This window comes from Notothenia rossii (assembly GCF_949606895.1).
Source record: "Notothenia rossii genome assembly, chromosome: 3".
NCBI lineage: Eukaryota > Metazoa > Chordata > Actinopteri > Perciformes > Nototheniidae > Notothenia > Notothenia rossii.
This window is the reverse complement of record NC_136901.1, coordinates 82,675,123-82,950,774: the sequence shown is the minus strand read 5'-3', so window position 1 is coordinate 82,950,774 and position 275,652 is coordinate 82,675,123. Positions and strand designations below refer to the sequence as shown.

The 275,652-nt window shown below is 40.1% G+C and overlaps 9 protein-coding genes and 2 long non-coding RNA genes across 14 annotated transcripts in view; 7 read left to right on the top strand and 4 right to left on the bottom strand.

Annotated features, from left to right (window-relative positions):
• The window catches only part of LOC307034493, a 146,733-nt gene extending 128,981 nt beyond the window's left edge, over nt 1–17,752 (bottom strand). The window contains exon 1 of the long non-coding RNA XR_013806940.1: nt 17,403–17,752. This is a non-coding gene — a long non-coding RNA (uncharacterized lncRNA). The remainder of the gene's footprint in view (nt 1–17,402) is intronic.
• A 14,625-nt stretch (nt 17,753–32,377) lies between these two features.
• On the top strand, nt 32,378–35,068 carry hs3st1 (heparan sulfate (glucosamine) 3-O-sulfotransferase 1). Its single transcript, XM_079673284.1, has 2 exons — nt 32,378–32,624; nt 33,382–35,068. Exon 2 carries the CDS (start codon nt 33,520–33,522, stop codon nt 34,435–34,437), a length of 918 nt encoding a protein of 305 aa, XP_079529410.1. The 5' UTR covers nt 32,378–32,624; nt 33,382–33,519; the 3' UTR covers nt 34,438–35,068.
• Nucleotides 35,069–70,453: 35,385 nt separating this feature from the next.
• On the top strand, nt 70,454–87,364 carry clnk (cytokine dependent hematopoietic cell linker). The gene is made up of 16 exons (XM_079671336.1): nt 70,454–70,661; nt 74,314–74,367; nt 75,699–75,864; nt 77,186–77,238; nt 77,334–77,376; nt 77,975–78,054; nt 78,171–78,181; nt 78,262–78,345; nt 79,122–79,143; nt 84,533–84,551; nt 84,629–84,713; nt 84,796–84,812; nt 84,888–84,982; nt 85,566–85,643; nt 85,723–85,878; nt 85,964–87,364. Exons 2-16 carry the CDS (start codon nt 74,365–74,367, stop codon nt 86,114–86,116), a joined length of 1,065 nt encoding a protein of 354 aa, XP_079527462.1. The 5' UTR covers nt 70,454–70,661; nt 74,314–74,364; the 3' UTR covers nt 86,117–87,364.
• Nucleotides 87,365–97,460: 10,096 nt separating this feature from the next.
• On the bottom strand, nt 97,461–104,278 carry znf518b (zinc finger protein 518B). Of its 2 annotated transcripts, XM_079670046.1 has the most exons (3): nt 103,925–104,278; nt 103,493–103,618; nt 97,461–102,091 (listed from the first exon to the last, which is right to left on the bottom strand). In XM_079670046.1, the coding sequence occupies exon 3, from the start codon at nt 102,059–102,061 to the stop codon at nt 99,596–99,598; it is 2,466 nt and encodes an 821-aa protein (XP_079526172.1). In that variant the 5' UTR covers nt 102,062–102,091; nt 103,493–103,618; nt 103,925–104,278; the 3' UTR covers nt 97,461–99,595. The 2 variants fall into 2 exon arrangements, with proteins under 2 accessions (XP_079526172.1, XP_079526171.1); XM_079670045.1 differs by lacking the exon at nt 103,493–103,618 and having other exon boundaries at nt 103,925–104,276.
• Nucleotides 104,279–105,201: 923 nt separating this feature from the next.
• On the top strand, nt 105,202–112,300 carry gsr (glutathione reductase). The gene is made up of 13 exons (XM_079670403.1): nt 105,202–105,664; nt 106,029–106,197; nt 107,498–107,524; nt 107,639–107,727; nt 109,118–109,187; nt 109,345–109,492; nt 109,584–109,638; nt 109,722–109,821; nt 109,920–110,174; nt 110,505–110,616; nt 110,839–110,970; nt 111,140–111,273; nt 111,691–112,300. The coding sequence occupies exons 1-13, from the start codon at nt 105,603–105,605 to the stop codon at nt 111,838–111,840; spliced, it is 1,503 nt and encodes a 500-aa protein (XP_079526529.1). The 5' UTR covers nt 105,202–105,602; the 3' UTR covers nt 111,841–112,300.
• A 988-nt stretch (nt 112,301–113,288) lies between these two features.
• On the top strand, nt 113,289–126,873 carry slc30a9 (solute carrier family 30 member 9). 2 transcript variants are annotated; one of them, XM_079672748.1, is made up of 18 exons: nt 113,289–113,420; nt 113,817–113,966; nt 115,159–115,350; nt 115,922–115,969; nt 116,144–116,243; nt 117,447–117,539; nt 117,655–117,737; nt 118,088–118,146; nt 119,471–119,538; nt 120,409–120,567; nt 120,805–120,940; nt 121,028–121,067; nt 121,150–121,221; nt 122,215–122,322; nt 123,158–123,323; nt 123,643–123,772; nt 125,012–125,125; nt 125,272–126,873. In XM_079672748.1, exons 2-18 carry the CDS (start codon nt 113,858–113,860, stop codon nt 125,314–125,316), a joined length of 1,722 nt encoding a protein of 573 aa, XP_079528874.1. In that variant the 5' UTR covers nt 113,289–113,420; nt 113,817–113,857; the 3' UTR covers nt 125,317–126,873. The 2 variants fall into 2 exon arrangements, with proteins under 2 accessions (XP_079528874.1, XP_079528873.1); XM_079672747.1 differs by having other exon boundaries at nt 118,085–118,146.
• Nucleotides 126,874–127,214: 341 nt separating this feature from the next.
• On the top strand, nt 127,215–128,961 carry LOC307033570. The gene is made up of 2 exons (XR_013806557.1): nt 127,215–127,344; nt 127,991–128,961. It is a non-coding gene; the product is annotated as an uncharacterized lncRNA (long non-coding RNA).
• Nucleotides 128,962–129,301: 340 nt separating this feature from the next.
• On the bottom strand, nt 129,302–134,997 carry grxcr1a (glutaredoxin and cysteine rich domain containing 1 a). Its single transcript, XM_079672934.1, has 4 exons — nt 134,406–134,997; nt 131,243–131,482; nt 131,079–131,144; nt 129,302–129,729 (listed from the first exon to the last, which is right to left on the bottom strand). The coding sequence occupies exons 1-4, from the start codon at nt 134,802–134,804 to the stop codon at nt 129,550–129,552; spliced, it is 885 nt and encodes a 294-aa protein (XP_079529060.1). The 5' UTR covers nt 134,805–134,997; the 3' UTR covers nt 129,302–129,549.
• Nucleotides 134,998–141,730: 6,733 nt separating this feature from the next.
• On the top strand, nt 141,731–249,531 carry atp8a1 (ATPase phospholipid transporting 8A1). Of its 2 annotated transcripts, XM_079670297.1 has the most exons (37): nt 141,731–142,119; nt 158,195–158,309; nt 166,127–166,226; nt 168,550–168,648; nt 174,582–174,627; nt 174,886–174,926; nt 177,470–177,543; nt 178,826–178,895; nt 179,027–179,154; nt 179,948–180,059; nt 180,390–180,555; nt 183,530–183,657; nt 184,131–184,208; nt 184,316–184,404; nt 189,278–189,322; nt 192,786–192,858; nt 197,427–197,532; nt 198,971–199,053; nt 200,453–200,502; nt 200,775–200,844; nt 201,570–201,654; nt 202,407–202,546; nt 204,267–204,405; nt 207,140–207,204; nt 211,680–211,852; nt 213,427–213,610; nt 215,639–215,749; nt 222,232–222,306; nt 223,623–223,745; nt 229,205–229,283; nt 230,467–230,528; nt 230,794–230,850; nt 231,451–231,558; nt 240,456–240,544; nt 240,883–240,975; nt 242,735–242,826; nt 247,089–249,531. In XM_079670297.1, exons 1-37 carry the CDS (start codon nt 142,071–142,073, stop codon nt 247,184–247,186), a joined length of 3,495 nt encoding a protein of 1,164 aa, XP_079526423.1. In that variant the 5' UTR covers nt 141,731–142,070; the 3' UTR covers nt 247,187–249,531. The 2 variants fall into 2 exon arrangements, with proteins under 2 accessions (XP_079526423.1, XP_079526424.1); XM_079670298.1 differs by lacking the exon at nt 189,278–189,322.
• A 1,289-nt stretch (nt 249,532–250,820) lies between these two features.
• shisa3 (shisa family member 3) lies at nt 250,821–255,491 on the bottom strand. Its single transcript, XM_079669053.1, has 4 exons — nt 255,356–255,491; nt 254,349–254,476; nt 253,760–254,107; nt 250,821–251,997 (listed from the first exon to the last, which is right to left on the bottom strand). Exons 3-4 carry the CDS (start codon nt 254,028–254,030, stop codon nt 251,432–251,434), a joined length of 837 nt encoding a protein of 278 aa, XP_079525179.1. The 5' UTR covers nt 254,031–254,107; nt 254,349–254,476; nt 255,356–255,491; the 3' UTR covers nt 250,821–251,431.
• A 710-nt stretch (nt 255,492–256,201) lies between these two features.
• Nucleotides 256,202–266,643, top strand: bend4 (BEN domain containing 4). Its single transcript, XM_079669052.1, has 6 exons — nt 256,202–256,673; nt 259,655–260,239; nt 262,207–262,298; nt 262,469–262,495; nt 263,143–263,383; nt 264,905–266,643. Exons 1-6 carry the CDS (start codon nt 256,211–256,213, stop codon nt 265,135–265,137), a joined length of 1,641 nt encoding a protein of 546 aa, XP_079525178.1. The 5' UTR covers nt 256,202–256,210; the 3' UTR covers nt 265,138–266,643.
• The last annotated feature ends 9,009 nt before the right edge of the window (nt 266,644–275,652 follow it).

Sequence of the window (275,652 nt, the reverse complement as noted above, 5' to 3'; positions counted from 1 at the left end):
CCAATATCTGGCCTCAAAAGATCTTTATGGCATTGATTGGCTCTTGTGACATCTCTACCTGTAGGCCTGTTATGTAAAATAGGTATAACATCCAAACTGAACAGTGCCTGTAACAGCATGTGTAACAGTAAGTAGTTATTAGCGTGCATCTTTTCTCTTTAGTCTCCCCACTGTGCAATAATGCACCAGTTCAGCTTTGGACGAGGCTCTGTCTTAAATAAGCATCTAATGGATTTCAGTTTACTCCTGAAGCCCATAGCGGCGATAACGGTAGACAACGTTTTGCTGTAAATGAGCAGAAAACAGCAGAGGCAACAATAGCTTTGTTATTTCTTACCCGTTGCACAAAGAGTGCAGCATTAAGCAAAATCACAAGCCATTTTATCCCCACAGCTAAGTCATTTCACCTCTCGCCATTACGGCTGCTGTTTTAAGCTGTAAACAGATCCCACAGGTGCAGCACGTGCTGAATGTGGAGTAGTTCAAGTGTTTGCCTAGACATGCTAAAGCTGTAATTTGCACACAGGCATGCTATTTTGTTGCTGCTTTTCTCAAGAGTGGCATTTAGAGATCTGAAAACACATTCTCTGTCCTATTTCTGTGTGCAGTTATATTCAGAATCAGTCTGTGATACTGTGAAAATGACTCTAGACGGATGGAACGGTCGAAACAGGGCTGATGATTGAAGATGATGGAGATAGCGTTCTTGATTATGATGATAATAATAATAATAATAATAATAATAGTGAAGATGATGTTGAAAGTAATCACTGACTGTGTTGGCGGATGAGAGGAAAAGCAACTGTTGACAGTTCAGAGTGAGCCGTCAGCAGAATTGAGTAAAGCTGCTGTGATGCCCGTGGACAGGCCCTTGGCGGGGGCATCCGTCCTGAAAGGCCCAGCAACTCCGCCTCTCACAGAAGAAAACGGGAGCGGGAGTAGAAGAACAATAAATCTGAAAGAAAAGAGTGGATTGAGAAAGAGATCACAGACTAAGAGTTTGAAGAGGAGATCAAAATAATAAAAAAGATGACAAAAACCCAGACCGGCTGAAAACTGAGCCACTCAGCCGTGCACCACTGTGAAAATCACCACTCGGCCAAAATCCTCCCTTTTGATCCCATTCCACATTATCATCCGTCTGTGAAACGACACTCGCCAGGCATCAAACCCCCTCCCTCCCTTGAGACAACTTTTCACAAATCCCTGGATGCTGGGCTGAAGGCTTGCACACCCCCCTCTGTCCGGGCTGTGATTATTTGGCAGGGGCCCTGCCACATCAAACCCCGACCAGCTAAACATTCCCCAGAGGAGAAAGCAGAAAGAGAGATCTGCACCACCACCCACCTGTGCAGTACAAAGATAGGAACATACCAAATGGCCCCCCATCGGATGCTGCCATCTGCTAGTGGACACCCCTCAAAGACACCATCATAGGGTTATATTTACTTTTCCTTAAACGGCCATGAGTAAACCTCAAACTGATAAAAGTGAGTTATTTCCCCCTGAGATCAATCCGGCCTCTGCTGCCTGCTCTAATCTCTCAGATGAGGTGACCAGCCAGGCCTTGTAGGAGACATGTGAGCCGTTTGAAGCAGAGCGGTTTCATGCTCTGTGTGTGTCGGGGCTGATGAGGTCTGAGCGAGGTCTGAGCGAGGTCTGAGCGAGGTCTGAGGATTGCAAGAGCAGGAGTTTTTACAGGATCAGCTCAGAAAGGTAGAGTTGCTCTCAGATTGACCCGCTTACTCTGATGTCTACACACTTCAAAACACTTTAAGGCTTAATGTATACTTTCAGGTAGTGTGGGGGAAAGCTAAACACCAACAACTATGTTTGGTATTTCAGTCCATAGTCGAGCGGGAGAAATAAAAAATAAAGAAATTGAAATCTGTATCAGACTCATCTTCACCTAACCGTCTGCTTTCTGATGCAAACAAGTGTTTTACGGACAATGACACTTGGGTAATTAACACCACACACGTTTTTTTTTAAATCACAGTTTCACCGAGCCCATGTTGACATATTCATTGTTTTGTGCAGAGACGTTAAAATGTCATGTTTAGTAAAAGAAGAACGAGAAATCAAGCAAATTGTTTTCAGCATTTCTGCAAAAAACAATTGTATTTTAAATGATTAACCTTATATCTTGTTTAATCCATTGCTTAGTTCATTTTTGATTTTATATGCAGACATGTCTCAAAAACATGTCTCAAAACCCACCTCTTCAACTCTGCTTATCCTTAAACCCACCCCTCCCCCTTCTGAACCAACATCCTGCTGACTGCTTTTCTGTTTTTGTTTTGTTTTTGTTTTTGCTTGTGTTTTTGTTCTTGTTTTGTTTGTCGACCTTACTCGGAATGTAAAGCGTCTTTGGGTCTAGAAAAGCGCTATATAAATCCCATTTATTATTATTATTACATGTAATTCTCTTGCTGTGGTTTGCCATTGTTGCCCTGTTGTAAGGCCACTGCATTAACTGAGAAAAATAGATTTTACCCATCAACATACTTATCTAACAGTTCATTATATGCATTTCTGTTAAATCTATTGAACAAGGTTTCTCCGTCAAGTGAGACAGCCGTTAATACTGTCACGCAGCAGTGTCACCTCGTTCTAACAAGTGATGCAGAAATAATGAGGCACAGCATCGTTTGCAAGATATTATCTCACCCTGAATCCGCTTGTTCATAAAGAGTAGACGCATAACTCTATTTAGCAATGTGATCATTATAAACAGGTGGTGAGAGCCTTGTGATGCAGCTGATAAAAGAAAGTGTGATGAATTTCACAGCTATCACATCTAAACAAGGTGTGTTTGAACCAAAAGTTAATAAATATAACTGAGACGGTAAAATATTGTTGCTCAATCTTCCAGGGGTATCACACTATAACGGCAATATATTTGTCTTGACCAGACTTTATTTTGCGGTGTCTTGTCAAATCATAGCAGCTGTGAGATTCCGGTATCAAAGTGTTGTCTGCCAGGCTCTTGAAAAGAATCATTAATTTTGACACGGAAAATAAATAATAGGAAAAATAGCTGACAGCGTTTCCGACAGATATATCAGCAACACGTTGGCAGAGGAGGGTAGACGTTGGTTCGGCCAAGAATCACAGGCAGTTATCTCATTCCTGCCTGTCATTCCTGTTGTCGAGGGCAATCCACTCTGCGGAAACAGACTGTGTTTAACCTCCCCGGTGATCGAACGCTTCTCATTCAGAGCACTCGGAGCGTGTGCTGCAGAGGCGGATCAATACGGGGCACATTACATCTAATCAAGCACTGATTACTTTCTCAACGCTGATTGCAATGGGCTAGCATGTCATTTGGTTGTCAAGAGTGTATTGTTTCCATAGATTGAAATGATCATCCGGCTTAAACTGACCTTTATCTTCCAGTAAGCTCGACTCAGACAAATTACAAGCAATCTGGCAGCCCACAGATACTCCACTTGTAAAAAATAACATGATTACTTTTGTACTGTTACACCTGTGTGCTGAACAAACTCTTAATCCAGTTTTTTCTTAAAGAGACAGAGCAGCATTTCACCAGGAATGTTTTTATGCAATACTTGTTGGCTCTTTCTACAGTAAAAACATACTGTAAAAGTCAACTGTGATATAGGCCCTTTTCATAATCAGTAAGAAAAACATGTATCTGTTACCACAGTCGGCATGGAGACAGACTTTTGCAGCTTTGTTTTCTTTTAATTTACTGACTGCTGGCAAGAAAAGGGTTGAGAGGCATGTTAGTGCATTCCTCTGTAGAGTAATCACAATCTCTGCAGCTCACAGCTCTGAATTTCTACAGAGAGGAATGTAACTCAACCCAATACATCATGAACGCATGCATTATGAAGTTTTGCATCATAATGTGTCAGCCATGAGCCACGAGCCATGAAAGAGACCCAAAGCTCCAGGGATCTGAACTCCTGATGGGGAGGCCAAAGTGTTGAATGGAAACTCCCAAGTGAGATTTTCTACCGCTATTCTGAGGTATTAGTTTCACTTCATTCCAACAAGCTATACTTAAAGAGTGAGGCACAGTCTTTTCAAGATATGATCTCACCCTGAATGCACTTGTTAATGAAGGAGTACATGTGTATAGCTCTAATTAGCAATGTGTTAGTTTTCAAGAGGAAAGAGCCTTGCTTATGAAGCATGTGATAATAAGTGCGATGAATGTTACAGCTGTCACATTTAAACAAGATGTGTTCGAACAGCATGTATCCAGAAGAAACAGAAAACAACTATATATAATTGAGACAGTCAATTATTGTTTCTTAATCCTCCACAGTGATTGATCTCCTGATCGGGAGGCCAAATAGAACTCACTCACAAAGTGTTACTTGCTTTGTAGGAGGTAGAAAAGCTCTTTATAAGCACACTTAGTATTCATCAGTTACATGTAAGGGGCCCGTGTTTCCCCGATATACAAATAGCGGCTAAAATCCCTAAGTTCCTTCCAGAGTGAGTTTCTCTCCCAAACCCCCCGCCTGAAACACCTCCATTGGACTCCTTCGTTTACTTCTGTAAGATAGTGACATCACTACGTAACACTTGCGCCTCTATTGGCTACTGGCTTGTTTCTTCATTTGCACACAATAAATACAACACGTGTATTGCAAGGGAATGTGAGGGGGATTTGCCTCGGCAGCATGCTGAGAAAGTTTGCAGCAATGTAATATACATGTTGATCCATCTATCAATAATGTAGACTTTGTCAAACCCGAGACATAGTTCAGCATAGTAATTCACACAAAACATCCTTGAGTTACACATGTATAATGGGTCAGCCATAGTCATAACTACAAACACACAACATTAAATAACACGGACTGGTTATTGTTGGAACTTAACATTTAGCCTCTCCTAGTATTTCTGCCATGTTGTAAATTTTCACAAATAGCTTGATGATGCCTTTCCTTCTGTCTTCACCGGCGTACAGCTAGCGTGTCTCCCATAATGAGATGGCAGGCTCGGCTGTGTGAGGAGGCGGCGACATCCTCAGCTGTTTATGCCGCCACGTTCAGACTTCACATCTCTGACCATGACGGTTTGATCTGGCATGTTTGCTCGGAGCTATCAAAACTCGGTTTTGGTGCAATGTCTGCAAATGATACTGTTTCAACCTGTCACTTTGATCTTACAGAGAAGTTTGTCACTTGAGTAGCCCTCCAATAAATACATTTTAATTTCAATTTCACTTTTTCTGATTAGATTGTGTTGCATTTCTCAAGCACAAATGTAATGTCACTCTTTTCTATTCATATAAATAGAGGTATTTTGTACCTATTCAAAACAAGCTTTTTCAGAACAAGGTTTCAATTAATAGAACTGGTACGGGGAAGTAAACAAGGTCTCGTGAATCAACCTTGAAACCTTTTAACAAAGCAAACAGGGCTATAAAAACAGCAATAACCTGTGAAAAGTAAGCTCTGAGTATTCAGATGTATCGCGTTTTTCTCTCCCCCCCCTCTGTCAACATTTCAAAGTAACCTTTTCATCACGTTGCTGCAAATATTTTATTTTCTACAAATCGTTGCGATAAACTGCTGGTGCTGTGTTCAGGGGTGTTTCCGTCATACCAGGGCTGAGAGGGCGTCCAGCCCGAGAGCAAACGTGACTTGAATTGAGCCGTCCCTTATAGATACTATCTCTTTACATATGCGCACACACACACACACACACAATTTTGAATTGCGCCGTCCCTTATAGCATCTCTCAACGTCTCCCTGCCGACAGGGACACCCCTCCTGGCATGGTCCTTGGCAGATGCGGCGGTGTTTTTATGTTTTTTTCGTCACAGGAACGCGCTTTGCTGGCGGCGAAAAGAATCCCACAAGACTCGTTTGCCCCTCCAGCAGAGGGATGTCCTTGTCCTTTTTCTTTCTCGTCATTCTAAGCGATAAAAACTCTCGATCTTCTCTCAAATTATTATTATTTTTTGGACGCCCTCGGCACGAGTTCAGGGCGTTCCGAGCTGAATAAGAGCGTCAAATGACGGCAAGACGCCCCCCTGGCAGAAACGCTGGTGGCCAGTACAGACAGTTTGTTCTCTCTGCATAAGACTGAGGAGAATTTAAGGGAACAACTGTTTCCTGGCATGCTCTGACCCCAACTGGGTGGATGGGTTAAATGATTTATTGCCAGCGCCAAGTTCACTCGAGGAACATGGGCTTTCTGGCTCGCCTCCTAAACACCACGATTAGATTCAGTGTTTTGCAAAATGGGGCCCATGTTGCTCTGAAATCTTTGTAAGGGGCCGAAAGTGCTCATTTCAGGTTCATATTTGTATATTGTGCCTCTTCTATGATATAATAACATGTTTTAATGTTCATAAAAAAGGTCTTTATTGTTCTCATACTGCCTGTGCTGCAGCACCTCTTTTCACCCTCTGTCTGAAACCAGAGCCCAGTCTGCTATGATTGGTTAGCTGGCCGGCTCTGTTGTGATTGGTCAACCGCTTAGAGATGTCCCGCCCCCTAGCTTATCACATACAGCAGGTTGGAGTGATGGCCAATAGAAGCACAAGTCTTTCAGTGACGTGTGCAAATTGTGTTCTTCAAGTGTGGACTTTAAATAATTTGCGTCACTACAAATGACAATGTGATTTTAAAATGTTGTTGTGTGTGACATTTTGTTTCAAACCCCGTGATTTACAATAAGATTACATCTTTCAGTAGGATTGTTTCACTACAGCTCTCTATAAAACGGTTTGGATCTTTAATCGCCCAAAGCTTAACTCCACGTGGAATATATACTAGATAGTTACAGTATCACAAAACACATGCAGCTGTCGCTCCGGGGAGTTGAATGGGCATCTTTCAATCTTAGGGTCAGTGGTTCAATCCCAACTGCTCCCTGCAGTCAAGTGTCCTTAGGCAAGATACTTAAACCCAATGTTCTTCCATAGGTATGTCTACAGTATTAAAGTGTATGGAAGTTAAGTTGGGCTAAATCTAATCAACCTGCTAATGTTAATGTAAAGTAACAAAATATTTCTATATTTGCAATTTAGACTTACACCCTTACTGAATAATTTGCATGCACTCAACTCCGCTATGGACTTCAATTTGGAGAATGTGCTATAACATCTAAATAGGAACTGTGTGTAATATTTAGCATCTAGCGCTGCAGTAGCGAGGGCAGCAGGACGTTGAGCAGCAGTTATCCGATCCTCCGATGCTCGTTGCTCACAAAAATCAGGAATGTTAGTAAACTACTTGAAAACCATCCGGTGTTGTTTTGTATGATTGATTCTTTGGCTGACAACAACTGAACTATGACCAGACATTAGACACACTACACTTTGTATGGAAAATTGTGTTTTCATATGATAGATGATGATCAAACACCCAACAACTGCGCATTGGCCTGAATTGGCAACTTTATATTCGGGTACAGCTCTTCCATCTAGAAATATGGAGTGAACCTCACAACATACTGCTGAGTAAGGCTCTGTTCCAATCTGTTCCAAGGCTGGATTTTAAATTATTTGCGTCATTTCAAATGTCAACGTGTTTTTTGATGACGTTTCCCTACTTCTGAAATGGTTTCTCTGCGGCTCTCTATAAAAAGGGGCAGGCATCTTAAATTGCTCAGAGCTGATAGCCAATGCTACGTGAACGTGAACTTTATGAAAAATGGAGGCACAGTCTTATCAACATTTAAAAGTATGATGTGCTCCATTAGCATGCCAAAGAATTTCACAACACTTCTTGAGAGCAACATTTCTTCTTTATACGAGGTACTGCTAAAGCAGACGCCCAACCATAGGCCTTGAGCTCAAAATCTATTTCCAGAAAATGTTCAAAAACTGTTTTATCCTCTTTTGAAAAAAGGAAAATATTGCACAATAGCAGCAGTATAAATTCAGTCTGAAACTGCATATACTTGTGTACACATCAAGAGATTTCGGTTTGACTTAACGTAATTGTTCCTCTAATATTCTAGCAAAAAAATATACATTTGTAACAGAAGGTGTAAGGGATGAAACTGTGCTTCAGGCACCCTCGAATCCCCATGAGTATGTTTGCAACACCCAATCAATACAGGAATGAGAAACCAATCCTCTCCTACCATACACTGGAAGCAGCTCTTTAATATGCATCTGTCCTGTTTAGGAGTCGGCTCTGAGCACGGTAGAAGAGCATGATAACACAAAGCCGGGCTCCATTAATTTGAAACACCAGCTCCCCAAGATATCCCATTACACCAGCCAGGCTGGGGTTACCAGGTCAGACTATAAGAAAACTCCCATGCGTAATTTATGGCGCTCTTTCTTCAGATAATCCATACACATAAGCTGTGAGGTTATGAAGCTGCAGACCCCCTACTCATCTGCAGCCAATTTGGCCCTTGCACAATACTCCTTAAATCACACCACGACCTTGCTGACTGGACTAGAGGCAGAGGAGTCCGTTTCCATTTGAATTCCCTTCGCATTCACCCCTTGGTAGATTTAAGGAGGGGGAGGGGAGAAACCGTGGGCATTAACTACCTGAACTAGTGATCCTCCGTAAAAGCCCACTCCCTTTGCTTTTCTTCGCACAGCAGTAAATTGCAAAGGAATGTGGCCCCAGCACCAGATCAATAAAACGTATTTGCCCTGCTACATTTTAAGTGAGATAAGCATGAATGTTTGTATGTATACGTGTTTGTATGTATGTATGTATGTGTGCATGTGCGTGTGCGTGTGCCAGTGTTTTAGGAATGCTTCATCTGTACACAGCCTGTTATCTCAAGCATCAAACATGTGATCTCCTCTATCTGCGAGATGATAGGAGCTTAATCACCGTGAAGATTAAGCTTATCAGAAATCACATTTCTTCACACAGTTTCCATTATAAAAAGGACCAACTTGAGTTGGGGTGGGGTGGGACTGAGGATGGAAACAGATGATTGGTCCAAGTGAATAGAGAAGCCTGCTGGCGGTTTTCCAGCTTTGTTCACATCTATATCTGAAGATCATCCTTAAAAAAGGAACGCCGCTAGCTTTGGGGATTGGGGAACTTTCATCTTTGTTTTCTGTGATGAACTGATTTCTCATCAAAGTCATTAATACTCTGTTACAGCAGGATATTTAAGAAAAATAAAGCAGCAGGTTTAATTTCTAAGATGTGTTTTTTGTTTCTGTTCTAGGGTTGACTAGAATAACTTAATAAGAACTTTTTCTTCTTGCCCACTACATCTGGTATTAACAAGCAATTTAAGTCCACCAAGTTAACAACAGTATATTTCATTTGTAATTTGCCCCTAGCAAATACTAGTTTTAGTGACTTTCAAGATATAACACTGTTAAGTTTACGTCAGGCCTGAGAAGACTCACAAGAACAGAGCAAGTGGAGGAAGTCATGTTTTAGGTTAAAATAACAACTGGTTAAAGATGTTGTCAAGAAAAAAATACTCCAATATGTTGTTCCCATAAAAATTTAAATAAACGATTTACATATGACTATAAAGCACATCTACTCCCTCGCCGTTAGATTAACAATGTTCTATGTCTCCCACTTCACTAAAAGTCCTCTCTGTGTTGGTTGGCCCTTGGGGCTTTAGGGTTAACACATAATGTATCTGGATCAAATTCAGACAGGGACCCTCGTTTCATCATGTTCTCCCTTTTTTTCCTGTATTCCCTTCTAGTGTTGTCTGATAAAGGCATAACTGTGTTTCTGTGGGGGCACCACACCCCCCACGGCGAGAAAAGCCAAAGGCCCCTTAACCTATTCGGGTGGCCCACGCATCCACCCTCCCCCCTCAAATAAGAAAATACATGCGAGTTCATGGCTACTGTAGACAACGTTCTTGTTGCTCTGTGTTGCGTTGTTAATGAGTGAGACACACCGGAGTTGAGGATCTGTGGGGTTTATTCTCCCAAAAATATAATTTACAATTTACAATTTAGCAGACGCCTTATTCCAAAGAGACTTACAATGACCAATTACAGGGAAATTCTCCCTGGAGTAACTGAGGGCTAAGTGCCTTAGTCAAGGGCACACAAGTAGTGGTGTTCCAGGCGGGATTTGAACCTTCCGATCATCAGCCCACCTCACTATCCATCAGCCCACCTCACTATCCATTAGACCACCAAAAGAAAAAATATATTGTATTTTTTTTCTTTATGAGATCCATTTGTAGTGGACGATGTATGGGAAACACTGCACAACATTTCCAAGATAAACAGCTGGCTTCAATTTCCAAGCGTTAAGGTCCGCAGTCAACCTTCCAAGATGGAAACACCTATTCCTACGTGCCTGCCTCTTCTGATTTTGACAAACGACAACAGATATATAGCACTCTAATTGTGATGTTAGGTTGATAATTATATCAAAGTAGGATATATAGCTTGATTTCTTGGGAGAAAGCAAGCAAATCTAAGTACAATTGGACATTCATCACTAGCTTTAATGGAATGATCTTTCGTTTCATAGCCACATTTTCCTGCAATTGTGAACATTTGACAATGAGATTTGCAGTTGAATGCTGCTCCTTGGATTGAATCGTCAAATAGTCAACTATTTGGTGTCACCTTTAGAGCTTTATCTAATGTCATGAGCCGTCTTGTCTTGTCTTGAAGCGTTCTGCTTTGCAAAAGTTCATGTCTATTTACTTATCTTAAAAAGAAAAAAAACATACCCATGCTTCATCTATTTATAAAGTCTTCACGTAGTTGAATGCTAGCACTATAAATCATGTTAGGAAGCTTATGTATAACGCGAGTGCAGCTCCGTGATATCTGGAGAGGTTCCATGGGGTAGATCACTAATTCAATTAGACACAATGAAAAGCACACAGCATCCCTCACAGGGACTGCTGGATGCCTTCCATCCATTCTTCTACACTTTAATAGATCCAGTTGTTGTAAATTAGATTCCATCTCAGTGGATTCAAATCGTCTCGCCCAGGGAATGTTGTAATTCCCAGCTAAAAAGGTCAGTAGGAATTCCTCCACCAATGACCTCAGTAAAAGCAGGTTGTTGCGGGATTGGGTCAAGAATTGGCATGCAGTACAGCAGACCCCATTTCAAAGTGAGAGTAAATATTATCAAGTGAGGTGAGACAGAGGATTGTGATCACTCAGCCATGTCTGACAGTGTTATCATGGCCATTGGTAACAGTGAAGGGCACTATGTACACAGCTTTCCCTCCCAGATGCCTATAAATCCAGAGGCGTTTACAGGCAGGACAGAGGCGTCGGTGTGCATGCTAACAGCAAGTTTCTATAAGGGAAGATCACACACCAACACACACAGATGCTCTCATGTAAGCACACACCATATGCATAAACACACATACACTCACACTCACATTGTGATGCAGAACAAACAAAGTACAAATATCTGCTTCTGTTGCTAGGATACCAGTTCTTCTGGCTCCTAGTAAGTAAATCAGGTTGACTTGGCACAGACGGTGGTGAAAAATTAACACAAGCTGTAACAACAAAGTAAAAGTAACTTCCAACTTAATGGAATGGGTGCCAGGTTCATTCAACCGTCTGGATAGACTGAATATTTTCAAGCCCCTATATTTGATGGCCAAAGTATGTTTAGTAATATTAGACATGTAAGACATTCAGAAAATATAATTTAATGTGACTCTAAGCTGCCTTTATAACTGTGTGACTTCAATAAATGAAGACACTAACTAAATGAAAAAAAATAAAGCATTTGTTCACTCATTAACAGTTTAAGATCATTTGAGGTCATTCCCACTCTAATGTATTTTTTATATTGCTGTGAAAACATCCTGCAAATCAACAATTTATTTACTTTTCTCACCAAAAACTTAATTTCAGGATGATTTAAACAAATCATGATAGCATTATAATTTACCTTCACATGGTAATAATCTTTACTGAATAGAGCTTGAATGTTTTTGGATCAGGATAAATTATATGATTTATAAAGAAATTAAGCTTACTTTCCATTAATATACCTGAGTGACCCGCTTAAGTAGCTGTGGGAAACAATTGTTAAGCAAGGGAAAGCAAGAGAAGAAACACTGAAATAAGCAAAAGCTCTGTGGCAAAATGTAATATCGTTTTGTAATGATAGAAATGTTTTGAATGTTATTGCTGCCATCCAATATTGTGTTGAACGATAACCCTTTTGTACCGCCCTAACTAGAAACTCAAGTCGCTATTAAATAAATGAAGTTAAATAATCACTGAAATGAAGTTTAATTTGAAGTATAAAGCAGTATAATTTAATTATTAATAACATTACATTTAGCTTTTATCCAAAGCGACTTACAATAAGTACATTCGACCAGGAAGATACAACCTTGAAGAAAACAGAATCATATAAGTACATCAGGTTTCATAGAGCCAAACATTTCTAGTGCTACTCAACTGGCTTTAGATAAGCTAGTCCTTTATTAGTATATACAGTGGGGCAACAAAGTATTTAGTCAGCCACCAATTGTGCAAGTTCTCCCACTTAAAAAGATGAGAGGCCTGTAATTTTCATCCTAGGTATACCTCAACTATGAGAGACAAAATGAGAAGAAAAAAAAAAATCCAGAAAATCACTGTCTGATTTTTAAAAGACTTTATTTGCAAATTATGGTGGAAAATAAGTATTTAGTCAATAACAAAAGTTAATCTCAATACTTTGTTATATACCCTTTGTTGGCAATGACAGAGGTCAAACGTTTTCTGTAAGTCTTCACAAGGTTTTCACACACTGTTGCTGGTATTTTGGCCCATTCCTCCATGCAGATCTCCTCTAGAGCAGTGATGTTTTGGGGCTGTCGCTGGGCAACACAGACTTTCAACTCCCTCCAAAGATTTTCTATGGGGTTGAGATCTGGAGACTGGCTAGGCCACTCCAGGACCTTGAAATGCTTCTTACGAAGCCACTCCTTCGTTGCCCGGGCGGTGTGTTTGGGATCATTGTCATGCTGAAAAGACCCAGCTGATGGAAGGAGGTTGTCACTCAAAATCTCACGATACATGGCCCCATTCATTCTTTCCTTTACACGGATCAGTCGTCCTGATCCCTTTGCAGAAAAACAGCCCCAAAGCATGATGTTTCCACCCCCATGTTTCACAGTAGGTATGGTGTTCTTTGGATGCAACTCAGCATTCTTTCTCCTCCAAACACGTCTAGTTTAGTTTTTACCGAAAAGTTCTATTTTGGTTTCATCTGACCATATGACATTCTCCCAATCCTCTTCTGGATCATCTAAATGCTCTCTAGCAAACTTCAGATGGGCCTGGACATGTACTGGCTTAAGCAGGGGGACACGTCTGGCACTGCAGGATTTGAGTCCCTGGCGGCGTAGTGTGTTACTGATGGTAGCCTTTGTTACTTTGGTCCCAGCTCTCTGCAGGTCATTGACTAGGTCCCCCCGTGTGGTTCTGGGATTTTTGCTCACCGTTCTTGTGATCATTTTGACCCCACGGGGTGAGATCTTGCATGGAGCCCCAGATCGAGGGAGATTATCAGTGGTCTTGTATGTCTTCCATTTTCTAATAATTGCTCCCACAGTTGATTTATTCACACCAAGCTGCTTACCTATTGCAGATTCAGTCTTCCCAGCCTGGTGCAGGTCTACAATTTTGTTTCTGGTGTCCTTTGACAGCTCTTTGGTCTTGGCCATAGTGGAGTTTGGAGTGTGACTGTTTGAGGTTGTGGACAGGTGTCTTTTATACTGATAACAAATTCAAACAGGTGCCATTAATACAGTTAACAAGTGGAGGACAGAGGAGGCTCTTAAAGAAGAAGTTACAGGTCTGTGAAAGCCAGAAATCTTGTTTGTTTGTAGGTGGCCAAATACTTATTTTCCACCATAATTTGCAAATAAATTCTTTAAAAATCAGACAATGTGATTTTCTGGATTTTTTTTTCTCATTTTGTCTCTCATAGTTGAGGTATACCTGGGATGAAAATTACAGGCCTCTCATCTTTTTAAGTGGGAGAACTTTCACAATTGGTGGCTGACTTAATACTTTTTTGCCCCATTGTAAGTGCTTTGTTAATAATTATATCGCTCAAAGTGGAGTCGAAAGAGATGAGTTTTCAGTCTGCGCCGGAAGATGTGTAAGCTTTCTGCTGTCCTGATGTCAATGGGGAGCTCATTCCACCATTTTGGAGCCAGGATAGCAAACCCACGTGTTTTTGCTGATGGGAACTTGGGTCCCCCTCGCAGTGCGGGTGCAGCGAGCTGTTTGGCTGATGCAGAGCGGAGTGCACGAGCTGGGGTGTATGGTTTAACCATGTCCTGGAGGAAGGGCCAGATCCATTCACAGCATGGTACGCAAGTACCAGTGTCTTGAAGTGGATTCTAGCAGTTACTGGAAGCCAGTGAAGGGAGCGGAGGAGCAGCGTGGTGTGGGAGACTTTTGGAAGGTTGAAGACCAGACAAGCCGCTGCATTCTGGATGACCTGCAGAGGTCGGATGGCACATGCAGGTAGACCAGCCAGGAGGGAATTGCAGTAGTCTAGGCGTGAGATGACGAGAGCCTGGACCAGAACCTGCGCTGTTTTCTGGGTCAGCATCCTCCTGATGTTGTATTCAAATACAAGAACCTCGTATTTGTTCATGAGTAAATGTACTTTCAACATATACACATATGAATGACTGCAGCAGGCTTTACCACTTCAACTAACATGACTAATGTTTACAAAAAAGTGTGAAAAACTGTGACCACATCCTTTGATGGAGGTGGTGGATGAGTTGCACTTGACTTGTAAAGAAATCCAAACTGCAGTGATTCACAGAGCAAAGACTCTGTCTCTGTGTCTGCTGTGACCCATGTTCCCTCACCTCACACCTCCATCTTCATTCTGTTATTGAGCAATTATGGCCATTGATTTTCTCTCTCTTCTCAGCTTGCCTCTGTATGACAGCTGGCCTTTGCAAGTGGCCTCGCTGGACTCTGTGCTGCTGCCCTCTGTGGCCAAACTATTTGCTTTGAAATTTGGTCAATTGAACAACACTATTCCTGCCCTGTCGCCTCAAGGTGGTTTACAGTTAGGCTCACGGAATAATCCACGCCATTCTGAAATAGCCTCTCTCGACATCTTCACCCACATTTCTATAACATCAAATGACATAACGTCGAGTCATAAATTATTCAGAGTTGCCTCACTTTCAGCTGTTCGCAGAATCCTTTTCAGTTTTCAATCGAAATGCCACACTGACTGATATGTTTGACAATCCAAGGCTATAATTCATTTTTTCACCATGCTTTCATGCAGAGAAATTTATTTTTGTTTCATTCAAGCAATATCTTTTGAAACTGACAGCAAGCTCCCAGGGAAGTAGAGTCTCAGTCAAAACATATTATATGACCATAGTTTGTGTTGAAGCTGCAAGCCATATCACTCATGTTGTGCAAACAGGAACTGGACGTCCTTCTGACACACAGTATGCTCATGTCCATTTGTATTTACACACTTTTCCCTCCACAAGTGCATATGCATTTAAGCACAAATTGCTGAATATTGACCAAAACATCCAGGTCTGGCAAACCCTACCAAGTGAGTTGCTCAACGAGAACAAACTTCCTAAGAAATACATTAATTAACGGACTCATGCCTTTAGTTCAAAGCAGTGTGAAACAGCTTGATACCATTACTGTAAAGTGGAGCAGTTTTAGCAGAACAAGCAAGCCTAAAACACTGCTTCTGTTATTGTGTTTTAAGCTTGTCCTCATGATGAATACAGGTCAGAGGCAGTGTGTTCATTCTTGCATAATTATTAGGATGTTACTTGTCAACAATGGCAGCTACAGAAGAATGACACAAATAATGACTTAAAAAGCAGCCATTATGGATGACTGACTGGATGGATGTATGTATGTATGGAACGACTATTAAAATGAATTAATTAACAAATGTTCAGGTAAACAATATTTTTCCCTTGAAATGAAGTATAGCCTTGATAAGCATTGACATGTACAAAATGGAGTGCAAAAGAATATCTCAGTAGTTTGGTTGTAATTATGATACGAAGAATAGAAAAGCCAGAATCTGTCACATAAACACGTTACCATGAAAAGAGATATTAATATAAAAACCTGTGTGAGCCAATGTTATGCCGAGTTTACGGAGCAATTTGGCTGAAATCAATATCATATTTACTCTTACTATTATGGTATTTAGTGTTATATTACCCAATCCTACCATGAAGCTAGCATAACAGGGCTATAACTTAGTGAAAACATGTCGTGTTTAAATCCAACAGGCTATCATTCAGCCCTTAATAACACACATAATGAGAAAAGAAAGAAAGCATCATTATTCACCTGTAAGACCACAGGAAAAGAATTCAGCCGCAAAAAGCAATTGTATCATAATCAACCACAGAAAACTAGCAACACAGTTTGATATAAAGCAGAAATGAACAGCTAGCAGCTAAAAACTGAGCAAAGATTTGCTGATTTAACGGTCAGCAGCAGATGGCAGCGCAGCCAAATCACAGGTGTGTCAAACTCAATTTCAGAGGGCCAATTTGGAAAAATGAGTAAGACATTGAGGCCTATAGCCTATATTGACATGCTCTGACAAAAAACGTTTTTATAGTTGAGTGTAGTTCAGTAGTTGAAATTGGTCCACAAAAAGCCCCCAAAAAAGACTGCGTTCAAGCCAGCCTCCACTCGGGAAAACCTAGTCAAGCCCGCACGTGATATTGTGGTGCGCAAATATCCTATGCATTAAGGTAGAGTAAAAAAAAAATCATCCCTCTGTGTTTAGATGAGAATAAAACAAAAACTGTCCAGTATCAAAGACTCATTTCACTTCAGGGTGATAGCAGGACATCCCATTTATCACACAGAAAAAATCAGGACATTCTGATGTAGAGTTTCAAAATAAAAGACCTTTGAAATCTCTATTGTATGAGCTATCATCCCTGTTTTTAGATGAGAATAAAACAAAAACTGTCTAGTATCAAAGACTCATCTCACTCCAGGCTGATAGCAGGACACCCCACCTAGTCACTCAGAAAAAATGTGGACATTCTGATGTAAACTCTACATCAGAATGTCCTGTTTTTTTTCTGAGTGACTAGATGGGATGTCCTGCTATCACCCTGAAGTGAAATGAGTCTTTGATACCGGACAGTTTTTGTTTTACTCTCATCTAAACACAGAGGGATGATTTTTTTTTTTTACTCTACCGTAATGCATAGGATATTCGTGCACCGCAATATCACGTGCGGGCTGGCTTGACTAGGTTTTCCCGAGTGGAGGCTGGCTTGACCGCAGTCAAAAAAGTCAACTAAAAAGTTGCTTAGCCATCCTAGCATTAGGCTAACATACAGCCAACTCACAACAACCTGTTTCAATGTTCAACGGACTTATTTCCAGACATATTTTGTGCAAGGTTAACAGTTCTTCTTAGCTACAACATGACTTAAGTTGGACACACATGACACAATACAGAGGTGCCTACCTGTTTGAAGTGAAGCCTTGATAGTATCTCAGGTGCGTGTTGTTGGATAGTCGTGCAGTCCCCACTCCCCAAAGCTCACACTGGACAGGAAAACTCCACTTCAGGTAAAAGTGCGTAGTTTATGGCCAATGGCTAATAAAGCTAATGTTGCCAAGTGCTGCCCTACAGCATTGAAAAGTGCGATATATATGTGATGATTTCCTCCATAACGTCGTCCACAAGCAACATTAATTGGCTGTAAGGTGAGTTTGATTAGTTGTAGTTGATCAGAAACATGGGCGGGGCATCGACGGTTTAAATACACCGCCTAAATTGCCTGGTTCACGATCCGACCTGCGGTGGTGTGGTGCTCCCGGTGCCCTGCCCCGGTGCGTCTCATTTACCCCGCCTACACCTCTCTATGTCTGGGCAACACTGGACTCAGGTATTGTACGTTTCAAGTCTTTCTTAATTCACAACCATTATAGACAAGTTTACGCGCCAAAACACGGGTAGCGCCATGACACTACACAAATGCACTTCATTTCCGCCGGAAGTCTTTTGCACAGCGTCTGTCGGTGTAAACCGATGTAAACAGTCAGACGGGCACTGGTGTAAACACAGCGATTTCGATGCTAACAGTGATGCTAGCTTGGGAACACGATTCTACTTCTTTGACTGGAGATGGCGTTACTCTCCCCCACCCGAATTCAGTGCAAAACTGGGAGGATAACATGACGACGTGGCCCAGCATAAAACCAAAATAAACTGCCTTATTTAGGTCATGCCCACAGGAGCCAACAGTTGTCTGTTGTTTACATAATGCACAATTTACATGATCTCTTTATGCTGTGCAATATATCATATGTGCCTGTACTGTTTGAGTGAAAATAAAGTTTGATGTAATTTAATTTCATTATTGCACTGTTATTGCATTATTGCATTTCATATGTTCCTTAGAGTGCTACAATTTATTTTAACACAGTTCATCATTCATATTAAGCTCATACTGTACATAAATAACACTGAATTAATTAATTGTTGAGAGGAAACTAAAGAAATGGCTTCAACAAGAAAGATCACATGTTTAATCCTAACAGGTATTACAAATTAAAATATAAAAGCAGCCCACACAATTACATCACTATGAAAATATTCATATATAATATTAAAAAATACAATGCATGCAGTATTTGTTGTGTTTATCTGTATTTAATGAACAACATGGCTGGGTGCTGGGTGCTGGTTTGTGGTCGTAGCACTCTCTATCTAACCACTCGTTCAGGTGCTTTCTCGAGTGATTGCAACCAACTACCGCACACGTAGTTCCCGAACCACTTTTCTTCATGTTGTAATTGTTATATCCTCTTTGTCTCTGCGATATCAGTGCTTTGTCGGCACAACGGAGCTAGCTAGCAAAACAAACCCAGTCCGCCAAAACGGAAGTGCATTGCATCGAAGGGAGGAGTTCAGGATGTAGAGCGGAAACGGCTCAATAACTTGTGTATTGAGAAGCAATTGTTGGCAAGATATATAATTGTACAAGTTACATTTCAGGTAACTATATAAAAGTAATTTCCACCTGGTTATCAACAACAGCAAAAGTTTTATCTTTTTGTATAATATTACATCATTATTTATTTGTTCATTATATCTTTTGTACTACAGTTTTGAAGTTTTAAGTATGTATATTGTATACCTTCAAAATGTAAAACAAGTACAGTTATTTTATTACTTACATTTTTCGTTACTCTGCTTATTTAGAAATACAAATATTAGTAGAAAAAAACTAAATGTACAGTATGTATTAACATTTGCATGGGACAATTTATAATCCTGCCTTATGCAACCATGCCACTTCCATAACAAAGATATTATAAGCCACACCACATTTTCCCCGTGTATCAATTGTTATTTTTTATAGTCCAGCTAACTTCTCCTGAGATGACCTCATGACATCAATATCTGAGACTAACACAGCTAAATTATTTTGTATTTAGCCTGCATGTTTAAGTATCTATGGTGGCTTTGCAGATATCATAGCATAACATCACACACCTCCATAGAGAGTGTGTGCTTACAGCAGATGAGTTTGCCCTCTGTAAGTCAGGCGAGTCAATATGCAGTGATAACAAACTAAAGTTACAACCAGCAGATGTTAACTTTGGAAATAACATAATGTTAACTTGCTGTTTTCATTCTGTATGATAACATTTTATGCATAGCAGCTTGTTCATGTAGTGTATTGTTTTATTTGATCAAATCAGCAGTGTTCCTTGCTTTGAATATCTGTGCTTTTGTTGTTCTGGGGTTTTTGTGCAGCCTGCCAAGCCTTTGTTGGAACAGCACTAAACAGAAGGTGCTACCTCTGCAGTATTATTAAACACAAGGGCTTTTATCTTCTTATTGAAAGAAACCACACAGTAAGTAAAAACAAATATTGCAGCGCCGTACAATTGGCTGAATTAATGCTGTTGTTTTTCTTTGTTTTGACGACTCTTAGCCAAGCCTTTTCGTGAGGGAGACATTGAAAGCATTCAGATTTGTAATCATATGTTGTCGATGTTTTCTGCACTTTACTTCATGGATGGGTTTTCACGGCCAACTGAACATCTGACTCTTGGTTTAAGCCAGTGGTTCTCAAAGTGGGAGGCGCAGAGGCATGCCGGGGGGGGGGGGGGGGGGCGTTAGAGACCAGGAGGAAACATTTTTATTAAAAAAAAATATATATCATCATTTGAAAAATTATTGATTCGAAAATAATATGATACAGTACTATTACGTCTGGGTCTCTGTGTTTCATTAAAGCTCGACTCTGTGTGTGTGTGTGTGGAACGAGCCATTTTGTGTGCGTGCGCAAGAGAGAGAGCGCAGGTACCGGAGATCGTTGTTGTTAGCTTCTGGTGCTAGCGAGCTACGCTAACGGATATAAGGTGTTTTTTCAACAACAAAGTGGAGGGAGAACTCTCCTGTCAGACTGAGAGACTCAGTGAGCTAAAGGACTCTATCAGTGTTATCACAGTGGGTCTCAAACGTTTTGGTCACCATTAATGTAAACAATTATTTCCGAGGCACACGTTTATATGATCATTATAGTTATAAAAAAATAAGAGAATAAATGAAAAACAGGTATGAAATAGTATATGACAGTAAAACAAGAATAAAGTTTAAAAGGGTGATTTGTAAAATATCAATAAAGAAAAAGTAAATCTGTTTACAGTTCTGTTTCATAGGTGTTGAGAGATGTATCCATAGATCTCTTCATTTTGCTCTCAAAGTGCACCAGATGGATGAATTCAAAAATAAATCTTCCCGGGAGAGCACGCCCCCGGACCCCCCTATGTGAGGTCCACACACCACCTATAAAAATAGCACTTAACCCCTGCTTACACTTATATGCCGTGAGCTGATTATCGAGCCTTCATTGTAACAGTCGCGGGTACACTGCGTATTTGCGTGGGGATTGTTGCAGTCGAAAATTCCACTGTAGCGACCGTTACATGGGAAACCCTAAATGTTTGAGCACCCTCTATGAAACGTCAAGCTACCCCACAGCAGCCCCAAAAGAAATCTCTGGCGCCGTCACTGAGCCTGACTATTTTTGTTGGGGGGGCCCGACTTTTTTTTTTCTTCAAAGGCGGGGCCTGACAGAAATTTTTTGAGAACCACTGGTTTAACCTGACAGGTCAGATCCTGTTTAAATTTACAGTTTAAAGTAAAAACACCTGTGAACAAATTGCCACCGTGCCTTATATAATTTATCTATGAATATCTTCGCTGCTTTTCAGCCGACTAGAACGTATTTTTTCACAACATTTTGTTTGTGTAGTCATTGTCAGTTTCAATTTATACCATTCATAGCAAAATATTTCTAATGTTGTCTTGCTAAAACAAAATAAAGTATTATTCAGTTATTTTGTAGAAGCTAGAATAATACAAACCTTTATGCTGACGCTTCTAAATATGACAGCATATTCTCGTGGGTCAAAGGTCTTTATTTTAATGAACACATAACGTACTCAATAAACAAAGCTAGATATGAAATCGAAAATGCTTTCCATGCTTTCAGTATCAGAAAATGTCCAGATCCAAGACCTACACTCTAAAAACAAATGCTTTGGCTCAACAAAGAAAATCAACGCAACAGTTTGCATCAATGTTTATTGAGTTATGGCAACTTCTAATAAAATTGCATTAAACCAACAAACTTGTTTGAGTTAGTGGAGAAGGCTTTTCCTCTACAAACAGAGGTGTTTTTAATTACCACTCAACCCTAACTCTACCGGGGGCTCTCGGGCTTAACAGGTTAATAATTGGTAGCATAAACACAAGTTTTGAAGTTGATTACTCGAAAGATTAAGTTGTTTCAACTAGTTTTACCACATTATTTAAAAGGAATTTAAAGTTGTATATACTTAATTACAATGATTTAAGAAATTAATTGATTCCACAACAAAAATGTTAGGCAATTCACTTTTTTATTTTGAACTGCAGTTGTTTATTTCAGCGCATGATATTTAAATCTTGAAAAAAAAAAGATAAATAACACAAATGTAAATTGCCCCACAAATAATAAATAAACACATTAGCCATATTACCATGGGAAATGGGGACACAGCAAATACATTCTGACATCACATCGAAGTTAGAGGCCTTTGCATATTTAAAACCAGTGCCAAATATGTAAAATCTGTAAACTTTTTGTAAAACTACAGTAACAAACTTTCAACGACCACCAATCTGCAGATCACACACATCAATCTTACAAAAGATGTAACAAAGATGTTTACAATGCCGACAGTCATTATTTTAAACAAAATGAACACATTTAACGCAGAATGCTTGCTCATTTGTTTCCCTCGACCACGATGGTTGCCATCTTATGGTCAGATCCTGGGGTGGACTGGTCACTGATGACGGCGATATTCATCACTTGTCCATCAAGGCCTGCCTCGAACTCTTTTGTGTCCTTTTGAAGCAAATTAAATAATAGGTTAGCGCATAAGAGATAATGAATTAGGTAATTGCATACTTTTTAAACTGTCACTCTTACCGAATTCAGAGCCATTATTACCAGCTGCCAAAGCGACGCTGGTATTGTTTTCACCTTGTGAGTCTGCATGTGTGTGTGTCATCATGGCATAGTGGTCCTGAAGACACACATACCTCATTCACACCAACGGTGTTTCAGGGCCGGTTCGGAGCTGGAGCTTGAAAAGCACCGGGTTTTCCTGTTCACACCGCAGCGGAGCAACCTCTTAGCTCCGGAATCCGGTTCGTTTCAAGCACCAAAAAATTGTCCGGCTAGAGCAAAAGCACCGCATACGTCACGCTTACGTCGAGGCGGGGGCAGGGGCGGGATCAACCCCTGAACAACAACAAAAAGCTGGCGTTTTATCCAGTTTGTAAACAACGATGGAGAAACTTAACAAGCAGCAGTGGTCCACTGAAGAGACCAGCTACCTACTGGGAATCTGGTCTTCCGAAGAGGTACAGAGGAAGCTGGAGCACAATCGGCCATTGTTGTTGTTGTCGGTGTCAGCTGTGAGGGGTTTCCGCAATGACGCAGCACCAGTCGGACTCCGGGCGGTGTGAAAAGAGCCGGAGCTAAACCGAAGAACCGGTTCTGAACCTGAAAAGCTCTATCACGGAGCTTGAACCGGAGTTGCGTTGGTGTGAATGAGGTAACAGGTGGTTTTGAGTATTGCCTAGTGTTTAAATGCATGTAGATAGACTTTGTCAATCACAACCGTGCAAGTTTTAATTTACCTTCTCGTCTTTTTTGCAGGTTCCATAAAATATTTGAACTGGTTAAGTGAAGAGCAGAAGCCACTTGTCAAATTGTACACAATCCTTGTTCCATGCCATTGCTGTCAACACCTATCCATGCTGAACGTTGCTAAGATTGATTGGGGTGTGGCCAAAAGTGCAATATGCTTCAAAATGTAACTGACAGAGAGCAGTGCTTTTGTCCTGTGCCCATGGATTTTATTTTATTTCAAGATGTTTAATTACTTCGCTAAACTCCTTGAAAAGGTCCTCTTCCTTTTCTCCAAGGTACACGACAAGGCAGCGGATGGCTAGTTCTCTGCGTACTTCAATTGTATTGTGCTATTTTTGAAAAAGGAAAAAAAAAAGTAATTCATATTCTGAATGGGTGACTGCCAACAACTTGCATTTCAATGACAACTCTAAATAAAGATCCTACCTCAAGAAGCATGTCCTTGATCTGCTTCACCAAGAATTTATTTTAATAAAAAGTTATATCTCAATAGTAACCAAAGTATTTTTACAATACAAATACCATACCTAACAGGTCTTCCTGCAGGTTTTTCTAGATATAAAAGCAACACAAATGAGCAAGAAATACAGAAAATAAACACTCTGTATGCCTCTATTACTTTGTACTCTCTCACATAACTATCCACACCTCAAAGGCTGCTAATTTTGGTCATACAGCAATTTGCCTATACAGTGCAACTACAAGGCTATCTACTGTATTTGAATGACAAAAGACGACACTCACCTTAAAAATGTCCTTTGTGTAGTATTTATATTATTTCTTCGTCCTATGTCCTCGAACACACAGTCTTAACCTGTTAGGCCCCAAGCCTGTATTTCAGGTCTCAGGCTCGAAAATGACATTTCAGAACAAATTACCTTAACTACACTTCTAAAAGGGGAAAATGAATAATCTTTTTTCTCAAAGTAATGATAAACCTGTGAGTTGGATGTAGAAAATTCAGAATAAATATAGATGTTTTTTATTTTAAAGAAAATTCAGATAGAACATAGTAAAAAACTGTAAATTATAGTGTCCGTCCAAAAATTATGTTTTACTTATAGTGAAAACTACCCTTGGATGATGGGTTAGTAGACTAAAAGCTTTAGGAATCCAAAGTACAACATATAATAAGTACCCTGTATCAAGATTGATGCAAAACAAGTGACATTTGACCTTTTTAGAGAGATTTAGCCAAAAGAAACCACTACTGGGGTCATTTGGGTGGATTTTCCATATCTCTGGCCCCCCTTGGTCGATTTTGATGATTGACATCTCTTTCTAACCGTCAGAGCCAATGGAATCGAGGGAAAATTCCCCATACAGACACAGGTTACCAAATAAGGAGTGATAGTGACGTGTAGAAAAACCGAAAGTTGCGCTAGCCTCTGGTGGCTACCATTGGCAGCTAATTTTTCTTCTCCGATTTTTGCATAAAAAATGGAATTATGGAATATCAATACTTTTTTCAAAGTGACAGACACATTGCTATAACCTATGGATTAACCTTCAGCCGCGTTTTTTCTCGTTTTAATACCATTGAACACAACTTTTGATCAGAATAACAGCTAAGGTGAGCATATCTCCGTGTTTTGCAACCTAAACTACTCGTGTGTTGTCTGTATTTGCTTCTCCTGTCACGAGTTCAGATCGCTCAGTGATGATCCTTATATTTCTATAATCTGTGGAATCTCAGGGTGTTATCTAAGCTTGTTTGTGCAGATCTAATAAGTATATCGAACGGTATAGCTAGAGTTCTGTGCTCTGCGTTAGCATGTTTTCGCTCAGGGCTCATTTAGACCCTTCTTGTGAGACTTGTGTTTTTGTTTCGGTAAAAATGGTTCGTATCATTAGTTAGCTGAGTTTCTTCTCGTTAGGAGGGTATGCCATATTCATAGTTTTTTTTAATATTAAGAAGCCCTGAGACACAGTGTTGTGAAAAAAAAATAAAAAGACCCGCCGAAGGGTTCTTTGGGGCTTAACTGTCGGAGCTTGTCCAGGCATGTTAAGTGGAAGTGGACTTGAAATCCTTAACTCAAGGTGTAGAACAATTAAGTTATCAAGCCAATTGCATTACTTACTACAACTTGAATTTTTGTTTTAAGTCAATTAACACAGAAATCCGAGTTTAAATTCCAAACAATATTAAGTTGATGTAATTACCAACATTGTTACATCAACACAACTTATAAATTAATGTTTGCAACTTAAAATGTTTATCTAAATCAATTAATTCAAATGTGTATCTTGCAACCATGCGTTTAATTAAGTGGTGGTAAAAGGTCCCCTGAATGACTTTTTAGAGTGTAATATTTGAATTTCTCACTGTGATTGGAGAGACTTTTCAGATGCACTCAAATAGATTTTCAAAAGAATTCACACCAAAAACCGCTAATCCTTCTTTTCATACCCTTGGAAACGTATTTTTAAATACAAAAGCGGTTGTTTCAGACCTCTTAGTAAACCTTGGCCTGACTTTGAGAAGAGAGGGGAGGCATATCAGCAAATAAAATAAAAGAGCATGAAAAACATTTTTTAAAAGGCAAACATAAGCACCACTCACATTCACATACAAACAAATGGAAGCATCAAGCTCCCTTTGGGAGGTGGAGGTGAGTAACGGCTGTTGTAGTAAAATATTCCAGCTGCAGCATGTGTCAGAAGTTTTTCCACTAATCTCTTCTTTGAGTGGGAAACTAAATATCTGTGTCTGAGACCTGTCACACAGTGCCGCATCACAGGAAGATCAAAAACCCCTTCGGCAAGCTTTTCCATTGTCTGAGAGATGGGGCTCTTTTGAGAAACGAGGGATGGGGAGAGAAGGGTTTGGAGAAAGAGGAGCAAAGAGAGTTGGAAGCAGGGTTAATCCCACACTGTCATTATCCTCACTTCTTAGCCACAGTCTGCAAGCTTCCCCGTAATGAAGGCCATTTTCAAGGATTTGCACCTGGCATAGACGCCAAATTCTGCAGTAATTACCGATACAGAGACATTCCTCGTACCTTTAGCCTTTACTGCAGGTTATAAATAGTAATTCCTCGCCATTCTGCAGAACTGTAAACCTGCAGAAAAAGCAGCATCTTCAGCATTTGAGCTCCAAACTAATAATGATGTTTACTGTTAAAAAAAAGAGCTTCTCGTCTGCAAACAAATATAGAGGCTTTGTTTTGCTTCAGCTCATTTCATGATCTATTTGTTTAATTGGCAATGATTTGCCTGAGGATATACAATAGTAATGAAGACACTGTGTTATCCAATAAATGAAGTAAACATGAGATAACCATCTCTTTTAAGAACTTCGCATGAAAGCTTTTATGTCAACCTTCAATTCATTAAAAAACAAAGCGCAGTGACGAGTGGAATGAAGGAAAAAAAGCTAACATTAGCTTTATATATTTATACAAAAAGCTTGTTTATCAAACAATATTGATGTTGAGAATGTCAAAGTTAGCTCCCTTGTTGTCAGTCACACTTCTGTTTTCTATAAAAGGTGTATTAGAGTTCACTGCACGGTAGCTGTTCTCCACAGTCACCTGCTTGTGTCCATATGGGATCCCAGAGGAGTCATTAAGAAACACTCCGGTTTCCCATGTTGCACCACTGCTTCTTTCCAATGACTTAACGTCACTAAGCATGCCCGAGCACGATGATCAAACCCAAACATCCTCCCCCTTCTCCCTCCGGCTTCATCTTACTAACACTGGCTTTTTATGCATTGTTATAGACAGACTGATGCATAATACAAACTGGAAATGAAGTAATTCAATGACAAACCCAGAAGTGAGAATATCTTGTTACTTCCGTCAGTTGAAAGTTAATTGTATTTACATGGAATATTTGTATTGCAGTTTGTGCGTACGTGTTCTTTAGTCTGCATGCAACTGATTTGGCAGTTTTCCCGTAACCGATTATATGATCTTAATCACTTGGTGCTCCTAACCCACTGAATTATCTGAACTGTAACTCTTGTTCCTGTCAACTCCTCACAAACACACTGGAGCCACAGTGACCACTGTCAGGCCTTGAGGCAACATTTTCTCATGAGCATTCTGATTATATCCATTTACAAATACATTTTTGAGGGAATTTTAATGACACAGCCATCATAATTCACTTATTTGCATGTGTTTGGAAAATATGTTGATCTTGAAAACAGTCCAAAAAAGTAACTTTCCCCTGCGCTTTATAAAGATCAATCTTTCTTCAGCACTAGTATATTGCCAATTGGTGAATCATTTGTAGGATAGGCGAGTTTCTGGTTGGCATGGCACAGGTTTCTTATAGAGTCCTAAGCAGCTTCAGGGTTGCTACTCTTTCTTTTCTTACATGGTTTGAAGAATTAAAAGACACAGTCATCTGCTCACATATTTACAAACCAATATTGAAATATTTGTTATCGCTAGAAGATCACACTAAAATCCCAAAGTTCCTTCAGAGGGAGTTTCTCTCCCACAAACTCCTTCCCTGCCTTCAACGCCTCCATTGTGGCCCTTTGTTTACTTCAGTAACATAGTGACAACAGTATGTCACCCTTGCGCTTCTATTGGCTAGCACTCCAACACATTGTAATTGATAAACTAAGGGGTGGGACCTCTCTAAGTGGTTGACCAATCAAAACAGAGCCGGCCAGCTAACCAATCAGAGCAGACTGGGCTCTGGTTTCAGACAGAGGGTGAAAAGAGGTGCTGTAGCACGGGCAGTATCAGAGAAATAAAGAGCTTTTTGAACATTAAAGCATGGAGACATGTCATAAAATACAAATATGAACCTGTGGGAGGCGTGTGGCGCAGTGGATAGCCTTGGTGTTGGGATCAGGGGGTCACAGGTTCAAACCACACTGCAGTCAGCATGTCGTTGTGTCCCTGGGCAAGACACTTCACCCCAAATTGCTCCTGTGGTGATTGTCCACAGCATTAGCCGCTTTCACACCGCAGGACTTGCCGTACTTTAGTGCCGGCACTAAAGTACTACGGCACTGAATCCGCCAGGGGGCTAGTGCCAATCGCATTCACACCGCAGTACTTTCCCTGAGGCAAGATTACGCTGACGTCACTTCGTCTTCTCCTCCCCTCGGTTTACTGGCAGGCCGCAAAACCACTTCACGGCGAGTACAAAAAAAACGAGAGAAGAAGAACTACACGGGGGAGAGGGTATAAAGCCCACCCGCTGTACATGATATATATATATATATAATAGGTAGGCTCAGCAGACAGACCGTAGTGCAAAGATAAAGTGTCACATGATTATCTACTAAATAGTTAATTCAGCATCAACTTCACCAAGATGAAGTTCATATCTTCATAAAATACGTGTTTTTTATGTCCCTACTAGAATCCGAGCTCAAATGACTCAAACCAACAAAATGTCCAAGCAAAGAATCATGTGCACCATGAGGCTGGGTTATAAGGGTCATTTACAAATAAAATGCCCCATTATAACAATGGACTTTATCTTTATGTATTTATTATATATTACCCCCTCAGGCTGATTTTGGAAAAGGACATTAACCGTTGTTTGGTGTTTTTCCCTTATTTATGTAAAACAAATGACATGATCAATTACTTGTGTTTATGTGTGTAAGACTTGTGTTTCTGTCCCTGCCATTGCTGCACAAGGTTGCAACATTTTAGATAAATTCAACCACCGACACCTGTCTGCTCTCACATTCTTCTATTCTGCAAATTTGGGGTGGGACACAATAAATAAAAATTCGCCAGTTTGTTTGTTTTATTGCACAGTCAAGACATAACAATAACATTTGGAGTTGGGAAATGCTTTCTGTAGAAGCTGCTGCATCCCGTCCTCAGAGTAAATTGCCAGAAGCGCCGACACTTCCTCATCATTCCACCGCTCCGGTGTTGTAGTACGTGTGGTCATAACTGCTTTAAAGTACAAAAAAACTACTCGTTAAGGTGTGGATGTGGTTTTGTAGCGTGGAAAAAAATGGCTGCCTAACAAAAAAAATTCAGAGTCTAACTGGGCGTGATTTGCAATTCGCCCAGCCAATAGAAATAGAATAGAAATTGCCACTCTTTTATCACCAGGTTCGTACCACCTCTCTAGCAGGGACTGAAAATGGCCAAAAGAGTTCCCGGCACTGAGTAGTCCCGGCGGTGTGAACGCGACATTATTGGTACTAACGGAACTACAGAACCAAAGTACCAGGGAAAGTCCTGCGGTGTGAATGCGGCTACAGAGTATGTAAGTCGCTTTGGATAAAAGCGTCTAACAAGTAACATGTAATGTAATAATGTAATGAAGAGGAGCATAATAGAGCCCCTTAAGGTTCAACTATGGATGTTTTTGGAAGCTATATGAGCAATCTCAGTAGTGAGGGTTAGGGTTACGGTTAGCGGACTTGGTTTACATGTTGGCATAAACATGAAAGTTCAAAGTGACCTTGAACCAAGCTGTATGAAAAAAACAATTTATAAAGGATAAGGTAGCTTTTTAGGAGTTTTCAACAGTGGGAGGGGAATACTTTTTCAGTTTTGCTTTCTACTATTTCTTTGGACAGTTTTTAGTGATCCACTTCCATTATGCTCTGGGCACCAACACTGACTTCACCTGCCAACTCTTGCAGTAAATCAAAACAAAAACCTTCATCTTAACCAGGTGTCTGCCTCAATTGAAATGAGGAAAATAAATCCATATACTGTAAAAAGCATTCTTCAACAAAGTGAAACTTTTAATTGAAGATGTTTATCAGTACTTACATTTGTAGCTTTCTCTGTAATCGATCGGACTGCTAGTGATGTTTCATCAGCCCCATTTTCTGTTCTGCTTCATTTGCCATCATCTTTTATAACAATCACAAATAATTGCAGTTATGATCCATATGGTTAAATCACTTGAACAAAGTGTCTGATTTATCTGCTGAAGCTATAGAACTGAGCTTGGTGACCTGCAGTGTGACACGGGTGGGTGTTCGACAGGCGATGATTCACAGTGTTATAATTAAACTGTGAAAATAATAGCCATTGAGTGATAACGATGATAATGTTAACTGCTGTTCCTCAGGTGTTGAGAAAGACACTGAAGCATAACCTATTTCCCCTCAAGAATAACATAAAAAGTAACCTAGTGAGTTTTACAATAAACTTAAATGTGCATCTCAAGAATATTACATTTGGGAATAAAAGTCTAACAACATTACATTTTGTAGCCTGAGGGTGTGTTGCATGGAAAAACAATTATTAGATGGAGAACAACAAGTAGAAATACAGCCTCGTGTTACACCAGTTACAGAGCCTGCAGGATTGTCAAATCTCAACCTCTGTGTTCATGAAAAAGATAATCAGTGATTCCTTCCTAAAAAGAAATTCTGTTTCTGTATAATGATGTCTTTGAGAGCTCTAAATATTTCCGAATGTGATTACGGTACGTTATAAATAAATAAATGTGTGCATGAGATAGAAAGCTGTTCGTAGTATCCTCTGCAAATCATACAAGTAGGAGCATTACATTATTATTCTGAGTGTAGGTAAAATGTACAAAAAAACACACATTTTCATATTTCACACGACAGATTGGTATCAGAGCTATGACACACACAGTGCAGGCATATCATTTATTTACCCATGACAGTCTGTGTACCCATTTGGAATTGGTTAAGCCTGCCAGAAGTAGATAAAAACTGTTTTTAATGCTGTGCACAGTTTTGCACAAGCCCTAAAGAAAACGTTTTAAGCATGCAGATCCTGTTGCAACACCGCAAGATTTGTCTGACTTACATCAGAAGTGAAAGTCACTTGTTTGGGTTAATTTGTCTGTATCTTCTTTTAAGCTGTTTACGAGTTTTTAATAGGGTGTTTCAAAGAGGAAATATGCAGTAGATGTGACACCCATAAAAGCACAGAGAAGCTATTGTTGTTACTTCATCCTGTTTAGGGCTGAGGGTAAGGGAAGTCGCTGAGATGGCACAGAGGGTATTTATGGTCTGTGAATATGTACTATTGTCATGTTAATGTGGTCGGACGCTTCTGATGATCCTCAAAGCGGGGCTATATTGTACCAGCAGGCGCCACGACTCCGCTGAATTCACATTTCTCCAGGAGAAACGAGGGCAGAATGTGAGGATTACCAAACTGCATCAAAAAATCAATGTGGGGGGGAAACTCTAGGTTGTATCAGCATTTATACTTTGTGCGCTGAATAAGTAAAGCACATGCGTTTGCATTCTCTCTACAGGATGGATTTAAGAAGTGAGGTTGACCTTATGCTTTGGCACCAAAACCTCCTGCTTGTTCACACAGAGTGCATTGCTTTAATGTGTCTAACGGCCTTCATTTAAATGAACAACACAGCAGAATTTTTTTCGCAAACATGTGTAAAATCAGATACATCCATATTCAATTGCAAAGCCCTTAAGCCTTGATGCTGTAGGCTTATCATCAGCATGGGAAGCAAGCAATACTTTACGCCCAATTACAGATCACAAAAAATGTAAACAGTATTCACTTGAACATGTCACACGGACAAGCCTATGTACTATGTACCTAAACAGCTCACTGCTGTGACACACTGACTGGTGGCATTAGTGATGTGCCACTTACTCATCGACTCTGTGAAATAACTCCAACTTTCTCACGCTGACTGTGATTCAAAACGTGACTCAGAGGAAGTTGCGAAACTACTCGTGTGCTCTGTATTAGGAAATCTTAAGTTTGGATTGGAGTGATATTTAAGGCGCGCTGTTGCTAGAAGGATGAAAAATGTAGAATATGCAGATCAACAGGTGGTAAGATTGTGCAACTTGAACCTGGCGACTTACGCACAGATGCACTTGCACTGTGGACAAAGGGCGGAGAAGAATGCCAGTGATGAATAACTGGTCTGTCTCCTTCATTGATTTCCCATGAAAGCGAAGGAGGACTCCTGGAGGCTCCACTGAAAAGCCCTTTTCAAACAAAAACCCTGAGAAGGCACAGGCTCTCTATGGGCTACACATTTCTGTAAGTCAGACTGCTGGATTTGAATATCTTGGTAAACACTTTTTATTTGAGATAATTCCACAAAAGCAAGATTGGAACAATATTCTGCTGAATGAAACATAAACACATCACATTGTTGCTTCTTTCTCCACTGAATTTCTACTTGTGTGTCACACCTTGATCACCTGCTTCACCCCCCTCTCCTCATATCACCCATAATACCATTACCATTACAGCGGTGTGAGTCACGGGGGAGGTGGGGGGGGGGAGTGGTCCCGTGGTCCCGTAATGTGGGCGTAGGCTTCAACAGCTGACAGTCAAAGTCCGTGAGATCCGTCTGGCTCAGAAACACAGCACAGAGAAGGCGCTCCGGTGAAGTTGTGTCCCCGCGTCAGAGGCCACTTTTTCTGCGCTCGGTGGAGTCCGGAGAGACCGTGCACCGCTGGATCATATGTGGAAGTACCGCTGCTGAGAGTTCAAAGCTCCACGACATGAAACCGAGTCGAGAGGATTATTATAGTTAAAAAGGTAAGAGATCGGCTGGGATTTTTCCGTCAATGCAAACAGCGAAGTACCGAACTGAAGTATAGACAAACTAAGACAGTCATATTAATAAATCTGCTCTGCAAAACATTACAGCAGGCGGCAACATAGCAGGTTATGTGTTTGCAGACATTATTACTAGTTTCTGTCTTTTTTTAGCTGTTGTGCTGCCTTTTAATTTGCAGTATCCACCACACCTGATTTTTCGCCTGTAATCTAATCGCCTGTATCTCCGAGCTCAGGTTCAGTCGTGTGCACGTATCTGTTAAAATGAATAATCCATCACATTTAAAAAAATAAAACATAGTAGGCTATGCAGTTTTTAGAGCTTTCATGAACTCAATTTAGGCTATTTACATTTTATTTTATTGAAAAAATACTGAGTTTTTCAAGATAATCTGTTTTTATAATTGCGTTGGATATTGTGTATTATTATAGTTGAGTACATGACTCAGAAATATGTTTATCTTAAGGTTATAAACCAAAGACTTATACTGTACTGAGTACAGTTTTCTCTTTAAAACATTGATTATTCATGGATTGTTGACACTAAAATGTATAATCACCACAATAGCAATAAAGTATATCTGCAAATCATTCTTTGTAATAAAACTGACAGGCATGGTGTTTATATTAGGGATTGATTGCGTTCCTGCAGGCAGGTTATTTCCAGAGGTGTTTTGTGTCTCTGCCAGATGTTTGCCGGGTATCTTCTAATCACAGCTGTTTTTCTCTCTTTCAGTTACTTCTACTGGCAGAGAAGAGGACGTTATTCTGCTTTTCAATTGGACCATTGTGCTCAGGCAGCTGTTCTTTCAATGAGGGATACAGTTTTGGTGCTTTAGCCAGGCTGAAATCCTCCAGGGTCCGGACCTCCCTCATGGCTGCCATGCTTCTCGGGCTGCTGCTTTTTGCGATGCAGTCTCCCCCCATCCCCTCCAGGCCAATGACTGACGAGGGGCCCCCACTTCCTTCCACCTCATCGCCCACCGACAACGGGGCCAGCAACCACCCAAATGGTACCCTCCAACAACTTCCTCAGATTATAATCATTGGGGTGAGGAAGGGGGGCACGCGGGCGCTGATAGAGATGCTCAGTCTGCACAGCACGGTGGCAGCGGCGCAGAACGAGGTGCACTTCTTCGACTGGGAGAGTCACTTTCAGAAGGGCTTGCCTTGGTATCTCAGCCAGATGCCCTACGCCTTCCCCGACCAGCTGACAGTAGAGAAGACGCCGGCCTATTTTACCTCCAGCAAAGTCCCCAAACGCATGTATGAAATGAACCCTGACATCAAGCTGCTGCTCATCCTCAGAGACCCCACGGAGCGGGTGCTATCGGACTACACACAAGTGTTTTATAACCGTCTCCAGAAGCACAAGCGCTACCAGCCCATAGAGTCGGTTCTGGTGAAGGACGGCGAGATCAACCTTGGATACAAGGCTCTCAATCGTAGCCTGTACTATGTTCACATGCAGAACTGGCTGCAATACTTCCCCCTGAAGAGCATCCACGTGGTGGACGGGGATGAGTTGATAAGGGACCCATTCCCAGAAATGAAAAAGGTGGAAACATTCCTAAAACTTGAACCCCAGCTGAACGGCTCAAACTTTTACTTCAATAAAACTAAAGGATTCTACTGTTTGAGAGACCACGGGCAAGAACGGTGTTTACATGATTCAAAAGGTCGGGCTCACCCTCACGTGGCGCCTGCCATCCTGCAAAAACTCTACAAGTTCTTTCACGAACCCAACAAGAAGTTTTTTGAGCTGGTGGGCCGGACATTCAACTGGAAATGAACGTCTTTGTTGGTGTAGGGATGCTTTGGGTATTCATTACTAACCATGTAGATGAAGAGACAAGGCTAATGTAAATGAACTAAATCTATTTTTCTACTACTACGTTTGTTACAATATAATCGGGAGCCAAATATCGGGGCAGACTGCAATTCATGACATGCTCTGGTAGTGCATGTCCTGTTACTTTCCATTTTCAAACATGCATTTTAGTGTCTTTCTGTACTGTTAGCAACACACTACTGTTTAGCTCATCTGATAAAAGACTCATAATGACATTGATAATGACATTCAGATTTTAGACTGTGCCAGTAAATGTGTTACATAAAGATAAGCACCATGCAGTTTAATATTATCATACCTTCATGTTTCGCCTCGTATAATACGACATTATCGACGTCTGACTGCATCGAGAGCTCTAAAGGACCTTTTACCTGATGCTATTATTCTCTCAGTCACTTTCAGGCATGAGCCGTTTTGTTTTTGTTCCTCAGATGTTTCTTTATATAAACGTCAGATATATAAAAGCTCTGCGCACATCATATATTTGCAGATCATTACACTGTACTGTAAATAGTTTTTTATGAAAATAAGTAAGGAATTAATACCATAATAAAGATATATTTTATTTTTAGCATGTCTGATGTTTTTTTTCTTCTTCTTGGTTTATCTATTTTTATTCATCCATTATGTATCCGTCTGCTGATGTGGTGTCTCTTCAGATCTTAATAAGCAAAGAGGATGACTCAAGTCATGATTTTCAATCTATCGGGCTCGAGGATGAGTCTGTTTATACACTGCAGCCATCTCTGTGGATTACAGGATCACACTGTTTTATGAATGCATTCATTGGCAGGATATTTTGAGCATATGTGCTGTCATTCAGATGCACATGAATCAAGGATGCAGCTGTCATGACTTTCCTGTATGAAAATCTTGTTTTGCTTATCGAGATGGGCGTGTAAGTACATTTTTCTTAACATAGGTTTATAAATCACATCTTACAATTGTGTATACATGTTTGTGCGCTACTCTACCTGCTCAGCTCCCACTTCCTGTCGCTCTTACCGCTGAGCCTAACTTCCTGTTGCAAGGTTGCAGAACTGCAGTTTTATCAATGTAGCCTACAGTATGCCTAATTACACTTTGAAGATCATCACTTCACACGGAAAGGAATACAACTTGACTTAAACAATATATGGCTTATTGGTATTTATCATAAAGACATTGACAAATAACTTCACTCAAAAGGAAAAAGCTACTGACTTAGACAGATATTGTTACCTAAGTCTTCATCAATAAACATATTTAAAAATTAAAAAGCTCCTGACTTGACCATCTTATTTTAATCAATACACCCAATTAAAGCAAATACACACAAAGTGAAAAGCTTAGTTTATACTGAAAACATGTCCACACAAGATTAAATTCACACTTGGCTTAGCTCTTATTTTTCTCATCAATAAACCCAATTAATGCAAATTCAACTCTTTTGGGTATGTGTGTTGATTAACCTTTCCTTCGCTCACAGGTCCTACATGTAAACAGGGAGGATTCTCAACTTACTAACTCTGCTTACTTGTCACAGTTGTATATGAAAAACAAAAAAATGTGTATTTGGTGAATTATTTAAATTCTTATCCCTTATTAAAACCTGCCTTGATTGTCAGGAGTTTATTAAAGTGACTCTTAGTGTAATAGATTTAGACAATTGAAGGCGGGCAGATACAGTGGGGCAAAAAAGTATTTATTCAGCCACCAATTGTGCAAGTTCTCCCACTTAAAAAGATGAGAGAGGCCTGTAATTTTCATCCTAGGTAAACTTCAACTATGAGAGACAGAATGGGGGGGAAAGAATCCAGGAAATCACATTGTAGGATTTTTAATTAAATAATTGGTAAACTCCTCGGTAAAATAAGTATTTGGCCACCTACAAACAAACAAGATTTCTGGCTCTCACAGACCTGTAACTTCTTCTTTAAGAGCCTCCTCTGTCCTCCACTTGTTAACTGTATTAATGGCACCTGTTTGAACTCGTTATCAGTATAAAAGACACCTGTCCACAACCTCAAACAGTCACACTCCAAACTCCACTATGGCCAAGACCAAAGAGCTGTCAAAGGACACCAGAAACAAAATTGTAGACCTGCACCAGGCTGGGAAGACTGAATCTGCAATAGGTAAGCAGCTTGGTGTGAAGAAATCAACTGTGGGAGCAATTATTAGAAAATGGAAGACATACAAGACGACTGATAATCTCCCTCGATCTGGGGCTCCACGCAAGATCTCACCCCGTGGGGTCAAAATGATCACAAGAACGGTGAGCAAAAATCCCAGAACCACACGGGGGGACCTAGTCAATGACCTGCAGAGAGCTGGGACCAAAGTAACAAAGGCTACCATCAGTAACACACTACGCCGCCAGGGACTCAAATCCTGCAGTGCCCGACGTGTCCCCCTGCTTAAGCCAGTACATGTCCAGGCCCGTCTGAAGTTTGCTAGAGAGCATTTAGATGATCCAGAAGAGGATTGGGAGAATGTCATATGGTCAGATGAAACCAAAATAGAACTTTTCGGTAAAAACTCAACTAGACGTGTTTGGAGGAAAAGAATGCTGAGTTGCATCCAAAGAACACCATACCTACTGTGAAACATGGGGGTGGAAACATCATGCTTTGGGGCTGTTTTTCTGCAAAGGGACCAGGACGACTGATCCGTTTAAAGGAAAGAATGAATGGGGCCATGTATCGTGAGATTTTGAGTGACAACCTCCTTCCATCAGCAAGGGCATTGAAGATGAAACGTGGCTGGGTCTTTCAGCATGACAATGATCCCAAACACACCGCCCGGGCAACGAAGGAGTGGCTTCGTAAGAAGCATTTCAAGGTCCTGGAGTGGCCTAGCCAGTCTCCAGATCTCAACCCCATAGAAAATCTTTGGAGGGAGTTGAAAGTCCGTGTTGCCCAGCGACAGCCCCAAAACATCACTGCTCTAGAGGAGATCTGCATGGAGGAATGGGCCAAAATACCAGCAACAGTGTGTGAAAACCTTGTGAAGACTTACAGAAAACGTTTGACCTCTGTCATTGCCAACAAAGGGTATATAACAAAGTATTGAGATTAACTTTTGTTATTGACCAAATACTTATTTTAAACCATAATTTGCAAATAAATTCTGTGATTTTCTGGATTTCTTTTTCTTATTTTGTCTCTCATAGTTGAGGTATACCTAGAATAAATAATCCCTTGCCTCTCTCATCTTTTTAAGTGGGAGAACCTGCACAATTGGTGGCTGACTAAATACTTTTTTGCCCCACTGTAAGTAACCTCAAACTCTTAGACAATCCAAACCATGAGGAAAATCAAACGTTGTTTTTGCCCAGGGTTGTGATCTTCTTCCTAAATTTGTTAGAGAGGCAAGGGATTATTTATTCAAATCTTATCTACTTTGAAAACATCAGCAGCAGCATCTTAGAGACATTAAGCTGCAAAAAACCTACAGAAGCTGTCTCATATTTGAATGTGGCCTAGATTTACTCTAGGGTTTACTGGGAATATGTTAACCTCGCTGCCCCATAAAGTGCAAACCAACGCAATATCTTTCCTTCCCTTTTATTCTGTTTGCCCTCAAAGAGCAAGCATACTATTCCCTGATGCGCCCGCGGTTCTAATAGTGTTGAGTAAGACTATCAACAGCTATCAGCAGAACCGGTTTGGCTGCAAATGCAGGGGAGAGGAGAGACAGAGAGAAGGAGTATGTGAAGGCTGATCCCTGCTGTAAGATTATCAGACAGCTGCTTTTGGCATGTGTAGCGATAACACATAACTTGCATGTTCTGCTTTAGTGTTGTTTTGAAGGTGTCATGTCTCCAGATAGCCCTTCAAAGCAGTCACATCTGGAGGGACCGACAGGAATTCAGTTTTAGTTAATCAAGAATACAGCAGGCAGTGTGGATGTCACGTTTCTCTGGGTCAAACAAGAACTGATGCAATTTCCAGAATAACCTGTTTCCACCTCAACAACACTGACTCACTCACAGGAGAAAAGAACACAGGCTACTTTGAAATAGTGTACAGCTTTAGTGCTAGTGCTGGAAAGTAAGTCCTTGTGGACATTTTGAGGGATTTACGTGTTTCTATGTGACTTCAGTTACAAAAATCCATGTGTAGTTAAGAGCCCTTGTCATGTTTTAATCTGGTCAATGTCATTATTCGTTCATTTAAATACCGGTTACAGGCCCAAAAATGTCACCAAGAAAGCCAAAGATTAAAGAGAAGTCTAAAGATACTTGCGTCAGAACATTTTCAAAGCTCAGCTTGAGTAACATAAATATTAAAAGGGTCTTCGTACACGAAAATGCTGCACATGCTTTTTTAATACTTACTGTCAGGACTTTGCAACTCTGAAAAGTTATCACACAACTATTTTATCTTTCATTATAAAGAAGCAATTTAGCAAGTAACACTACAGCTTTCATGTTCACTACGTTGACAGACTGGATTCATTGAAATGTCACAGGGGCTACTTTTAATTTAAATACTTTGATACTTTAGGAGCAATACAATTTCCTGGAGCTGGAAGCGGTTGACCTTTAAAACAACTATGTTCAGTCCCAGGGGATTACGCTCTCTAGTTATGAATATTATTTTACATTTCTGTTAATATATTCCCCTAAATACCAAAGCCCTTAAAGTAGGATTTTGAAAAAGGGCTTGCAATGAAGTATTTTTAAATAAAAGTATTGGTGCTTTGACATAAGCAGAAGAACTGAATACTCCTTCCAAGCTGCAAGCTGAAAATAGCTCTGAGAGAATGAATAGGTAATTCTCTGTGAGTGCATCTCTACCAACTCTTTCACATGCACATAGTCTCTTTATCCTCTCTAATATACACATATTGATTATAATAGAATTAATAACAAGGGGGGATAAAGAGGTACTTGGAAATAATATATAGATTTAGCTAAAGCCTGTGCAGCGGCTTCTAGATGAAGCTTTCCTAATCAAATGAAAAACCTTCAGCAGGGCCATTTTCTCCCTCTGCTCTTATTGTTTCTCTCTCTATTTTTCCGGCTCTCTCTCTGCTCTACCAACACACTACTCAACATCAGAGTAGCATCTATTAAGAGTTCATGAACGCCCCATTAGTCTAGTCAGTTGTGCAGCCCTGTAAAGTTTTACAGTCGCAGTTTTCCCTCAACATAAGCTAATTAATCTCCGCCACATAATTAATTTGCCTGCGCGCCCCACATGCAGTAAGATCGGTAAACCGGGGCTACAACCAGGATAAATCGATTTTCCCTCCTCCCGCTGATAACACTTCGTCGTGGAACTTTCTGGACTATCTCGGAGCCAGCCAGCCGCCCACCCACCTCTCTCCTGCTGCCGGCCCACACTAGTTGTTTCTGAAGGGCCCTGTTTTCCCTTCAGATCACAATCAGCCAATCTGGGTTTTTTCAAAGGATGATGTGATCCGATGGAGCTCAGCCCCTCCTGCAGTCACCAGGGCTGCAGCCGCTTTAATTGGAATAGATTGTTTTGTCGACTCAATGTGTGAAACCCGGCAGAAATAACACATGCAGCCACTCTGTTTCTCTTTGTTTTGCATACAAACTCAGGAATAGCATTGCATGCACGATCGCACCGGCTCCCTCACACACAGTGTTCACTTGTTAGCCTCTCATTTGAGTCACAGAGCCAAGTATCCAAAATTCCTAAAGATACACCCGGTGATATTTCAAGAACCCCACAGTTGCTGCTGTTCGGAAGTTATTTCCAAATTCCTTTAGGACTTTTCTAACCATGTGGATGGAAACATTTTCAGTACCCTGCATAAAGACGATTTTTAACTTCTGTCTCAAGTTGTACCTTTATTTCGAAATAGAGCTAGTAGTTGCTTGCTCAATTCCCTCATTATCCATAATATTTGTATATGCAGTTTTAATGATGCTATGTCTTCATAAAAGTTATTCATATTAGTAACTATGTCTGGTCAGCAGGTTTATCACAGAACTGCTCACCATGAACTGAATAACATGCAAGGTGTCACCCACAGCTTTAAAAGACGACATACTAAAATAATCTTTTTTACATGCAACTAGTGCTTCTGTATTATAAGGCAGGTAACCTTGAAACAAGGACACACCAGGTAAATAAAGGATTTCTCAGAAACGTGTTGGTCTCATAGACTATGGTTGGTATACATCTTATCTGCAACCTTGACAAGCATCTTTGATTAAACCAGACAAAAGTGAATTGAAAAATCTATCATTTAATCAAAGTGCTGGTTTCTGTTGAATTCAGCAATAAAAAGGCAAACCGACCTTGATTATATTGCAGGTTGTTGTGAGTGTCCGCTTTTGTCCTGGCTGCTTATCACCATTAGGTTTATTCATGAGAACATCTTTAGACTTTTGACACCAACAAGGTCAGTCTAAGTGTGGACATCAACACCATGTCAACACAAACCTGGATTATCCAAAGATAGATGTGCCTTCATCTCAAATGTTTGTCTGCCCTTTTTGTCATCTGTAATGAGCTTGGTTAGCTTATAAGGCTAACATTAGATCCATGAGTTGGTTGGAAACACTCTGTCAAGCATGCTTCGTTGACATAATCTTTTTAAAAACAAGTTCTTGAATTGGAATAAAAAAAAAATGCAACCAATTTCAATCACCTTTACTTAGTTTAATTGATTAAATTTAGGTACTCAGTAAAAGTCCATAGAAAAGGAAACATTAGGTGATTTTTTGAAGGAAATACAAAAGTAATCTGGTGGTTGCTTGTTGCTGAGCAGATTGTTAAAAAGCTAATTGACAGTTCACTCAGCGTTGTCTCCATTACGGTGGTTATTGTTGTTGTTGTTGTTGTTGTTGTTGTTGCTGACATATTTCACATAGTCCTTACCCTGTTTTACTTACCTTCTTGTTTTTTACCTGTAGGTAAATTTTCAACATTACGAGAAAATAAGGTGTTCAGGACGACAAACTGTTCCGTTTTTTTTTGTCACATTATCTGTTGTTATTAAGCTTATTGACCAAATACATTATCAGTTTTCCCCACAGATTTTTACTTCCTGAAAATATCAAGGAAGCTGTTCTTTGGAAATCCCTGAGCATTTCCATTAAAAACAGAAAAATCCCAACCCTTAGATATCTTGGTCCTTCGTTCTGTCAAGAAAAGTGAAAGATCTCTAGACCCGTCCCATTTCCCCTGCACAAACAGAAAGTGGTTTTGGCAGAAGACTAGATGACAACATTACAGTGAATAAATTGAATCACTTAAATTAAATACCACAGCATATGACTGAAAGTTATGATCCTCTCTTGGGCTATCACAGAAATAATCAATTTCCCTCCATGCTTATTATATCTATCAGCGTTTACATTTTGCAGCTTGATGTTGCAACAAATAATGTTTTAATTATTAGATCAGAAAAATTTGGTTTTACCTCGGAGTGAACTGCGTTTTCCATCCTGTTTACCCTTTGAGAGCTAATGGAACGTAATACATGTCATTAGTAAAAAGGATAAAGGAGGAAGGGGCCTGTTCTTTATGATATATGTGCACATATTGCCCATCACTCCTGCATCTCGGCCCGGGTCGACATGAGCGGCTGCTGAGAGCCAGTCATCGCTGTGCACTGTTATCAGTCATTTCCTGGCATGGCATCCCCTAGCAGAGGAATAAGCCGCCATGGCCAATGATAACTCCCACTGCTAACAGACACCTCTGCATGGGTGAAGCATGACTGGGTCCACAGATAGCCTCACCCCCTCTGAGAGTGTGTGTGAGTGACATGCACACTGGGGTCATGAATTGCTTTGGGTTTTTTATGCGCTCCATTGAATTTGCATTTTTGAACATAGGAAAATCTGCAAGTGCGCATGCAAGCACACGTATGTGGGATTATGCATGTGTTTCTTGTGATAGAGAGCAGGATTTTCATACATCGGACGCCAGACCCAGACTCTCCCCAAAGGGCGAAACCCTAGAATAGCTCTGAATGTGTTCTGTTACTGGAAATGTATTTTTTTAAACAGTCCCATTTGACGTCACTACTGAGCTTAATTTGACCCTTCTAACCCTCAAGTTATATTGCATTGTTACGCTGCTTGTAGGAGAAAATCATCTCTCTTTAAAAAAACACAATACTGGTAAATTCTCCTACAAATGTTCTCTTTGTGCTGCTGCATATGGTTCAAATCAAAGCTAAACATCATGTGAGATCACTCACATATCACATTACAACATAGTATTTTGTGTGTGTGTGTGTGTGTGTGTGTGTGTGTGTGTGTGTGTGTGTGTGTGTGTGTGTGTGTGTGTGTGTGTGTGTGTGTGTGTGTGTGTGTGTGTGTGTGTGTGTGTGTGTGTGTGTGTGTGTGTGTGTGTGCGTGTTGTCTGCATTAAGCGAGCAGTGCTGTTGCGTATTGAAACCATGTGTTGGCCTGTCCCCTGGTCGAGGAACGATGATGCTGAACGCGCTGCAGTTCCAGTTCATAAGTGAACTAAATACATTTTAATGATATATTAATTCAAATGTGGGTGTTCCATAAGGGATGTTGACAGAGAAGGGATCAGAGGGATGGCCAGGGAGGTCTCCACTACCAGAATAATAATAATAAACAATATTAGACAGTCGGGTGTTTGTATTAGAGCCTTTTGGTAAGTCAATTAAATTAACACAGAGTTCCAAGTCAACAACAAAATAATTATTACAACATTACATTAATGCAAAAACACCTAAATAGAGAAAAAGAAAGAACACATAATAATCCACAATGATGCCAACAGTAATATTAACCCATCACTGTACCCTGTATGCAAGGGCAGGTTTGCCTTCACTAACTGTACGGAGGCTCAGTCACTGGTACATTTTTATATACAAAGCCATGTTAGGGAAACTTCCATCCTACATCTGATCCCTGATCTCACGGCGAATTGTAAGTGGCTACTGCCTAAGATCGCATGCTGTAGTTTTATTCAATGTGCCAACTGCTAGGACTGTCTTAGGGAAGACAGCATTTAGATGCGCAGCTCCACTGTCTTGGAATAGTCTGCAAATTAAATGGAAACTGAGGAATCTGGTGCCACTAAATGTTTTTAAAGCTCGGTTGGATGCTACTCAATCGGAAGCTGTTGGTACCTGTTCATGTGGATAGTTATTGTAAATTGTAATCCCTGCAATGATGCTGTATGATGTCCTTTTTGTTGTTCTGTTATTTTATGTTTCATGTGGAACCTACTTGAGCAGGTCTCCCTTGAGAAAGAGATCAATGATCTCAAGGGATACACCTGGATAAATAAAGGCTTGAAATTAAATTAAAAGACCCACAACATTACCAAAAAGGGACAAACAAACACTACAGAATGACTACAAAGACTCACAAAAACTTAAATAAAGAGAAAATGACCAAATAATGATAACAAGGACACAACACTACGATGAGAAGACACAAAACAGCTGCAAAGAAACAAAAGAGGTAAAAGAAAATGACACAATTATTTCTCTTAGTGGGTTTGGGGGCCCCGAGCATTTCAATCTGTCCTTTGTTGTTTGACTTTTTGGTTTTACAAAAAGGAGCTATTTATTGAAAAATTAAAAAGCTTCTAACCCTAACCCTTACTATGAGTTTGGCAATCATTCATTAAAGAGATGCATATTGTAACAAGTAAGAATGTACAGCTAATAAATTGCCAAGCAGATACCACAGTTCACATTCAAGGGAAATAAAGTGGAATGCATAAGAAAAATGCTTTAAAAGTTAAGACCTGATTTGATTTGACATTCAGCTCACATTCTTCCATTTTAATCTCCTCATAACATTCCAGCAACATTTATAACAGAGACTCAGCTCTTCATAGTCAAACCGCACTGTTTTATTTGCTGTTGTTTTTGTCTTCAAGTATTTCACAAACGTATCTCATATCCCCAAATGTCAACCAAAGAAAATAGAAAACAGGTGGTAAGTGTGCTTGCTTCATAAAAACAAAATTACATTCAATCAGCGGGACCAGGGACAGACATTTCCTTCTGTTGTGTGCCAGGTTCTGCAAATAGAGAGAAGAAAATCAATCGGCGGTTTCATGATTGACCAAATCCCTTCACCCCCGAGTCTGAAATCCAATGACCTGCTCGGCTGATGTATTGCTTCTCACCTGGAGAATGATAATTCAATCTTTTCACTAATTGGAACATGGCCATTTATACTCTCTTCTCATTCAGCAGGTTTTTCCCCTTTTTTGTTTAATGAACAGCTCAAATGTAACGCCCATACATTTCTTTTTGTATTGTTTTTTTTTTTGGGGGGGGGGGGATTAGAGTCTAGAGAAACATTTTTAACTGTTGTTTAAATAACTGAGAAACTTCATTTTTACACAGTTCAAAAACTATTCTTCCTTTAGTGTATAAAGGATATCCGATTAACCCAGCTTCCCCAAATTTCTTTCTTTTTGGTCTCAATACGCTGGGATCCGGAGTCATGGATGATCCTGTGGTCCTGTGTCATGGATCGCGAGTCCTGGATCGCGAGTCGTGGCTGTGGTCCTGGATCATAAGTCCTGGATGGATATCCTTGTGGATTCATCTTCTTATTATAGACACATGCATTTCCAAACATTACACACGGCATCTATTGCACGTCTGTCCGTCCTGGGAGAGGGATCCCTCCTCTGTTGCTCTCCCTGAGTTTTCTCCCATGTTCCCCTTTAAACTGTGGGTTTTCTCTGGAAGTTTTTCCTTGTACGATGTGAAGGTCTAAGGACAGAGGGTGTCGTATTGTCATACTGATATTCTGTACAAACTGTGAAGTCCACTGAGACAAATGTAACATTTGTGATATTGGGCTATATTAATAAACATTGATTGATTGATTGATTGATTGATTGATTGGTTGATTGATTGATTGATTGATTGATAAATACTGGATTTTTGGAAATATTTGGAATACAATTCAAGATTCAGAGTCTTTCTTTTGGAAAAATCTGGCTTTAGAGAAACGGTTTTTGGTCCTCCAGTTGGTCCAGAGAGAAATATCTACTTATACCCTTGACATTACATCATTTCAACTTGTCCAATGCTTTTGTACATGACCAAATACCTGCTAAACAAATATCATTTAAGCCTGGATGTGGTTAGCATGTTAACACGCTAAACTTATATCAATGTTAGCTAGAGGATTAAACTGCACATAAATATCCTCTGTTACCTTATATAGTTTAAATACAATATGTTTTAACATTACGACTTTACTGCTTTCACCCCTCTCACACACTTATATATATTACATGTTTTTTTAAATGTTATTGCATCCTGTTATAGGCTGCAAAGACCTTTAAAGACGAAACTCTTTTTCCTAGCAGTAAAAATTTTACTTTTCTTCACATGAGCATTGCAGCCATCCAGAGCCGCTACAGGAGGCTGTAGACTCTGTGGTTTTATGATAGGAATGTAGACTTTGCAGGTCTAAAAATAAACGTTCAGATATAGTCAAGGCTTGACAGGTTTAAAGATCTATGTTGGATCAAAAACTGCACTTTTCCAGTTGTTTAATTTCCCCCAGATGTGGAATACGCTGTTTCTAGAATAAAAACATACCTGCATTCAAATAAAATATGGATTCAGTGAACATGAGAATGTTATGTAATGATCAAGCGCTTGTCTGACACTCCTGTTGCTCTCAGCTTCAGGCCTGACAGATTTATCCCCAGCAGACATGAAACACTGACTTCATCGATGTTGTGCCTGTTGTAAGTCAGAGATCTTGACCCGGCACGCTTGTCCTTATAAAACTCAGAATCGTAAATCAACCAGATGGATTTAATCAGATATTTTCAACCGTTGACCTTGTTCACAGAACATAAAGGCAACACGTCCACAGCGTGAATACAAAATGTCTCTCAGAGCGAGGGAAGCATATGCAGCATCTGTGCAGGATCTTCCACATCACAGGGTCTCTCCATTTCCTACATTCCCTCTGAAGTCGCAGGAGGAAAATACAACGGCAGCTGAAACCTTGACTCGCCGTTCTTCAATCTCGCAGATCAAACGCACTTACCAACAATCCTGAGGAGCAGCATGGAACCGTTTCTCACTCATCTGTAAATGTTTTCAGTTGCTCCCTTGCTTCTCTACACCAACAAGTTTGAGCATTAAAAGTCCCCCAGAGAGAGGTGATTGGAGAAAAGAGGGAGAGAGGACATTGATCTGCTTGTGTAACACGGTGCAGCTTGCCATTAGGGTCAATGAAATTCCATCAGCTTTTCTCCCCCCTGGTCAATATCCACCTGAAGAGGCTCTGCTCACATTGTCTTCCCTATTAGTCCTCCGCCACTTGTATTCATCCTCAGCCGGCTGCTTTCAGTGCAAGACAGAATCAGATTGCAACAGGAGAGGTTGAACAAGGAACAAAAACACTTGATGAGCATGACGTGCTCGGAGATATAAAACAAAGGACGATGTCTTTTATCTGCCGTATCGCTGGTTCAATCAACTCTAAAGGGTAGAAATCTCTATTTCATTATGATTATTCCTAAAATATCACCATTATCCCTTTGATAACTCAAAGTATAAACACACAATGAAGCCCTTTGTCCATGTTGAAACAACACAGAGGAAGATTTAAATTCTGACACCACATCCTGACTACTTTGTTTAGTGCTGCTCCCAGTGAGTCACCTTGGCATAAGAGGACATATTATGCTCATTTTCATATATATAATAATTGCTCCATTCAGCAATAAGTAAGTAACTATTGAAAGCAATTCTAGAACCCTGAAGGCAGGAGAGACTGAAAAGAGTCAAGGGAAGCTTATAAAAGTTAACAGCATTTAATTACACAAAAGATGCGGTGGTGTACAAAATGAAATGTGCGAGTGGAGGCGCTCTCCACATCCGACCGGTCAGTTCAGGTCAGGGGGTCGAAGAGATCAATTCTTGGCTTGCTCTTCCTGTTGTCATCTGAGGTCTTCTCCTATTGGCCGGCGTCGTCGGGGGGCGGGTCCAATGCAATTCCTGCCTTTTTCTGTAGCTAAATTGCATCATTCTGGCGTCTGTGGTTATTTAAACATTCCCTGCTACACATTATTCAACGTCAATAAATGAGTGCTAATCCCAGTGTGCTCAGTGTACAACATCACATGTCATTTCACCTTGGTTCAAGTTATGAAATCGTATGATTCCGCCAAATGCTAAATGCTAACCGGAAGTGACGAATTTTCAGAATAAAAGTGTTAAGCTAATAGTGAAAACTTCCGGTTTTTCGGAATAAAACTGATTTAAATCAAATAGTGTATTTAATTCAAATTAAGCCATATCAACATTGATTTTAATTTCTAACACTATCCAAAGTAAAAGCACTCATTAGCTGAATGACCCTCAGAGTTGTGTCACTATTCTATCAGTAGAGTATTCTTTACTGAAAAAATGGATCGGCAATATGACCAAACTTTTTCTTTTTTTTATGTTAAAGCTGGTCAAGGTAATTGTAAACTGATGTGTTTTGTTTCTAAAATCTTAATGTGCAAAAAAGACTCCTATCGATAGCCTAAATACATGTAATAGAGAAAAAAGCAAAAATGTTTCATTCTAATGAAGTGGGGTGGATTTAACACTCATAAAGACTTACCTAAACATTTTTTGAATTACACTACGTAAATGCACTTAGTTACTTTTCATCCTGGTTATTTCACAATGATTTGATAGTATCATACTTGTCCATCAAACCAAGCACAACATAATAAACATGTTCAGCTTATTTTATTGGATCATTTATACTATCAATCTAAGAGATGCAGCAAAGTTTATTTCAGACAGCAGGATTTGGTTTAACTCTCCAGCCTCCATTTTGAAGGCGGTTCTCATAGTTCAACTCGGAGTCAATGAGCCTGTTTTGCATATTACCTAGGCAACTGCCTTTTTTATCATTACGCCGCTGTTGAGAATTTCCTTAATAGTTTAATTCTAACCAAGACATTTGGTATGGAAATGTGACTCCTCCCAGCTTTGACAAAATGAGTCTCTCAGCAGAAAGGAATTTGTTTCTAACTCAAAAAACAGGACCTGCATTTACATATCAAGGAGTTGGGGAAAAAAGATAGTCTAAAGATCTTCCCAATAGACATCTGACAATAGATGCCTGGTTTCATTAGAGTGTTTTTTTTAGCCGTGTAGATTTCTATTGTAATATGACTTATTCCTCAAACCTTTTTTCAATCTTTTTCGATCTAGTTTTAGTTGTAAGGCACAAACTCTAGTTATTACAATTTACATAAATAAAGAAAAAAACACACATCTTGCAAAAAGCATGTGGCTGCATTTTGAACATGTTTAAACCAGAAATCTCTGCAAGTTGAATTAAACCTGCAACTCACACAAACAGAAGAAATACATGCTTTCACAGGAGGTCAAACTGTCGCATTTCTGTGGCTTTTTTCTCTTTTGAGGCTGACAGACGACAAGAAGTGGAGCTGCGGTGCTGCTGGTGTGTGATAGCAGAGTGTGGGGGCTCCAGGGGGTGCATTAGCCGCTGTCTGGCGTCTGAGAGGGTGAAGGGGAAGTGGGAGTGAGGCTTAATGTCTGTCTACTTCTATTTCCCTCTTAATTTCACACACTGTTGAGTCAGCCTATTGACTGACTGCTTATGGTGATGCTGGCGGTCCACCAACACTGCAGAACAGGCAGTGCATATAACTCCTGCTCACTGCTCCATTTCACCATGTAGGACCGCCACTTATTTAATAAGGTGCATTTTCATCCATCCGTGTGTGTGTAACCTGGCTCCTACATGGGAGTGTGGGCGTGAGTGTGTTTGGGGGCACTTATCAGGTTGTAGCTGTGGGCCTCCTGTGCAAGACTGCGCACTACAGGACATCTTTGTGAGAGAGACGAGAAGAGGGTGATCTTACATGCACTCTGAAGGCTCTTAGCACCTTTGGGTCCCATGTGTGCTCGGCCTTCAAATCAATACCTCTTCACTCTCTTTTTCCCCTCAAGTTCCTAAAACTTTTCAGATTTTCCGTAGAAAGTGACAAGGGGGGTATAAACCTGAACACAGAAAAAACTATTCAGAAGAGGTTTCATAATCTAAAAAATGTTAGCTTCGACGTCTCCAGTCTAGCTAGAAGGTTTAAAAGGAAAATTAAGTTTTATTTTATCAAAAGGACAAGCCCTTGTGTCCAACTCAAAGTAAACACTAAAATGTGCCCTCTAGATGAGCTATTGTAGCTGAAGGTCAAATGGTATAAAAGGTTAAATGCATAGGGATCAAGAGGGGCAACATTTCTGCTTTAAATATGCTTGGCCATCAAAGTCATATGACTCACAATTCAACTGTTTGCTGATTACTTTACAACAGTTCTCCATTTACAATGGGGTTTTAAGAGTGAGGTTTGACTTAGAAAGGAGGTTACTTTTAAATTTTTAGTCTTTACAAAACCAAAAGCCATACAGCAGACATGTAAGGATTATTATTTAAACTGTGAGTTTTCTCAGCTCCGATGTCAATTTCAAAGGTTATTCTAAGCCTTTTTTTTGTGCACTGAAGACTTATTTTACCCAAATTTGTTCCAAAATGTGTTAAAATCCATGTTATCGAGCACTTCTTCTTTGCCAAGTTAATACATCCACCTGACAGGTGTGGCATATCAAGATGCTGATTACACAGCATCGTTATATCACAGGTGTGCCTCGGGCTGCTCACGATAAAAGGCCACTTTAAATGTGCCGTTATATCACGCATCACAAGGCTGCAGATGTACATTTTTAGATCTAAGTGCATTTCACTACCATTAGCCGTTTCCAATTCCTTTCAAATAAATTGGCAGTATATCCCACCATATCCAGCCGCCCAGACATCTCATTACACATACACAGAATTTTTAAACAAACCATTGTGAACAAACTTCTGTTGAGATTACATGATTCATAAAAACCCATTTCAGTTTGGCATTTAGTTGTGCCCGGCCCAAGGCACACCTGTGTAATAACCATGCTGTTGAATCAGCATCTAGATTTGCCACACCTGTCAGGTGGATCATCTTGGCAAAGGAGAAGCAATCATTTGTGCCTAGAAAATGCCTTACATGTTTTAATTTCAAATTATGAAAAATGGAAGTGAAGACTACATTTTCTGTGGTAATTCTGAAACCATTATTATTGTAAACTAAGCCATGTAAAAATAGAAAGCATAACAGGCCCAGCAATACTCACTAAGAGTCATGGGGATTAGCAAATTATTAGTTGATTGTTTTTTCTTGATTTGATTACCTTATGTGACAATAACACAAACAAATCTGCTCTCATTTGCTTCCACATCTCCATTCACTAAATTGTCAGCATCTTACATCTTTACAGATTAAAAAAATTCGGCGCCTGTAGATAAATGGAAAACTAGTTTGTAGTTTGCCCCTGAACAACTCTCAACAGTTTGCTACAATATCTAATCCATGCGGCCAATGTGTGTCTACTTTTTGTCTCTCTCCAAGTAAAACATTTGAAATTATTCATGTGAAACTGAAGTTTATAATGGAAGGCTTTAGGGGGCTTGAGTTGCTTCCCTAGATACGAGTTGTTTTGTCTGAAAATATAAATGATGACCATAGAAACCGGATTCCAAAATACCAGAATACCTCCAAAGAATTGCACTCCAAGGTTGTCTTCAAAACGCAAATTAGATGCAATACAGGTCACCACAAAGCCATAATGTGTCTAAAATTGGTGTCTTTGAATGTTTTGAATCTTATCTCCTTCAATCTGCAATCTGATCTTTTCTTAAATCACGGGAAATTTGCTTGTACAATTCTAGGGAGGAAGATTCAATAAAACCCCACAGACATTAAATCAGGTCTGTCAGCAGTGGAGCAGCAACGCATACCGAAATTGGTCTTCCTTTCTAGGTCACAGGAATGAATAAGGTAAATCACCAACTCGTAATCTGGCTGCTGTCACCTTGTTCCACGACTAAGGCTTCTTATCAGCGGCGACAGTGCCGGAGCCATTTTGTTTGCAGGGTGTAAATAACATTACACTGGTCATGAAGCGAGATAAGGTGTTTCATGAAATGTGATCCACCTTAAAACATTTTGACAGGTAGCTGATATTCCATGAAGTTAATTTGGTTCGAGGAAGGAGAACATAGGAAATGAGATACGGGAGTATGTGCAGAAGCTGTGAGATATCAGTGCAAATGGGGCTGTACATTTTCCCTGATGATGCCGAGGGTGTTGTCAATAATGTGTGGATGTGTGAACAGCAGGACTTCCTTACTTTTTTCACGTGGTAATATGTGTAATTTACGGAGACTACTATCAGCAGAGATATCAAGAAACAAGTAGAGAAACAGACTGTTTGGAGGCATAGCTCCCTGTGGCAGCACATTCCCTTTGTTTGTCCACTCGCCCCTCTTCATAATAAACCCCCTGTGTTACAGTCTCTGTGAAGGAAGCTTCTAGCAATAGGCTTCTTTAACAGGAGAGAGCCACGTCTGCCCCCGTGATTTGTTATTCAGCGAACCGCATCTCTGGAGAAATGGATTTACTGGCGTGCCCTCTGCAGAGGAATGAAGGTCGGCCCCTACCTTGGAGATGCCATTTGCCGTGCGTTGCAATTGTTAATACGCAGCTTTGAGAAAAGCGGGCAGAAAAAAATTCATACCCATTTGGAATTCCAGTGATGGAGAGAGATGAAAAGAGAAGGGTGGAGGGATTAGGAGGGCAGAGGCTCTGCCTGTTTTGTCGTTTCTTTCTTTGTGTGTGGTGCTCCGCTGTTTCTTACATTTGCTGCTACAACCTTCTGCTGTTGGTGAAAAATATTACATCTACATCTGCAGTGACACAAGCCTGTTTGCTCGTAAAGCCTGGAGGAAAGCTTGACCTTTGACCCTTAGATTGTGGGAGGCCTCCCAGTAAGGGGTAAGGAAGAGTTTGGTTTGACACCTTGCTTTTCTCCAAGTTTATTGCATGTACAGTTGCAACACAGTCTCATGGCATTTCGTGTTATAGTCAAGAAGTGAATCTATTGATTCGTGTTCACCAAAACGATTTTCGCATTTTTTCCGTGTCACACAGAACGATTTTAAAAGCAATGTACATAATAACAAATTTGAAGGAAGAAGAGATTTAAAAAAAATACAGATTTCAGTAATCTGACACAGAACGATTTTAGAAGCAATGTATTTCTACAGTATTGGTAGTATGTTTCGTGCCTGCACCAAATACTGTAATAACAAATTAGAAGAAAAAATTATTACAGAATTCGGTTTTCTGAGGCCCTTTGCCCCATTTCTTTTCCTCGCGGGAGGCAAAAAAACTCAGACATTATACAATTTAAAATAAAAGGGTTAGGGTTATGTTTAGGGTAAGATATTGAGTAAGAAAATGTCTTTATGAACCACACAGCTTCTGGTCTTCCAAGACCCGACTGGACAAAAAGACGACGTGGTGCAGGCACGAAATATACTACCAATAGAAATACATTGACTTTTAAAATCGTTCTGTGTGACACGAAAAAAATGCAAAAATCGGAATCAATAGATTAAATTAATTTCGTGACTATAACACGAAATGCCGTGAGACTGGGTTGACAGCACATACGGCTGAGAAATTACTGAGGCTGCATAGGGTAACTCAACATTTTGGATTGTAAACTGTGGTCTTGCCGCGTGCTTCATGAGCAGGTTAATGTGCCACTCTTTACAATAAATATGAAGCTAACTTCAGCAGCCAGTTTACTTAGCTTCCCATCTGGACTGGCAAACAAGGAAAAAGCAAGCAAGGCCCCTCAAAAAGTAAAGCAATCAGTAAGTCACTGTTACTGGCCAAGGAGCCTGTTGCATAACACCCAGGAATACCAGAAATTGTTGTTAATTTGTTAGTATGCAGACAAACAATGGAACAGCCTTTTTTTAACAATTTTTTTACAAGCTACAACAAGCTATAAAACCACCCTTGGGGTTGTTAAAGTTTCAATCTCACAGATCCCTTTCTGTTTTCATTGGCAGCACCTATAGCTGCAGGTATATTTCTGCATCAGTGTCGCGTAAAACTGCTAATTCAAGGGCTATCATTTATGAGTCATGGACTTGATCAGTAGTGTGTTACTTCATTAGGCGATAGATAACTAAACAGACATTTATTCAATTCAAAATCTTCAAGATGATTATTTAAATGGTAAACGGTCAGAAGAAACAAAGACATAAATCACTGACTTCTCCTTACAACTAAACCCCAAACAATATTTCCTTTTTGAGCTCATACTTGTGTCCCCAGCTAGAGCTAATGCTAACACAATGATTAATCTGCATTACACTTTTAATTTTAGAAACTTAAACCGACTCATTTGTCAACACGGTAGTAGTACTTATGTGCCTTCCTCATCAAACACTGTTAATATTGTAAAGCTAAAGCTAATTAGCTGCATATGCTAACAAAAAAAAGCAGACGTTTTATCCAGATGTTCTTAACGATACATCACAGACAATTGTTTACCTTTGGGGAGAGATAGAGCCAGGCTGGCTTTTTTGCCCTGCGTTAAACTTTATGCAAGGCTAAGCTAACTGTCTGCTAGTTTTAGCCTTAATAATAGTGTGCCTATGAAACAAGACCTATTTCAATCTTCACGTCTATTTCTCAGGCAGACTATAAATAAGCATATTTTCTCAAATGTGGAACTATTTCTTTAAGTAAAGTTTCTTTCCACTTTTAGGCCAACAAGCAGAAATAAGAATAAGAGCATGCTGAAGTCTCAGTTTGATGTAATAATTTCATTGCCTTGCTCAGAGCTTTTTCAAATATGTAGGACAGAGTTTTGCACGGAAAACGTCACAATGCAGTCAGCTTCAAACACTCCCTTAGCTTGTCATGTGTAGATGAAGCCATTGTAGCACTGCCAATGTATTTCTTTATATGATTGCTCCACAGTTGATGCACTTTTCATTCAGTCTTAAGAGGAAGAATTCAGGAGAGATGAGAGGTGCAGAAAATGTATGTTTCCCAGACAAAGAAACATCAATTAGATTTGAGGATATTTGCATTTCCTCAAAACAAATATACAAAATATCCGCTCTTGTTTTCAGATGTGATCTCAAAGTGACTGCACATCGAGCATCTCCTCACCCTACTTTTCTGTTTTGGTCGATACATTTCTCTTTTGTCGTTTCCTCCTTTCTTAACTAAAGTATTTCCCATGGGGAAAAGGTGGCTTAAAGGTATTGATCTCATTGTTCGCTTCCCTCAAGGCCTTACTTATCCTCCGTGACAGAGAGTTGCATTCCCTCTATACTGTATGTGGCCAACATAGCTTTGAGACATTCATTAATCAAAGTGGATGGTCGGTTAATCTTACATGTCAGCTTAATATGAACCACATATTATAGTATGGAGTATCAGTTTATTTCATTTCAAGATTTTACATTAATGGAAGACTTCCACAATTTGTAATACGCATTGCTTATATAAACTATAAACATATAGTTTAGCATTTGGAGTGAATTGTTTAAACAGTAAACGTCTCATAAGACAAATTCCAACATGATAAAATAATGTATTTTCTACCCTTGAAAATGTAGCGCATTAGACCTTTGATTGGAAAAGGGAACACACTAACACTTTCACTCTTCTCATCCTGAATCAACGTGGCGGCTTGTTTGGAAACATTTCTCTCCAATATTACGAAAAATAGTTTACTGAAATGTGTTTTTGAAAACCTTTTAGGAAAGACATAAGGCATATGGTTACTGAATCTGTATTTATTTTTAGATCGGTTAATTTAACGTTTATTGGGAGTTTCCAGAGTCACGATTGGCACTGGATCACTCTGATTTGATTTTCTTGAAGATGCCTCAACTTTATGCAAATGTAGCTAACACATCGCCCCAATAATGTGTTACCAGAATGCATTTCATAGCTGCTCACATTGACAATGAATGGAAAGTGTGGAAACATTATACAAGCTGCCACCTGGTAAGAATAAATGAACAGCTGCCAGTAGGGAGCCTCAGTAGTTTGTACCAACACTCTGTCAGGAAACCCCTGTCCTCCAGACCATCTCGTCTGGGTGAGTAGTCCTACAACTTCCCCCAGTTCCTTGGACTTCCTTTGGATTTGGCTCTGCGGGTGCGTCCGCCACCTGCTTCCCTCCCCCTGTTTCTCGTTGCATCGCTCCATTCTGTTGCATTTTCTAGCCAGAAATTATATCCTGTTGCTGTGTTCCCCCACTGGTTAATTGCTTCCACACAGGTGTGTTCAATTTTGCTCATTGCTGTGGCAAAATCACTCTAAAAACTACAAACAACCCAACACGGCAGGAATAAGCATGCCCCAACAGTATAACAACAACATACGAAACTAAAATAGCAAACATGTCATAGAACCTTTGTATAAAGTGGGACTTGTAGTCCATTGTGTGATAGGAAAAAGTGAGTGCTTATGTACCGCAGTAGCCAAAGTACACAGTTGTACTATTATATGATTAAATGGCCGTTATCAGTGGATATTTGATGTCTTTGTGTTCACAAGGTCAGTGTTAAATGCTATATTTTTTAAGAAGTTGCTTTGTTTGTGTTCAACAAGTTATGTTTCATTGGGTTTTACAACATGATTTTTTTTTACAATAACCTTGTATTCTTCCCTTTTCTTGTCTACCTTTTGAATAAAAGAAAGAAACCAGAGTAGGCCAATACCAACAAAACAAAAGAACTCTAAACTAAAGAAGCAACCAATCTCACATACAAATAAACAAAACAGAAATATAATCACTAACCTTCATAACTTATTTTACAGGGAAAACAAGATTAACAAAATAGGCAGCCCTGAGAGAAAAGACATACAGTATTAGACTTCTTACTTTGCCACTGATACACAAGACACCTTACACATTTACTGAAGCAGCTACATCAAATGTTACAGTTAAAATGAAAGGAATCGTAGATGAACATCTGTTTGCGTCACTGAAAGGTTTGTTTCCACCTCTGGCATAAAAGAAGATACCCACAGACTCTTTTTTTACATCGGTAAATTCTAACAGGATTTTGGTCGGTGCCTTGATAATATCATCAGACAGGTCAGTCACTGCTTTTTCGACCCTCAGCTTGTAAATTGCACCACAAGAGGCTTCGGATTACAAAGTAACTGTTACACCTCAACCTTTCCAATTTAAAAGCACTAGACCTGAAATACCCAACCTTCCTTAAATTCTCTCTGCCTTTGACACTGGCCATCTGTGTGTGTGTGTGTGTGTGTGTGTGTGTGTGTGTGTGTGTGTGTGTGTGTGTGTGTGTGTGTGTGTGTGTGTGTGTGTGTGTGTGTGTGTGTGTGTGTGTGTGTGTGTGTGTGTGTGTGTGTGTGTGTGTGTGTGTGTGTGTGTGTGTGTGTGTGTTACTCAGGGGAAGAAAAAGCCTCATCTGGCCACAGTAGACAAGTTCAAAGACGGTCTCTATACTTTAAGGTGAAGAAGTTTCACAGCTGCTACCTTTCAAAGATGATTTACACAACATTTGTGGGTAAAACAACAATTAAAGAACAGAAAAAGCACTCTTTAGCTAACTTGAATCACCGGCTTGTCATTTTATTCAGTCTCATTGCATTTGTGTGTAAAACAAAATGTCTGCAGTCCTCAATGAAGGAATAGTCCTAAGTAATATGTTCCTGTCTTGACTATCCTATAGCACAGAATCAAATAATTCCACCTCAAAATCTAATAACACAATGTTGTTGAACACATGGTCTGTGTAAACCAGGGACATTAAACGTGTGATTACTAGCACCACCAAGTGGTCACTGCAAAAAAGAAAATATTGTATCTACTGAAAGAGGAGAGTCAGTGAATTTGAACACCTTGCAGGAAACAAGTATTTTCTATTATGATATACAGAAGCCAGACATAATGATTCATAACTCAGGTACTCACATTCAGTTTTCACAGCAAATGTTGGGAGATATTTTGAACAACATCAGGATATCTACTGTAAGCTCTGTTTTACACGTCTTTTGAGACTTCATTTGCAAACTACAAAAACCCACAAACAATACACAATGAAAAAAAATGAAGAAATGTTAATACACAAAGCAGGATGAGAAGGTATTTGATCACAGCACTGTTCACTGCATCAACCTCTACCGCATGTTACGGGAAATAACGCAGCTCGGGTGATTAAACACAGCTCCTTTCATTCTGTTACTGCAGTTCTGGGAATATGTTGTAAAGTTGAACTATATAAAGCTGATTTAAATCAAACAAACGGGAAAAGGGTATTTATCTTAGTTTCTCAGACATATAAATTCAGAAAAAATAGCTCTATGTCTCTAATTCCTCTTTACCACAGAGCTCTAAAACTATTAAAGGACCCGTATTATACTGTTTTTCAAGAAATTACAGGTCTCAGATACAAAACATGTCTCTGAAGTTTTTGACTCCAAACACCAAACAGATCATTGCAGCATCCCATAATCCTCTCTGTTTCGGCCCTGTTTCCAAAGTGCTGATTCTCTGTCTGTTACTTTAGATGAAAATAAGGAGCCCCTCCCCACGCCCCTCTGAGAGATATTTAGTTAGAAAGAACACAACGTTGCTCTAGAGGAGATTCAGGTGATAAGGGGGGGGGGGGGGGGGGTTACCTTGGTTGGTGATTGGCTAACAAGCCAACAATCGTTATGACATCATAACGAGCCCAAAATCTGATGAGCTCATTTCAGACAGGTTTTTTATATAAATGGATCAGGACAAAAAGAGAGAGAATCTTTTTTCCTGAAACTTTCAGAATCTCTTTACATGGAAGGGACACATGTTGATGTATAAAAGACAAGAAAGAGTGGCATAATAGGTGACCTTTAACAGCACATCATGTAAGAAATTGTTCTTAATACCGATAGACCAGGGCACTGTCCACTACCATACATTACTCACAGCTGAAAATACAGCATATTCTTTACTACAGTTTAGGTAAAGCATTAAGCAAAGTAACTTGTGCTACAAAATTATTTTTTTACGCTATGTTAAGTTACGTTATGTTAAGTTACGTTATGTTATGTTGCGTTGCCTTATGTTATATGTTATATGATCTATTTTGACGTCACTGTTTTTTGGTATTTGGATTTTTTTTAAAGTTTATACAGTCTTCTTTAACCAAGTCCGCACTTTATCTACCTTATATCATCATTTGTTGAAAACTGACAAATGTTATACATGTTGTGTCCTTAAATTGTGATTTTAAAATTATAGGACTTGCCTTGACTCAGATTGGCCGTTTGGTACCTTTAAGATTACAAAATGTGTTTATGGTATTCAAATAAGCTTCAACATGACTTGTAGTAACCTGTGTGCCAAGGTTTGGCTGTATTTTATTTATAGCAAGGTATAATAAAGTATAGTATTGTAATATCATCACATCACCAGTATTCCAAGCATGTGAGCAATCTCAGTTCATTGTCATATGTTATTTGTATGGATGGCTCCTGTTTGCAGCAGTGTTAAATATTATTCCATAATTGCGCCATGGATCTCAATGTCTGCAGAGAATCTCATGATGGTTTTCACTCTCTGCCTGGGATCAAGTCATTACAGCCATCGCACAGTCAATTAACTTCCATTCTCTGCCCGATGGTGTCCTTTAAACCACTTGAACCTCGTGAGCCGGGCACAGCACATTGAGATCCATGGATTATATGAATGGAGTGGCTGTCGAGCTCAGACACTGTAGGCAATGAGGATGAAATAGGCTGCACCCGCTTGAAGTTAATGGGGATGGATTGTGTCCGAGGTGATGTAGCGCCACATTTACTGGTAGTGAGGACCTGAACTGTGAGCCTGGTGAACTACAGCAGCACGGGGAGACTGATGCGTGCTCTCCCAACAGGCTGCTACACATGTGACCGACCTGAGCTGGCCCGGAAAGTGAGGACCAGATTCAACGGTCGAGAGGTTGCAGTAATTAGACTTGACCATGCCGCTGCTCATCAATTATTCCTGGTCCCACTGTTGCTCATTTGGAATTGCTAGAAAAATGCCTTGCTCCCACTTAGTGTATGTGTGTGTCTATTATGTGTGTGCAATATTGAAGAAGCTCTTATAGAAAATCCATGCAGCCAATAGAGTTTTTGCCCTCACTAAGGTTATTTGACCAGAGCGTAAAATGAACACTGTTGCTCAAGGACACTTCTGCTGAGTTTCCACTGCTTGGAACTGCTTTTCTTGACTCATGCCAATATCTCAGTAGATTTTCTCCATTTCGTCTGCACTTTGACAATTGTGAAGTGTATAGTTTAGTTTAGCACGCTGCACATTTTCGAAATAATAGGTTTAGTGAAAAAATACTTTTTGCAGGACGTCCCATTTGATGCTGCTGACGATACTTCCTGACCAATCTGTTGTCTGCATTGTTTTAATGTCACCTTGTACCGAGTTGGTATCACAAAAAACGTACCATATACTTTTAACAATTTGTACTAATGGGAAACCAAAACACGGAGAGTTAGAAGCGCTTGTCTAAATTGTATTTTTTGCATTTTATTTATTCGGTTAAATGGCAACTGTAAATACACATTTGTCAGCATTTGTCAGAGTTGAATGCTAACTTAATATCTGTACAGTATTAAGCTCTCTTATTAGTCCAATATATTTTTGTATATCGAATATATTTCAATAGGACCAGGATATTGTTTTGCTAAAAATTCAATAACAACTGTAAAAACTAAATCAAACTAGATCTTATAACAAATGTCTAGTTTTATGGCTCCAACAGATGTTTAAAAAACGTCAGGTTCCTTGACATTTTTATGGGAAAAATACTGTGTTTACTTGTTTCATTTCAAGAGAAAACACATGCTGATGTACCGCGGTGAATTTGGTTTTAGGTTGGATATTCGACGGACATTCACGGACCCGCCAGCAGCATCAGTTTCCCCGGGGAGATCTTCTCCGCGAAACGAGGCTTTCACTTAGGGACCATCAACAAATGACTTTTCAATTACAAAAGAACATTTTTCTTTTTAATAAATCGACAGCTTCCCGATCGAGTGAATGTGAAGCAAATCACTCAAAAATAAATGCTGGGTCAAAGAACTACACTGGCTGTATAGGATACACCTCTTTTTTATTGCATTTTAACCCTCTATATATTTTATATTAATATTTTTGATTGAAAAATGAGCTTATTTCTTCAATACCTTCCAGGTCATGTGACCTAACCACTCAAAATCAATGTTGGGTCAAAGAACTACACTGGCTGAATAGGACACACCTCTTTTTATTGCATTTTAATACTTAAAATATTGTTATATTAATATTTTGATTGAAAAATTAACTTATTTCTTCAATACCTTCCTGGTCATGTGACCGATTCACTCAAAATCAATGTTGGGTCAAAGAACTACACGGGCTGAATAGGACACACCTCTTTTTATTGCATTTTAACCCACTAAATATTTTATATAAATATTTTGATGCAAAAATGAGCTTATTTCTTCAATACCTTCGAGGTCATGTGACCGATTCACTCAAAATCAATGTTGGGTCAAAGAACTACACGGGCTGAACAGGACACACCTCTTTTTATTGCATTTTAATACTTAAAATATTTTTATATTAATATTTTGATTGAAAAATGAGCTTATTTCTTCAATACCTTCCAGGTCATGTGACCTAATCACTCAAAATCAATGTTGGGCCAAAGAACTACACTGGCTGAATAGGACACACCTCTTTTTATTGCATTTTAACGCTCTAAATATTTTATAATAATATGTTTGATGGAAAAATGAGCTTATTGCTTCAATGTAGGAGCCTGTGACCTAAGATGTTCATCGTGATAACTACACTGTATGTTCGTACGAATAAAAACCTTGAACCTTGATTAATTTATTAAAGTGCTACTTGTTGTTTTGCCAGCTGACCGGCTGGTCCTGTGGCTCGTCTTCTTTTTTTTAACTAGCAGATGCTCAATCTAAGTCTGTTCTTCAAAGTCACTGTCGGACTCAGAATTCTCAGAAATATGACCCTCACATTCTGATACACCTTCCTCTTCCTCTACATCATCATCAAATGGTTCTCTCTCTTCCAAAATCATTCGCAAGGCCCTCTGAGCAGAGACTAATTTGGTCATCTTGATCAGTTGTGATAAGACACACACACACACACACACACACACACACACACACACACACACACACACACGCACAATTTTCACACTTGTGTTAGCCCCGAACATCCTGCATGTAATATAAATGTGTAGGGGGCGTGTACAGTGGGTGGTCATTGAAAATGTGTTCTGATATATGTTCTTCACAGAAAATTAGCCAACGCCATTGAGTGTGAGTTTGAACAAATAATGTATTATATTATTTTTCTTTAGATAAATAATGAAACACTATACAAGGGTTAATATTAATTATTTTTTGTATGGAAAATTCTGTTTATTTTTTCAATAGCTTCTCTGTCATGTGACCGAATGTCACACTCAATTTTGTTTTAACAGCTTCTCTGTCATGTGACATAGAAGCCCAGGGACGTGTGTTTGGCTGGACAGGAAGGAAAGAACGAGGGCATATGGAGTGGAGACCATCACGTTTGCCAAAGCAAGCCCATTTAGCAGTGTTCCTCCATGGCTTTTCCCAGAAGCTAAAATAGATATGAGTATCATAGAAAGGAAAAAAGAGTGGCAAATAAATGAAGTGGGAATTAAAACAAGTATGTATCTGAATGAAAAGTAGTACAATTACCTACAAATGTACACAGATGCATCTAAGAACAAAGAAGAGTGTGTTGGAGTTGGTATATACATCCCAGACTTTAAAATATCAATCTCAAAAAGAGCGTCTTATCAATTATCAGTATAGCTGAAATGCTTGCTGTAATAATAGGATTACAGTGGGTTGAAGAGGTCAGACCAGATAGGGTGGTGATATGCACAGATTCATTGTCCATATTAAAAAGCATACAGTCAACAACAACTGTCAGAGAAGATATTCTCATAGAACTGAACCATAGCCTGTTAAGACTGCACAGAGGCGGTATAGATCTGCGGTTCTGTTGGGTGCCTGCACATGAGGGGGGGAAAGGGAACGAGCGTGCTGATAAATGAGCAAAAAGTGCACTACAAAAGGAAATAACATTACAGTTCAACTTGGAGAAGGAAAAGCAGTAATTAAGAAAAAAGGGATGGAGATCTGGCTGAAAAGGTGGGAGGAAGACCAGAAAGGCAAAGAGTATCACAAAGTCCAAAAGACAATTACAATTAATATTTATAAAGAAAGAAACAGAAGGGAGGAAATCATGATAGACTCAGACTAAATCCCACAGCTTTGAATGGTACTCTGTATATCATGGGGGAAAGTGACAGTGACAACTGTGGGAACTGTGGAGTTAAAGAACATGTAGAACATATTTTTTTATAAATACTTTTTTTAAATTTTATATTCAATGTTACAAAACAAAAATGACCACGTTCAAGTCTTAAATTCATCCTGAGGCCTTAGTTTTGGTTTCAAATTACACAACATCATGTATGTGTTGCTTCTTTGGGGCTTGTTTTCATAGACCTATTTCTCTCAAATCTGGCAACAGAGTGGGCAGGGCGCAGTGTCTAATTGTAGCAGTAAGCTAACGAGTACTGATAAGCTTTATTTTGTTTTGATCCAATGCTGCACAACTGAACTGATCCAATGCTGCTGTGAAAAAAAGAAGCTATATCCATGTTGGATAGAATATCCAATTTAAATAAAAAAATAACCTTAAGGGACAACTTGAATGCTTTTTTTCTTTTTTTTCTCTTAATGCATTGCATAAAGATCGGATCGGGAAAAATCGGTATCGGCAAATTGTCCAAATCAAATGATCGGAATCGGTGCGGGAGCAAAAAAAGGTGATCGGGACATCCCTAATTGTGATATCTATAAAGCTGAAAGAGAAAAACTAAAGGATGAAGTTATTGAGGCAGAGAGGGAGAGGGGTTGGTATTCTGGGAACAGAAGGAGAAGGAGAGGGAGCTACCAGAAAGGCACTGTTTACCTTCCTGAGTGAAACTGGGGTAGGGCGAATTATTATTATTAATATTAGGTCAGGAAAGATCATAGGTTTTTTGTTTTTATTTTATTTATTTAATATTTTTTGTTGATTTATTTATCTGGCCCAACATTGATTTTGAGTGATTAGGTCACATGACCAGGAAGGTATTGAAGAAATAAGCTCACTTTTGCATCAAAATATTAATATACAAATTATTTAAGTATTAAAATGCAATAAAAAGATGTGTGTCCTATTCAGCCAGTGTAGTTCTTTGACCCAACATTGATTTTGAGTGAATCGGTCACATGACCAGGAAGGTATTGAAGAAATAAGCTAATTTTTCCATCAAAATATTAATATAAAATTATTTAAGTATTAAAATGCAATAAAAAGATGTGTGTCCTATTCAGCCAGTGTAGTTCTTTGACCCAACATTGATTTTGAGTGAATCGGTCACATGACCAGGAAGGTATTGAAGAAATAAGCTAATTTTTCCATCAAAATATTAATATAAAAATATTTAGAGGGTTAAAATGGAATAAAAAGAGGTGTGTCCTATTCAGCCGGTGTAGTTCTTTGACCCAACATTGATTTTGAGTGAATCAGTCACATGACCTGGAAGGTATTGAAGAAATAAGCTCATTTTTCAATAAAAATATTAATATAAAAATATTTAGAGGGTTAAAATTGAATAAAAAGAGGTGTGTCCTATTCAGCCGGTGTAGTTCATTGACCCGACATCGATTTTGAGTGAATCGGTCACATGACCTGGAAGGTATTGAAGAAATAAGCTCATTTTCGCATTAAAATATTAATATAAAAATATTTTAAGTATTAAAATGCAATAAAAAGAGGTGTGTCCTATTTAGCCAGTGTAGTTCCTTGACCCAACATTGATTTTGAGTGATTAGGTCACATGACCTGGAAGTTATTGAAGAAATAAGCAAATGTTTCCATCAAAATATTAATAAAACGTATTTAAAGTATTAAAATGTGTGTTCAATAAATGTATGCTCTGGAGTGAATTTGCTTCACATTTGCATCATGATCGAGAAGCTGTCGATTTATTAAAAAGAACATTGTTCTTGTGTAATTGTAAAAGTCATTTGTTGATGGTCCCTAAGTGAAAGCCTCGTTTCGTGGAGAAGATCTCTCCGTTAAACTGACGCTGCTGGCGGGTCCGGGAAACTGACGCTGCTGGCGGTTCCACGAATGTCCGTCGAATATCCAACCTAAAACCAAATTCACCGCGGTTGCTGATGTTATATGTGTTTCTCCCCACAGGCAGATGAAGCACAGATGAGAGCTGTACGGCTGTTTGTCAGGTGCACCACATTAATAGGAAATGAAAGCATGTGGTACGATTCTTAGAATAAAGCATCGGTTTTAGTCAGCTGGACTTTTTTTGTTGCAGAGATGCATGATGAATACAGAGCCCAGCAAATCCTTCAATGCAATGGGAGTGGTCTGTTGTGTGTGTGTGTGTGTGTGTGTGTGTGTGTGTGTGTGTGTGTGTGTGTGTGTGTGTGTGTGTGTGTGTGTGTGTGTGTGTGTGTGTGTGTGTGTGTGTGTGTGTGTGTGTGTGTGTTTATTTTTTAAGTATTCAAAAGATTGAAACTGATTTTGCTAGCCTTATATTCCTGCAGATTAAAGTTATTCCATTTTATTACACAACTCCAGCATGCAAGGGTTATTATATCAGTGTAAAGAAGCCAGTAAACGCCTCCATGTTAGCTTAACTAGCTTCCATTATTAGCTTGAATAAGATGTAGGGCTGATGATGATTTGAATGTGTCTTCTGAGTGTACACACGGCTCCTATTCTGCTAACAATCGGATTCGGCCCTCAGCTCATTAGCCCTGGCTCTTCTCACTCAGACAAACATCTTCCTGAGTCCACACAACAGTAGGGGAATGACTGGGATAAATAAGGGATAATCAAGGAATCGTTCTGGCTGCGAGTTGACCTGAATATGGGACTCCTCGCTGTCATGGAGGCTCTGCCGACACCCTGCCATTATAATGAACGGAGCAGTGTGTCTGTGTGGTGAGACCTACAGTTCGATCACACTAATGGTGGAGGAGGAGGGCGCTCTTCTGTGTTTGCGTTCATACGGAGGATTGTTTCAGGAGAACTTTTGCTTTCTACGACAACCCACAGTCTATTTTCGTAAAAGCATCATTTGTAAGACAAACCATTTGTATTTTAGTTCTTTATAAACTCATGAATAAATCATCCAGTGAGGAGGCAGTTGTGGTTGATTGCAGAGGACCATACTCTCACAAAATAACACATCTACCTCCAAGAATTCACACTCACTGCTGACGGAGTCTCTATGCAGCAAACATGAAAGACATCTGACTCAGAGTAGTACAGCCACGTATCTAAGCATTGCAAGAAAATACTTTGCATTATGCTCAATTTCAGGTTTCATAATTGTATTTTGTGCCTCTACTGTGACATGTTTTCATGTTTTAATGCTCAAAAAGTGCTTGATTTTTCTCATACTGCCTCTTTTCACCCTCCGTCTGAAACCAGAGCCCGGTCTGCTCTGATTTAAAACACTACAAGTATGACATGTATTCAAGTGTTCTTCAAAAATACAAGGTAACATGGTTTGTGTTCTTGTATTAAAGATATATATAAATATAATATTCATTTTTCGTAGAGTATTCTTTAAAGGGGACCTATTACGCAAAATCCACTTTTTCTTGTCTTTTATACATAAACATGTGTCCCCTCTGTGTAAAGAGATTCTGAAAGTTTCAGCAAAAAAGATTCTCTCTCAAAAAAATAAAAGAAAAACCTGTCTGATAAAATGTTGGCAACTTTATGATGTCATAACGATTTTTTGGGTTGTGTAACCATTAGCCAATCACCAACCAATGTAACCCCCCCCCCCCCCCCCCACCTTATCACCTGAATCTCCTCCTAGAGCACCATTTTGTTCTTTTTAACCAAATATCTCTCAGAGGGGCGTGGGGAGTGGCTCCTTATTTAGTTTGGTATTTCGAGGCAATTCACTTAAGAGACATGTTTTGTATATATCTGAGACCTATAATAAAGTAATGAAAAACAGTATAATAGGGGACCTTTAAATACATTACCTTCAAAGGCAGATCAGTCATTCTGGACATTTTTCACAGTCTGAAAGCGTTCACATTTGCCTACATGTTACCTAAATGCTTTCTCTCTGAGTACACATATATTTTTTTTCTTCCTTTCAAACCTTCCCATGTTCATTTCAAGCTGATGGACCATTCTTTACTAAGTTCACAAAGCCATGACACATTGCTGCAGTATCAGATCAGGTATCTTCCTCTATAAGGATAATATTTCATGTACAGGACAATCGTTTTCTAGTCAACTTCAGCGGTAAGCCGCCGCCGTCGCTGGTCTCTGTCCATCCATCATCTCCTGACCTTCAGCTCTGCGCCCTGACGCTGCCCGGGGCACAAGGGGAGTGACTAATGTCGTCTCAGCCACCACCTCCCCTGATATCCGTCCAGTATTATCCGACCCCGGCGTCTACAGATTTCTATCTCTGCTCCCAGCTTTAATTATTCACGCTGCTGAATCACACTCACCAGAGATAGCCAGACTGGCCAAACTGCCAGCCCTCTCCCTCTCTCTGATCCTATCTATCTGGCTGTATGACACTATCTCATCTTTCTCTTTTATACTGTAGATTAGATGTGACAACTGCAGAGCTCGCTGTGACCAAGTGTACAGTCTAAGCCAACAAAAGACGGACTGTGATGAACGGTACAAGTTCAGTTCTCAGAAGTTGAAAGTACACATATAGTCAGCGAAATACACAACAACCTGAAATGATGTTAAGGTTTTGTCTTTATATATATATTTATATATATATATATATTTATATTTATGTATATATATATTATGTATATGTGCTGCTATTCTCATATTTGAGCAATTATCACATTTTTAAACGTACATACAGTTCAATACCACATACAATGCAATGCAATTTTTGGGGAAACTATCTTGCCCAAGGACATTACATGTTAACTGCAGGTGCTGCTGATCCTCCAGTTGGTAGATACTCCTGAGCCACAACCCCCTTGCTACCTATCAGACCAAATAGCATTAGTGTTGAATTTGCACTTCACCAAGAATAGGCTTTTAAACCAAAAAATTGTCAACTGTAGCCTAAAGCACAAACAATTGATTTCTTCTCCAAAAAGCTTGAAGTAGACGTTACTCTGTTTTTTGATTATTTTTTAAGGAGACACTTCCCTCAGGCCGAACTGTACTTTGTGTTTGGATGTACTTCATAAATGGATACCAGACAGAAAGATGGTGCCTATTCAGTTCAATGAGAATTGTTGCATGGAACATAACATACCCCAAAAAAGTTTCCCAGCTTCAGGGTATATTTCTTGGTTATGCGTCCCTCTAAATATGTACACTAGAGTTTCCAGCCCAAGAGTTCCTGCCTCTCCAATAGACTTCACAATATGATGCAACACATATTTATTTATCCAATCATACATTCATGGTGCAAACTAGTCTTTGTTAGCATGAAAAGTAATTTTGTGCCAAACGTAGTTAACAATGTATAAAATCTTGCAAAGTGCATGAAAGGTGTTCATTTGTATAGAAAATATTGGCCAGCATTTACCGTCACTTTGTGTTTCTGTGTTTTGGACAGCCTTTATGAAAAGACTATTGCAGCTGTGCACGTATGTTAACCTTGTATCTGATGTGGTTTATCAAGAATACACGTATCCTTCCTGGGGAGCGAGGAGTTCAACATCACCACTTTTACTTAAGTGAGATGCCCTGTGAACGCCTGAAGGACTTGTGAAAATCTGAAATGTTGGTCACACACACCCTCACATGCACACACACCTCATCCATATTATTCAACCTCTGTGTTCTTCGCCCCCCAGGCTGGGAATCTGGATCTTATTTCTTTGTGACAGGTCCAGGACAGAGGAAGGGAGGTCGGCTCATTTTTTGGCTGCTGGGAGGAGGACGAGGGGGGGGTCGAGGACACAGGATGAGCTGCTAGATTGACAGGCCGATGGGGCTGCCGCTGGGGGCCGAGGTGTAGAGACGTTCGGGGAGTTGGCGTTTGCGGCTCAAAAGATAAGCATCAGTGAGAATATGAGAGGCTAGATGGTAATCTTTCACAGGAAGTCAGGCTATACCATTGCAGAAGAAACCACAGGAGAGAGGCTGACCTTGTGCGCCGGTGCTCTGCTGCATAGCCAGGCCTTCGAGCCGCTGCAGACAGGAAGGTACTCTGTGGTACAGCGCTGTTTTAAAACAAGAGTCCGCTCTAGAGTTGAACAAAAGTTACCAAACTCTTTGTATGATCACTGCACAATTTCAATCTTTAGTTTGGGGAAGAGTTGCACATCTTTTATCACCAACATTACCAGGGTTGAAAACTATGTACTGTAGATTTGAGGAAGATAGACAGATGACAGCATACAGGTAGACTGGAAACAATGTGATAGAGTGAGAGCGCGGTGTGACGAGCGACAAAGGTCTAACGGCCGGGAATCAAACCCCCGGACATTGTGGTTTTAAGCGCTGTAACCGTTGCATTACCATATTGCTCTGTAGTTTATGTAATACAAACTTAAAACTGCTGTAATATAATGAGCTGGAAAATGAAAAGAGTTTGGTTTCTATTTCTTTAGGTCTGTTCCTCTGCCTCTGTAAGTATTTATGATTCTGTTTCTGATTTGTCACTTCCAGTAAAGTATTTTGACCCATTGTCAAACAAACTAAGGTTCCCCAATATCTATCTATTTTTGGCAATTAAAATAATGTAATTTATATAATACTGACCAAAATATATAAGAGAAATATGGCAAAATAGTACAAAATATGCCTGATACAGTTTACCGTCCAACTTCCTGGTGCAACATTGACCTTGCTGTAGTTTCCTTAAAGTGGTACAACATGTACGAAATGGTCTTATTGCTGATGTTTTTTGCCCTGCTGGACCTATTTTTCTAACTTCAAACCGCAATGTTTTCAGGAAAGTTACCAAAAATATATTTTCTTCCCTTAGAGTTAGAGCATAAACTTCAAAAACAAGAACTTTCAACAAAAAAAATATTATTAGAAAAAAAGAAACTCTTCAAGGTCACAGTTTTTTTAAAGGTGGGAGAATGTGGCTTTGAAGCAGATTATCCGTCGTATAATTTTCAAGGAATTAATTTGTCCTTTTTATCTCTACATACTATCAGTGTACCTTGTTCACTGGTTAATAAATACCCAGCTGAATAGGGGATGATAACATTTGGTAAGCGTGATTCAGCAAATGTTTCTGCCTCATTTCAGTTGTTATAAAACTATTAATAGCTTGAGTTAATTGCAACTTAATGTGTTGATTTTGTTCCATTTGTTAGGCCGACTGCTGGTATACATCCATGTTGTAACTGGACATTAATTCATCTGAATGCTTGAAAAAGTTTTGATTTCCTCTCTAATGCGTTGACGCTCTTAACTGAAATTATTACACCAAAATGAAATATCAATAGGTTAAGCTTGAATACAATATTGTCACAAATTATAATGTGGGTTCCCCTTCTTGTTTGATATAGAAATGAAGCCAGGAGATTTTATGAGAAGAGTAAATGTCACCCTGCTTCCTTCTGCACTCGGCAGAGGAGATGTTGAAATGTCACCGTGTTCATGTTCAAATTATGAAAAATACCGCTAAAAATAGCAGATTCATTTGACACGGATTCATTGAACAAATGGTCTGAGCCTAGTTTTCAGGTATAGTATTCAGAGCTTGCACATTTAAACTCTCAAAATTGTCAACGCTACATGAAAGAAGCTTACAAAGGAAACGACAAGGCTTAGACTGTTGAGCAAAACCACAAAGTATTTTATACATATCAATAGGTTCATACAGCAAAGCTACAAATATCACAAAACATTTTTGAATCAGACCATAAATGCACAATGAAAATAAGCCCCCCGCTGACAAAGCTTTTATTGTCTAAACAGCAGTGAAGACCTCAGGTTATAGGCCAGTTATTCACCACACAGGAAGTCCTTTGAGTTCCTGCAGTGGGCTGCCTAACTCTGACACTCGACTTGAAGCAGCCCAGGTGTTCTTGTTTGTTTGAGGGGAAATAAAACAGCAGGCTATCTATTTCTGTAACCAAATACTCTTCACCAAAGAGGGAGATATCTCTGGATACCCACTGAGGCAGGTGTGCTTGTTTTAAAAGTCTTCTGAAAAGGTAAGTTACTGCTGTTTTTGTGAGTGTGTAGAAAAGCCGAACAATCTTGATCTGTTTAAAAGAAAAGATGAAGGAAGTATGGAAGAATAAAGCAGAGACACTGTTTGAAATCATTTTGCAAGAATACTGCTTTGGTTTAACATTATTTTTAGATTAATACATGAGCTTCCGTCATCTCATTGACTCCGGCTAATAGGTAATATTTTCAGTTTGGTTGGTTTCATTTGTCTGTTTGTCAGCATGATTATGCAAAGTGCAATAATATGGCTTAAAATGCCAAAAAAAGTTGAAAGTAATTGCTGTAATTACACGTTACAATGATTATACATTTAAACTACCTTGATTTCACTCTTAATACAAGCTTTGAAAATATTACTGCAGTAACTAAATGTAAAGAAATTGAAACATTGTGTACTTTATGCTAGGGGTGCATACCGGTTCCCGGTATTACCGAAATACAGGTTACTGGCGGCTACGGTATACCATACCGAAATCAGATCCGGTTTTCGATACTTTTTAAATTCTTTTAATTCTTTTTTTTAAATATAAAAGTGAGGCGTAATATCCTTAAACTCACGCCCAAACCGTCGGAATTACGAAGTCAATTTCGCCGTGAAACTCCGCAAAAGAGTCACTCTAAAGTGTGGCTGCATATGACTGCCAGTCTGAATGGTGGGGTCTGTAACCACTGCAAGAAGTTTATTTCTGGGAAAGGTGGCAACCTCCAACCAATGCTATCTTGTATGGCAACCAAGTACCTTGTGTTCAGGGAAGCAGCGTGCCAAGCGAGAGAGTGTTCAGTTCAGCAGGTGATATTCTACGCTGTGAAAAGGCCCGTTTGGATCCAGAGAGCAGATATGCTCATCTTCTTGAAGATGAATTCACTAAACGGAACTGTGATGGGATTTGTTTTCTTTCATCAGGCAAATGTTGATTTTAATGATGCTATTTGTTTTATGTGCATTGGCGAGATCTCATGATCCTTTATGTGTTCTCTGGTCAGTCGAATCTCAGGTTCAATATTGATTATACTGGTGCTATTTTCTTTTTCCATTGACAAGATGTACTATTCACGCCTGATGGTTGATATAACTGATATTGCAGAATCTGTTTTCTTCATAGATAACGTGGTTTTCATTTTTTGTTCAGTACTAAAAGGTCCAAGTCCCACAATTGAATTGAATATTAATTTGACATGTTAACTATCATAATGCGCTTCATGGGAGTAATTGCGATATGTATCGGTTGAGTATCGGTATCGTTCAGTGGTATCGGTATCGTAAAAAAGTCAACGATATGCAACCCTACTTTACGCCAAAGAACAACCAAAAAAAACACGTATTGTCATTCATTTGCCAAAACGATTAGATCTGAAGTAGATGCACAAATATAAAACAAAGACCCTGTATTGGCTTTAAAATAACAGTTTTAATACTGTACTCCAACAAACCTCACTAACACAGGAAAATCATTTTAAGGCAGATGCTATTTACTGCCCGGGTGAAAATAGTGAACAATGCTATTTACACCCGGGTTACTACAGTGAACAATACGATTTGCACCCACGTGACTATAGTGAACAATGCTATTTACACCCGGGTTACTACAATGAACAATACGATTTGCACCCAGACGGAGCTCCTTCTCGCTCTCTGCAGTTTATACTTTGTGAAAAGCCAGGTCACAAATACATCAGTAGCCTGCTGGTTTGAGTTGCTACAAATCCTCTGCACCCAATTTCCATGGAGCAGGAGTTTACTCTCCAGAGTAACTGCTCAACCTCAGATGCTTGCTCCAAGTACACTGAACAAAAATATAAACGCAACCCTTTTGTTTTTGCTCCCATTTTTCATGAGATGAACTCAAAGATCAAAAACATTTTCCACATACACAAAATAACCATTTCTCTCAAATATTGTTCACAAATCTGAAAAAATCTGTGATATTGAGCACTTCTCCTTTGCCAAGATAATCCATCCCACCTCACAGGTGTGGCATATCAAGATGCTGATTAGACAGCATGATTATTGCACAGGTGTGCCTTAGGCTGGCCACAATAAAAGGCCACTCTGAAACGTGCATTTTTGCTTTATTGGGGGGGTCTGGGGGGGAAAACCAGTCAGTATCTGGTGTGAGGGTTAGGGTTAGGGTTAAGGTTAGGGTTAGGGTTAGGGTTAGGGTAATGTTGTGAATCGAGTGGCCCATGGTGGTGGCGGGGTTATGGTATGGGCAGGCGTATGTTATGGACGATGAACACAGGCCACTCGATTCACAACATTACCCTAACCCTAACCCTAACCCTCACACCAGATACTGAGTGGTTTTCGGACCCCCCCAGACCCCCCCAATAAAGCAAAACTGCACGTTTCAGAGTGGCCTTTTATTGTGGCCAGCCTAAGGCAAACCTGTGCAATAATTATGCTGTCTAATCAGCATCTTGATATGCCACACCTGTGAGGTGGGATGGATTATCTCGGCAAAGGAGAAGTGCTCACTATCACAGATTTTTTCAGATTTGTGAACAATATTTGAGAGAAATGGTTATTTTGTGTATGTAGAAAATGTTTTAGATCTTTGAGTTCATCTCATGAAAAATGGGAGCAAAAACAAAAGTGTTGCATTTATATTTTTGTTCAGTATATCTAATCTCCTTCTTTCATACATCTCATCCAACACTACTTCCCATGGCTCAGTGAGCTGAAAAGCAGACAGACAGCCCGCTGAGTGTTGGACCACACCGCCAAATCCAATACTGAGTTAGACTCTGCCTTTCAGGACTGTGAGACTGTAATGTCTCCTGGCATTATCACAATCCCTGGGCCTCGCTTAAATGTCCCAACTTCTATTCTTGGTACATTTCCTTCCTGCTTCCTGTTTTGTTTCCCTTAAAGCCTTCAAATATAAAACCATGTCAATCAAAGAGTGATTGATTGGACCTGACCTTGTGTTTCTCAGAAAAACATGATTTAAAATAGATAATATGTCTTTAAAAGCTCGCAAATGGAAAATGTGTGACAAAGGTCCAAATATCGGTTTCATCCCTCTTTGCGCCATATGTATTCAGATAAACATTGGTAAAATCATCACTGATACTCTTGACGTTAAAATAATCTTATAAGAATACTGGGTCATTTACAATAATCCCAAAATGTTAAATCCGCCTAAATCTTGCATTAGTGCAAAATGTAATTCTTCAAAGGTCGAATTTTTCTTTTCTATTCTTCTTATTATTTTATTTATATTTTTTTAATTGGTTCATCCACATTTTTGAAAGTAAAACCTTTGTGTTCTTCCTTAATAAAGGTAAATACGGATTTGGTTTTGTTTTATTTGTATGTTACCAAGCAGGATCTGTTCTTGTGTTAAGAAATAACAACATATCGACGCGTTTCAAAATGAATTCAGTTTAATATTCTTTCCAGTGAATTTTTAAACTATAACTCAGATCAAGAAACGAAGGAGGGGGGGGGGGGGGGGGGGGGGGTAGGGAGAACAGTGAGGGGCCACTAGCAGCTTTGTTTAGTTTGAATAAAGACCTTTTTCTTTTGCATATGAAACTGTTGAGGAAGAAAAGTGTGAGGACAAATTGTGTTGGAAGGCCACATCCTTTAGCAGAACAGCAAACTAATGATGTTTTTCATTACTGTTTCAGCCCCTCGTTAGCTGCAGAGAGAGAGGTACCAGCCATGAGTCTGCTGTGATAATGGTGAGTTATGGCGCCCTACAGCGTTTCCCCGATGGTTATACATGAACGTTCCCAGGGGGCTTCGGGAGCCTGCAGCTCCCCTGTGTAATTACCTTTTAGCACAAAAGGAGGAAAGAGTGAAATTCTGCTCTGCCATTGTTAGTGCACAGCAAGAGCAACACAGAGCAAACCATTACTATGATTCATAACTGTTCTTTTTGGTTGCATTAATATTAATTGTAAAGTTAAAATACTTTTTCCTCTTTTTAATCTCACTGATTAATAAAATAAGTATCTCGTTTTCTCAAGAAAGCTCATTAGTGTAATAATATTACAATTTCATTTGAGGGAGTCATTTGAATACATCTAAAAAATAAGAAACTAAATTGACATCTTTCAAGTTGATTATTAGGGTTAGGTTTATTAATATCATTATTGAGGTTTTGGATATGCATGTTTTCTGTAAACTGGGAAATACTAATAGCTTTTAAATTGTAAACTTAAAAACAACCTGTGCTTGATTTAAAAGATACATCTCCACCATTTGTGCACATACAATAGCGTGGTTATCGAATGACTCCTTGTCTTCAAAATGAACTATAAATACAAAAGTAAGCTCTCTGGGTTCATCATTAAAGAGGAAAAAGGGAACCTGGGCTCCCAAAGAGAGACATTTCTTGCCTTTAGGGACACATTAGTGGTGACACTGCACCTGCCGGACAAAAACATCAATTTCCTCTCTGCAGAATCCAATCTGGACTCTCCTCTTCCTTACAAAAGAGCCATTTCTGATGTGAAGCACATTGCTTTTAGTGAAAATTGAATGAGAGAAGCATGCGCCGACTGATAACATATTCATCCTAATCTCAAATGTTTCCTAGCACAAAAATATCCTCACAATGCATCATATCTCATTAATTAGAAGAAAAAGAAAATGCTTGTTATGTAGCCTTTCAACAATGTGTCATAAACTGTCGCTTTTTCTGCCACTGGCTGTAAATGTATGTGTGTGTCTGTGTGAGTGGAAAGTGTGAATACTTAAAAAGGAAATCGCTTGGAGACAAGCAGTGGGTTATGTTGCAACACCTCATTGTAGCTTCCTGTGCTTATCAGTGGTGTAGGCGAGTTCAGGATCTAACTGTCCACTATAGATTATGTTACTGGTTGATGTAATAAGGAAGACTCACATGTATTGAATTCATTGGTGTATTTGCAGAATAAGACCTTCCTTGTCCTAAATCTTATCAATGCAGTCATATATGTGTTAGGTGCTTGTTGTTAAAGGATTAAGATAACGTTTTTGTATGCACTCTTAGTATCTGACATTTAAAACTGCAATTCTCTCTACACAGGATCGCAACAGGAAAGGCAAAAACAGAAATCAAAGATCAAAGATCAAAGATGGTTACTCGAATAGCGTCCTGGAGCATGAGTACCACATGGCGGATGACCATGAGGAAATGCTGAATGTGTGCATACTTCCTGCAAGACCCATAGATGCTGAGAGAGAGTATGCAGGTAGAGAAAAAAACAATGACTCTTCGTTCACTTTCACACAGCTATTTGTTACAGCACAGGTTAAAGTTACGTAGATTTAGTATGGGTTAAGCTTTGTTTAGTCCTCCTCACAAATGTCTAGCATTAGTTTTGTTTCTGTTTTGTTGCCTTGTCTTTGTGAAGCTTGCTGAACAACAGTAAAACAAAGAACTGCCGTCTTGGTTGCACTGCAGGCTGAGCATTTATATTCATATGTAGGAGGGAATCTGACCTTTAAAAGGAATAGTTCAACCTCAAACACATATATACATTACACACCCTGTGTTGCCTTGAATTCTAGAAAAAACTTCCACAACAAACTAAAATGCAGAAAACAAAGAAAAGTCTGGATGAAATTAAGCACCTCTACTTCTTAAAGACATACACTTGTGCTCAAAATCTGTACACATTTGATGTAGTTTTGCTGTTGTTTAACACAGCCCTAATTTACCTACACTCATCTGGACTTTCCTTCATTTTTTACATCTTTGTTCACCGTGGAGGCTTGCTAGAAAAAAAAACTTTTATCAAGAATTCAAGGTTAAGTAACTGATACACAAATGGACATTTTGTGGGTGAAATATTCCTATTATATTTGTCACTACCCATCTTAATCATTCATACATTATTCATTAAATGTATAAAACACAATACATACATGAAAAGGTTCATAAACCTACATCCAAAAACCTCCGAATAAACCTGGTACAAAACTTCAACTTAAAGAGAGCTTGTGTTACAGTGAGCACAATGAAAGTGAGTTAGTTTAACTTTCCCCTCAGAAAAGTTCTGGTGAACACTATTAAATCGAAGCTCAGTGAAGTTCAGGCACCAAAATAAAACAGCTACACCACAAACTGTTGTGTGTGAGAGAGGGAGGGAGAGAGATGGAGCTCATGCTGAGTGATCATGATCTGCCAGTGGGTCTCCAGAGCCATCTGTTGGCTGAGGCAGACTGCGGGAGGTTACAATTATCTAGGAGCCGAAGGGAGAGAGAGAGAAGCGTGTAGTGTGAAGAGACTCCCTTTACTGTCCTGCATGGTTGTGGCCCACAGCCAGGAGCTTCACAGCTGCACGTCTACAACTTTATACTGAATATGGCTTTTAAATTTGTTCACACTTGGGGTGTTCTCCCTCTGTAATCAATACAGTCTGCTGCTGCAGTGTGCTGCTGGGACCGGCAAGCTACAACGATTATACAAACGCATGAAGTTGTTGTTGTTTAAACTGCCAACTAACACTGAAAATTATCTTTACCGTCACTGAATAAAAGAAAAGCATCACAACTTATTTTGCTTTCAAGACAGGGCTTTTCCAAGGTCAACATCGGCCCAGAGTCTTTCATCCCTCTCAAGTGTAAGCTTTCTGTTTTTATTTTTAAATTAAGTTTCCATTACGGTTTTAATGCTGTAAGTGTATGCTTATATTTTATGTTCTCTCCACTCCATCAGGCTAACTCTAACAGCCTCCCAAGAGACTTCTCACTAACTTCAGGTAGCGTGACAAAACTACAGCATCTGAATTTTGATTTCAGTGGGGAGTAGCTAATGGAGGCTAACATTAGCTGCTTTTAGCAACTTTATGACATTTCACTACTTGGCCAGATGCTGCTGCTACTCAGCGACTGTATGCATTGTCACTAAACATGCGTTGTTCAAGTTTAACATTGCATTTGTAGATTCTATACATTGGCCTAGTTTTTAAAAACAACACATTACAATTACAAAGCATTGCTGGTGGTCTAACTGCTAACCGATTAAGCACACACTAGCTAGCATGTTATAATTCTCTGTGCGGCACTTATTCATAACGCCAAGGTTGTTAGCCACATCTACACATTATTATCTAATAGCCAGGTATTGTACGCATCATGAAAAGGCTATGTTAATACCATAAAGTGTAAAAAAAAAAGTTTATACATGGTCCTTTGACCACCCTACTGGCTACATTTCAAGATTTTCAAGATATATATATATTTTTTTAATCTTGACATGTAGCCTATAGGGTGGTCTAAAGGCCCAGAGGCCCAGTTTACATATGTCGGAAGCCCCCCTGCCATAAATAACACATTTTCTGTGCTTCTAAAACCAAGGGCCTGCTGTAAATAGAGCCCTGAAGCCAGGCAGAAGAAAAAAAGTTAGGAAGTTACCGCCTGTGCAGCCAGAAGACCAGGTAAACACCTGCATATATAATTAACCCTGTTTTCTTTTCAAATGTGTCATATAAATCATGTTGGTTTGCAAGGGATATAATACTGATGAATTTTCCCCTTTTTTCTAATATCACAGCACTCACACAGGTAATACACTCCACTACTATAGAAGCTGTTAATTTTGGGGTTAATGAATGGACTTACAGCTGATGTGTGTGTTCTTCCAGGCGCTCTCCTTCGCCTCCAGCGGTGATCACAGAGTTAGTGAGTCACCTGCCGGAGCTGACTGTACACGATTCCAGCCGCAGAGAGTGAGTATATGCAGTAGTGGGTTTTTTGTTGCAGGAAGCACACAGATAAACCCCCAGCTGTTGCTGTTTTATAACGCTGCTATTGACTTTGACCCCACACAACCTTTTCCTCTGTGAGGACGGAGGGAAGTGAGAGAAGGTCCTCTTAGTTTTACAGTTCCTACAGTGTGGCAGTGACACCCTCTGCTGGTTAGAAGACACAAGTGCCAACAGTAACTACCACATTGAAGATCTGAATTTGGACTATTGGCTTTATTCATAAAGAACTGTCAATTCTGTAAAAATTGAAATCAAATTAAATCAAATTAAATTCAGATAAATTCCTTTCCCTTATTTTCTTACTTAAAGAAAAACTTATTTTTTTCGGAGAATCTTTAAAGGTAGGATAAGGTAATTCACTTCAGAAACACTTTTTGTTATATTCCATGGAATTCTCTTAGCATCCCGATAGCAATGAATATATTAAATGCTTTGACAATAAATATATACAAATATTTTATCTGTGGAAGCCGTGGCGCTGTAAAAAGCAAGTCCAATTATCTGCAGATAACTGGATGGCCTACCTGCCTGTCAGCATTCCATCTCGTACACAAACTTATCTCGTGCCCTCATTCGTTCTTGTGTGTTTGAGGAGGGTCTCTGTAAGGAAGTCTGAAGGAAGGGGCACATTTTTTTCGGTTGTGTACTTTCAAATTGTAGCTGGTTTCTCCATGCTTACCTATACCCTACCTTTAATGTGATAACATTTTATAAATAATGTCCCTTTTTCTTTTCAGTCGACAAAGAGAAACTAAAAAGGTAAGTACTTGTGAAGCAGGATTGTGTATTTTTGTATGTATTTTTTATTGGTTCTCTTAAGTATGTGCCTTTTATTTTTCTATTGTATGTTTAATGTTATACCCTATGTCTTGTCGTGCAGTTTACTACAGTGAAGCCAAGTAATAAATAAAACAGAGCAAGTTGTTATTGTCGTGTTCTTTTATTCCAGGAAAGACAAACAACTTCTAAATTCTACTATTTTTTAAAAGAGAGCAAAAGATATATTCACTCACTTGGCCAAGGACTCCGTCAGGCAGTGGCGTAACTATCGACGGTGCAGCCGGAGCAACTAACAGGGGCGGACTGGGGTAAAAAGTGGCCCGGGGATTAATTGACAGACAGGCCCACTTAATGCGCGGCATGTATCGGCCGGCCGGCGACGAAAGTATGTTACTTAACAAAAAAGCCTATGCATGTAATGTTATTTCGGACCATTATTCATATAGTAATCACATTACCTGAGCCCTTGAGTTGCCTAGAGCAAAGTAGTTACAGCATATATTGAGTGATTTTAATGTTAACAGATCATTGATGCAATAACATTTTGACCCAATTTGCCTGACTTGACGCATGGAATAAAACATGGGCGTAGGAAGCATCCTCAATGTGGGTGAGACAATTTAACAGGGGGTGTGGGCAGGTGGTGGACCTCACCTCCTCTTGGGGGGTCCGGGGGCAAGCTCCCCCGGGAGAATTTTTTTTAAAGATCCCATATCATGGTCATTTCCACTGATCATAATTCCATTGTGGAGGTCTACTAGAATAGATTTATATTGTGCAATTTTCCAAAATCACTTTGGTTTCTCATACAGCATCTCTGTAAACTACGTGTATTCACTGAATTTCCCTCTCTGCCTTTATCGGCTCGTTGTAGCTCCAGCCCCGACCCTCCCTGTGAGCAGTGTGCTCTGATTGGTTGGGAGTCTCGGGACGTTGTGAATAGCGCTGAGCACTGTGGAGGTGTGGTTTCCTTGTTTAGCGATACACAGCGAAACACAGCCAAACTCACCCTGAGCACACACAAAGTCACAGCCGAAGTAAAAACAATAAGTGTGGCTTTATATTGAGTATGAAAAAGGTTGATAAACGCTGTGAGAATGGGTCTGCACTGCAGAGAGAATTTCGCCGCGATCCCAACTGTCTGTTATCAGCCTGCAGCCAGGGAGGAGAGATCAGCAGAGCTGCATGCACTGAGTGTGTGTGTGAGGAAGTCCGTGGATTGGTCAATTTGGACCAATCAGCGGGGGCTTAACGTAACGGCTTCGCGGACGTAACGTAAAGGCTCCACGGATTGGTCCATTTGGTTCCGGGTAACGCATGAGTTACCCGGAAGAATCAATGGCAGTGACGTATCTCCAACGAGGCGTTTTGGGGAGGTATTTTCTGTGTTAGAGTTTTACTCGCTACAGGGTGTACTTTGAGGGTTTTGACTCAGCAGACCGTTTACATGCATAAAAACCTTCATAACACACAAGGGGACGGGTAATAACCGGAAAAGCATGTTGAAGTTAAATGCATCAATCTGGTGCACTTTGAGAGCAAAATTGGGGACTAAATCTATGGCAGTCAGTAGGGGCTTGGACTGTGAGCCGTAGGGTCCCCGGTTCAAGTCCCCGACCAGACCTACATTTGGAGTGTGGACTTCTACTTGGAGAGGTCCCAGTTCACCTCCTGCCCTGCCGTGGTGCCCTTGAGCAAGGCACCGGACATCCCCCTTCCCCCCTCACTCCCATTGCTCCCCGGGCGCTGTGCAATAGCTGCCCACTGCTCCTAGTACTAGACTCCTGGTACTAGAATGGGTTAAAAGCAGAGAACACATTTCACTGTGTGTGCTGTGTGCTCTGCATGTGTGACCATTAAAGAGGGTTTCATCCCTCCCAATTCTTCTTCTTCAACACCCATATAAAACAGAACTGTAAACAGATTTACTTTTTCTTTCAACATTTATTTTAACAGCAAGTGGAGGCAAAAGTGACTGCACCCAAAATAATAAACCTGCTAACTAACTAGCATGTGGGCAACACGTTCTTCTCCACAGCCGCGCAACCTCTGAGTCAGACATCACTTCCCCCTTTTCTATCCTACGGGTACAGCCGTACAGCCACTCCCCCTGAACCCCGTTTCCCTGCTAACCCCCTCCCCTATGCAAGCCCCTCCCTCTGAACTCAGGGCTCGCTACAATACTGTAGACTGTTGGGGCAGAACCTCTGCTCCGCGCCGTTCCTATATGAGCGGGTTCTCAAAAGAAGGAAAAATGCAAAGCAGCCAAGATAAGGGTTAAACAATAATCTGCTTTAATGGCAAAAACATACAAATACATCACCTAATCACGAAGCACTCTGCAGAGTACTCCGAGCTCAGGTTCTACCACCGTGTGAGACACGTCAGGAACGGCAAGTCAAAAACAAGAGCGCCGATCTTCAAAATGATCACAACATTTATACACAGGTGGGGAGGAGTTTCGCGCGTGTGTGTGTTTGTCCCTCTGCCCTCAGGCAGATCCCCCAATCAATGATTGGGAGTCATGACAGAGGACTCTTTGACAGGACACATACTCATTCCCCCTAAACATCTTCAACACACACAAACATCGTATCATGTATCTTATCACACAACAGTCACCTGTTTTTCTCTATGAAAGGCATATTTGTAAATATCCAAACGCCATCGTCCCATGACAGTCACCACATCAGTCAACCAACATAAGTTAATTGTTCTTGTGGCTTAATGGCTTCCCTGAACTTCCCTTCACCCCAAAGTCAGCTTACTAGGAATGAATACATTTGATTGTTAAGCTCAAAAGGACGTTTATCTCGTTTACTGCTGGGTGACCCAAGTCTCAAGGCCTCTTTTGGGGTCTGTAAGAGATAAATCATTAATTCTACAAGACTTTAACGGCCTTTTATCTGAAAATGTATCTGGGAATTCCCCTGTTGATTGCAAGGACTATTGATAATTAACAGAGAGACCATAGCCGTGGGAACATGTTTCAAATGGGGGGTGCTGTGGGGATGACACCAGGGCTGGTTCTGACCAATGTGCTGCCCTAAAGGCAAGATTTTAGCTGGCAATGAAAAACCTCTACAAAAGACCAATACATTACAAAAAGAGAAACATATTGACATGGTGGACAGCTTATATAAAAAGGCTTCAAATGTATTTAGTATTATAACATGTTTTAATTGGGGGGTGGACTTCACATCCTCTAGGGGGGGTCCGGGGGTGTCCCCCCGGGAAGATATTTTTAACATTTTAAAGTAAAATGCTTCAATCTGGTGCACTTTGAGCGCCCAATTACAGAGACCTGATCTAGGGGGTACAACTCTAAAACACCCATATGCAAAAGATCGGTTTGCATTTTATTAATCAAATAAGTATGTGAACTTTTCCAATAACCTACCATAGCCAATAACAAATAAATGTAACTTATTTTATTTTTGTTGTTCATTCATATCTTATTTTACCAGTTAACATTTATTTATTTATGCATATTTTTAAATCTCTCCAGTTTTAAACGATATTTTTGGTTTACTGTCCTATAGTATACATTGGAATGATTTCAAACCTGTTTTTATTTATCCTAATAATTATAAAGGTGTGCCTTGGAAATATTTGTTTACATAATTGTGATCAATACGTTTGAGACTCACTGAGATAAATTATACTAAAGTGAATTATCTAAACTCTCAGAGTCCTTTACCTCACTGAGCCTCTCAGTCTGACAGGACAGAGCTCTCCCTCCACATTATTGTAGAAACAGCTTCTTATATCCGTTAGCGCAACCGAAGCTAACAACAATCCCCGCCGGTACCGGTGCACCCCCTCTCTCTATCTCTCTCACGCTGGCTGTGAGCTGCGGGCGCCTGAAGCCAACATCCCCCACTTTTATCACTACAGCGCCCATCGTACAGGGCAAATGAAAAATGTAACTGGGGTGAAAAGGGTGTTATCTTTACTTAATTATGAATGTTGTTACATCAAGGCTGAAAATTCTTTTTTTTGGTATTATATTAGTATTATATCTTGTAGAAGTGCAGATCCCCTGTCATCCACCAGGGGGTGCTGCAGCACCCTCAGCACCCCTACTTCCCACGGCCCTGAGAGAGACCCTAGGGGCCTCTTCTTGGTATCTGCTAGGCAGAAGTCACTCAATGCAGAAATCACAAGTTTAACACACATTCTATATAAGGTGACATTAAAATGAATATACCAGATTGAACTTTCCTGCCATAACACTTTACTTTAATCCTTTAAATAATTCAAATAATACTTCAATACACAAACTATAAAAAAGCGCCTTTACGCTTTGGAGCTGGTTTATCCATCTGTAAGCAACTGCCAGCTAGGTCTCTCAGTCACTCACTCCTGATCGTTCACTGCGCAGTGACAGCTGCTACGGGCCTGATGTGTGAAAGTGAAACTATCTGATAGATAGAATATAGATAGCCTATCAAAATGGCCCAGCCCAGCCCTGTGGGCCACACCCCTGGGCCGGAACACTTACAAATGTGGGCCGGTAGGATTAAGGTAAGCAAAAAAAAAAAAAGGGAGTGGCCGGAACACTTACAAATGGCCCACACACACAACACCGGCCCACCGGGGAAACTCCCGGGGCCAATCACAACCTTGTTACGCCACTGCCGTCAGGTCATAGAAATCACAGACAGCAGAGCTGTAATCTGTAACTCTATTTCCGGCATAAAGCCTTGAACCTCGTGCGCACATACATTTTATTATTCAGGGCGCTGCCCGTACATTTACTTCTGGTTGAGGCCAGAAGGGGAGGTTTATACTTTGGCCTCCCTTGTTGGTGCAGACTTAGACAAAGTCTCTCGGCAACACAAACTCCAATCAGCATTCGGCCGGCCTGTGAAGATTCCCTCCTTACTCTAGTTGCTATCCTACGTAATTAGTTTTACTGAAGCTGCTTTGCAATAGATATTGGGAATCTTCCATTATTCTAGTACCCAGTTATGCGTGGGTGAGGAGCACACACACTGTTCAAGGCCAGGGCGATCTCCTGTTTACAATAACTCTTTGTCTCTACAGTGTCTTTACCTGGTCTTTGCAACATTTCTAATGCAAGCTAAAACTTTCTTCTATGACTATTCCCTTTGTTTCGTATCCAACCCATCAGAACCTGGGATTGGTGATTGTGTCTATTTATTCCATAGTCATAGCAACATCTCATGAGCACAATAAGCATATAATGTAATAATAAGAATCAACCTTGTAATGTTATATAATAGACTCCACATTATCTACTTGCATATTGGTTTAAAATCAATAGCCCTTTCAGAAATTGTTTTTACTTACTATCCTGCAACATTGTTTTTAAACCTAATTTTCTTTGTATTTCTTCTACCAGGCAGAATTCAGTGGCAAAGGTAAGAGCTTAATGATTGTGAATGTAAACATTTGAGTGAAATGCAACTTTAATATTAATGATGTTGAATATATTTAGGTCTACAGAGTGCTGAACATGTTTCAACACTTCATACCAATCACAGACATTCTCTGGATTTGGACACCCATGATTTAGAAACAAGGTGGGACATTAATTTCTGAAGCTTGTTAGGACACATTTGTAATTTGTCTCAAGTTTGATTTATGCCTTCTTCTTTTGTTTAGGTCCCAACTAAGTATAGGTAAGTAGTGTTATATATCATCAATATAATGTTAAATGTAATTATAAAATAAGTCAATATTATTGTTTACTAAAGAAAGGGTGCCATCAAAACGTCTTCACCATGAGTGGCCTCAAACTAAAGAAGACTTTAACCAACATGACTTTGTTCCCATGGAAAAGCCTCAACAGGTACAGTTGCTGCTACTAAATAAAGAATTAGTATTATTCTTTCTCTAAAGTCTGTGATATCTAGTTGAGGAAAGGATATTTACCTTAGTACAATTTTTATGTACTTATACTTAAGTGTTTTACCTCCCTGTACATCTTTGACGGATGTATATACTTTAAATTTGCATTTTTAGAGTATTAATACAACATATACATATATTATGATAAGCTACAAAATAAAGTTCTGTCATTTTTAAAACATTAGATTTACACTTTTACTTATTGTACCTTAAGTATACTTTAATGCATTTTATTTTGTACCTTCACCGAATTGTTTTCAATGCTGTACTTGTTTGCAATTTCTTTTTACATATTAACAAAATACTTATAATACAAATTTGTATATTCATTATTGGTAAATCGTCCATTCTGCATTATGAGTATTTTCACTTTAACTAATCTCAAGGGATTGGATAAGACCTTTACAGTTAGTTTCCCCATAGAAATTAAATAATAGAATATTACTTTTCTATGATTTTGACCATGTATTGTTGCTAATTTAAATTATCTAAATATTTCTTCCCCCACTGATAATATTTGGCAGACCTACTGTGAAGATGACTGGTACATTGGGACTTGTACTCGAGCAGATGCTGAGCACGCCTTACACCTGGTGAACAAGGTAATTTAAAACCTCTTATATGACATTATCTTATAATTGAATTAGTCTAAATCGAATATTCTCTTGTTACTCACACTAGGACGGGGCATTTTTGGTACGAGACTGCTCCATTAACTCCAACAGTGAGCCCTTGGTGTTGGCTATGTATCATGGCAAGAAGGTTTATAATGTAAAGATCCGGTTTATAGAGAGCACCAGCAAGTACGCGCTGGGAAGAGGACATCGATCAAATGATGTGAGTGGAAAAACTCTAAAAGACAAAGTTAAACAAGCCTTATCTTCATCATATTTAATCTACCTAACATCTTATTTCTCCTCAGATGTTTGACTCTGTAGCAGAAATCATAAAGTTTCATTCCATATTCCCAGTAATACTCATCAGTGGGAGAAATATTCCCAGAAGCAAGTGTCCAGAAAACTGTGTGCTGACGTATCCAGTAACCAGGAGTGATGTTGAGCAGCTGCTGCAATAACACATGGAGCTTTCCTGCCAAAATAAAACCGTTCAATCACATCTGGTTGTAACCCATAACATCCACTGCAGTTCATCGTGAGCATGTTAGGAAAGCGTTGACAGTGTATACGAATTGTGAAAGATGTGTCAATTAAAAACAATGTTTTATCGAAGTCTGAAACTGATCAATAGTTTTCATGATCAAATTGTTGTTTGTTTTTTATTGTGTTCATTTACTAGTCAAAAAACACAAATGTAAAATGTATACTTTACAATGATACCAAACAGAGAGAAGTACAAATCTAATATATGAAACTGAAAAGCTTATATTTGACGTTTTTGCTTCAACATTTCTGAACAATTGATTGATTGAAGATCTCTCAGGTCTTCTGGAACGGGTCTGCTCTCGGTTCCAAGAGTAAGAACAAAACATGGAAAAGCAGCGTATCTATTATGCCCCCCACAATCTGGAACAGACTGCCTGCACGTCCGCAGAAACTCTTACTATTTTAAAATCGAGACTGAAAACATATATTTTTGCCGCTGCTTTTAATTTAAAGTGGACCTATCATGCTATATTTGAATAATATAGTGGACCATGCACATTTATACTTTTTATTTTTCAAGATACCAAACAGATCATACATTTTAGCCATTCCTCATTTCGCTCAATTTAACACTGTCTTTTCATGGGCTGATTCTGTGAGAACAGCACCATCTACAGGCCTGGCATATGTACTACAGCGTCTCCAGCGCTTTCAAACGGCAATGTCCGTGGCTGTCTCCTCCTGATTGGTGGAGTTGGCCCAATAGCCGTAGCGCCACTTCTGTGACGTCATAGAAGTGTTCAAATCTGGATCAGTCTGTATCAGATCCGTTGCAGCCCCTTTTTAAGAGATTTGGGTATGGAGGAAAATAGAGGGGGTTGTGTTTTCTGACACTTGGTGAGTTCCCTGGAACACCGGGGGCACATATTCATGTATCAAAGACGTACAAAAGTGCATTTTGCCTGATAGTTCTGCTTTTAATTTAACTGCTAATATTCACACTGCAGTTTGCTTTTTATTCATGTATTGTATAACTGTTGTGTTTATCCTATTATCTTTGCATTTTAAATGACTGTTGTAAAATGCCATTATATAATGCGTTTTTACTGTAGCCTATTTATTCTTAAATGTCTTTTATTTTATTTTGTAAAGCACATTGAATTGTCGCGTACTGAAAGGTGCTATATAAATAAACTTGCCTTGCCTTGATTACCAAAACAGTTCAAAATGTATTATCTCTTAATATGTCAAATTAGTAAGATTTAAGCTTCCAGATACAAATTATAGCTTGATAAATCAAAAATGTTTTGATAGGGATAAACCGTGGTGAAAGGTTGATAATTTCATTTATTCAAATACTGTAGTTAAGAACAATGTTGAGGTATTTTACTTGAGTATTTAATGTTTTATAGCACATTTTGTCAGAGAATCTTGCATATCGATTCCTAAGTGACTTAACAGATAAAGATTTAAAATATGGATCAATACAATAAGATCTTATAAGTACATTTATAAGTACATTTCCCAGCAGTATATAAAGTAATTAAAATTAGCTCCACCATAAAGTGACAAACATATTAACGCATCAATAATTCAGTGGACTATTCTCTAGTCTACATCATGACAACTTTTACTTCTGATACTTTCAGTAAAGTTTGATGTTAATACTTTTGTACATATTTACTGCAGGTACTTCTACATGTAAAAGAGAGGCTGAGAGTCTCTGAGTGCGTTAGAGATCAGTAGTAAGATTCATCCCGCTTCCATCACATTAGTATGCATAGAAAGTGACAGGTGCTGTGACAGGTCACACCTCTACCTACTTATGCTAATGAGCTAAGTCCCGCCTCCCCTTTGTTCGAGGTGTGAGATCTCAAGTAGGTGTGATATCCCAAGTAGGTGTGAGATCAGTCGATAGGAGGGGATTGATGTGTATTCACAGGTATGAAAAGCCCCCACTGTTGCGCCTTATGGTGTATCATAAAAAATGTTTCAATCACATTAGTATGCATAAAAAGTGACAGGTGGGCCCGCCCCCCAAGTCTATTAAAACAAAAATGCCGCTTCCATCACATTAGTATGCATAAAAGTGACAGAAGGGCCCACCCCAATTATGTGATGTCAGAAGACCGAGGGGGTGGAGTGAGATTAAAAAAAAAAAAACCCCGTGCAGATAAAAAGCCAGTCATTTCCAATCATCAAGTCATCTTTCCAAAAAGAAAAAATGGCCAAGAGACGCCTCGATATGGGTTTAATCAGCGAGACGCCTGTGACAACTTACCGCCATCCGTCCGGAGCGCCAATCAAGAAACGGATGCAGTATCTGTGCCGGGTTCAAACACCTCCGGTCGAAGATCTTGAAGAGAAATGGCTTCTGGAAAATGAACATGTTTGGGGATACGTATTCAACTATATGGCGAATGAACTGCATTTCTACAATCTGAAGAATGGAGAAACGTATGGACCCCACAGTGTTAAAGCGACGTTGACCTCAACAGATTGGGCTGTGTTAACTCTGGTGTCTTCCAGAGATCTCCACGCAACCATTGTATCGGAAGAAGTAGTGCATCAAGAAAATACTGTGAAACCAGCGGCGTACAAGATATTTGCAACAAAAAGCAAAGAAACGCAAACAAAAAGCGAGATCAGAGAAGAGTTTTCACCATTACCCCCCAATGTGGAGGAAGAAGAAGGAAATATCCCCCCGCCGCCAGAAGTGAAAAGAGTCCTGACAAGCACCGTCTGGGAAACTAAAAGCGGACCATCTGGGCGATGGTATTACCGCGCAAGCCGTTTGCTGACGCAGGGGGGAGGGGTTCTCTCTAAAACACAGTGTCCTGCCATCTCTCTCTGTTTCTGCTGATGTGTAAAATATACAAAATAACGTTTTATATACTTACTCTCTTGTTAAAAGGTGATGAAGTTTGTAGCGTAAGCCAGCAATCAGTGTTCTAGTTTTAAGGATCGAAGGATCCAATGTATTTTTAAATGGAGCAGAAATAGAACTAGTCTCCCAGTGCAAGTATCTTGAACAGGGAGTGTCATATTGGACTCGCACTTGACTTTTTAAAGTATCCAGAAAGTATCCAATACCATGAAATTCAACTTGCAACATTTTAAACAAATTAAACCTTTTTCTGAACTGTCAATGCTGCAAAGTCATACCTCCACTGTATGATTCTATCCCACATTGAATACTGTTTTACAAACTGGTCGTTTGCTTGTGCCACACACCTGAAACCCATAGAACAGCTGTTCAAGAGAGCTATCCAGGTGTTTGACAGAAAGCCACAGTCATAACACCACTGTACCATCCTTGAAAATCACAATTTCTTGAGTTTTTGACATTTTTTATGTCTTTTAAAAGTATGTGTTTTTAAAAAAATAATATTTACATGGGCTGGCCCCCCTCCCCTTGGGGGAATTCATCCACAGAAAACACACTGGACGCAGCACTAGGTCAGAAACCAGAGGAGACTGTGAAGTCCACCACAGACGGACCACCTTTGGACAAAATGTCCTCTCCATTAAAGGCAGCTCATTGTGGAATAGCCCCCCAACTGAGTTACGGGATTGTCCCACTCTCAATAGTTTTAAAGGTCAACTTAAAGAACTATTGAGCAACAAACAGACGTGTAATCACCGCTAAATAAATGCACTTTAACACAGGGGTATCTCCTCTTGCACTTTATGTAGCGCTTTTTATCTTATCTTGCACTTTATATATCATAGCTGCTACATTGTACTGCCATATGGTAAATGCTTGTATGCTGCTCATGCTCTTTCTGCATATCATGTATTTTATTTTTGCTGTATATATATATATAAATGTCATGTTCTTATATGCTGTATGTGACGGGGCTACTATGGAAATTAGCTCAGAGCTAAAATCCGGCTCATTTACACTTGTAAGCATTATTTTTGTTTTAAAGTGTTCATCAATGTGCACTACGGTGGCCCTGAAGAAAATTAAACATTAAAATATGTTATCGATGTCCCCATTCCCAGTTTTGTTTTGGGAACAATTGCGATGTTTACTATGTTTTGGTAGCTCTTAACAAAACAGAATTTTTGTAAAAGACTACGACTCTAAAAGGCAAGCTTGTGATTTTAACACTGTTTCGATGAAACAATACATTATACAATATTACGACTTTTTGCCATATTTTTAACACAATATACTTGTACCTTTTTATTTTTTTTGTGGTTGTAGGGCTTCAAGATATTTTGCATGTCATGCATAAACAAGGTGTCATCTTTTCCTTCAAACTGACGTGCTGCCCGTTTTACAAAACAAGTTATTTTTCTGCTTCTTCATCCTCTGAATTTTCCTCCCCCCGTCCCTCTTCCTTCAGCCAGCACAACAAGAATCAAGGTGGATCTGTGAAATGAAACACCTCTTCCCAAAGCGTGACTTCCCTATTGAGAGCATGCGTCTAGGGCAGTAGGGTCTAAACCAATTGGCCAGATAAACTAACATGCAGAATGTACGGTATGTTTGAAGACTAACCATTTATCCAGTTCAAGCTGTCTTTAAGATGTGACATTGCGCTCTGACTATTTCCCGTAAAATTGTGAAAAACTATTACCTATTCTTAAATTTGACCTCTTGCTGCTTGGTTGAAAATGATAGTTGAAAAATAACTTTAAAAAAAAAAACACTCAAACAGCGAGGGACATTATACTGGTGAAAAAAACTCTCAATTCTACAGATGACTCCCCCCACTCAACGCAATAAGTCCCTCCCTCCACTCAGCAAAGCATCTAAAACTAAGGACCCCACTAAGACGACAGTTTGAAAACTAGCTATGGATCTGAGAAAAACCAAGTCTCCCCCCGTGAGTTGCAGCCAGGAACAAACTCCTGGACTACCATCATCACCACCATTCTGGACACCCGAATCTTGCAGTACTACTGCTGCTTATTTTGCTCCTTGGGCCAAGACGTCTCTGTTTATGGACACAGTGAAATCAGTGTTGGTTGATATTGTGGAGGGGGTGATACATCGGTACAGAGAAGAAATATGCAACGGATGCCGAGTCATTCACCCCGGCCAGAGGCAACACGATTGTCTGAATGACATGCCCGATTTTTTCTTCAGAAACAATTACAACGTGTTAATGAAAAGACTCTGGCTCACCGACTTCATTACTGAGATCGACCAGACTCTTATTGATAAAGACATTTTCACGGATGATTGGAGGATCCGAGGCGCTTCGGAGGCTTTTCTGCACAATCTCAAAAATTGTAGACGCCTCAAGGAGAGACTTGAAAAGATCCATGCCGAGTTGGATGGAGAAGAAGAAGACTAATAACCTGCGGTTGGTTGAAGCCAGGGATTTTTTCTTTTTCGATACATTGACTTTTTCTTTAAAATAAAAATGGGGAACTACTATGCAAAACGCTCGGTATATATTGATCAGAATGTAGTCAATACCCTTTTAATAAGTGTGGTGATGAGGACGATTGAAAACAGAGTGAATAGTGATCCCCGTGTAAACAGAATGGCTGAAGTTTGTAAACTAGAAGACATTTTGGATATCGTTCGTTCTGGCAGTACTATTCCTGGTCATTGGGAAACGATTGTAAACGAAACATTTAAAGTGGTCCTGGAATCTTCATTTTCCGAAACATTCTGTAACATTACCGAAGAAATGAAACAAACATCAAAAGTGTATCATGTGCTCTCATTGTATGCTCTGTTTGTAGATGTAATGCATATTTGTGTCAAAAACAGCATACACATGAATATTTTGACTGAAGTGAAAAATCTCCATCATGATATTTCCAGTAATCTGGGGAATTCTAAGCTGGAGACGGTCCTGGGGATGTTACAATCAGTATAACTATTGATTTTGTGTGTGAAAATGTTTCAATGTAAATAGGACATTTTTTTTTCTTAAATAAAAAAAAGTGTTTTTTACATTTTAAAAACTGTTGTCTTCATTATAGCAAGGGGAGCGTGTCTGATACATGTGTATTACAGTCCTTCACATGCACTGTTGTCTTCATTATAACAAGGGGAGGGTAACAGTGAAGATGTATGATAGATGTGTATTGAAACGTGCGTATTATACCCCCACAGAAACACAGAAACATGGAAACACAGAAAACACTGAAACCACTGAAACAAAACAGAAACACTGAAACACCGACACATAGAAACACAGAAACACCGAGACACAGAACTACAGAACCACAGAGACACAGAAACACAGAAACATGGAAACACAGAAACAAAGAAAACACAGAAACACAGAAACACAGAAACACAAAAACACAAAAACACTGAAACACAGAGACACAGAGACACAGAACCACAGAACCACAGAAACACCGACACACAGAAACACAAAAACACAGACACAAAGAAAACACAGAAACACAGAAACACAAAAACACAGAAACACCGACACACAGAAACACAGAAAACACAGAAACACAGAAAACACAAAAAACACAAAAACACTGAAACACCGACACCCAGAAACACCGTAAACACTGAAAACACAAAAAACAGGCTTGTGTGCTAGTATGGTTTTTGAATAAACACATCAGTATTTTTAAAAGTCGATGGGAAGCTGATACTATTTGACTTTTTAAAATAATGATGTGTTTATTCAAAAACCATACTAGCACACAAGCCTGTTTTTTGTGTTTTCAGTGCTTTTTATGCACCCCCTCCACAATATCAACCAACACTGATTTCACTGTGTCCATAAACAGAGACATCTTGGCCCAAGGAGCAAAATAAGCAGCAGTAGTACTGCAAGATTCAGGTGTCCAGAATGATGGTGATGATGGTAGTCCAGGAGTTTGTTCCTGGCTGCAACTCGCGGGGGGAGACTTGTTTTTTCTCAGATCCATAGCTAGTTTTCAAACTGTCGTCTTAGTGGGGTCCTTAGTTTTAGATGCTTTGCTGAGTGGAGGGAGGGACTTATTGCGTTGAGTGGGGGGAGTCATCTGTAGAATTGAGAGTTTTTTTCACCAGTATAATGTCCCTCGCTGTTTGAGTCTTTTTTTTTAAAGTTATTTTTCAACTATCATTTTCAACCAAGCAGCAAGAGGTCAAATTTAAGAATAAGTAATAGTTTGTCACCATTTTACGGGAAATAGTCAGAGCGCAATGTCACATCTTAAAGACAGCTTGAACTGGATAAATGGTTAGTCTTCAAACATACCGTACGTTCTGCATGTTAGTATATCTGGCCAATTGGTTTAGACCCTACTGCCCTAGACGCATGCTCTCAATAGGGAAGTCACGCTTTGGGAAGAGGTGTTTCATTTCACAGATCCACCTTGATTCTTGTTGTGCTGGCTGAAGGAAGAAGGACGGGGGAGGAAAATTCAGAGGATGAAGAAGCAGAAAAATAACTTGTTTTGTAAAACGGGCAGCACGTCAGTTTGAAGGAAAAGATGACACTGTGTTTATGCATGACATGCAAAATATCTTGAAGCCCTACAACCACAAAAAAAATAAAAAGGTACAAGTATATTGTGTTAAAAATATGGCAAAAAGTCGTAATATTGTATAATGTATTGTTTCATCGAAACAGCGTTAAAATCACAAACTTGCCTTTTAGAGTCGTAGTCTTTTACAAAAATTCTGTTTTGTTAAGAGCTACCAAAACATAGTAAACATCGCAATTGTTCCCAAAACAAACTGGGAATGGGGACATCGATAACATATTTTAATGTTTAATTTTCTTCAGGGCCACCGTAGTGCACATTGATGAACACTTTAAAACAAAAATAATGCTTACAAGTGTAAATGAGCCGGATTTTAGCTCTGAGCTAATTTCCATCTGTAGTCCCGTCACATACAGCATATAAGAACATGACATTTATATATATACAGCAAAAATAAAATACATGATATGCAGAAAGAGCATGAGCAGCATACAAGCATTTACCACTTGGCAGTACAATGTAGCAGCTATGATATATAAAGTGCAAGATAAGATAAAAGCGCTACATAAAGTGCAAGAGGAGATACCCCTGTGTTAAAGTGCATTTATTTAGCGGTGATTACACGTCTGTTTGTTGCTCAACCATTCTTTAAGTTGACCTTTAAAACTATTGAGAGTGGGACAATCCCGTATCTCAGTTGGGGGGGCTATTCCACAATGAGCTGCCTTTAATGGAGAGGACATTTTGTCCAAAGGTGGTCCGTCTGTGGTGGACTTCACAGTCTCCTCTGGTTTCTGACCTAGTGCTGCGTCCAGTGTGTTTTCTGTGGATGAATTCCCCCAAGGGGAGGGGGGCCAGCCCATGTAAATATTATTTTTTTAAAAACACATACTTTTAAAAGACATAAAAAATGTCAAAAACTCAAGAAATTGTGATTTTCAAGGATGGTACAGTGGTGTTATGACTGAGGCTTTCTGTCAAACACCTGGATAGCTCTCTTGAACAGCTGTTCTATGGGTTTCAGGTGTGTGGCACAAGCAAACGACCAGTTTGTAAAACAGTATTCAATGTGGGATAGAATCATACAGTGGAGGTATGACTTTGCAGCATTGACAGTTAAGAAAAGGTCTAATTTGTTTAAAATGTTGCAAGTTGAATTTAATGGTATTGGATACTTTCTGGATATGTTTCTTAAAAAGTCAAGTGCGAGTCCAATATGACACTCCCTGTTCAAGATACTTGAACTGGGAGACTAGTTCTATTTCTGCTCCATTTAAAAATACATTGGATCCTTCGATTTTGATTGATCGTTTACTGAACATCGTCGTTGAGAGTTTTTTCACCAGTATAATGTCCCTCGCTGTTTGAGTCTTTTTTTTTAAAGTTATTTTTTCATCTATCATTTTCAACCAAGCAGCAAGAGGTCAAATTTAAGAATAAGTAATAGTTTGTCACGATTTTACGGGGGATAGTCAGAGCGCAATGTCACATCTTAAAGACAGCTTGAACTGGATAAATGGTTAGTCTTCAAACATACCGTACATTCTGCATGTTAGTTTATCTGGCCAATTGGTTTAGACCCTACTGCCCTAGACGCATGCTCTCAATAGGGAAGTCACGCTTTGGGAAGAGGTGTTTCATTTCACAGATCCACCTTGATTCTTGTTGTGCTGGCTGAAGGAAGAGGGACGGGGGAGGAAAATTCAGAGGATGAAGAAGCAGAAAAATAACTTGTTTTGTAAAACGGGCAGCACGTCAGTTTCAAGGAAAAAGATGACACCGTGTTTATGCATGACATGCAAAATATCTTGAAGCCCTACAACAATAAAAAAAGATTGTGTTAAAAATATGGGAAAAAAGTCGTAATATTGTATAATGTATTGTTTCTTCGAAACAGCGTTAAAATCACAAACTTGCCTTTTAGAGTCGCAGTCTTTTACAAAAATTCTGTTTTGGTAAGAGCTACAAAAAACATAGTAAACATCGCAATTATTCCCCAAAAAAACTGGGAATGGGGACATCGATAACATATTTTAATGTTTAATTTTCTTCAGGGCTACCGTAGTGCACATTGATGAACACTTTAAAACAAATATAATGCTTACAAGTGTAAATGAGCCGGATTTTAGCTCTGAGCTAATTTCCATCTATAGTCCCGTCACATACAGCATATAAGAACATGACATTTATATACATACAGCAAAAATAAATACACTATATGCACAAAGAGCATGAGCAGCATATTCAAGGATGGTACAATGGTGGTATGACTGTGGCTTTCTGTCAAACACCTGGATAGCTCTCTTGAACAGCTGTTCTATGGGTTTCAGGTGTGTGGCACAAGCAAACGACCAGTTTGTAAAACATTATTCAATGTGGGATAGAATCATACAGTGGAGGTATGACTTTGCAGCATTGACAGTTAAGAAAAAGGTCTAATTTGTTTAAAATGTTGCAAGTTGAATTTAATGGTATTGGTTACTTTCTGGATATGTTTCTTAAAAAGTCAAGTGCGAGTCCAATATGACACTCTCTGTTCAAGATACTTGCACTGGGAGACTAGTTCTATTTCTGCTCCATTTAAAAATACATTGGATCCTTCGATCCTTAAAACTAGAATACTGATGGCTGGCTTACGCTACAAACTTCATCACCTTTTAACAAGAGAGTAAGTATATAAAACGTTATTTTGTATATTTTACACATCAGCAGAAACAGAGAGAGATGGCAGGACACTGTGTTTTAGAGAGAACCCCTCCCCCCTGCGTCAGCAAACGGCTTGCGCGGTAATACCATCGCCCAGATGGTCCGCTTTTAGTTTCCCAGACGGTGCTTGTCAGGACTCTTTTCACTTCTGGCGGCGGGGGGATATTTCCTTCTTCTTCCTCCACATTGGGGGGTAATGGTGAAAACTCTTCTCTGATCTCGCTTTTTGTTTGCGTTTCTTTGCTTTTTGTTGCAAATATCTTGTACGCCGCTGGTTTCACAGTATTTTCTTGATGCACTACTTCTTCCGATACAATGGTTGCGTGGAGATCTCTGGAAGACACCAGAGTTAACACAGCCCAATCTGTTGAGGTCAACGTCGCTTTAACACTGTGGGGTCCATACGTTTCTCCATTCTTCAGATTGTAGAAATGCAGTTCATTCGCCATATAGTTGAATACGTATCCCCAAACATGTTCATTTCCCAGAAGCCATTTCTCTTCAAGATCTTCGACCGGAGGTGTTTGAACCCGGCACAGATACTGCATCCGTTTCTTGATTGGCGCTCCGGACGGATGGCGGTAAGTTGTCACAGGCGTCTCGCTGATTAAACCCATATCGAGGCGTCTCTTGGCCATTTTTTCTTTTTGGAAAGATGACTTGATGATTGGAAATGACTGGCTTTTTATCTGCACGGGGTTCTTTTTTTTTATCTCACTCCACCCCCTCGGTCTTCTGACATCACATAATTGGGGCGGGCCCTTCTGTCACTTTTATGCATACTAATGTGATGGAAGCGGCATTTTGTTTTAATAGACTTGGGGGGGCGGGCCCACCTGTCACTTTTTATGCATACTAATGTGATTGAAACATTTTTTATGATACACCATAAGGCGCAACGGTGGGGGCTTTTCATACCTGTGAATACACATCAACCCCCTCCTATCGACGGATCTCACACCTACTTGGGATATCACAACTACTTGAGATCTCACACCTCGAACAAAGGGGAGGCGGGACTTAGCTCATTAGCATAAGTAGGTAGAGGTGTGACCTGTCACAGCACCTGTCACTTTCTATGCATACTAATGTGATGGAAGCGGGATGAATCTTACTACTGAGATCTACTATGTAAAGGTTATATACTGATCATGAGCCCTTGATGTAATGCAATTCTGTTCAACAAACGGCGAGGCTATGCAATATTTTATCATGTTTTAATAGAAAAATGTAGTTACACAATTGTTATTTATAAAAGCATGAGACACGATAATGCACATTGAGAATGTAATACATTGAGAAGTGAATAAAGGCAAAAAAAAAAAACATTCAGAAATAATTGTGACACATTTAAATAATAATAAAATAAACAATACAGCACACCAGCTTTAGACACTGCAGCGTTAGACAAGTAAAGCACAATGTAGACGAGGCTGTGGAATGGTTACCATCTCCTAAAGAGTATGAACACCATTTATCACATTTTATATGTATAGGTATTTACACGATAAAAATATGTTGATCAAAACATATTTACACAATATAAACTGGGCAAGACAAACCTATAAATGTAATCGTAGGTCTATCACTTAATACATCATGGTTAGATTTTAAACACAACACGCTGCTGTTGTAATGCTGTTGTAAACCGTCTGTAAAGAGAAAGTTTGTGACCTTTCAATGGTTACTAAAAAAAGACAACTTTAAACCCAGGATCACCAGTCACTTAGTATTTACATAATTAAAAACACACGCACGTGGTTTTCTGTTACAGTTGTGAACTGAGGTGCTTTTATCAGATCCATTATGCAGCACTATTTAAGGAGCTACAGAGGCTTTACATTGAAGTACATTAAAGACAGGAAACTGTATGGCACAAGATTTCATAACACTCAAATAAATCTCAAATATCTGCGATACATTCCACATTGAAATATCATGAAACTGGCAAATAAGAAAATAGAGTTTATCAATGAGAACGGCCTGCAAAGTGGTAAATACTGCTAAGAAACTGGAGCACATTATAAGAATAATAAGTACAACTGTGACAATTCACTTCACAAAACACATGCAAACACAAAAAAAAAGCTGGCAACCCTCTTTTTTTCTGAAACCCCCCATGGTTCACAACACATCCAAAATGAGAACAAACCCAGCTTCCATTATTTACACCTTGCATTGGTCCAGTCCATTTGATGAAGGTACCAGTGACTGTTGGTCTGGGAAATAGTCATGCAGGATTTCCCAAATGTAAGAGTTTGCAAAGAGTGCCTGAATGCACCACTACACTACGGAGTGATACCGATTGCTGCACATATGACATTGTCTGCGTTCCCATAATGTCTATTTAACATGTAACAACAAATGCAGAGAAAGAGACACAGCTGACTATTAAAACCTCTGTAGGCTTGCAAGTGCTCACTGTCAAAATAAAGTACTGTTAATGAATTGTTTTCCTGTGTTGTTTTGTGCGAAAAAATGTAATACAAAAAAGGCTGTTCAATTGACAATTTATATTACATTTTTGCACAAATCAAACACGTTATCATATTTTAAATTTCCAAAGATCAATCAATTCTAACTATTACATTTTCCTCACAAACATTTTAACGGTTCCAAAGAAATTTGTTTAATTCAATTAATTGATTCCAGCTTATTGATGGAAACATTTTCTGGTTTCTTTAATCCTCTATAATACTTAATATCTTTGAGTTTTGGAGGGGAAAAAAAGACATTTGAGGATCATCTTGAGCTTCAGTGAACACTGAGCAACATACTTATTTTCACTATTTAAATCAACAGTGAAAATACTTTTTAGTTGCAGTCCGACTTGATATTCACCACAGATTTGTCCATCATTAAAATTGTGTGCATATTATGATAATGACTTTGCCTATATTCCGGTTTCGGTTCCCACACAATTTGACAATCTCAGATGCACCAAATTCAATATGTGTCTTAGAGTGGCCAGATGCAAAACATAAGTGATGCAAAAAAAAAATGAATACAGTATTTTCCTTTTAATTTTTTAAGCAAACAGCATGCATTATTTGTGCCTCAACTCTGACTCTATTGGTTCATCAAACTTCTGAAACAGTACTTAAACATCTGTGTATTTCTAATCTACAACAGAATATGGTCCGTGTTTCATCCATTGCACTTAGTATTTCTCATCCCATGCCTAGATAAACAACATAAATGTAACACACAAGGTTCCATGATAATCAGAAGTCATTTCCTTCTAATCTAATGCTGCCTTAGAGAGAACAAATGTCCATATAGTGTCCTTTTTTAAGTATTTTCAGATAAATGTCCAGTGATATTATCTGATAATTTCACTGAAAGACTCCAACAGTGCAGCCCATTACCTCATACTTCTGCCCCATCACTTTGCTCAGCCTCATTTTGAAGATGTTGCACTTTGGAGCGCCCTCCAAGGCTCCTGTTTCCAACCTGTCTGTCCTCACTCTCTGACGGTTGGTCCGGGGCTTGGGGTGATTGAGCACCACCACGGGCTGGTTTGGGCCCGGGCGCTTCACCAGCTGGTCTCCCTTCAGTGGCATCGGATAAATAACTGTACTGTCAGTCAGACTGGACGCAGGTACCGGAGTCCTATATTTGGGTATTCTAGGTTTTAGTCCCTTCTTGGTTTTTTTCCACACGCCTACTTGCACCCTTTTCAGAGAGACAGTCAGAAACTTTGACATGTCATGCTCACTTTGTGCCACTTCCTGTGGAGGCGTTGTAGTGGCATGTGCATTTACCTGTGCGTCAACTTTGGATTTCTCATCTTTTACGCACGAGTTTGACTCAGGAGTGTGGTTGCATTTAATTTTGTCCGTTAGCGTAGTATTATTTTGTTCCTCTTTGACAAGGAAGTTGTTGAGGGTCAGTGAAGGAGGGTGTTGAATGCCTTTATCCTGCCCCTCCACTTTTATAGTATCGATTTTCCGGTCAGTCAATAAAAGGTGACGGATAATGGATCCATCTATAGTTGACATCCGACTGAAGAGTTTCGATTTTTCTGCCTCCATCGCCTGCTCTGTGCTGTTCGTTGTGTTGATGTTATTTAGAATTGTACAAACAGAACTGTTGCTTTTATCCATCACTATACCACGCAGAGCCATTACCAGCGGTTGAAAGGAGCCTTGGCCGTCCTCTGATTGTTGACTTAATGAAAACACAGAAGATATGATGGGAAAACCCTCAGACTCTGGCAGGTCTCCTTCTGCCAATCTCTCATTGGATCTCACTTCCTGGACCCAAGATGAGACCTTTGAATTTGTGCGATTACAAAGGGCCGGTGTTTTGCCTGAGTCTATTGGTGTCCTGGGTATTGAAAAGGAAGAATTTGCAACATTATCCTTACAAACTGAAATGGCTGGAGGTCTCACTTGGCCAGCTGAGAGAACATTCAAGGAAGGGGAGGCAGATTTTTGCTGCTTAAAACCAACTGCCCCCTTCTTTGTTTTCAAGTTAATGTAGTCCTCTTCCCTTATCTCCCCGGGTTCAAGTTTTACATGCCGGGACACATCACTAGGAATTACTTTTACGTCACTTTCCTTCACGGGTGGAACACCTTTGGAATGATCAATTAAATTCCTTCTATCATCCACCGCTCTCTGAGAAACATGTGCTCCCTTGTTTTCTCGATGCAGGGCGCCAGTCGACCTTGCCCTGTTGGCGATAACGGAGTGCAGATTTGCGTGGTTCCCCAGATCTCTCTGAGCAACTCTGATCCCACAGTTTCCTTCTCTTACAGGATTCACAAGAATTTTGGGAACCTTGTTTGGAACAACTTCATGATATTCCAGATTGATTATTTCCGGCAATGTTCTTTTTAATCCAACTTTGCCTTTGCTGACTTGATTCGGGAGGTTTTTGGAAAAATGTACCGGGACAATTGCAGGACGCTCCAAACTCACAGATTTGGTTTCACACTGTTTCCTGTTAATAGTGCACATCCCCATATTCATAGACTTAACTGTGTTTGTGTGATTTAATGCAGATAAGATTGGCTGTCCTAGTGCTGCGTTTTGCGAAACTGTGGTCCTTGTGTCTTTTATCACAGACTCGTTTCCCTGTTGAGAGACGATCCTCAGCTTTAGCTCCTTTGTGCCGTTGACAGTTTTCACCTCAACAAGTTCCACCATACAGCCATTAGGGATCGTAATTTCCTCGGGAAGAGAAACCGTCAAAGCTCTGCTGTGCTGAAAGAGTCCGTTCAAAGGGGACAAAAGTTCTACACTACCATTAGTAGCATTTGATACATTAGTGTGCAGTGTTTTGCCTCTTTGCTCATCTTTACCCAGCCTGGCTACAGATGAGCTCAGCGCAGGTACTTTCACCCGAACAGTCGGTCGAAGCAATGATGGATCCGCAGTGGAAACACTTGATAAAGCACTGGAGGCAGGAACATGTGGATTTGGAATCATGCCAGTCTTAACAGGTCCTTGACTCATGACTTTACTATGTACACGCTCAATGTGATTCACAAGGCACAGCCTCCTCATGTAGCCCTGTCCACAGTGGGGGCAGTTGAACGGATACTTTGAATTGTGTTCCTTCAGGTGAGCATTTAACTCTGCCTCACTGAACGAGACTTTGTTGCAGTAAAAACAGTAAAATCTCGTCCCCTTGTGCTCCATCACATGCTTCTTGAGCTCTGCTGCATCTGTACTAGAAAATCCACATTTCGGACAACACCTCACGTTTGAAGAGTTCAAAACACGATCCAAGAGAGGGTTGGGGTGTCCGCTGTTTGCAGACGACAGCATGCTGTGATAGGTGACAGGAATCATGTTGAGCAGGTCATCTGGCAGCCATCAATTCTGCAATCAGACAGAGGAGTCAGAGAAGAAGCAATCTGGATCTGATAGCATAAGCGGCGCCAGGGGGGTGCTAGGGGGTGCTGAAGCTGCCCCTAGGATAGCCATAGCACCCCCAAGAAATGTATGTCTTTTTTAATTTTTATTTGTGAAATTCATAATTTGAAAAATGATCAATTCGAAAATAATATGCAGAATGTACAGAACAAGTTCTTCTGGGTCTCTGCGTTTCATTCAAGCTCGGCTCTGTGTGTGTGTGTGTGTGTGTGTGTGTGTGTGTGTGTGTGTGTGTGTGTGTGTGTGTGTGTGTGTGTGTGTGTGTGTGTGTGTGTGTGTGTGTGTGTGTGTGTGTGTGTGTGTGTGTGTGTCAGACGCGCATTTAGTGTGATTAAGCGAGCGAGAAAGAGAGAGCACACCGTGCCAGGGACCGTGTTGTTAGACTCTGTTTAGCTAGCTGCACTAACGGATAGAAGGAGCTGTTTCTACAACAAGGTGAAGGGAATGTCCTCTCCTGTCAGACTGAGGGACTCAGGTGAGCCAAAGGACTCTTGAGTGTTTAGATAGTTAACTTTAGTCTAAGTTATCTCAGTGGGTCTCAAACGGTTTGGTCACGATTTATGTAAACAATTATTTCCGAGGCACACTTTCATATGATCATTATAGTTGTAAAAAAATAGGAGAATAAAGGAAAAACAGTTATGAAATACTATATGACAGTAAAACAAGAATACACTTTAAAAGGGGAGTGATTTGTAAAATATCCATAAAGAAAAAGTACATCTGTTTACAGTTCTGTTTCATATGGGTGTTGAGAGATGTATCCATAGATCTCTTAATTTTGCTCTCTAAGTGCACCAGATTGATGCATTTAACATCAATATTAAAAAAAAAAGAGGATGTTAGGTCCACCCCCCACTTATAAAAATAGAGCGTTACCCCTGCTTACACCTATATGCCGTGAGCTGATTATCGAGCCTTCATTGTAACAAGTATACTGTGTATGTGCACGTGGGGAGTGTAGCAGTAGAAAATACAACTGTAGCGCCCGGTAGATTAAAGGTGGGGTATGTCATTTTGGAGAAACCAGCTCGAGTGCGCTATAATTTGAAAATACATAGCCGGAAGAAATCTGATACTTCCTTCCCCTTCTCCAACACACACATGACCAATGAGGGCACGAGATAAGTTTGTGCACAGATGGAATGCTGACAGGCAGGTAGGCCATCCAGTTATTTTAGCCGGGCCGGCTTGGTCGTGCTTTTTACAGTACTACGGCTTCCACAGATGAACATTTTTTATGGATTTTTTGTCAAAGCACTTAAGATATTCATTGCTATCGGGATGTTAAAAGCATTCCATGGAATATAACAAAAAGTGTATCTCGAGCCGGTTTCTCAAACTTACCTACCCCACCTTTAAGGGAAAACCCTAAATGTTTGAGCACCATCTGTGAAACGTCAAGCTCCCCCACACGACACCCAAAAGAAAATCTCTGGCACCGCCACTGTCTGATAGTGAGATGTCTCCCACCTGTGAGAAAAATAATAGTTGATGCCCCTACCAATGCAGACATTCAAACAAGGCCTATGCAGACCCTCCCCCCTCACACACAGCTCCTTTTTTTTTTCACAGCCTGCAGCTATTTGATCTTCAGGTAACGGAAAGCAAGAAAAACACAAAAGCGGTTCACTGAATTAAATGCTGTTGTCTAAATTCCCTATTGTTCATGTTTTCATCTGAATACTAAAAAGGCCCACAACAAGGGGGGCCAACAAAGACGACGGGCCGAATATGTACTGTTTATTTTGTCTACAGAGTCAAATCGTACATACGTACCTTATAGGAGTGTTTGGTTTTCATCTGTTAGAAGTTTTTAAATGGATAAATCCTTCCTGTGGGCTTGATATTAACGCCTGAAACCGCGACAAACCAAGTCGCTGTGCTTTAGCTTGGAGTCTCAGCTAAGCTAACTCAAAACCGGAAACGGGTTCATCTCTCCTTCAAAGTAAGAGCATGGAATACTAATAATAAATGGGCCTGTATGTGCTTTATTTGGCCTCACCCCTGAAACCGGCTACCTTAAAGGTAAAACTCAGGCAGTCCTAGCATTTACCTCCTTGATTGTCAGGCGCCTAATTCTCCTATCCTGGAAGGATCAAGCACCTCCCAAATTTACTAAATGGATAATAAACACTATGCATTTCCTTAAACTTGAGAAATCCGCAAGTTTACAAATATTTGGACCCCCTTCCTAAATTATTACGACAGTTTACAGATCCCCCTAAACCAGGATGACTACAGCAATAGTTTGTTGCAGCAGCAGCAGCAGGACCCCAAGATCTGGAATTAAGGGGACGGGTGGGGAGGGTTGGGTGGGATGCAATGCTATTGAATGTATATTTCTTCTGATCTCAATAAAAACTGTTAAACAAAAAATAATAATAAATGGGCAGTAATCTCATCAAAGAAAAACGTGTTTAACAATTTGCAGCCTACATGTTGTGTTAGTTTTCGGTCTGCAGTGGTGGAACCTATAAGTCTGCGGGCTATGCATTTTTGAAATGATCAGACAGCAATTTTTTCAAACATTTCCATATTTTTCCCTCAAACTGAGTTATCTTTGTATATACAGTAGGCTACCTTAAAAAAAATCATGTATTTCCTTAATCGGAATCAGAATCTGTTTTATTTAGTTTATTTACCAAGTAGTAGGTTTACACATACGAGGAATTTGCTTTGGTATAAGTAGTGCATAGAGAGACAAATAAAGAATAATACGTAAAAAACAATATATATAATTATGAGGGAAGCTGAGTGCAGTAAACTTTTGTAAAATATGACAATATACTATTTTCAAGTGGAGAGTTATGCTGATTTGAAAAAGAGGTAGCATGGAGCAGAAATGTGCAACATGTTGTACAGGATTTACAATAAAAATCACAATGTATGTAATGTACTGCACTATATATAAATGGATGACATTAAAAAACGTATTTTATCTTATCTTGTTCTCTTAATATTGCCTATACTGCCGGGAAATGTGCTTTTGGCTTCTCTTCAGCAGGTCTTATTTTGAATATTTTGACCGGAAGTTAACTTTTTTAATTTAGTTTTCCTTCACAGCTGGCAGGCAGGGTGCAGCGTAGGTGCTATAAAAATACGCAAACCCCCTTTATATCCTGGGATTATTCACACGTTTCTAAATCTGCTACTGGACAAACACGCATTTTTTATTGTCACCTTCGTTATACACACCCTAAATTATGACAACTTCAGAAACATGAAATATTTGTTTTAAACGTATCCTTCCAGATTTTAGGCTACTGAATGGGCAACATGAGACCGACGGGAGTTCGTGTCGTCGAGTATTTTTGAGTTCACCCCCCCCAGTGACACAGGAAGTGGTTTGCAGCGTTTGTTATGAAGTCCCCTCACAGGCTTTCACCGGCTGACACATAAACAACCACACGTTGTGGAGACTTCTCTAATAAATGCCCTACAAATCGATAAAAACATGCTGTGTAGAAGAATATGCAGACTGGTTCCCAACGTTTCAGTGCACATGGCATTACCAAGGTGAGTCATGCAGTATATCTAAGTTAAATACTCACTGTAATATTCAATCACAAACTACGTCATGATGCTTTCTTGACTACATTTGGTCATTTTACCTAATTCTTGTTGCAGATTTAACTCTGATTTCTCCTGCTTTTCTATACGTAGTACTATAGCGCATGTGATGATCACCATGACTATGCACACCATTGTTGCAACTCATAATGACACAGCAGAGGCATTGACCCACCCTATTCCCCTGTTGGAGCACACTGGCGCCAGCTTCCTGGTTATGGCTGGTTATTTTAACCCAGCTAACCCGGTGTATGCAAGCTTGCGGCTGCTCTGTCCCCAAAAAGCAACTTTTTTCGTATTTTCTTCGTAGACAAGGAGTAAACATCCACCGCAGTATGGCCTCAGACACTGCGGGGACGACCCGGTTCGATCTCCTGGTGATCGGCGGCGGGTCCGGAGGTCTGGCCGGGGCTCGCAGGGCGTCGGAGCTCGGAGCTTCCGCCGCCGTGATCGAGAGCCACAAACTCGGAGGTACCTGCGTGAGTAAAAAACCACACTGTTATTCATCCCGACTAGAGTCACTGTCTGTTTTGTCACTCTGCTGCTTTCATACACACACGCTGGTGGCCAGGGTTCACTGCGAATCCTCCCGACTTCTTTTGTGGAAGTGTTTTGTGTGTGCAACAAACATTGTAGCCCCGACATACTAAAGCTAACAGCCACTGTATAAAGCAGCAGAGACAAAGTCTTAACAGTTCAATTAAATTGGGTTGAACCTGGTCACCCCTCATAGGTTACTTCATTAAATAGACTAATGGATTCTTTGTGCATAAGGGGTCAATGTGAGGAAGATGATTCAAATATACTAGTTGTTATTGTTGGGAAAACCTTTTTATTGGAAAGCATTTGGAATATGAATATGCGAACATTATATGACAGCATTATCCTGGTCAAAGGAATTGCAAGTTATGATGTCTCTTTGGCACTAAAACATATTAGATCAAATAACTAATTCATTTTTGTAAATATCCTTAGATACAAATTAACAACCTTAAATTAGGTGTTCATAAGGTCACATAAGGTCATCAAATATCAATTACTTTTTGTATTTAGTTTTTTTTATTATTTAATCATTTTTTGTTGACCATGACAGGAAGATAGAGGTTTTTTTTAAGTAATTAATATAAGGATATTCATGGTTATCTCCAAAATGGAAATTGACAACCATTAACTAATTGTGATCTGTTATTAAAATCCGATATTGTCCAATCCCTAATATTACGTATTGTGTTCATCCACTCCTTTATCTTTTTAGTTTACCCAACAGATATATAGCTAATGAGAAAAATATATCACTGCAGTATGATGTGTCACAACCACTAAAACCACTTCCTGATTGCATAAAGGCAAAAATAGTTAGTCAGATTAAATTCCCAATTTTGCTAATAACTGGGTAAAAAAAACGTATGTTAATTAATTGTATTTCTATATAAAAACCGTATAACAAGGGATTAATCAATCCAGCCCAATCAAAATTATGAGTAGCCTCCTTTATAGATGTTTGTAGCAATAAAGTTTATATTTATTTCATATTTATTGACTTCCAGTGATATTGTATCATGATAATATTGTTAAACTGTTTTAGCTAAAAAAAGTTACTTAGGGAAATGTTAACTGCATTAAAGTAGCCTGCATTAAAGTTTTACTTGAAACTAAAACACCTATTGCAACATACTGTGCATAGAGCTCCGGCCTTTGCAGTGTTTATCTTTTTAAAAGTAGGAAGTTATTTCCTCTAGTTTACATTGAACTAATTGACACTGCTTGAATGTTTTTCAGGTCAATGTTGGCTGTGTCCCCAAGAAGGTACTCCTGTCTTTTCAATGTTGTTGTTATGTGCTGAGTTCACCTTAGAAACATGATCATTCTGACCCATTATTCACTAGATGTCTTATGTAGTGCCTTGACCTGTCTTCACAGGTCATGTGGAATGCAGCCGTTCATGCTGAGTATCTCCATGATCACAGTGACTACGGCTTTGAAGTTGGAAATGTCCGTTTCAGTTGGGAGTAAGTTTTCACTAGCCGTTGGTGTCAGTTTTCGCTTTGCGTAACAACAATGAGCTCTTAGGAAACCCTTCACTGTTGTTCCTGGAACAGAGAGGTGTCCATTTCATTGCACAACTGCTCCATCTTGTGTTGCTTCCCTTTAGCCCACTTCTCTATCTTTGCTAGCAACACAGTTAAGTCAAGGTGGGAGTTAATAATAAGCCTCCTTCAGGCAGTGGTTCTCAAACTGGAGGTTGTGAGATCATTTCTACCAGACAGTTGTGGATAAAAAACGAAAACATTTTAAAATATAAAGTTACACATTTTTATCGCAATTTCAAATCAGCTGCTGTCTAGAAAAAATGATGAGTGAGGCAAATATACAAAGAAACACAACATTCATATAAAGTCCTTTTTGAAATGTATGCACACATGATGACTCCTCCTGAGTGCGTCCCTCTTATAGGGAAACATCAAAGGTCATTTACAGCTCACACAACGACATTTTGGTCCAGGTGATTGCCCTAAACACTGATCAGATGCCTCCTATACAGGATGCCATAAAAGCCCCCATGCAACTTGTTAACTTCCTTCCTCCCTCTCTGTCTGCGGTTGTAAGTTTTAACACCCTTCATCTTACCCCTGTGAGCACAGACCAAATGTTCTTATCATACATAAGGATTTAAAATACTTCCAGGATACCACTTTGTTCAATTAACATTTAGATAGGATTACACTTTATTAAAGCTTTAAATGAAAATGGGTTTTATACTACATCACCTATACAAATAATGAAATGTGTGCTTAAAGTAATCATGTCAAATTTTAACTTTTTCAAAACTTTAAAATAGAGGCGACTTTACTTTGGGTTGTTGTGTAATATTGTGTTTGGTTTGCTTTGTCCATCCTTTGTATGCTGCAGGTGCAGGAACAATTATAATAGGCGGTTGTTTTCATAAAATGTCAATTCCATGCAAAAACGATTATCATACTGCTGAACAAGATAATATGATTATAATTTCGGTTTTTGTAGTCCCTCCCAGCATCAACATGCCAATACATATAATAGTATAAAGAAGTACTTAGAAGTGTACACCTGTTAATGCAGGAAATGCTCTAGCTGATGGTTGCCGGATTAAATTCCTGGATAAAGCAGGAAATTCTGGTTCGCAGTTTTCTGTTTATTTCAGAGTACAAAGGAAAGTATGGACAACGTTCAACACTAAATATTTTATTCTTTAAGTATTTCATCTGATCTGAAAACTGAATACACTTTTTTATACTTTTCTAGAATTAACTGCCAGTGTTTGTGTCTGTTCTAATTATAAATGTATGATTTTAAGGGAAGTGAGTAAATATGGGTTGAAAAACAAACAAACATCTTATCTTTGATCATTTCCCGTGTTTGCAGAACTCTGAAAACCAAAAGGGATGCTTATATTAGTCACCTAAATCGCATTTATCGCAACAATCTTGACAAAGTAAGTTCAGTATTTATATTATCATTATTATTTTTCGTGTTTCTGTTTTCTTCCCTATTTATATATTTAGTATTTTTGGCAGTTTAATTTATTTCCCCCCAAAAAATTGTTAGACATAATTACAGTTAGAACAATAATGACATATGCTCTACTCCAGGGTAAAATCCAAAACATTAAAGGCCATGCCAGGTTTACAAATGACCCTGAGCCGACGGTGGAGGTGAATGGAAGAAAATACACAGCGCCTCACATCCTCATCGCCACCGGAGGGCAGCCTGTCGTGATGACTGATGATGAAGTTCCAGGTAAGACATGCTGTACTTAGATTTTTACTAGGGAAAAAGTAATCATCTTTGTGGATTGTACTCTTGAACATGTGTTTACTGATCATTTCAGGGGGGAGTCTGGGCATTACCAGTGATGGCTTTTTTGATCTTGAAACTCTGCCAAAGTGAGCTTTTTTTATTATCTCTTTGGTTTTTATACAATATGTAAAATGTGTGCCTATAATAAAACGCTGTGTGTCCCTGACAGGCGCAGTGTCATTGTGGGTGCAGGCTATATTGCAGTGGAGATGGCAGGCATCCTTTCCACCCTGGGGTCCAAAACGTCCCTCGTTATTCGACAGACCGGAGTAAGAAACACATAAAATCACAACTAAATATGAAATAATGTTATTCATAGTTATGAGGTTATTAAGTAACCAAAACACATATCAATTTCTGTCTGTAGGTTTTGAGGAACTTCGACAGCTTCATAAGCGCAAACTGCACCAAAGAACTGCAAAACTCTGGTATAGATTTGTGGAAAAACTCTCAAGTGAAGTCTGTACGTAAAACAGAGCAGGGACTGGAAGTGACGATCGCCACCAAAGACCCAGAGAAGAAGAACGACGAGGAGAAGATCAGCACCATCCAGGAAGTGGACTGCCTTCTGTGGGCCATCGGCAGACAGCCCAACACCAACGGACTGAACATCGACCTGATGGTAACAGTCGTCTTATAATGTTTACAGTGAACTGGATACTGACATGTGCCGAGCGAATTACAATCAACATCTAAGATGAGTGGGGAAAATAAGGAGATGTTTAATAGACAGCAGACAAAGTCACGGAGGCCACAACAATAAGACATCTCTCTTTGCTATTGAACATGACAAGACCGTTAAGGCGTAAACAATGTATTTTTAAAATATTTTCAAGTTGAATAACCTTTATTCCTCATTTACATGAAGGAATAAAGCTTTCAAATGTATGGATTGGTAAAAAAACATGATCATAATGTCTGATAATTATAGAACAGTGTTTTCTGTCTGCAGGGGTTGGAGACAGATGCAAGAGGCCATATCGTTGTGGATGAGTTTCAGAACACCAACAGACCAGGGATCTACGCTGTAGGGGACGTTTGTGGGAAAGCTCTTCTCACACCTGGTATGAAGTTGACCTGATAACTCAAATACCATAATGTTTATTAAAGCTACACAGTCGTGTTTCCATTCGAGCGTGGTCGGTATGGGTATTTAAAGGCTCATGGGCTGAATATCTTGATATTTGTTTTTTGTGATGCCCAAAAGCCATTTTACTTTTGCTAAATTGTCTATGGGTGCATTCACATTATGCAATCGTTTGACGTTATGTTTTATGTTGGATCAGTTGCCATTGCTGCAGGCAGAAAGCTGGCACACAGACTATTTGAGGGCAAGAAGGACTCAAAGTTCGACTACTCGACTATCCCGACAGTGGTGTTCAGTCACCCACCCATCGGAACGATGGGCCTCACAGAAGGTGAGCAGACATTTCATAATCAAAATAAGTTTGACATTATTAAATTGCCTATATGTCCAGTTTTGCTGTCATCCTGTAAGTTATTTAAGATGAAGTTCATGTACTATAAATTAATCAAAGCTTTACTAAGTAGGGCAATAATTCAAATGCTTATTTTTGTTTTTCACAGAGGAAGCTATTAAACTTCGAGGAAAGGAGAACATAAAGATCTACAAGACTTCTTTCACTCCGATGTATCACGCCATCACGAGCAGGAAGAGTCTGTGCATCATGAAGCTGGTGTGTGAGGGCAAGGAGGAGAAGGTAGGACTCATTATGTTATTTAAAGCGAGTAAAAACATGATCAATGAATGCATCAAAATGTTTAACATGGGGTGTGTCTAGCCCTTTCTTTGAGAGGATTATCTGTATGCTGTATAATCTACAGCTGACGTCAAAAGGCTCACACCCAGTTTCTGCAGGTTTTCAAAAGGCATTCTGGTAAATGTAGGAAGTAAGCCAAACAAACTACATAATGAGTACATGAGGGAGGTTTAGGAAAAGGATATTGTTTTGAATTGGGAGTTAAAAGGTATGTATCAACAGTAGATGCCACTCAGCAGTAAGTTTGGTGTTTCAAAGGGTTGGGTTTGATTCCCTTATGTCTTAATGTGTCTTTATTTTTTAGTGTTATACACAAACACAAACAATTGCAAAGACTGACTTGTGTCTTCTCCCCAGGTGGTGGGCCTGCATATGCAGGGGCTGGGCTGTGATGAGATGCTGCAGGGATTCTCTGTGGCCATCAAGATGGGCGCTACCAAAGCAGACTTTGACAAGACTGTCGCAATTCACCCCACCTCATCTGAGGAGTTTGTCACGATGCGTTAGTGCAAACACAAACTCCCTCCTTGCTTCCCTATACGACCAGCAACCCAGACAATCATACCAGGACGGAGTCGCTCTTGATCAGCTTGACGACCTGCTTTCTTATACTTCAATTTTCACTCATTTAAGTGACCTTATTTGTGCGCAGTGTTGAATGGATTATGGCCTTCTTAAACTGTACTGTGGGTCTTGATTTTTGATTGAATACTCCTGATTCCATTTTGATCATCGTGATATGGAAGTGACGGATCTGCAGGTATTGTTGTCAAGTGATTGCATGGGAAAACAAACTAAAAAAGACCTCTCTCCTAGTGTATGTGTTTGATTTGTCAAGTCATTTGTCCGATGAATATTGCAACACTGCTGCTCCATAAGGCTCCTACCTACTACCAATGTGAGGTAACAATGTATCCACTGTACTGTTCTAAACAAAGACTGAATAAACACAAGTTTTTTTTCTTAACTGTTGAGATTCCTTTCTCTTCATTCGGTGACTAAGACTTGTTTTATCATTTCAATGCTGTGTTGCCAACACCCTTCCCTACTAGTGCCCTTCCCTGTTTAGGTTTCCAATTCCAATTGACATGGGTTGAGCGATGACAAAGTAAATCTTATATTTGGACACAGGAAGCTTTATTTTTGCTCATACCTCAAGTCATAATGTTCGATAAATGAGCATTTAAAACAACTATATCACTATTTAACCACTAAAAAAGACAGGATAAAATCTGGGTTAGTTGATGATTTTAAATGTAGTGTGCAATTGTATATTAATTACCTAACTACTAACAAACTAGTTCATGTTGAACGAAAAAAAAGAAAGTTTAAAAATCAAGAAAAGGCCATCACAATGTTACTTATAATTTAAAAGAAATTAAGTAATGGGCTAAAATAAATTGTCTGCATACATATGTTTATTAGGGTGGTCCTTAGTGCCATGTACATTTTCGAATGCATTTATTTTAAGCTCCAACCACCGGAATTCGTTATGATAGTCAACAAAACTCTCCTGGTGAATTTTTTCCTCAATCTGACAACATTTACCCCTCCCTCGTCGACCTGGTCTGCCACACCAGCAGTATCCTAGCATGGGCACTTTTGACTTCTGTTTATGTATTACAGAAGGGGAAAACAATTATATTTGGATGTGAAGCCCAGCCAATCATTCAAGGATTTCTACATTTTTAATAATACCACAAACAGTTGCTCTTTTGTTTTTCGTTTATGTAGCATAAGAGAGAAATCTCTAAATCGACTTTATTTTTGAAGTAATATTGTTAAAGGATACGTTTCATTTATGGTTTTAATTAAATATAGTCCTATTTCTAAACGATAAGGGGGGACCAGGGACATGAACATCGGATGACCTTGTTTGTATAGCAGTTTACAGAATATCGCGATACTTGTAAAGACAACACTAAACGGATTACACTCTCACGAGAAGACAACGGGACTTTTGTCGTCACAGGTCACGTGTGTGTGTTTGTAGCACTCACCTTATGTCCATAGCGGCGTATCATCAATTTGACCATACATTCTCAAAATGGATACAGATTATGCAGAACAAACTTCGCAATAAAAAGGTATTGGCTCTAAGTTTGAATGACCTCAGCCTAAAATACTTGCTATTAGGTGTCAGTTGTTTCTGAGTAATTAAAATGTTACACGGCACTTGTTACTTATGTTGGCTAACGATGCTAGCTTAGCATGCTAGCTGGTTAGGTTAGCCAATTATTTGGCTCTGTAGCCGCCGGGGTTGGTGGCGCTGCAACTGCGTTCGTGCTAGCCGGCCGGCATAGACAATATTTGATGAGCAAAGCCAGCTGTGTTAATAGTTTAGTTTGTTGGTAGCTATGCTAACGGCACTGCTTGATTAGATTGTCAGGTGTTGAAATGTCTCCATGGTGTTAATCTGACTGAACTGGGTTAAGTTGACATGCTAACCTAACGGTGACCGGGCTATCCGCTTCTCTGCACAGCAAGTTCCAGCCTTTCGGAACCGACCCCCGCTACAGCGAGGATGTTCCCCAGCCTAGCCCACCGACCATGGCATGCCTTCTGCAGGGTGTCCATGCAGCACAGGGCGCCCCTGTCACAACGCTCCCCGAGGCTTCCCCAGCTGTGCCACGGTGAGGACACTTGTACATGTATATCTATCTATTTAATTGAGAGATGAATATCTACTTTCTTTCAAGAGAGACCTGAGAACAAGTAATATCATTTACAAGAGCACATAAGCAATCGTCAGAAGATTAAGCTTTACATCTCCAAGGTTGTCTAAATGTAAAAAGTGCACAGTACCTGAAACCAGCACTTCCAGCATAAGTGCGTACATAATCAGAACCATTTATTATTTGCACAGCGGGGACATAGAAAAGACTGACAATAAGAAACAGTAGCTAACTGATAAGTACTCTTCCAATCCATGTCCAAAAATGAGTAGCAGCATTTAAATAGCCAAGTGAACATTAAGGTTTGAGATTTATTAAAATTATGTTCTGCACATTTAAATGATAATGATTATTCCACAGTAGAATTACCAAAAAAGTGTATATTGCACATTACAAGTTTATTGCACCAGATTTTAACAGTCAGTATTGGGATATCAAATAAGAGGTTAAGCAGTTGCTGGACCTTGTACTGTAGTACGGAGATAATGATCGGTGTGATGTAGTTGGGAAGCTCTAACAGTAGGGTGTAAATCACAAGCTTCCGTAAATTAGTCAACGATATTATATCTGATTATATCCAAAAGTCTGCCATAATATTGTTTTGAGACTATTCATGGGACTGGTATTTATATGAGAAGATATGATATGCCAATCAACACAGTAACATTTGTATCTACTCACAAAAGCAACTACAATATGACTTCACAATTGTATAACTAGGCTTTTACAGACATTGGAAGAATCTCATAATTTTAGGAGTAAAAGTAGACGTCCTATTGTTCACTAGAAACAGCCACTTTAACCATGTTTAAGTGCAAATGTTTTTTAGGTGCACTAGGGGTGGACACATATTTGTTATAGGTATTTATAAATAAAGATATATCTTTAAAATCCTATGTAGTGATGTATGCATCCATGATATTGGACAGTTGGTCCTTGAATTAATACAGATTGATGGATTATTTTTTACACCCTTATTAAATAGAAAGCTTTATAAATAAAATACGATTGATATTGCGTCTGGACTGTATCAGAGTGATATTAGAGGTTAGCTGAAACATTACGTACATTATGGCTCTTACTTTCTTTGGAACCATAGATTATTTTGCAGTGCCAGAAAACAAAGTGTTGTCATACAATCTGTTTGCAGGATGGCAGAGCGCAGGCATACACAGCATGTGGTTCAGCCTTCCAGACTGCCGTGTTGCTTCCCTAGGGCTGGGCAAGGTGCAGTACTACTCTACCTCTGGCTCCAGTAAAGATGATCCCCCAAAACCTGCGTCAGGCGATGCTCCGTCAGCAGAACAGGTCCTGTCTGCTGCTTCCATCCCAGTTCCAACAGGTGAAGAACTTCAATGTTTCACGATAGTACAGCAGTGTTTAGATGTTTAAAGACGGTCAATTGTTGGCATTTTGTGCGTCATGGCATCATGTACACTAGTTTTGAATACTTTCTAGGAATGCACAAAACTCAGTACTTCTAACTCATTTGGTACACTCAGATATTTATCCAAACCTTATTGGAGGAAAGGTTAACCTCATCTTGTAATAGAACTAACATGTTATACCTACTGTCATTGAGATCTCCCACTGGCAGACCTAAAATACTGAATTTACCCTGGGCAAATTAGAAAACAGTGTAACTTATGTTACATGTAAAACATGCCATATTTATTTTTGGGTAATATTGGATGTTTTATTTGATTTCTGGCCAATAATAACATTAAAATGCCTTTTTTTTCTGCTGGTACCAATCCCATCCCAGCGTCCCTATCCTCTTTTTAAAGTTCTCAAAAGTAGTTTTTAGCGTGCCCTGTCAACCAAAGGACCTAGACGTTTTGTTAATGTTGTTGCCTATAAGAATTTCTCACTGGTTAACGTCTTTGGTTGCATTAAAAAATTTTCTCTCACAGCTCCAACACCTCAGGGGCTGACAAAAACTGAGACAATTCAGGTGAAAGGTAAGGAACAACATCTGTGCATGTGTGACATTACACAGACCCGCTGCCTTGCACTATATTTAGCTTTTATTTGTACTGTCTTCGTAATGTGTGCACGGTTATGTGGCTTGGTCAATGTTAAAGGCTAATGAATGCAGATTAAACTCTTCATATTTTCCCTCTGTTGTCACACAGTTCGGGCAGTCCTGAAGAAAAGGGAATATGGAGCCAAGTACACAATAAACAACTTCATCACAGCAGTCAGAGCCATGAATGAGTTCTGCCTCAAACCAAGGTACCTCCTGTTCCTCAAACTCAATTTCATTTATGTAGAATACAAAGCAATACTGAACTGTCGCCATGACACATTCTGAATTATCAGAGAGGCTAAAAGAGTTTGTCAATTGATCCATGAGATGTTTGACACAAGGTCAAAAACAACTGCTCTCTGATTCCAGTCCCTTACATTTGATTATTTGCTGCCTTTCTTTATCATTGATTGCCGTACAGTTTATGTTTTCTTTTTTCTTTCTGTCAAACAAAAGAAGATGTGAAGACACCACATTTTGGCTGTACAAAGTTGCAATGCTCATGTTTGATCGTTTAATCTCACAAAAAATCTGAAGATTCTCGATTAATGAAAAAAAAGATTTGTTTCAGCCCTAGTAATAAACGCTCATCTGTTCAGTACCATGTTCAGTACTAGCTGAGATACTGGCAGACCACAACACACATTCCTTCGTTAATAGTTAAAGGTCCCATGTCATGCTTTTCTGGTTATTACCTGTCCCCTTGTGTGTTATGTAGGTTTTTCTGCATGTAAACGATCTGCAGAGTAACAAACCCTCAAAGTACACCCTGTAGCGAGTAAAACTCTAACACAGAAAATACCTGTCTACGCTGCCCCAGAACGCCTCGTTGGAGATTGATCTGTTTCCATTGTTTACTTCCTGGTTACAGTGACGTATTTGGGTATAGTGACGTAACATAAAGTCTGCGGAGCCGTTACGTTTGGACCAATCCGCGGACTTCCTCACACACACACACGGCGGGACGTTGCGAGGCTCGCTGCTGCGAGGAGCGAGACACTGCGAGCTGGCTCACTGGTATGGGGTCAGCGAGACACAGCGGAACTCAGCCTGGGCACACACACAAACTCCCAGCCAGGCTGCGGGTGTGTGTGTGTTCGGGCTGGGTTTCGCTGTGTCTCGCTGTCTCGCAGACGGCCACTGGGCTCACAGGGAGGGGGGGGCAGGAGCTCCAACAAGCCGTTTAGGACAGAGAGTGAATACACATACTATACAGAGATGCTGTTTGAGAAAACCAATGTGAGTTTGGAAAATTGCACAATATACATTTATGTTAGTGAGCCATGACACGGGACCTTTAAGAAGTAAGCATGCTGTTGTGGTTAGCTCATTTAAAACTGCTTAGCATCATTTAACTCGGGTCTTTCTAAATCTTTTTCTCCCCCTCCTCCCCCTTTTTATGTTGACAGTGATCTGGAACAGCTCCGGAAGATCAGGAGACGCAGCCCCCACGACGACACCGAGGCGTTCACTGTGTTCCTGCGCTCCGACGTGGAGGCCAAGTTAGTTCAATGCACTTCTGAAATATAAAGAATATAAACACCAGATAACTTATACAGTGCACCAATTTTCTCTATAACTTTTGTTGATGTGTTTATTTCTCTCTGTGACTGTTAGAGCTCTGGAGGTGTGGGGAAGCCATGAAGCTCTAGCCAGAGAGAAAAATGTCAGGAAAGAAGTGGAGAGAGAGTACCAAGAGAGTAAGTGTTTGGTCTTTCCTGGCATCATGTGCGTCTTTTTTAAAATGTGTTAATGATCACTTTAATTTTCTATACAGCAGGTTAGCTTATCTTAGCAAAAAGAATACAAACAAGGGGTAAATAGTTAACTATAAATGTAACTTAATATAATAGCCAACGTTTTTAAAAATTACCAAATGTAATATCTCGCTCCAAATCAAAACTCAAGTGAAATAATAATCACACTTCAGTTATTCAGGGGGTTATGTGCTTAATATTTGTATAACCTGATTGTTTCAATACTGTTATTAATATTTGATGAACTGTTGGACATATTGGTTTATCTGTTTCTCTTCTTCACTGATAAGCAGATATTTTTCGGAATCAGCAGCTGTTGAAGGAATACAAAGACTTTTGGGGTAACACCAAGGTGAGCGCTTTTTTTCCTGCCATTTCTTTTGATAATATGATCACTTCTCACTGTCTCTTTTACATATAAAACGTGATGTGGATATTAGTGGTGTTGTATTTGTGTGACCTTTGTATCTGTAACCAAGGTCAGTGCATCTATATATCAATATAGAATTTGGCAGAGCTGGATTTTCCCAATATGTGTATATAAACTACGGTAAGCTAAACATGGAGAAGCAGCATTTACCGTAATTTTCGGACTATAAGCCGCGCCTTTTTTCCCATTTTTCGACCCTGCGGCTTATTTAACGGTGCGGCTAATCTATGGATTTTTACAGCTGACGGCCACTAGGTGACCTCCTAAATCTATGGATTTTACAGGTGACAGTCCACCACCTTTAACTCTATGGGCTCTTTGGCCGGCCCGCGCCCCCCACCTTTAAGCGGCGGGCTCCAGCAGGAAAAGCTGGAGGCCGGAAAAGAGTGAGACAGGTAGCGTGCAAAAGTAAAAGTGGAACCGAGAGTGGTACGAGAGACAGAACGAGAGCAAGACAGACAGACATTACGAGAGCGAGACAGTTTGTCCCCGTACCACTGGTTGAAAACCACTGCTGTAGATCACTGCCGGTACGTGCGCTGGGAGCGCACCGTTTAAGTTTGAAAGTTGAAAAGTTTGTGTGTCTGAAACGCTATGTGATACAGTACAGTTTACACAGCACAGTACATCTTCTGTAGCTACTATTGCACAAAATGGTAACACTTGAATACGTTATGTAGATATGCAACTTGTTTGTTGAAATGTTAATAACTGGGAGCTTCCTCAAACAGCCATCTCTTTCCCGACAATCCCCTGTGCACGAACCTTACATATGGTAATTAAACATTAAAACACCTGCGGCTTATAGTCCAGTGCGGCTTATATATGTACACATCATTCAATTTAGCTGCTGCGGCTTATATTCAGGTGCGCCTTATAGTCCGAAAATTACGGTAGTTGTTATGCCATCTGGAACAAACTCCCTGAATCCTGCAGGTCAGCTGCAACTGTTAATACTTTTAAATCGAGATTAAAAACATATCTTTTTGACGCTGCATTTGGATGATTTGTTCAAATTCAAACTGCAGTATGGCCTTTATCCCTGTTTATACCTGTTGTGTTTATTTTATTATCTTTGCTTTTTAAATGCCATTTTATAATGTGCTTCCACTGTATTTATTCTTAAATGTCTTTGATTTTGTAACGCACTTTGGGTTGCCGTGTGCTGAGAGGTGCTGTATAAATACACTTGCCTTATATTAATGATGGTTGCTATGTCTCTTTGCTTTTGCTTTGTTCGATAAAGCCTCGATCGGGCCCGAGGGCCACTTTCCTCGAAGGACCAGGAAAGGTGGTCATGGTGGCTATTTGCATGTAAGTCTAAATACTCGCCCTTGTTTCTGACTAACTAGGTCACTTTATACACAAAGTGGGGATATTGGATTAGAGACAAAATGGTTGACTACATGTGGAAAAAACATACGTTCACTTAGGGCTGTGCAATTAATCGTATTTTAATCTCGATTTTGGCTTGCAACGATTACGAAAACAACGTAATCGAAATAAAGCAATTTTATTATTTAAAAAAAAAATGTAATTATTGGTTTTATTGGTTTTTCAGTTGAATTATACTTAAGGTTCAGGGTAATCAACTGTTATAAACATACTGTTCACATTTTTTTTTTCAATAAATGAATGTTTTCAAAGTAAATGGATAATCGTTTTTCATAATCGTGATATCAATTATTGACCAAAATAATCGTGATTATGATTTTGGCCGTAATCGCACAGCCCTACGTTCACGTTATATCTCTAATCCACATAAATATCCTCTACTGTACAGTTTGTCAAACTCTATAAAGATTTAGAAGAAAGTGAAATCTTGTGTCAGGACCTGCACGGGACCTTGTCTCACATGAGATTCCTCGGCCTATTGAATTAGGGTGATTGTGTTAGAGGACATGTGCAGTCACATGAACAGCAGCACGTTTCCTTCGCTTATGCACAAGGAAGCACGGGACTGCGTGAGTTAAGTGCTGCGTCGAGCAGAGGTGCACTTTGTGTGTACATGCTGTCATTCAGGAGCATCCAAACATAAAAATGTAAACTGAAATAGTTTAGTAACGGATATCTAAGCTAGCCAATACATCTGTAGACGCCTTTGATCAGAACTAGTGCTGTGCTAGATGATAAACGTTTCATTGCCCTCTGTGTGCTTCATCTACTCTTTGTCTCTCTCTGCAGCAATGGGTTGAACTTCATCTTCAAGCTCCTGGCTTGGGTCTACACTGGATCAGCCAGCATGTTCTCAGAGGCCATCCACTCTCTGGCCGACACCTGCAACCAGGCTCTGCTCGCCCTGGGGATCAGCCAGTCGGTCCGCAACCCTGATGCCGGCCACCCGTAAGCACCACACCTTACTATACTGTAAAGAAAAGCCGTTCCCAAGAAAAACTGTCACCAAAGAGTAAAAATATAGGTCTAAGTCTACAGATTACAGATTAGAAGTGTGCAGAAGAAATCCTTTGCCAACAGCATTTTTGCAGAACGTAGTTGGTGTGTCACCTTGTCAAAATAGTATTGGACTAAATGTTATTGAAGAACCAGTCTTGCTTTTTGTTGACCCTTCGTATTTTCCAGGTATGGCTTCTCCAACATGCGCTACATTGCCTCCCTGATCAGCGGGGTGGGCATCTTTATGATGGGAGCGGGCCTGTCCTGGTACCATGGCATCATGGGCCTGCTGCACCCACAGCCCATGGAGTCTTTGTTATGGGTGAGTGTCTGTTGTTTTGACTCAGTCTGTAAGGACGATTTAATAAAGGATGATAATGACCCAAGACGTTGCATTTCTGTGTTACAGGCCTACTGTATTTTGGCCGGCTCTCTGGTGTCTGAAGGAGGTATGTTAATAACCTTCTACATCTTTGAGGACAATTTGACATCAAAAACACTGAAACATCTCTTTGTATTTTCTCCTTCCAGCCACGTTACTAGTCGCCATCAATGAGATAAAAAGGAGTGCCCGGATACATGGAGTATCTTTTCATGAATATGGTATGTCATACTGAAATATTGATGTTAGTAATTGTTGCATTGGATTCCATTTTCACATTATTGATCAGACAGCATTTCCCTAAGAGAGGATGATTTCCAACTGAAAGCATATGACACAAAAGTGTTCAAATGAAACTCAAGGTTTTGATTTGATCCGGTCAGATGTGAGGTTGAGGCAAATAGTCAAATCAAGTCGATTCAAACTATATAGCCCAATATCACATCGACCCTTTAACAGGCTTTACGATATGCACAGCATACAAGACTAAACGCTGCTTACACCCATGCTTCACAGTGTTTCCCACAGAATTTGATTCTATTTGTGGGGGCATCGCACACCCCCTACCCCACCCCCCTTAACCAGTGTTTCCGCCAGACCAGGGCTGAGAGGGCGTCCACCCCGAGAGCGGGAGGTGTGACGTCACGTGACTTGAATTTTGAATTGAGCTGTCCCTTTATAGATGCTATCTCTTGTCTCTCGTATTAGTGATGGGAATTCCGGCTCTTATTGGTGAACCGGATCATTTCATTCATCACAAATGAATCAATGTATGGAAAACACTGCTTCAAATACGGAAACACGTTCCTCATAATGTTTACAGAGGAAAAAGGACAGAAACCCTCAGGGAGAAGGGGGAGTGAGACACAAGACTTCCTCTCCACCATTATGAGAACAGGCTACAGAAACAAAACAAAAGCAGAAGTGAAGCACTCCACTCACACAGATAGAAGAATGAAACAAACACACCGAGGGAGAAAAAGAAGGTCCCAGGTGTCAACAAGGTCTTTTGTTGTCACTTCCCAGAGACAGAGTCATTCATGCAGAGTTCCTGAATGAAAAATCTGACTCGAATCATATCGGCCATAATGCAACAAACAAAACAAAGAAACGTACTTTTAACATATCATTTCAATCAATGCCAGTCTCTAAATGTACATATCTGGCTGTTCAGGATATGGTTGATGTTTACTGTGTTTTCTTTGTGTGTGCAGTCATGCAGAGCCGAGACCCCAGCACTAACGTGGTGCTGCTGGAGGACGCTGCTGCTGTGTTAGGAGTCATCATGGCCGCCAGCTGCATGGGGCTCACCTCCCTCACAGGTACAGACACAAAGACTTTGATTGTAAAGATATTATCCTAAGTCATGCAATGTAATGAGTTGTTATTTTATTGCTTCTTTTTATACTACTATTACTTTGGGTTTATTTCTCTCATGTTTCCTTACTTTGGTCTCTCTTGCCAATGTGGAGTTCCGATATAGTTACGAAATGTCGCGTTTACACCAAAAAGAGCCGGAACTAAAATTAGTTCATCAGAACCTTTTTTACCCCCTTTTCCGTCCCTGCTAGAGAGAAGAAAAAGGTGCTCGTGGGAGAAAAAGGTTCCTATGTCTGATTGGCTGGGCGGATTTTAAACCACGCCCCGTAAAACTCCCAAAAAGTTTTGTGAAGCCGCCATTTTATTATCCTGGCATTAGCATTATTAGCATTAGCCCAGCGCACAAACGCAGAGACTAACTTATGGCAACACAAAAGAAAACATGAGAGCGGTGGAGATGAGGAGGTGTCGGCGTTTCTGGCGATTTACTCGGAAAGCTTCAGTAGAAGCTGCTGGGAGTCCCAGCAGCTTCTACTGAAGCCAGTCCCCAACTCCGGGGACTTCCGGACGGGGACTTCGGGCGGCAGTATACGCATGAAGTTGTTTGCGGCCTGCCAGTAAACCCAAAGCAGAAGAAGAAGAAGTGACGTCAGCGGCTTCATTTGCCTAATCCACCCCCAGGGACTTATTCCGGTGTGAACGCGATCTGTACTTAGTTCATCAGAACTAAAGAGTTCTCATGAACCTTTGTGGGAAAAGTACTTGGTGTGAATGCGCCTAATGATCCAGATTTATTTCACTCTTTTCTATCTGTATCCTTTCCCCTGTCCTCTGTAGGTAACCCTTACTACGACAGCTTGGGGTCTCTGGGGGTGGGAACCCTGCTGGGCGGCGTCTCAGCCTTCCTCATCTACACGAACACAGAGGCTCTGCTGGGCCGCTCCATCCAGCCTGACCGCGTGCAGAAGCTCACAGAGTTCCTGGAGAACGACCCTGCAGTGAGGTCAGTGAGTGGACCGGCACTCTGCGGAGCTCACACTGATGTCCATGGACACAGTCGGGCTTAAAATAGATTTACTGGTGTTTACATGCAACCGTCTTTAGGGCCAGCTGAGCAGGGAAAAGGGATTCTGGTTAATACCCCTGTCCCAGCATGCACAGTCTTCACTTTGAGAAATGAAACAGTGTGGTCTTAAGTCTGTAGGATAGGATTTTCTAATCCACTAAAAGTATTCAGTGACAGTTTGACCATGTTAAAGAATGATAGTTGACCTACCCAAATCACCTGAATGATTCCTAAATGATTATTTTCTTACGAACAGGGCGATCCACGATGTGAAGGCCACTGATCTGGGGCTGAGCAAAGTCCGCTTCAAGGCTGAAGTTGACTTTGATGGTCGAGTGGTGACACGTTCTTATCTGGAAAAACAAGACATTGACCTGATCCTCAATGTAAGTTGTTTATTATTTATATTTGTATACCTCCTTCCTTTGAAATACATATGTTGTATAAAACAGCTTTCCTTTCTTTCACTTTTTGAACTTCCAAGGTTGACTTCTACCTTTTTTATTGCGTACTATTAATCGTAGCCAATAAACACGTCTTTGATGCCAACATAAAATGAGTCGCTACAGAGTGAACAAAATGTTTTTGCTTTCCTACCTACATCTTTATGTAGGGCTGCAACAAACGACTAATTTGGTAATCGATTAATGAAACGATTAATGGACTATTTGGACTATTACTGCCTTGCACAATTTCTTAAAGGCTCTGATTTAGCCATCAACTTTTAGATTTAGCTTGAGGTTGTTTTAGGCATGTGGAAACTAACAATGAAGACAATAAAGTTGAATACTTGATTCAAAAATACATATATTATTAAATTACGACATTTTGAACAAAATAAACATTGCTTTTTATTTAAATTAAATAAATAATATTTCACATCAAAAGAAACAACAATGTTTTAACAAATCTTATTAAATAATCTGATGACAGAACTGTAAACAGAAAAGCTGAAACTTTAACAAAATAAAGAGTAACTCAGTTTCCTCTAATCATTAACCCATGTTTGTATCATTGAGTTAACTCCGTGTGTTGCTGCTAGCATACATAACACCTGCCCCGTCGCTCACAGACGGGGGAGAGAGATCTCGTCTGATCCAAAATACATCATAGACGTATTTGTTTGTCTTTTTGCATGTTAGAAACGAGTTGGCGACACGAAGACTGCGATATAATGTTTTTGTAGCAATAATACATGTCATATATTTTTTAAATGTCTCCAGTACCGATAAAAAGACCAATAACGTTGGAGCTTAACGGCGCGTAAAACACGTGATGACGTCACCAACGAATCGACGACTGAATTAGTTGGCAACTCATTTGGTCATCGATTAAGTCGATTAGTTGTTGCACCCCTATTTGTATGTACCTCCTTCGAGTGTTTTCCCAAACCAGCCCTTACAATGCAGCTCAGACGGTGACTTTGAACAAATGTGTGCCCACAAACTGAATGGGGAAATCCTAAATGACCCTCTTCGGTCTGGTTGAAGCAGTTCTAACAGAACATTTTATTGTTTTGGAAAAGGAATCTTGTCAAACCTGAACTTGACTCATGAAATAATTTGCCAGGTTTAATTATTCATCTTTAAAGCTTAAATTTTTCTCGATTTTGTTTCTGTCTGCAGGAAATTCAGCTGGTGAAGACCCCCGAGGAGCTGGAGAGCTTCATGTTGAAACACGGGGAGAACATCATCGACACTCTGGGAGCCGAGGTGGACCGCTTGGAGAAAGAACTCAAGGTACTGAAATGATAACAATGTTGTCAAAAAAAAAAAAAAAACTCCTATTTTTAGCATTTCAGCATGGTACTCCCTTTATTCATCATTGAAATGTATCTGCACAGCAAACACATATGTTTATGTAACCTGTTTTTGTTCCTCTGCAGCAACGTAACCCGGAGGTTCGTCATGTAGATTTGGAGATTCTATAATACCTGTTGGGTGTCTGCTGAGGAACATCATGCTGTAACAAGAAGAGCAGAGGGTGAAGGAGGGTCCCGCTATCTGCCTCCAATCCTGACCACCAAGAACAAACCTCAGTTTCTGCACAACTCATCAAGTCTTACTGTACAACAGACCATAACCGTAACCATACCCGAGGACAGTGATTGGGGCATTTTTTCGCTTTCTTTGTGATGCTTGAACTTCGATTAGCCGAGAATTCATCCTGCCAGAGATTCACATTCGAGTGCGAGTGTTTCTGGCTGAGGACTAAGAACTGTTATTGTTCTCCTTGAATTTATAGAGAAATGTAAATCTCTGTTGTAGTTCACGTCCATCTCTGACAGTTTAGTCTTCTGGTGGTTTGATTTAACTCACATTCCTGTGTGAATGTGTTTGGATTTGGTTGAAAACACACCCAAAAAAAAAAATAGAGAGAAAAATCAAGGAACAGGACCAGTATGATTTACTAGACTTGAACTTCATTATATTGTGATGCTTGAACCACAATAATGATAACAATACATTACGTTTATAAAGCGCTTTTCCTAGCGCTTAGTGATGTTTCCTTCATTAGAACAAGAGGAAACCTGAGATACATATTCAAACGATTTATTTAACTGCTAGACAATATTAGATGGTTTTTTTTCTTTTAATGTGAAAAAAGGACAGAACTGAAAACAGCACAATGCTGCTGCTTGTTCTCCAATGAAAAGAGTTTGCGATGAATAGATTTCATCTATGCTATTACAGTGAGGGAAATACAAATAAAAAGGCATGATTAAGACTTTTTATTTGATTATAAGCTAGAGTGAGTTAAGGTTAAATACAGTAGTACTTATTCAGCATTAGCTTAAGCAAACAAATATAAATCACTTCAACTCAATATATTCCTGCGATACTATGAAGACAATTTGAGAATCTAACTAACAAATACATTAATAATACATTTATTGGACATCTTGATCTTTATATAAGGTCAAATTGAATGTGTGATCATAGTTCCAAGCCTAGCAATGAAATTACAGGCAGTGGCATCTCTTTCACTTCATTACTCTCTCTGCCAGCTCTTTAGTGTTGATGTTCTCATGAGGTCAGCAGCTGATCACCAGGTGGCTGTTAGTGCTGATCCAAAGATGAAGTGATGGAGGGATGCACAAGTGTAAATAAGATATCCATATTGAAAAATGATTGGACCAGCCCCGTCTCAAACATGTTTTTAATTATTCATAATGACACCCCGGTACAGTTTGTATTAAACGATCAAGTGAACTATCTCCTCCTTGGTGTTACTGCTGAATATAGTGTGTGCAACATACAGTGACTTTGCTTTTGGCTTTTCATTCTGCATTTACTTCAGCCGGTCGCCTTCCTGCTTCAACATGTTACTTTCTTTCAGGAGGTCGGGCCTGGAGAGCTCTGCTGGGAGGGTGGATATATATTTTTGAAGGTGTTAATAGTGTAATAATATTTTCCCGTCGGTTGTAACGTGTTGCTGAAGGAGTTGGAATAAATTTGTAATAATTTATTAAATTATTTTGCTTTCCTTTTCTGTCAAGTGGTCATATTTCATTTACTGCTTCATGTGTGTGTAGTGTGAGATTTAGGACACAACATCAAGATGTTGGAGGTCTTGTAGGAGACCATACCCAGATTTGATTCCCAATAAATGCTCTTTGGATGCATTGAGAATCTTCTGGAACAGCAAAGAGGTACATTGTGTTGTATTTTGCTTTTTTGATTGGATTATATTTCCTGTTTAAAGCTCAGATGGTTGACTGGGATGTAGACCCAAGTCCATTAGATGCTGCAGTTGTAGGGAGGAGAGAGAGGGGGGGCTCTAGCCTGTACGCTGACGTCAATAAAAACAGTCATTTCCAACCAGTCTGCGCATTGACCGACCGTTCAAAACATTACGCACAGCATCGCGGCTGGACCCACGCTATAGACTACTCGACTGAATTATTTTTTTCACCGATCCCGGAGAGAGGAGACAATGCGGACAAACACCAATGCAGGTTTTTAGACCATTGAATGTTGTCTTAACATGTTGGGTGTTGCGCGCATATCAGTATCATGTCTCGTCATACCATTCCCAAGTCAGTTATGCCAGTGCCCATCTCGTTTCCTCTCATGTCTCCCCACCTCAGATAAAGAAAGCATCGCTTGTGCACGTTGATCTAAATAAAAAAGCAGGCTGATTAGGCTCATTAATATAAAGGAAACATGCGCCTGGAGATCACCAAGCACATCCTCAATCCTTCTGCGCATCACATTGTCACTGTTAGTCATTGCTTTATATTGTTGGTAATTTTAAGAAAATGTAGCTGTTTTTATAATAATCCTCGATGCATCCTGTTTTTTTTTTCCTCCCTGTTGTGTTCGTCTCCAGCAGCCCACAGAAGGGGGCGCAGTAAACCCGCACAGTTGGGGTCTCATATGTGCATGCAACCTCCCCTCCATCACCACAAGCCTGCGGTTACAAAATCCCAAACCCCATTACTCTTCGGTGCGGAATTGAATTAAAGAAACGAGATGTTGTGCAGCAGTGTCCATCTCCCATTGAGAAAAATCATCATCACGCTTTTTTTACGCACCGTTTCTGTTTCCTTTTTTAATTTTTTTTTACTTGAATAATCGGTTTTGTTGCTGTTTCATTCACAGGTGCAGGAGCATCCAGAGCGACCAGTGTGAGATGGCAGGGGGAAAGGTCTTCATTGCGGCGGATGATCATCGTTTTCACCACACTGCTCTACGCTTTTAGCCTCTTTACAGTGCTGCCTTGTCTAATCATGTTCAAGCAGCATTGTACAGGGCTATGACAGCATAGAGAGCTGAGCTGCGTTTCTCTGACCCTTTGGATGGCAGCCACCAAATGACATCATCCGTTAAAAACACTAAACGGCGAGGATTGCATGTGAGACATTTTGACCAAAGAGTCACTTGTTTTACAATTTTCATGCTAATGTCGTGTAAAAATGAAATGCATTGCTTTGTTTACGGTTGGAGAAAACTGGAGCACATTGAGTTCTCCTTGGGTTGAATTATTCAATGCAAACCGAAATCCCTTTGCAGCCAATTCATTATTGAACCAATCAGTCACATTGCATTGTGCTGCTCCTGGATTAAAACGTTTTTGCCTCTAGTTTTACCATTGCATTGGAGACAAAGCTAAGTATCCCCCTTTTCCTTTTTTGATTTTGATTCCCACAATTGCTTGGTTCTTTTCTCACCATCTATGAAACAAATATTCTGTTTGCTGAAACAAACAAAGACTTTAGACTCTCGAGGCATATTTTTTTTAGACTATAGGACCGAAACTGATTAATTGATTGATGCATTGTTTGGTGTATTACAAATTCATGAAGCCAGATTTTTGACATTTTCAAAGGTCTTGCTTTTGCACAACCAACAGATGGAGATATTCAGTTGCCTAGAAGAGACTTCAAAAATAGACAAAGGAAATCAGCAAATCCTAATTCTTTAAAGGCTGTCCAGGCATTTCTGCTTAAATATTACAATAAACAACTTATCAATTATCAGTAAGTATTTGCTGATCTACATTGTTATCTGAATGTCTAATCGACTGAGCTCTAATGAAATATATAATGTACAATTAAAAAGACTGAAATATGTTGGATTCTCTTGATTTATTTGAATTCCACTGTATATCTTGCTATGAACGACTAGTTTCCTATTTATTTGATACACCAATGATTATATTAGATTTGTTTAAGTTTAATATACAGATTGAACAAGGGTTGGTGCTCCACTTTGAGTAAGGGTTCAGTTTCATGCCCTCTACTGGCTGCAAGTTGAGCCTTTTTACTTTCCCTCTCTGTACTGTGTCTCCTCTATCCTCAGCTCTGTCTGATGTGGGATCAGTAATGTGAGCATTGTTAAAGAAGGAGCCTCCTCACTAATTCAATAAGAAGCTTACCGAAGGTGAAACTAGTTCATGGCTCCTTGGTGGACATACAGACTCCTCAGGGCACATTTCAAGGACAAGGAAGACAATTCAAAAAAATAGCTTGATGTGAATTTTAGAAATGTGCCACACCAGATCCATGATTTCAAAGATTTTATTACAAATATTTTTTTCTTTACAATCAATGGCCATGGAGGAAGGGTCCTGATGTGTTTCATTTCACTGCCTGTGTTTTACAGTCCAATGAAATTCCCAGAGAGAGGGGTCAGGATTTTGGTTCAGGCACTTAACATCCTCAGTGGCTGCAGCTCTCGCAGGGCTGCAGGCCGTTCTCGTTGCAGGAAGTGCACTTGAGGGCTTTGAAGGAATCCGTGAAGCAGTTGCGAAACACGGACATCTTACTGCCATGGCACATTGGGCACGGGATGAAGGCGAAGCCCCCGCAGGTCTGGCACGTCTGGGGCTGCTGAACCCTCTAGAAAAACATAGAATACATTTAGTACAAATAACAATTTCAAACCTTTAAAGGGATACTCTAACATTTTGGGAAATACTCTATTTATAATACTCACAAAGAATAGAAATGAGGAAACAGCTGGTCTGGCTCTATGCAGAGTTAAACAAATCAGATAACACCTCTAAAGCTAATGCATAAAGAAGTTATATGTTATATGTTTAAATGACAAGTTGTGGTTTAACTGGATGTAATGTGCCAGACTATCTCTTGCAGCGCACGCACTCCAGAAATTCACTACCCCGAACCAAGAAATAGTCTTGTACATGTCCTGTAATAACCTTATCTTTATTTAGACCATAACTAGGAGTGACCAATTCAGAATAACTGTTCCTGTCATCCTCAGTAATTCTGAGTAGAAGATATCTCCAAAATGGTGAAAAGAAGAACAGCAGTGTCAAAAACCGTCTGTAAATGGCTGCACAGTTGTTGTTGTTGTTGTTGTTGTTGTTGTTGTTGTTGTTGCTGCTGCCAGTTACGTCTTTTTAACAAATACAGACAATTCTGCTTCAAAATGAGCTTCGTATGAGCCATATTAACCTTCTCCTCTTATTCTCAACAGGATGGTGTATTTACCCAAAAGGTGTAGCTACTCTTTTAAACACAACTTCATTTTCAAAATGCTAAGATGTTGTTATCACCCCAGGAGTATAACAGATACTGGCACACAATAAAGCCATGTTGCAGGGCAGTTCTGGACTGATTAGTTCATGCATGACCTTTCCCAGCTTGTTTTTTAAATTGCCTGCAGTGACTGAGATGCATGACTCAAATGTCATAACACTGCTTCGTATTCACTTATGAAGACTTTCATTGGGTCCAAATTAGAAACAGGGCCGGAGAGAAGGCCAGTGTTTGTGAGACAGAAGTTGCTCCAGCTGATGGAGACGCAGAAATAGTTTACACATCGTTTTGTACCACGGAGTGATTTGTTGTGTTTGAGCAAATGTGTTGAGACTAAATCAATAACACACCCTCCATTATTGATGGTCATTTATTGATGGGCATGCATCTTTTACATTGCTGTTTGTTCATGTTTTATTTACAGCACAGCTAGTGATAGGGAAATGACTGCTGCCGTTTGCTTTGTGTTCATTTGAATAACTATTGGCAAACACAAAGCATCATTTATTATGACTATAATTACCTTATGTTTTAATGACGTGCTATACATGACACAAATAATGAATCAAGCAGTGTGAGTCAAATCCCTCTGTGACTCAACTCGATTCACAAGAATATAATCTATTTTACTACAATTAAATATTCATAATGTCATTTATTGCAATGCAAACACTGTAATAACCAACCTCAATTTTTGTAAGAAGATCCTGAAGCTCTCCTGATTCGTTCATGCCTAGTATTTTTTCAGCACCCTGAGAAGCACAATTTCATATTTAATCAACTCACTGTGTGGATGTGAAAGATATTGACGTCAGATATCTTTACAAAAGGACTGAGAATAAGACCTGACCCCAAGGTAGTGTCCGTCGATGAACACAACTGGTAATGAAGGAGGCTCTCCCACACGTCTGCACCGCTCTTCCAGTTCCTTCCCGTACTCGAAGTCCAGGGCGATGTTCTTCTCCACAAACCTCACCCTGTGGTTCTGGAAGATCTTCCGGACCAGCTGGCAGCGCTCAAAGGTTGTCCTCACCACACGGAAACTGGTAGTGTAGATCACTATCCGCCCAAACTCAAGAGATAACTCCACCTAAGAAAAAGTAACAATCCTGAATTTAGTAACAGAATTCAGTTTTTTGTTGTTGTTGATATCCATAAGGATCAAATTAACCACAGGGGTCTTTAAAAGCTACATTTGTAGGTATTGAGAGGCTTTTTGCTTTCAAATGACATACAGGTGTCAAGGTAAAACAAGGATTCTAACTATTTAGTAACCAAATCCGTTCCTAGGCGCTGTGTTTTGGAGGTTATCACTTCCATTATTACTATCACAAATCTTATAAAATGTGCCTTATTAGACAGTTATACCGCATGTTCCAACTATACTACAAGTTATGCAATATTTCAATAGCTTTTAGGACTCAGACCATCAATATATTTATATTCAAACAAATCAAATTAATGTGTAGAGACTTGCACATAGCTGAAGTTAGAGCAGGTGGTCCATCAAAATGATGGGTCTTTCTCATTTAAAGTCATGTATTTTTTTTGAATTGCAGGTTATAAGTCTGCACAGCATTTCAACTCACTATTAAAAACATTATTATATAAAATAAATATATATAAAATAAAAATGTTCATTGTGATGGATGTAAAAAAAAAGTTAGATAATGCACTGTAGTGTATTGAGCAGGGACCTCTTTCAACTTATACCGCTGACAGGAAAGCTGCAGGTCAACATGTTGAATGTCGTCACCTTCTTAAACTAATGGCCTAAGTCTATTTGAAGGTTTTTCAAAAAACTGAAAAAACTGAACCAAATATAGAATATATGATCTATATTAATTATTTCACACAAAAAGGTTATGACAATATATGACTATTGACATACAAATAACACTGTCTGTCAATTGTGTAAAATAAGAGGATTAGATGACTTAGGCCAATTTACGAACATGTTGTTGTGACTTAGGCAATTTGAAACCTGATTTAGGCCTTATTACTTCTGGAGTAAGTGAGTTAGGCAAAACAGTGCACTTCTCTTTTCTGCATTACTGTGACAGACCATGGGGCTGGGTCAGCCACTAACAGTTTAAAATGCTAGAAGAGCATACAGAGACTCAGAGGGCAGTTTGGGTTGGTCATTTAATTCAATATAGCAAACTCAAAAGGTACAACTTAAATCACTCTTAGCTAAATAAAACAAAAGGCAAGTAAATCAAACGCTGAGGAGGCATGTGCCTCTCCTCACTACTCCCTCCAGCTCTTCTTTGCTGTGTTTTGAATTGAGGCTAACCCTTTTTCATTTAAAGGTCCCATGTCATGGCCATTTCTACTGATCATAATTCCATTGTTGAGGTCTACTAGAATAGATTTACACTGTTCAATGTTCCAAACTCACATTGGTTTTCTCACACAGCATCTCTGTACAGTATGTGTATTCACTCTCTGTCCCACACGCCTTGTTGGAGCTCCTCCCCCCCCCCCCCCCCCCCCCCTCCCTATGAGCCCACTGTGCTCTGATGTGTGATTATGTGTTACAATGGCGTTTGTTAGCAACCAGAAATGAGAAACAGATAAGAATGCTGCGTGGGGTCTGGGTGCCGTGTTGGCGAGACGTTGCAGGGCTCGCTTCTATGCCCTTTGAGACTCGAGGAGCCGACAGTGTGAGCTGGATTACTGGTGTCGTTTCCTGGTTGCTGCGTGGGGTCTCTGCGAGACAGCGAGAAACGGCGAAACTCAGCCCGAACTCAGCCTGAGCACACACACGTGAGTGTGTGGCGAACTGTGAGTGGAGAGTATTGCGGCTGAGAAAAGATAACATTTATAGCCTAGCCTATAGTATAATATAGTATAACATCACTTACCAACAGGGGATAAGCCCTGAACCATGAAAATAACTTAATTTATGATCTGTTAGTTTTTCTTTTTCTTGAAGCAGCCATTTTGTAAAGCTTGTAAAATGGCCTAAGTCACAAGACAATGTGACTTAAGCCATTATCTTTTTTAAATATATGGCCTAAGTCACACTCTTGACATAGGCCATTATACTATCAGGGTAGGGACAGCACTAACCTTTCAATAAGGATGTAGGCAATTTTACCAGAGGTGGCCAGCATCAAGAAGAGATGATTTAGGCAAAAAAACATTTTCTCCAAAATATGACTTAGGCCATTAGTTTAAGAAGGTGACGATGTGAGTTATTTTCACCCATATGACGCATACAGTATACCCACGCATTGTTAGGGGATGCCTCTCTGTCATGGCAGGTGTATTGCTCAGGACAATGCAACCTGTCAAACACCTGAATGTTCCTTTAATATAAGAAATGACTGTTATAAGCATTTAAACTTCTCCTAAAAAGAAACACTATGTGATGACCAGCTCTATTGAAATGACTATAATGGTGTTTGTTAAAAAAAAGTGGCTTTTTCAATATGACCCTCACCATCACCATTTGCATCTGGACACGAGCCAAAGAGTTACCTCAGAATAACAAACACTTCTTCCTGCTGGGTTACTAGAAAGTGCAGAGAATTCATTAACCTGATTAGTTTCTCTTGAAACACTTACCAAAATGCATCATTAATCTTTAATTACTCTGTGACCTTGTCTTCTATTGTGAGCTATTCTCCCAGTCATACTGCTCCTACCTGTAACTAGACTTAAGGCGAGGGATGACACTGATGGGAACTGGTGTTATACAGATTGTATTAAACAAATGAAAGGGCACCTGGAGAATGCAGAGCTCTATAAAAGGTGAATGCCCCATCTCACAATGGTAACCATGTGTAAAGAATGTGTGTTATCTGCCCCATAATTTGGATCTACTCCAAAATGTAATGGGCTCTTCTTGGTCCTTGGCAAATTCTACTCCCCTCCACCAAGTACCATGAAAATGTGGCCAGTAGTTTTTCTGTATTCCTGTTGACAAACAAACAAATCGAACTAGAATCATGACCTCAATTGGCGGAGGTAATAAGATAAAACTAGGCCCTTTAAGATGTACTCACACTGTTGGTATTGGGAAGGTTTTCAAACAGCGTCTGACCCGCGCAGACTTTGTGCTTGACCCCTCTTACAGTCCCATTTTTACTGAGTATGTTGACCCTCTTGGTGGTGAACATCCAATCCTTTGTGGCCCCTGCATACCTGAGCAGTTTATCAGGCTCATACTCGCTGTCGTCCAGCTCGGAGCCCAGGTATCCATACAGGTTTACGTCTCCACTTGTAGACGGGGTGCTGGCCCGATCTGCGTCAGAGCTGCTGGTGCAGTCTGAGTCCAGGGAGTCTGAAGGGCCCTCATCCTTGAATATCTCCTTCAGCACCCGGCCGCTGTTCCCCGAAGCCACGCGGAACCTCACCCGCTTCTGTGGCTTCTCCTGTCCAGCCATCGGCATCGACCCCTCCATTGAGAACTCTCTGCCACATTACCTGGTCCTCCACAACATTGCAGCGTAGCTCCTCACTTCTCATTCGGAGGTAGATACTTAGCTCAGACACTCTAGTTTGTTCCCCATGGATTACAACTACGTTTAATCCTCGCAGTTTGAACAGATCTAAAAATGACTGGGAGCCTGTAAGCTGCCTTACAGTCGGACTCACACTGCCAGTAAATAATGCATGCATCTCTTCCATGGCAACCTCGCAAGCTAAGCTCAAGTAAAATGATAGTTGTCTTTAAATTATTCATCACAGTTTACAAAGTTTTCACCAAAGCTTTGACAGAAGACTTTTAATGGCCTGACTTTGTGTGCTTTAATCAAACAAACATTTATATCTCTACTGACAAGATAACAACCAAAGCTGTGAAGCAACAGCAGCTTCATTTCATGATTCACTGCACCAAATATGGTTATTTCCTACAACATTAAATATTTAAAACATAAATAACGATTTAGTTGTGAGACTGCTGAAAACACCAACTTTCAACACAACTTTTTCACAAAACTTATATCATGGTCTGCTCTTTTGGTTCAGACTAAAATATCTAAAAAAACTAGGCCTATTTAATGCTGGTCATTAATTCAATAGGCAATTAATCCTAATCACTTTATTGATACCCTGATTTTTGTTGTTGTGACCAAACAGTGCTAATTAGCAAATGTATATCATGCTAAGACGCTAAACAAGCACTATAACCTATTTTGTGTGTTAGCTAACCACTTTAGCTAACCCTTTACTCTTAACATGTAGTTGAGTTTAGTGAACATTATACTTCATACATTATACAGATCTCAGCATGTAAGCATTGTCATTGTGAGAATGTTAGCATGCTGAAATTAGCATTTTGCTGAAAGAACCTCTGCAGTACTGTCTCACAAAGAAGCTAGCATTCTTGGTTGTAGTTTTGTTTGAACTTACAGGAAACATTTAGATATTACTTATAGGCTTCTTTAAAAAGTGATTCATCTATCTGAATAGGACACGGAGAAGAGGCTGACCTATGATCATTAAACGTACAGAAAGAACAATGAGGTAGTATAAGTAAGGGAGGACGTAATTTTAACAATAGAAATGAATGTGGATGCTTAATTTCAGATTCTACAGGCTCTTCATTTGTTCTCAAAACTTGTTCCGCAAGTTTTTGTTTCCAAGAGTTGAAACATGTTTATCATCTGAAGGAAAGTATTAAAAGGAAAGTCAAATGTACTGTCTCATCTTCCAAACACATCTAAGTGGGTATTCTTTGACTGCTTAGTGTGTTACACCCAGAGAGGGAGTGGCATCCTCAGAGCAAAGGAGAACCAGACCATATAATATGTCACACTGACACAAAACAGCAACGTGTCTTCAGAGACGCCTCGACCAGTTTTCTTTTGTCACAGGTGATGAAGCAGCTCCCTGGAGATGTGACACGTCAGCTTATAGCGGTGACAGCACCACTCTGTTTGAGTGCTGCAGTTTGGCCCCTGATGTAGGATCCACTCACACACCCACAGCATATCATCACCTTTTCATGTCACATCGTGCTGATCATTAAAGAAAATCCATCTGGGGAAATGTGTGATGTGTCCAACCAAGCTTTAGTTACACCCTGAGAATGTAGTAGTATTTCGAGTCTGGCTCTGGTTCCTAGTCTTATTGATCTAAAGTGACGACTTAAAAATGTTGGAAATAATTACTCCTGTTAAAAGCCTATGTAAGATATCATGAACAAAATTGTATAATAGGTCCCTTTTAAGAAAAAGCTGCCCAAGTAAGACTATTTTGTTATTCCAATAGGATATTTCTGTCCGTGCTGCTTACAGATTCGGGGCTTGTTCAGTCATGCATGTTTGAGAAATGCAAAGCAATTTGTGTTTCAGTGGAGAGTGTTAGTGTCAAATGCTTCGTATTGAGGGAAATGATATCTTCTGTGGATGAAAATGCTCAGAATTAAAAATACTAAATACTGATGCTGCATAAAGTTTTATATTATATTATATTATATTACACAGTGCTGGATGGATTACAGATTCTACATTTTGAATTTGGCAGTCGGTGCCTGGATAAAGCTGCTTATGTTTCTCTGCCTGCCAGTATACTGTTCTTACAATTGGAATAAATCAGTCAAGGTCTTTGCATATCATTTTCATTTTAATTAGTTTTATTTCAAATATCATGGAGGACCGGTTTCTCAATCATCCGTTTCCCATACACTATAACTTTCGGTTGAATTTAAAAACCTTTTCCAGAAAAAGACTTCACATGGATACAGTACAACTACAGTGAAATACCAGTAGATGAATTCGGATAACGAAAACAACATGCTCACAATGTTGTTTAGTCTCCTATGAAGATAGGACAGGATATGCTTATCGAGAGTTCAGTTGAAAACACCCACACCACGTTGAGTCAAGCAGCCATTTTATCTCACTTTAGCACATTTATACAAGAGCCCACTGAGCTGGTGATAGTACATTCAACATGCAGAGCTTATCTCTCTGCCTTACTCATCAGTAGTGCTCATGTAACCTCGCCAGCCACCTCGACTGCTATTAAAAAAGCAATTTGAAAAGATTAATACTTTAACACTTTTTAATTTCACTGCTGTTCACTGCCTCAACTGTGACTGAGTGGAAGAAGTCAAACAGAGCAGGGTGATGAATGGTTTTAATTTTGTGCAGATCGAATGAACAGATGTATTCACATATTGCCAGCATGATTGGTATGTTAACTTTATAATTTGACTGATTTGCAGTACATTTGTAAATATGGCTTTAATAAGACACAATCTGATCTTCACAGCTAGGGACTGAGAGAAAATTGTATATAAAATACTATTTTAATGCAACTCTTACCTATAGAGCACAACATTTATTTTTTAGCAGGTTTGACAAGATCTGCACACATTAATCAGCGTATGAGATTGGGGTTTAGGTTAAATGACTCTGCAGTGCATTTGTTCTTTAGTTGGATATCAACCAGCTCAGCCTCCCTGACTGCAGATCAACGTCCACAAGGGGGCAGAGTGCAATTCAATTACAGCAAAATGTCACGCTGCCCTATCCTTCTCTCTGGAGCTGAAGGCAAGGAATGAAAGATGCAGCTGCAGACCGGGTGGCTGCTTCCTCCAGCTATACGTTTGATCAGTCTTTAGAGCTGGGGGAATGATTTATGATACAAATAACACAATTATCTAACCCAAGTGGGAGATTAAATGTATCCTGAAAAGCTATTAAAAAACTGGAGTACATATTGTTTACAGCCACAGGTTTGGTGACCACTATTTCTCATAGTTTTGAGAATATGAAAGCCATTCTTGAGTCTAACAACACTACAAATAAGAAATGCTTTCAGTCCATCTTAATGTTTTTGCTCAAGTGATATTTCAAAGCTGTGGTGAGAATACAAGCCAAACTAATGTCCATGATAAACAATGTGTTTTCAAAGTTGTTAAGCCCTGTAGCATCAAGGATACATTTGGGAGAGATTTTACAATTGCCATTTTCAGTACCATGGGAAAGGAATAAGTTATTTATCCTTTATAATTAACTTTTACAACATTCCCTTCCATTTCCTTTATTTACGATGGTTTATAGTCTATTCTATTATTGCGACATTTTTGTATTGACTGTACTTCAGTAAATAATAACCCTTTTATAAAATTGTATTGTTTATGGAAGAATATAATTGTATTTAATTTAGAGACAGTTGATAAATTCTACATTTATTATACTGAAAGCATCGTATAAAACACAATTATAGTGTTATACTCTAAAGTTTCAAAGATGTTTCCCAGACAGACACCTGTGAAAAACATTATTTATCGGCCGGTTATTCAACCACACTTTTGTTTTCTATCTCTGAAGGTCAGACACTGCAGACTCATCATTATTTGATGAAGAGAAGGTAAACGGAAGGATTTAAAGGTTGGTTGGATGAGACGCATTTTGGATGAGAGGAGATTCAAGGATCATGATCACTATTTTATCAAGCAGCTCAAAATTATTAAAGTTACGAGTGAGACTTTTTAAAATATGAAATCACAAAGAAATGTGCGGATAGATCTCACACCCTGTTTTTTCCTCTTTGCTACAAATTAATTACAATGTATGCAGATATCATGGCATTCCATCCAACAGTTTTTGTGCCAAATGTGCCATTTGATAGAGAATCAGGGATTCATTATGTGGAATAAATGGATGTTTACACAATATTAAGACAATCCTTACAAAAGTATTGCAATGTCTCTATTTGGACCTAAGGGATGGATTTGCCAACTGTCAACCTGGAAGCAATGGAGCCATGGCTCAAGACAAATCTTATAAATGTAGTTTATTTGAGTGACTGCCATTGATCGGTTGGATCAGCACTGCTCTGCACTCAAGACACTCTATTCTTAAAGTTTGTATTGTTTAAGCTTGATTGAAGGCCAAAAGCTGAGTTTAGAAAACCCCACATACTCATCTGGAATAATACTGGGAAAGATAAAATGCAGTTTTTAGCTCATTTTGAGCCGAGACAAACGTTTTTTTAATGGACTTGATTATAAGGTCCTTGATCTTTTATGCATTGTAATCACAGGCTGCCAACATGTTTATTTAGACTGTAATACCTTATCGGGGAACAATGGTGTTCAAAGGCAATATCATTTTTTTAAAAAAGTGGTTCACTCTGATAAGGATACCAATATATAAACTGATAAAAAGACTTGTGCGGTTTGAAATTGACACACATTTTGACAAAGGTGGAAATTGTTGGTTGAATGAGTCATTGTTTGGACTGGATCTGCTGTGAACACAAAAACCAGCACACCCAGCCGAAGAGGCAGGCTTCTTGTCACTGTTGCTTAGCAACCGTGGGAGCTACCCGAGCCAAATCCCCGTGGTGGCAAGCTGATGTTGAATTAGGAGGAGTGGGGGAAAGAAAGAAAATCTTTGGGAGAGATGTGTCTCTAGCAGGCGCAGGAGGAGGCGTGGATGTTCAGGTGTTCATTTCTTTTTTTTGGATGTGGTGAATGTTGAGTTCCTATGTAACACAATCGCATCCTCTGCTTTTGTTTTATTTGGCTATTAAGACTAAGACTTACAGTTCCATTTAGGAATTTAAAAACAGGAAAAACATGTTTATTATAATATGGACAAACCTAACTCTTAAGATATTTTGTTAAAAAAAAACACATATGCCTTCGAGCATCTCTGTTCAGACACAAAGAAGCATAATCTTGTTTTCTTAATCCCTAAAACAGTAAATACATTTACTCTTAAAGGTAAGGATGGTTCTAAAGCTACTAACGAAGACTGTCATATGGTTTGAAAATATGCAGCGAGTTTGGCAGAAATAACTAGGGAATCACTCAACGCATGCACATAAGCAGGAAAGCCAGCATTATGTAGGCAGAGCCACATACGCAGCAGACTGTAGTGTCTGTAACACTGCAGTTCTCCCAGGCAACTCCAGTGGTGCTGCTGCTGTACAAATGCTGTGACTGGTGTGATTTGCATTTCAACTGCAGTGAGAATGAGAACACACTTTGATTTACTGTAGTGCCTGGCAGCAGCAGAGACGACATTGTTTCTGCTTTCTCCTTTGTACTTGCATGCATAATGTTTTTTTACGAGTCATATTTTTGGAAAACATGATGAGGGGCCCACATTAGAGCAGATTTATGACGGGAGAGTGATGTGCAGATGAGGGATATAAAGAAAACTGTAAAATAGAATTAGACCCCATGGATTTGATCTTCTGCTAAGCTTGTTTTGAGAAGATAATCACATGATAAAACAGTGAATGACATAAATGTCTTCTTACATCTGCTTGCTTCCATTGTTGTTATCCTAACTGTCCAGGATTTTATTTGTGATTGTTTATGAGTTTAGTTTTTCCTACAGGAAAGGACTAATCTTTAAATCATTAGTCTATCTGTTGGTGACATAAAATGGGTGCTTAATGAAAGGTGTGTATTACTTCTGCCATATTAGACATTCAGAATCATCCTTGAATGTTATCAAACCATCTGGAGTTGCAGGTGCAAATGATGATGGAGTATACAGCCACATGGCCTACAACCAAATGTCCATGTAGATAAAACCGAACAACATCTTAAAGAAGCCCAGTGCTCAAAGTGTGGTTACTGGACATTTCTTTAGCTCACCATTTACAGCCAGGTTATTCTCGAATATATTGACAGACAAAGACTAGACTACAAAATGTCCTAATATCATATATATATATATATATATATATATATATTTTTGGAGATCTAATATATTCACATATTACAAGTTATATTTCAACTATGATTTGGGATAAAGTGATGTTCACAGTGTATTTATAAACTAAGAGATATCATCCTAATGAAATGCAACATTATACGTTTTTAATAAAACTGATTAAGAAATCACCAAATACAAAGAAATATCAATGTAAGGCAAAATAGAGTATAGGCTACCTGTTTTTCGAATTTGTTACTTTACTTTAATGTTTGAGCATCGTATTAAATCGTATTAAACATGTTAGTTCTTCAGGGTTTTTCATTTGCTTACTGTGCACTAACTATTCATACCTTAATAACTATATTTTAAAAGAGAATAAGACTTAATTGTGATAAGCCAACTTCCACCCAGGGTACAATTGTTGTGTCTTCAAGCTGTGAACAACATCTACTGCAGAGGGGGGAGGTGCCCACTTTAAAGAATACTTTGTTATCCAATGTGTAAAATTGATTGGTGTTTAAAACATTTTCAGCCCATCCAATAACATCTTGAAGTATGTGTTTATTGTATCCTCCTTTAAATAAGATTTCATGATGTATATATTTACTAACCGCAGTGAAATGAGAGTTATTATGTTTAAGCACCCCCCTCCCGCTGCGGTTGAATGTGGTACGGTCCATAATGTGAAGCGGCACCGTCCCCCTCACGTCTGTTTATGGTAAATCTGTGTCCACTCCTGCCATACCGAAGGCGTCTATCGGCCCTACAATCCTCCGTGTGAACCGGGATGCTGGGGGTTCCGTGAATCCGTGGGATCCGGGGCATGCTTCTGTCACCACCAGGAAATGAATGTTGTTTATACCTCGCCTGTGCCTCTCATTAGTGGGTAACACGCAGCAGTACTGTCCGCATGAGAGAGGTTCCATACATTTGTAGCCGTTTTTTTTATTTATTATTTGACGGTTAAAAGGAGCCAGACACAGGGAACGAGCCGCGGCCGCCTGACAGGTGCCCTCGCCCGGCTCTGCGTGGAGAGAGATGCCGCCCGTCCGGAGAACCATGTCGGACCTTCGCAGCCGAGCCGAGGGTATGTAAAGACGATTTCACTCCATTGAGTGTGTTGCGGGAATCTTGGGAAACCAGGCTATTTTTTTCGAAAGAAGGCTAGCCGGTAGCTGTCTGGAAGTATAGGACCGTAACTTGCTAGCTAAAGCTGTGATTAACCAACAAGGGGTCAAGGAAACCCCGGGGCCTTGAGAGTTTTCTGAGGAAAATAACATATTTTAATGTATTTTAAAAGTCTAATGTCATTTCCATATCTGCAGCTTTAATATGGGTTTTCCCAGATAAGTTATTTATACAATGGGTGTCTGTCGTGTGCATAAAACTGATTGTAGGGTGCACCTGACCCAGCACACCGTGCACCCATCCAGACTGGGAGTCCCTCACCAGCCTGTCCTGCCCTCCACTAAAGTACCAATATCAGATTAGATTACATTAGATTAGATTCAACTTTAATGTTATTGCAAAGAGTGACATTGCGTAAACAACGAAATGCAGTTAGCATCTAATCAAATAATTAGTAAAGTACAGTGTTATGCTTAGTATAATATATACATCTGACAGTATCGACACTGTAAAGAGGCATACACATAACAAACAGCAGTATACAAATGTAATATACTTTAGATCAGAAATACAAATAAACAGTTTAATATCTCAGCAAGTAGAACCAGGAATACTGCAATGTTAATGCTTCATGTCAGTAGACACAGGTCATACAGCGCAATAACAAGTGTCCAGCACAGACATCTACAGTAGTGTGGGACTAATAATACAGCCATTGTGATTCTGCTGGGACCCCCACTTCTTCAATGCACCAGTAACTTTCCACTAAATCTCAATGGGGTTTGCCAAGGAAGGAGGATACAGATACATCCACATTATCTAGGTGATTTGATAGGGATTTGTTTATGTTAGGGCTCTAAATGTTGCTTAATAGCTTTGGGTGGCAAGGTCTTTTTGTTTATCCAGGAGAAGAGCACCCATGGCTTGGCATATACAAGTTTATTACTGGCTGCAGATGGACAGTCCTAGAGGGCTTCTTCCCTTTTAAATTCCTCCCATATCTGGTTTGTCGCCTACCCTGACCTCTGACCTCCAGCAGAATGGATCTCCAGTGATCAATAACATATCGTTTTGTTATGATCTATGGTGCAGTTTGGGTTTCTCCTCACACTAAACGTAGTGAAGCTGTCGTGGTTTGATTTGGGATTGCTCGGGTTTGATTTATAGATGTAGGCCCAGGCTTATATCTCAATCTGAGTTATTGCTGTTGAGTATATTTTTATTTGGCCGCTAAAGCAAGCAGTCTGGATGTTTTTAAAGTGAATTAAAATGAACTTCCTCCAATTTGTATTTTATGTTGTAGATAAGTGGTTGTTTCCTTGATAAATTGTACCATCTCACTCACGTCTAATGCAGTAACTGAACTGCATTGTATGGAACAGTTGAGTATGTGACAGAAGTATTACTAAACTATGTCCTTCTTCCAAAAAGTCATGACTGTGGAAATGCCTTTTTAAAGAGACATGGGATTCAAATAAAAAATGCAGTATTTGTGACCATGAAGAACTGTCTGCAGAAGAACACATAACAAAGACCAACATGTGATTCCCTTATTTTGTTGTGTAAAACATAATGGGCACCTCATCCACATCCATAATGTAAAGCATCATTGAATCATTTGTGACTTACAAACGCAAATGTACTGCTTTTCTTAAATTATCTGGATCTTATGGCGGTATCTTTGATTGACTCCATACAATCAATCAGTTGTCTTTAAGTCAGATTATGCATAACTCATAAATATGTTTTTTTCAATGTATTATTATGTGCCCAATTGTGGTATTGAGCATACCTGCATATCCGTATTAAAAACTGTTAGTCTTGATGTCACCATTTGTATTACTTCCAATGATGGAGAATACAGTAGAACATTTAATGTGACAGATCTTGGTCCTAAAGATTGCCTTTCTGATTTCTGACTGCAGGGCAGACAGTTAATAATGATCAATGATGATGAATGTGATCATTAAAACTGACTAGTGCAGTGGTTTTACACAAATTAAATGATAAAAATAGAGCAGTAGTATGTCAGCAAACCAATTTCTGTACAGTTAAATTGAGTTTCTCCTTTTAAAAAACGAAAATTGCGTAAGCAGGGTTAATCTCACGCTTGTTATAAACCGTTGTTTAGTTGTAGTTTTATGTTTTTTTTCTTCTGTAGTTTGAAAATGCCAAGTGCTGGTAATTAGAAAGCAATTTGTCGTCATGTACACCAGAAATAATGATATGCCACTGAAGGGACTGGGAGAGATCTAAATAATTAAATACTAATATAAATTCCATAGGAAACTGTTGACCAATGTGGCTGCTGCAGTCACAAGAGCAAACACATGAATAATGCAGCAGCTATTGCTGCCACTCCCAACCCCCACCTACCACACAACACCTTTTAGGCAACAAAGGGCAAACGACTTGCTGTTTTTCACTCCGCTCCATGGCACTAAGCGTACGCTATCACCCTTCCCGCTTTAGTGAAGAGACTATCATATTTTCTTCGCAAGCATTGTCTTGAATGTAGGATTCGATCAACTCGTGTTCAGTGCCAGGTTTACCACCTTTGCTGCTGTACACACACCTGTATTTCCAGCCTTATGGTTCTCTAGTGAAATATTATTCTCTGTTCTATTACATATCTTTTGGCTGCTTTTATGAAAGCCTGAGCCCACTCCCCAATGTTCAGTTTTATTTTTTAATCACCACACTGCATCAGGCAGGCTTCCATCTAGAAAGGGCAGCCCTCTGCCAGGCTTACCACCTAATCCATCAGCGGCCTGTCCGTCAGCTCTCCCCGCTGCACACTCCCCAGTCTTGCCCACCACGTGCCGCTCCACTCCTTGTCAGTCTTCTCGGATGTGCTGTGGAAACATCCGACATCAATGCCGATCTGTGCCTGCATGTGTTGCCAAAATAACCTTATCTGGGACACTTTGGGTTCTGATGACGTCAGCATGTGATCCTGCGTCGACAGCCACCTTTTGACGTTTATCTTTCCAATACAAATTTCCATGATTGGCGCCAAGGCTCTTAATACCTGCTTCCTCTGTCGATGGTAAAGCTGATCGACAGTTGCCGCACAAGTTAAGTCTAGCCTGATGGCAAAAAGCATCCTGTTTGCAGTCTTAGCTTGCACGCTTATCTTCAGGCAGACAAAATCCCCTCACTCAATTGACACTTAAGGCAGGTAAGCTTGTCCTGTGAGGATGAACCTATCAAAGGACGCAATACTTGTCTTCCTGTGTCAGCTGATTCACAGGATATAAGGCGCCCCTTAGCATCTGATTGCCCACATACAAGTTTTAAAAGACACAAAGTAGTGTGCTTCTTATTTTAAGCATTATACCTCTACTTTTCTGTCATTCTCAAGGTTTTTTTTCATGTGTAAGTGAAGCAGAATTTCCCCCCGTAGCATTTCAATAAGCCTCTGTCTGAATAGTGGGAACAGCATGGGGAGGGAGACTGGAGGGGGATAGACGGCTCCCTTCTGAAGGGATCGAGAGCTGCCCATGTGCCTGTTGGATCACTGGCTGATAATAATGTGGCACAAAAGCCCAACACGCCACTAAATCCCTTGTCTGGGGCCACTGGTGTGTCATATCAAGTCCCCTCGGGCCTCTCTACTCTCTCGATGTGCCGGCATGACATCTCCTCTCCTCTATTTTCCACTTAATGTCCTGCCTCCATCACTAACCTGCAGCCAGTCTAATATGGGTTTCTTCAGAGACCCAATTTCCTTCACCTCAATGATTCTCCTCTGTTGCAGAGGAAAGTGGATGTGGCAGGTCGATGTGAGGAAGGGGAGATGTGAAATGCTCATGTGCACGTGTCCATGCAGTAAAGGATGCAGAGAACACAGCACCTATTCTAATGTTTGCTCATGTGCATTGGTATATTGACCTAGGATGATGAAGAGCTAATGAGTGAGACACTTGGCAGAGAGTGTCACGAGGATTTCCGGTTAACACGAAAATGATTCGCCCTGTTAAGGGCTGCAACTTACAATTATCTAGAATTCCAACCATCTGCCCACAACCAAGGGAATTACATTTCCGGGAATATAAAACACAGAAAAGCAGCAATTCCTCACATGCGAGAAGCTGTATCCAGAGAATAATTGCATTTTCAAACAGTGACAATCAAATTAGTTTTTGCTTGCTTAATTAATCAATTAATAAAATGTAGTATTTCTTTTCTTTCAAAATGTATTGCTGTACTTGTGAACAACAATATTAGATCCCTTAAATAATCCCTAGATTCTAAGGAAAAAAGTAAATAATAAATATTAGCAAGGTGTGACATTTTGCATAAAGTCTTATTACATCTTAAAGATTTAAATATGTTGGCACGAGAAAAGTACAATTACATTGAATAAATATCTCTATTGCTGTTTCTATAAACAAGAAAAAAACCAATACATTATTGCCATGAACAAAAACTAAGAATTGATCGTAGTAGTCAATATAATATTTAAGGATCGAGTAACTGGAAAATTGGGAAACTGATAGCTTTCCCAACCTTACTGTAATGTCTTAAAGGGCCTGTAGGAGCCATTTCGGGATGTTTCTACCATTTCTACTGATCATAATTCCATTGTTGAGGTATACTAAAATTGATTTATAGATTTGTGCACTTTTCCAAAATCACATTGGTTTCTCTGGGCATCTCTGTATAGTATGTGTATTCACTCTCTGCCCTAAACGGCTTGTTGGACCTCCTGCCCCCCCCCTCCCTATGAGCCCAGTGGCCGTCTGCGAGACAGCGAAAATTTGGACCAATCCACAGACTTCCTCACACACACACACTCAACTCACTTAACGTAACGGCTCCGCGGACGTAACGTAGCGGTTCCACGGATTGGTCCATTTGGGTATGGGCAAGTCACTGGACCCAGGAAGAAAAAGAGACATCTCCAACGAGGCATTCCGGGGCAGCATAGAAAGGTATTTCCTGTGTTAGAGTTTTACTCGCTACAGGGTGTACTTTGAGGGTTTGTGACTCTGCAGACCGATTACATGCAGAAAAAGCTACATAACGCACAAGGGGACGGGTAATAACTGGAAAAGCATGTCATGAGACCTTTTTAATATTCGTCATGGTTTATAAACTATCAATTTCTCTGAATCGATTATAGCCTCTGATCTGCAGGTCAGCGGGAGATCCCCGGTAATGTTGCTCAGATCAAACTTTATTTACGAGCGACTGAAAAGCTGTGTTGCAAACATATGTTCGTAGGGAGATATATCTTCTCAGCCTCCATCAGCTCATAAGATGTACAGTAGCTCCGCTCTCACCTCCTGCTCCCAAACGTCAGTGAGAAAGAGGCCTTTAACTGTATCCGCAATCATCGTTTTTCTTTAGCTGGTGTCTCGTTTCTGGCCGGGCTGTGTTTGTCTCAGTGATGCACACACACACATGAACAGCAGGGGAATGCAGCAGAAGCCTGCACGTGCCAGGAGACGGTCAATGTGATCGTGTCACAGCGGGAGGACAAGGTCAGATGGAGAGGTGTCGGCAGGCACTGCACAGTATAGCAACACCATCAAAGGCCGGGCAGATAAAGCTCCGGCTACCCTTGACCCCAGAGTCTCCGGGAGTTTACAACCTTGTTCCCGTTTCCACTCTACTGTATGACCGACTAGGCCACAGTGCTGCAATCACACCATTTTAGGACTTCCATATTTCACAGCATTACTTACTGTGTTAAAGCGATCAATTATTAAGATTCATCTCGTTGGAAAATACGCGAGAGGGTCTGTTTGTGAATAGGTGGACATTAGTGATGTATGGCTAAAGTAAAGGCATAGTAGCAGCAGGTACATTCTAAATGATAGCTCGTACTAGTGTAACGATATATATGCTTAAAAACTGGTTATGAAATGTACCGTCAAACACAATAATAAGTGATGTGAGTAGTGTACCATTGAATGCTCAGGTTTTATAGCCTAAATATAGCCCTTTTTGAACAGTTTAGTAACTTACTGATCACCTTCTCAGTATTCCTATAACAAGAAAATAATAATGCTCTTACTGGCTTCATGAATATCTGTGCTGCTGGAGTAAAAGCTGGGTACTTGATCCTGTTATTAATAGATACAGTCTGCTATCATGCCGGCTAGCTGACTGCTACCTTATGAAGACACCTGAATCAATAATATACAAGGATAGCATCCATTTTATTATGTGCTCTATAGAGCTGAAATAGTGTGTGTGTGTGTGTGTGTGTGTGTGTGTGTGTGTGTGTGTGTGTGTGTGTGTGTGTGTGTGTGTGTGTGTGTGTGTGTGTGTGTGTGCGTCTGAGTTGTGCACATGTGTTCTTACTCTGTTCTGGATGATGGAGGTGCCTGTGTTTTTCCAGTTTAGCTTACACATTACTATCATGTCACCTCAGGTCAGTGAGCATCACTCAAACACTGTGGTAGATGGATTGTTATTCCTCACGCATTTTAGATATTGCAGCTATTTTAAAATGTAAAATAAATAAGCTATGTAAGCGATTTCAAGCTTATTGAATTTATAGCTGACAGCAGAACAAATACCCCAGGAAACAAAAATGATTTGTAAAAGTTAGATAGGAATCATAGATAAAGAAAATCAGTGTTGACTGTTGGTAGGAGACATGAGGCAAACTGATCTGAAAGCTAAATGCTTATTATTTAAACTCCTCCCCTTTGATTTCTACATCCTTACATCTGAGAGTAAACCTAAACACATGTTTTTATAAGCAGTCTAAATAAAAAAACAATGTAATCATTCATGACTTGGTCTTGATTAGACTGTCGGACAGGATACAACAATCTAGTTCACATTCAATCTACAGTATCTGACCCTACAGCAGTGACACACAAAGAGAGACCTTTTAAACCAATGTGGTCTTTTGTTCCTGTTAGTTGCATAACTGAGAAGCTGTGCTGCATAATGCTGCTACACAAATGTTTATTTATAGTGTGTGGTAAGCCTCTCAATGCTAAAAGTTACTTTACTCTCAGGATGATTTCTACTAACTTTGGGAATCCTTCAACCTTCATTTATCGTCATGCTTATGTTAACATTTAGCTTATAGGTACAGCCCTACTGAGCAAACCTATAGACTATTATTTAAGTTCATTATATTCCTTAATGATCACGTGATGTGACACATGTGTTGTCTGACATTTTCTTCCAGCACTACTGAGGGTGTTCCAGCAGCTGTGGAGGAGCCTTAAGCTAAATGAAAAAAGTGGTTGACATGCTGTGTGATGTTCTGGCTAATAGAACCTAATGTCATATTTTATAACATTTTATGCCGACTAGGAAAAGTAGTTTGTGGTCAAGAACAACACTGACGCAACACTATTGTGTTAATCAGTGATAATCACAAGTTGTATTTCCTGTTTTCAGACCATTTGAATTTCATATGCCCTTCCCTTTTATCATTCATAAGGTCACACACAGGCTTCTGTCCCTGCAGATCCCTCTCTAAGCCAGGACATCCCTGTGATGTCACAGCGAAACCCAGCTGTCCGTGTTGTCCCGGGACTGTCTGTCCCACTGTAGCCCGATTGAGCCTATAGGGAGCCAGACGGAGCGGGACTGGGAGGGGGATTAAATCTGCAGCTGCCCTGTTGTTGTTATGAGTGCTGGTTAGAGCATTGTGATCTGATAAGCGATTTATGGATGTTACCGTTGCTTAACTTGAGGCAGTATCTATACCCCCCCCCCCATCTCTTCCCCCTTAATTCACAAATACTTGGAATTACAATTATGGGGGCCTGCTCTGTCTACTGAAACGTTTATTTGGTATTAATGAAACATGTCCAGATCTTTCTTTGATGGTGTTGAGCGGATATACGTGGCACGTTGGGCTCAGTGAGTTGAGTGATCCCAAAGCCCAGGGATTTGGAAGTATGACCCTAATAACTATGGTGATAGCCTCAGGTTAAAGTGAACAATGTGTAGATTGACAATGCTGAACTCCACATTACACCTCACCTTACTTGTTACCTCTTTTTTATTACTTGTACCATGGTGGTGTGTTTTTACAGGAGCCAAGTAAAGATTTCCGAGTGTGGGATGCAGTTTTTCTTCCCAAAGTTCTTGACTGTGGTTTGGCTGCCATTCGTTTGTGTTAGATCAATGTCAGTAGCCCCGAGCGGCCTGGCCCCTCCCACCCTGGGATTATTGAATGAATCGTGTGGGAGCCTAGTCGTGGCCAGGTCACATGTCTCCTCATCCACTCTTTATTGACCAGCTTACAACTCTCTCAGGCTCATCACTGCTTTTTCAGGATCTCAACGGTTAGATCGGACTCCGCCTGGACCTCTTCCTGGAAGAACAAATCGCTTCTTTTTCCTATTTGATTTTCATGCAGATGGATGTTATACCTCCAGTGGTTGAATCAAGGGCCTTTCTGACGAATCCCAGGGTTTAGTCATGGAGCTAACTGACTCATCACAGTGTAATCAAAGAAATAGTAGGTGACCACAAGTTGTAAAATGTTCTTTTACGATTTGTTGTTTAAGCTTGAGGTCAATCATGACTTGCAAAAATAAGATACGGTTGCTAAGTATATCTTGGCTCCCTCAACGATTCCTAGTTGATCCTCTTATTTAAAAAACGAGGATTAGTGGTGTAAAGGTAGCCAATATACTTGCCATGTTATGGGTATGTATTCTTAAAGTAGTGCTTGGTTCTGTGTAGTGTTCTTTTAATATTGAACCCTGACATTCTGTGACCGGTCACATGCTTGAGTATCATGTCATTATTGTCATTGAGGCGTTTACTCTTGCTTGTGTTGACAGTCATAGCAGCAATCATTTTTACCCCCTGCACTTCTGCCTGACCTGAACACACATGACCTCTCGGGGTATCATAAATCTGAGGAGGAGGGGATTGTGCTCTACCTTTTTTCATTTATGAACACCTCATAAATAATTATAGAGGGATATTAAGTTATTTTTCCTCATTCAAAACTCAAGTCTGTTTTTTTGCATTGAACTATATGGTAACCACAGTTAGCTTTTATTATATATATATTCAAATAAAAAGTATTCTAGTCTTATTGATATACCTTTTTTGAAGTAATATCAAAAAATCTCTCAGGTATCACAGCAAGGATTTTCCATGCCTGATGGTTGCAGTGTCCTACAACACAAGGATAAAAAGACAGACCGGGGGAAGACCGGCATGCCTTGGCCAATGCCAAAGCATGCTGCGCCCAGTTTCATCCCCATTGGGCGACGTCTCTAAAAAACGTGCCCCCTTGAGACTATTGTTCCACCCGTCTGTCTGTTGGCTGACACAAGCAATAATCTTGACATCTGGCCTGCATCCAAACTCATTACGACACTTCATGGCATTGATCCTTCCTCTCGAGGCTTCCCCTCCACAGCTGAGCTCTCTACTGCTGAGCTTTATTTGGCTCCTTGTTACTCTTTTCACTTTCCATGCCTCTTACATTGTTTTTAAACAGCCTGCTAGTATGGCTAATATGCCGGCTCCATTAAGAGATGAAAGGTGTTGTTAAGAAGCGTAATATAACACAGATTAAGAAGCATGTTCGCAGTGAGTACCCGCCCAGTTTCACATTCTCACTCTCTTTATTGATGTCAGGGTACTTGAGCCGTGGCACGCCTGCAGTTAATGGAATTAGTGCTGAGAAAATGCACAGTGTCCACCAGGGAATATCAAGAGCAGTTCCCACTGAGACATCTGTGGAAGTGGCGGAGCACATTATCCACACATTGTGCTAGAAACTAAGGATAGATCCTATTAATGCGTGCAGAGGGGGGAGGCTGTGGAAAGGCTATTTTCATTAGCCAACCTCCTCCACCTCTCACCCCCAGACCCTTGGACTGCGCTGTTAGCCTGTCAGGGTTGGCCTTGTGTGCTACTTTTACATTTGGTGAAGGCCACAGTTACAGTTGGTGTGCACATGAATATCAAACTAGTTCTATTGTTATATGTTGTACGTCCAATGTAACACTGCCTTACTGTAAAATAATAGAAGTGCATTTACTTGACTACTAACTTCTAATCCAATTATAGTGTTCAATATGTAGCCTTTTATTGGATCAGGTGTGCGAGAAAAGTAGCTGTAGCACAAACATAGAGAAGTGTAGGAAAAATATGTACATTGTTACAACTTTGGTCTTTTGTTATCTATTTTATAACCCATTTACTTATTGAGACTGCTTCCTGAAAAAGAAAGAGTAAATAATTGTGTGACTATTTCTGTATTTTGTTTCTAAGGGCCAATTGAAATTGATTAAGAGTAGTAGTAATGTTGTAAAGTTGACAGTTTTAAGATTTAAATAAGTTGTATCAACTGTCATTTGAACAAACAAATGAAAACCTAAGACAATAGGTCACAAATAAACCCTTTTTATAAAAAGAATAGTTTTTAGCATTTCTTAATTCTCATTTGAGTGCAAGATTATTTCAATTTCAAGTTGTACAAAAACTAAACATTTTACAAAATAAAATTTGTAAACTAACTGCCCTATAGTTTTTTTGGAAGTTTTGAATCTTGAGTCCTACATGAATCGATCAAATATATTAAGAATGAATAATAAGTGTATGTTATTATTCCAACAGTGTTGCCTGCAGTTGACTTTGATTCAACCCCCTAAGTCAACGCTGCTCTACGGAGAGAGCAAAGGGACAAAGTTAAGCAGTAGCAGTTCCACCTGCGACTGGTGCATTGCAGCACCTGGCCGAGTGCGGCACCGCGGCTCCTGCTGCGAGGCTCTTTCAGAACACACAGACACAACATCCATCACAGCTGCTCAGACGCTCCTCTGGCCTGCTATTTCACAAAGGCCGTATGCTGCAGTCACTATGCCAGCCCACTGTTTCCATTTGTCATTGTTGACACTAATTCGTAGATCACACAAGCTTCTCAAAGATTTACTTTCTTGGCTTACGTTGTTTGCTGGCTTTACATTTGATGTGGAAGCTGAGATCGCTCTTTGGCGTATAATCGATAACTATTGAGGTTTGAGCGTCACCTAAACACTGGCCATATAATACTGCTGCAAACTCAAAGTTGAGATTTTCTCTTCTTAATTTGTCATTGTATGATTTGTCTGCAGTATACAGACAATGATTACACAAGGAGAACGAGATGGAGAATTGCTTGTACTCCAGGTCAACTCACAAGCCTGTGATGTTATGATTTATGGCTTTCACCTTAACCCCAAGGCCCCCAGGGCACCCCGGAAAAAATCCCTTATATAAAAAGAATACCAATCCGCTTGTATTATGGTATGTCCCCAACAGTCCCCAATTTGTATAGTTGGGGACTGTTTACAGGTGTGGTTTAACCTACTTCGGTAGTTTCCTTGTGGTTATGAGAGCATGTCTTATCAATGCAGTAGAAATGCCCTAAATGATTGATGTTTCTATAGTTGGGGGAAGGGGGGGGATATTCTGTGACAACTTTTTTGTGGTGAACACAAAGGAAGGCCTATAGTATTTGCAAGGAAACAGTTTGGTTGCTTTTGAAAAGGCTACTGCATAACAAACTTAGAAGCTGCTAAGTGTGATTCCATAAGGTATAAATGAATCCGTCCCATTATTTAAATATGCTCCAACATTTTATACGGTTTCCCTTGGCTCACACAACACCCTTTCACCAAGTGTCCTGAAAATCGCACTGTTCGTTTCCTGCTTTCGAACAAAAGAAAACACACAGAAAAGTGTCCTCCTTGGCTGAGGTAAAAATGGTATTATAAATGTAGCCACAGTCGTGCAGCGCTGTCCTCCTCCGGTCTCATCCCAGTGAGGTAGGATGCCTTTGAGTCAATGTCCTTTCTCTCGCCTTTACTCAGTGCTGTTACTCATTCCTAACCACCTGTCCTCCCAGTGTCACCAGGTGAGCTCCTGGCTGTATTTTCTCTTATTATTTTGGATGAAATAGGCTAGGCCTTAAGGCGGAGGAAAGTTATTACCCTATTGCAAGAAGGGGCCCCACGACCTCCAAGGTGATGTAAGGACAGTGGATCAACTCTTGCGGAATACTAAGTAATGCCATGGTGCAGTGGCGTAACAAGGTTGTGATTGGCCCCGGTGCAAATATTGTTTTGGGCCCCCCCCATCGCCCCAAACATAAGCGCACGCTGATGCACTCACACACGCACGGAAATACACATAGTTACACCACTGCCATGGTGGCACATGCAGTGCTTTTAATACATGTCATCTTAGATGTATGAGGTAATGTTTCTGTAAATCCTCACCTGGCTTCAAAGTAGATTTATACTTATCCCAGGATTGAATTTTGATCCCATGAGGATATCGCTGATCAAATATGTAACTTTATACTGTGTCCTATTACTAAACAGCTGTCAAAGCAAGTTCTCGTGTTTCTGGGAAATGTTTTGGTTAAATTGATTTCAGGGAATTTTGGGCAAATAGTTACTTTTCCGACATCCTTAAGTCTTGCTTATACTCTCTTTTTACCAACCAACCTCTGTCTTGCTTTATAGACGACCCTGTATGACCCACTGTATACACAAATAGATCTATAATTAATTCAAGGAACCACTTGTTGACTACATCATATTATTGACACCAGGCACTCAGCCTATAATGGTCCTTGACAAGTGCTATCATAGCAGGACGTTTCCCTACTTAAGCGCTATCTGCACTCTTTAATCGCCGGCCTCGTTCCCGTACTCTTTTGTCACCACGCTAATCCAATAAACCACCTATGCTGATCTGACGTCTTGCATAACGGCGCTGGGATAGCCAACCCATGTTTCCCCCGGTGACCAGGTGACTACGGGGTGCCAGTTATATTTAGCCCTGGAGCACATGCTTAGGAGAGAAACTATCAGGAGATGATGGCGCGAAGAAGGAAAGTTTGGCAGTCGCTCCTCCGGTAATCCTCTCTGCAAAGCCAAGTGGACCATTAAAATAACAAGACCTGTCATTTAAGGTTCAGGGTTTGTGAAACATCAGTGACTGAGTGCCAAGCAGAGTAAGATGAGAATGCTAGAGGGGGAAAACAATCTGAGAAAGTTGCGAGTGTGTAAGCCTTTTGTCTTCTCCTGACTTGACATGACAAGGAAGAAATACTGCAGGCAGGGGGAGGCCCGCAGGTTGCAACTGGGCCATATCCGCTATGAGTCTCTGGTTACAGGACCTCATGACTCTGCGTTTTTGTTGTTGTTGATGTTTCTAACATTCAGCCAGCTTCCCTTCATGTCACTTCTTTCCTTTTTTAAACTCCAGGGTTTATCTGTAGTTGTGGAAGCTATGCTATGCCTCCCCTTACCTCATAACTCCTAACACCACTACTACCTTCCACATGCGAGGGAAGGCCACGCAGCAGCCACCGGATCACATGCATGTAACCTGAGAGTTTGGGGAAACTGTTGACTTAAGACTTTTACAGTAGTGCTCTCTTAGCAATGCTGAGGACATTAAGATAGATACATCAAATAAAACGGAAGGTCGGGTCATTTGAAACACGGCAATCCTATTTTCCATCATTTCTCATTTTAAAAACAAGATTATCCCTGTCAAATCTGCCTCTGTAGTCGTGTCAGATATTTCAACTTCAAATGGTACAGTTTAGCATAAGATTTCAGGTTAAACATCGACCACCAACTGCTGTGACTTCAACAAATGCTTAGGATTATTTTCATCATAAAATTGATTTATAAAATGTTTGTTAATGCCAACAGAAGGCTACGAATAAATCTCATAAAGCCCTTATGTCTTTCACTGTCTGACCAATAGACCAAACCCCAGTTTACTGTTTTATATAAAGAAGAGAAGTAAATAGTAGTAAGTAGTAAATCCTGCTATCTGAGAAGCTTTAAGCTGCTAATATTCTCTCTTTTGTTTTTGCTAGCTTCATGAAAACGATTTGTTCTATCAGAATCAGAAACGGGTTTATTGCCAGGTAGGTTCACACATACAAGGAATTTGACTTGATGTCATGGTGCTTACAGCAAATATAAAACAAAGAATCTCCATATAAAAAAAAAATCTAATATAAAACAAAACTTTTTAAGGACACTGTAATAAAATATAGTTAAACAGCAACAAAATAAAGCAGTAATTTACAGAGAAATGGAATGCAATGAGTTATAGAATATGAAATTATTATCATACAATTATTGACCAACCAATGGGTATACTAATTCACCGTTACTTTAAAAATTGGTAAAGCAGAAGTGCCAAATTAAATTTCATAAAGGTTAGTCCGAAGACTGAACGTATACCCTGAACATAATCATAATCGAGGCCCAGGCAACATTTAGCTGGGCTTCTTTACTAGCACCTATTTCGAGCACGGTGTTTAACAAGGTTTTCAAAATGCTCTTCCACGATATCATTTCTCTGCCTTAAGTTTCTCCTTCCACACCAGGAGAAGTCTCCGTACGATGATATTTATTGGTTCACAAATAGCCGAAGTGTATTTATTATATGTGTTCATCATTTTGAGAGATGATCAAAAGAGGAAAGCTTTATTCGGGGTATTGGTCCTTTTGTCATTTTTAAATGTTTAAATGTCACTCTGTTTTCAAAAGAAAGATGCTTCTTTTCGCCGTCCCGCACTGCAGTAAGCAACTTCAAGCTAGAGGCTTGAGATAGTTCCAATGCAACCTCCCTAGACATCCTTTTTTCATGATGCAGCACCTGTCTCCAGCATGAAAGCTTGCATGTTAACTGTCCATCTGTGAGCTTTTCGATCTTGCCTACAGAGGCAAACTTAGACCCATGAGGCAGCTTGCCAATACAAATATAAACATATTTGTGAGTGGTTTTTTAAAAAGCAAAAACTGCATTGCTGAGAAACGAGCATCTCTGCGACCCACGTAGAGCCCTCGTATAAAGTGTTGGTTTAGCCTACATGGCTCCATCCCACTTTGTTGAACCTAGTGGGAGAAGGATAGTGCTCACTCTTACAGAAATTGAGAGTTAAGCAGTGTTATCCACCCCAATGATTGTGTAAAAAACATTTCGCAATGAACAGCTGCTTCTCCCAATGAAGCACATTTAAAAAAAAAAGTATTTTATTGACTTGTCAGTAATGCTTAATATCTGAGTGAGGAATAAAACAGTTCTCTAGGTTGTTCTTATGCATTTGGTCTGAACTTAAAAGCACAACACATTTGTTTCAAAGACTTGCATGCTACAAGTCTTTACATGACACCACATTACTGTAACTGATCCTCACAGATGAGTCCTTCTACTGTTACTAACAGGATGTCAATCTAGACAGGAAATGCCCATCTCTAACACGTTTCTGGCTACAAATGGAAAATGTTCATAGGCAGTTCGAAAAATCAGACTAAAAATAATTTACTGAGTGCTTGAGCATGTCACAACCACATTTTACAGATTGATCTTTATACAAATAGAAGTTGAGGAAACTACAAGTATCTTAAAACAGACAACATGAGGAATATCATGACTGTACAGTAGATATGTTGGTTTGTATGAGTCATGCTGTTAAGCAGTCAAGCCCTGTAATATTATATAACAGTCTATTTCTTTGAGCTGGCGTTATACTGTGGAGGCGGTTAATGAGAGATGTACAGTATTGTCAGTGGCATGTCATTTGGAAATCCCACTGTAGGACTTTTTAAAGCACTGCCGCCCCCTCACCTCATTAAGATAATAATTTAAGCATTACACTGCTATTAGATTATTGCTCCTGATCGAAGGCAAGTGTATCATGTAGAGAAATACCAATGTCGCATCGAAGTATTGTGACTGCAGTTACTACTTCAATGACTAATACACTGTGTACTCCATGACAAATACAATCAAATCAAAATCATTCGTTTTTAGTTTGACAGCTTTATCCATCACAGCACCAACAACTTCTATATTTCAGGTTTCTAAAGAACCAAGGTCAACTGAGGTTTTTATAAAGTTTTGAAATCAGGGACTTACCTTTTTACAGACTCTGAAGACTCCTTCGGGGACTTTTCGACACGCACCAACTGAAAGACTTCAAAACACCTTTTCATCTTACCTTTGTTTAAGCTCAAGGCAGATTTAGTTTCTTATAGAATGTCTTTCTTTCTCCCACGCTGCAGGATATGCGAAGACAGAGGACACAGCAGAAAGGACGTCCTTAGCTGACCAGGCGGATGCCCGGATGATATACCTCAACCAGCCGCAGTTTGCCAAGTTCTGCAACAATCGAGTCAGGTAAGGAGTTATTGTATTTATGGAAATGTAATGACGATGAAGACAAATATTCATCATCTGAATGATCAAGGTAGTTGCATTGAGTTAATATAAGTGTGGGAGCATAACTATCACTGTTGTAAACGTTAGTGCTGACCATTGTGTTTGGTATACATGTAGCATTACCACAGCTACTGTCCGGTGGTATTCCATGTGAACCTAATACTTGGGTGGTAGTAATGTTTTTCATGGTCTACATTTAGAGTGGCCCTAGATGAACCCTGGTGCACGACTGCAGTATTAGGTCTGTGGTGGTCTGTTTGTACCTTCTTCAGAGTAAAATCCTGAGCGGCTTGTCGTTTTCTACGCCTCCCACATTAATTAAACTGACATTTAGCGCTTTCTTGTGTTCATTTTGTGCTGGAAAACAAAACCTCTCAAAGTGAACTATCAGTGCAGCCTCAATGGTGCAAAGGAGTGGAAGTACACAGTGGTCTGCTACACAAGTACATCCATATTCCTTCACATTTTGAGTAAATTGCGTCTCACTAAGCTGAGGAAGAAACACACTTCAAGCAATACAATCATAAAAAATGCCGGAAATATAGTGAGATTTTTAACACGAGATAAAGAAAACATTGTCATGCTGTAGAGGTTTAATGAGCATCCGATGAGTATAAACCTCTGTCTTTAATTGCCATGACAACGAGCATCCCAGCGGTCACATGGTCGACCTTTAGCACTTCTCATCCAGCCTTTCCGGTGATCTTATGGTGCATTCAAAGATGCTTTTCCTTTTCCTATGGCACTCAACATGAAGTTGTATGTAACTGCTTAAGAGCTCACATTTAAACTGTATTCTCTCATGGATTTGTCTGTTTGTGCTATTTTTAACTTGCTCCTGGCAACCCAGAGGGCCATCACTGCTTTGCATGGTGACCTGCAGTATAACTTGCCACTTTGCCTTCAACCCTACATTAACCTTTAGAGTCACACGCATAACGGTTGAATTGAAGAATGAATTGCTGCGTGGCGGCTATACTTAAATGTCAGCCTGGGGAAAATGTCTCAAAAGGAAGCTTTCTGTAAAATTCAGAATTCATTTTAAGGGTCCTTTTGAACATATGTTGAGAAAATCATGTCTTAAAGGGAAACACATACTTGTATTTAACCCTACTAAGATGACTAAATACAATCCCCGAGTTAAAACAGTCTAAAGAGGTGTAGTTTTTAATGTGAGGAGCTGCTGGGCTGTATCGGGTACCATGACAGCCCCCTCAGCCATATGATATTTGATAAGTACCTGCAAGATTTGTATCCCCAGTGACGCCTTAGTCCATTTTACACAGGCTGGATCTTTTTATCTTGTTGGTCCTCCTGGAGGAGTGCAGTGCTTTTAGCATTAAAGGTCAGGTTTGTTAGGTCAGTTCATCCTCTGTCAATGAATATTACTGTTAGCATTCCTGCTGCATGAGTAGCTTGAGATGTGTATGTGCTTACAAAGACACTGCTGTATGAAGCAGTGTCTAATGGCTATGCCATTTCTTAGGTCAGCTTCGTTTATTGACATGACCAATAAGAGACACAAGCAGATAAGAAAATTGCAGAATATCTTCCTTTACTATGTTTTTGTGTGTGATCTTAGCAGATGCGATCATTCATTCTGTTGTCTGTGTTCACTGATAAACACAGGAAAATATCACATTAGTTCCTTTATTGAAAGTTCATGCTGTTAACACACACACCCTCAACATTAGGCAGATAAAATGATCAAGGAGAAATCATTGTCACAGACTTCCCATTATTATATCTATCAGAAGTATGATAGCTGCTGCACTGACAGTCAATCCAATACTTGCTTTACATAAAATATCAATTTTATAATTATGTAAATTAACAGCAATATGTTTAAAGTGTGACTGTTATTTAGACTGTTTTTAGAGACACAAGAGACTGTTCTCTGAGCTCACACTGAGCTGAATGGCAGCTTGCATGTTCACACATTTTCAATCCGCAATTTTACGATCCTCTCCCTCAGATCTGATTGTAATGCAGCCAAGTTTTTTCTTTTTAAATGATTTCACTTTGTTAAGTGCTGCAGCTTTGTATCAACAGTGACGTACACAGCTTGCAGACAACTTGAGTATTTGCATTCTGAATATGCCCCAAAATGTGGCTGAAGCCTGGATAGCCCATCAGGCGTTAGACTGCTTTAAAGATCACATTTGTTCAAGAGAACTGGCTGCTGTCTGCCTCACAGTGACCTGTGGAGACACCTACAGGAGCTGGGTCGACAGTATATGGTGAATCTAATCTTACAAGCAGGCAGCCATCACAGCTTTTCTGCTTTCACTTGCTCTCATTTTCCCTCTGCCGCATCAATACCTGCCACAGCGTATGTGACCCCTGCTCCACAACATTAAGGCAGCCAGCTCTCTTTTGAATGCATGTGGAGTGTTTATTTAGATACTGGTAGATCTGGTTGTTTTGTAAAGGTTGTTAATCGCTGAAATGTCCACAATTCATCCTGTAGCGAACAGGAGTGGCTGTACAAACACCTTTTGCTTTCACGTGTCCATGACATGCACATATTGATACGGTGAGTGAAGCAGGTAGGACCCAAACGCAGATAACACTTGATATAACCTTTATTTCAAGCTCTAACATAAACTTGGAACAGACAGAACACTCTCCGGTGAACTAAGTCACACACAAAAGAAGCACCAACACTGAACACAAGAGGAGACGAGACTAAATACACAGAAGGGTAATCACAGGACCAGAAACAGCTGGGCAGGGGAGGAGAAACACAAGGGCCACAGGTGAACACAATCAGATAACTAGACACACCAGGGAACGAATGACAAGAGGAAAAACACAGGGAGAAGGACCAGACAATAACCCAGAGGAAAACATGACATGGAAAACAGCAAAAACACCCAAAACTACAACCGTGACATGAACCCAGGAGCGTGACACATATTGCATGCTTTGTGTGGAAAACAAGAGATCATTCTCACATGCATGCTTACAACAGACAGTCATGGACACCAACACACAAAAAGCACACTGACTTACTAAAGTGTGTAGTGTTGTCTGAGAAGAGTTCCTTCATTTGCCGTGGTCACTGTATCCAATGACCTTGTAAACATTTCACCAAGTGGTATTTTAACATCTTTGTCAACAACTCGTGGACTTTATATCATTATGACCACATTTGAGCTTCTCAGAGAAATTAAATACAACGTTTTGCACAGAATAAAGTTTCACTATCACATTTAACTGTTGAGAGGCAGTACTACTGTTGTTATACACACAAATAGACACATCTTGAAAGGCCATTAAACATCCGTAAAGAATAATGATCCAACCTGTTGTTCAGCTTCATGCAGGCTGCTGTATTTGCTAAGCTAAACGTGTAATATTTATGCTAAGTCAACAACTTGTCCGACCATACAAACGCCATATAAAAATTCAGTATACAATTTCGTCCATTCAACATATACAAAATATATAAACATCATTGTGAATGATACAAGGGTCTGCCAATGAGCTGTCTGAATAGACTGTGATTGTTCTGCATGAGCTTCAGGGGCTAGCTGACGCCTCGGGATGATTTGATTATCTCTCTTGTGGTTTACTGTACACTGCTACATCCTGCTGGCCTCAGATGGAAGAGATTGACCCACAAAGGACTATACTGTATTTGAAAAGTGTGACATAACCCGTTAGTATTGACTCTTGTTTGTAGCTTTTAGTTTATCTATTTTTATAGATAAAGAAAACTCTATTTGGGAAGTTTATAAGAAGAGCTTCTGTAATTTAACAAGTAAAAGGAAGAAATGGTGTGGTTAGACTGATGTGTTCCACTTTGCATCCTAGAGCTTATCAGCGTTGACATCACAAGTCATGGTTTCTGATGCGGTTAAAGGTTTGTTTACTTAAAACACACACATGATTACAGCAATACAGGCCTACACTTGGAATTATGATAATGTCAAAATAGGCCTACATGATATTTTTAGTTTGTTGAAGTTTTGTCATGGTGCAGAACATCCTCATTGGCTCTCCTCCAGGCTTCTCTTTCAGTGTGGTTACTTTAGTGCTATTCACCCGTCGAATTATGGAGTAATTCAATTGTTACATTCTTTTTTTCTTGCATTTAAATCCACCCATACATGTTTCAATCCAATGGGAAGATCTGCGTTGTGTTTTGCTACGTTTAACTCTTCATAAAAGATGTTAGATGTGACGAAGTGTGGCTCAAAAGAGGAAAGAAAACACTTCATGACATGTCGATCTTCTTGTTTTGACTTGTCAGACAAACCAAAATACCAACTCATAATGACTTCCTCTAATTTCAAACCTTTCTACTGTGGTAGAAATGTTGCTAGATACTGCATTAAAAAAAAGGAGCGTCTCTCATGTTGTCTTGATCTTCAGGGCACGGCCAGGAAATATCATATTAGACCCATAATCATCCATTAAGCAGATTGTTAAATGAGTTTGGGAAGTGATACAGTGACCAGAGGCTTGAACTACGAAGCCGGATTTTCGCTTTGCGAGCTGACTTCGGGGGAAACTCTGGGTTTTCGGTCCTACGACGCTGGTTCACTTTTTAGCGGGCTAGATCTCCATAGTATCTTATGCTGAGCGGCTAGCCTGGTCCGGAGCAGGTTAGGTTGCAGGCTAAGCGATCAAGTCAGTGAAAACACCGCCTGCTGACCAATCAGAGCTCAGTGTGCGGAGTTTAAAGCGATCAAGTCATATTACAGGAGAAAGGAAATACAGTTTAAACTGCCGTTGCAGGAAAGACGGCCGGCAAAATCACCGACTGTGTGAACGTGAAAATGAATAGAATATCACCTCCCATCTTCAGAGCAATCTGACTTTTATAACATTAGCTTTAAGAAAGCTTACTTAAATATCTGCCACAACATAAGTAACCGGATCAAAGTAACATTACGTAAAGTCCGCGGCACTGTGAGTGCAGACGTCGATGTGTCCCATTATCATTCAAATCACATCATGTATCATATAGGCCTATTTCCTTATCTGAGTCAGCTGAGCCGTATCTGGCCGTGCAACACTTACAGTGTCACATACTGTATGGAGAAGTATTAAGATAAGATAAGATAAGATCGTACTTTATTGATCCCAATTCGGGAAATTGTTTTTGTTGCAGCAGCATAAAAGACAAGGCGTTTTACAATAAAACAAAACTAGAAATAAACAAGAATAGAAAGTAAAATAGAAAATATACATGTAGATATTATATATACAAATACACACATACATTTAAGCAACTTAATTAAGCAACACATTAAGTTGACGAAACACTCGAGTCAAATGTAATTAAAGTCAGATCCACTCGTGTCTTAGACGGGGCAGTGATATCATAAACCTGTTAATGTACGCATTCAAACACTTGTTCTTTTACCAGCTGTATTCACCTTGGAGGTGCAGCTATGTGGCTTTTATCCTGGATAAAGTGTTTAAGTCATGGATGTTTAAAGTTTAACATCTTCATATTTGTCTAATATTGTAGTAGAAGTATGACGCTGCGCTGTCAGCATGCTTGTCCATGTTTGTGATTGGTCGAATGCTCCAAATACCACCAGTTTCATGCGAACGCGCACCTAACTAGACAGGGCAAAGCTGGCTTGAGCGGTCCACTTGATAACCCGCGTCGTAGGACAGTTTAGCGAGAGCGTGTTTGTTTTGGATTAGGTAAGCCGGGTAGCTCACACATATCCAGGTTAGGTTGAACCGGCTTTGTAGTACAAGCCTCAGGAGTTACTATAGAATGGGACTCACTTTCACCCAAGAGATCAGAAATAAAGATGGGGTGGGGGCAAGTAGGTCAACTTGAAGGAAAACATTCACCTAACCTTTCCCTGAAATGTTGTTTTAGAAATGACAGAGGCATATTGTCACACACCTATGTATCTTTGTTTGGTTTAACACATATCGCTTAATGGCATTTGTTCATCTCACCCAACCTTTGCATAGGCTTACCAGTTTATGATGGCAGACTGATCTTCCCCATACTGGATGTTGATTATTTACCACTGATAAGCTGCAGTGTTTCCCCTAGGTTTACTGCTTGAGCTTCAGACAAGCCCGCCGGCATTCTTCAACGCACGCCGCCGTGTGTAGGGGCCGTGTGTGTAGGGGCCGTAAGGGTCAAAAACGCTAAACTCACAACTTAAAATGAAAGCGTTTAGTTTATTTAATAAAAGAGCACATGTCCAAATGTGAAAAGTGGCAGTAGATATAGATTAGTTGCAATTTGGTACTATATATATATTTAAAAAAAATATATATAATAATTTATATATATATATTTTTAAACACCTTGAATTTCAGGGGGGGCGCGGGGCTCCGTTTGCTGGGCGCAGCACCCCTCCAAGACAATGGTAGGGGAAACACTGAGCTGATAAACGCACACTTCATGATAACCAGCAACCCAGCTACTTGTATTTGGATTTCTAATCTAACCTTTTGTCTCTTCTTTGGCTCAAATTTCTTTTGTTTTAGTTTTTTTGGGTTTGCTGCCCATTTGAGTATTAAACTCACTTTTCAAAAGGCCTGTAGAAACACTCAAATAGATTCAAAGCTATTTGCATGTCTAGTATAAAATAAGACATTGACGTCATAACCTCAGACGGCTTTGAAACTGTTCTCGTGTTTACACAAAGGAAGACATTTTTTACAGGCTACTAAACACCTCAAATGTATGTACTGAAAATGCATCTATACATTTTACTTTGTAAACAGTTTATCTGTATTTACTTGGTTTGAATTTCCCTTGGTGGGATGTTTTTTGATCAAATGGATCAACTTAAAGTTATATTCAGGACATATTGAAGAGGATAATTGTAATCGCATGAACACATTTTTCGAATAAAACGTAATCTCTATTAAACTGTGTAGTTTTTAAAAGATTATGTTTTCTTATTGTTATCACCAAAACTAAACAAAGAATACTAGAGTAGTTTTAAGAAAGATTATACTCTGTTGAAAGAAACAAAGCTTACCCTTTGCTGACCCTTGTTCCGATGTGAGGCTGGTGTTACATTGTATTGTCAGAACAATGGCTCTCTCTCTCACTCACTCGCTCTCACTCGCCCCTCTCACTGTCAGTGGACGGCTCAGTGCTGGGCGCTCAGGAAAGCAAGTCCTTATTTAGTTCTGTGTTTGTGGACGTTCCACAAATGCTGCAAAAGTGCTAGTCAAATAAGATTCAGTTTAACAGGAATAAACAGTGATCCCTATTTTAACCCCCATATGCTTAAACCCCTTTAGACGTGTTGGAGGCTGTGATCTCTGATATTCCACTTGTTTGTTTGTGACGGCTTTTATCTGTGCGTGAGTAAGCAAAGTGTTGCCAGTGGCTTGGCATACATCATGGCGTATATGTTCTCCTAAAGTGGCGGCTGTGACTGGCCCTTTAACACAGCTGTAAGTCAGACTGCTGGAGGTTTGACTCTCAGGCACACACCACCATCACTGCCAACACACACCACCCAGCCCACTGCAGCACAGGCCACATAGCTCATGTACGACAGGAGCGCTTTCACCCTCCCCCTCCTCCCAATCAGTCTTTATGACCACTGAGCACACTGCTCTCTGCTGTTCATCAGTCTCTCACATGAACACAGCAACAATAGTACCATGGGTCAATGGATATTTATGCATATATTTGATATTTGGAGAGTATAAATGTATCTAAATAATGCTTTGTGAAAAGGTTAAGAGAACTAACCATTTTGTTTTATTTTTCTTGTCTCCTCCCTCCCACCATGTCCTTGTTTGCTGCTTGATGCCGTCCTCAGCACAGCCAAATACAACGTCCTCACCTTCCTCCCCCGATTCCTCTACTCGCAGTTCAGAAGGGCCGCCAACGCCTTCTTCCTGTTCATTGCACTGTTGCAGGTAAGATCAGGTGTTGCTGTGAATCTGTGCCATGGATTTCAATACAAAGATAATACCCTATTAATAGGGCTGCTCAATCAAAACATGTCACAATTATTCTGGTCAGTATTGTGATCAAGATCATTCAAAACAGTTGCTTATTGACTTTGGAAACAACATGCATTTATTGAAATGTTTTAGATTTTTTTTAACTAATACAAATAAAAAAACTAAAGTAATTTCACAGAAAAAAAGGTAATAAAATATTAATTGATAATATACTAATACATTTACTTCATACAGACATTGAAATAAATAATGTAAAAAATAAAAAATGTACAAATAAATTAGATAAAAAAAAAATATATAATAATAATTTGGATATTCATCCAGCCCTTATACATTTGTAATCACTGTACTTCGATACACACACGGACAAGATCATGCTTTCACACACACACACACACACACACACACACACACACACACACACACACACACACACACACACACACACACACACACACACACACACACACACACACACACACACTATACGCTTAAAGCTCTGTAAAGCCTTATTATTCCATTCTTTCACTTTGAGGGATGCCTTTCACATTGTTTTTAATAACAAACCTCTTTACTTTTTTCTTTTTGAGACATGTTATGCCTTTCTTTAACAGCCCACAGTAGATGAAATGACGGGTAAGAAAGATTGAAGAAATGAAATGCAACAAAAGACGATGTTGAAATTCAACGTCAACTCCTAAACCCCAGCCACCTTAGTACTTAACAGTTTTAGTAAATGACAGGAAGTCCATCATGTATTTTCAAACACACACAAACAAAAGATAGTACATGCAAAGACGCAGAAACCTTTTATGCACTCCAGGAAGCATACACTTGACCTGCAGGGTATGTATGGACACAACAGCGAGGTTGATGTATAAGCAAGCAAGAATGTACATTAACACACACACACACACACACACACACACACACACACACACACACACACACACACACACACACACACACACACACACACACACACACACACACACACACACACACACACACACACACACACACACACACACACACACACACACAGCACTTTATAAAATTGCACTGTTGAGGAACCTCCCATCTAAGTTTTCATACATTACATAATTACATCGTAGTTGTTCAATGTTATGACAATAAATCTTGAAAATGTGCTGTATATCCTCATGATGAATAATACATGTAATACTGTGTGTGCTTCTATGACATTGAAAGATACACTTGTTTTTGACATGTCTTGACATAACGTATAACATAATGTCTTTGAAATGAATGGAGTACCGTGGATGACACTACACTGTATTTTATTCCCTCACTGTACCATTACCAATACACTGCAGTAGAAAAAGAATACAACGAGTTCCAATTGTCAAACTGACGTGGAGCCTAAGGAAGGAAAAGCAGGGGTGATGTGAAAGTCTTCCTCTGTTTAAGAAATAAGCCTCTCCGTCTTGGGCAGAGAGCTTCAGTGTCAGGCTGATCGTTGGCTCTGCTCGTGATTTGATTACTCTCCAAAAAGCAGCCACAGATCTTGGCACTGTTTTTGAATTTGATACCAGCACAACAAAGACTTCCTATCCTTGAGGAAGTTTGCAGTAGTTTTCCTGCACACTGTAGGTTTAACATTAATCCCTGTTAAGAACACTGAATAACCACCAATCATTGCTACATGATTCAAATCCATGTCTCAGGTGTTTTCAAAGCTTTGCAGAAAAGATCGAAAAAATGGAGACGGAACACTGCATAGAACTGAGAGTCTGTCTTTACCTATATCCGTGTTGACAGACTACCCTCTGTTAATGAGAGCTTTGAAGATGGGAAAGGTTTCTATCCAGTGACCTTGAAGAAGCTGCTTTGAAAAGCAGCCAGTGTGAATCTTCATTACCTACCTTGTCGATGCTGCGACCTTGAATAAAACATCGATGCAGATGAGGGAGACAAAATATCTATCTCCTTCAACTTTCCTTCGGGATGTATAACAGTGACGATCTCCTGTGGCCCTCACTCGGCTTTAATCACGCTGATGTTTAACTGTTCATTTTGAGAGACTTAAAATAGCCAAATCATTAAACATTCATTGGGGAGAGGGGCATTATAATATTAATGAGAAAGCTGCTCAATATACCTATTTGGAGTTTGCATATACATTTTAAATCTTAAATTCAAGTTAAACTTCCAAAAAAGCTGGTATGACCTGTCATGTAATTCAGGTTAAATATGTTGTTGAGGAGGGAAAGGGAACACTATTTCCTTTGAACATTTTTTTTTCTTCATGTAGCAAATCCCAGATGTGTCTCCCACTGGTCGCTGGACCACACTGGTGCCGCTGCTCTTCATCCTGGTGGTGGCTGCTGTGAAGGAGTTCATTGAGGATCTGGTAAGATAAAACTCAGATATGATTCGAAACTAGTTTTATATATATTTTTTTATCATTAGACACTAGTGTTGGTGTGCGTTTCCCCATGTCGAAAGATCCCGCTTTAGGCTGATTGGCATTATATAAAAAACATGTAATGTTGTCCTGGACATACCTGAGGTTCTGCAGTTGTTCAAGAATGGCCCACTGAATAGTCTGTCTTTCTTGGAGCAGAAATCCCTATATTACTTTACTTAATAAGGATAGTAGGTTACTAGTTCTCAGTTGAATGGATGTCCCTCTATAGAGAGTGAGGGCTTTCTCTTTGTGTCGCGCTGTACAGATTGTCCTCTGAGTGCTGCAGCAGAGAGGAGGCATGATGGTTATATGACCACAGCAGGGAAGTCCCCAACATGTAGACACATTATCACACAGAGAGATGCGCACACACATACATTTCCGAGGTCACAGCTGTGCCGACTGCACCCGCAGTTTTCATTCAGTTAATTAACCTACATACTGAACGCTCATGCACAAAGGCAGTTATTACTAACAAAACAATACAACTCTCTGCTCTTGAGCATACCGGAACTATTGAACAGATGCTTAAAAAATAAATAGGTTCTGCAATTTATTTAAGCACGATAGAGGGATTTAAGTAACATTGTATGAATTCTTCATTGCTGGGAAGTTAGAGTATGTTTGTGTCTCTGTTGGCAAGTAATCCACTCAAGCCCTTTCAAACTAAGTGAGGCATCGTTGCATCGTACTGTATTGCAGTGACCCTGTAATGCGATCAAACATGCAGGTCCCAGCGGGCTGTTACTCTATACTATTAGCCTCCATCTCGTGCTGAAGGGACCAGCGCAGCACTTTCTCTCTCGGCCTGTTGTGAAAAACATTGGAACAAAGCGGTGATGACTCCGTCTGTATTGCTGAAGGTCACCTGCACACGTCTGTTCCCTGTACTGCGCTGTCCCTCACAAGTTGACCTGACAGGGCAACATCGACCCCTAACTTCATGAATCATGCACTATGGACACACGCTGCACAGCACATATCTCACCTTGTTGCCGGCTGCCTCTGCTGTTAAGTTTCCAGTCAAATTGAAATGAAAACAGCAGTTAAGTTTCCACTACTGCGTCACATTAGTAAGCCATATGAGCTGGTTAATCAAGGTAACATTGCAGATGCTCGACCCTTTTCTGATTTCCCCCTCTATAGCTGAAGTCTACACCGGCCTGATACTGCAGGATTTACGCATAACCTCTACATGCTACTCACCCGCCTCCACTGCACTGTGATTACACCATCATTTAAATACAGCACATCTGCCTTTTCTTCTCGTCCATTGGGATAGAAGGTGCGAGAGAGGCAGAGAGGGAATATGTGAGAGGCAGGAAAAGTTGTGGAGTAAGGTATATAAATACATTTCTCTCTTACTATACATTTATGAATAGAGGACGGTCCATATCGCCAGAAGAGATATTGTGCGGGTGAATGAAATGAGCTGACAGGGGATGATGAATGAGCTTTATAAAGGTCTCTACCAGCAAACTTGTTTTCTGGGCATAGTGCAGCTGGTAAAAGTCTGACGCCACAGATGCAGCCAGACAATTCATTAGACGCTACAGAATGCTGCAGGGATACTAAGAACCATTTGATCCAACTGGAGCCTGAAAAGAAGTCTCTTAATGGACGACAGAGAGGAAATGAAGTATAATAGCTATAGAGGAGACTTCAAAGTGGACAAATCCTAAAGAGCAGATACAGCTTAAGGGTTCAGAGTATTTCATAATATATATATATAAGTTATATATAGAGTATAGTGATGTCTTTTCTTGTGTTTGTATTCATCATGAGAAGCACAAATAATGGAACATTAACAGCAGTGTGTTCAGGAAAGTACACGCCTTTTTTAAAATGCTTCATATTTTTGGGTCAAAATTCAAGGATTCCAGATATGATGATGTAATGAAACAAGATGATCGCCAAAGACATCTGCATGCAGGAATGTAGGCGGGAGTTCAGAGGAGTGTTAAAGAAACAACATCATCTACTGGTGTAGGAAAAGAAAAAGGCTTCTAAGGAAAGGACTGATGTCAACTTCCCAGAAAGAGAGGGGGTTATCAAAAGAAATGAATAAGCTACAGAACAGGAGAAGGGGGATTGGGAATAAAAACATGCACTTGTTAGATGATTCATTCAGTGTGCGCCTCCATTGAACAAACTGTTTATATATATATTGTGTTTCATGATCATAAAACCGATTATTGCATTCAACTGAATCAGTGTGCCATTTGAAATGATGAAGATATTACAAAGTTGTGGGGAAACTCACAAAAAAGTCATTGGACTGAAGCAGTATCACATGTAGCATTAATGTTTTTCTGACAGTCCACAGCTCCTTGGAGAAATCTGTTAATACAGTGCTCCATTAACAGCTTTGTGTCACGATCTGTCTGTGTTTTATTTTGTCCTGTCTAGATCTGTCTTTGTTTTCCTGTTTCCCCCCTCGCCGTCCAGCCGTAACAGCTTTGTATTGATGCATCCCACTTCAGCTGCTCTGTTTTGTAGTAGTCAACAAGAACACTTTTTCCCCTCTTGAAAAGCACAGCACAGTGTGCCAAATTCCCCACATTAGCCTCAAATTGCCTGACAATTAGACTACAGTACATTTGAATGGATCTTCAAAGCAAACAGATTATTAGCGCGGACATGAGTAGATACATCCTCTCCTCACTAATCAAGTACAGCAGCACATGTGATTATTTATATGAGACGGACTCAGCAACACATTATGACTCAGCGTGATGCTAGTTGACAAGCTGTCCCTTGGAATCAGCTGTTGGAGTCACAGTTGATTGCATGACCGTTCAACAAACAAGAGAGACGCGAGGGACATTATGCTGATTAGTTTTAAGATGAAGTCTCAAACAGCACCTATAGGGTAATGTTAGTGTTTACGTGGACATCAAATATACCACTTGACAGACAATTATGGATGACAAGAACATATTCTCTATGCAGTGTGTGGTAGAAAGGACATGTAAGGCAAGGCAAGTGTATTTGTATAAAGTAGCACCTTTCAACACAAGGCAATTCAATATGCTTTACAAAAATGAGAGGCATTAAGAAATATTGCAGCAGAAACACATTATAAACTGACATTTAAAAACATTCTTTAAAAAGCAAAGAGAATAAAATGTAGTCACACATTTATTCACATCTCCTTCCAAAGTTGTTGGCATTAGTTCCACATCCGCAACATCCTTATCTTTCAAATGAACTGTAACTTAATAGCTTAATGTATTTGGTAGTCCAGTAAAGCTAAATGGAAAAAGGATCAGACCACATGATCCATTTTAGTAACAATTCTGAGGCTTTTGATCTAACCACATGATCTTCATCCGCATATGGAGTTTGCTCCATTGTGTTGAATTGTAGATGTTCCATTTGAACTTTATCTACAGCAGTGAAAGAAGTGTCATTGTAAGCTGAAGTGTCATGTCAAAAAGCTGCATCGCTGGGCTCCTTTTATTGACTGTTGCTGTGCAGAGTTTTGACCAATCCTTCTTGCAGCACAAACACCATTAATAAACATCTCATTATATATACACATCTCAAAATGGCCAACAGACTGAAAGGCCTGAATATATTTATCATAATGTTTTGCATTTAAATTGTTGTTGACAGCTTTGATCAAGGACCACTTCATTTTCCACCCACGCATATGTTTGCATGTGGTTCCAGCAAATGCTCTTTCAGTTTGGTGACCTGTTGTTGATCATGTTGCGAGCCTTTTGAGATATACTGTATATACAGGACTGTCTCAGAAAATTAGAATATTGTGATAAAGTTCTTTATTTTCTGTAATGCAATTAAAAAAACAAAAATGTCATACATTCTGGATTCATTACAAATCAACTGAAATATTGCAAGCCTTTTATTATTTTAATATTGCTGATTATGGCATACAGCTTAAGAAAACTCAAATATCCTATCTCTAAATATTAGAATAGTTCCTCAGACCAAGTAAAAAAAAAAGATTTATAACAGCAAAACACAATCAAACATTTGAAAATGTCCATTAATGCACTCAGTACTTGGTTGGGAATCCTTTTGCACGGATTACTGCATCAATGCGGCGTGGCATGCAGGCAATCAGCCTGTGGCATTGCTGAGGTGTTATGGATGCCCAGGATGCTTCAATAGCGGCCTTTAGCTCATTAGCATTGTTGGGTCTGGTGTCTTTCAGCTTCTTCTTCACAATACCCCACATATTCTCTATGGGGTTCAGGTCAGGGGAATTTGCAGGCCAATCGAGGACAGTAATGCCATGGTCAGTACACCAGTTACTGGTGGTTTTGGCACTGTGGGCAGGTGCCAGATCATGCTGGAAAATGAATTCCTCATCTCCATAGAGCTTTTCAGCAGACGGAAGCATGTAGTGCTCTAAAATCTCTTGGTACACAGCTGCATTTACTCTGGGCTTGATGAAACACAGTGGACCAACACCAGCAGCTGACATGGCTCCCCAAACCATCGCTGACTGTGGGAACTTCACACTGGATTTCAAGCAACTTGGATTTTGCTCCTCTCCAGCCTTTCTCCAGACTCTGGCGCCTTGACTTCCAAATGAAATAAAAAACTTGCTTTCGTCTGAAAAGAGGACTTTGGACCACTGTGCAACTGTCCAGTGCTTCTTTTCCTTAGCCCAAGTCAGACGCCTCTTCCGTTGTCTTGAGTTCAGAAGTGGCTTGACCATGGGAATACGGCTATTGTAGCCCATTTCCCGGACACGTCTGTGAACAGTGACCTTTGATACCTGGACTCCAGCTTCAGTCCACTGTCTTTGAAGCTCCCCCAAATTCTGGAAGCGACTCTTCTTCACAATGCTGTTAAGGCTGCGGTCATCTCTCTTGGTTGTGCAGCGTTTCCTGCCACATTTCCCCCTTCCAACAGACTTTTTGTGGATGTGCTTTGAAACTGCACTCTGTGAACAGCTTGCTCTTTGAGAAATGTCTTTTTGTGTCTTACCCTCCTGATGGAGGGTGTCAATGACGGTCCTCTGGACAGCAGTCAGATCAGCAGTCTTCCCCATACTTGTGATTTAGTTTACTGAACCAAGCTGAGTGTTTTTCAAGGCTCAGGAAACCCTTGCAGGTGTTTCGAGTTAATTAGACGATTCAAGTGATTCGTTGAACACCCTACTAGTATACTTTTTCATGATATTCTAATATTTAGAGATAGGATATTTGAGTTTTCTTAAGCTGTATGCCATAATCAGCAATATTAAAATAATAAAAGGCTTGCAATATTTCAGTTGATTTGTAATGAATCCAGAATGTATGACATTTTTGTTTTTTTAATTGCATTACAGAAAATAAAGAACTTTATCACAATATTCTAATTTTCTGAGACAGTCCTGTATTATGTCATATTATTGAATGCTGTTTGTTCCTGTGAAAGATCTGATAAATTGAATATCGCACAGCAACAGTGAATACCATTTTTTGTTATAAAGGGTAGATTAGGGCATGAACATGTTTAAGATGATTGGGTGTTCTAGCTGGGCCACGACATGCTATCATGGTACTGTAGGAGCCATTGGACAACGGCATTACTCAAATGTTTTACTGCATAATGTGAGCCTGTGGAAATGGACCGTTGTATAGTCCTTCTAAGAGCGTTCACATAACTCGGCAGTCAGTGAGAAGTGTTACTTTACGTTAGACTTCCTCTTTCCACTTCGTAGTACGTGGTGCTGTGGTGTCAGCCTTTAAAGAGGCCTTGTCTTCTTTAAAAGGTGGATACATTGAGGCTTTTATTAACATAAAGCTGTTGGTCTTTTTCTGATTCTTTTCTTGTTGTTTCAGCTCAATTGTGTGTTTGCTTTTTGCTTTTTTATTTCATGTATATTAGAGGATAAATTGTGTTTTTGTTCCTTACAGAAACGACACAATGCTGATGGTATTGTCAACAGAAAGGAATGTCAAGGTATTGAAAACATTTTCCTCTTTTATATTTATATATACCGGTATATGTAATATAAAAACCTGTGTATTGTTGGTTTACTAGTTCTCCTTCAATCCTTCATAAATCTGATCTCTCACTGTACCATGCCTCTCATTTTCCTTGCCCTCTTTGTCTCTTGCTGTAACTTTCTCTCTCTCTCTCTTTCTCTCTCTTTCTCTCTCTCTCTCTCTCTCTCTCTCTCTCTCTCTCTCTCTCTCTCTCTCTCTTTTCTCACCACAGTTCTGAGGAACGGTGCCTGGGAGATCGTGCACTGGGAGAAGGTATTTACCCACAATGTGTCACTAATGGTCAAATTCACCAGCCCACATGTTTCTCATCTCGAGCACATTTTCCATCTAGTGTGCTGTTGACAATTAGAGGAAATGTGTGTACACATACTGTAAACACACATGTGCAAACACCTCCCCCCTGACCCCTTTAATATCCAGCCGCTAATTAACCCCTCGTTCCCATGTGGGCGTTGTGATTAGGAGGCGTTGCTAGAGGACAAAGACAAGCTTCCTCGTTCTCCCCATAATGAAATAATTTTAGAAGGAAAAAAACACCAGGCATTACAGAAATATTGCTTCATCCAGAGGGTGCAATCAGCCTGTAGCAGTGAAATATAAGATTCATTTTCCTTTCTGCTGTCGAGGATATGAGACAGCAGAAAAAGAAAAAAAACATTACAAGAAGCATTTGTTGATTTGTTCTTGACAACTAACTGAACAGCAGGAGATGTGGTGTCTGTGTAAACATGTTGCTAGCTCCAAAGCTTGACTGGAAATCGCACTATTTTATAAAGGCAAAAATATGTCATACATCGAGATGAATACAAAATAGAACATGAGCACTACATCACATATTAAAGGTCCCATGTCATGGCCGTTTCTACTGATCATCAAACGTAACAGCGGACGTAACGTAACGGCTCCGCAGATTGGTCCGATCTGCAGAGCCGTTACGTTACGTCACTATACCCGAAATACGTCACTATACCCAAGAAGTAAACAATGGAAAAAGAGAAATCTCCAACGAGGCGTTCTGGGGCAGCATAGACAGGTATTTCCTGTGTTAGAGTTTTACTCGCTACAGGGTGTACTTTGAGGGTTTGTGACTCTGCAGACCGTTTACATGCATAAAAAACTACAGAAAACACAAGTGGACCGGTACTAACCAGAAAAGCATGACATGGGCCCTTTAATACACAAGTCAGCATGCTATAATAAAATCAAATGAGATATAGGTTGCAGTCCATGATAAATGCTATATAATGAGGTTTAGGGGGTATTCATTCTTACAGTAATTGAATCTTAACTGTTTTTAAATAGAACTTTTTAGCATCAGAGGCAATGACGCAGGGTTTCTGTAACTAACAAAATCAAGTATTGATGCATTGACTTGGTTCATGCCAGGAGAGAATCAGGGAGTTTCTTGCTGGAATTTGAATGTTCCTCGTCTTTATATATCCAGAACTGCTCTCTAAAAAGGGTAGCTTTAAATAATGAAAGTGTTTTACATCTTCATCATGCATATTGTAAAAGCAGCTTCTCTCCCAAACTTCTCCAAGTTCCTTTCAGGGCAGCTTGAATGATGCCAACATGATCTCTCTTCTGTTTAGTCTTCAACAAACACCTACATCATAATTCATTATTAGATGATAGTGATGATTTCATGTTACCCTATTTTTCAGCTGTATTACATTTTTACATTGTAGAAAACAAGATGTTTAATTATTGTTCATAACGTTTGTACTCCCTGCTGTTATAAACTTGCATTGTAAATTTGATTTGAGTGACAAGATAACTCAGACGAGTTTTTTACACAGGTCCTTCCTGCGTAAGCTCACTTATTTTTGACAAAACACATTATGATGTCCTTCTCTTTGATCTTCAGTTATGTCATTATTCAGCATTTCAGGGTGCTTTTTATGTCACTGCTGCCTTTCATCTGAGATTGTTCATGCACAATTCTTCATAATAATAATAATACATTTTATTTATATAGCGCTTTTCACAACTCAAAGACGCTTAATAGTTAATAGATGTTAAATGTTACCTTATACATGTAGGAATATAACATACCTCTTGTATAGCATTGGTGAGCTTGTAGTTGTATGCTAAGTGCATGCACCTGTTATGAAAGGTTGATCATTAACTTAAAGAAGACTCCTGCGGTGTCTGTACTTTGTTCACTGCCTTACATTTCTCTCACCAGCTGTGTATTTTTTTGCAGTTGTATAGGCAGTGCACAGCAGTAACCAATTTATTTTCACAGGTTGAAGTGGGCAATATTATTATAGTAAATGGCGGTGATTTCGTTCCTGCGGATGCTGTCAATGTGTCGTCCAGGTATAGGAGTCCAACCTAATGCCACACTGTGGAAACTCCGCCCTTCTTCTCTTGCCCTTGCTTTCTCAGCTCTTCCTTAAGAAGTGATGGTTGGACCATACAACGAGCCAAGTGGCTACAATCCTGCATTGGAAATCAAATCAGAACCTTTCGTTATACACAACTTTTTCATTCCACTAATTGTACTTTCGTATCTTGTTGTGACAACCATAATTTCTCTAGGTGGGAGGCTGGTAATGTGATATTGAATTAGGATCAGATGGATCAGACATGTCGACACACCTACCTCCTTCACCTTTTCAAAAAAAGATGTGGTCCTGCTATTAAACTAACATCGATTCTTTATCCCTCTTTAAGAGAATTTCAAATGTAGATTACTTAAGATATCTTTCTTTCTCCCCCCCCCCCCCTGTGGAACAACTGCCCCACCTCCTCTATCTCGCCCCCTGCTGGTGCGTGGTTGGTCAAATCAGGTGGCCGTTGGGGAAGTACTCAGAGCTTCAAACGGGGATCACCTGCCGGCTGACCTCGTCATACTGTCGTCCAGGTCAGAAAACCAGCAACATTCACAACATTCACAGTCATGGGAGAGATGGCGAGTGTGTGTACCAAGTGTGACGAGACATCTTAGCGCTTCTCTCTATAAAATACACTTTATTTTACAGACTAGAGGAAAGAAAGAACCTGTTGTCATTCTGGCAACAACCAGATATTGTCACAGTGCCACAGTCAATGAGTGTTCCTTCCCTTGTTTCTACTTTTCCTCTACATCGTGGTTTGGCAGCCATACTAGTGTTGGTTTGTATAGCCATTTTATTATGTTGTGTTCTTAAAAGACCCAACCGCAGTAGACCCTTTTTAATGTGTGTGCTCAGAGTGAATGGAGACCTCTAGTATTACGACACAGGAGTTCATGCTCCTTTTTTCACATCCTTTTTTCACATCCTTTTTATTGAGTGTGAACAGATTTTCCACATTCTTACCCTTTGCATGGCTTGTATGGCACCCTGCATGCAACAAAGTCATTTTGTGTTCTCATGTGACAGTATGCATGTTGTCACTTTACAAGATATGAAGTTGAAAATAGTCTTTGAATTCAAAGTAGATTTTATAATTCATTTCCTGGCCATGGCTTCAGACTTCTGCTCATTTACATGAAACAAAGCTCTCGTTTCATGGGTAATAGGGCCTGATTCCAAACCTCTTATTGACTGCAGTAGGGCTTCAGTGTCCAGATCTCCTTTTCCTTTTCCTTTTCACCCTGCTTGTGTTTGGACCAGCCTTGGGTATGAATAAATCACTCTATAAAGAGAGCAGCTAACCAGAGGCCCAGCTCACCTTAAGCACCGTTATGCTCTCCCTCTCTGTCCCCGTGCCCAGAGTCTGTCAGAGGCCGTTTGTTGTGCTCGGCATGCTTCCTCGCTGACAAATTCCTCCTCTGGCACCGTCCCCTCTTCCTGTCCCTTAGCAGTGTATTTAAGACGGTTCACCTCTAGGGTAGCAGCTAATCATTTGTTTAATCTTGTATTTAGTGTACATTAAGTGGGTAACTTCTGCTTTTTGTACCTGAGTGGCCTTCAGGCTGACATGCAGCATCTTTGCTTGCAGTAATCTAGTCTTATATAAATATTCTGTTGAAATTCGGCTGAAATTAAAAGTGAAAGTGAGAAGTTACGATTGTTAAATAATCAGTAGTTTATTATATTGATACAATATTATATAGATCATTTTGAACAGCTAAGGATAGATATATTGTAATATTTGAATAAATAGCAGCACTCATCTTGTATCACTACTCAAAGTGTCTATATCCTCTCCCTCCTCTACAGTGAACCACAGGGAATGTGCTACATTGAAACGTCTAACCTGGATGGAGAAACAAACCTTAAAATCCGACAGGTGATTGTCTATTTTTCTTACTTCTCATACAAGTTACTGCCCCTACAATGAGGAAGAAGTGTTATATTCTGAGAAGTTAACGATACACACATTGATTAAAAATGAAAACACTGCTCTAATGACTTCAACAGGGTCTCCGAGTGACCTCAGACATACGGGACATTGAAAGCCTGATGCGTCTCTCTGGGAAAATGGAGTGTGAGAGCCCGAACCGTCATCTGTACGAGTTTGTTGGGAACCTCCGCCTCGAAGGACACAGGTGGGCCCAGTCGCAGAGCTCCATGCCTGGCTCTCTGCCCCTCTTACCAACTCAATAAACCATTAGCCAGGAGCAGAGCCCGTATTATGAGGTTTAAGGGATTCTTTAGTACGTCTGCTAAACAAATAAAAGCACCTGCCTCAGTGAAATGTAGTGAGATATTTATTTTGAGGATTTTCCATTGTACTGAAAATGAGTTATATGCTGTATGCCTGCTTTTATTATTGATGGCTCCATTCAAGGAGTTTGGGACACTTTTCTGAAAGGGCATTGTTACCAGGAGCACTTTGTGTATGCTTTGATGAGCTGTGTTTTCATCTTGATTGGAAATCTTTTTCAAATACTTTTTTCCAATTATTACATGTACACACAGATTCAAATGTATAATTAAGAGTTATACTCTATATGGGAAAATGCATTTTAATTGTAATTGGGTGACACATGTTTAATGCTGACTGTGTCTATAAATAAAATGGACAATAACAAGTCTTTCACAACACACATTGTTGTTGTGTAATATCTGTGTCAGTATAGATTCTTTGGTGATACAATTTTTATTATTTTTTAGAAATGGCATATTCATCAGTAAGGATTCAGAAAGGTTTATGTAAAAGCAGTGATCGTATGTAAGGTCAGCACTCGTTGATTTAAGCTCACATTGGAAGGCTTGTTGTTTGTTGTCTTGCAAAAATAAGATAATGAATTGTCATTATTAATGTCTTTACCATCAGACCAACTTGTATGAGCTTATTTCTCTGTGTACTAATGACAATGCTGTGTTTCTTTACTGCAGTACAATCCCACTGGGTCCAGACCAGATCTTACTGAGAGGAGCCCAGCTGAGGAACACTCAGTGGGTGCACGGTGTGGTGGTCTACACCGGACATGACACCAAGCTCATGCAGGTACTGTAAAGCTTTGTGAGGGTCATATTAGGGTTAAAGATTAATTAACCTGACAAAGCTCAGTCTGGTGAACTGCTGTAGTCTTAATGTTATTCATTGTTCATCATTTTGGTGCGGACTTACTTATTTTGTGCAAATAAATACTTAAAAAACACGCAACAATGCATGTGCGCCACCACCAAAAATGTCATGTTCCTAATCACCGTGTTAAAAGCGGTCACTTTATCTCGCGTTGTTTTGAAAGCCGACGTAGAGAACATCACCATCGGTTTTACTTCTTAATTATTATGATATTCTTTTAACATAACTCAATTGTCATATATTACCCAGAATTCCACTCGGCCTCCTCTGAAGCTGTCCAACGTGGAGCGTATCACCAACTTCCAGATCCTGGTGCTGTTCGGCTGCCTGCTGGCCATCTCTCTGCTCTGCTCCATCGGCCAGACCATCTGGAAGTACCAGTACGGCAACGATGCCTGGTACATGGATCTCAACTGTAAGAGTCTCCACAGCCCACGCTGCTGCTCTTATTCCACATAATTTGTCTCACTTGTCCATATCAGCTTATTCCTTTGTCATTTTAATTTCCTAAATGCTGGTATGTGTTGTGTCGTTTTTATGTTGCCTCAGTTAAACTATGTTTCGCATTACAAGTGAAATATGTGGCAATGTGGGGAATAAGTGAATTCCCTGTTAACTGAGAAAAGACAGCTGTGACATGCATAGATGTGTTGTGAATGAGTGAAAACAGAAATGGTTGAATATCACTGCGCTGCTGTACTTTTTTGTTCCTTTCTAATGTTCTGTTTGATTTTGTTGTTTTCTTTGTTGTCGTTTTTTTAACAGCTCCAGGTAACAACCATTTAAAAGCCTTGGCCATCCGTGAATGACCCTCCCTTACTAACCCCTTACTGAAGCTCTGCCTTTGCTAAGCAAATGAAGCCCCCTACCCTCGCCCCCTATATGGTTGCCCTACTTTGTATGGGCCCATGCCACGGACAAGCACATACCAGGGATCCAACAATAGGTTTTTCCCCTCCAGCTCTCTTATACCTTCGTCTAGTTATTTTCAGTGCCTGATGCAAACAGTGTCTCACTTTTCCTCCATTCTTTTGTGCCACGTTAAACACTTTGCAGTTTCCAAGCTTCAGACCCTCATCTTATTTTTTTCCCCCCTTAATTTCCGAGAAATGAATAGCAACATTTACTTTTACTGCCAGGGAGATGAGGTACTCGGGAAGCTTTTCCTAGCAGGAGGCTTATACGTGTTTATTGCTCGAACACATCATGTGGTGCAACCCAAGGGGCAAGAGCTGACATTTTCTAAATGCCTCTGTCGCTTCCTTTTGTTGTGTGGAGTTTTCTAATGACAGACAGACAGAGAGGAGAGGGAGGGAGTGAGGCGGAGAGGTGAAAACCTGTTTAGTTTAACATGAATTCGCCAGACAATTCCATACAATTTCAAGATACTATTTACACAAAACTAAATACATGGGCTGCTCGGTTTGTGTTGCAGTATGTCTGTTGTGGTGAAGCTCTGAACCTGGTGTGCAAAGTGCTTATCGTGACACTCTGGCCATTACTCTGTACCCCGATAGGCCTGTGTAGGAGAGGTTGTGCCCTGGTCAATTTCAGCTTGCACTACGACTTACACTGTCCCTTTCTACGGAATGTTGCATTGGCTTCTATTGGTCTCGTAAAGGGTTTTAACATTGTCCTCAGTGGCATTAAAACCCACATCTTAAACTCCCTCTAAGACTCTGATGAGGGGAGTGTAAGTCATAAGGCAGGCCTCCATCTTGAGACTGATTGTACTTCCATAAGGAGTTGTTGAGACTCTGTCCAGTGCACATTATCCAACCAGTGACAAAAGAGAGAGGTGGGGAGATTGTCAAATCTTAAACATCATATTTACTTTAATCACTAAATTGCTCTAATTTCACTCACTTACCAACATTTGGAAGCAGACAGGAACAGAAGAGTCAACGTTAGCCCGCTGCGCGTCACCAAGCTTGTATGTCACACAGGCCTGCGATTATGCACGCCCCGTGAGTAATTCATTTGACTTTGACCCGCTGCAGAGTGCTGACACAGGTCATCCCCGGCATTAAGCCTATACATAGTGACAACTAAACTTCATGCAGATTGAGGGCAAAAATGATGAATGTTCATTTGTTATGCATTCGTGCCACCTGCTACAGTTTTTTCTAGGTAGTTGTGCATTTATCACCATATCATTGACTTTATGCTGACTATCTCTGTTTTAAACTGCTGATGTCTCAACCGACGGCATGGTAACGTTTCTTTTGTTGAGGTGGTGTGGTATTCTCACTGTAATGTACATGTGTCACACCAAACGGAAAAAAAATTCTTCCCGGTTAATGAAACCATAACAATTTACAGTCCAACTACGGTACTGTGAATTAGTTACAAAAGTATTGTAATGTTGGTTAGAAAATCTTATATATTCATTTTGCTCTTACATTACAGTGACATATATTTAAGAGACGACATCAGGTGCACTTTTGCACTTTTGTGACTTGTGCATGTCCTGGTTTGCTTTGATTTCTATTTATCTTAATGGCTCTCTACTGATCCCACGCAGTATCCCTGTCTCATCTGACCTCACAAATCTTGCCTAACATCAAATAACAAGCTGGCTACTAGAATTTAGCGACAGGAGGTGACGTAGTGATCTTCATTAACACCCAAACTTTTTTGCTGGCATAATCCACCCCCTCTTTTCCACTCCTTGTTGGTTGAGAATGTGCTATGGACTGAATCTCCCTCCTTTGTCTTGAGAGCATCCAATATGTTTGTCTTCCTCCCCACTTCTGAAAAAGTACTCCCTCCTATGTGTGTCGTTGTACCAGTAGCAGTAGCTTCCATTCTGCCATCCAGTTTTTTGTTTTGCAATCGTTCTGTCATGGGGAAGGGCTGTCCCTCTCAACCACATTGCTAAGATCAAGGCTTGGGTTGAGGAAAGTAACATTTGCACCTCCTGCAAGCTGAGGAAAGGTAAATCACATCCCTCCTGTTTTCATGTTTGATGTCAGTGGGGTTACATGTTTGATCATTGCCAATTGTTTGGGGCATTGGGGGGGACCAGCATCATTTTGCATAGTGCTTTGTGGAATTCATTGCCTGGATCATGCTGGATGCCAAGGCTGCTGCTGTGACACTAATGACATTAGAAATACTTCAATCCCTGTACGCTACTTTGAATCTTCAGGACATTAAATTGGACTGTTAATCGGTCGAGTCGTAAGAAGATGAGGTTGGGTGGAAGAAATGGCTAATTCCAGCTAATGCACGATGTTAGCCCGAAACATTCTGTGGATTGGGATAATGTCGATCATTGGCTGGAAGTAGCTTTGGGCCTTTTCATTGAACTAACTGATATGAATGGACCAGCACTGATGAGTCTCCCGTGTATCACTTCCCTTTGTCCAAAACTCGTCCTTTGATAGATGGCGGAGCGGCTAACTTTGGCCTTAACTTCCTCACCTTTATCATCCTCTTCAACAACCTGATTCCCATCAGCCTCCTGGTCACACTGGAGGTTATCAAGTTCATCCAAGCCTTTTTCATCAACTGGGTGAGTTAAAGCTATAGTCTGTATTGTAACTTAATTAAACTAATATATAGAAGCACTCACATGTTTACAGGAATGTTTATGTTAACATTCATGCAAACATAGAGGCATGCATTAAAAAGTCACTTTTGTAAGCAGCATGCACAAAAGCAGGAACACTCTGAAACCTGACTGACGTGAAACATTTGAGTGAGCACCTAGAATATCTTTGGTCTTATATCTTTCGCAACTAGGTCAGCCCACCAAATATATCTGCTGAGGTTTTTTTTTTTTCACAAAGTTATTTTGGGTCTCCTTTATTCATTAAATGTTAAATTAAAGTCATAGCAAGGAATTTCTTGGCAACATTAAGGGCAGTTCTTGCATTTTCTGCAGGGGAAAACAGATTGTGGGGACTGTTGCTGTTTTTTAAAATGTCTGCTTTTATGTACTGTACTGCTACTGTGCATTTCAATGTCTTTGTGATTTGCTCTAAGGACACCGATATGCTTTATGAGCCCACCAACACACCGGCCCAGGCTCGCACCTCTAACCTGAATGAAGAACTAGGCCAGGTACACTATGCTGCTCAAATAATACTTCACTTTATGCCAATTCTCACTATAAATACCTTTTTAGAAGGAAATAAATTAAGTTGTATTCTCTCTTTTTACCCATACAGGTGAAATACATTTTCACTGACAAGACGGGGACCCTGACCTGCAACGTGATGCAGTTCAAGAAGTGCACCGTCGCCGGTGTGGCCTATGGGTACGTTCCCCTTTCTACGCTTTTTGATTACTCCTTGCCTCTCCCATCACCTTCATTAAACGCCGAGTTTGCATCCCAGTGCAGCTGGCGTCTCTCTCTCCTCCCTTTCCTTCTCATTAGCAGCTGCATCAGTGCTCCTCTCAACATAAACTATAAATAACAGGCGGACAGACATTTGGAAGCGAAGGCACTTTACTCTCTCCTACGTAGGGTTTCGTCCATTGCTTGTGACGTTGGAGGTGGTTGTGAAAACTGTCTGTATGTTTCAGTATTTTCCCTACAGAACTGGAACTCTTGACGGACGTGAGAAACAAGAACAGCCGCTTACAGTATCTCCTAAAAATAAGTAGGGCTGTCCCGAATACAATTTTTCGGGCTCGGGATATTCGGTAGTAATCAGAGGCGAATATTTGAATATTCGGTGCGGAGAGAATTGTATTTTTTTTTTATAATATTTTTTTTCAAAAATATATTTTTTTCAAAAAGGTTTCATAACACGCTCCGAACCCGAGACACCTGACAACACGCTGTTAAGCAGAAGCGCAGAAAGAGCATACTATTACGATTTATATTTATTTATTGTCTCAGTACTCGCAAACATTCAAACTAAATGTGTCCTCTGTAGGGTAACTGTAGGGTCTGCTGTATTGTTGAGGATGCTGATGGCTATGGACACAAGTTATTATTAGGCTGAGCTACTCAACTTTAAGCCAATAATGCCTTAGCCCCAGATGTTCCCACATTACTCCTATTATTTTCACTATTCGGATACAATTAAAAAACTAATATGAAAAAACAATTTGGTTGCTTGCTTGCAACTATTTTCCAAGCAAAGTAAGTGCACGTTTTTATCATGTGTCACGTTACTGTTTAAACGGCGGATAAAGCAGCTTCATCATGGCAACTTGACACCAGCTAAGCTAAGCTAGGCTACTACTTACAGCATCCAGGTGACTTTTCAGAGTTGTTGTGCCACCGTGGTAGGCCAGTTTCTTATCGCATATTTGCCACATATTCTTCTTACCGTCGTCCAATTTAAAATGGTCCCACACAGCTGAAGTCTTCGGCATTTTGTGGGTGAAACGAGGTGAAGCGTGCCGTTTGCGTTCGTGACTGTGAGTGAACACGATGTCAGGAGCACAGGCTGAGATTGTATATATTTCCGCATTTTAACAGTGCAATTCAAAAGTATAAATATAGTATAAGAATATGGCAATTCGCCTTTATTAATAGCATACATTTAGAAAAATTAAAATAAAAAAACGAATATCCGAATAATGAAATTGAAACCCGAATAGTTGGCCAACGAACGAATATTCGAATAGTTGAATATTCGGGTACAGCCCTAAAAATAAGAATTCAACCAAATTCACTTTTTCCCTCAGCTCCACTGACGTAAAACCATATTCTATTACTTTTAAACATTTCACTAAATCAGACCTTAAGGTATTATTTCTCCCTTGGAAATACTCTCATTGTATTTCAGTACTAGGATAATTAGTCTCAGTGGATGCAAAACAAGTGGGAGAGCAGATCTTCACAGAACCAAAGCAAGTGCTGGCGTGACAGTACATGAATAATCCCATTAGGATTCAATTAAAAGCTTGATTGATGAAGTGCAGGCTGAAGGACAAATGGGGGAATCTTATCTGGAGTTCTCTGTGACAAAGCTCTCATTATGGTATGATTGCTATTCTAAACTTCTCATTGTCAATCCAAGGATCAAATCCAAGTCATTTTAAGTAGGAATAATGTTCGTGAAAACGTATTGCCGACATCTCTTTCTTTTTTTAAACTATTGCTGTTGAACCAAGGCTGTGCTCTTATTTTTGGTATCGAGTTGTTTGTTTCCTTTCCATGTTTCTTTTTTCATGCCTTTTTTAATGGGTATTTTATTGGGCCAACACACTCCAGACACTCCTTTTCAGCAAAGATTGAAGTTAGGCAGCAGTCTCTCTCTCCTTCACCCAAGTAGAGATGTTTTGAAACGAGGACTCCCTCTTATGTAACTGATAAATATGGATGAGTGTTTCATAGCAGCAGAGAAAAAGGCAGGTTCTAATGAGACGAGCCTTTTGACGATGCTATATTTTGGCCTCTTCCTTCTCTAGGTTTAATGAAAACTGGAGTTGGAACTGTAAGATACAAAAACTGTCCACAGTTAATATGTAATACATTCAGTTGCTTTCATTAATTTAACTCTTCCTTCGTAGAATATATACAAATTCGTTTCTTGGCATGTTCATGTTTGCAGGTTTGAGTTGGATGTTGATTATGATTTTTAACTTTAGTCTTCAAAAACACTGTTTCAGAATTTCTAAATGTTGATTTTATTCAGTTGTCATTCTCTTCATAGAATGGGAGGGATGAAACCCTCTTTAATGGTCACACAGCACACACAGTGACATTTGTTCTCTGCATGTAACCCATCCTAGTACCAGGAGTCTAGTACTAGGAGCAGCTATTGTACAGGGCCCGGGGAGCAATGGGAGTGAGGGTGGAAGGGGGATGTCTGGTGCCTTGCTCAAGGGCACCACGGCAGGGCAGGAGGTGAACTGGGACCTATCCAGGGACTTGAACCGGCGACCCTATGGCTCCCAGTCTAAACCCCTACTGACTGAGCCACTGCCTGCCATAATCATGACATATTATTACCAATCAGTATATTAGAGACCATTACAATTGAAACGGTGCTATTCCAAAAATCATATTTATATTCTTATTTATAATTGTAGTGAGCTTTTTTGTTCCCAAAACAACGCTATTTCTGTAAGTTCTTAATTAGGTCTTGGCTTTACAGTTTATCGGACATATATTTAATGATATACACTTACAGTGAATTCATGAGTCTTGTATTTAACAGCTTGGCGTGCTTGATTCTGTTTGCACACTTAGATGTTCGACTTGACGAAAGGCACTTGTCTGCTTGCCCGAGGTTAATCGTGAAATATGTCACTTATGAAAGTTGGGAGTTCTTGCTTCGTTCATCCCTTAATTCTCATATCAGTAACAGCTCTACCTCTAGGATGAATGCACTGCAATGCTTCTACATTTATTTAGGACAGATTTAAAATGACATGACTTTACTTCAATGATAGTAGGATATCTTTTTGCCCAAAAAATATCATTTGAGTTAAAATGAATACAAAACAAAGGCACGTGCCACTTATTTTGTGGCATGACTTGTAATATGACGGCAACACACGCACAAAGCCCCCCCGACACTGCCGCCTGCATGTGTTCCTCACCACAAAATGAAGTGCTGCTGTAATTAATAAAGCAAACCCCAAGGGTGTAAACTTTAATTAATTCCACTGGCTCGAAGAGTAAAATCCAAGTAGAGATAACATTTAGGTTAGAGAGGCTCGCAGAAGAGGGTTATTAGTTTGTCAGTTAATAAAGTTTATTGATTTAAAAAAAGTACTCAAGTGACAAACCTCAGAAACATATGTTTACAGTAGTTGTGGTAAATAAACCAAGTTAAATCGATTCATTGGATTCAGTTGATTCTTATGTTTAATACTGTGCAGGCCGTACGCAAACTGATGGTTTTTTGGTGATTCACACAACCTAAATGTTGCCTTGCTGAAGATACAGGAGTGAACAGGCTCACAGCATGAATCAAAGCGAGTTGGAATGAAAAGGAGAGCCGTAATGTTCAGCGGAGCACATCGCCTGGTCCGTCCACTCCTTACAGTTAACGAAATGCTGCACTGCAGCTAGTCTGCCAGAACAGAGATGTCAAAATAATGTGTTGCCTCATTTTAGAGCAGTGTGCACTCTGACCACATTTACTTTCAAACATGGCCTTTTTTTATAGCAGCGTTATTGGTGGCCTTGACATTAAACACAGTATTCTCACATTGATACAGCTGTAGCTCCTGTGTGGCCTGATGATGAAGGGAAGAGGGAAGCTTATTATTCTACTATAATAGGATTTTTCCCAAATATTCATTCATTTCCTCTAGTTTATTCTGGCTGTTGTTTTGACATTTTTAACAGGAGTATTTTACACTTGAGGCTATTTTCTGAAATCTTATTTTAAAGTACTGCATACAACCATGCTGCAAACTACATACTCAATCTGTTTGTACTTCATACTGCTTACTAAATTAATAATCAAGTCTGCCATAACCAGGAAACCATTCACAATGAAGTGAACTCGAGCCGCATGGCGCATCTGTATCACGACTGCATGGATCAAGATCTTACCAGTTCCAGCTACCGTTGAATACAAAATTATTAGTACTTAAGTTACCTTATTAAATACTTTCCAGTATTATTTTGAGGCAAATTTAAATTATTAAATATTTTTTACGATGTCCATGTTTTCTCTATTACATTTTTCCTCTTAACTCTATCATCAAGTCACTGGTCACCATGTGTAAATATTCGATCTCTTTCAATCTATTAAAACTGTCTGCCTCCCACTCCACTGTTGGATAATTAGTAAGTTTAGAAAGCTCATACTCAGAAGTTCTTGCTAATCTTGTATAAATTCAAAAATTCTTGCATACATAAAATTCACATACTATGCAGTCAGGATTCACTACATACTCATACGTCATACCCAGTCATGCCTCAATAATATGTAAGCGTGCGATTTGAAACTCAGCCTGTTTCCATCTGTTTCTAGTCTTTGTGCTAAGCTAACCAGTTCCTAGCATACAGACATGAGAGTATGTATAAATGGTTAGAGGATCTGCTATTATCATTGATATCAAACTAACTACAACACCTCAGCCTATCCCGGCATCCGACCACATCATTACACCTCCAACTCATAATCCACCCATAACCCAATCCCGGCGTGTGTTCATTCACACATGTTAACAATCGTCTTTGTCAACAAGCTAAATCTTTTCTCCAACAGCCACTTCCCTGAGGCTGAGGATGGTAGTTTTGCTGAGGACGACTGGTAAGATGAATGGGTGTATAATGAGTTGTATTCACTCCTGGCCTCTGTGATGTATTAGTGCTGCCTTGCCTTGTGGAACACGTGACGTTGAACACAATACCTCAATGTGTGTACCTCTTTGTGCTTTGAGTACACTTTGGACGTGTTGTATGTGACTGTGGCTCTTGATTCACTGTGTATATCTGTTGATGTGAAAGAACAAATGTTCCATACCAGTATATTTATATATATATTAGGAATGTCCCGATCACCTTTTTTTGTTCCCGATCCAATTCCGATCATTTGATTTTGACAATTGGTCGATACCGATTTTTCCCGATCCGATCTTTATGCAATGCATTAAGAGGAAAAAAAAGAAAAAAAGCATCCAAGTTGTCCCTTAAGGTTCTTTAAAAAAACAAACAATTAAATTGGATATTCTATCCAACATGGATATAGCTTCTTTTTTTCACAGCAGCATTGGATCAGTTCAGTTGTGCAGCATTGGATCAAAACAAAATAAAGCTTATCAGTACTCGTTAGCTTACTGCTACAATTAGACACTGCGCCCTGCCCACTCTGTTGCCAGGTCTATGAAAACAAGCCCCAAAGAAGCAACACATACATGATGTTGTGTCATTTGAAACCAAAACTAAGGCCTCAGGATGACTTTAAGACTTGAACATGGTTCATTTTTGTTTTGTAACAATGAATACAAAATAAAATAAAAGTATTTATAAAAAAAAAGAAAAAAAAGAAAATCATCTCTAATATATATTTTGTCGGTATGAGAATAAGTATTGAATAATGAGTGGTTACATTTTGTGGCATCCTAACCGGCACTACATTTAGCAGGTACAAGTCATTGCAGGTTGTTGTGTTGAGGCTGAAGCTGTGCAGCACACTCTCCTTCTCAGTTAACATCAAACTAACTTTGGAGGTGGTAGCTACACTCCCACATATTCTCTCTCTTGTACGTACAAACACACACATTCACACAGTCCTTTCTGAGATGCGTCTGCAACAGTGTGGAGATCTGCAGTAACAGCATGGGCGTGTCTCATCCATTCTGCATGGGGGATTGTGGCCTATTTGTAATTGCCTATTATAACAAATGTTGAATCTTGCTTCTTTAAAGGAAGTTGCCAGCTTCCACGAAGGCATGTCTCTTTGGGCTGCTTTTTATTCTCCCTGAAACAACTGTTAAATATACTAAAGGTTGCTCAGTTAAAGGCTTTATTTGTACTCAAAACACTTTAGGGACATAGGACAAAGGAGAAGTAGTGGTTTGTTGCTTGATGATAGTTACAGAACAAACACAAAAACAGTCATTAATCATTCCAAGCAAACACTTTCATCTCGACACAGGTTAGTTGTAAATGTATTTCTTACAGGAAAGCACAACAGGTTTGATCAGCAACCATTCCCCAGCTGTTTACTGTGAACAGCCAGCACCCTTGTTCCCATGGTGACAGGACCTCTGCGTGCTGGCAGATAATCAATAGCTGACCGCTCTCCACATCGAGCTCCTAGCCTAAGAAATGTTATCAAGACAATCGACTTACTGAGCTCCTGCTGCAGAAGGAGAAAGCTTAGGGCCTCCTTCCCTGTACAAGGCTCACACACAATAATAATGACTCCATAGATTTTCTGCCTGTCTGTTTTCACTTTCATATTCGTATAGGGCTCTTTAAAGCTGCTAACATGCTTTATTCAGAGAAGATATTTCACAGTTTGTGATACAGAAAAAACATCCTCCCTCAGTGTATTTTTATAATACGCACGTGGAGCAAATGCAGTCTTTAATTGCTGATTTCTTCTTGACATATTCTAATAAAGCATTAATAAAGTGGGATACATTTCCCTCTTCTCTAGTGAATCTACAAAGGTGTAACGCAAAATCACCTGCAGCCTTGTTGTTTATGGCCTTGCTGTGTTTTTCCTTTATTTCTTTCCTCTCAAACCTCTCAGCGGTTCAGTAGATGGAAGTATTACTGGCTGTTTGGCTCTTAGGGATCCGAACAGTGTACCCTGTGGGACTATAAAGATGTATGGTCGCTAATGGCAGCCTCTGTAACATTTCCATCAAGCCCCAGTGCCACGTACAAATCTGCTGTCTGCCTGAGCTATAGGACTCTTTTTTATCACAGAATCATTAATCGATCCCTGCTGGACGGCAAGCGAGCCGCTAGTTACAATTTACTGGAGAAAAAAACATATTTTTATTTTTTCAATGAAAAACGTCTGCAACCTCAAATCTTGTTCCAGTTCAGCATGACTCTGTTTTTGATGAAAGATTGTATCATATCTTCTTATGCTTTATTCCTAATGGATTGAAAAATATTGAACTATTTTGCATCTTGCCAATAACACAAATAATTTCTGGGACAAATATGAGACTACTTTATTTCCAGTGATTTACTGGGATTTGATTCCTGTATGAGTAATATGGTGTTTATTAGCTGCCAGAAATTCAGCCTGCTGTGTTGTTCCCCTACTTTATAAATGAAACAATGCAAGAGGAACTGCGTACAGTTCACAATTCCTCTTGCATTGTTTCATTTATAAAGTAGGGGAACACCATTTATTATTCATGGGAATGACTGAAGGGAAAGCAAATGATATATATATATATATATATATTTAAAGAGGAACACAAATGGCTGTGGATTCTTTTTGCATCGTTAAATAATAATGTCCCATTTCAGGATGATCCTGCATCTGCCTGCATTGTACATCATATGACTAAAACCCAGGGGGAACCTGCATTTGCATTCTGTCTGCATTGATACTTTCCTTATCAAACGTCAATACAGTACTGGTCAACACCAGTTTCAGATCAGTATTGTGGTCTCATCTAGAGCTGAGATAATATTGGGATGATTAACGAATATTATTTAGTAACTATTTCCGATAAGCAGTAAATAGCTTCCATATTTTTTTCAGGAATTCCCTGGTTCCGGATTTAGATTTGATGCTTTTCTTGTCATATAAGATAGTTTTGTTTCATGTTCGCCAGATGAAATTAACAATTGGATACGTCACATACAGCTGGAGACAGAAATTAGCAGACTTATCGACAATAACAATAGATGTTAGTTGCAGTTTCATCTTCAAGTTGTGGGCGGGAATACTGTGTGCTCTTGTTTGGCAGGCTGCACAGTGAGGACAACATCATTATAGTGCATTTGCTTAAAATGTGTTGGAAAGAAAAGTACCATATTCTATTGAGGTTGCAAAAGAAGGAACTCTAATGTCATGCCTATTATTGTACTTGGAAGAGACGTTAAATAGTTGGACTTTTCTTAAAAACGGCCGTTGTCATAAGCATTGTTGATGTCAGAATATGCCCTGACAACAGTGCAAATGAATTAAATATGCTTTACTCATCTTGTATCACAGCAAGACGTTCCAGTTGGGTGTCAGCTTTATTAAGTATTCCAGTGTGTTCTGTCTTTTTGACTTTCCCATCTCTTCTTTCCAGCCACAGCACCAACTCATCGGAGGAGGAGGGATTTAATGACCCGAGCTTACTGGAAAACCTCCAAAGTAATCACGTAAGTAATGTCAAGGTCCCCCCCCCCCACCCACCCGTGTGATGGCTGCTTTCTGTTTAGCACAAAACTAAGAAGGATTGTGTAATGGTGTGCGGTTGTATAAGGACATCTTGTCAACTTAAGTGGACTTTAGTGGACTTGTCTTTATGTGTGGTGAACATTTTAATTTTAAAAGGTAAAATTTAAATTAATTTAAGCGTCTTTGGGTTCAAGAAAAGCACTATAGAAAAATAATGTATTATTATTATTATTAAAATGCAGTGATGGTAATGGCATGCTTAATTTTCAAGTCATTTTACTTCTATCAAAATGACATGTTTGGACATATAAATTAACTCTTTAATATCTGTTAAATCCAACTGAGCGGTAGATCACTATTTAATTAAAGAGCATTGTAAACACAGGCAGGTAAACAACCTAATTATTCTGACAGGATAAAGAGTTGCTTATCCACTGTGGGGAACTGAACTGCTGCAGAGTGATTACCGTACATTAGTGTGAATGTATGAATATGAAGACTGCTCAAAAACTGCTCTTTTGATTAAAACTGGGTACGTGCATTAGAAATCCGTCACAGGACTTTAGCAGTAAAAGCCACCTGTGGTAATGAAATGGGTGAACACTGTGATTGATTGGCTGCTTGAGTCACTCAGCTGCAGAACAGCGTGGGGGAGGCAAAATGTCACATCTAATTACATACAGTAGCACCGCCCAGGGAAAGGAGTAATCCCACTGATGTTTGCTTTGTTATGACAGAGCAATCTCTCCACACATTGAGTTTGTCTGGGTTCTGCTTTAGTTCCATATTGATAGCCCCGTGCACACTGCTAATTATACTGCATAACCAACCACTGTTTGGAAACAGCAGCCTCTCTAAATCCATCGTAATGATTTCTTCCTATTATTTATTTGTTGTGCTGATGAACATTTGATGATGTCTGAATATTGTAGCACTTTGGTGAGTCATAGTTTTTTCCTTCTTCTAGTCACCTTCTATAAAGGCTTCTGTCCTGATGCTGTCATATAATATGAAATGTAATATGTGTGACTCAATAATGGCCCACTAATGAAGGAATAATAAGACTTTCAGGGAAAAACTCTTATACGCTTTATCGCAGAGAATAAGATACATTTCACTTGTGTTGCTGCTATAAATATGAAGCTACAGCCAGCAGCTGCTTAGCATAACAACTGAAAACAGGAGGAGATGGCAATCTGGCTAAAGATTTCTTTGGTAACATATACAGAACGTAGAGTGAAATGTTGCATCAAACTCCTAAACAGTGTGCAAAAATACAGAAAAAATAAACTTGAGGGAATATAATAAAGTCAGCAAAATATATTCACAATAGTAAACCTGGTTAAAAGTCATGGATTAAATTAAAGGTAATCTGAAAAGCACAGATACATTGGCTTTAGTGTATACATGAATGGAAGTATTCCATGTTGCCTACAGTCTAATATATACATGAATGTCTTTGAGTGAATTTTCCTTGGAGAGAGTTTGCATTGCATTGTTTAAGGCTCTGAAAGCCTGTGGGAAGAAGCTCGTCCTCATTCTCTGTGTTTGAAATGTAACAGCACATCCATACTCCATGAGGGTGGTGGGGGTCCTTATTACCCTCCTCGCTCTACTTATGCACTTCCTGTTGTTTACAGTAGGCTCTGCAGGGAGGGGAGCGCGGTGCGAAAAACGATAAATTCCGGGTTACATCCTGGTTTGCCGCAGTAACTTCCTAGAGTCTTTTCCTGGGATGACAGGACTCCAGGAAGTCAATGTTGCACTATTCTTTCATATCTACTTGAAAACGATAACACTTTCAAGCTATCAATGCTTCCCTCTCCCTTGTGTGCCACATAGATGCTCCACAAACCCATACATTTCATTTAACACCTTACGTTCTCACAGGTTCTCACACTTTGTCCTTATGGCCTTCAGCGTACATCCTACTTAAACATTACTAATCCTTATCATTAACAACACTTTTGTGTTGCCGCAGGTAGGGCTGCTCGATTATGGCAAAAATCATAATCTCGATTATTTGGGTCAATAATTGTAATTGCGATTATTAAATGCAATTATTCATTGATTTTGAAAACATCCATTTATTGGAGAAAAAAAAATGTGAACAGTATGTTTTTAACAGTTGATTACCCTGACATTTTAAGTATAATTCAACTGAAAAACCCAAAAAAAAAAAGTAATTATCGTTTTATTTAGATTACGTTGTTTTCGTAATCGTTGCAACCCATAATCGTAATCGCGATTAAAATACGATTAATTGAGCAGCCCTAGCCGCAGGCTATTCGTAGGAGTCTTGTTGATACAGTATTGAGGGGGAGAGGGGAATTAACAGTGCTGACAAAAATAAACATCCCCCCCTGGTGCTTTTCATGTTCTCTTGAGTCACTGGACATGTTCTCCGCCCGCAGAGCTCCAGCAGCTCCGTGGGTGTTTGTTTACTCGCTCGCTCGTCTGGCCCGGGCACTGTGCTTCATTTTCTCTTGACCCTTCAACTTTTTCCACACTGGCCACGTCTGAAGTGATGAGTGTCTGTCACTGTTACCCTGACACAGATTACCCAACAGTCAGTGGGGGTGACGGCTGGCAGCACCGTATTAGCTGTCACTTCTAATTGTGCCATAAGAGCAACGCTCACAACGTGCCCTGCACTCTCTGCTGAGGTTATCTGGATAGCAATCATGTGTGTGTTACATACTTGTGAGGACCCTCATGCGTTCCTCACACCATAACCCTAACCTTTGGCAAATATGTTAACTATTTTTGTTTTGCTGAGTCAGGCGAGTTGATCAATACCACTCCTATCTGTGTCCGTTTAATGAAGCTGGATCCAGGAGACAGTTATGTTATGGGCTGGACTATTTCACACACACACGCACACACACACACACACACACGCACACACACACACACACACACACACACACACACACACACACACACACACACACACGCACACGCACACGCACACTGACATGTCCTTCAGAGGATACCTGTCAACCAAGACCAGATTAGCATGGTGCTAGAAAGCAGAGGGGCTCTCACAGCCACATGGACTGTAATAGACTCCGTGTGCTTTCCTTTACAGCCGGCCCTTTGATTTGCCCCCCCCCCCCACCCATTCATTTTCTCCTTTGTTCCCATTAACATACCTCTCTCTCATCAGAGTTGCCATGGCCAACAGAACGAGCAAATGTAACAATACCATGTGCGTGTGTACACAGATCTTTTTTGAGAAGAGAGGAAAACAGCAGATGTTTTTGAGTAATGAGCAGTCAACAGTACATAACATGGCATTTTTTTGTTACATCTGCTGTTGAGTCTTTACGTCACCATTGGTTCATCTGGTGTTTATAATGTTGGTGAGCTAATAACATGAGCTTATCTTGCTATTGAACACATTTTTAACAACCTTCAGCAGCCCGATTGCTGTTTGCTGTATGGTTCAAGTCCAGCGTAGCCCTGAAGCTAGCTGGTATCTGCCTCACCGACCAGAAGCTGGTGGTCCTCCAGACTCAGACAGGAGCCTCAGCAGATGCCTGTCCGAGCCTTCCCCTGGGCTAGTTAGTCATACGTTTCCCCTCATTAATGTAAAATGCCCTCAGTGTACAGGTTAGGCCTTTTTTTCATTAACCAAAACAAGTTTATATTGCACGCACTTGCATGAGCAGATGTCTGTGCGTGGGATCCTTCTGGCTTGTGACCAGCAGTCATTAGTCTGGCCGAACCTTTACTGCTGAACAGTGGAGCCACGTGTGTTTCAAAAACTGACAAACCGGAAGGTGTCTTTGAACAATTTGAGTTAATGGAAATTAAGACAGATCTTTAGTTTAAGGTTATTTACTCCTGAATAAAAATACTGAATTTGTACCAGAGAGACAGGTTTGAAGTCGATCAGTTGAGCTTTTGGTATGATACTGTAGGCATGGAGAATACACTTTTTTTCACTGAAGTGATCTAATTAGTTTTATTTAAACAGTTGTTCATAGGTTATTCACTTTTCTCATTTGTTTTGCTGTTACCTGCCTTGCTAATATAAACTGTTTGGGATTTATGGTACTCTTTAGTTTTTTAGTTTACATATTTTCTAAATGTTGTCAGTGGTTGCAAACCACACAAAGATATGCAGTGTGCCTTCCCAGCCTGATGAACAACACTAATGATGACATTGCCTGTGTTATGGTCTGAAACAAGAGCTAGCTTTACATTTCCAGCACTTGTGGTTTGGCTCTCTGCAACATTGCATGGAGATGTTAGTCTGAAAGTAAGTTCAACAGTATTTCCAAACAATTCCAAATGTTTGATTTGTGGATTACTTTATCTACTACATAGGTTGGACTGAACCCTCCTGATGTAGTAAACCTCATGCCACTAAAAGGTTTCAACAAATGCTAGGACTTTTACACAAATCTACAGTCCATACGTACACGGTCTATCAGTGCTCTCTCTTTCTCCAGTATCTCTCGAAGTGGTTTTGTTTCTGTTTTGTTGTGACATGTTTTGTTAAAGAACATTAAAAGTCAAAGTGCCCTTTCTCTTTCTGTAGCCTACAGCTGCTGTCATCCTGGAGTTCATGACCATGATGGCCATCTGTCACACTGCAGTCCCCGAGCGCATCGATGGAAAGATCTCTTACCAAGCTGCATCTCCAGGTAGATCACACCTCCAGAGCACAGCTAGTGGAATACAGCTTGACGATTCATATTTGCACACACTTTATCATTTGGTATTTTTCTTTGCAGAGACTTTTCAAGTGTTCATGACTAAAACTAGGTATTTTGATATGAAGCAGCTAATCAGAATTACATTTTTAGATTTGAAGCTGAGGGCTTGTTAGTTACAATCATGCGAAACTATTGCTAATAAAGCACTGCAGATTGTTCTCCATGTCATGATTAGCTGTTACTTTTCTTGCTGCTAGGTAACTAAGTTAAAGGGAATCTACATGTCCATAAATTGCAATACTTAAATTGCTTGCAGCTCTCTAATTGTGATTCAAGGTGCTTTCCATCAATGTTCATGTGTCCTTGATATGTTGAATTGTCCATCTAGTGACCTCTTTGCAAATGGATCAATCACTACAGCCTATGTGTAGCTGTAGTTCATAAAGCCTTTTTTCTAGTCATCAGTGCAGGAGAGCCAGGGGTTTCATTAGAAAATCAAATATCCTGTTTACAGAAAGCATGGTGTGTGTCACTTTGATTCTTCAAGCCTCACTTTGATCCCTCAGTCTCTCTCACATGCAGGAGTGAGACATCTACCAATTTAACGTGTTTCCTTTCCACAAAACCATTGGTGTTTGAGAAGGTGAAACAACAACTGCAACTCTACATAGTGGTGCTTTCGTGTTTTACGAGAATGACTGCAGGTTAAAGCATTTGCACAATGGCTTCACCACTTAGACACAGTGGTTGCCCCTAGCAGCACTTTGTACATTTCCTTAAAATGAGTTCCTTCCTAATGAAGTCTGAAATTGTCAGTATGCTTTAAGGCTCAGATCTTTGATCCAAATGTAAACAAAGAAGCTATTCTCATGGGAAACAATCAAAAAGACAGCCTCTGAAGCTTATGTTATTGCCACATTGATTGACACGCCTTTCAGTATATTATCAAACACAACTAAATAAAATAAGTTTACTAATGTTTCTGGCTACATCAGTACATTAGTGGGCAAAGATATCGATTGATTAAAAGGGCATTACAATAACCGCACAAAGCACTGCTGATTCTCTTTATCTAACATTTTGCTCTTGATAAGAGAGATGACTTTTTGTTTGCCTGATTGCTTAAAACAATCATGGTCTTATGGAGCTTTGAGGTTTGGAGTAGAGCGGGGAATAGTTGCAAAGACAAGGGTGGTTAAGTGAACTGTAAAAAACAAGCAGAAAGCTTTTTTCTTGCCCTGCAGCGTCCTCATGCAAGCTGGTCCACAGCTCTGTCACTGCCCTCATTGTGGACATGTTTTGAGACTTCTAGTTATATTTGTGAAATGTATACATGGTTATTATTTCCAATGTTCAAATTCCAGCTTATCATGAGACGGTTTCGTGTGTTTATCTGAAACATTGTGGGTTTTGTTTTTCTTTATAGATGAAGGAGCCCTGGTGAGAGCAGCTCAAACCCTTGGCTTTGTGTTTTCTGGTCGAACCCCAGACAGCGTGATTGTGCAAATGGTAAGTTGGGCACTGCAAGTTGAAGGAAAGGCATGCAAGCTATTGTTAGTGATGGATGGCTCCACTTCATCTTTAATATGAGTATCCTGACCCTGTAGTATGACCTCAAACAGAAACAGAGACTATCTATTCTCTGATAAATGTGTGACACTAATAACAAGGGTATTTGGTGACATTCTAGGTACTTGCTTTATACTTTAAGCTTTTTTCTGTCATTGATGGATAGTTCTTTCCACAAATGTCATTTCTTTAGCAGTTCATAAGCTGTGAAATATACATAATGTTCAGACATAAAACACAGGAGAGACAAACATTAGGATGTGCCCTGCTTAACAATAGAGCTTTAGTTTTGACATGTTCTTATGATTATTTATCAAAGGAATATTATAAAAGTTTACACTTGTAGAAGTTGCACCTCACCAAGTTGTACTACAGACGACCCCCAGTGAAAAGTCAATTGTTTTTACACTTGCACTTTTGTAATGTTTCATCGAACCAGACATTACTTTCATTTTAGAGCCTTTTCTAATCATAGATCTAGGCTAGCTCCGGTCTGTATGCTAAGCTAAGCTAACCGCGTGCTGCTCCATCTACATGAGATCTGATAAGAGAAAGCTTTATTGATCCTTCAGAGGGGAAATTCATTTGTTGCAGCAGCACAAATGCACTAATAGCAGAGATAACAAAGAGAGTTGAATAAATAATGAATACGGAGTCTTCAAGCACATCACGTAAGAATTCAAACAAGAACATTAGTGACATTTATAGAAGCAGTTTTACATACATGCTTATAAACCACAATGCACATCAAACTAATTGAACATGAAGTTGTAGTGTCCCTGGACAGTTACTTAAATATTTCTCTTGGAATTTGTTTTTATTTTGTTCATACATTTTAAAAAACAGTCTTTAGAAAATGAAAATGGAAAATGCTGAACATTACATTTGATTACATCCTGAGCTGCTGCTGCTGCTGCGTGCGTCCTCTCCAGAGATCCGGTCACTCATCCTGCTGTTTCCTTAATTGGTTAACCTGATGATTGCACTCAAAGAGGCGGAGGCAGAAAGGCCAAGGCCATTTTCAAATGATTTGTTCTTCTGCTGAGAACATCTTGGCTCTAAGATGTTTGTCCAACTCAACCTTTATTAGGCCTTCTTAAGCTCTCAGCATCTATTCAATCACTCCGTCTTGTACTTCGCGGTCTCTACAACTGAGGAAGTTAATTTAATTTGACCTTGTTATTCTGCCTCCATCGGCCCAGTGCATGCAGCTGATAAACACATTTAAGGTATAATTAAGGCTGATTTGAGGAGAGTGGCTTGCAAATGAGTTCCCTGATTGAGGATGAGAAGTGGTCTATTTTTCAGTATGTTAACACGTGTTTCTCTTTGGATCCAGCCCGGGACAGAGGAGAAGTACGAACTCCTTCATGTGCTGGAGTTTACAAGGTAAGCTACTGATAACAGCTATATTGTTTTCAAAGGTGTAAATGTATGATCCTTGAAGAAGATCAGAGTTCATCATCTTCCTTTTTGCTCGAATGATTTCTACTAATTAATAGTGTGACCGTAGTGTGATTTCTATATTCAGCAGACATTTGCTCGCTCGAAACCGTACGTGATAATTTGCTACAGTGGCTGTAACACCCTATAATGCGATTCCATTGCTCTCTCTCATTAACCCACCCTTCTTCTCCCTTTCTCGCCTTTTTCTCTCACAGCACGAGGAAGAGGATGTCAGTCATCATGCGCACTCCATCTGGGAAGATCCGCCTCTACTGCAAAGGAGCTGTGAGTGTCTGTCTCTCTCCATGGCAACACATGACAGCCCATCACCATTACTGCACGCGTGCACACACACACACACACACACACACACACACACACACACACACACACACACACACACACACACACACACACACACACACACACACACACACACACACACACACACACACACACACACACACACACACCAACCCTAGTGTCGAAGGCTCAGAAGCATAAAGCTAGATCACCATATTTCACACATGGGTATCTCTGAGAAATAAAGATTATACAAACATTTACAGGAAGGTGCTCGGCTACTAGCAAATATCCGACCAGCCTTATCCCTCATTTGTACAAATACATTCAGTATAACATCATCTTTTTGGTGCAATTTACATTTTAGGGTAATACGTTGCTCTATATTCTGTTATGAGTTAGTCTTGTTAATGATTCGATTTTTTTATGTTATTAAAACACATTCCTAGCAGAATAGTTGATCCATTTCAGGATCCAGATACGTTTGTCGAGTATTGATTCACGCCCTTGTTCCCCCACAGCTTTTTAAGCGCATGATTATTTCAGTATAAAAAGCTTTTTCAAGCAAATCTGATTAGGAGATGAAAGGGCAACTGAGAACAGAGAGAGCTGGATTCTTGCTGAAACACACGTGTGCTTTAGTCCAGGAGGTTCCTTTCCTTCCACTCGGGGTGTCAATAACCAATGAGTGTGTGTTTCCCCTTCAGGACACCGTGATCTATGACCGCCTGGCAGACAGCTCGAGGTACAAAGAGATCACATTGAAGCACCTGGAACAGTTTGCTACCGAGGGTGAGTGGACTCACATCGCCCCCTGTCTGCCAAAAGTTAAACACCATAGGATGCTTCAAATCTACAGTATATACTTCTGTATTCCTCCCTTATTATCACCACTGGATCATCAGCTGCAGCAATAGAAGTTGTTTCCATAGAGCCTATCCTCCTATGTCTTTAGTATGAACCCCTACATGAGTATGATGAAGCTGTGTTAAACGTACGCAGTGGAGCTGAAAGAAACTGCATCAGACCCTCCTTTTTGTTCTGTGTTCATACTGCCCCCTTGTGAGACACCAGCAAAATGATGTCATTGGGAATATTTGATGTCGGCTAAAAATAGCATCCAGGACAGAGTGTGAAGATCTTCAGTAGCTGTTATTTTGAGAGGCTTGAATAAGATATGACTTCCTTTATCTCTGGCAAAAACAATGACCTATGAATAAGCACATATCTGTTATATGCGTTGAAAATAGAATCTAGATATGAACAAAGATATTAGAATTTCATGTATTTATTTGAATATAATCCGGTTATTTATATATATTGTGTTAGCTGTTGAGTTAGGTCATGCTAAAAATAACTTTAAATGTAGTATTTATTGTATAGAGGGGCTTAAAAAGTAGAGATTAGAGATCACCAACAATTCAAATGCACAGATCTCTCTGAACTACATACATGTAGAGTTTAATCTTGTCAATAAATCTCAGTTTTATAATGTAAACTCATGACATTTACCCAGGTGTACTGAGTCTGTTTTCCTCTTACAGGACTGCGCACTCTGTGCTTTGCGGTGGCAGACGTCAGTGAGTCGTCCTATCAGCAGTGGCTGGAGATCTTACACCGAGCCGGCACCTCCCTGCAGAACAGAGCCCTGAAGCTGGAGGAGAGCTACGAGCTGATAGAGAAGGTTTGTGTGGTGTCAGTTCCTGAGGCCATGGCTTCCTGCTAATCCCGGCATCCTGCTTTTTTTGAGGGGTGATTTTTCTTGTTCTGGTTTGCATACAAAACACATTTTTGATTGGCTTCAGTTCATCTTAAGAAAGATACGACTAGCTATTGGGGTCAGTGCGATCACACGTGGAATAGTGGAAGAAAACGTTTTAAAAGATCGGGTTCACCAGCAGGTGGAATTTGTTTTCTGTGAGGTGGGTCTTTGTGGAAGCGTTGGTCAACACAGGAAGCCACAGTCGTTAATCAACCACTTGGCACGTTCCTCATGACTGCTCCTGCCTGCCCAAAACAAATGGAGCTAATCAATCATGAAAAAAACATAAAAGCTTTCAGAGAGGAAAATGTAATGTGCATTGCTTAATGTGGCACTGAGGCTGCCAGGGTTTAGGGTTCATGGCCTTCCATATTTAGACATGCATACAGTAACCCCACAAGGGGGCACAATGGAGCTGCAGTGAAATGTAAAAGATAAAACACTTGGCAGTTTAAAGTCATCTGAAGTTGCTCCTTCATCATCTCATACACAAAATGCTCTAATGAGAGTAATGACATGTCAGGACGTGATGAAGTGCATCTTGCTCAGCCTGGATAGGAACTAGTTAGTGATACAAAACATGACTTTTCTTTGTTATTGATTAAACTGAGAGAACTATGCTTTATTATGACCTAATCCTTCAATTAAATATAATCATGAATTATTATAGATGGTTGTCACTAATATAAATTACTATACTATTTCCTACCCTCATATATTATTACAGTATGTGCTTCCTTAGTAAGTACATGTGAAGTAAGACTTTGAAGGAAACGTTTCTCATGAACCTTTCTGATTTCTTCGAGCTTAAATTGATTATTTCTGCACTATAGCTAAGCCAACTTCCAGGAACTGGACACACTCTTTCCGGGAAGACCATCAGACGGCCATCTGATACAAGCTGCTACACTGCAGCCTCAGTTAGCAAAGTTAAACTTATTTTTTTTAAACACGAGAGAGAATCTACCGCCCTTTGGCTATTCACTGATCGTTACGGTCCCACCCTGGTTTTAAGGTTAAAATCCTGATCCAAGTTCTTCATAAGCCACAAAGAGTGCCTTTTTAAAAACAACCACAGGAACAAGAGAACAACTCACATCAAACACGCAAATGAGGTCTCATCAGCTATAGTCGTGTTCTTCCTCAGGCGATGTTTTCCGTGCTCAGTGGTTCAAAAATGATTATAGAGGACAGAGCTACAGATGTACAGGCAGCACGGCTCAGGTCACAACTTAAAGAGCTTCCCCTGCCTTTCCTCTGCTGCTGGCTCCTGTCTCCCCTCCACCCCTGGGTCTCGTCAAATCGTTGGCCCATATGAGCCCACAACCAGCTCCACATAACCACCGAGGTTCCTGGGAAAAACACCAACCGTTTTTTGTGGGTGTTTTTTGTGAGGGAGAAATCGTGTCTGCAGATGAAAACACACACGGTAACGAAAACCCCTTAAGCCCATGGTGGTTTTTCCTGGGTGATAAACAAGAGCAGCTGATGAAGGGGGAAAACATGCCTGAACGAGTGACACAATCCGGGCGCACATGTTTCTCTGACACATGACGATCTAAAGGCCTTTCCTCCGCTTTCACCATGTGCTGGCTTTTTTTTATAGACTTATTTTCTGTTTCTCTACTCATTTCTGCTGTAGAACCTGCAGCTGCTCGGGGCCACCGCCATCGAAGACAAGCTCCAGGATAAAGTGCCAGAAACCATCGAGACTCTGATGAAGGCGGACATCAAGATCTGGATCCTGACTGGGGACAAACAGGAAACGGCTATTAACATTGGTGAGAGTCACACGCACTGCTGTAAAGTTGAGACTCACTAGATGACATGACATGACTTTTAGACACCAGTTTGGGTCAAGAGCCAAGAACAGTAGATGCTACATTTCCCATAATACAACTAAAATGTTTAATACCGGTAATTAGACTCCTGGCTCCGAAATGCCCACTTCTCTCAAACCTCCCATCTGCAGTTGGCAACGCAGGTTTTCTGTTAGAAAAAATAAATCTCAAAGCTAAACGAAAAAGACAAATATAAACGGACTTCCATGTATTAAATTGGTATAGTGCATTTAACACTGTCTGCACACACTTGCTTTCATTAATAAGTCTGCATCATGACATGCACTGCTTGTGTACTTGGTCTCGAACCAAATGGAAAAAACCCCGGCGAACCTGATCCGTGTTGTGATAGATTGCATGCCAGCTTCTTACAGGTAGCCCAGTCAGCCCCCTGTGTCATTCTTCACCCGGCGAGACAAACTACTGACAAGCTGAATGCTTCTCTGTCACACATATCTAGCAAAAGCATCTGTCGCAGAATGCTCGATGATGTATGAGCTTACTGCACCGACATGAAATAAATAACATGCATATGTACACAGGGAGGCAGCTCTCACGTATCTGGCTCCCCCAGAGGGTTTTAGCCCTGCAGATGTTATCAGAAAGGGGAACTCTGGTCCACCAGTTCCAGTTTAGTCTCCTTAATGGTGTTGCCGCTCTTAGATGTGCTTGATTCACATTGAACACAGCCAACATTTGAACACAGAGTCCAGATAAATAGATACGAAAAGTACCTCCGTTGTTGCTCTACCTACCTACCACTGTGGCCTGCCTGAATCAGCCCTTTGTGCCCACCGTGCCCAGATGTGCGGGAGCTATGCAGAAGCACATGCTCGCTGGAAGTATTTTTACAGGACCGCCATTTGACTAAGTTGCTCTGTAAAACCTCAGCTCAATATTGACTTTGTTTTTTACTATTTTCCTCACTGAAAGACGATCCCCATTGCCAGGGTTAATGGTGCACGTTTTGCCACATTTAACTGGTGAATTTGGCCCATCACATTGAGATTATTCTACATTTCAAGGTGGCCCGAACCACCCAAATTTCACTCTTGGCACAGAATATTTGGCACACATGCAGTTGAGTTTAATACTTTTACTAATAAAATGATATTTAAAGAATGCCTGTTTTTTTTAAGGCTGTAAAGACTGTCATGCTTCAGTTTGCCCCTAATCCTGAACTGTCATTAAATAATATACAACTACTCCGGCTCAGTGGCTCCGGGGAAAGAGCCATGTTTGCTCTGAAGCTGCGAGTTGTTTGTTAGCGGGATTTAAATGTACTTAATTCTTAGGAAAGGTCAGAACCAGAATTTGGTGAAAGGAAAGTGCCCGTACTCGGCTTGTCGGGAAACACGATACAATTTTATGAAGGCGTCACAAATAAAAAGCACATAAAGAAATGCTTAAATGATATTACATTTGGCTAGAGGATGCGTCATCCCTGGCAGAAAGACACACCCCTTATTTCCTACACAAATATACCTTCTCACCTATTTCACCAAGAGCATTCCTTTTTTGAGGTTCTTCCTCTCAAAATGAAGATTTCCCTTTGTTACTAAACCTTTTGTCTTTCATTTAATGTCGCCCCATGGCAACTTTTAAGTTCTCTGTGATCGGAGTGTCCCTGTTACACATTCCTCAAGTCCTGTGGGAGCAGTGTTTAGTTCCGCTGAGATGGAGAAAGGCTAGGAATTCAACTTTCTCTGGTGAAATTAAAAAGGGCAGTCAAATGAGCTTAAGGTAAACACATTAAGCGGAAGGGCTGTGGCAGGAACTGACGAGGGGGAAGGCAGTGTTGAGATGGGGAGACATTTTTCCTCACATTGGCACATTTTTGGACGTTTGCCCCTTTGCACTTAAGAAAACAATCTGCCAGAACCTGACCTTGTTTGGTTTTGACTCTTGAGGTGAAACCCTCTCCTTCCCTCGTGCAAGGCCCCCTCGGTGAATACTGTGTGTGTTTTTGTATTTTATGCATAATCTTATCTCAGTTACACTCACAGAAAATGCCACCCATGTGTTCACAAAACATGGGCTTTGTGGTAACTGCCTTAGAGAAACAAAAATCCCCTTCCAGACAGAAGCAAAGTGTTGAAGCCCACAAATATGTGTGTGGTTATGCCACAGATGGCAACCTTTTCATAGCCAAGGGTCTAAACTGAAGGCTTCACTCATGGTTGGAGAAACATTTCTGTTTTCCCCGATCGGAGGCTCCCTCTACCACCTTGCTGGTGACCCAGAGCATCTGTCCCGGGCAAGAGCTGAGGGAGCGCTCCCCAGGGAGCCATGTTGGGTAACTCCGAGTTGTAAATGCCTATTAAAACAGGAAACTGACAAACTCTTGCAAACCAAACTCATTAGTCATGTCCTGAGACACTGGCTTTGAGCTGTAGCATTTTAATTGGAGTCCCTTAAAACGTTTTGCAACGTACTGTTTTGTCCTTTATTTCTTTGATTTAGATCATTTGTCTGTCTGTTTATGTATTCAATCGGTGTGTGTGCAAGGGGTTTTGGCCCCGATCAGTAAAGTTAGCTACCTCAAAGGAGTAATAGAATTTGATGTAGTTATTGATTTCATTTAAAGTACTTCCTGCCTACTTGCATGCTTACTTTCCAGTCCTTTCAACTTTTCTAAACTGGCTTCTTTCCTGTTTTCTTTATTTCTTTATAGGACATTCCTGCAGACTACTGACCAAGAACATGGGCATGCTTGTGGTCAATGAAGACACTCTTGATGTGAGTATTTATTCAATGTATTGCTGACAAAACCAACAACCAAACCAACCAAGCGAAACAAAGCTCACAATTATTTTTCCAAAATGTTTTACTCGGACTTTTGCCTCTTCTTGTCCAAACATCACAAACCGTTTCTCTTGGGTCATGCAATCCATCAACTTCAATGCTAAAAGAATGTAACCTGATTGTCATTTGCCTCATGCCTGCATCTTTCAGCATTTTCAGAACAGCTGACTATAAATAGAAACTCCATACTCTACAGTAGATAAATTATTTAAAGTCATTTCTACTCACTTTTTAAATTTGCAATTGACATCTGTGTTTTCTAATTCAACAACGAAACAACAAAGGTGCATCAGAGGCCAAGACTCGAATCAATACAACTTTACGAGTTATTCATATTTTGACATATTTTAATCAGTTTTTTTTATTTAATTGATATAACTTATTTACAATGTAGCACCTATTATATGACTACTGTATTTTTAGTAGTTTGGACGTTGTGACCTTTAAGGCCCTGACACACCTACCCAATTTTGGGAGTCAGAGGCAGTCAGGTATTCGCGGCGCCCTACTCCGGTTGGTGTGTCCCGCACCGTCGTTGCTTTACGGCATATTTTCACACCTCCCGCGGCTGATTCAACATGTTGAATCGGCCAAAGAAATCACTCTGATTGGCTGTTGCCTCTTTTTAATGACGAATACACACTACCGCTGCCTGCTGGTAAGGACAGTTATTGCCACTCGTCGACTGAAGTCTTTGACGTGTGTTCGTAGGCGGGCGGCATAGCCGACGCAGGCGACGTAAAAGTCGGGACGCCTTCGGTACGCGTTCTTTAGTCTCAGGTTGGTGTGTAGCGGCCTTTAGCGTTAAATTATGACGTCAGAAGGATGTGCTTCAGGGTAACAATCCCCTGATCTCATCGCCCACTCCCTGTGAAAAAGCTGTCTCAAACCCTGAAGGGACGAGTCCACAGGGAACCTTCCACCCTCACAGCCAACACACATCCCAAAACTGCTTTTACCATATTTAAGACCCCCAGCAGAGAAGTCTGTTGACCCCCCGGCAGGAGAGCCTTGTCTGTTGTTTCTGAGATTGAAAAGGACAAGTCTCTGCACCTCGAGCGGGAGGAAGCTAAGCAGAGGAATCGCAGATGGACGAGAAACTCGACTGGGTTTAGTTTGTCGGGCAAGAGAAGGGGGAATGCTGAGAAGAAGTGGCTGAAGGAGGGGAAAGCAGCAGGGGGCGTTTTGGGAGGGGCGGGGGGGGGGCGATGACGGACGGCCTTCACTCACGTCAGCCAGTCGTTAAGCGTGATAAATGAAGTTTAGGTAGAAATCTGGGCTCGGTGCATTCATGAGGCATGCGGACCGGCGCTTTGAAATGTCAGCTCTCATTCTCCTGTGGTTGAACAGATGCTTACACAAGGCAGTTTGTTAGAAAGCTCTCCTCCAGCCCTGAGGAGCCACAGAGGAGCAGGAAGCAGGGCTGCAATTCTCTGTGCTCTTGTGCTGTGAGAGAGAGTCATTGCAGCATGTCTTCCCTCTTCGTTGTGTTTATAAATGCTTATCAAAGGCTGGACAAAGTTTAAGTCATGTGCTGTAATAAATCTCACTAGAAAATGCAATTCCCAGAGTGAAACTCAGTCTCAAAGGTACGGTTATATCATTTCGAATAGCTCTGTCTTCCAGTCAGCCTCTTTAATAGTGTGGAGAGCTAACAGCGCTTGTTGAGTGTTTATCTATTAATCTTTATGAAACACAGTCACACATTATTTACATCTTCGTATGTTTTTGTATGTGTTTAACTTGTATACAAATAATGAAAACAAGCTGCTTGGGAATTTTGGTTTGGAAAATGATGATTTACAGCCTAAACACTCACTTACTGTGGTGAGCTGTAATTCAGCAAAGTAACAAACAAGTACATTTGTAACTGAGGTCGAAGGGCTCTTTTGTGGGTGGCTTTAGAAGTCTAATAAAGATGAGGACATTACATCCATACAAATGCCCAGATTCCACATCGTGAGTGTCACGTCCTGTAGGCTAAATCACAAGTGTCTATGTCAACAATAGAGCTCAGTCTTAATGGGAAGCTCTTGTGGATTTCTGAATGGACAGCACATACCCAATCTAAAGCCAAACACTAGCTAGTCACATCGGCAAAACTGCTCATTATAACCATAACAAAGAGGCTTTAGGAGGAGACATGTAGCAATAGTGCTAACATTCCTCGGTGGAAATTAGGGACTAAATGGCCATCCTACTTGAGGAAATGGTAAACTTTGCTTATCGCATGTGATTAATAGTATGTGCTCTGAGCAAAGTGTGATCTTCCTCCTACATATGGTATACACACACACACACACACACACACACACACACACACACACACACACACACACACACACACATACACACATACACACATACACACACACACACACACACACACACACACACACACACACACACACACACACACACACACACACACACACACACACACACACACACACACACACACAGATGTCTCTTAAAAGCTTCATGTAAAGTTTACATTTGTGGCTTTGCGATGGAATATAGATATCAGAGCTTGAATTGTACACACACACACACACACACACACACACACACACACACACACACACACACACACACACACACACACACACACACACACACACACACACACACACACACACACACACACACACACACGCGCACACTGCTCTCCGTCCCTTGCTGTTTTACAGACCCCAACAGGGCTGGTTAAGTCCTCGCAGCTGCTTTCTGCTTGTATCCTCTTGCTCAGTTTCTCTCCTCTGTTAATCCATCATCTCTTTCTGTGCGTGTCTCTCACTCTGCTTCTCTCGCTTTGTGTAACGTAAAGCCCGTCTCCAAATATTTCCTTTAAGCTGGGGTTTCAGAGTTTTGTTATGCCAAGCCAATGTTGCCTGGTCCCTGTGGTACAATCGGACTGCTCTGACATATCTGACCTCAGCACCAAGCCGGACCCCCCTCCTCCTTCAGTAATGCTAATGGCCGACATTAATGATTACAGCTGTTTGAGCGTCTGCATGTCATATTAGGTTTGATATCCTGCATTGTATCATTGTTTGCTTCTGCCAATTTTGAGTCATGTAACTGTGTACACCTGTAAACCATTACAGATATCATTCCACTGCAAGAAGGGGCCTCTGTTATATTTCTGTACTTATGAAGCCAGGTTATTTCTGAAGATATTTTTTTTACTTCTTTTGTCAAAATAAACGTATTAAATTAAAACATTTCATGCATAGAGCTGCAGCGATTATTCAAATAATCGATAAGTCAATCTACAGAAAAATAAACTCCAACTATTTTGGATTTTGTCTTAATTGTTAAAGTACATTTTTATTTAAAGGAATGATTTTCTCCAGCTGCTCAAATATGAAGATTTCCTGTTTTTCTTAGTTATATTTATTATCAAACTGAAAATCGTAATATTTTGCTCCGACAAAACAAGACATTTACGTTCATCACCTTGGAGCTGAGATTGCATATTTCCTTACCTTCTGACATTTTAATGACCAAGCAATAATCAGGAAAATAATCTTCAGGTTATTCGAAAAACACTTGTCCCTCAGAAAATGGTTTCACACAGAAATAGTTTTTTCGTGATGGCTTCACCATCTGTGGTGAAAATGATTGAATGATGAATACAATGATGATCTCACCCTTGCATCCACCCACTCCACATGCCTCCATCCAACAGGACAGTAAATGGTCTTGTCAGTTTAATATTTACGGCTTTTCACCATCACTCATCATCATAGCTGTATATACTGTATAAGCAAACCTGATCCATTCTCAGAACTCGTCTGTGTTATCACCTCATGGAGAAGGTCTGAGCATGGGAAACATAATAAATATCAAACATTTCCAGAGCAGCTGTTCCGCAGCAGTTTGGGATTAGCAAGAAATATATTGAACTCTAATGTGTGAGAGAACGAGGTGAATATTTCCTGTTGTTCGATGAAGGCCACTAGTAACTGAGGTGAAACAAGCACTGGAGGAACTTAGGGGAATGCATTTGTTGCATGTCCCACTACAGCAGATCAAAGCTTCTACAATGTAACAGCAATGCATTTGACTGTGGTTCAGTATCAATCATTCTCATTCTCTAGGCTTCTCATATCTTGGATTAACAGTCATCATGTGTCAATCAAAAACAAGAAAATACAACTTACTAACAAAAACATTCAATGGTTTTACAAGTTTATTTGACATGTTCTTATACTCCATAAATCATCTCAATTTCAACACATATTATGAATCTGTTATGCAGCCTTGATGCCAGACCAATATCATAACAATTGTATAATATTTGAATATATCTCTTCTTGCAAGTCTAACACAGAAGGCTTTAAATAATGATGACTTATTATTACACTAATTAAACTTATATTCATGACTTGTTTTCCATTACTCAGAGAACGAGGGAAACGCTGAGCCACCACTGTGGAGTCCTGGGAGATGCCCTCTACAAGGAGAACGACTTTGCTCTCATTATTGATGGGACGACTCTGAAATACGCGCTCACATTCGGAGTGCGACAGTACTTCCTGGACCTCGCCCTGTCCTGTAAAGCTGTCATTTGCTGCAGGTAAGATTTATTCTTTAAACAATTAAATGAACAATAAACTCTTCTGACCAAAATGAAAAACGATGTTCCTGCTACAAAGACTTTATGTACCCAATCTGTTTCTGCAACTTAAATAAACTACACAAAATGTGTGTTCAAGTATCACACTGTACTGCACACTACTCACAAGGAGAAGTCATTGCCAAGTGTCCACTTTCAAGCAGCACATCAAAAAACATATGTATGTAGAGATTGAACATTCTTAAATGTTCCACTTTACGATGTCATCAAATGTTCAGACCGATAGCCCCAGACCCACAGATTTTATTATAGTATTAAATGAAGACAACTGCTCACAAATAAGAAGCAGAAAGTAAGTCTTTATTTTTTGGCTTTTTTTTGCTTAAAATGAATTAAATTCAGATGAAAGTTGAGTGGTTAAACTGTAAAGTATTATGGATTTCCCACAAAGGTCGATTGGCCAGTGAGTATTTTATGGCAGCAGTTTAAAAAGTGTGTGGTTATAAATTGAAATGGCAACTTTCAACTTTATGCAGGTACACTGCTGAACTGCCCAGGCCACATAAATAATAGGAAGTACTTAAGTACTTAAGCAACCATGACGGCGTCTGAGGCCAGAAATCAGCACCAAGTTTTCAGAACAACAGCAAACCTTATGACTCGGTACATTGCATCAACATTCTTATTGACTTCCCCCCCCCCCCCAACCCTACCTGCCTTTGCCTTGTGCACACTCTGTGGGCACCAAGACACACCACGGGATGAATGAAGCCTCTTAAACCACGGAAAAGATAAATATTAACAATTTCACAGCTTAAGACAGACATGCAGTTTACGACATCATCTCTGGAGAATACCCCTGAACCTCTGGTGCTCTGAGAGGAAGCTGTATGGAAGAATACAGACTTTGCAGTCAGTGAGGACTCAAAGTCAAGGTTGAAGCCTCATAAATGAAGTTATAAATTATTTCCAAACCATCACCTTATAATTGGCTCTACTTAATGGACCCAGAAGGAAAGGTCTTTCAGGCTCTCTTAGAGGAAGGAGAAACAGCAGCAGATTTATTTATTTTAAATAGTTGTGCACGGTTCCCCAAACTGTCCTTTTTAGGCCACCTTTATTTTTTGTACATTACCTCTTAAAAAATATTCATCTTCTTTGGAGTTGTATGGTTTTATTGTACTATGACACTACAATGTAGTCGTTTTTTTACACAGAGGACTTTATCCAAAAATTAAAAAATAACTGATCCCTGAGTGTAATATGTTAAAAAATAAATACAGGGCTAAACTCAAGAAACAGTTCATTTATTTTAATGTTGGCTATAAGAGGGATAGAAAAACAGGCTTCTCATCGCTACCCAGGCATCTGCTCGTTTGTAATGATCAAATAAATATTACGCACAAAAAGCTTATTCTTAAAGTGTTCACACAGTTAGACATGACTGTCTGCACACCTCGGCCGACAATTATACAACGTTTTTTCAAACACCTATCTCAAGAATGCCATCTGAACATTTTTCAAAATACCCATTGTTTAAAAATGTGTTGAATACTGTTCTTTTTTTTTTACAGAGTATCTCCTCTTCAGAAGTCCGAGGTGGTGGAGATGGTAAAGAAACAGGTGAAGGTGATCACGCTGGCCATCGGTGACGGTGCTAACGACGTTGGAATGATTCAGACGGCTCATGTCGGCGTAGGAATCTCGGGCAACGAGGGTCTGCAAGCCGCAAACTCCTCCGACTACTCTATTGCCCAGGTGAGTTTAGTGAGAAAACACATAAATATGAACTGTCGTTTCCTCATTTGTATCGGGAGATGGAATATATATGCATTTCAAATGGGAACATAACAAGTTATTGTTTAGATTTAAAATGAAAAACATATGTGACAGCTTTGTGTAACTGACTACCAACAGGATGGCTTCAGGCGATCAGAGAGGGTCAGAGATAAACATGCCACTCAATGTCTCATCATTTCTTTGATTACTGCAAAATGTATTCAGACTAGATTAACAGAAGACCATTTTCAATATGTAAATAGCTAAACAGAGCTGGATACACTTGTGAAACTTTTATTTGTAAGTAATTAAGCAGTGCCAGCAAAGCTTCAAGTATGCTTAGTATGCAGCTAAGTATGCTCAGTATGTAGGCAAGTATAAACATCATATAGAAAATAGCAAAAGATAAGATTTCAGATTTTTGCAGTTTTAAAACATGAATTTAAACTTAAGCTGCAGGGGCATGCCCTCAATTTGCAGCAGTACATTGAAACCAGTGCCCATTTATATCTCCCAATACTAAAGATTCTGTCTGTCATTGTCTTCTCAAGTATAACACGTGTAACTGATAGCTTGGTACATTGTTCTGGGTAACAATAGGTCAAATGTCTGCTAGGGCATTAGCTTATAGAGTGAAGAAGTAACACCTGTAAAACAAGCATCTGGTGACACCCAACTCGCAACCCAACCACACAGAAACAGATCCCAGCTAAATGTTGCTCAAATACTTGCTTTTATCCTCATAACCAGTTTGTCTAAAACTCTGCTAAGATATGTGATACCCGTAAGCAACAAGAGCCTGGTTTCTCCACCGCACGCCACTCTGTACATCATGTTTCTATTATAGCACGAGACTATGGCATACCAAATGTTGGCTAAAACACAGAACGCTCTCTGTGCTTCAGCACGCAATTACCATTCGAGAGACTCGGGTTTGTCTTAAGTGCCCTCTTCAATGGGAATGACATGTAAAAGTGCATGTCTTCCAAAAATAGGTGGCCTCTTATAATCCATTTAGCTTTTTTACCAGCATGTCATTAAATTACACCTCCAGACATCCAATGGTGTTTTCAATATATTGGTGTAATGATACAATAACTTTAATTTGCAGACTTCAAACTGAAATCAATTCTTTAAAGTTGTATAACATGTTTTTCCATTCCTGTACATGGTTTATATTCATGTTCTTGAGAGTTTCAGAAGAGCTCTATGCTGCTGTAGATTATTAGGCAGATTGTTTTAAAGATGTTTTACTTGAAAGCTTGGAGTTATCTGTTAAAGCAAGTGGAGAGTGAAGAGGCTTTGGGCTGAAGCCCCTCTGCTCTCCATCCGTCAGCAGCGCAGGTTTGTGGTAACTGATGTTTGATCCGACCGCTCGAGGGGTCAGACCAACTGGGGGTCGTCAATGTGCTGCCATTTAACCGGAACATACTGTGGTGTTGCTGAAAGACAAGAAGAACTTCAAATAAACAAAATAGTGTTTTCCCAAAAATGTAATTTGACTCATCTTACCTCCTACTCTGAGACAGAACCTCTCATACTGTGTGATGGAAAGACGATGCAGTGTAGATCGCCTGCTTCCTTCGAGTCATTAGCTGGCAACACGGATGAGACACTTGCCTCGAGGTTCTGCTCCAATGTAATCACACTTATCAGCCAGAAATTGCAGTGAAATGGTAATTTCACCACAGTCCCTAAACGTTGCCATTATTATTAAACCATTTAACTATTATGCTGAGCCCCAGGAGACTAATACCCCCATATGAACTCCATTTTCAGCAACTCAAAGCTTGATCTTCCAATCTTTAACTTGACATTTCTGGAATGTGTTAGTGAGAGTTTTTGGCCACAATGCCTCATCAGTCCTCTCTGCTGCTGGAGGACATAACACTGCTGCTTTCTGATTCACTGTTCCAGCTCTGATCTGTGATTATGAGAAACCATCAGACAGTGTTCTCTACTCAGACTTTTGTTATTCATTTATCTTGTCATTTTCCTCCCACACAGTTCAAATACTTGAAGAACCTGCTGCTCGTCCATGGAGCCTGGAATTACAACCGTGTAGCCAAGTGCATCCTCTACTGCTTCTACAAGAATATTGTCCTCTACATCATTGAGGTAAGTCTCGCACAGCAGCTCCAAAGGCTCTGAATGCAAAGCATTGAGATGTTTCCCCTTGACATGATTAGGTGTAAAGGCAAAGGTTTCTTGTTAGAGTTTCCATGTTTGTATTTCTGCTGACTGGCCCTTCACACTACCTGCCAGTTGGTGCAGATCCTGGGCCAATAGTTTGACTTTTGAATCACAAGACAGAATATACCCAAAGACGCACACTCACACTAATGAAGGGGAAAAACTAAACCTACGTAACTGGAAGTCTGCCTTTCCCAAAACCTTGCCAGTTATTGGATCCTTGGAATATTAATCCACCAAATTCACCTGCATAATCATGGAGCCATGCTAGCAGTGCTACCCCCGTCCATTGCTGCCCTCGGATTACATTATTAGTAGGATATTATTTTGTACTGTGTTGAATGGACATGCTACCAAATAAAATGCAGATGTTTAAATGGAAATCACAGTTTTTTTGACTTTAAATATATGTTAATTTTGCAAACGGTTTAGATTTGATTAGTATTAAATATTAGATGTACTTTATGAATCCCAATTAGATTGTTTCTTTTGTCATAGCAACATGTACACAAGGCATTGCACATGAATTAAACATCAACACTAAATATATACATATCAACAGTGCATATTATATATCTAGAGAGTGTCTCTATCAAATGCACGATATAAATATACTGAATTTAAGTCAGTAAACACTATGATGGGCAAGCCTACTACTAACAAAGAATGGTTTTCCAAGGTTTAGGTAGAACACAAAACCTCAAATATGACAATGATTTCACATTGAACGATGGGATTTCTATAGGGAATGTCATTAACATGATGTTAAGACAATCAATTAAAACATCGTACTGCACTGAGGATCCATGGATGGTACTTCACACGGACAATTATGAGCAGGCAATAAATGTGTCTTCATAGCACCCAGCTCCACTTTGTATATTGTACATCAATGGCCGATGGTTATGGGGGTTCAAACACATGGTGCTCCCAACATTGTTCTGTTGCTGTGCGGTAGTTTTGATAGCCTTTGACAGATACCAGAGCCAGTACTGATTGCCGGTTCAGAGCCACAACCAAGAATGAGCAGACAGTTTAAGTGCTTCCTATCAGCAGCAGCTTTATCATAGGGAGTGCTCCGATGTTTTGATCATCCGGCCGTACACTTCACTGACGGATACAGCTTGGCTTTGCATCCTCTTAAGAAATCCCTACTGAGTGTATGTCCCACAACAATATATATCAGGGTTTCATATACTGTACACTGTTTTACTGTATGTCATCAGCATACCTTGCAAAGCTGGAAGCAAATGCTTATAAGAATAAAATGTTGATTACATAGAAAGTTTATTGTCCACAATGGGGATATTTGTGTTTAGCTTTACCAAACTGAACACAATACAAACAAAAACAAATGGGGTAAGAAATTAGGAACAGATTATAGAGAAAATGAAAAATAATTGCTAATTTTAAGAAATAACCCCCCCTCCACGCACACACACACACACGCACACACACACACACACACACACACACACACACACACACACACACACACACACACACACACACACACACACACACACACACACACACTCTCTTCTTATGTACTTGGGGGGCCCCGGTAGCCATATAAAGCAGTGGATTTACACACTGAAATGAGCACAATTCATAAGTGCTCCCTGACCCTTCTTTTCCCTTATGGTTTTAAAGGTCCCATGTCATGGCCATTTCTACTGATCATAATTCCATTGTTGAGGTCTACTAGAATACATTTATATTGTGCAATTTTCCAAACTCATACAAGTTTCTCATACAGCATCTCTGTATAGTATGTGTATTCACTCTCTGTCCTAAACGGATTGCTGGAGCTCCTTCCCCCCCCTCCCTGTGAGCCCAGTGGCCGTCTGCGAGACACAGCGAAACCCAGCGCGAAATACACACACACCCGCAGCCTGGCTGGGAGTTTGTGTGTGTGCCCAGGCTGAGTTCTGCAGTGTCTCGCTGTCTCGCCGACCCCACACCAGTGTGTGTCCCGCTCCTCGCAGCAGCGAGCCTCACAACGTCCCCCCGAGTTTGTTTGTGTGTGTGAGGAAGTCCGCGGATTGGTCCAAACGTAACGGCTCCGCGGACGTAATGTCACTATACCCAAAATACGTCACTATACCCAAAATACGTCACTATACCCGAAATACGTCACTATACCCAAGAAGTAAACAATGGAAAAAGAGAAATCTCCAACAAGGCATTCTGGGCAGCATATAGGTATTTTCTGTGCTAGAGTTTTACTCGCTACAGGGTGTACTTTGAGGGTTTGTGACTCTGCAATATAATTTACATGCATAAAAAGCTACATAAAACACAAGGGGACGGGTACTAACCAGAAAAGCATGACATGGGACCTTTAACACATCAGCACCAAATAACCTGTCTTGGAAATATGAGCACTTTAAAATTCTCTTTTGTTCATCCTCTCTCTGTAACATTTGACCTCTGGTCTCACTCTAACTTATAAGCCATGGAGAATCAGTAGACTATTCTTTACATTCCAGCATGTCTGGCTTATTGTGACCTGAAGTAAAACAGGGCAGTCGCTCTCTTTCAGGTTATAACTGCAGTTATGGGAACTGCAACTGTTTGATCATGCTACCCTTTTCCAGATAAGGTTACATTTTCAGATCCAAAATAAAATTAGATTTGCAGCTAATTTAATTTTCTGTCAGCAAAAACATTACTTAAGACATTTCATCTGTGCACCAATGTCGAATTCATAAATGTTTGGCCCTGTTTTTAACCACGTTAAAAGGTGGCACAACATCTTATGTTTATATTGAATAAATTCAAGACTGCTTTCCAGTTTTCTAGTCAAAATGTCCACAACCTTTATAAAACATTCAAATATTTTACAATACTTATTCTATGATTTTTAGTTTTTCCAAATACAGCTTCTCTTTGAAAAACATCACAATACTCTTTTCAAAGCAGGTGTTTCCCTACAATTTAAACTTAACATCAATAGTTCTGTCTGCAGGGCGAGCCTCTTTCTAGCACAGCTTTTGTTGCTCTCTGAAAACATAACCCCCCTTCCCCCATGCTCTGCGCTCCTTCAGGGGATTGAAGTAGATAATAGGACATTTCTCCACTTTAAGGCTGCTTCAATATTTCAAACGTCCCTGTTTTGTAAGACCCTGACATCTAACACACCAGCAACCTTGGGGTACGGGTATAAAGCTGCATTTGTTGCACTAATAGGTTTACTTGTGTGCTTCCATGTTTTTCTCGTCGACTCCCAGGCTACCCTGCAAGTAGAAAAGGAACGATGTCGACGGGAATTTTAACTTTTTTTGTTCGCAGCACCATTGTCTGGTACAGTGTGTGTTACAATTTGAATACCAGGACTGGGAGACTCTGTGTTTAAGCCTCTTTTCGTCTCCCTCTCCTTCCACTGGGTCTTTGGTTCTTTTTAGGAGACATGGAGTAGGAGGGTGAAAGATTCCACGGCTATTGTTGAAGACGGGAACTAAGTCTGAGACTCTTAGAATAGTTGTATGATCATTCAGGGTCTATTCTGTCTCTGAGGTTTAATAGTGAGTCACAATGTAAGGTGACTATGAGTGACTGACAGCTTGAACTGCCTCAGTGTTTCTTTTGGATTTCCCCATGCTGTTGATTATGGTTTGTGTTCCTTTTTCCTTATCAGTTAGAGAATACTTTTAACCATGATCACGCTTGAAAGATTGACTTATATCACTAATTGCAAAACATCGTTATCTTTACTCTTTTTAAACGATGTGTCCCAGAGCTTCAAGCCGAATTCATAACCCTTTTTCTTTTTTTACATATTACGCAATTAACGTAAGAACAGAATTTAAAAAATAATGAATTTCAGTCACATTTAAGCTAAGAGACCTCTCCAGAAGAAGCCATAGCAACTTTATTCAAATGACCGATCCAGCTGGCCACTCATGTTTGATTGACACATTGCCAGGGTGCGACAGAGGGGGCTGATGGACAAGTGGCATTTATGAGGCAATTACATGAAAGCTCATTCAGTGCGGCTCAGAGTTGCTGAGCTTGCCGACCATTGCACACTGAATAAAGCCACAGAGGCCGTGTCTGGCATTGTGAGACAGCTTGTGTTTGTAGCTCCACATATTTCCAGCATATTTATCAGCTCCCTCTTTATATCGCTTGACATTCTTTGCTTGCTTTGTGTATGAATTCCATTTGCAATTCTCTGTACCAAGCTTAAGAGTATCTGGGCTCACATTGTGAAGGACAAATGTCACGCTCCCCCCACCCTCCAACCCATTGCCACTTTTAGACAAGCCCGCAGAGCTGTGAAGCAGCTCATGGAATCAGTGATTTTTGATTCGCTTATGAATATGCACGAAGTCTTCTTATCGGCAAGCCGCGGCCCAATCCCCCTTTTCTGAATCCCGCTTCCCTCCATTGCTGTTTTCATGATGTTCAATCGGGGAGAGAGGCCAGCCACACCCCTTCGCTGAGTGGCACTCAATGAGGAGAAGAAAAGGGGAAGAAAATCCTGCCTGGTACTTCCCCTAATGAGCAAATCAATGCATCTGTCCCTCAAGAGATGGGAGAGGGAGAGGGAGAAAGAGACAGGAGCTATTGGGACCCCAAGGACCAGGCCAAAACACTCACACAGAGGCAGTTACCACATGCAATGAATAGGAGCCTTTTTTAACTTAGCACAACAATATATCAGCCCAGAGCTCCTCATTGGGCAAAGCTGTAATTAATTCAGCAGTTTGACCTACTCGCTAGCTTCTCGTTACCGTTGCTTGAGCCACGCTAATGGTTGAACCTGCCTCATGGCTGGGGCTTCATCTTAACATTACCCATAGCAACGGCATCTGAATGTATTTTCTGCAAGCCAAGATCCCAAAACACCTAAAAACTATTCTTGCACTGCCAACAGATGTACTGTACATCCTGTGATTCTCATGTTAACAGAGCCACATGGTCCCAGTTTTGGGTGAAAATCCCACGTGAATTTAAAAACAGGACCCCTCACATAAAAGAAACAACATCATGGTAGAGTGCACCTGATGGAGAGCAGGCTTGGATCTGTGAGGGGTGGGTGTGGCAGAGAGGGGAGATGAAGGGCAGGGTCTGGGGGCAAACACAGACCTCGTCTATAGACACCCACCCCCCCCAAACCTCACCAAGGGAATGAAGGGTGGGTGGGGGGGAGGGAGCGGGACAGACATTTGTTTTCATGCATATGCTTACTCGATTAAATAGGAAGGGCCAGTTGCAGATTGGTATTGGTCATGTAGAGAGTGGCAGCGGGCGGGTGGGGCCCTCACATAGGCTTTGTCCCAATTTGAGAATTTGTAGCAGTTCATGCCTTCATAATGAAGTTAAATGAAGCGAGGAAATGCTTGCTTGGCCATGGCAAAAACACAGCACCCCTGATGTTTCCTTGACCGATCTGGCGTGAGTAATATGCTGGTTCTGGACCGCGAAGTGTCAAACTTTGATTAACTGTCAGCATACCAGTAGTGCAGAATGTGTCAGACAAATGCATTTAAAAACAAATTACCATTTTTATAGACTAGATACTGTATCCTAACTTCTCTACTTGCTTTAAATATAGTTTATTTACAATACCTGGCTTGTGTCCTGATCTAAGAGGCATTGTTTTGTTCAGATAAGTATAACTAATCAGGCAATGTGATAAGACTCGTCTCCACCCAACATATGGTTTACATTACTTCTGTCTCACTCTCCTGACACAATATATCACAGTATCCATCCTTCAGAGTCCTACAGCCCAGACTCTGCTCCTATAACTAACCTCGTCTGTCACCCACTTGTCTTCAGGTAGATCAAGGAGGAAAATAGTGGGCTTGATATATGTCTGTAGTTAATCCAGTAGGCAGTTTGTATCATGAAGGTGGCATCTGGAGGTCTAGGCTTTCCCACTCTCATTCTTTTTCTTATTTGCTCTATTCTGGCCCCACTCTGCTTTATCTGAATTTGAAACCTGGCTAACTTAAACTAATGGCACGTTGATCACAGGTCAGCACTTCAAACAAACCCACATTTGATTTAGGATAATTTCCATTTTTCTGTTTTTTTTTTATTGACATGAAATTTAATGAAAAAGCCGATTGTCTGTATTTAAAATGAGCTGGTCTCACCATCACTATCAATAATGGAAAGCATAGTGTCTACTGAAATTCAAAATACTACAGAGATGTGTTGTTTACAGCATCTTGTGGAGACTGCAGTATTGAATTCATGACTAAGTGCCTCACCGATTAATATCACACTAATGGGAAGGGGAGATAAACCATCGTACTTGTCTTTGTGTTTTAATGAAAAATATTAAGTGTTTGATATAAAATCTATTTTAGAGCTGTCATTATATGAATCTGTTTCTCCACCATTGGTTCATCTGTTCTTATTGCTTCTTCATGTGATTTTGTCTCCCTTAGATCTGGTTTGCATTTGTCAATGGCTTCTCAGGCCAGATCCTATTTGAACGCTGGTGCATCGGCTTATACAATGTGGTAAGTGCTAATAAAATTAACTCTCTAATGGGTCCTTTTTTAACCCAAAGCTCTCTGGAAAAACACAGATTTGTGGTTGTGAACCTTAAACTGATCCCTTTATTACGTGACTTTGTCATCAACATCTTTAATACGTTTCCCATTATTTATGACCTGTTGTCAAGACCATATTCCCTCTGTGCCCTGAACTATGTACTGAATACGAAAGAACAACAGATTTGCTTGCTCTAAAGTGTGTCGTTAGTAAGGCCAGCTACGTTTGAATGATAAAAAGAATAGGAAAGAGTGGGCTGCTGATGAAGGGCGTCCCACAGGGCTTTATAATAGGACCACTCCTAATGAACTCATATTTCATATCTGACATGAATTAAGTAGAACTCAAACATGTGCATCTGCAAGTCTAAAATGTAATACCATGCCGTTAATTCCATAAGGAGTTGATATGTAACTTTAAACTGTTTATTAAAATCAACTCGATTCAATCAACAAACAAAAAATCAGAGACGTGTGAAGTGAAATTGCATCACATTCCTGATCGGTCTCAAATGGAAGTAATTTATGGGAGGGACAAACTGTCAAGTGAGAAGGATATTTCCACAGCTTTGACTCTCACATTCATTTCATAATAAACCATCAGCTTAGATCCAGTACTGTATTTGGGGGGTGGGAAGAGGGTTACTTTATCCAAAACTGAGGGAATTCCTCCGCCTCAGTGGGAGTCTGTCGGAGGCAGTGGGCTGAATCCGCCTCTCAATGGAGATCTTCCTGCGCCTGGCTCTGAATAAGAAAGGATGCCAGTGGAGCATGTCCTGTGACCCGCTGGTCCTGCAGACTGAGGCCTGTAGACTCCCACTCCAGATGGGGCTTCAGGGAACTCACACCAACTGACCCACTGAGCACCCAGCTACACAATACCATCACTCCTCTCTCAGCAGCTGCAATACAGAACAACATTACAACACCACTAAGAAATTACACTTTAGCCAAGCCTAAATACCTGCTTCTAAGTCAAGGGTATCACAGATGTTCATTGGGTTTTGCATATGAAAAGACGTGAAGCATGACAAACCGAAATAAGAAACCCTTAAAGGTTATAAGGTCAATGGTCTCCAATGATTTAAAATAAAGAATGTGGAATGTGGAGAACAAATTGAAGCAAATTCTCCTATAAATGTAACAGATGGAGAGGGTGGCAGCTATGAAGACAGGTGAAATTGCAAAGTGATTTAAGCTATTGGTTACAAAGATATGTTTCTTTTAATACCTTGTACTTTTTACCACTAATGTTTCCTCATGTGTGTGCTTTTCTTTGACAGATCTTCACTGCTTTGCCTCCTCTCACTCTGGGAATATTTGAGCGTTCCTGCAGGAAAGAAAACATGCTGAAATACCCAGAACTCTACAAAACCTCCCAGAATGCAATGGGCTTTAATACCAAGGTAACACTTGTTTATCAACTTTATTTGTGCACAACCAGATTTAAAATATTATTATAGCTGTTGTCCTTTTGTTGCAGTATTTTGTTATATTTATACCTGCTCCATTTAGATAAAGTAATATCATTACTTGATATGGAGTTCTAACATTTCTACAAATCTAGTGCAATATTGGCATTGTTCCTTCACTTGTAAGGAACTTGTATTCAGTTAATATTTTGTATTTCTGCTAACGTGCTTTGGTGCTTTTAGTCTGCGAGTAACATTACCAGCCATTTTGGTAATCTTACTCAGCTCATCTAGTGTAACCAAACACTCCATTTTCATATTAAATATAATACTATATCATATAACAATATTCTAAAACTGAGAATTCATTTTGTGCTCTGCCACACAAATGAGAAGGTCAAATGTGCGAGCTCTTACGACCAATTAAGATCAAATGAATGACAGAAGAGGTTTGTGTCGTGTTGTTTTGAGGACGCGTCTCCGGTCCCAGTGACCTGGCAGCTGTAGTCAGTGGGTCTCCAGTCGGACCCTGGTTTGGCCTGGCTTGACCTATTCTGTCTGGTAGCTGGGGCTGTCCGTTAGCTTTCCCCCCCCTGGTAATAAAGATGTCTCCTCTTTCGCCCTGGACCCACAGGCGTGGTGACCTGGTTAGCACAGCATGGAGGTGGATTAAATACGGATTGGCCATGGCGTTCAGAAGCAGGGAAGGTCAGATGAGTTGGGGGATGCAGCAGAAATAATCGAAGGAAGGAGGGAATAGAGAGAGTGTGCTGTCATTGTGTGACAGCGTTTGTCGCGGAAAATTATGCAATTTGTTTAAGTAAGGCCGTTTTTTGTTCTCAGAGCAAGGCTGTCAGATTGAGTTTAACCCATGTCGGACCACACTGAATGTGTGAATTGTGTTTCCATCTTCAGTTTAATGAGCAGTGACAACTTAATTGCTTAAAAAATGACAGTTTTTCTAATCAAACCAGTTTAAAAAAGGAGACAGCTAACCCATTTCAACCTGCCGAAAAGCCAAATCCTTCATATTCATCCAAAAAAAGAAATAATTTGAATGTTTCCTGACCCCAATGTAAACAGCGGCAATGATATACTGATTAATAGCTTAGTTTATTAACAACAAAAACATTTCAGTCATTTTTTTTTATAAACACAGAAGCAATTTAAACACACCACCCTGGACTGAAAGTCTTTATTGGGCTTTTTTTTTTTTTACTATAGAACAGCCGTAGAGACAAAAAAGGAGGCGAGGGGCATCAAAATGCAGGAAAGGCCCACAAGTTGGGTTGGAGCTCAGGTCCCTGCTGTAAGTAGCCTTTGAACAAGGGGCACCTGGTGAGCTATCGGGCCCCCGGCTGTGGGAAATTAGTGGAATTACAACAAAAAAAACGTTTCAGATTTTAACTCACTTATGACAAATGAACACAATCAAGGTAATTAGTTGAGTAAATGTAATCAAATCCACTCTTAGTTATGGCCCGGATTGTGTTTCATAATTAGAGAAAGATGACCAAATGGAGGTCCTTTGGTGTCAAAAAGGACACACTTTACACAAAATAAGAGCTATGGTTTTTCTGTGGATACATTATCTTCATGTATAAGTTAAACAGACAGACATTTGTCCTCACAACGGCTCATTAAATCGTCCCCTTTTTTAGTTAAATTCTAAAGTAGGATTGATTTTCCCTTCATTAATATTGTTGAAGACTTCATTACTTCTCAGTGCCAAATAAGGGTCTGAAAAATGTGTCTGAAGCAAATGAACCTCAATTTACTTTGAGACACATTTTCCAAGTCCCATAAATGATGACTCGGCCAGGTCAGCAGGTTGTTTTTGCTGGCTTGTCCACTCTTTTCCCGAGATATTTTCCTTGCAGCTGGCCCGAGGCGAGGCGAGAAAATCCAGCAGGAATTTGGCCCCTCGAAGCCTGTCTTTCTGCACGCCTGGCTCTTTTGTACACAACAGATACTGTCTTTGTGAATTAAAGCTGCTTGTGTTGAGGTGGGAGAAGGGAGTGACTGAGGGTGTTAAAAACTCAAGGCGTGTCTTTAACTATGCCACCCATTCACTTTTAATTACATATACCTGACACTTGAGTCACTCCAATAAACCCTGACCCCCTCTTGATGTGGTTGTAGTCATTTCAGCAGTTTACTAGCAATTATCACCTCTTATACTGCATTCTTCCCTCTGTTTTACACTTTTATTTCTTCCTCTGAGCTCCCTTCTTATGGCGCTTTTCCACTGCTGGGCCTCGCACGTTTTGTTGTGCTTTTCCACTAGGGGTAGTTCCGGCTCAGGGCTTTTTTCCTCCAAAATCGAGGTTCTTACCGGGCCAACAACCGGGCTACATATGCTAAACTGGTGACGTAAACACTCTCGACTGTTGAATGGTCAGAGAGAATCGCTGGCAAGGGGGCTACAACCACAACAAAATGAACATATTTTACCGTGATTTAAATGTAATACACGTTTCAAAATGATGCCGAAGTAACAACATACTGATACTGGTTAGTAAAAACCATGAATTAATGCTTTGACAAGTCTGCAGACAGACGGCAGGCGAAAAACCTGAATGGAGATCGGCTAAGCTAACGTTGTATATGCTCCGACTGTCCACACTCACAACAACGGCCTACAGACATAAATATACCAGCGACTGTATTTGCCATGACACAGACAGTCTGTGGTTTGTACTTTAACTTTTTTCTAGTTTCTGAACAGATATGAGGAGCTGTGAGCTCTGAGTGCTAACAGCTGATGTTGGTTTTGTGGTTTGCATTGAAGATGACGTCACGGCTCCACCTACACTGCGTTACTATAGTTACTGCCCCAGCTACTAAACTGTAACGGCCCGTCCACACAGCAGTGTTAAAAAAATCATGAAAATCTTGGAGGTGGGCGTGTCTGAAAGCTTGGGGATTTTTTGCGACCAACAACCAATCACATGAATCTCCCGCCCCCGGCAAACAAAGCAAAAAACCCAGGGGATTTTATGCGAGCAATATATATATATATATATAAACTCCCAAAACAGGCGAAAACCTACCAGTTTCACCCACTGTCTCTGCCACCTCCCTCAATGCCTGGTTCCCCCGGTTTGTATCCCGATAAATAGTTACTGGTCGTAAAGAACCGGGTGATTTGCTACTGTAATTTCTCGTTTGGAATATGAGGAAATAACTGCGGTCTGGCTCTCCCAGCTTGCATGCGGTTTGATTGGCTAGCGCTTGTACTGTCAGATTTGCATAAACGGGATTTGATTGGCTGAGGCTTCCACCTCAGCTTCAAAAGTTGAACATTGCTCAACTTTTGAATCCTGAAAGTCCTGGAAATCCTGGAAATCTTCGCTTTGCTTCCCCACAATGCAGTTCGGCAAAAAGCGAGGCAAAGTGACGTCACCCCATTCAAAGTCAATGGGCATAAGCGTTGGAAGATTTTTTTAACGCTGCTGTGTAGACGGGCCGTAATGGAAACGCAGCATAAAGTGAGCCTGGCCTACCAAGGCCTAACTATACCGTACTAAGCCGTGCGAGGCCCTGCAGTGGAAAAGTGCCATTACTGAACTGGCTCTAAAAGAAAAAGGAAGGAGTGGGCAGCACTGAAAATATTTGGTTCGATATTAATTACCAGCTTTTTTGCCGCAATTAGTACTTCCACAAAGGTCGGAATATCTACAGGACAGACTGCGCATTCATTCGGAGGGGACCCCTGGTAACTTGCTGGGATGCACAAAAAGAAAGAGAGCAGGGTGAAAGGGAGGATCCCGCTGTGACAAATGATTATGAACATTTATTGATTTCATTAGCATTCATTATTGAGGAAAGGAAACGACTTTGTTTGCGTCCCTGCAGTGTTTGGGGATGGGATAGTTGAGGAGGAGGAGGGCGAGAGAGAGCAGAGCCTGTCAACAGTAGGCTAATGGGCATAAACGTGATTGTAACATTAGTGATCATTTAATCCACAATTGAGATAAAGTGGTGGGGGTGGGTTTAGGCCACTCTTCACTCAGTGGGTTCTGTGTACATAGTGGGAGGGTGAGGTAATCCTGGGGGGGAGTTGGGAGGACGAAGGGGGGGGGGGGGGTTGGCTGCTATGGGACTTTGTTTGGTCGAAAGCAAAGGTGAGTAGGTTGAGTCACAGAGGCCAAGGTGTATTACAAAGACTCACAGTTTGGAAGAAGACTTCTCCTTCACTGTACCCTCTCCTTCCTTTCTTCTCTTGTTTCACCATTTTGGAATCACCCCAAAGTCCAAAGCCGTTCTATTAGTTATTTTAAAATGACTCAAACCTGCAAAAATCCCAAGAAATGTTGACTCTCAGTGTGTCTTTCTTACGTGTCTCAAATAAGCTGTGTTTTATGTTTTACTGACAGATTTGCTGAAGTTGTTGAAAAGAGTGTTTATAAGAAAGCGAGCCTTTAACTTGTCTGCCAAGAACCGATGATTAAAAAGAGGCCAGAGATTAAAATGTAATGTTTTTTCAGTTTTTATTTGTCCTCCTTTATCCATTCACTCTCTGGGTTTGACGAATTCTCATCTCTCAGGGGCAACAGCGTCGTCTGGGTCAGCACAGGGAGGAAAATGGGGCATAAATGTGGAGCCGTTTTTGGCAGAATAGATTTCACGGCTGTTTCATGCTACATCGCCCATTTGTGTTTTGTTTGGCTCTGGTGTTGCATAAAGTACATTTGAAACAAGGTGGTTTTGGAGTGGGAGTATTGACTCATCCAAAGTCTGCATGCTTGCACACACAGACACACACGCAGACTGTGGTCCACACTACGATTTTCCAGGCCCTTAATAATTACCATGAAAACAGTTTAATCTCTGTCAGGCCTGTCAGTCTCGCTGTGTGTGTTTCTAGACTGATTTCTGCTTGTTTAAACACTCCTGTCATTTATTTCTACACCAGTTAAAATCCTTACATGAAAGAGCCAAAGCCTTATGAAATGTAATGAGAGGAAACCCTCACACTAGCAGCACATATATCAAAGTTGCATAACGTTCTTATCGTCGAGGTGAGGACAGGACGTGTATTTTGCAGTTTCTTATGCTCGCTGCGTTTTTTCTTTGATTCTGTGGAAAAAATAAGTTCAAACCTGCACACTGACATTGTCCTATTGCCTTTCATTACTCGTACACACACTCAGCGGCCTCTCTCTCCCCCATAACACACACAGAGGATATACAACGTGTCTGTCAGCGGGGTGGCCATTCAGTGAGGAGGCCCCGACAAAACCGCCACTTAGCCTAGCGCTGGGCTGCCACAAAGGGCCCGGGTCAGGGGTCACTTGGAAGGCTGGAGCTCCCCACACCCTTTTCTCATGCTTTTTTCTCTCTGTCTCCCTCTCTCTTCTTTGAAACTCCTACCGCCTCCAACCCCCCACCCCTCCCTTCCTCCCCTCTGCCTCCTTCGCCTCCATCCTTCTCCCCTCTTTTTTTTGCAGGTCTTCTGGGCCCATTGTCTGAACGGCCTCTTCCACTCCGTCATCCTCTTCTGGATCCCCCTTAAAGCCTTCCAGCATGGTAAGTAGCTCCCAGAGACTCCGCCAAGGCCCTCGGTGGACTCTGGATGGAGAGGGAGGATAGTCAAACACACATACTTTGTCTTAATTAGTTCTCTCTTCAACTGCCCGCTCATGAATTACAAACATCTGTGTGCTCCGGCAAGAGCTACACACACTAACAGGCATGTATTCATGTATACACACAAACGAGCTGATGAAATGCTTTTGGACTCAGTTATTTGCACTTATTTATTTTTTCAAACTGTCAATCGATTGTCAGGTGTTTTATCCAAATAGCTATCCGTCGTTTTGCACGATGATAGTCAAATGAATTCTTGATAACTTTATTTATCTGTTTAAGGTCAATTGCGCATGTTTGTGCACATTAAGATGCAGGTTTCAGGGTGCGAGTGCAGAGAGAATAGGGATCTTTGAGCCGGTAAGTCTTGGCCGGCCGCAGGACCACACAAGCCTGTGCCTGCTCTCCAAACAAAGGCGCCAAGCTCCTTCACTCTGACTGACAGGCTGTCAGCAAAGCCTCAGCGCACACAAGACATGTGACCAGCCGGAAGTAAAGGGAACGGGAGCCTCTCTTTCTTTCTTTACTGGCCGTCGTACACTGCTGATGTTTTAGTTTTAGCCTCAACCCACGTGGGCAGTTTGAAGCTATTTTAATGTGTAGGTAATCTTCATTTTATTAATTTCGGAAATTCCTCTAACCCCTGTTTAAGAGATTTGTTCCTGTTTAGGTTGGAACCAGATTTAATTGCAGGATAAATATTCATTTTGTCAGAAAAACAGTCATGTTCTTTATATTTCAGCAACGTATTAGCCAGGACATTTATTTCTGACCAAGATTAATGCACACCAATTTAGCTTCTCAGTCTTACTGATGGATTTTCACGGATACACTCCTTCCTTCTAGTTGGAAAGACAGAATTGACATTCCAGCCTCTCTCAAAGGGCGGTAATGGAAGCAGCATTTGCCTGCGGTTTTAACTTCACACTCCCGTGTCCGCCTTAAATCCAAGTCTCTAATGGGGCATTTTACACCAGAGTTCACACTGAGATGTACTAAAGTAATAACCTACATGCCTGGCTGTTTACTCTTTGGATCACCTAATGGAACTCTGCATGAAACCCAAGAGCTGAAAAGAGACAGCTTTGACCCTAAAAGCTTCTGTTGTTGATTTTCTTCACAGATACTGTGTTTGGCAACGGAAGAACTCCAGACTATCTCCTCTTAGGCAACATGGTTTACACAGTAAGTGCACCAATCTTCTTGACAGGCGCTGTTTCTGTGTTAAACGGTTTAGTCTCCGAGCCAAGTGTCATCCCATTTGTGTGAATCAGCATCAATGTAACCGCCTTTTCTTCTGCCTTTTACTTTGTCGGCCAATTCTTTTACTCCACAGAATAACAAATATGTATTTAATGTACATTCTAACATGTGTGATGCACTTACCATGACTGGTTTTAGTATTGCAGAGGGACTTGGTGTAATGTCAGTGTGATTTGTGTCTTTACAGTTTGTGGTCATCACAGTTTGTCTTAAAGCCGGCCTCGAGACCTCGTCCTGGACCATGGTAGGCTGATGGCTCTATCCTTTCTCTCTAAACGTCTGCCCACTCTTTCCAGTTCCTTCACTTTATATGACCGCTGATACTTGTGATGTTTTTACATCCTTGCATTTCCCACTGAGCCTGTAACTGTAAACTCTGAGACATATGCTTAGATCTGATCTGCACATGAGTTACATGGCTCAATAATACACTGTAAATATATACTTATCAAGAGTAAAACGTTATATATCTATAGAATACACAATATCAAATATAAAGAATTCAGTTAGAATACACTTTAAAAGACCAAACTTATACTGCCAATATATAAAAATAGGATATTTTAGTCATTATACAATTGTGCAAAGTAGTTGTAGTTATTTTGTATTTATTGAAATGTAACAAAGTAGAGTGTGAATGTAATATGTGCAAATTGTGAAGGGATACTGAGAAAATAATAAAAAAGATTGCAGTCTAGTCAAAACTTCTCCAAGTTGCTAAAAGCCACTCATTGTAAAGCATATCATTTTGAATAAACATTTGAATACAGCTCAAATCTGCTGTAAATTAACTCAGTTTAAATCATTTCTGTTTCCTTACTGTCCTCTGACTCTCCGCCCACAGTTCAGTCACATCGCCATCTGGGGAAGCATCGGCCTGTGGGTGGTGTTTTTCACTATCTACTCCTCCCTGTGGCCCCTCATCCCTCTGGCTCCCGACATGTCAGGAGAGGTAAGCACCCACATGCTTACACATCAACACACACCCACACACACACACACACACACACACACACACACACACACACACACACACACACACACACACACACACACACACACACACACACACACACACACACACACACACACACACACACACTCTGTCTCACAGCAACAACTTCCTCTGGTGCTGAAGAAACTGCTGATATGATCGTCTATCACTGACTGACCTGCAGCGCCTCATATTTCATTTTCTGCTGCAGACACATGCTGGTGGGAACATTTCTGAGTTAAACTTGACACAGGTCTTTGTAAGGAGAGCCAGATGGGTGTTAACTGTCAGACCTCTGGCTTGTGTTGCATAATGACTTAATTGGGCCAATTAGCCCAGTGTTTGCATTACTCTGCTCTCCCTCGGCTCTGAGTATCCGCAGGTGACATTGAAACAGTGAAGCAGTCTGGAAGCTAAGCAAATAGAGGATTTGGTATACACACACGCTGATGTCTTAAAAATCTTCCCAGCAATCACCAGGATCACAATTTGAGTTTAAGATGCACTTAAAAACTAATGAAATGTTAATAAAAGATCAACAAAAAAAGCCTCCTTTACACTGTTTACTTGTTTGAGTTGTTGTTTACATGTGAATGGGACTACTGTCTCTCTGGGTCTCCACAGGTGGTTAATGAGAGCCTATTAACCACAGGTGACGTTTCCCAGTGCATTCTGGGGAGCAGAGTGAGGCATCTTTTCATTAGGGAACAAGAACACAGCAGGAGGCTGCTCAAAGAAAAAGGCTGGCACCATACAGCATGCCGAGGAAGAAAAATATCCGTCCATCAGGGATTCTGTTTGTGTGTGTGTCCTGTTTGAGATAATGCTTCTGGCATTTGGGGATTCAGTGAATGTGTAGATGGTAACAGTTCATTGCAGGGTTAGGGCTTTCGGGAGTTCAGTACGTTTCACCATTTCTGGCTACGACTGCTCCTATTAGATGAGATACTCCAAATGTCAGAGATAATTGTAAAAGGATTTGAAACCTAGTTGGGAATATGCCTAACGGCAGCTCACTAGAGAGATATTTTTCTGGGATATCTTGCTTGAAAAACTCATGGATTAGTAAGGTCTAACTAAATAACAGTGCAGTATTCACTATGCAAATAGGTGTTTATGTAAAGACCTAAATTAGACATGATAAACCACAACAATGTACAGCCTTATGCAGACAGAATTTTACAAAAAAACATGTGCGCAGTGATGATCAGGTACATTTCTATTGGCTATAGAAACACTCAGATTTAAGTTCAGAAGTTCAACATCTTGGAAAATATGCTCATCCACAGAGTTCAGAAGTTAATATGAGTCTTTTATATGCCTCTTCAAAACAAGTAGACGGCTAGTAGATGGTTCCTTGAGCATTGAATAAAGAGTGGAAACAGGCTGTGGTAACATAATCTGCCTGCTACAGTATAATATGTTTATTAATGAGCTTTAAATGTGCAGGTCTGTTACTTTTGCACACAGCCTGACTAGCTGTGTCCAGGCTTTGAGATAAGCTAACCAGCTGCTGACTGTTGTCTCATATTTACTATTCAGCCACTATTCATGCAAGTTAGTTTTTCCTATGATTTCAAACTATTCATTTGAAGTCCACACTTAGGTAAATGTCTTAAACTTCTTATCAAACTTGCTGTTTGAATCCTTTTAAAGAGCTGTCAGTGCCGATTTGGGACAGAAGAGGTAACGGAATACAAAATTCTGTGTTTACAATGCAGGTGTTGCTGTATGTCTAATTGTATACATTTCCAGCATTTTAAGTCAATGACGGCTGGGCACTTAAATGACAGAACTTACTATACATGAACAGACATTGACACACACACACACACACACACACACACACACACACACACACACACACACACACACACACACACACACACACACACACACACACACACACACACACACACACGGGGGGCGGTGGGTACATTAGCTTCACTCTACCCCCTGTTTGGGAAGCCTGGTGCTTTCATCCATGTCCTGCAGCACTTGACTGAAGACAGTAATGGTGTCCTGTGGGCAGTTGGTAACCCTACGCCCCTGCCCCAACTCAGGGATGCCAGTACATCATCAAACACGGACACATCTCTCCGAAACCTGAGAAGGCATCAGAGACCTTGTGGCCTCTGAAGAGCAGGATAACTCTGAACCCTGATGCAGCCTCACATACTTCACTACGGCCTCCTGGATGTGTACTTGAATCTTCAAATATTTGTGTGCTCTTAGTCCTTCTATCTATTTTTTGCATCAGCTTTTTCCTCTTTGTTCTCTTCATGCTCATCTTCTCCCCCACTGCCAATCGAAAAACCGCCCGAGGGGCCAACAACATGACAGACTCCAGAACTCCTTTCTCCTCTTGTTTCTGCTCTCACTCACTACCCAGATCGGCGCCTTTAACAAGAGACGTTAAGCACTGCGGAGCTTCATGTGAATGCATTCATCAATGTCAGGCTAAATATTCTTTGGACGATTGACAGGACAGGTGCAGGATCTCTCCACAAAAATAATCACACTGTTCTTTTCACAGGTACTCCCAGAACTGGCTCATCCCGCTTGCACCTCGTAAAAGTCTGACACATTTATCAAAAGGAAATGTGAGATTATTCTGCTCTAACCGTGTAATCTGCCACGCTAAGCGGCTTAGCTTCACCTCAGGAGATGTCTCTTGTAGACGTTGTCATACTGACCTGCTGTCTGCTGAATTGCCTCTTCTATCAACACAGCTGCCTGCCGTACAGTTTATCCCTCTCTCGCTTTGCTTCTCACATACACATTTTGCCCTTTTCCAATTTTTGCTGTGAGTTTGGAGCAGCTTTCAATCAAACTCAAGTTCTTGGTCATGCTTTTTACACTCTGAAAGTGTGCATCAGATTCTTCTACAGTTACCTCTCGGTGATAAGAAACCCTTTCTCCGATAAAACAATCTTTTATCAAGAAGTTTGTTGATGTGAAGCGTGCCAGGAATACACTCGGGGCTATCTATGTCAGCCTGTGGGGAATTGATGAGATTAAGAGCAGGAATGAAAACATTTCTAGAGAAACAGATCAAATTATTAGTTTACAGGCATTTTGAAAGAATGGTTTATACTCTGATTTATTTCGTTTAGCTTTAGTTGAGTTTAAAAAGCTTAGTGAAACAAGCACAGGAATCCATCACAATGTGCCTCGTTTCAACAAAAATCTCATGTATCTTCACTTATCCGTCTGCCACTGGGTTGAAAGTCTATTTTCTGGCTGGATGTGTCTTTCTATCCAGAGTCAGGAATGACAGAGGTGAGAGAATTATAATTGAAAACTTGACACCATTTTGGAGCTTCATCCATCTAGGTTTCAATTGCTTGGTTTGGTCAATTTGTTAAATTAATTATAGTGAACACAGACGTAATTTATTATAATGTGCAGCATGTAACATGATGTGCTGCTTGTAGGGGGTCGGTGGCCAAATTATAAAGTCCTCAGGTTCTGTAATTCTTGTCAAGAAGCCACACATGTAAGTCTGATTTATGTCTCGTATCCTTTCACCGCTCTGGTTGCACTCCATAAAGTATCATGGCAGTATTTTGCAAGTTTTGGTCCATTGTTTTTTTGTGTTTTATTACCCTCCAGGCAGTTACTGGTTTGGAACCGTCTTAAAGAGAAACTTGAAACTCAGCTAAAGACAAGTAATCCATCAAAGTGCTTCACTAAAGACATCTTTAGTTGTCAACAGGTTTTATTATAGTTGAATGCCGTGCACATTTAAAGGGATGGGTTAGATAACAAATGATGAATTCATGTGCTGCCAATATTTCCTAAAACATCAAACACCCTTTTAGTGACGGATACTTTTCTCTTCATGTAGTCTTTCAAATGAATGATCTAAAGAAATTGATATGAATTCTGAAATTGTTGACCTTCAGCAGGCAGCACTACTCCTCTTCGGAGAGAACAAAAAGTTCCAGATTTGTAAACTTGTGAAAGACCCAGTGATGGATTTACTGACCCCTGTTCATCACTGCTGTTGACTTAGTCCCTCCGTGGTACTTGTGGAATCCTATTGGTCCTTCTTTCAGACCCATGAGCGGGTCCTATGGGAGGATTTTTGTAAACTCTTGTACCCAGAACTGTTCAGCCTCCCCTGGATCATGATTGATAAACAAAAGAACACATGGTGGGTGTAATAACTGGACATGGTGTACACTATAAGTGAGAAAAACTGTTTTAATCTGCTGTACAAATACTGTAAATCACATGTGTGTAGTTGTGGCTGTCGAGTTAGAGGTATGTAGGTAAAACCTTTTTTTCTCTGTTTTCATAGTGGACGTCTTGCTGTCTTTGTTAGGCGACACACAGAGAGCATGGAGTGGTTGAAAGACCCCGCTGAGAAAGTCCTTGCTTGTTTTACGCATTGACCTCTTCAGGGGTGGTTATTGGCTGATTTGTCTCTGCCGATGACATTTGGGGAATTTGTGGATTTGCCTTGTCCAAGCAAAGCTACTTTTTTGCCCTTTTATTTGCTTTCTTACGCATTTCTGCTTTTAATGCTCTTTTCTTTTACTGAGCATGCTTGTTTCTTTCGGCCTCAGTCATCTGGTGTGGCTAGACTGTGCTGTGTTTGCTATTGATCAAAAAGAAGCTTAGTATTCACAGAAAAGTCCAAGGATTGCAGCCCTATTTAGCTAAATGTTTGGTTTCACCTCCAATTTCCCTCCTCTTCTTGAGACCAGCGTTAACAGTGTTGTCTGGGTTGAGCCAGCTAAATTCAGCCAAGTGGATAATCAACATGACTAGATGCAGACCAAAGTCAAGTCTGAGACAGGATTCAGCGGAGACTCTCAGTTGACCTAATAAAAAAGTTTGTACAAAGAAGCTCTGTGCATTCAGGAAGCGAATGTTTGAATATTAGCGTCAAAGGAATACAGCTGCGTAAGTGTTATAAAGTACTTTTTTCTTAAGTCGAACTGGCTGAAACCAGAGCATACTAAAGATGGGGTGAATTACCTTTACATTTACAATGGCAGGCAGGAACATCATTTAAACTGCTGAGTCTACAGGCTTTCTTAAACATGACCACCACATGTGTGAGCTTCCCTTGATCATGTGTTAGTGGAAAAGGAAAAACAATAAACATTTGGTATGGTCTTCGTATCCTTCCACATACTTCGAAAGGAGGATCATTCAATTAAATTCTATCAATTCAATCTATGTTCTTCCTTCGTACCTTAGGTCTTCCCACAGTATACTTACAGTCTAGTGTTGGCCACTGAGCAGCTTCCCTTCAGCAGTTAGGGACTAAGTTGCTTGGTCAATGTCCCACCAGATTTATCCAGGAGTTGAAAGGTTAGATATTCACCTCTCTCTCTCTTTTTTTTTTATTTTTTATAAAAGGTACCATGAGCAGCATTTGCTAGTTGTGGATTGTTTTAATAAGACCACATCCTAGAGGAGGCTACAGCATTCTTGGCCTTTTTTTATTTTGGCAGACAAAGCACTGAAAATGCTTTGTGTCCGCCAAGTAAGTAGCTTCCTTTTTGGATGCGGTTTTATGATCTTGAACTTGGTCACAGCGTCTTTATAGAGGCTGACGACCAGAAAGCTCCCAATCACAGTGAAATATAAAAACCCAGGCCGAGGGCAGGGTCTCTAGAGACGCAGATTTAGAGGCATATCTTCATTGCTTCACCTTTTTTAAATGCGGTAGTTGGATAGTAGAAATAGACAGGAATAATGGGTAAAGAGACTTGAATGCTATTCTTTTTTTAACCAATAGGCCACCAATAATCTGACCTCTAACCTCTTGACCACCAAGTCCACCATTTTGAAAGGAGTAGAGACCCTAAGAAACATCTAACATCAGTTTATAAGTCATTTTGTGTGTGTACATAAGCACATATGATTCTTTCTGTCCGCTAGTCCGTCTGTCTCTCTCTGTGTGTGTGTGGCCACGGGGGGGTCAGTGGCCTGTGAAAACACACCCCTCCATGCCAGCGGACACTACTGTCTGTCCAGCCAGACAAGTTTATTAGTTTGTCCTAAAAATACAGCCCCGCTCCTCGGACCCCTCTCACCCCGTGCCGCTCCCAGGGGGCCCCTGGTATGAAGCATTGCTCGCATCCACCAACAGTTTTGGCCCTGCTCGTAGTCCTGGAGCCCGCCCAGATGCCTGGAGACAAACATGTGTTGATTGTAATTGGATAGATTTGTTTGTATATTTAAACATTGACGTCAAATAGAGGTACTAACTATGAATTATTCAGCTTTTTTAGGTCTAGTTTTTCTTTCAAAGCTGTTACTTATGTTAATGTATTTCTATTTTACAGTTAAGTTATAATAAGTTATTGTACCAAATGTAATTGTGTGATAAACTTGAGGTTTAAAGTATCAGTCCTGTATACAGTATACATCGTTTTGGGCCCAGAGGTATGCACAGGGATATGAATATGGTTTATAGATTTAATTTGTTAAAGACTGAGAAGGTTTATTTTTCAAGCTCTGTTGACTTTGATTTACTATGCTCAGTATACATCCATGGTTTATTTTCAAAAGACTCTCAAGACAAGTTAAACGCTCCCATTAAAATGCATGATACATTAGATGAAAACGAAAATAATTAAACTGCCTCACGACAAAAAGAAAACAGTAAATGTTTCCACGGCTGCGTAATTTCAGAAATTGACATGAAAATATCCCGTGCTTCGATGCAATTTTCCCCTCATCTCATTCATTTTCGGCCTCCGGGGCGAGACAGAGAGGCTCTATTCATCAGAGTCCCATCTCAAACTGTAGGGAAAAAAATACTTTTTGATTTCCTTTCATTTGGGGTTTCCTCTTCCCCCAGTGTTTTGTCAGACATCAAAGTCAATTTGCAGGTAATGGCAAACAGATTAGCTAATTTGAGCAAACCTGGGGCTTTGATAGTTTTGACACTGATCGGTTTGTGTGTGTGAATGTGTGTGTGCATCCTAAGGGCCCTGCCTGTGTCACATTACAGGAAGGACACTGTCGAGGGGCCCCAGCAGTTTAAACAAGTGGCACATTACAATGCAAGGAGCAGGAGTTTGCGAGTTTTGCACTTCGACATTTAATGACAGATAGTTTCAATGCAGCGAGCCAAAGCAAACATCGTTTCACCCCAGCAAGACGATCAGCTGTCTCCCCTCCGCTCTGCACCCAAAACAACCGCCTGACACAGACAGCGCTTTGTGATTTTTAATTTAAATCATCACAGGCCACTGGCTGCTACTAATGAAGCATATTCCTCCTACAAATGAAGGAGTGCGAAGAAGAAGCAGTTTCTTAAAATGCCTGACTTGTTATAAATCTCATCTGAATGTGTTTTCCTTCCAGCAAGAAACATTTGTCTCAGTGAGGATCACAGCAGATTTATTTTGCTCACGAGCTTAATGTGAAAATTTCTTCCATACTGATTTAAAAAGAAAAACATAAGCTCATTGTTTATTACTCAGAGGAGTTTTGTGTGAACGTTAGGTCAACAAATAAGAAGATTGTTGACACTTTTTTATCAAAAAAATCCACTTTCCATATTTGTATCTACTATTTCCACTTAAAATTACTTAAGCCTGCAACAAACAACATTTTGTATTATTGATTAAACTGTTAGTTATTCTAATAAATATTAGTTTGGTCTATAAAATGTAAAAAAAAAAGGAAACATGACTCTGTCGAGCCAACGCATGCATAATGATCCTAAATGCTAACATTAGCATGCTACTATGCTAATTATGTTGATGTTAAACACACATTATGTTTACGGTGTTCCCCATCTTAGGTGAATGTGTTAAAATGCTAAAAATGTGCTAATTAACACAATGCAATTATACCAAATTACTTACTTGGTTTTTTAAATAGTTGCAGGTTACTTTTCTGTTGATTGACAAACAATTAGTCTGTAGTCAACAAAGAAACAGGGGTCATGTTCATAATTTAACAAGCCTTATTTAAAGAGTCACGTTATACTGTAGCAAATAAGTTCCAAATTAGTTATACATTTAGTTTTTTAGAAAAGCTACCATTGAGAATTGATTTTCATCACAATCGCAATTACCTATCATTTGATTTTCCTCTATGGAGCTTTTGTATTTATTTTAAAGCAACCACAAAATACTTCGCCAACTAGCTAATGGTTTTCAGATATGATGCGTTTTGGGCTTCCGGTGGATATTCTCTACAAACATTATAAAAATAACCTGCCCCTTTAAAACTTATATCATTACAGTTCATACATACAGTGGATGGCTTTTGTATTAAAAGTATCATTAAAAGCAGCTCAGATCCCAGCCCTGAGTCTCCTGTTGTTACTGACAGCAGCTCTTAACACAACAAACAGTTGATCTGTTTTCCTGTGAACGAGACACCAGTGTGGAAAAACTTCACAGGTACTTCCTCTGCCCTGGAGCAGTGAGGAGGAGGTCCATACACAAACATGCTATCATTTAGTCAAGGGGGCTTAACCCACCATGAGCAAGATATTTAGGCCCATCTCCTCCTTATTTCCACAACATTACTGTTTGTTTTGGGCTGCCTTTGTCATGTATGTTTTAAATGATGTGGCACTACAGAGGGCAGTAACAGCTGTCCTCTATCAGGTGGGTCTTCTTCTAAAGGGCTCTTCATGTCATCTGATCAGGTGTTGAACTCTGCATTGTGTGTGTGTGTGTGTGTGTGTGTGTGTGTGTGTGTGTGTGTGTGTGTGTGTGTGTGTGTGTGTGTGTGTGTGTGTGTGTGTGTGTGTGTGTGTGTGTGTGTGTGTGTGTGTGTGTGTGTGTGTGTGTGTGTGTGTGTGTGTGTGTGTGTGTGTGTGTGTGTGTGTGTGTGTGTGTGTGTGTGTGTGTGTGTGTGTGTGTCAGGCGGAGATGATGTTCAGTTCGGGGGTCTTCTGGACGGGCCTGGTCTTCATCCCAATCACCTCGCTGGTCTTTGACGTGGCCTACAAAGTGTGAGTGTTCTCCGCGCTCTCCTCGCTCATCACTCCAATACACATCCTTTACCGGAAATTCCTCCAGAATCTCTCCTATCTCCCCTTTTAAAAAATCCCGCTTTTAAATGTTGGAAGTCTAGCGTCTCTAAATGCTCCATGGGAAATGTCTGTGTCTGGTTGAAATCAGCGCACAGAAGATTTAAGATGTCAGGAGCCATTTTCAAATCTAAGAGTTGTATTCCCTGATGCTCTGAAAGCTTTTTGAATCAGTCAGTGGGGTCAGTCTATGTAGGTTTGATCCTGTTGAACTGTCTGTCAAATTAATGAATTTGACTCCACTATTGTTTAATAAACAGGGTAAAGAAGGTGTGTTTCAAGACCCTGGTGGACGAGGTGCAGGAGCTTGAAGCTTTGTCCAAAGACCCTGGAGCTGTGGTGCATGGAAAGAGGTACAGTTACACATCACGATACCACACTTTGTTCCAGGGTTTTAGATTTATTGATATAATGTTATGTCTGTATGCGGACGAAAAACGATTTCTGTTTGATAAAGCGTAGAAGACAATTACAGCAACATGAAGGTAGAAAATAAAAAGTCATTTATTCTCTGAATTATGAGTTTGTCATCCTTATTTCCTGTTTTAAATATATATATTGGAAAGAAATACGTTCAAGTAGGACTTTCACAATATATTCTTTTGTAAATGTATTTAAAATTATATTTATTTTATCGGACAGTCTCATTGAGATTAAGATGTCTTTTCCAATAGAGACATGAGAACAAGGAACATTCTCAAGAACATAATAGGCAAAACAGAAACACCATACTACACAACGAGGAGTTATAAACAAAAACATATTTTTTATTATTGATATATATTTTGTTTTGGATGATATTACCTAAAGAAACGTAATGTCAATAAATAGATGACAAATGAATATACATTACATCACATGTTACTTGTTAGACGCTTTTATCCAAAGCAACTTACATACTCAGCACTGTGGACAATCCCCACAGGAGCACTTAGGGGTGAAGTGTCTCAGGGACACAACGACATGCTGACTGCAGTGGGGTTTGAACCTGTGACCCCCTGATCCGAACACCAACGCACAGCCCACTGCACCACACGCCTCCCCTTATATACTGTATAATATTGATGCAAAGAATGCATACTGTATATTGCCATAAACACAGATTAACAACATTTCCCACAATGCCGTCATAGTGGAGACATGAAATGGGAGAGCTACAAAGTAAACTCTCTCACTGTGAAAATCATCACACAGCTACAGAGTCGATGCCCTGTCCATTATTATTTAAGTCCAAAAAATATGAAGCATCTTTGGCAAGTTCTCAAGAATAACTTGGAGGAAGAATAGTAACCTCCCTGATTACTCAAAATACTCAGAGCTCCGCTGCCAACGATATTCCTCTGTGAAAAGATACATCTTCAAATTGCTGCTAAATTGCAGCAGTTTGACTGTAATGTCAGTAATCATGACAGACGAGAAGATATCCCCGGGTTTTTGTCTTCCAAATAGTGAATGTATCATTTTAGAGCTCTTATATTAAAGCCATATATATATTTTTTTTAAACGATTAGTTGAACCGGGTCTGCTTTGCTCTCTGGGGCCCGATGCCTGCAGCAGGAATCAGCATGGAGCAGATCAGTGTGAGATCTCCTGCTCGCTGAAAGTGATCCGAGTCTGGCCACTGTCCCAGACCCAGCAGGCGCGCACGCACACACACACACACACACACACACACACACACACACACACACACACACACACACACACACACACACACACACACACACACACACACACACACACACACACACATTTACAGAAACAGACATGTGGCGCTACAAACCCACAGAAACATGGATGATTTTGCACATTTTGCACATAAACTGATGTGGACTCATATACACAATTTATTGGTGTTACTTGAATGCCTTCTGGCCAACGTGCTGATTCCAATATATCACCTACACACACGCTTTGTTCTGAAGAGTTGTTTCGGCCTCACATGGCGAGTGTACCAGCAGGTAGAGCGGTTGGCAGGTCCATCCACTCTGGAGGTGCTGGACAGGCTGGACGTATGGCTCATTAAATCTGCCTGTGGTGCTCAGCATGCTGCTAACACTGCCCATTTCTCTGTGTGTGTGTGTGTGTGTGTGTGTGTGTGTGTGTGTGTAGTTTGACGGAGAGGGCCCAGCTCCTGAAGAACGTTTTCAAGAAGAGCACCGTCAGTTTGTACCGGTCCGACTCCATGCAGCAGAACCTGCTCCGTGAGTTACACAACATTTCTCTTTCTTTTTCTTTGTCTCTTTCTTCTTACTAAACGAGCATGGAGGTGAAGTTAACTCTTACCATAAATACACAGTTCATCCACGTTAGTTATCTGCTTCAAGATCTGTTCCCTCGTCAGGGAAACGGATCGAGCCTCATTACTCTTCCTCTGATGGATACTATATCTCTAAAGCCTTTGTGTTGTGGTGGTAGTAAGACTCTGCTCATCCCTCCTCTCTATATGAATACTCTGCGTTAACCAGATGCAGGTAACACACGTCAGGACTGTGTGTGCAAACTGCTTTGTACACACACTGCTTAAATAAACTGTTAGCTGATTTATTTTAATGGCAAGTTTGAGAGATGAAAACAAACAATTTGGAAGGTTTCAAAAATCTCAATACTTTTTCTCAGCTGAAAAGTTGGCACTGAAGAATCTTGTTTTTTTTTATTTTGCTTGATTTCAACCACAGTTTTGTTACTTGTATTTAATTCTTTAGACATACATGTTTGTTTGACTTTCTTGGTAGTTGTTTAGGATAAGGCAACATGTAACACTAATGTATCTTAAAGCCACATTCAGACATGCAGGATTAATGTAACAGTTGGAGGGTGGTAATAAGATATGTTCACTCCTTCCTCATAATAAAACTCATTGTAGCCTCTGGCAAATTACAGCAGCTGTTTTTTTAATGTTGGTATTATTTACTGGTCATTATTCAGCTGGGGTTTAATTATTATTTATTAACAGACAACTGCAAACTGAAGGTTCTGCATAGAGTAAGAACAACTTATTTTGTATTGTAAGGTATCACAGGTTTAAAAAAACTCAGGTTACATTCAAATCGGTCAGTGTATGTTTTGCTCATTGGATTTTCTTTTCACAAAAGGATATTCAAAAACAAAAAACAACTGGATATTTGATTTTCGTTTTCAAATTGAAAAACCAAAATTGAAATACAAGGCGTTTTTCTTTATCATGGACAAAAATGGATTTACTAAACTTAAAAAACGGGATGATTTTAATTTTCTACTTCTCAAAGCAAAAAATAAAATCACTAGAAAACAGAAACAAAAAAACTACAGTTTTTATGTTTTTTTCATATTCTGCTACCGGAAGTAACCTTACAAAATAAGAGCGCAGACGAAACTCACGGAAGTGATTTCAAAACAAAAGCACTCGTAGGCTATGCTACAATCACACTTTGAATCACTACAGTATCCTTTTGAAGGAACTGTTATTATTATAATCAAGGGGAATTTAGCAATCACAATGAAAACGGCCAAGACACACTTTGAGCCCAGATAATGAATGTTATTAAAGGCTGTAAATATAATAGGCCTATGGACAACATTGTTAGGAGACTTCAACTACACAGCGATTCTGCACTGCGGCCACCCAGCCGTCTCTCCAGTTTGTTATTATTTTTTCTGCCAATAGTCATTCATGAGATTGATCCTGTTGGACTCAGTAATGTTACATCACCCATTATAACAATTTTCTTTCCTTTTTTCTCTTCTCTTAACTGAATAGTCCTGTCTTTAAGTAATACAATGTAAACTCATTTTCCTGCACGATTTTAAGGCTTCAAAAAGAGGCATTTTTACTGTATGTGTTTGGAGAAATGACACAATCAATGGCCCAGAATTGTACTTTATAAACTATGAATTTTGTGGTGCTTGAACAAATACACACTGGCTAAGCCGGCCAGGATATATGCCTTTTTTTGGAGCCCTTTTTTGCAATATTTATAAAAATGTCACTAGTTATTTAAACAAACCACTATCTGAGGATAATACAAGCAACCATAAAACGCCCTTTATCTAGAGAGCCATTGAAGCCCATGAAGTATTTATCCTTCCACAAATCTTTTCATCTGCTGTATTAATACAGCTGTCACGTGTTTTCAAGTTAGGGCACTATCTGTGCAGAACATTACAAATACTCTCAATTTAAAAATTGTCCAGAAAGACTGCATCAAATATGCATATCTATATAATATCAATATTGTTATTAACTTCAATCAAAGTCAATTTAAATAGCGGGCTAGACTTTCCAAGGGGTAAAAATGCTGCTGCCGGACTACTGACTGGAAGTATTGCTGATATCATGTCTACCATCCTCTTAAAATACTCTGTCCAACAATATCAGTCTCATGAAGAAATGTTTTTTAACGCTGATTCAAAATAGCAGAGAAACATGCATTCTTGTTCTCAGGAGGGGACATTGACAGAGGATTACTCAAAAAGTACACAGTAAGTACTTCATAGTACTTGTTGTGGGAGTAGTTTCACTACTAGTCTACTGAGTCCAACAGGATCGATCTCATGAAGGACTATTGGCAGAAAAAATAATAACAAACGCGAGAGACGGCTGAGTTGACCGCAGTGCAGAATCGCTGTATAGTTGAAATCTCCAAACAATGTTGTCCATTTTAGACGTAGGCCTATTATATTTACAGCCCTTAATAACATTCATTATCTGGGCTCAAAATGTGTCTTGGCTGTTTTCGTTGTGAAAACAAATGGACCTTAGATACACGGATTGACCGTCCTCATCTGCGCTCTTATTTTGAAAGACAACTTCTGGTAGCAGAATATGAAAAAACTGGGCTTTTTTTGTTTCTGTTTTCTAGTGATTTTATTTTTAGTTTTGAGAAGTAAAAAATGAAAATCATCCCGTTTTTTAAGTTTAGTAAATCCATTTTTGACCATGATAAAGAAAAACGCCTTGTATTTCAATTTTGGTTTTTCAATTTGAAAACGAAAATCAAATATCCAGTCGTTTTTTGTTTTTGAATATCCTTTTGTGAAAAGAAAATCCAACGACCAAAACATACACTGACCCAAATCTTTCCATCTCTTTAAGCATGGGTTTGGTTTTCTGTTTGGTTTTCAGTTTTTCTCTGTGTTTTGTCTGATCAGTTTGTTTTTTTGTTTGTCTCATAGGTCGGGCTGAGGCCGTTGTTGTGTGATACCTTTTTAATTTTCATTATTCAAACCCCGCCCCATTTAGAGCCTCCTCTAGCTCCCTGATAGTCGCCTCTCTCCCTCTTTTTTCCTGTTTGTCCACTTCCTGTCCTTCCCTTCGTGTGCCTCGTGTGCCCTGAGTTGAGTTCAGTAGAGTGAGATTTCGATGAAATGATCAAATGTTGCGCTGTTATTCCCCCACAATGCACTCGTCTCAGCGACCGAGTCCTTTGACACCTGAAGGTGAGTCAGGGGTCAGAGGTCAGAAAGGAAGCCTGTAGGAAGGTTTAGTTGGTAGATCCCAGAGCTGCTGTTACACTACAGATGAAACTTTTAGGCGAGCTGTGATTACCTTTTTAAAAATCCTTTATAGATTATGTTTTTTCCATCATATGATTTACACTTAAGGAATATTTTGGGAAAGTGTTTATTCGATTTCTTGCTAAGATTAAGAAGATCAATACAACGCTCATGTCTCCGCAGTAAATAAGAAATTAGAGACACTTCAAGGTTGTTTTTATGGTTTGGTCTTAGCATTAAATTACACAATTGACTATGTATCTGACAAAATATATATGCTGTATCATAAAACTCTGTTGACTTATTTCCCTCAAAACCAGATTCAAAACTGCCTCAACTTTGGAAACGGGTTAAAATGTTTTCTTGCGACGGACATTATTTTTTTCATTCAGACGGTTAAAGAAGTCTTTGAAGCTTACGAAAAATAGCTTCAGAACATGGTACTATAAGTGTTCAAATACTTTCTCCCCTTTTTAAAAGATCCCCAGGGGATTTTCTATCAGAGAAAATGGAGCCTTAGCCACGTGACTTCAGTTGAACTAAGCGCCAAATAAATTCCTTTAGCTTAGCTTAACTTAACTTAGCTTAGCTTAGCTTAGCATAGGCCCCAGTAGAAACAAAATTGTTGTTTTTCCATTATTTTGTGCAGAATAAATGAAACATAAGATGTTAATATTGTGCTTTAGATTTCCTGTTAGGCGTATTGTGTTACCTATAGCCAGCCTAGGCTAGCTGATTTCCCCCAGATTAAGCTAAGCTAACTAGCGTTTGGCTGTAGCTTTATATTGAGCGGCCAGGCAGGAGAGCAATATCAATCTTTTTACTAATCAGGCGAATAAACATATTTCCCCAAATGTTTGACTATTCCTTTAAGTTTTGTCTGTTAGTTATTTTTTGTTGTTGTGTTTAAGTTGTTGAAAGTGTTTTTTTATTTGTTTTCTTACATTTGTCAGTGATGTACATAGTTTTAACTGCTTTGTCCCATTTTCAGATGGCTACGCCTTCTCTCAAGACGAGAACGGAGTGGTGTCTCAGTCTGAGGTCATCAGAGCGTACGACACCACCAAAGAGAGGACCAACGAGTGGTGAGCCGCCGGCCTCCGGCCTCTCCGGAGCCCCAGCAGCTGTTATAATGGCGATATTTACCGAGGGAAGACGAGTCGCCTCCAGCACTGAGGGAATTTTAGGAATATACGGACAGAGCGTCTTTGAAAAAGGAAAAAAAAATAAGGAACAAAACTAATTGTGTTCACTATCAGCTGTAGTTGTGTGTCCAACAGACATGATGAGCACTGTGCTTTCTTAGCAGTCTGTGGTCTGAAGTTCTTCACTGTTCTCGCTCAGTTTCTTGGAGTGAACGTCTCCTCTCTATTCAAAATCATCTAAAATCATGTAATTAAATCAAATACCTTAACACTGGACGATGGTTGGTTTTAGAGGATGTCAACTTGTGAAGGATTGCCAAAGAGCAGTCGTTTATACAATCTTCCAAGTACTAGTGAATTCGGACAACTTTAAACCAAATGTACTCACACTCCTGAGTGTATTCCAGCACTAAACGGACCACTTCAGAGCAGACATTGTAATATTTAACTTTTCTTTTTGCACTTAAGGAAGCATCTATTGTGTAAAGCCTTACATTTGCTCATGCCTTTATCCTTGTTTCTAAAAAACACATTTGTTTCTTTTTTAGTTTCATTTTAAAAAGTATGTAGATATCGTGCCTGGTTTTATTTTGTTCCTTTTTTTTTTATTTCTTTGTTAAGAAGTTGCCTCCTGCAGCTCACTGTAGTCCTGTTTCCACCGTTTTAACAGCAGAAGCATTGCTCTCGACAAATAATTGCATTCCACACATCACTCCTGTCTCAACAATCACAACGGTGCCTACGTAGAACCTTTCCCCAATAGATAGCCAAGAATAGTTTAGCCAGCTAGCTTAGACCAGTGCTCCACACACTCCTACTGAAGACAAAATCACTGTCTCCCCACCACAGTATTGCACTTGTACAATGTGAAAACTACTGTGCCTTGTGGCACGTGTGTAAACTTTAAGATTTGTTCCTGCGCAGGTGAACGAGCGGGAGGCTCTCTGATGGTGTTGTTGGAGCTGGTGATAGTGTTTCCCTTAAAATGGAGATTTTATCCTTCTAACATAAGTGCCATTAGCTTAAGGGAGAGAGAAATATTAGCCAGGAACTCACGACAATATCAAAACTACTTTGTCTCTATAGTTATTTTGTGGATTTGTATTTTTATATTGGAGATGTATGAATTTTGCATCGACTGGCTTTGTAATGAACTGTCTGTAACTTTTAGTTGTTTTTCATCCTCTGATAAACTGGCAGGATAGAAAAGATCGAATGAGGAAACTGAGCTTTCTTAAATGTCTTGTTATTATTAATATTAATATTGTTACAGCGCGATTTATTTATAATTGACTACTTAACGTCTGTGTGATTGCTTTCTTCTCCCTATGGGAGATCAAATCTTATGGTGTGTGTGAGTGTGTCAGTGTATTGCCTGCATGTGCATGTGCTGTATGTGAGAGTGTGTGTGTGTGTGTGTGCGTGTGTGTCACCTCTACTGTGGATAACCTCTATGTATGCATTGCATGTCTGTGTCCTTTATGTGAGACCGGGAGTTTCTGGCGTCCACTGATGTTTCTTTTGTCGTGTGTGTGAGAGAATGAATGTGTGTGTGTGTGTGTGTGTGTGTGTGGCTTGCTCCAGTTGACCGTCTGCACGACTCCAGGTATAGCTATGGTGTACTACTGTGTGCTGATGCATGGCCCGTATGGGGAAGTGTGTGTGTTAGTGTGCGGTATGACTGTGTGTGCAGTCAAACTCTCGACCAGGACTGTGAGAGTTTCTGTTTCTCAGCTCGCTTCGATCGGAGATGTTACACAATGCACTCGATGTACCTTTCCAGTAGTGGACATCTGGTATTATCTGGTTTCAGTATATGATTTCTCTTGGGTGTAAATGTTTGTAACTTGTTTTCTTCATGCAGTGTACCTCTGCTTTGCAGGAAAACTCTTCAGTGAGGGTTAATGATATTTTTTCTCTGCTGGTCTTTAATGTTACAACTGAATTGGTCGTCAAAAGTTTCCAAAACGCTGAATGTGGACTGTTGCTTTCTTTCTCCAGAAAACATAAAACACACGTTGTTGTCTGTGAAAGTCGTGGGCTGCATGAATGGAAAACACAAACTGTTCTCTGAAATGTTTAACTGTTCTACTTTAATTCTCCCTCAAGTGTTGATCACTTTACAAAAGAGAAAAAAATGCACCTTTTTAACTTTACTTTTAAATATTTGTTTCTTTTTTCCGTCATTTCGTTCGATGATTGTTCTGCATGTTGGGACTGCAAACTTATAAGTGTTGTCTTTTACTGCCATGAAGGACTACTGAAATAAACTTTACAATCATGGAGGAACATCGTTGCATATTCTTCTTCTTCTTCTTCTTTCTGATGTCTTGTGTCTGTGTGTGGCAACAAACAGGACGGTGAGAAAGCTAAACAGGAAAAGGCAGGGAGAACAAGTCTGCCTGCGGGACACACATTATACCAATAGAGTCCATATTTGTTATGCTGGTGGAGTCGGTCAAGCTTTCACTAAAACACAAAGTGATCTGAATCGGGCATCCAGAATAAGAATAATTCAAAGAGACTCAAATAACAATAAAAACACCAATAATGAATTGAAATAAATCAATAATACATTGCATGTGAATTCAAGGGCTGGGTTGCCTGTCCTGGGGTTATTTCCAGCAGGTTTAATCTTAGCGTGTTTCAACACGTTGCAACATACAGTATCTTAAACCTCGATTAAATGCATCTCTTTTTAATCCATCGTGAGAAATGGGAAAACCGCCACAGAACAAAAACTATTATAGAGTGAGGGAGAGTAAATACATTTGTTTGTAATTGTTTAAAAAAGAAGATGGAAAAATGATATATAAATTGGTTTGATTTCATAAAAATCTAAATCCGTCATTTATGATTGATTAAGTTATGAGAGGAATGTTATGGCTTTGGGTCTGTGTTTTGATGAAATATAAGAAACAGAGGGATAATCGGGACTCTAACTTGGAAAAAAAACCTGAACCTTTTTTGAGTCTGGGCAAAGACATGAAAGAATACACCTATCCAAAAGATTTAGGAACTGTCATAAAACTGATTCACAACTTGTATTATTTCCTTTCATAAAGCAGAGCGCGGTATGTGAGAGATGAAGACGATATGACAGCTGCGAGTATAAACAAGACCTAAAAAAGACATTACTGGAATCACTCAAGTAAGTTGTGTTTTGGGATAGAAAAGCAACGTGATAGCAGCACTTGAATGTAGCTTTCAAACATCCTCAAAGTGAACAGTGTGCAGGTTTCACCACACACTGATTGCCAGGTCTATTTCACAGTCAGATAACCGGAGAACAGACCCCTCTTTGTGGAGGTTTTGCGATACCTGTTGGTGCAACCTAAACCTCTATTTCTGGGGCGAGTTGTTTTTAACACTGTGACCATGCCATGCTCATTGAACACTGACAATGACTGATCTCAGCGCTGCATTCCTGCTGTGAAGTCTGGCGCAAGAGTGAGCGACAGGTAGTGAGCTGCTCGGCCGCTCCGGTTTCCTTTCTGTCTGAGTGATGATGATGATGATGAGGCTTCGTTCAGAGAGCCAAATCTCACTTAAAAAAACATTTATCAGTGCACAGAAAGTATTGAGATACAACGTTTTATTGGCTGTAAATTAGGGAATCAATATGACAACCTTGCTCTGGGAACAATGTTTGTACAAAATCATATAAAAGTACAAATTTCCCCCAAATATAAAGTCCTCTGTGTGTCCGGTCGAGGTCCTTGCGATTGTCAAAAAAAAAGCAATACTTCCCTGGTTTCCAACATCTACTTTAAATCATGTAGCAATGGGTCTCATCGCCGCTTGCCTGTGAAGTGTTTCAGTTTTATGAGGAAGGTTTGTGATAACTTGGCAAGATTTGAGTCTGTGTTGTAAGCTGTCCAGCCCTTTATAAAAATAGACTGTAATGCCAGTGAGGTCTGTTTACAATATAAGATGAAAGTGCACAAGATGGGACTCCAGCCTCTAACAGGTCTGCTGATGTGTCCTGTGATGCAGAAGGGGGGAAACGCCTCAGGCCGGGCCGCTTTGTCGTACTTGATCCCCCTTGTCGGACCCTCTGTGTCCTTTTAGCCGGCCCAGGCCTTCCACCCAAACACCACCAGCTGTGTTGCAGTGTTTCTGTCCTCGCCGGCTCACATCCAACCTTCTAGAAATCTTGTAATCCCTCTGTTTGCCCCGCCGGGAGCTGTCAACTCTGTCCGAAGTCTGCGAAACCCTTCACTGAGGAGAAGGGGTCGGGCTGCAGGGGGAAGAAGTACTGCTGCGGCAGGAGGAAGGCCTGGGCCGAGTGAGAGGACATGGAGGTCTGGTGGAGCTGCAGCTGGGTGTGGGTGAGGGTGGATGGGAGTGGGTGCTGCATGCCCCCTGATGTGGGTGGGGACATGTAGGGGGGAGGTGGAGGTGGAGGTAGAGTCTGAGTGGGGTTGGAGGAGATGGTGGCAGACACCAAACAGCCGTGCTGCTGCCCCGGACCCCCGATAGAATACCTCCGCATGGAGCTTCCCCCCCCGGCCGAACTGGAGCTGGTGGTGGCCGTGCTGGACTGTCTGGAGGGGGCGCGGAGGCTGGGGGGGGCGGAGGTGAGGATCATGGGGATGGTTTCCCCCTGGAAGCTACGCAGGGAGAAGCGGATTGGCTGCTGGGCCGGCTGCTTGGGCCGCAGGCAGGTGCAGCAGTAGACCGCCACCAGAGAGCCCACCACCACGAAGGCCACGAAGATGCTGCCCACCATCAGGAAGGGGACGTAGATGGGCTCTGAGGACAGAGGAAACAGGAAGGTTAGGGTGAGTTAGGAAGAATCCTCCATGGGACTCCAAGAAGACACCATGTAGTTATTGTTATCATTCTCTATTCACATTGCTATAGAGACACCAAAACAACACATTTATCTAAGTGGAATGTTTAACAGAAACTGGATAAATCAAATAAAAAGCATATTTTTTAACACTTTTTCTTCTTCAAACCCCTCTTTAACATTTACAGGCTTTAGAAAATAAATCTGAAATGCTGTATGAAAAACTAAGACACATTAGGCGTTATATATTATGACAACTGTTTTCTCTTCATTGTTGTTCACCATCTGTTTCGCCTCCACTTATGGATGTCCACAAGAGGAGTTCTATTTTTCACAAACACATACACCCTTGTCTCTGCGCCCAACTGCATTATAAGGCAATATAAAACAGTAACTGGTTATGTGCTGCTTATAAATCTAAAGTATTTTCCTTGTTAGTGATTGAAAACTTCAATGCTAAACATAATTGTAATAGTTAATTTCTTCAAGTCCTTCATAGTATTATTTATAAAACCTAACAGAAGTATTCCTGCTGGGATACACCAACAGCTCAAGTTACTGTTAATGAAGGACATTGCACTTTTGGAGGAAATTAGTCAATGTTGATTTATTTTCATAGGAAAGATTAGGACATGTTGAGCACACAGTCCATTCAGTTAAAGCCCAACAGCTTATCAGTTCGGGAAATGTAAAGAAAACGTTGAGGGTTAAAGGGACCGATTATTGAAGATTTCCAAACTCACAGTGGGTTAATGTAATACTGTGGGTCTGTCAAAGAAGCCAAAGAAAATGAGCGGTTCCCTCATTGCGTTGTGATTACTTTGGTTTGCAAATCCTAATTCAAAGTGAGTGTGTTTGGTGTTGGGCAACACAATAAGCCGGCTTGTGTGAAAAAGTTTTGAATACATTCCGGCATTGCGATTGAACTCATCTTGATGAACTTTTATGCAAATGTCTGCTTCAGATTGGTCTGGAGTTGGTTTTAAGAACACTTGTTGAGTGACTGACAGGCTGGGTCACCAGAAACTCCTCCAGGTTTACTTTTTACTCTGATAGCAATCTGCAGTGAGGTCAGGTCAAATGAAGCCACAGGAGCTCAGAGAGTTAGGTGTTGGAAACTGGACACTTCTCGTTTGAATAAAAACTTTACATGAAAACTTTAAAACACCAGTTGCGTATAAAGAAGGTGGCATAAGGAAATACTTCCCGTTTTGTTGATTGGACAATATTCTAGGGAAAGTGTTAGTTCAAACACATCTACTTTAGTTTTTCCTACAACTGATGGAACAATTTAGCACAAATTGTTATTTTGTCCTCCAACTTTTGGCCTTTTTTGTCCGACAGAACTGACATGTATGAGTGTCTGGTTTGAGTAAATGCACCAAATCTTAAGCAATCGGACAGCAGGGTAGTCTGACTTGTAGTCAGCTTTATGCTGTGTTTATTAATGTTCAGCTGACCTCTGACCTCTCTGTAGAAACCAACGTTCCTAAATATCAATCGGACTAAATTAGTCATAAATTAGACTAAACATGTTCATTCATCTGTTAAGTGTATTTACATTTTAACCTCAGTCTTAAATATTTGTATTTGTGGTTTTTGCACCCATCCTAATTGAGTTCAGAACTCTATTTGTGAAGTTTTGCTCTAATGCTGAACTTTTGAAATAACCTGAGAAAGACTTGTTATTATAGTTATTCCCTTTAAATGCAGTAAACTTACGCGCTGCATACTCGGTGTTGTCCACCTCCCGGTCGTTGGTGCAGCCGCCCTGCTCCACCCGTGCGTCCGCGGCCGCGCAGCAGTACCGCAGCGAGCAGGAGCCGCAGCACACGGTGGCGTCCATGGTGTCAAAGTCCTCCGGACACTGGAAGCCATCATGATAATTCCCATTAGAGTCCAGCCAGCCGTGGCAGTACTCCCCCTGAGCGTCCGATATCCGCAGATTCCAGGTCAGATATCCCAGTAGCAGGCAGTTCAACAGGCACACCATCCCGGCGAGCCGCTGGGTTCACGGTCCCTGCTCCAGTGGGCTCACCGGGTTACACAATCTTCATTGAGACGGAGTTACTGAAAGAGAAACGCGGTGATCCACACATCCGTCATCTTTCCGCCAACAAAAGCCCTTCAAAAGTTCCCAAATTGCAATGCAAGAAAATCCTTAATTGAGTCTTCTGTTTAAGTCACTTCTTAAAAATCTCATCACTCAAAAGTGTTCTCATCCAAACATCTGCTCCGAGTTTCACTGTGCCCAACACCGAGTTGCTGCTGAGAGTGTTTGTTGATGTCGGTGCAGAAGTTGTGCACCCACCTCACAGCAGAGTTGCTGCTTTTGTGACTCTGCTCGGCTGTGTAGGCGCGCACGTAACCCCCATCAACCAGACGTGCGCATTCACGTGGTGGTGGTGGTGGTGGTGGTTGCAGCTATGTCGATTAAACCTACCATGAAGGTGCCCAAATAACATAATAATAACAACAATGCATGGTCTTAATAACATTATGATGCATGTAAGGAGACCCACAGTGCAGCAGTTTATTACTACTTTTAATAATCTAACCTCAGTTTATAATCACTATTTTACATTTATGACTGAACAATGCAAAGGTCCTTTATGTTAAACACATAAAGCAAGACAACTAGCCTATGTAATGCAGAAGAAAAACTACACCATTGTTAAGGAGAACATGTCAACATCATCCTAATGAAACAAGTGGAAAGTTGAATAAATAAGAAATAAAACACGCTCTGCTAAATTGCTGCACTTGGTCTGTTAGCTAAAAGTTTGCTATGACTTTGTGGACATTATGTATTTTCTGTGTTTTGTTAGGCTACGTTTATAAATCTACTTTTTTAGCATTTATTATGTTGTATTCGTTGGGTTTCTTTTTACATATGTCCAGGCACTAAAGGTGAAAATGAAGGATTCTGTGTTATTTTGTTAAAAAGATAAAACAAAACTAATCAAACTGAATCATTACCTAATATTTCTAACTTTTTGTGGGCAAATTAAGATCGTTTAGCAAGAGTAACATAGGTTCACTTTAATGCATGTAAATAGAGGCATGGCTTATTCAAGGAGAGGAAGCAGAGGTTAAAGGATGTTGTTTGACACTGCATCCAACAACGGCATTATGGACTGTTAATTAGGAGTTTAATAGGTCGCCTATGAAAGTCAACATTTAAAGATTATTAGCCAATACATATTTTTATTTGGAGCATTTTTCATACAGGCATACATCTTTCATTATAAACTCATGAGTTTGATGTCGAGACACAGTATGCATTTGCATGTGTTTTGATATCCAGAAACTACCGACCTGCCTGAGCTGTTGAAAGGAGGGGAAATCGTGTGTTGATCAGCAGCAGGTCCAAATTCCTCCATCTATTAATCTCTCCTCGTGTGGTTGTTACCTATTGATGTGGCGCCCCCGTGTGGTGATGCAAACTTTTAGCCATGCAGGCTACCAGACAGGTTCCCCAGCAAGCCTTTTAAACTGAAAGCATTTGAAACATGAAGAACAAAACGTATTTATAAAATTAAAGAAATATGTCCTGCAAATTAGTTAAAAAATTCAAATTAAAAAATATAAATATACATTTGAAATTAATTCTAAGAATAAAACATGTTGTCGAGTTCAGGACCTGGATGTATAAACTCTCATTTCAACTGTTTGTTTTACTTCGTTTTATTGATCCAAGTACACAAGCTATTCTATTTTTTTTTAAAGCACAAACAGATAAAGCTAAGTAGGCCTACTTTCCCTTTTGCATGATGTCTGTGTGTGGATGGCCTTTTCTTACATTTGCTCTCATGTTGCTCAATTGATGCTCAGTAGCAAAATGGCCTCTGCCTTTTCATTTGTCGGATTTCATTCTGCGTTTTTTTTTTCATTTCCAGATGGTACAACTGCTATAGCGCCCCGTTGTTCTCTGTGTGTATGGTGGCTACAAAGGAGGCAGCAGGCACAAGTCCCGCCTGTATTTCCCTCTGGAGGAGTCTCAGTGTCTGTGCTCCCGACTGGGGATTGGAGCGGCTGCTTGTCAGTAAATGAGCCCACCCTTCCCACAGTGTGCATGAGGGAAACCGAACCAGACAGCGACGGATCTGATCCTCCAGCCCGTCACACCAGCACGCCACAACATCGAGCCATCTGCCGTGAGACCTGGCCGGGATGGAGGGAGAGATGCAGCCCGCAGATGAAGGGCCCTGCGCCCCGAAGATGTGCCGCCAGCAGCAGGGTCCGCATAGCAGCCTGAAGCCCTTCCAGAGTAAGCGCTCGGCGGGCAAGTCGCGCGGTGACAGGTCCGCTGTGGTGGAGGTGCCTCTGTTTGGCGACGAGCATCACTTCACTTTCCACCCCGAGCAGCCTCATCATTTCCAGCCGCACCATCACAACCACCAGCACCACCAGCGTCAGCAGCAGCTCCACCAGAGCAGTGTGGCTATCAGCAGCAGCCAGCAGCAGCATCACCAGGCGCCAGATCGTTTCCCCTGTGAGAACAGGCCCAGCAGCAGGGTCCCGACATCCACCTCGGCAGCGGCTGCAGCCTCTCCTTGTCCCCAGCAGCGGCGCACCAGCGGCGGCAGAGCAGAACCCAGACTCTCCCCGGACTGCACCTACGGTATCAGCTCAGGTGGGTTTCAAAGTTGTTCAGAGTGAGTGATGAGAGTGACTCATTCTCATGTGTGGATCCTTCTCCAAAGCTAGTTATATTTATTTGAATTGACACTTTTCCTGAGCTACATGTCATCAGGTTGTCCTGTTTTTTGGGTTTTTGCTGCCCAAACATAGGAGCATAAAGCCTCAAGAGTCAATCAACTTAAATGAAATACAAACAAATGTGATATTAAAAGAAAACATCTCTTTTGTTCACATGAGCTTCATGTTATTGTTCCCATTTTTTCTGTCAGCAATGATTGATTTGCTGCTGTAATGAGAGCAGTCATGATTGAATCTCCAGTGTGCATGTGCTAAAAATTACATTGGGTAATTGTCTGTGTGTGTGTGTGTGTGTGTGTGTGTGTGTGTGTGTGTGTGTGTGTGTGTGTGTGTGTGTGTGTGTGTGTGTGTGTGTGTGTGTGTGTGTGTGTGTGTGTGTGTGTTGACTTGTGTGTTTCATGTATGTGTGTGTGCAAGAAGGCCCTCAAAATCTCTGTTGAAACACATTGTTCTGAGCTAATTTTTCTCCTCAGCTGCGGTTCATTAGGGTTGTGCAGGCAAAGGGAGAAATGTGTTCCCTGTGTGGAGGGCGGGTCCATGGGAACTAACGTTAAGAAGAAAGCAATGAACCCAATCCTGGCAGTTATGAAATTAAACATTACATCTCATCCTGTAATCAGATATTAATCTCTTTATCACAGCCAGAAGCAGAGGCTCAATTTGCTGCTGGTTATTGTTGCTTTACAGACAATCAAGTGTTCATTCAAAGCTCAGGTTGCACTGTACTCACTCACCTGCATGAGAACTGCCAAAAGCATACTTTAAGTAACAGTGGTTTGATCTAAAAATAGACATTGTTGTCATATCTTTCACCAACCTAAATATGTGAAAGTGCATTCCTGAAGCGCAGTAATGATGACCCATTGTTTGCACTTTTCAGTTATACACTTGGTCCTGATGTTACTCACGAAATAATCACACAAAACCATATTTTCCACTCTAATTTTCCACAATCACATCTGAACATGCTGTTATGGCACGTCAAAGAGCTTCTTATCTGCACAATGGGAGAAACTTAATGTCCCTCTCATGGCTGGAAAAAGAAACAACTTGATGCCCTTCTCATGGAGAGAGGCAGCAGAGACCCCTGGACTCAGCAATCAGTTCAGCACACAATAACACAAATTGCATTGAAAAGCCGTTCCCAAAGAGTTGTGATTAAAATAAATGGGGCTCATAAATTTGCCTCTGCCGAGCGTGTTGTTTTTAATGAAATTTTATGAGGCTCTCAGCTCACAGAACTGGTGAGAGAAAAAGGGGAGGGTGGGTGGGGGGTGCAGGGTGAAGGGGAATGATATCAGATACATCTCGACGAGTAAACAGAGACAGCACGCATATTAATAGATGCGACACATCTGCGCCAGGCTGATAGACACGTCTGAGCGAGTGAAAACGCAGCAGTGGCCGCCCAGAACTCATTTATTAGTGTGCATATTTGTGTGTGTGTGTGGGTGTTTTTTGTGTGAGGACAGAGGACTCATAATCATTACATGGAGGTATGTGTGAGATCATCTCATTGAGACGTGCCCAGACTACCAGGGAAACTGTACACTGAGGCTCCTTTCTGGACAATGGCTCCGCGCTGATTATCTTTTTCACGGCTGCGTTGGTCACAGCAGCTACTGTGACTTTATGGTTTATTGACATCTGAATAAATCAGCATAATGAAGCTGACATTTCTGTGATCAGAGGAGCCTACTGTATGTGGAATGATTTGCCACCAAAAATACACGATGCAAACGAAAAACATGGGAGACAGAAACGACAAAATCCAGGGAATGATTGAACACAGACTCGCTCATTTTGTTTCCTTGAGTCTATCTGCTGCTTTCTATTTGGGATTTCAATATCTTTCAGCGGTGAATCACTTTAAGTAATGTACTTTTGAGGTACTTGTACTTCTTCTCTCTCATACTTCCTGGTTTTACTTAACTACATTGCAGAGGAACACAATGTGACCTTTACCCCCATATGTTTTTTGACAACAGAACATACTTTTTCATTTTTAGATTTGGCTTAAACAGTAGAATACATGAAATGAAATAAAACCAGTGGGTCCAAACCCTTTCGACCTGCAGCCACTTTAAATAAAGCAACATCTAATTTGACCCCTTCGCATGTTTTATATTTCTACGAGTTGTCAGCAGACCCTCTGAAGAAAACAAACCTCTTCAAACCTCCCAGATGGTTTAATATATTAAGTTTCAGGGCCCAAAGGGGTACAACTATCCAGTATTGCACAATAAAAGCAAAGATTATATAACAGTCCAAATGAATACAGATTTTGGTCGCAGTACTTTTTTTTCTTCTTCTTTTCTGCACCATTAATCCCCAGCTACAACAGTAAAGTTATATTACGCATTGAGGCCTCAGTATCAACAATTTCATTATGTGAAGGAAAATATCGCAACAGTCACATGTTGGCATTTTACTGCAGAGCAAGCACTTTTAGATTAAGTACATTTATCTGTTAATACTTTGGTACTTTTACTGAAGCAGAACTTTAACTTGCATCTCAGTCCTTCTTCCACAATTTGTTTAAGTGCAAGGAATAATCTCTATTTAAGGTTAGGAAAGTTTAGGGGAAAAAGGGGATTTATGAGTTATTCTGGAGCTTTCGACAGCTTTACTTGGTTTTCATGGTGAGATTGAGTTTGTGTGATTTTCAGGCAGTTGTACAGTAGATGTCAAAAACCTTATAATAATCTGAGCGTTTTTGAACTTTTTAAACATATTGACCAGAATTGCTACTAAATGGACTGTAAGGCGATTATTTTGCTGTTTTCCAAATCCTAAAATAAACCTTACACTTGAAATGTATCAGCGTATGAACACAGTATACCTGTGGATGAAATACCACTGTTGACCTCTGGATTTTGTATCTCTCATTTGTAGAGAATCGTCTCATCCTGGATGCCTTCGCTCATCAGTGCAGCCGAGTCCTCAGCCTCCTCAACAACGGCCGTCTCCTGGAGCCTTCCTCCTCCTCCTCCTCCTCTTCCTTCACCTCCAACATCAAGCTGGAAGACGGGGCAGGGGAGGTGCAGGGGCTCCACAGCTCCTCCCTTGGGAAGACCCAGCCTGAAGAGGGCTCCTCCACCACAGACCCAGAAGAGGAGGGCCACCAAAGCCATTTGAACCAACAACAGACCTCTGCGGTTCTCCGTATCTTCACAGACTCCCTCCAGAACTACCTGCTCTCAGGGCCGCAGCAGAAGCAGGAGCGTCTGGGTGCCGGGCTGGAGGAGGACCAGTGTCCGTCAGCGGGACACGGCCTGGGGGTTTCTCCTCAGAGACACCCCCTGGGAGGCTGGGGCTCGCCGACTCCGTCAGAGTCGTACGGACACCCCTCGTCCACGCTGCCCGAGGAGGACGAGGAGGAGGAGAACTGCTGTCCGCGCTGCCTGGAGCTGGAGCAGGAGGTGCTGTCTCTGCAGCAGGAGAACGAGGACCTCCGCAACAAGCTGGATAACATCCCAGGTGCAGTAGTGAAAGACAGGGTTTTGCGTCTTTTCTTTGGGATGGGTCAAAGTTACAGTGATAGAGATTGGTGACATAATAGAACTAAGGGGTTTTTCTACCACAAGCTTCCAGACATTTCTTAAATCTATACGTAGGGATGAACACTTTGTTCCTTAAGATATTCACTAAGTGTCAGAGATAGATTGTGTGATTTGGAAGCCATAGATCAACTCAGTCATGGGGTCTCCGTTGTGCCTTACTTTCACTCTTTCTCTTGTTGAAAATGTTGGGACTCGCAGTGATAGGTGTGGGGGAAACTTCAGAAGCAATTGGAAAAAGGACTCAGAGAGGCACGAGGAGAGCTGGAGCTTTGATTGCAAACACTGACGGTTCACTTTGAGTTACGGCCGGAGAATTGACAAGACAGGTGGTGTGTCACGAGTTGACACAGCGGTTGCCAAACCAATTCTGAAGAACTCTTTCTGTAGCTCGAGGTTTTAACTAGTTCGCAGTGTAATAATCAACATTCTTTATCAGTGAGACTGAACATTATGGACCCTTCATCTAACTAGAGCTCTCGTCCATAGGAAAGAATGTGCGCCAGGGAACCTACGTCCCTGAACAGTAAACTACCTCATGGCGGCTTGTGCTGTCATAGACTGGTAACAACAATGCGCCCAAGCTGCTCCTCCTTATAGATAGCAGCAATAACCAAGGCCATAGAACAGTGCTTCTCAAAGTGTGGTCCGCAGACCACTGGTGGCCCGTGAGCGCCCCCTAGTGGTCCGTGAGTATATTGGTAAAATTTCACATTTGAAATAAATAAATACATTTAAGTTTTTTCCGCACTCGCGGGAATATATCCGCAATGGAGTGAGGTTCAGTTTCAATTGCAGGATATAGCCCAGCGCAACACCTTCCTCCCACATGTTGCCACTTGTTTGTACCATTGTCAGGCGATTTGTAATCTGTTCTAGAAAAACGATGTGATTTTTTATATTTGTGGAGTTCGGTGGTCCGCGAGTGTTTTTTTATTGGTTAAGTGGTCCTTGGTTTGAAAAAGTTTTAGAAACACTGCCGTAGAACTATGCCATGGGAAAGGAGACAGTGAGAGGGGAAAATTATGAACTGTGTCAAAGGTTGAATACCTAAGCAAATGATTCCCCAACAATAGGAATTAATACAGTATTTTTTTTAAGTAAAACTTTGAATACAACACTGTAAATTCCAGTCAAATTGTACAATTGCTGCAGTTACTGCATTTGCATTCCAATAAAAGTGCAGAAGTTTTATCAAAAACATCTACTTATATATAATTTAAGTATTTTTAAGGTGGAGCTTGTTTAACTAAATACTGCACCATAGACTCGAGCCACGAGAAATAGGACTTGATAGGGTCTTGACTTACACTCTGCTGTGACTCGACTTACTTGAATCTTGAGTGCCTGAAGACACAAATCAACCTGATCATTTAAGGCAAAGAGTTTAGGAGATTAGGTGATTTAAATTACTTTTATGTGGATTGATTAATTCACTAATACTTTTCAACTCTACTCATTTTTCAACCTTTTTCTAATCTTTCACCTGTCTGTATATCTCATTACAAATAGTAAAATATGTTCTTTCTGGCTGATTTCAGAATCTTTTATTCAGTCTAATGCATTAATCAATACCAAACCTATTATCAGTGTGTCATCATTAGGCCTAAACAGATTGTGTCATTTGTTTCAGAGTGTGACATGTTCTCCCACTCTAAATGCATTTAGAGTTTGGGGCAACAGTCTTAATAGCATCTATTTTTATTAACTATTCTGCTCACCCTGAAGCTTTCTGAGCTCCCCTGTGCCACGTTAACCTAATTTGCAATAAAAAGCCTCAATTTATCTGCACATTGCTGGAGTATTGTTTTTAAATTATACATCGGATGGTTTGTCTCTTTGCCTTCAACGATTTTCAACAATGCCTTTGCCTTTCTGCTCACACAGTTCCCTGTCAAAACGCTCTGGACTACTTTAAGACTGTTCTTGAGTTTCACAACCAGCTGGTCCCGCCGATGACAGAGGAGCAGCTCACAGAGGTGAGAAAACACACGGCACATTATTCACAGCTATTAAAAGCATGTGTGATCAGTAGCATTTGCTAAGGTGTAAACATATCAGCTCATATCCATCAATCTGTGGTACAATTCTGTTGTGTTAATTTTGCAATTAAGTGGTGTGATAATTAAAGAAAACTCTTTCTCTGCAGGAAGAAGAACGGCAAACAGTCTTTGAGGTCTGTGTTCTTTCTTTAAGCCTTATTATGCTAATTTCAGGTTGATATTTTGTATATGTTCCTCTTCTGTGACATGTCTCCATGCTTTAATGTTAAAAAAGCTCTTTATTTTTCTCATACTGCCTGTGCTGCAGCACCTCTTTTCACCCTCTGTCTGAAACCAGAGCCCTGTCTGCTCTGATTGGTTAGCTCTGTTGTGATTGCCTATAGATGTCCCGCCCCTTAGACTATCACGTACAATGTGTTGGAATGCTAGCCAATAGTAGCGTGAGTGTTACATACAGTAGTGATATCACTATGTTACAGAAGTAAACAAAGGAGTCCATGGGAGACATTTCCGGCACCAAAAACATGCACAAAAACCAGAAAGGGAAAACCCCCCAAAAATGGAATAGGGCCCTTTTAATAAACACCGTTTTTTAAGAACATAAATGATTTCAGTGTACTTCTGTGTTATTTTTGCATGTTAAACCGACAGGAAGTACTTCATCTAACACCTACAAGTCAATTTAAAGTTGCAGTCAAAAGGTTTAAGTAAATATCTATGAGCAGTTTAGGGTTTAAAGCATGGTTCATTAAAGATGTTGAAATACCTGAACTCCCTCTCACCATTTCATCTCCTGTTCTCCTCCTCCTCTTCCCTGCAGGGCAGTAAGCAGCTGCTGGAGAACTACCCTCTCTACATCTCCAACAAGCAGTGGGACGAAGCTGTTAACTCCTCTAAGAAAGATGGCAGGCGGCTGCTGCGCTACCTGATTCGCTTCGTCTTCACCACCGACGAGCTCAAGTTCTCATGCGGTTTGGGCAAGAGGAAACGATCCGTCCATTCAGGAGATCCAGGCCTGGAGAGACGACCGCTCAACCCCGTCAAAGTCAGCTGCCTCAGAGGTACAGGGCCTGGAAAATGTCTGTGGAAGTGTGTTTTCTTTATGCTTCAGTCTGCTCAATTTAAGTGATACATTATGACTGATACTCTGGGAATTGGTAGACCTCCTACAGCTGTCCTTCTGCCAGGAGCTCTGGAAAATGTCTGCGTATAAAATGTGAGTGTGGTTTAAATGATGTAGTGCCATGCTTGTTAGAGTACTTCACTCTAACAGCCCATGTTTCACATTTGAAAAGCAGCCGTAACTATTGAGTGAGTCCATTATTCATGGGATCGTAGCAATTCATAACTGTTCACATGACAAGCATAATGTCGGTCAAACATGGTCTTTTTTTTTTTTACATGGATATTGATAGGGGTTATCTTATAATTTTATTTGGTTTAGGATCTAAAAAATGTGTTGGGAAAGTTAGTTTTGGGTTGGATACTTGACAGACAGTCACTCAGGTCTTCGTAATTACTGAGTTTCATTTACAGACCCTCAATAACTCCATACTAAATGATGCAAAAAATGATAATACATTTGACCGTGGCCGTGAGGTAGTGTGGTCTTCTACCGATCGGAAGATGTGGGTTCAATCCCAGCCCCAGTAAACTTGTCAATGTATCCTTGGACAAGATACTTTACCCCAGGTTGCTCCTGTGTGATATTAGCTTCCTCCAGCCTGGCGGCCCTCTGTATGAAAGTGTGTGAATGCGTGAATGCTGACTTGTATATCTAGAGTGCTTTGAGGCGTCGTAAAGACTGGAAAAGCGCAGTATACTGTAGATGCAGTCCAACGTTTATGGCCCATCTTTTCGATTTGTCATAAATTGATTTTGCATAAATATTTTAACAGAAGATCATTTCACTTTCTTTCAATAGCTCACATACAGTACCATGTGATCGTACGACTTCAAATCAATGCAGAATTGTATAACAACACTGTTTTTTTTAAAATCTTTAATTGTATTAATCTGTGTGAATCTGTGCTGTCCTGTTTTTCATCCTTACCCTGTTGCTGTTAAACTAATGAATTTCCCCACGGGGATTAATAAAGGTCCATCTTATCTTATCTTATTTAAGGACACGCCACTTCTTATTGGAATTTAGTCAATCTAATATTTTCGATTAATTTCTCAATGGAAGTTTTGTTAAATTAAATTGCGTCTATGTCATGTGACCCATTGACTCCCATCCATACCAGATATTATTACTTTACTGGATAAGTAGGACACATCTATTTGTATTGGAATTTAGTTCAACCTCTATTTTATATGAATGTTTTAATTAATATTAAGCCTAAGCCAAAAAATATTCTCAATAGCTTCCATGTCATGTGACCCGAAATCAACACAGCATTGTATTACTACAATAGACAAAAAAGACACACCTCTTTTTCATTGGATTTTTATTGGATGAGTAATAGTTTATAGGAGAACTTTCCTAAATCACTTACTAGTACAAGTCATGGCTTTCTCTGATTTGTCGATAAACCAAAACATATTTTGAATCCTGTCTTTATTGATCCTCTCTTCACCAGAGTTCATCCGGATGCACTGTGCCTCAAACCCAGACTGGTGGATGCCGTCAGAGGAGCAGATCAACAAAGTGTTCAGCGACGCGGTGGGCCACGCGCGGCAGGGCCGGGCTGTCGGGACGTTCCTGGGCAGCAGCGGCAGCTCCACCAGCAGCCTCTACATGGACGCCTTCGAGGGACATCTGTCGCAGGACGAACTGTATCTGAAAGGCTGCCACAACGGCCAATCAGACTGAAGTCAGAGGAGAGATTTAAGGACAAATGCCGGAAATGTAGCTGAACAACGACAAATCCCAAAACACCGACCTTAACCTGTCACTTTACACAGTCAAGAAAACATTCCAGTTTATCAAATAGATTATAACCACAGTATCTCTGAAGCCCTTTTAATAGTTTGTAGCCATTTTTATATACTATACTATTTTGTTTAGCCAGATTTAAATTCTGAAGTGTTTTCAACTTTTTAAATTTGAGTCTTCCATTTGCTACTTTTTCTATGGTTTCATGTTTTGAGCAGTTGTTCAGTTGGTCATCAGGAACATATTTCTGTTAGTGTCACCCGAGTTAGAGACGTATTATATCCAGCACTTAGTCTCTACCCTTCTTCGTCTTCATCACAGAAAGTAGAAGTTCATATTTGTCCTCCAATCAACAGGAGTGCCTCTGAGAAAGTCATGTTCTGTTACCTGTAGCACTTCACATCCCCATTTGTTTTTCTCCTAATTAATACATTCTGATTCGTCAAGTTTTAATAAGTCTTTCCTTTGTGTTAAATGCAGCTTTCCTTGGGTTGAAAGAAGTTTTGGTCAAAGCTGATCTGTTTTCAACTTCCGGCATCAGATTTCAGGATATGCAACAAAAGAAAATGTGAGGTGTCTTAGTAATTTAAGTGCATACTTCCTTGAATCTGCAAAGGTTACAAGAGGCCTTTTAAATTAGTATTAAAAGCTGTATATGACAGTAAAAATGCAGATTTCCAAAACAAGCAAAAAGTGGAAAAATAATACGACTGTTTCCTTGTTATGCCAATGTTTGCACTTTCTTTGCTCTGTCATAGATTTTTTTATTAATTCTGATGAAAAAGTCTTAAAAATATAACTTTTATTTTATTTTACATTCAGTTGTCACCATTGGATGAATAAATGTTGCCATTTAATAATGCCTTAAACCTGATTCAAGACCTCCAATATATAACATATGTATGCTTTATGTGTTCATGTAATCACAATGTGAGTTGAAACTGTCTTCTTCATAATGACAGAAAGTATCCACTTCTTAATAACTATCTGTTGATAAAAAAAAAGCACTTATTCCTTTTTTGCACTTTTACTTGTCTTGTTGTGGCAAAAGTGTGAGTGGTATTTGGAAAGAGTTTATGATTTCTATCCTTTGACTTTGTATTTATTTGATTTGGTAATCAATCACTCCATGACACCGTTTTCTACGTTTTGAATGTAGCAGATTTATTAGGTCAGTTTGCCACGTTGACAGTGCTGTGTAAATGTGTAATATAAAGTACAGTATTGTGTGAGGTGTCTCTCTTAAAAAGCCAAGTAGAAAAGTGCCACAGAAACCTTAAGCAGTTGGATTCTGTCGTTGTGTTGCTGTTCTGAATGTGAGCGTTTGTTTGTATTTACTCCCTCAAAGTGGCTGTTATCAACACTGTGAAACATCTGTAAGATCTTTACAAATCTAAAAGCTTCTGTTGTTTTTTATTTATAATAAATGAATTAAGCACTGAAGGTGAACACTTGCTTTAATGGGGATCTGTCTACCTACTGTTCTAACATTTTCTAGAATTTGTTTTAATATTTAAAGAAATTAGACGGATACATATAAAAATAATATCTACAGTACAGTTTATTTTTGGGTCATTCAGTAGCATCTGATCTATTATTCCAGATCAGTAGTTATATTCATCCCGCTTTCGTCTCATTAGTATGCATAAAAAAGTGACAGGTCACACCTCCCCCATTATGCAAATGAGCTAAGTCCCGCCTCCCCTTTGATCGAGGTGTGAGATTTAAGTAGGTGTGAGATCCGTCGATAGGAGGGGGGTGTATTCACAGATGTGAAAAAGATGTGAAAAAGCCCCCACTGCTGCGCCTTATGGTGTATAATAAAAAATGTTTCAATCACATTAGTATGCATAAAAAGTGACAGGTGGGCCCGCCCCCAAGTGTGTGTGTGTGTGTGTGTGTGTGTGTGTGTGTGTGTGTGTATGTGTGTGTGTGTGTGTGTGTGTGTGTGTGTGTGTGTGTGTGTGTGTGTGTGTGTGTGTGTGTGTGTGTGTGTGTGTGTGTGTGTGTGTGTGTGTGTGTGTGTGTGTGTGTGTGTGATGGTCCCCCCTAAAACCTGCTGTGGACCGGGGCTACATCAAATCTTATTTTAGCCCCTAAAGAAAAGCCCACCATAAACATAATAATTAAAAATAGTATTGATGTATGTTACCACTTTCCTTCTTCATCAGACAGCGGGGTGACTGTGTGAGCTTGGCCTGTTTCTGCTGATGTGTAAAATATACAAAATAAGTAACGTTTTATATACTTACTCTCTTGTTAAAAGGTGACAAAGTTTGCAGCGTAAGCCAGCCATCAGTGTTCTAGTTTTAAGGTTTTGCATACCTCAAAGTGTGTCTAATAGTATCTTGGCAAGAGAAAAAAGCCAAAATCCCCCTAGGCCAGTGGTTCTCAAACTTTTTCTGTCAGGCCCCCCCTTTGGAGAAAAAAAAAAGTCGGGCCCCCCCAAAACGAATAATCAGGCTCAGTGGCGGCGCCAGAGATTTATTTTGGGGGTGCTGTGGGGTAGCTTGACGTTTCATAGAGGGTGCTCAAACATTTAGGGTTTCCCATTAATGTACCGGTCGCTACAGTGGAATTTTCTACTGCAACAATCCCCACGCAAATACACAACGTGTAACGACTGTTACAATGAAGGCTCAATATTCAGCTCACGGCATATAGGTGTAAGCAGGGATAAAGTGCTATTTTTATAGGTGATGTGTGGACGTCACATAGGGGGGTCGGGGGGCAAGCTTCCCCGGGAAGATTTATTTTTAAATATTGAAGTTAAAAGCATCAATCTGGTGCACTTTGAGAGCGAAAGGAAGAGATCTATGGATACATCTCTCAACACCCATATGAAACAGAAATGTAAACAGATTTACTTTTTCTTGATGGATATTTTACAAATCACCCTTTTAAACTTTATTCTTGTTTTACTGTCATATAGTATTTCATACCTGTTTTTCATTTATTCTCTTATTTTTTTATAACTATAATGATCATATAAACGTGTGCCTCGGAAATAATTATTTACATTAATGGTGACCAAAACATTTGAGACCCACTGAGATAACACTGAGAGAGTCCTTTAGCTCTCAGTCTGACAGGAGAGGACTCTCCTCCACTTTGTTGTTGAAAAAACTCCTTATATCCGTTAGCGTAGCTCGCTAGCACCAGAAGCTAACAACAACGATCTCCAGTACCGGTGCGCTCTCTCTCTCTCTCACGCGCACACAAAATGGCTCGTTCCACACACACACACAGAGCCGAGCTTTAATGAAACAGAGACCCAGACGTAATAGTACTGTACTGCATCATATTATTTTCGAATCAATAATTTTTCAAATTATGATTTTTTTTTTTTTTTTTTTAATCTTTTTTTTTTTATAGCCATTTTTCCTCCTGGTCTCTCGCGCCCCCCCTGGCATGCCTCTGCGCCCACCAGGGGGGGCGCGCCCCCCACTTTGAGAACCACTGCCCTAGGCCATTAAAAAGAAACCGAATTCCACGTTTTACAAATGAACAGACACAAATGCAGACTTGACTACTTGGCAGTTGATTAAAGCAGATTTGTCCTTTTTCATCTCTCAAAGGTTTGGGTCCTGTTCAACACTGGGTACAGAAATATATTCAATATACAGTCATTTGTATGTCAAGATTTTTTAAGTTGTAAGCACTTAGAAATATACATTTGATTGCATTTAAAGTGGCTGTAGACAACTTATCATAATGAAGTAGTTGATTGCACAAATTTGTAATGGATGTAGAATAAAGACGACATTAGCATTTAAATTGGCTCCCTATAAGACTCGCTTTCTCTATGAAATTATGTCTGGCTCTGAGTAGTGTTCTCCCTTTCACAATAAAAGCCCAAACACAATACTTTCTGAATTACTGCAGGAAGTAATGTGCTAAAATGCAAATACAAATAGCTTACAGTAGCTCCCAATTAGTTGAACAATTGGAAAACCGCAAGGACTGTGGAAACACCTACTGGCAAAGGATTGTGGATGCTAATTATGCAAAGAGGAAGAAAAAACATTCTATCTAAAGCTATATAACACAATCTACGTATTGACAGTATGAGTACAACAAAAACAGTATGCATGTTGATGCAAACGACTATGTTCAGTAAACGATCAATCACAATCGAAGGATCCAATGTATTTTTAAATGGAGCAGAAATAGAACTAGTCTCCCAGTTCAAGTATCTTGAACAGGGAGTGTCATATTGGACTCGCACTTGACTTTTTAAGAAACATATCCAGAAAGTATCCAATACCATTAAATTCAACTTGCAACATTTTAAACAAATTAGACCTTTTCTTAACTGTCAATGCTGCAAAGTCATACCTCCACTGTATGATTCTATCCCACATTGAATACTGTTTTACAAACTGGTCGTTTGCTTGTGCCACACAACTGAAACCCATAGAACAGCTGTTCAAGAGAGCTATCCAGGTGTTTGACAGAAAGCCACAGTCATAACACCACTGTACCATCCTTGAAAATCACAATTTCTTGAGTTTTGACATTTTTTATGTCTTTTAAAAGTATGTGTTTTTAAAAAAATAATATTTACATGGGCTGGCCCCCCTCCCCTTGGGGGAATTCATCCACAGAAAACACACTGGACGCAGCACTAGGTCAGAAACCAGAGGAGACTGTGAAGTCCACCACAGACGGACCACCTTTGGACAAAATGTCCTCTCCATTAAAGGCAGCTCATTGTGGAATAGCCCCCCAACTGAGATATGGGATTGTCCCACTCTCAATAGTTTTAAAGGTCAACTTAAAGAACTGTTGAGCAACAAACAGACGTGTAATCACCGCTAAATAAATGCACTTTAACACAGGGGTATCTCCTCTTGCACTTTTATGTAGCGCTTTTTATCTTATCTTGCACTTTATATATCATAGCTGCTACATTGTACTGCCATGTGGTAAATGCTTGTATGCTGCTCATGCTCTTTCTGCATATCATGTATTTATTTTTGCTGTATATATATAAATGTCATGTTCTTATATGCTGTATGTGACGGGGCTATAGATGGAAATTAGCTCAGAGCTAAAATCCGGCTCATTTACACTTGTAAGCATTATATTTGTTTTAAAGTGTTCATCAATGTGCACTAAGGTAGCCCTGAAGAAAATTAAACATTAAAATATGTTATCGATGTCTCCATTCCCAGTTTGTTTTGGGAATAATTGCGATGTTTACTATGTTTTTGGTAGCTCTTTAAAAAACAGAATTTTTGTAAAAGACAGCGACTCTAAAAGGCAAGTTTGTGATTTTAACACTGTTTCGATGAAACAATGCAGTCTTGATAACTTGACTTGACTAACATTCCTTTTCTAAATATATGTTTTTAGATGCTTTACTTTGATTTCTTTCATGTTATTTTAACACAACATTACTTTTTTCATATTTTTCAACATACTGTGATATTCTGTTTTTGTCTTTCTCTCCTTTTTCCATTATATTTTGAAAAACTACATAGTGGTTTTTAGCAAAATGCAACATGCAACTAATACATTATACAATATTACGACTTTTTGCGATATTTTCAACACAATATACTTGTACCTTTTTTGTGGTTGTAGGGCTTCAAGATATTTTGCATGTCATGCATAAACACGGTGTCATCTTTTCCTTGAAACTGACGTGCTGCCCGTTTTACAAAACAAGTTATTTTTCTGCTTCTTCATCCTCTGAATTTTCCTCCCCCGTCCTTCTTCCTTCAGCCAGCACAACAAGAATCAAGGTGGATCTGTGAAATGAAACACTTCTTCCCAAAGCGTGACTTCCCTATTGAGAGCATGCGTCTTCGGCAGTAAACTAATTGGCCAGATAAACTAACATGCAGAACGTACGGTATGTTTGAAGACTAACCATTTATCCAGTTCAAGCTGTCTTTAAGATGTGACATTGCGCTCTGACTATTTCCCGTAAAATGGTGACAAACTATTACTTATTCTTAAATTTGACCTCTTGCTGCTTGGTTGAAAATGATAGTTGAAAAATAACTTTTTAAAAAAACACTCCAACAGTGAGGGACATTATACTGGTGAAAAAACTCTCAATTCTACAGATGACTCCCCCCACTCAACGCAATAAGTCCCTCCCTCCACTCAGCAAAGCATCTAAAACTAAGGACCCCCACTAAGACGACAGTTTGAAAACTAGCCATGGATCTGAGAAAAACCAAGTCTGATGTATCCTACCCTTATTATCACCAGGATAACGGATATGGGCTTAATGAATGGATGTTACAAAGTAGGGGAGAGGATGTTCCCGAAGAAGACCTCTCCTCTATATCATATCCAAGGTCTTTAGGACAAAAGAGGACTATGATAACATGACATATGAAGAATATCTTTCTTTAAAAGATGGTATTATAGATAACCTCTATGGAAACAATATATCTCATACCACTCGCCAAGATCGCAAACGACATTTAGCAGATAAGAAAAGCAAAAGTAAAGAAAACCGAAGAAAAAGAAAATGAAAAGGAGAAGAAAAATGAAAAGCAAACGCAGAATGCGAATGAAAAGAAAAGGGACCATAGGACGGAAAACGAAAAAGACGAAAAGAAGGAAGGTGAAAAGAAAAAGGAACAAAGTGAAGAAATGTCAACTAACTATAGAGGATGGTGTTGTAGACCCATTACCGGATCATAATAATCTTATAGATCAGCTACCGCTAACCGACTGCTGTGAATGTGTTGAACAAATACCAAAAGCAATGGCAGAGGTTTGCTTCAATATAATGAGAGAAAAAGCACGATACTACGGAATTGCCCAAATTGGCGATAATGCCAGAGCATGTATTAAAAGACTGTTGGAGGATCTCTATTCTAGTATCGGTTGCCATTACATCGAAGGATATGCCAAAACGTGTGACGACATAGACAAAGCTTTTGAAGACAATTATATGGTACCTGTCCTTACAGCTAAACAAATCCTATACCAGGTATTCAACAGACCACAAGAAGCACAAGAAGCCCCAGAAAGGATTACATTCAGAGCTAATAATGGTGAAACCGAAGAAAAAGCAAAGCAGATTATAATCGTTGCGGGAGAAAGGATAGAGAATTTGCAAGTGATGTTAATGCATTTATCTGATATAAAAAATCATTCGTTTACTTCCAAGAGACCCCTAAACATCTACTTGGAGAATGTGAATTGAACGATAAACCGATCACTGTAAATGAAACGCGGAGAGAAGCAGCAGTGCAAATCGTTAAGTCTATTACCTTGTATGCACTAAGACATTAACTTGGTAAAATGCAATATGTTTTTCTGAAAATGGGTTAAATGTTGCGTTTTCAATTAAACAACCAGAACAAATCAAAATGTGTTTTATTTTTGCTTTCATGTATAGTAATAGTATTGTAAACTAAACATTTAAAGTGGTCCTGGAATCTTTCATTTTCCGAAACATTCTGTAACATTACCGAAGAAATGAAACAAACACCAAAAGTGTATCGTGCTCTCATTGTATGCTCTGTTTGTAGATGTAATGCATCTTTGTGTCAAAAACAGCATACACATGAATATTTTGACTGAAGTGAAAAAACTCCATCATGATATTTCCAGTAATCTGGGGAATTCTAAGCTGGAGACGGTCCTGGGGATGTTACAATCAGTATAACTATTGATTTTGTGTGTGAAAAAAAAAAATGTAAATAGGAAATAAAAAAAAAAAGTTTTTACATTTTAAAAACTGTTGTCTTCATTATAGCAAGGGGAGCGTGTCTGATACATGTGTATTACAGTCCTTCACATGCACTGTTGTCTTCATTATAACAAGGGGAGGGTAACAGTGAAGATGTATGATACATGTGTATTGAAACGTGCGTATTATGCCCCCACAGAAACACAGAAACACAGAAACACAGAAACACAAACACACAGAAAAAACACTGAAACACTGAAACAACACAGAAACACTGAAAAACACAGAAACACAGAAACACAAAAACACTGAAACAACACAGAAACACTGAAAAGCACAGAAACACTGAAACACAGAAACAAAAAAACACAGAAACACAGAAACACAGAAACACAAAAACACAAAAACACAAAAACACTGAAACACCGACACAAAAACACTGAAACACAGAAACACAGAAACACAGAAACACAAAAACACAAAAACACAAAAACACTGAAACACCGACACAAAAACACTGAAACACCGACACACCAAAACACAGAACCACAGAAACACAGAAACACAGAAACACAAAAACACAGAAAAACACTGAAACAACACAGAAACACTGAAACACACAGAAACACTGAAACACCGACATACAGAAACATAGAGTCACAGAAACACAGAAACACAGAAACACGAAAACACAGAAACACAGAAAACACAGAAACACAGAAACACAAAAACACAAAAACACTGAAACACAGAAACACAAAAACACAAAAACACAAAAACACAGAAACACAAAAACACAAAAACACAAAAACACTGAAACGCCGACCCACAGAAACACTGAAAACACTGAAAACACTGAAAACGCAGGATCGTGTTGAACACACACACACACACACACACACACACACACACACACACACACACACACACACACACACACACACACACACACACACACACACACACACACACACACACACACACACACACACACACACACACACACACACACACACACACACACACACACACACACCAAAAGCCCTGACAGCCATAGGAAGAGGTAAGGGTGACAGTAAGGGAGTGTGTGCAGACTACCTTAATCAACACTTTTGACTAGGAAGGCAAAAGGTGCTTTCTTTGTTCTGATCAGCCCCAATCTGCATACTCTGTCTGAATACATTGAGAGTTACTTTTGACTCTAACAGTGTTCCACTGGAGTCATAGCTTTCTGAACTTATTTCTTAGCAGCAATTCGGTTTCTTTTGAATGGCCTAGGCGGATTTTGGCTTTTTTTTCTCTTGCCAAGATACTTTTAGACACACTTTGAGGTATGCAAAGCCTTAAAACTAGAACACTGATGGCTGGCTTACGCTGCAAACTTCATCACCTTTTAACAAGAGAGTAAGTATATAAAACGTTATTTTGTATATTTTACACATCAGCAGAAACAGAGAGAGATGGCACTGTGTGTGTTTTAGAGAGAACAAATACAAGTGTAAGGTAAGTGTTTTAAATTACATCCCCCCTCTGTCTAGTGATAAGATAGCAGGAAGGGGGGAGGAGGGGGCAGGGCCAGGCTCACACAGTCACTTAAGTAATTTAATTATTATGTTTATGGTGGGCTTTTCTTTAGGGTCTAAAATAAGATTTGATGTAGTCCCGGTCCACAGCAGGTTTTAGGGGGACCGTCACACACACACACACACACACACACACACACACACACACACACACACACACACACACACACACACACACACATACACACACACACACACACACACACACACACACACACACACACACACACACACACACACACACACACACTCTTGGGGGCGGGCCCAACCGTCACTTTTTATGCATACTAATGTGATTGAAAATTTTTTTATTATACACCATAAGGCGCAACAGTGGGGGCTTTTTCACATCTGTGAATGCACATCACCCCCCTCCTATCGACGGATCTCACACCTACTTGGGATATCACAGCTACTTGAGATCTCACACCTCGATCAAAGGGGAGGCGGGACTTAGCTCATTTGCATAATGGTGTGACCTGTCACTTTTGTATGCATACTAATGAGACGAAAGCGGGATGAATATAACTACTCAGATCATGACACATTGATTAGGTAATTTATTGTAAATATGGAATTCACTGGAAATCAATGTTTTCATTCATGTCTGTTATACAGAAACAATTCAATGACTGTGGGTTTTTGAGTTTTTCCTGATGTAGACTAAAGGTTTAGTTGTTCAAAAGAAGTGGGAGTATTCATGTATTTTACTTAAGTAATAGTGGCAACACCACCGTGGAAAATATAATATATATATATATATATATATACAAGAGGAATTGTGAATCAAGGGAAGTGAAGGGGAGCTTATGTAGAAATAGATAAAGGACAAGCTCTATTCCATTAATCAAAAATAAATAAATAAACTATTATTCCATGAATCTTAGTGAGATCAGAATCCGAAGCGGGTTTATTACCAGGTAGGTTGACACGTACGAGGAATTTGACTTGGTGTCGAGGTGCATACATAAAAGTAAAATAAAAATGAAAAACACAGATAGAGAACCATAGTTGCTTAGATTTGCCATAATGCAGCTGAATTTCCCCTTGAGGCTGACTGCAGATTATTCAGGGGATCAGGCGAGGGCTGATATGTTTTATCAGAGAGAAATAGCAGGAAGTGACTACAGCTCTTCCACCTGGGAGTCTTCAGTGTGTTGTTGCTGCTTCTCTTTTGTTCTGATTCTTCTCATAGTTAATGTCCCT

Bases quoted from the DNA above. Each gene is read 5' to 3' on its own strand.
- hs3st1 (XM_079673284.1), top strand. From the start codon at position 33,520: ATGGCTGCCATGCTTCTCGGGCTGCTGCTTTTTGCGATGCAGTCTCCC.
- clnk (XM_079671336.1), top strand. The intron at 77,377-77,974 runs GTAGCGTGACAA...TCTAAAACCAAG, and splicing joins AGACTTCTCACTAACTTCAG to GGCCTGCTGTAAATAGAGCC. The intron at 85,879-85,963 runs GTGAGTGGAAAA...ATTTCTCCTCAG, and splicing joins GAGGACATCGATCAAATGAT to ATGTTTGACTCTGTAGCAGA.
- znf518b (XM_079670046.1), bottom strand. From the start codon at position 102,061: ATGATTCCTGTCACCTATCACAGCATGCTGTCGTCTGCAAACAGCGGA.
- gsr (XM_079670403.1), top strand. From the start codon at position 105,603: ATGCTGTGTAGAAGAATATGCAGACTGGTTCCCAACGTTTCAGTGCAC. The intron at 109,188-109,344 runs GTAAGTTCAGTA...GCTCTACTCCAG, and splicing joins ATCGCAACAATCTTGACAAA to GGTAAAATCCAAAACATTAA. The intron at 111,274-111,690 runs GTAGGACTCATT...TCTTCTCCCCAG, and splicing joins GTGAGGGCAAGGAGGAGAAG to GTGGTGGGCCTGCATATGCA.
- slc30a9 (XM_079672747.1), top strand. From the start codon at position 113,858: ATGTTCCCCAGCCTAGCCCACCGACCATGGCATGCCTTCTGCAGGGTG. The intron at 119,539-120,408 runs GTAAGTCTAAAT...CTCTCTCTGCAG, and splicing joins GTCATGGTGGCTATTTGCAT to CAATGGGTTGAACTTCATCT. The intron at 120,941-121,027 runs GTGAGTGTCTGT...TCTGTGTTACAG, and splicing joins CCATGGAGTCTTTGTTATGG to GCCTACTGTATTTTGGCCGG.
- grxcr1a (XM_079672934.1), bottom strand. From the start codon at position 134,804: ATGGAGGGGTCGATGCCGATGGCTGGACAGGAGAAGCCACAGAAGCGG. The intron at 131,145-131,242 runs GTCAGGTCTTAT...TGTGCTTCTCAG, and splicing joins TCGACGGACACTACCTTGGG to GGTGCTGAAAAAATACTAGG. The intron at 129,730-131,078 runs GTTGGTTATTAC...ATGTTTTTCTAG, and splicing joins ATCTTCTTACAAAAATTGAG to AGGGTTCAGCAGCCCCAGAC.
- atp8a1 (XM_079670297.1), top strand. From the start codon at position 142,071: ATGCCGCCCGTCCGGAGAACCATGTCGGACCTTCGCAGCCGAGCCGAG. The intron at 174,927-177,469 runs GTATTTACCCAC...TGGTCAAATCAG, and splicing joins AGATCGTGCACTGGGAGAAG to GTGGCCGTTGGGGAAGTACT. The intron at 184,405-189,277 runs GTACGTTCCCCT...TTTCTCCAACAG, and splicing joins GTCGCCGGTGTGGCCTATGG to CCACTTCCCTGAGGCTGAGG.
- shisa3 (XM_079669053.1), bottom strand. From the start codon at position 254,030: ATGGTGTGCCTGTTGAACTGCCTGCTACTGGGATATCTGACCTGGAAT. The intron at 251,998-253,759 runs GTAAGTTTACTG...CTCTGTCCTCAG, and splicing joins CAACACCGAGTATGCAGCGC to AGCCCATCTACGTCCCCTTC.
- bend4 (XM_079669052.1), top strand. From the start codon at position 256,211: ATGGAGGGAGAGATGCAGCCCGCAGATGAAGGGCCCTGCGCCCCGAAG. The intron at 256,674-259,654 runs GTGGGTTTCAAA...TCTCATTTGTAG, and splicing joins CACCTACGGTATCAGCTCAG to AGAATCGTCTCATCCTGGAT. The intron at 260,240-262,206 runs GTGCAGTAGTGA...CTGCTCACACAG, and splicing joins CAAGCTGGATAACATCCCAG to TTCCCTGTCAAAACGCTCTG.